Genomic DNA, 281,863 nt, shown 5'->3' on the forward strand with positions numbered 1-281,863 from the left:
TAAAATTGTTTCCATTTTAATTTCATCAGGTTCCTAACTTCCATAAGTCACTCAATTTCACCCAAAATGTCTTTGACATTTGCTGAAAAGATGGATTGGTTTAGGAAAATGCTTAACATCAGTGAAACTCTCTGGTGAATCTGCTAGGAAGTAAGACCATATGATGATAACCATCATGTCATCTTGGGAGATGCCCTGATGTCCTGTCCTCTCCCATCCTGGGGCCACCCTCAGAGTGCAGCAGTGGAGAATCTGAGCATGGTGACCTTCTCCCTTTCCCAGACCCCCGGATTCTCCCCAGCATGCTCTGGACATTGTGACCACTTAGAGCTGCCCAGAGGAGCCAGGCTGAGACTTCCCTTGATCCTGGGCACATGGCCCAGGATGTGTGAGGACAGGTTCTGACCGTTTTACAGTTGAAGTCCAGCAGGGAAGCCCGGTGTTACCCATATGGTGACAAATAATATTACTCGGTGACTGGTGCAAAAGTAGACGAAGCCAACATGGCAGGAGGGGTTCAAGTCTCTGAGCCTTACCCAGGTGGCTCTTCATTCTGGATGGTGTCTTTACTCACAGTCAGAAAGAAAATGTGGCCTCTCAAATGCAATGACACAAGGTTCAAAGGCAGCAGACTGGCAGATTTAGCCTGGCCACTCACTAAGTCAGGCTAAGAACTGAGTCTCGTTCTGATGTTCACCCCCAGCATCAGCCGCCTTCCTAGTACATGATGGAGGTTCCTGGACTTCTCCTGAAGGAAGTTAAACAGAAAGCAGGTCAGGATGTTCTCAGTAGACCATTCATGATTAGGGGATGCTTAATCTGCAACAGGGCTTCCCAGATGGCACTAGTGGTAAAGAATCTGCTAATGCAGGAGACGAAAGAGATGCTGATTCAATCCCTGGGTCAGGAAGATCCCCTGGAGGAGGGCATGGCAGCCCTCTCCAGTATCCTTGCCTAGAGAATCCCATAGATAGAGGAGCCCGGTGGACTTCTGTGTCTCTTACTCGGCTTTGAGTTTTTGTCTAGTAAGAGACCCATAATTTACCTGTCATAGGCTGATAGGCAGGGGTGCCTTTTAACCCTAAAATGGTGATGGACCCCGGTGAGCACGCCTGGCCCAGGTATGCCTGACATCATCCGGGAGTTGATTTGGGCAGCCAATCTCCCTGCATGCAGTTGAGGCAGGGGAGACCTCAGTTTCTGGCCTGTGGAATCCACCCCATTCCTTGGGTAGCATGGACCTCCTGGGTGTTCCTCTCTCTCTGGTGGCCTGTTTGACCTCCCCTTTCTGTGCTGTGTTGAGTTACCTCCACCCCCTGAGATTCCTCATCTCAAATCCAAATTCTGTTCTCTCATAATTGAAATTCACTTCCCAAATCTGCTCTCCCAGACTGACACTGTGGACAATTTGCTGGGAATCTTTCCAGTCCTGCTTGGGGCATTTATAGGTTTATACAAACACTCTCTTTGTAATCTGTAGATGGTCCTGACTCAGTTTTTACAGCAAACATTGTGTGATAAACTAAACATCTTTCCTCATCAGTAAATGTGACGCTATTGCATCATTCTTTTACAGCTGTTTAATTTCCACAGGACAGATGATTCAAAAATCCTTTCCCCTCTCTGGTTGTTTCTTAGATTTCTCCTATTAGAGATAATATCACAGTCATGTACTTTGTCCCCAGATCATCATACACTAGGAGCTGTAAGGGCAAGGGAGCTAGGCTTCATGGGGGTGGGTCCTGCCTGTCCCTCTTACAGCTGTGTGACTCTGCATCCGTTACTTAAATGTCTGTGCCTCAGTCTTCACATCTGTAAACTGAGCCTGCTGCGGGAATCTTGCAGGTAATACAGTAACATAAAAGGCTTGTTGCTATCTAAGTTGCCTTCTGGTCACAGGAGTGATGAAATTGTGGTAGGGGACTGATCAGAAGTACCATGACATTAACCCATTAAAAGGGTTCTATTTTTAATTTATTTATGGCAAAACAGGGTCAGGTGCTTATTTTTATATTTCCAGTTGATAAATATCACTACATAGGTTTTACAGTTAAAATGTCATTTTAAATAGCTATTTTCTGTTTCTGTAACTTGAGATATTTCTGATAAGATGGAAGAATGGTTATATATGTTTTAACTTATGAAAACCACCTGTATTAACTGTAGGGACTATAGCAACAGTGTGCATGCAGGGTCACAGCTTTCTGTTCTGACAACTCCCATCTTTTTTTCCTCTGAGTGGAAAAATCTCATAGCTTTTTTTTTTTAACTTTGTGCACAGCTATTTGTCATATCAACTTGCTTCTTTAAATAGACTGCTATAAAAGTTGCATCTGAACAAGGCTTTAACTCTTGTTGGAACAGACTGTCACTGGGTAAGCAGTCAGTCTCAGTGGGGTGATGGAGTGCAGGGGTGTCAGAACCCGAGCTGGGTGACAAACTCATTGGTGCATGGAGTGGGCCCATACTGAGGATTCAGAGCCTCTCTAATTTCTGGAGGAGCCCCGTGGAATGGCCAGTGGGTGCAGTGTCAGAGTTCAAGCCAGGTAAGGAGCGTGTCCCTGTGGAAAGAGGCAGCCTGGAGATGGTGTAGGAGTTCCAGCAGGGGGAGGTGGGCATCCAGCAGACCCGTGTGGACCGTCAGTCTCCAAGCTGAGTGAAGGGAGAGTCCATCTGGCAGGGCAACCTGGGCTTCAAGGTGGACCTTAATTGTCCACGAATGATAGCAATACCACCCCCCGGCCAGCGTTTAGGAGGGCATTGTGACACCATTCAGGCCCAGGACATCCACAAGGATGCATTCAGGAAAGGAGAGACTCCTGGAAAGGTTTTCACTCTCAGAAGGTGATGATGAAAAGGAGCCCCTCTTATTCCTTTCAATAGTAGTAATCAAAATGTGAAACCTGGGGCTGCCACTGCTGTCCTGTGACAGAAAGAGGCAACCTGAAAGGAAAGTTGACTTAGAGGAATATAGCATTTAAAACGATCAGAGTTCTGGAGCCCTGGTCCTGACTGTATAGAGCACAGAACTGCTCTTCCTTTGGGCTTCTTGCTATGGAGGCAAGGCATTTCTTAACTGTTTGAACAAGTAGAGCCTAGTGTCCAGGTGCTATAATAAAAGACACCCTACCTGATAACTACGCCTTCCCTCCATAGTTAGCACCTATCACTGCCAACGAGTCTGCTAGTGGCTCTGTGCGTGACAAATCAGAAGGACCAAGACACTGGGTGATTGGAAGCAAAACCCAAGATCATTTATAGATAAACAATATAAGATCCAGGGCTTAGAAACTGTCCTGGGAAAAAGGCACAGCCAGACTTTATGATTTTCCAGTGGGTCGCTCTCATGTGGAGCTCCAGACAACTGCCTCAGGGTCATTCCATCAGTTAAATGAAGCTTCTTAAATGTTCTTCATTAACACAAAGTGTGAGCTTGTTATGTTGCCATGGCTACCTACAGTTTAGGTATGATCCATATCTAAGTAACAACATGAAGTTAAAAAAATAGCTTATTTGATTAATAATTGTATAGGAAAAAAATATGGCAGGAGGGAACAAAATAGCCATAGGGTGAGAAGTTAAGCTGTGGAAGCTATACTTTTTTTAGCAAAGAAACTGTCAAGTTTACCAATCCAATAATATTCTTAGTAAATTTTCCTGTCAAAGGACTTCTGACGGGGAATTCCTGAACTTTTAGAGAAAACAGAACCCCCAAATACCAAGGGATCATGTCAAAGAACAGAATAATTTTGATAGTAGAAGTCATTTTCACCGTGGGCCACACCAAGATAAACAGTTATGGGAGTGCACTTGTAATACTTTGAGTCATTAATTTGTAAACGACAAAGATCGGAAATAAGGGATTTTCTTCACCCCAAAGACATCCTACTTACTAAGGCCATAATACAAAATATAACAAAACTCAACAAAAGGAAATTGAAAAGGAATGTATGTAATCATACCAAAGACAGGATGCATGATATTTCCCACCAACTAACACTACAATAGGTAGCTGAATCAACTAGCTACACAATCTGACTTAGAAAATATAGAAAAGATTATTTAAAATAATGTCCTATAAAGGGCTTAGTTGACTTCCTTTGTCGAATGGTATTCACACTTTAGTGACAGTATTTAAAAAGTTTGTTAGTAAAGGTAGGAATGCAGTAGAATATTTTTAGACCACCTACATTTAGCATACATTAAATTATACAACACATTCCTTTTAGTAAATGCTCCTTTTATAACATTCATTCCTGTTACTAATAGAAACTGCAAACAGGATTATGATATTTAATTAATTCACAAAATGCAGCTGTACTTCAAGCTCTTGGCATCTGTCCAATATTTTTAATGTAAATTTTTATAGAGAGAAAAAAGAGGAATTATTTCAATTTTTTCTTATTAGTTCTTAATTTGGGGGAGGAATGGGGCAAGGGAGATCAATAGAGGAAAACTCTGGGCAAGTGTTGCAGTAAAAATCAGAGTCAGTGTGGGCAGGATGTAGATCCAAGAAACGCCATGTATGTATATGTGAAAACGCCATGGCGTTATAAGATACACCTTCAGGATAATACTACCACATCAACAAACTTGGCCATACTCTTGATTTAAAGTAGAGAAATCTAATGCAAACCAGCTTAAACAGAAAGAAAACTGTATTGACCCACATAACCTAACTGCAATGGAAACAGGCATAAAGCTAGCTAGCTGCCATTAGACATGATCTTCTCTTGCTCTGTATGCTAGTTGTTTTTTTTTTTTAAGAGAATAAAGGCTTTTTATTTAATTATTTTTTGGACATGCTGCATGTGGAGCTTCCCTGAACCCATGCCCCTTGCCCTGGACCACCAGGGAAGTCTCTGTCTGTTAGTTTTATTTTCTTCTACTGTAGATCCACTTTCTATATAGGAAGAAGCATGGCTGATGGTGGTCTCTAGGCTCATACAATAACAGTTTAATGATAGTGAAAAGATCCTAGAGAAGGATTCTGATTGGCCTAACTAGTGTGATGGGTCAATAATTGTGGCTAGAGTTGTGAGGTCTGGATAAGCTTAAATCCCCACCTTTAGACCAAAAACTATAAGCCAGGGAGGTAAGTCAGACAGACCCTATTCTAACTTAGTGGCTTTTAACCAAACCTCTCATTATAAGAGTAGGGTAGAAAAATGAATCGGAGAAGGCAATGGCACCCCACTCCAGTACTCTTGCCTGGAAAATCCCATGGATGGAGGAGCCTGGTAGGCTGCAGTCCATGGGGTCGCTAAGAGTTGGACACGACTGAGCAACTTCACTTTCACTTTTCACTTTCACGCATTGGAGAAGGAAATGGCAACCCACTCCAGTGTTCTTGCCTGGAGAATCCCAGGGACAGGGGAGCCTGGTGGGCTGCCGTCTCTGGGGTCGCACAGAGTTGGCCACGACTGAAGCAACTTAGCAGCAGCAGAAAAATGAATACTGAAAAACAATACATGTAGGATGAATTCTAATTAGCATCAATTAGAGGAGTAGACATAGTCAGTAGGAAAAAATCATCAGATTATAATGACAACCTATAGAGTGGAAGAATCTACTGCAAGCCACATGTCTGACAAGGGTATAGTATTCAGAATATGCAAGAAACACAACAGCTGAGAAACAAACCAATCAAGAAGTGGGCAAAAGTCTTGAATACACATTTTTCCAAAGGAGATATACAAATGGCCAACAGGCACGTGAAAATGATGCTCAGCGTCATTAGTCATTGCTGTGCTGTGCTGCGCTCACTCACTCAGTCGTGTCTGACACATTGTGACCCCGTGGACTGTAGCCCACCAGGCTCCTCTGTCCATGGGATATCCCAGGCAAGCGTGCTGGAGTGGAACGCCATTTCCTACTCCAGGAGATCTTCCTGACCTTGAACCTGTGTCTCTTAGGTCTCTTGCAGTGGCAGTCAGATTCTTTACCACTATGCCACCTGGGAATCCATTAGTCACTAGAGAAAGGCAAATTAAAATCATAATGAGTGTTGGTGAGTAGAAAATTCAAACCCATATGTTGCTGATAGTAGTGAGGTGGTGCAGCCACTGTAGAAACAGTTTGATGGCTCCTCACAAGTTAGTTTGGACCATGGGAGGGAACAACCAGAGGCTGTGGGAGGCAGGCTTCGTAGGAATAAGAGGGTGGGGTGCCTTGGTTCCCACACAAGGATGTGATTAGATTGACTAAATCTGCGGGCTGGCAAGGAACTGAAATCTGCTGCTTGGGAGTAAGTAGCAATTGTACCTGGTCTGCTTGGTAAGGAGGACTGCTTGACCAGCAGACCTTTTCTGTGAGTGCAGAGCAGAGAGGAGAATGTGCACTTAGGTCATTTGAGGGCTTCCTAGTTTCAGGTATTGAGGCAGCAAGTGATATTAATTCCAGGTCTTATACTGCATAGATTTACCACAAGAAAAGAAATCCTCCTTTCCGCCTTAGTTACAATTATTCTGCTTAGCCTGTCTCAGATCATGTACCTACCCTTAATGCTGGGAGTTTAAAGATTATAATTATCAGCCTCACTGGGCCACAGGACTGGGAATGAAGCTGTGCTCCCAATGAAGAACATCTCTTTTCAAAGATAGTGATCAAATGACAACGTAATTCCTAATCACTGTGTGTCCTTCTCTCTGCTCCCCACTTCCTTTCTCTCTCACTTTTTTCTGTTTCTTTTCCCTTTTTTCTTCTCTTTATCTCCTGCTCCTCACCTCCTCTCTGCACCTTCCCTTCCATTCTCTTTATCTCCCCCATTTTTTTTTTACTTCTTTGTTCTGTTCTCTCTCATTTGTTTCTCCTTATCCCCTCATCTGTTTTTAAGTGTCCATGCCTGCAACAGCCCCCAACATCTATCACCTATACAGTGCCCCAGTGGTTCAGTGGTAAAGAATCTGCCTGCAATGCAGGAGACAGAGGTTCGACCCCAGGTCAGCAAGATCCCCTGGAGGAGGTCATGGCAACCCACTCCAGTATTCTTGTCTGGAGAATTCTCATGGACAAGGAGCCTGGTGGGCTAAAATCCATAGGATCGCGAAAAATCAGACACTACTGAAGCAACTTAGCACACAGGAATCTAGTGGCCTTCAGCTGGACTCCTGCTTCTTACTGCTTTAGTCAGATCTCTAAGTAAATGAAGAAGAATTGGGCAAAGCCAAAATTAACTGTTAGTCCACTTTTCCTATCCAAATTTGCAAAAACTGGCCAAACTTCATGGAAAGTGTACCCTAGTTGGGAAAACCAATTTTTCCTTTGTTATAATCTAAACTGAACTCATGAAGCAAAGGTCAGTTTCTGAAACTAGATGTACTTTCAATGCAAAAATCTCTCAATGCCTTTGTACTTTTTATGAAAAAGGTTTTTCTGAACTACTTTCCAATACATAGTATCTCTAATTAAAATAATTATTGATCTTTTGTCTTTGTTTTGTGGGAAAAGGTGGTAATGAAAGCATTGCTAGTAAAATACCTAGCAGCTGAATAAAGGCTACAAAGAGTACACAATCAATATGGTCAATAACACAGTTTGGAATTATTTACAAAGGCAATTGAAACACTTCACTTTCTAAGCAAATAATAGTAGTGGTTTTAATGATCTACTTGAATGCCAGGTAATATCAAAGTAGAACCAACTACAATTAATGTGTTTAAAGCTGTAGATACCCATGAGATTGCTTCCTAACAACCATTTCTTGGAGTGAATCTCATTCACATCCTCTCGTCTCTGGCATAGCGTGCAATTTATGGTAGGGACTCTGTCAGTTTCAGTGCCTGACTGGCTGAAGCAATGAATATATTGATAAAGGACATCAGATCATCTGATGTAGCTACCTCATGCAGTGAAAATGCACTTTCAATGGCTTGATTGCCCAGGTGTAGCCTGTGGTAACTCAGGCTTCTTGGAGCTAGTTTGGGAGTCCGTCTGCCACTTTGTAGACAAGAGCAACAAAGAAACTGTCTCCAAGAATCCCAGATGCCACTGCTAACAGTGATCTTCTGCAGAAATAATCCAGGTCAAAAAGGGAAATGACTTTGAAGCTGAGTCCGTATTCTGAAATATTCAAATTATGGGGGTGTGAAGAAGAAAATTCCACCAGGTTCAGATGCTTGAGTAAGAAAGAGTCACAAAGAAGCCTGTATGTTAACAGAGGTGAAACCCAGCTCCAACATAACACCTCAAACTTGAGAAAATAATAGTGCTTTCATTGTCCCACTACATTTTTTTAATATACAGCACATTTGAAAAAGTTCTCATGTAAGAAGATGAGAAAATATTTATTGACTTGGTAATAGTATTTATTCTGGCAGATGGTATTTTTTATATCAATACTCAATTTAGATTAAGTTGTAGTTTAATAACAACCCTTCAACTAAATCATTGTCTATTATGATAAAATTTAATGATTAAATTTATTTTTACATTTAAAAATGTAGTTCCATGCAGATAACATTCCAAGAATATATCTGTCTTTCCAGACTTAATATTAATTTGAAATTGTCAGGATGGAAATTTTGTCAAGTGTTTACAACATAAGGTGACAGGAGCAAGAATTCTTTTGAAAAAGACTGAATTTGATCATTGAAATGTACCTTTCTGGTCTTCTGAGATTTTAAATTGATATGATATTGGTTTATTTCTTTTGATGTCTTTTGTCATTTAAAAAAAGTTTATGTATATATTTTTAATTGGCATATAATTGCTTTACAGTGTTATATTAGTTTCTGCTGTACAACTATATTGATATTTATATATAATGTGCATGTTATATATAATACATAATAATATACATGTGTGTGTGCATGCTAGGTCACTTCAGTCATGTCCAACTCTTTGCGACCCTTTGGACTGTAGCCCACGAGGTTCCTCTGTCCATGGGATTCTCCAGGCAAGAATACTGAAGTGGGTTGCCATGCCCTCCTCCAGGGGATCTTCCTGATCCGAGGACTGAACCTGTGTCTCTTGCATCTCCTGCATTGGCAGGAGGGTTCTTTACCACTAGCACCACCTGGGAAACCCCAGTAATATACATACATGTTTATAATGACCTATTGCTGCATGGCAAATTACCTCAAAACTTTGCAGCTGAAACAGCAAACATTTATTATCTCCATTTCTGAGTGTCTGGAATCTGGGTGTGCCTCCGCTGGGTGACTCTGGCTGAGTTTCTCAGGAGGCTGCCTGACTGTGACCTCAAGGCTCCAGTCTGGGGGATCTACTGCCAAGCTGGCTCATGTGACCATTGCAGGCTTCAGGTCCGCTGTGGCTGTTGCCCAGAGACATCAATACCTTGCTATACGGGCCTCCCTATAGATCAGCTCACAACAGGACGCTGGTTTACCTCAGAGTGGGCCAGAGAAAAAGGGAGAAGGTGCCCCAGACAGAAGTCACAGTCTTTTTGTAACCTGCCCTCAGAAGTGATAGCCTCCCTTCTGCCATATTCTGTTCATTCAGAGTGAGTCCAAAGTCCAGCCTGCACATGAGGGGAGAGGATTAATTACACAAGGATGCGAAAACCAGTAGGATCACTGGGGGCATTGTAGAGTTTGCCTGCTATGTATGTGTGTGTGTTGGGGGGTGCGCACATGGGTGTACATTTGTGTAAATATATACATACATGCATGCACACACATCCATTTACATGTGTATGCATACATATGCTGGGTTTCCCAGGTAGTGTTAGTGGTAGAGAACCTGCCTGCCAATGCAGGAAATGTAAGAGACACAGGTTCAGTCCCTGGCTCTGGATGATCCCCTGGGGGAGGGCACGGCAACCCACTCCAGTATTCTTTCCTAGAGGGTCCGACAGATAGAGGAGCCTGGCAGGCTGCAGTCCACAGGATCACACACAGTTGGACATGACTGAAATGACTTAGCATGCACACACACACACACATAAATATGTACACACACATATATATACATGTATATAGAGCCACACATTTGTATAGAGAGAGACTTTATGCTTGATTGCTACATCATATGTGTGATAAAATGCAACATTCCTTTTTATATTCATCTATTTATTATTAATTGAAAGATAATTGCTTTACAATACTGGGTTTCTGCCATACATCAACATGAATCAGTCAAAAGTATACATATGTCCCTTCCCTCTTGAACCTCCCTCCCACCTTCCACCCCATCCCACCACTATAGGTTGTCACAGAGCCTCAGTTTGAGTTCCCTGAGTCATACAGCAAATTACCACTGGCTATCTATTTAACATATGGTAATGTATATGTTTGCATGCTTCTCTCTCTGTTCATCTCACCATCCCCTTCCCTCCCTGCTGCCTTGTCCCTAAATCTGTTCTCTATGGAAATGCAGCATTCTTAATAGCATTAACAAGACTTCTCTGCCAGCTTAAGATAAACGTCTATCAATAACTCATCAAGTCAAAACTGAGCAAAGCAAGAGAAGGGTTAGTAATTTTGATGACATTACACAGAAAAGTGCTATAATGAAAATTAATATTTGTCAGTTGTGTGAATTCCATCCAATACCACCTCTAATTTCAGGCAAGGGGGCTTCTGCCCGAGGCTCCCTGATTTAGAGGGCGCTGCTCAGATCTTCTACTGGACTCATGCCCCACCACTCTCATGCACTCCACCGAGGGACAAGTGGATGAACCCACCTGGAGTTCTTGCCCCCTCTACGACCTTAATGGACATGTGATGCCCTAGGTGTAAAGGATAGTGAAAAGGTAGCTATAGGAGGGGATGGGCAGAACTTAGATAAGTTCTTGGGAGAAGATGTGAAATCACACTGAAGCAAATTCAGGTTTGGAACTGAAAATTATATCATTTGATTAAGCTGGGATTCAGTCTGGAGGTTTCTAGCTTTTCCAGACAATATAGTATGTTTCCAAACTTGAATCACTTCTTATTCCTATACAGGAAGGAATTTTGAGGGTTGTATATGAATTCTGAGAGAAAACAGGTATGTATAGATGAAGTGGAAATGGCTGGATCACTTAGAGCATCAAGTGATAGCATTCTGGGCATGGACCTTGGATGTCAGTGAAGGGGTGCTTTTGGAGATAGATTCAGAAATGATGTTTATTCAAAGTCTGGAGGCAACAGGCATTAGCCTGGGAGAAGAGAGCAAAGAAGACAGCTTTGACCTTCCCAGGGGGTTCTGTGGTAAAGAATGGCATCATATATCATAAAAAGGTATACATATAAGAATGCAATTTGATAGCAAATGATATATTACTTATTCTATGGTCATTGTATACAGTAAGAATGGGTGGTAATTATTCAAGACAAATTAGGAAGATAATTTTTTTTAATTATGTAGCTTTCATGACGGCCATTACATGCATAATTTTTTTCATACACACTTTTTACTAGCAAATTATTCTTGAAAACCAATTACATGTCAACATCTCAATGAGAACCTTTTATTCTGTGAACAATACATTCTACCTGTCTGGGAGAGTGTAATTAAATAGTGGATTTTTTGAAGTAAGCTTTCAGCTTTGTACTTTTTTTAAAAATTTTACTTATTATTTTACTGTTGAAGAAACTGAGGCTCAGAGCCATTGAGTGACTAGAAGGTGGCCAACAGATAGTTAATTTCAGAACTGAGACTAAACCCCACATGCCCTGACTTGGAACACAAGGCTTTTTTTTCCTATCCAAATCCACATACATGATATGATAGAGCTTTCAAACTGGGATATGCATAGCCCTGCAGGCAATGGCAGCATGCCAGGGAGGCACAGCCACAGGATAAACACAGGGTGTCTTGCTTCAGTGTAAACATTACTCAAAGATTTGAGGGGGGTTAGGGGGAACCACTTCATTTTTATATTAAAACAAAATTGATTATAAAGGAGAATGTACATTTTACATGAATTTTTAAAATTTCAGGCTGGATTCCTCAGGCTATAATCCCATCAAATGGAAGTAAAAGTTCTCTCTGTTCACTTGGCTAGGGGTACCTCTTCTGTAGACCACCAGTGTGTGAAGACATCTAGGAAGAACCTTTTATCCAAGAAGTGCCTTCACTAATCCCCATCTTTCACATTTCATTTTAAACTTGCATTATTTTAGTCCTTGCAATCAGTTAAATGGTAAAATTTTCTTGAAGAGGGAACATATAAAGACCTCTTAATAGATGAGTCTCTGAGTTCCTTTCCTAAGAACAGAGCTGTCTGTTTAAAATTTATTTCCTTCTCTGAATCAGTGTAAAGTGAAGAGATTTCAGAATAAAATATTTAAATGTGATTTTAGTAGAAATTAACTGGTTAGTAGTTTACTTCTATAAGATGCTCTCTAAAAGTAAATAGCCTATGGTTGTAAACCTCACATTTGTGTAATGTACAAAACTGACCAAGGAATATGCATTTCCATCTTTCTATGTAGCATATTAATAAATGATATCTGGAAAGTTGTAATACATATTAACAACAAAGATGGGAGACAAGATGCTAGTAAATTATTTTATACCTTTTCTCAGTGGACCATTCCTCTCATCTGATTTTTATTCCTGGGTTAAAAACTATTTAAACAATGGTTCTTAGATGGTTACTTTCCCCATGGTACCTAGAAGAACTTTTATCCACCCACCTCAACAGGCTCAGGTACTTATAAAAAGTATTTATACTCAAATATTTATAAAAAGTTCTAGAAATAATGTGTTTTGACTTCTTCACTGAGATCTTTTTTTTTTTAATGCTCTAGTCCAATACCAACACTTTTTAATGCAAGTAGCTTGATCCATTTCAAAAAATTACATTTAATTCCTAGATTTCAAGTTCAAATTTGGTGCCAAGAAACCAACCTATTCAATTGAATCAATTTTTATTTTTATTAAATGCAATGTGTTAGGTCCTGGTCAGAAAAAACAAACAAACAAACAAACAAACAAACCTCCAGCCTCCAAAGTTTCCCAAGCTAGAGGAGAACCAAATTCATATAAATAAAATCATAAAGTCTTCAAGATTGGATGAGACTGGCCAGATAGTGGCTCAGCTTAACAAAATAAATCCTAATGCAATATTTCTTTTCAGAAAATAAAAATTAATGCAAAATTTACATGATGAACAAAAATGTCAAAATTTAAAATAAAGACAGTCTCGCTAGTATTGATTCCGCCCTCCGCCCCGCCCCCCCGCCCCCGTTTTTTGCGTTAAGCTCGGGGAGGACTCCATCAGGCATCGCTTCACGCCTACCCTCCACGGGGGGCTGGTGGTTTCCACACACATCTACTTTTCAGAAACCTTAATTTTCAGATCTCAGTAGAGTTATTATTGCTGGGTGACTTCAGTGGGGCCCTCTGATACACTCGTGGCCTCTGGTCTCCACCCGATCGCCATCCCTCCTACATCCGCGGTATGCAGCACCCCGCGCAGGAGAAACGCTGGAGACCTGAGGTACGACGAAGTGGCTGTTGCAGGGCCGCAAGCGCAAACGTCACAGAAGTCCGGATTTGGCTTCACATCTTCTCTACTTCGGATTGGCTTTTAGTCCACAGGGTGGTGGTAACTCTTGGTAACCGCCAGAACAGTCAGCCGCAGGCCAGGCTGGGTCGATCACAGGTGCTGCTGAGTGCCCAGGTGGCCTGATGGCCAGGGACCCCAGTCATCTGCCGCGTGCCTGCCGACACCCAGCAATCCCAGTGAGGGCCGCAGAAGCTGCCCTGGAAATCAGCCGTACGGTGAGCATCTCCCTCTCTCCCAGACCATGGAACGTTTAGGGGGATCCTGACAAATGCTCCAGTCCGCTAAAGGCCACCTCGGGGTCCAGGGCGAAGGGATAACGCCATCACAGTCCCCAGCCAAACCTTCCACTGGGGCTAGAAGCCTGCAATCTCCTGACTGGGGTTTGGGGACTGCCCCGATCCACACTAATTTACACTGACCCTTGCCCATTTAATATCTCGTGCATATATAATTATGGCAGTGTATAGAGACAAACAGGACCTCCCAGGTGGCGCTAGTGAGAAAGAACCCTCCTGCCAGTTCAGGAAAGGTGAGAGACACGGTTCGATCCCTGAGTCAGGAAGACCCCCTGGAGAAGGGAATGGCAACCCACTCCAGTATTGTTGCCTAGAGAATCTCATGGACAGAGGAGCCTGGTGGGCTACAGTCTATAGAATGGAGGAAGAGTCAGACACGACTGAAGCACCTGAGCATGCCTGCTGGCACACAGAGATTAATAACACCATAAATTTGAAATCTTGACCTTCCAACATATATATATATATACACACACGTAGAGCCCTGAAATGTTGTTTCCCTAAAGTGCAGATTGACACACTAGGGAGGAAAAGTTCTTCGAGGGAAAATACAAGCAGAGTTGAGGACAGTTTAGATAATGCTAAAAAAATCCTTGAGTGGGAAATGAAAAAAAGCCACAGTTGTTTGGTGCCATCTAGGACCTAACAAGGTGTTCTCGAGTTCTCACACTTGTCTAGAAAGGCTTGGAGCTATGATAATTAATCAAGGCTGAACGTTCTGTAATAAACTGGAAACTTCACACTAAATCCTAACTAACTCGTGGCACATGTGTATTGCATGAAGGTATAGGAATGTATCATTATAGTAGATAAATCATCAAAGTGAGGATATTTTCTTCTATAGATCTTAATAAAGTCTTCATTCTTCTAGGATGTAGTAGTTCCACAATTTTCAAACATTTTATTCTATTTTACCTAGATCCCAAGGTAGCTGCAGTGGAAGTAGCTGTTTTTTTCTTCTCTGTGCTAAAATGATCTACATCTAAGTTTTGTGTTGGGTTGTTTTTATTTTCCTGTTTCATCAGTCAGTTAACTTGAAAGCTAACAATTCCCCCTTATCAGATTCCTGAAATGGCTCTGCAAATTGGATACCTTTTCTGTGTGATATTCTCTACCATGCTACACAATTTTGCAGATTCAAATTCTACCTTCTTGAAACCCGCCCTCCCTGCTCCCATTGTCTCTGCTTCTTTTCATAACTTTATAACAATCCCTCATGTATCTTCTTATGCAGCTTGGCTCTCTCCTCCTCCTTCCAGATGTAGACACTTCAGGATGATCTTCCCTGGGTCCCACTCTCTTCTCTGTGCTGGCTGACGACCAGGCTGCACATACCTATCCTGACGCTATGGCGAGATTCACTCTCCCGCTTGCAACTTTCTGGTGGTCACCTTGACCTCTTCCACCAGTGCTTCAGTTTCACCCTTTCTCAACTGCATGCATCTTCCCTCCCAGTCACCTTTCTCATCATCATGTCATCACATCATTATCGTCACCGGTGGCTTCCCTTGCCCTTATTCTCTGCCTCCAGTTACTTGCCAGTTCTCATCAGTTCTCTCTGTATCTCACATGTCGTACCTATTCATTGCTTATTCCCACTTACTTCTGTCCCTGGGGCAGGCTTATCAGATCTTGACTTGATTTTCCAGCGGCAGCCTTGCCTCCTGTCTGCAGTTCCATCTGCACCCTAGGCCATGAGATATGGTATGCTTTGTCACATCTTTTAACTTCCCAGAGTTGAGTCCATTGATGAATTACCCAGTTGTTATTAAGTCCATGCTTTTACAGCCCAACAAAGCAAGGGAACCAAAAGAGGAGGTAAAATGATTTAAAAATAACTTGATATTGGATATTACTTAAAAGCATTGATATTGTTGTCATGTGAAAAATCAGAACTTTATTGGACTTCCTTATACTGATTTCACCATGCTCTTAGTATATATATTTATTATATATATATTTAATTTATATATATATACAAAATTAAATTTTAGATTACATAAAATACATGATTTTGAGTTCTTGACCCATTAAAGTTTTCTTTGAGCAGTAGATACATACTTCTGAGCCTAGATTTCAAAGTGAGCACAAGTATATGACCCCAATTCACCTTTTAAAATGAATCCCTCACAGTTGCTTGCTGTATTCCTTTTTCCTGCCGCCAAAGACTGTACAGCCCTAATGCCTTGTACATTCTTCCCCTGCTTTTCCTCCTCTATGTTCTTACTTCCCTGTAACTACAACACTCATCCATCAAAATCTTTGTCTAAATTCTCCTCATTGTTCAGACTGAGCCCCGCTGTCAGTCTTGCCCTAAAATCTTCTCAAAGTTCCCAAGGTTGACAGTACTTTCTTATTCCTCTGAATTCACTAGAGTGGTATTTTTCTTTTCCCAAAGTGCTTAACATTTGCAACCTTCTTTTGCAACATTGTGTATCCTTCCTTCTCTTATTCAAAGTTCACTTATAGGGAACAGACATCTTACCTGATTCATTGCTACCTTTACTAGCTAGCCATAGACTAAAATGGTCGGCCTGAACCACAGTAGTTTGTGGTTCAATAAATAGCTGAATGATTTGTTTGGACAAACTTTCGTAGAAATGTTCATGTAAAAGTATGCTGTTGTGTGCAGCTATTGTAAAAAATAGTATGGCAATTCCTCAAAAAATTAAACATACAATTATCATGTTATCCAGCAATTCTACTTCTGAGTATTAATATATACTCAAATGAAGTATAAACAGGGTTTCAGATATTTGTACACCCATATTCATAGCACCATTATTCGCAAAAGCCAAAACGTGGAAGCAACCCAAGTGTCCACTGATAGCTAAATGGAAAAACCAAATGTGGTATACACATACAATGGAATATTATTCAGCCTTAAAAGGAAGGAAATCTTGGCATACACTACAACTAGATGATTCTTGAAGACATTACGCTAAGTAAAATAAGCCAGTCACAAAAAGACAAATGCTGCATGCTTCCATTTATATAAGGTACTTAGAGTCGTCAAATTTATGGAGACTGATAGTAGAAGGGTGAGTGTCAGGAACAGGGGAGAGAGGGAAAGAAATGAAGAGGTAGTGTATAGTGGATACAGAAGTTCATTTGAGATAGATGAAACACTTCTGAAAATGAATGGTAGTGATGGCTGCACAGCAATGTGAACGCACTTAATACCACAAAAATGTACAGTTACAATAGTAAATTCGACATTATGTATATATTACCACAATTTAAAAAAACAGTTCAGGGAAAGAATTCTTGTCTCTCTTTAGATGAAAGGAATATGCTGCTAGTGAAGTTGTTTGCTGATTGAGAACTGGAACTGTTCCACGACAGATTCACTGAAACTTGAAACTTCTTGGTGCATTTTTGAGTTCTTTGGCATTTTGACACTTTCTTGTTACCAGATTCATATGAAAGTTTTGCTTGGAAGGAAGTATGCCATGATAAAGAGCTGTGTAAATGAATAATTACTTAAATCAGTGATTTACATATTGTGAGTTTCAATTTCCCTTTTTCATTTTTTTATTTTCAAAAGTTAAGTCCTGAAATATTCATTCCATCGGTAAAATGTTCAGAATGTATATTAATTTCTGATTACTAAATCAATATCATAAAATATTCAAACATTATTGAAAAATGAATTTCCTAAAAAGTGACAGTCCCTTATAATCTCAAGTAATAGCTTGTTAATGGTTTGGAGTGTGTGCATTTTGTGTGCATATCAATGTCGTTAGTAACAAAAATATTGTTACATATATAAATAGTATACTGCCAATGGCATTTTTACTTAAAAATATATTTTGGATATATTTTTTAGGTCTAGATATCCATCTCTGTTTTTAAGCTGCTGCATATGTCCTACTGTGACGTTACATCTTACTATAACCCCTATTCCGATTAATTGGGCATATTTCACAACTACAGACAATGTATGTATAAGATGAGCAATGATATTCACATTTTGCTTGTGTGTGTATGTACTGATGTATTTCTGAGTGTTAGATGTGAAACTGTGGGATTAAGTTAGAAGCCAGCTTGCAATTTTAATAGGTAGCTGCAAAATTTTAATTATACTTTGACTAAGCCTAAACATTCGAAACACTTTGGCAAAACTGAGATTGACTGTGTATAGTACAAGCTGATGGTTTCGATGTTTAAATTAAAATACCCAGATGTGGATGTCTAATGGGTTTTTCCAAACTCTAAATTCAGCTCATTTATCATGGTCACAAAATACCCTAATGGAAATGCCTACACCTGAACCAATAAATTCTCCAAGCCCCAAGATCCAACTTGTGTAACAGGGTTACAAAGAAAGTTTGGGGTATAAATTAGCAGCTGTTCTCCATCCCTGGGGTATCTATCTTCCTCACTTCTAGATACTTGTTCATCCCATTAAATCTAACTTTTTAATGTCCCCTACTAAGTAACAAAACCAATGTCAAAAATCCATAAATCACTTACTGACATTATAACCTCACCACCCACAACAAATTCAGGTTGAAATTTCTGAAATTTGGTGATTGCTTTGACCCTGATAATTACAGTGTTTGTCAGATTCCAGAAGTGCAATGATTATACTTTCCACTTCTGCTGTGTCTTGTTAGCTTTACTCCTTCATTGACAAATTATAGACAGTCTTTAATTTTTCCATATCATCTTAAGCTATATGGCCTATAAATGTTATTTTGTAATTTAGTAAAGGACCTTAAGAAGAAAAAGCAAAGCAGTTAAATAGCTGTTGTTGGATATGTATTTTCAAACAAAAAACCTATGGGAATAAAAATTGCTTCTTCTCCACCAAAAATTCCCAAGGTCCAAATATATTAGTAACTCTTGAAACATGCATGAAGACACTATTTCTTTGCAGAGGAAAAAAAATAACATTGATACACTCATTCATTCATTTGTCTGAAATTTATTGAGAAGTTATAGGGTACATTATACTCTTCTCCCTCCATCTCCAACCTTGACACTGTCTTCTGTAAAAATGGAAAACCTACCAAATATCAGTCCTTCATGCTTAAAGGAATATTTATAGATATTTAAAGACCAAATTACTCTTCCTCATGGAGAATAAAAGGCTTGTTTTTGGTATATAAGTACACATGAACATTTTTTTTCCTCTTGATTAAAATTTATTTACACATCTGTGCCCAGGATCAAGGATAATGAAATTCAACCACAAAAATGATTAAGTAATGTTGAATTGTAGTGTTGGAATTTATCAGTTTAGAGTAGTTGCCTCCGTATTCACCTTTCTTTTGATCTTTTTGTAGACATTATTGTTATTGACTGCAAATGTCTCAGTATTTTTGCTCAGTGGAATGTGGCTTGACAGATTAATTATATGTTATCAGGCAATTGAAGAGCAGCTAAAGATATGTGGCCACAAGAGGGATGCTGATGTCTTTGAGCTGTTTCTTTCTCAAAAGTAAGTGTACTTTATGTAAGAAAGAGAAGAGCATCACGTTATGTTTCATAGATTCAAATGTTCTCTTCCATTGGTTTCCCCTTGTGTGGACTGGCAAGTAGCCCATGCTTGTTGGCATTCACAGTCTCTATTGGAGAGGCAGGATCCTGAAATGGATAAAAACAAAGATTATGGAGTCAGGCTGAGTTTGAATCCCAGTTCTGTCTCTTCCAACTGGATGGTCCTGGGCATGTCATAAACCTATTAGGGTTGTCAGTTGAGCCAATATAAATATAGAATACCAGTTACATGTGCATTTCAGAGAAACAAATGAGTATAAGTTTTTTAGCATAAATATGTCCCACATCACATTGGGACATTTGTTGTTTCTCTGAAATGCACATGTAACTGTGGATCCTGTATTTTATTTGGCAAACCTATTGCCTACATATAACAGTACCATCTGCTTCACAGGGTCATTGTGAAGATTAAGTGAATTAGTTGAGAGTAGGGAAGGGTCTGGTACACAGTAAACAATCAACATTAGTGCAGTTAATATTACTACTGTGATTAAAAGATATCAACTCATTATACCACTGTACTAAAATAATAGCCCCTATTATACTATAACCACCAGCCAATAACCTTCATACTAACTTTACTGGCAAGTAGAAAAACTTCTGCCTTATGTTACAATTTCCTTTCGTTCCACTCCGACTTCTCAACGTGGCAGGCAGCAAAGTGAGTCCTTCTTCAGAGCAAGTCACAGTGCCTGAGGTAGAGCCCAGGTGGAAGTCAGAGTATGTATTCAATTGGATGCTGACAGCATAGGTTTTACTAGTGCACCAGTGATGCCTATGTAGAAAAGAGGCTTAGCATATTTCTACTTGTACTTAATATTCAGAACTTGGCTACTTTTTAAAGAAAACATCCTACTTTATCAATGAAGTTAATCACTTTTTCTCTGGTGATTTGAGGAAATCCTTTATTAATAAACATATTTATTTTGTTAAATATTAATATGTTTTAGTTCATTAGTGCCATGAATAATAGTTATCTTTGTAATGACCCTGAATCTCTTGGTGGTAAGAGAATAAATAGCTACCAAATTTAAGATTTTTAAAAATAAACTTTTTAGAATGGAGCAAGTATGATAGGCAATTCTGACAAACTTAAGGTCATACTTTGATCTTCTCTATAGACCAGTTTGTTTTACAATAACAATAAATATTTTTTGTCTTCAAAAGATTGTATCTCTAAGCCTTTCATGATTTTAACAACTGTACACTAATGATCATTAGGATAAGTAGATAACGATAAGAAAAGCTTTCAAACACTAGCAAAACGGAAATACTGATTTTCTGACTGGATAATTAGTGGTCTTCTCAATTCAAGGATAATACATTTTGTATCCTAAGAATACAAAATTATCATTTAATACATCTAGCTACAAAAAAATATTTCGCAGTCCAGATGACAATAAACTGGGTAAATTAGGTTATTTGCCCAAGTCTTTGTTGCCCTTGGAAAACAGAAAGGATCATATCAATGTTTCCTTGAGAAATCATGGAGAACATATACTGTAACAACAGAGTTGATGTATCATTGTCAGCATGAGTCATTGTCATCATTAGTAGCAGAGTTTCTTTTTTTTTTTTTTTAACTTTTTTTACTTTAAAATATTGTGTTGGTTTTGCTATACATCAACATGAATCTGCCACGGGTATACATGTGTTCCCCATTCTTGACCCCCCTCCCATCTCCCTCCGCATACTGTCCCTCTGGGTCATCCCAGTGCACCAGCCCCAAGCATCCTGTATCATGCATAGAACCTGGACTGGCGATTAGTTTTACATATGATATTATACATGTTTCAATGTCATTCTCCCAAATCATCCCACCCACGCCCTCTCTCACAGAGTTCAAAAGACTGTTCTACACATCTGTATCTCTTTTGCTGTCTTGCTTATAGGGTTATCGTTACCATCTTTCTAAATTCCATATATATGTGCTAGTATACTGTATTGGTGTTTTTCTTTCTGGTTTACTTCACTCTGTATAATCAGCTCCAGTTTCATCCACCTCATTAGAACTGATTCAAGTATTCTTTTTAATGGCTGAGTAATACTCCATTGTGTATATGCACCACAGCTTTCTTATCCATTTGTCTGCTGATGGACAACTAGGTTGCTTCCATGTCCTGGCTATTATAAACAGTGCTGCGATGAACATTGGGGTACACGTGTCTCTTTCGATTCTGGTTTCCTCGGTGTGTATGCCCAGCAGTGGGATTGCTGGGTCATAAGGCAGTTCTGTTTCCAGTTTTTTAAGGAATCTCCACACTGTTCTCCATAGTGGCTGTACTAGTTTGCATTCCCACCAACAGTGTAAGAGGGTTTCCTTTTCTCCATACCCTCTCCAGCATTTATTGCTTGTAGACTTTTGGATCGCAGCCATTCTGACTGGCATGAAATGGTACCTCATTGTTGTTTTGATTTGCATTTCTCTGATAATGAGTGATGTTGAGCATCTTTTCATATTTTCATTTTTATATGTTTGTTAGCCATCTGTATGTCTTCTTTGGAGAAATGTCTGTTTAGGTCTTTGGCCAATTTTTTGATTGGGTCATTTATTTTTCTGGAATTGAGCTGCAAGATCTGCTTGTATATTTTTGAGATTAGTTGTTTATCAGTTGCTTCATTTGCTATTATTTTCTCCCATTCCAAAGGCTGTCTTTTCACCTTGCTTATAGTTTCCTTTTGTTGTGCAGAAGCTTTTAATTTTAGTTAGGTCCCATTTGTTTATTTTTGCTTTTATTTCCAGTATTCTAGGAGGTGGGTCATAGAGGATCCTGCTGTGATTTATGTCGGAGTGTGTTTTGCCTATGTTCTCCTCTAGGAGTTTTATAGTTTCTGGTCTTATGTTTAGATCTTTAATCCATTTTGAGTTTATTTTTGTGTATGGTGCTACAAAGTGTTCTAGTTTCATTCCTTTACAAGTGGTTGACCAGTTTTCCCAACACCACTTGTTAAAGAGATTGTCTTTTCTCCATTGTATATTCTTGCCTCCTTTGTTTAAGACAAGGTGTCCATAGGTGTGTGGATTTATCTCTGGGCTTTCTATTTTGTTCCATTGATCTATATTTCTGTCTTTGTGCCAGTACCATACTGCCTTGATGACTGTGGCTTTGTAGTAGAGCCTGAAGTCAGGCATATTGATTCCTCCAGTTCCATTCTTCTTTCTCAAGATTTCCTTGGCTATTTGAGGTTTTTTGTATTTCCTTACAAATTGTGAAATTATTTGTTCTAGCTCTGTGAAAAATACCTTTGGTAGCTTGATAGGGATTGCATTGAATCTATAGATTGCTTTGGGTAGTATACTCATTTTCACTATATTGATTCTTCCAATCCATAAACACAGTATATTTCTCCATCTATTAGTGTCCTCTTTGATTTCTTTCACCAGTGTTTTATAGTTTTCTATATATAGGTCTTTTGTTTCTTTAGGTATATATATTCCTAAGTATTTTATTCTTTACGTTGCAATGGTGAATGGAATTTTTCCTTAATTTCTCTTTCTCTTTTCTCATTATTAGTGTATAAGAATGCAAGGGATTTCTGTGTGTTGATTTTATATCCTGAAACTTTACTATATTTATTGACTAGCTCTAGTAATTTTAAGGTGAAGTCTTTAGGGTTTTCTATGTAGAGGTCATGTCATCTGCACACAGTGAGAGTTTTACTTCTTCTTTTCCAATTCGGATTCCTTTTGTTTCTTTTTCTGCTCTGATTGCTGTGGCCAAAACTTCCAAAACTATGTTGAATAGTGTGGTGAGAGTGGGCACCCTTGTCTTGTTCCTGACTTTAGGGGAAATGCTTTCAATTTTTCACTGAGGATGATGTTTGCTGTGGGTTTGTCATATATAGCTTTTATTATGTTGAAGTATGTTCCTTCTGTGCCTGCTTTCTGGAGAGTTTTTATCATAAATGGATGTTGAATTTTGTCAAAGGCTTTCTCTGCATCTATTTAGATAATCATATGGCTTTCATTTTTCAATTTGTTAATATGGTGTATTACATTGATTGATTTGTGGATATTGAAGAATCCTTGCATCCCTGGGATAAAGCCCACTTGGTCATGGTGTATGATCTTTTTAATGTGTTGTTGGATTCTGATTGCTAGAATTTTGTTAAGGATTTTTGCATCTATGTTCATCAGTGATATTGGCCTATAGTTTTCTTTTATTGTGGCATCTTTGTCAGGTTTTGGTATTAGAGTGATGGTGGCCTCATAGAATGAGTTTGGAAGTTTACCTTCCTCTGCAATTTTCTGGAAGAGTCTGAGTAGCATAGGTGTTAGCTGTTCTCTAAATTTTTGGTAGAATTCAGCTGTGAAGCCGTCTAGACGTGGGCTTTTGTTTGCTGGAAGATTTCTGATTACAGTTTCAATTTCTGTGTTTGTGATGGGTCTGTTAAGATTTTCTATTTCTTCCTGGTTCAGTTTTGGAAAGTTATATGCTTCTAAGAATTTGTCCATTTCTTCCAAGTTGTCCATTTTATTGGCATATAATTGCTGATAGTAGTCTCTTATGATCCTTTGTATTTCTGTGTTGTCTGTTGTGATCTCTCCCTTTTCATTTCTAATTTTATTGATTTGATTTTTCTCCCTTTGTTTCTTGATGAGTCTGGCTAATGGTTTGTCAGTTTTATTTATCCTCTCAAACAACCAGCTTTTGGCTTTGTTAATTTTTGCTATGGTCTCTTTTGTTTCTTTTGCATTTATTTCTGCCCTAATCTTTAAGATTTCTTCCCTTCTGCTAACCCTGGGGTTCTCCATTTCTTCCTTTTCTAGTTGCATTAGGTGTAGAGTTAGGTTATTTATTTGACTTTTTTCTTGTTTCTTGTGGTATGCCTGTATTGCTATGAACCTTCCCCTTAGCACTGCTTTTACGGTGTCCCACAGGTTTTGGGTTGTTGTGTTTTCATTTTCATTTGTTTCTATGCATATTTTGATTTCTTTTTTGATTTCTTCTGTGATTTGTTGGTTATTCAGCAGCATGTTGTTTAGCCTCCATATGTTGGAATTTTTAATAGTTTTTCTCCTGTAATTGAGATCTAATCTTACTGCATTGTGGTCAGAAAAGATACTTGGAATGATTTCAATTTTTTTGAATTTACCAAGGCTAGATTTATGGCCCAGGATGTGATCTATCCTGGAGAAGGTTCCATGTGCGTTTGAGAGAAAGGTGAAATTCATTGTTTTGGGGTGAAATGTCCTGTTGATATCAATTAGGTCTAGCTGGTCTATTGTATCATTTAAAGTTTGTGTTTCCTTGTTAATTTTCTGTTTAGTTGATCTATCCATAGGTGTGAGTGGGGTATTAAAGTCTCCCACTATTATTGTGTTATTGTTAATTTCCCCTTTCATACTTGCTAGCATTTGTCTTACATATTGCGGTGCTCCTATGTTGGGTGCATATATATTTATAATTGTTATATCTTCTTCTTGGATTGATCCTTTGATCATTATGCAGTGTCCTTCTTTGTCTCTTTTCACAGCCTTTGTTTTAAAGTCTATTTTATCTGATATGAGTATTGCTACTCCTGCTTTCTTTTGGTCTCTATTTATGTGGAATATCTTTTTCCAGCTCTTCACTTTCAGTCTGTATGTGTCCCTTGTTTAGAGGTGGGTTTCTTATAGATGACATATATAGGGGTCTTATTTTTGTATCCATTCAGCCAGTCTTTTCGTTGGGGCATTCAACCCATTTATGTTTAAGGTAATTATTGATAAGTATGATCCCATTGCCATTTTATTTATTGTTTTGTGTTCGATTTTATACACTCTTTTTGTGTTTCCTGTCTAGAGAAGATCCTTTAGCATTTGTTGGAGAGCTGGTTTGGTGGTGCTGAATTCTCTCAGCTTTTGCTTGTCTGGAAAGCTTTTGATTTCTCCTTCATATTTGAATGAGATCCTTGCTGGGTACAGTAATCTGGGCTGTAGGTTATTTTCTTTCATCACTTTAAGTATGTCCTGCCATTCCCTCCTGGCCTGAAGAGTTTCTATTGAAAGATCAGCTGTTATCCTTAAAGGGAATCCCCTTGTGTGTTATTTGTTGTTTTTCCCTTGCTGCTTTTAATCTTTGTTCTTTGTATTTGATCTTTGTTAATTTGATTAATATGTATCTTGAGGTGTTTCGCCTTGGGTTTATCTTATTTGGGACTCTCTGGGTTTCTTGGACTTGGGTGATTATTTCCTCTCCATTAGAGGAAAGTTTTCAACTATTATCTCCCATTAGAGGGAAGTTTTCAACTATTATCTCCTCAAGTATTTTCTCATGGTCTTTCTTTTTGCCTTCGTCTTCTGGGACTCCTATGCTTCAAATGTTGGGGCATTTAACATTGTCCCAGAGGTCTCTGAGATTGTCCTCATTTCTTTTAATTCGTTTTCCTATTTTCCTCTCTGATTCATTTATTTCTACCATTCTAACCTCTACCTCACCAATCCTATCTTCTACCTCTGTTATTCTACTATTTTTTCCCTCCAGAGTGTTCTTGATCTCATTTATTGCATTATTCGTTATATACTGACTCTTTTTTATTTCTTCTAGGTCCTTGTTAAACCTTTCTTGCATCTTCTCAATCCTTGTCTCCAGGCTATTTATCTGTGATTCCACTTTGATTTCAAGATTTTGGATCATTTTCACTATCATTATTTGGAATTCTTTATCTGGTAGATTCCCTATCTCTTCCTCTTTTGTTTGGTTTGGTGGGCATTTATCCTGTTCCTTATTCCTCTGTCTCTTCATCTTGTTTATATTACTGTGTTTGGGGTGGTCTTTCTGTATTCTGGCAGTTTGTGGAGTTCTCTTTATTGTGGAGGTTCCTCACTGTGGGTAGGGTTATACGGGTGGCTTGTCAAGGTTTCCTGGTTAGGGAAGCTTGTGTCGGTGTTCTGGTGGGTGGAGATGGATTTCTTCTCTCTGGAGTGCAAAGCAGTGTCCAGTAATGAGTTATGAGATATCAATGGGTTTGGAGTGACTTTGGGCAGCCTGTATATTGAAGCTCAGGGCTGTGTTCCTGTGTTGCTGGAGAATATGCATGGTAGGTCTTGCTCTGGAACTTGTTGGCCCTTGGGTGGTGCTTGGTTTCAGATATGGAGGCGTTTGATGAGCTCCTGTCAATTAATGTTCCCTGGAGTCAGGAGTTCTCTGGTGTTCTCAGGATTTGGACTTAAGCCTCCTGCTTCTGGTTTTCAGTCTTATTTTTACAGTACCCTCAAGTCTTCTCCATCTATACAGCACCATTGATAAAACATCTAGCTTAAAGATGAAAAGTTTCTCCACAGTGAGGGACACCCAGAGAGGTTCACAGAGTTACATGGAGAAAAGAAGAGGGAGGGGGGAGTTAGAGGTGACTGGAATGAGATGAGGTGGGATCAGAAGAAGAGAGAGCAGGCTAGCCAGTAATCACTTCCTTATGTGCACTCCACAGTCTGGACCACTCAGAGATGTTCACAGAGTTATACAGAGAAGAGAAGAGGGAGGAAGGAGACAGAGGTGGCCAGGAGGATAAAGGGGGGAATCAAAATGTGCGAGACAGATACAGCCAGTAATCAGTTCCCTAAGTGTTCTCCACAGTCCAGAACACACAAAGAGATTCACAGAGTTGGGTAGAGAAGAGAAGGGGGAGGGAGGAGATAGAGGCGACCTGGTGGGGAAAAAGGAGAGTCCAAAGGGGGAGAGAGCGGTCAAGCCAGTCATTTTGTTCCAAGTAAAAATGGGTACTGAAGATTGGGTTCTTAAAAGTACAAAATTTATAACAAATACCAAAAAGCAAAGATTAAAAGTCTAAAGTAGAAGTTGGATTTTCAAAAATACCATATTAACAAAAAAGAAAAAAAAAGTCACAAAAATCATAAAAAAAAAAATATATGTTTGCTTTAAAAAATAGGGTCTCTTTTTCTGCAAAGTAATAGTAGGTTATAAAAATGAAAATTAAAGGTGTAATAGAGGATGTAGAAATAAAAAATTTTTTTAAATTAAAGAATGATAATAAAAATAGTAAAAATATATTCAGGACTTTCTCTGCTGTTGTTGTGGGCAGTGTGGAGTCAGTTCATTTTCAGATAGTTCCTTGATCCAACTTATATTTCTCAAGATCTATAGGCCCCTTCCTATGTAGTCAGTACTAACTACAGGGTTTTAATCTGTTTCACCTGTCACTTCCAAGGAGGTTCCCTCTGTTTTAGCTTCTGTTTGCTGGTCTCTTCAGTGTCTAATTTCCGCCGTGACACAAGGGGGTGGTGTTGGACACTTTTTTAGGCTCACTTGTTCAGTCGTGCTGTGGGGAGGGAAAGAAAAGAAAAGTGAAAGTGAAGCCGCTCAGTCGTGTCTGACTCTTTGCGACCCCATGGACTGTAGCCTATCAGGCTCCTCCGTCCATGAGATTTCCCAGGCAAGAGTGCTGGAGTGGGTTGCCATTTTCTTCTCCAGAGGATCTTCCTGACCCAGGAATTGAACCTGGGTCTCCCGTGTTGCAGGCAGACACTTTACCATCTGAGCCACCAGGGAAGCCTTGTGGGGAGGGAGGGACGCTGCAAACAAATAACACTGGCATGTGTTTGCAGTGTCTCGGCCACACTGGGTTTTCCCCCTCTCACAGCGTGTATGCTTTCCCTGTCTACACTGCTTAGGCTCTAGGTTGCTCTGCTAGGATCTGTCTGAGGCCGGCCCTGGGTTGTATGCACTTCGCAGGTCTAAGCTGCTCAGGTTCAGGTACTCAGGTAGTCCTCAGAGGCGCAGACTCAGTTGGGCCTGCGTTTCGTTCCCTTCCCAGATCCAAGCAACTCAGGTGACCAGGTGTTTGGCAAGCACGGTCGCTGCAATTTATTGCCTCCCCTGTCCCTGCCAATTGGTTTTCTGGGTGTACAACCAGCACAGCTTCTCAGGCGGATGTTGACCGTCCAGAATCCCAAGAAGTCTTGGTTAGTGACAAAGCCTGCTTACAGTTTGGTAGATCATGCCTCTCTGGGGCCGCAATTGCCGCCTTCTGGCTCTGGCTGCCCTCGTCTGCCTGTCTCCTGCGGGGAATGGGCTGGACCGTAGCTGGCTGGCTCTGCCCAGTCCTTTGTTCTGTGAGCGGGCCTGACGGTGTCTTAGGTTAGGGCTTTTCGCTTGCTATCTCACAGTCTGGTTTGCTAGCCCAAGTTAGTTCCTTCAGATTGCCCTCGGGGCATTCAGGGCCGGTCCTTACTCTAAGCGAAGCAGCCCGCACCTCCCTGCCCAGCCCCTGCTTGCTAGTGGCAGATGCAGGCGTCTGCACTGCTTCTCCACTGGGGGAGTTACCGTTGGGCACATAATCTGTGGGGTTTAATTATGTATTTATTTTTCCTCCCAATTATGTTGCCCTCTGTGGTTCCAAGGCTCACCACAGATTCGGCAGTGAGAGTGCTTCCTGGTGTTTGGAAACTTCTCTTTTTTAAGACTCCCTTCCTAGGATGGAGCTCCATCCCTACCTCTCTTGTCTCTTTTTTTGTCTTTTATACTTTTCCCTACCTCCTTTTGAAGATAATGGGCTGCTTTTCTGGGTGCCTGATGTCCTCTGCCGGCATTCAGAAGTTGTTTTGTAGAATTTACTCAGCTTTCAAATGTTCTTTTGATGAATTTGTGGGGGAGAAAGTGGTCTCCCCATCCTATTCTTCTGCCATCTTAGGACTGCCTCCAGTAGTAGAGTTTCTATCATTGTCTTCCACTAGCCTCACCTTAAAATGTAATAGCCTATTATTAATTTAGGATAAATTTATATGCAAAATAAACCTTTCTGACTTAAATTCTCCTCAAAAGTGAGCCATTTTATTATATTATCTATAGCAGAGTGTCAGTACAACTATTACAAGAAAATTAATTTGACAGTGATGTGACAAAGTTGATATTTTATAGCATTAATATATGAAAATAACTTTTCTGGGAATCCTTGTAGAAACACTCTGAGGCTTGAGTTTCTCTGCTACCATGTAGTGGCTGCTTTATTTTTCACAGGAAAAAAGTAGAGCTGATGTACCACCCTTGTTGTCCAGTGCGATAAGTGTGTCAGTGTCCAAAATTAGCTACACATCTTTAATGAAAGAGGAGACTGCATTATGTATACAACTATATTACTAGTTGCTTTGAAGGAACCCAGAATATTTTGTTGTGTCAGGGAAGTACTTGAAGACTAATGGCACCTGTCAAAAGGACAAGGTGGTCTACTTGAAAAGCCTTCTGTTTGGGATAACCTGAGAATAATTTTTTTTAATTGATAAAAGATTAAGAAAAAAGTCTTCACATCTGAGAAGGATGAAGATGGGAAGGAATGAGAGAAAGAAAGGGGAGAAGCAGATCTTTTTTTACCAAGTACCAACTAAGAAATGTAAAAAGAATGAGAGGATTAGAAAAATTACCATTTCATAATCCCAAACGTACTGATTCAGGTCAATATTATTAATCAAAGCTAAAGCCACTGAATAAATAGTTATTGAGAACCACCAATCTGTTCTCTGCAGGTTGGCAGTTACCAGAGGGGAGAGGGATTTAGGGGTAGGGCATGAAATAGGTGAACATGATCAAGAGGTACAAACTTTCAGTTGTAAAATAAGTAAGTGTTGGGGATGGAATGTATGAGAATACCGTTAATAATATTGTGTTAACTTTGTATGGTTTCAGCAACTGGATTTCATCTGATGATCATTTTGCAGTATGTCCAGTATCAAATCACTCAGAAATTTGCCCCAGATATTGCTTTTCAATGATAAAATTTGTAAATACTTTCACAATGAAGAGAACCGGAAAATATAGCCTTAACCAAATCACTGAACTTAGCTTCACCAACAGGGTGAACAGGTGGCTCAGTGGTAAAGAATCTGCCTGCCAGTGCAGGAGACATAAGAGATCCCTGGGTCAGGAAGATCCCCTGGAGTTGGGCATGGCAGCCCACTCCAGTATTTTTGCCTGGAGACTCCCATGGAGAGAGGAGCCCGTAGGGCTGCAGTCCATGGGGTTGCCAAGTGCTGAACATGACTTAGTGACTGAGCACACACACACAACCTTCACAAAGAGTGCGGCAAAGTGGCATCATTGTGCCTCCTGATGTGGTGTAGTAATTACCCACTGTTGTAATTTTAAAGTGACCGTATTTAAATTTAATCATGAGGTAGCAATCAGACCCCTCAAGAATGTGAGAAATTCTATCAGACAACTGTCCTGGACTCTTCAGAAAGTAAACGTTGAAGGCAATAAAGGAGAGAAGGTGACTATTTTTAATTTAGGAAGACTAATGGATTATACAGAGTATATCATGCAAACTGCTGTGCTGAATGAACCACAGGCTGGAATCAAGGTTGCTGGGAGAAATATCAACAACTTCAGATACGCAGATGATACCACTCTAATGGCAGAAAATGAAGAGAAACTAAAGAGCCTCTTATGAGGGTGAAAGAGGAGAGTGAAATATCTGGCTTAAAACTCAACATTCAAAAAACTAAAATCATGACATCCAGTGCCATCACTTTATGGCAAATAAATGGGGAAAAAGTGGAAAGAGTGACAGATTTTATTTTCTTGGGGTCCAAAATCACGGCAGATGGTGACTGTAGCCATGAAATTAAAAGACGCTTGCTCCATGGAAGAAAAGTTATGACCAAGTTAGATAGCATATTAAAAAGCAAGAGATTGCTTTGCCAAAAACGTCCGTATAGTGAAAGCTACAGTTTTTCTGGTAGTCATGTATGGATGTGAGAGTTGGATGATAAAGAAAGCTGAATGCCAAAGAATTGATGCCTTCATATTGTGAGACTCATGAGAGTCCCTTGGACTGCCCTGAATATTCACTGGAAGGAGATCAAACCAGTCAATCCTAAAGGAAATCAACCCTGAATATTCATTGGAAAGACTGATACTGAAGCTGAAGCTCCAATACTTTGGTCACCTGATAGGGAAAAGCCAACTTGTTGGAAAAGACCCTGATGCTGGGAAAGATTGAGGGCAGGAGGAAAAGGGGGGGGGGGGGGGGTGGCGGGAGGGAAGAGGCAGAAGATGAGATAATTGGATGGCATCACCAACTCAATGGCCGTGAATCTGAGCAAACTCTGGGAGATAGTGAAGGACAGGGAAGCCTGGCATGCTGCAGTCCATGGGATCACAAAGAGTTGGACACAACTTAGCAACTAAAAAACAAGCAATGGGTTATACCAACTGAAAATGGGTTATACCAGTGCATCAATGTTGATGCAATTTTGGGTTTAAACAAGAAAAAATCTGTAAAAAAAAAAAAAAAAACAAGTAGGGACAACAGGAACAATTTGAATATGAATAGCAGTGTATTAGATGATATCGTTTAATTCAATTTTAATTTTCTCAGGTTTGATATTGGTATGGTGGTTAAGCAGGAGAATGTCCTTGTTTGAGGGATGCGTGTGCCTGAAGTATTTATGAATCAAAGCCCTGGAGTCATGTCTGCAACTTATTTTCAAACGATTCACCAAGAAACTTATCAACTAGCAAATAGGTAAATTGTGTATACAGATAAGAGAGTGAACATAAATGTGGCAAAATATTAAAAATTATGGACTTCTCTAGTGACTCACTGGTAAAGAATCCCATGGACAGAGAAGCCTGGTGGGCTACAGTCCATGAGGTCACAAGAGCTGGACATGGCTGAAGTGACTTAGCACACACACATATGATAAACAACAATGGGAGAATAAAACACTTCACTCACTCTGTGCCTCTTCAGGTCCTGCAGTTTCCATGTCTTAAATCCAGTTTGGCCAAGATCTGGACAACCTCAAACTAAAGACTGCGTAGGCAGCCGTGAAGAAGGAGCCGATGCTGTTTCCCACATTGACCTTAAGTCTGGCGTCTTCTGCTCTTACTTTTGTTCCTCTGGCCTCTCCTCAGTGAAGTCTTTTAAAATGAAAGTCCCAATAAATTCAGTTGTAATGAGGTATAAATTCTACTAACGTGATAAATTTCCTCCTTTTAGTATTTGCTTTAACTGGCTGACAAAAATCTTAATCCAAGAATGAAGTTTTAAAGGTGGAATGTAGGAAATTAGCCTGTATAAATGTGCCAATAATTTTGAAAGGACAGAAAGAGGCCTTTTCAATTCTCCCCAAGTCATACTATATAAGCAACTTTAGACATGAATAAATTAATTGTTGCTAATATTCACTTTCTCTTTTCCTTTCCAGGGAGCTGACAGAGGTCATTGATCTTTCTGGGTTTAAAAAATTAAAATACTTATGGCTACATCATAACAAGGTAGTGTGATATTTGATCTTTACATGGCTCTCTGATTAAACTACAATCTTAATTTCATGTTTTTAATAGAACTGGTCATTAAAAGTATTAATATTTTATAATCCTAATTTTAATATAGGTAAGGAACTATATGTATATACAAAGTGGTATAGCACTAGTGGTAGAGAATCTGCCCGCCAACCCTGAAGACTTAAGAAACGTGGGTTTGATCCCAGGGCTGGGAAGATCCCCTGGAGGAGGGCAGTATTCTGGAGAATCCTCATGGGCAGAGGAGCCTGGCGGGCTACAGTCCACAGGGTCGCAAACAGCCAGAAACAATTGAGGCTACTTTGCACACATGCATATTGAATAGGTCAATTGGTGAGATGTTGTCAGATGGGAGCTTTACTTTTTCCTCCCGTGTTCTTTCAAAACTGTTCAATGTAAGCTGCTGCTTCCCAGTTTCCTGAAAGAAAACTTGTGCAGTCTCATGACTTTTTTTCCTCTCTCTCTTTTGTCGTCCAAGAGCTTTCAGTCCGTTTTAAGCCAGTCTTAGGCTCAGTTCAGAAATGAGAATGTGGAGATGAATATGTTATTTCATAAATGAGACATCCCCCATCTCTCCTCTCTTATTCAGCTAGGGCTGACTGCGGATGGCCATCTGCCTTCTTCACTAGCAAGGGGATGTGGCTGGTTGTTTTCTTGCCTCATACCTCTATCCCAGCCTTCGCAAGTTAGTATGGAATGGAGAAGTGTAGAGGCAGTGGAAAGGCCAAGGAAAAGCAAAGTTATTTTTCAGTTTGCACCCACTGATATTAACAATGTTCAGAGTTTATTGTTTTCTCCCATTGGGTTATTCAGAAGTCCCCTCTGCTAGGTTTCTCCAACTCTGATTCCTCTTTGCTGGCCACTCCAGACCTCCCCTAACCTTGCATCCCAGTCGCTCTCACATCTGAGCATCTCTTGCCTTGGATCCTTTGTAAAGTGTCCTAGATCAACATTCCTCCTAAGGTCCTGCGTGCTTTCCCCAGAACTCACACACATTGTCCTGCCATGTGAGGGACTGATTACCTCCCAAGCTGATCTAGCTTCTTCAGGAAGTGCCAGGCACTCAGCCATCATGTCACCAGCTGCCAGGAAGGCTCATCAAGGTCACTGAGTGTGGTCCTTGAGGCTGCTGTTAGAGGCCAGGGTTAGTCGGCAGAGTCTTCCCACCTCCTCCTCCATAGTGGGGCCAAACTGGAGCTCCAAGCTTTCTTCAAGTCAAAGAGCGGGACTGAACTAAAATTCAAGCCAAAACAATAACTATAGTTAGCGAGTCAGTCATTCTCAACTTTTTGAAGTTTGACTTTCCAACAGCTTGTATTTTGTTCATTACAAATTGATGATCCGGTCTTAGCATTCTAAATTTAAACTTTCAAACACCAGCTGATTAAAAAATAACAATTTGAGTTTTTAGTAGTGGTCTGCTTGTCAAGCAATAGTCCACATTCACAGGACTGAATCTTTAAGCAGCCATGTTTATGAACGTATTTCAATATTACATTGCAATTTGTCTGTTTTTTTAACCAGTTAAGTGGAAAATGGAATAAAGTTCTTCTAATATTAGGTGCAAGCATAAGTTGCATAAGCTTGAAATAATTTCTAGGAGAACAAGCACAAATACCTTCAAGGCCCAGGCAGCTAACAACTGAAATGGAAAGTGCACAAACTACTTAAGGGCATACAAGTTCAAAACTCTTAAACACTCTGCCAAAAATTATCCTGGGTCGCAGTGTGTGACCTCCAATTAGAAAAAGATGGAACTCATCAAGCATGGCAAAAGTGACTAATCTTTGTTTTTCATGTGTGTTCCTTGTGGTGTTCAGTGTTCAGCTTTGAAGGAAAGAACGTGTACAAATGTTGGCAGTGTGTCTAAAGGGAGAGATGTGATTAGGGATTTTTAATATTTTTTTGGCTTTCTTGTAGAGGACATCATCCCACCTTCAGGCAGTCACTGAATTTTCATACAGTTGACTTACAGATGCATTATATATATAGGAAAGGATTGCATACACTGTCAATTATTGTACTTTGGTTTTGAAGGGAGATTGGTGGAGAAAGGTGCAAAAAATGGGCTAAATTCTCTTCTACTGTTTGGTTATTTATGTTTAACAAACTATATTCTTTCCCAAATAGCAATCACTTAACTTTGTTCTTTAAAAATAGATTTACTTAGATTGTTAGATGACATCATCACCAAGTCAATGGGCATGAATTTGAGCAAACCTTGGGAGATATTGAAGGACAGGGAAGCCTGGAGTGCTGCAGTCCATGGGGTCACAAAGAGTAAGACATGACTTAGCAACTGAACAACAATTCCATATAATCCTGAAAAGATATCATATTCAAATAAATTTTAAGTGGTCATGAGATAAGTGAATAAGCCAATGTGAATTTTGGGGTTGATCAATAGCTGACTGGTTGCTACATTTTTGGAGTATTCACACTCCATGAAAAATTAAAGTCTTATTGAGCATCTAAAACTCTAATGCGCATATTAACTATGATAGTTGCTGCTGCTGCTGCTGCTGCTGCTGCTGCTGCTACTAAGTTGCTTCAGACGTGTCCGACTCTGTGCGACCCCATAGACGGCAGCCCACCAGGCTCCACCATCCCTGGGATTCTCCAGGCAAGAACACTGGAGTGGGTTGCCATTTCCCTCTCCAATGCATGAAAGTGAAAAGGGAAAGTGAAGTTGCTCAGTCGTGTCTGACTCTGTGCGATCCCGTGGACTGCAGCCTACCAGGCTCCTCCGTCCATGGGATTTTCCAGGCAAGAGTACTGGAGTGGGGTGCCATTGCCTTCACCTAGCTATGACAGTACTTCATCAAAATTCCTATGGAAAAAATGTGATTATTAGTTTTCTCTACAATCTAGATTACACTTGGTGAACTACTATCAGGAAGTTACTATGCCAGTATAGAAATGATATGGAGAATCTTGGTGAGAAACATCAACATTGACAAATGAACATAAATATTTAGATTTGTAATGTTTTGCTAACAGTGGTTTGAATCTGTGACCAGCATTGTTCTTACATTATTGTAGAACATAAATAAATGCCCTTAGATTTATTCCCTACCCTCTGCTTAGGAACAATTAAGGCATAAAATAGTAAAATGAAATGAACACATCTTTTTTGTTTATTCATTTATTCAATCAACAACTTTGTGGAGGCAAATGTACTGATCATTTTATCAGTTGTCTATTCATTATTCATTATCTCCCTTTACCTGGATAGCAGAATCTGAGTTTGTGTTTTAGTACACACTTGTTGTTACTCAGGTAGGTGGTCCCATTCCCACTTCCAAAGGGTGAAGCCTAAACTTTAAACCAGTCAGAATAACCCCATCCTCCTTGTGAGTGGCTAGTCAATGAATGGGCTCATAATCCAATTGTTGCAATAGAGACATTGGAGGTAGCTCCTGGGAGACTTCTGTGAAAGGTTTCCTTATTCCTCAAAGAGCACTGGAAGCGAGGTCCGCTGTTTCCTCTGGACATTTTCTGGCCTGGCTTATAAGCCAAAAACCATTCTTCCAACTTGTGGATGTATCCAACATTTTGAGAAAAGCAGAGTTCAGAGAATCATTGAGATCTGAGGCTCTTACAACCTCTGGATGCCTAGATATGTGAGATAATGAGTATTTTAATTTATGTGCCAGTTTGAGTTGAGCTTAGAGATTACTTATAGTCAAAAGCATCCTATCTAATATGGTTTATTCTGTACTTGCTTTAGGCTACTGATAGACTATAACAATGAATATGATGGTACCGGCCCTAGAGGTAGAATTAGGGAGTGGCTATACTCCTGGTGAGGGCATGGTGGTTGCAGACTCCCTGGAATGGAATGAGAGAAAGCAGTGGTTTCGGGAAACAATGAATGAGTGTGGTTTGGTGTGTTTGGAGCCGAACATGCTCAAAGCATGCACACTTCTCCCCATTTTTATGCAATGGGTGATAAAACTGGGGTTTCTAGTCTGACCCTGAACCAACAAATTAGATAAGTACAAATTGTTTCTAAGGATTTGCAATGCCCCAACTCTCCTAGGTTTGTTCGAGCTATCCTGCTTCCTCCTTCATGATGCTCTCTAGGGCTTGCTTTCTCCTTGTATTGTGTAGATATTCACTAGTTCTGTAGCAACTCTCTTTCTGAGTCATCTTTCTCTCATTTCCACTGATGTAATTAGTGAGAGGCAGCTGCTCTTAGGTGTATATAAACTGAAGCCTTCAAAACACTCTCTCTTGTCTCATCTTCCAGTGAGCCTGACTGAGGGAATTTTAGGTCACAGTTCATCTTTTCTAGCTTTCCTAAGAATCTGGGTCTGCTTGGACGAGTGATCTAAGCGATTTGCATGTTATACTACAGTTTCAAATGGTCTGTATACATTTGATCTATTTGTGTTTTAGCTCATTTCCTCAAAAGTTTTTTTTTTTAAACAGATGTTTAATAATGAGTGTATAATATTGCCACAATGCTAGTGTCTTTCTATTTCTGGAAGATCTAGCAGTACTTGGGTATATTCTATTTATCACAGATTACAGTAAGCATTTGGCGAGACACCTGTATATAATGCCTCACCAAGCAACTATCCAAAATACAATCTGAGTTTCCACCACGTAGCAAAAACTGAATAGTTGACAACTCTTACAAAGTAAATTTAAATAAAAATACATCTTCTGACAAAGTCATGCTTCATCATCTAAAAAGTAATGAAAATATTTATAAGAACATTTTCCACACTAAAATAAGCAAAATCATTTCAAGAAAGAGTGAGCTCATTCTTCTGTGCCATAAAGATACGTTGTTTTTCCCTATCTCCCAGACAGGCAGCACATATTGCAAATTTGGTAAAGGGCACACGTGTGTGTATTTTAGGAAGGCATATTGATGTACAAAACTAGCAAGTCAAAATTTGAAAATTAAAATAATTATTTGTATGTACAGTTTTAAATATTTGTAAAGAACTCTTTGAGCGGCAATACCTTTATTTTCAGGTAGTTTTCACAACATGCTTTGCCTCATGAAAGTTTAGTTGGTTCCTTTAATCAGGTTTAGGTATATATACATTTATTTATTCATTTATACATGCCATACTTTGTTCCAAAAACTGTTTAGAGCACCACAAACCCTGTGGTAGTGCATATGAGAAATTAATGATTAAAATGAACTGGCATACATTCCTTATAATTTGGGCTCGTATGTGTTTCTGTTATCTCAGTGTAATATTAATTATCTCTCTTATGTCAACTTTGTTGAAAGAATTATATTTTACCAAATATTTAAAACCTCAAAAAAGTAACCTAAATAAGATTTCACTGCATGGTTGTGAAATTCATATACACTATATATCTAGTTGCTTCCCAGGTGGCTCAGTGGTAAAGAATCCGTCTGCCAGTGCAGAAGATGGGTTCCATACCTAGGCTGGGAAGATCCTCTGGAGAAGGAAATGGCAGCCCACTCCAGTATCCTTGCCTGAATATTCCCATGGACAGAGGAGCCTGGCAGGCCATAGTCCATGGGATCGCAAAAGAGTCGGACACCACTAGCAACTAAACAGCAACAATATATCTAGTTACGATCCAAAAAATGTAACCTATTTGGGGGGAAAAGTGTATATAAAAATGTCAAGAACATGGGATAAAGAGGGAAAAACATGAGAATGAAGATCTATTTTCATTGTACAAAAACAACTATTTCTCAATATTTTTAAAGTATAGATTTTATTTCTAAGAATTGTATACATTTTAAACTGATCCAAATGAATGTATCATGTTCACTAACAGGAACACCATATATATGAACTTAGAAATCCTAAAAGTATACTGAAATTTTTCTTTTCTTTCATCCTACATAATTCCATGTATATTATTAAAATTGTTCCCAATACTTAAGAATTTCATGTAAATTTAGGGCTATTGTAATTATAATATCAAACATGCAATAATATACTCCTTTAAATAACACATAATTATAGAATTTTTCAGAATTGTATATGTCATTTAATCTCTGGTCTAGGGGTCTTTAAAGCCCCAAGGTTTTTCAACTCTGATACTACCAACCTTCTGAACTGGATCATTCTTGGTTGTGGGGGTGATATTGTGCATTTGGGGATATTTAGCAGCATCCCTGTCCTCTACACACTATATATCAGATTTCTCCCCAGAAGCAACAACTAAAAATATTTCTAGACATTGCCAAATGCTCCCTGGGGTACAAAATTGCTCCTCACTCAGAATCGCTCCAAGACAGTAAACAGAGTGATCTGTGGAAATCTAAGTCAAAACATGTTACTCTTCTACTCAAAATCTCTAATGGTTCCCTATTATTTTCAGCTGAGTTCTTTCAGTAGCCTAAAGGCTCTGGACAAGTAGGCTGCCAGCTTACCTCTCTGACCTCAATACCTCTTCTCTCCCTAACTCACCGACCCAACAGCACCATGCACCCTCTTTTCTCTGGACCTATATACACTGGAGAAGGAAATGGCAACCCACTCCAGTGTTCTTGCCTGGAGAATCCCAGGGACGGGGGAGCCTGGTGGGCTGCCGTCTATGGGGTCGCACAGAGTCGGACACGACTGAAGTGACTTAGCAGCAGCAGCAGCAGTCTTCAAGTGCTCCTGCATAGATATTCTCATGGCTGACTCCCTTTTCCTCATCAAGAATTTGTTCAGCTATTACCTGCTCTGTGAGGTTTTCCTGACCAGCCCATTTGAAATAAAACATTATCTCCCTGTTGGCACCCCCAATCTCCGTGCTTAATTTTTTTCCCATAGCATTTATCAACTGATTCCATAATACACAATTTACTTATTGTAAGTATTATTTGTTTTCTCTTTCCCTGCTAGAAAAAAAGTCAGGGTTTTTTCTGTTTTTTTCATCGCTATACCACTGAATTTAACACAATGCTGGCACATAGTAGCTGCTCCATGAGTATTTGTTGAATGGAAAAATGTGTACATAAACATTCTAAAATTTTCTCATAAATATAATATTTCCATTTTGTCAGTGAATCACAAAAGTCATGTAATGGATCATAAATTATAAGTTTAGGGAGGGTAACTTGACAATATTTTACTTAATACACTTTTTTGTTTCTTCAAAAATAGTTTCCAGGTTTTGTTTTTTCAGTTTCTGTTTTGTTTTGTCTTTTAAGCATCTGCCAAGCTGAACTTTTCTTTGCAAAGGTGCTAGTTAAGGTAAACAGAAGTTCACTTAACAGAAGCATGCTTTAGCTGAGTTAAGCAGGAAAGTAAGATATTGAAATGATACTGGGTGAATATTAGGTAGTTTAGGAATCAAGTGTAGAAAATTCTTAGGATCAAAGAAGCCACGGCCACAGCCATATCACAGAAGTGGCTTCCACACGCACTGTTGACGTGCTGATCAGCAGGAGAAGCCCCACCCGCACTGCTGTTTTCCTGTCCCCATTCCTGCTGCCACGTTTCCACTGCAGTGGGGAATGAACGTTGCTGTCTCCTTCTCTGCCACCACCAGATTTAACACAAAACTGTCGCTACCTCTTTGCATTACTTGTTTCTGATTTTTTTAATTAATTTTTATTGGAGTATAGTTGCTTTACAATGTTGTGTTAGTTTCTACTGTACAGCAAAGTGAATCAGCTATACAGATACATATCTCCCCTCTCTTTTGGGTTTCCTTCCCATTTAGGCCACCACAGAGCACTGAGTAGAGTTCCCTGTGTAAAACACTGGGTTCTCATTAGTTACCTATTTTATACATAGCAGTGTATGTATGACAGTCCCAATCTCCCAATTCATCCCACCCCCTTTTTTCCCCCTCCCCGCTTACTGTCCATACATGTGTCCTCTACATCTGTCTCAATTTCTCTTTGCAAATAAGATCATCTGTACCATTTTTTAAGATTCCACATATATGCATTAATAGGTGAAATTTGTTTTCTTCTTTCTGACTTACTTTACTCTGTCTTTAGATCCATTCACATCTCTACAAATGACCCTGTTTCTTTCTTTTTATGGCTGAGTAATATTCCAAGCCAGGCTTCAGCAATACGTGAACCATGAACTCCCTGATGTTCAAGCTGGTTTTAGAAAAGGCAGAGGAACCAGAGATCAAATTGCCAACATCTGCTGGATCATGGAAAAAGCAATAGAGTTCCAAAAAAACATCTATTTCTGCTTTATTGGCTATGCCAAAACCTTTGACTGTGTGGATCACAATAAACTGTGGAAAATTCTGAAAGATGGGAATACCAGACCACCTGACCTGCCTCTTGAGAAATCTGTATGCAGGTGAGGAAGCAACAGTTAGAACTGGACATGGAACAACAGACTGATTCCAAATAGGAAAAGGAGTACGTCAAGGCTGTATATTGTCACCCTGCTTATTTAACTTCTATGCAGAGTACATCATGAGAAACGCTGGACTGGAAGAAACACAAGCTGGAATCAAGATTGCCAGGAGAAATACCAATAACCTCAGATATGTAGATGACACCACCCTTATGGCAGAAGGTGAAGAGGAACTAAAAAGCCTCTTGATGAAAGTGAAAGAGGAGAGTGAAAAAGTTGGCTTAAAGCTCAACATTCAGAAAACGAAGATCATGGCATCTGGTCCCATCATTCCATGGGAAATAGATGGGGAAACAGTGGAAACAGTGTCAGACTTTATTTTGGGGGGCTCCAAAATCACTGCAGATGGTGACTGCAGCCATGAAATTAAAAGACGCTTACTCCTTGGAAGAAAATTTATGACCAACCTAGATAGCATATTCAAAAGCAGGGACATTACTTTGCCAACAGAGGTCCGTCTAGTCAAGGCTATGGTTTTTCCCGTGGTCATGTATGGATGTGAGAGTTGGACTGTGAAGAAGGCTGAGCACCGAAGAATTGATGTGTTTGAACTGTGGTGTTGGAGAAGACTCCTGAGAGTCCCTTGGACTGCAAGGAGATCCAACCAGTCCATTCTGCAGGAGATCAGCCCTGGGATTTCTTTGGAAGGAATGATGCTAAAGGTGAAACTCCAGTACTTTGGCCACCTCCTGTGAAGAGTTGACTCATTGGAAAAGACTCTGATGCTGGGAAGGATTGGGGGCAGGAGGAGAAGGGGACAACAGAGGATGAGATGGCTAGATGGCATCATGGACTCGATGAACGTGAGTCTGAGTGAACTCCGGGAGTTGGTGATGGACAGGGAGGCCTGGCGTGCCCTGATTCATGGGGTCGCAAAGAGTTGGACACGACTGAGTGACTGAACTGAACTGAATATTCCATTGTATATCTGTACCACATCTTTATCCATTCCTCTGTGGATGAATATTTAGGTTGCTTCCATGTCCTGGCTATTGTGACTAGTGCTGCAGGACACTGGGGTACGGTTGACTTTGGGAATTATGATTTTCTCTGGGTTGCATTACTAGTTCTTGATTTGAAGTTCCGAGTGGTTGTGTCAGATTGCATCCTAGCCTAGTCATGTGTCCACAAATTACCTGCCAGGAAATCTAGAAAAGCAAGTATTTTGCCTAATGAGGAGTAAATCCTAATACCTACCAAGGCTCATTAGATAAAGAATTCCTTGAATTGTGGGGAGGAGGATTCAGTGCTGGGAAGCTAAAAAATAATGACTAGTCTGTCCTATATTTAATAAGATAATGTTTAGAAAGATGAAAATCCAAAGAATAATACCAATAGCTATAGAAATCCTGGCAGACTCTGGAACTCTGGATACTGAACGGGGAGCTCAGGTATAGTTATAATCCTGTCACTAATAAGCTGATAATATTTAACAAATATTTGTCTAGAGCTCTGATTCCTCTTACATAATATGCATGCATGCTAAGTCAGCTCAGTCGTCTCCAACTCTTTGTGACGCTATGGGCTGTAAGCTTACCAGGGTCCTTGGGAATCCCAGGGTCCCAGGCAAGAATACTGGAGTGTGTTGCCATGCCCTCCTCCAGGGGATCTTCCCAACTCAGGGACTGAACCTACATCTCTTACGTCTCCTGAACTGGCAGGTGAGTTCTTTACTACTAGCGCCACCTGGGAAGCCCCCTTGTATAATATATGGGATATTTATTCTTAACTAAGGGGTGTCATGATGAAGAAATTTGATGGCATATGTGAAGTACTGAACAAAGAAGCACATACAGTAAGCACAGAATGTATATTAAGGACCTACTCTTTTTAAAAAAATTGTTTTTAACAGAGCTATATGTATCCCTATTCAGTTCAGTTCAGTTCAGTTCAGTTGCTCAGTCATGTCTGACTCTTTGCAACCCCATGAATCCCAGCACGCCACGCCTCCCTGTCCATCACCAACTCCCGGAGTTCACCCAAACTCATGTGCATCGAGTTGGTGATGCCATCCAGCCATCTCATCCTCTGTCGTCCCCTTTTCCTCCTGCCCCCAATCCTTCCCAGCATCAGAGTCTTTTCCAATGAGTCAACTCTTTGCATGAGGTGGCCAAAGTACTGGAGTTTCAGCCTCAGCATCAGTCCTTCCAATGAACACCCAGGGCTGATCTCCTTCAGAATGGACTGGTTGGATCTCCTTGCAATCCAAGGGACTCTCAAGAGTCTTCTCCAACACCACAGTTCAAAAGCATCAAATCTTCGGCATTCAGCTTTCTTCACAGTCCAACTCTCACATCCATACATGACCACGGGAAAAACCATAGCCTTGACTAGACGGACCTCTGTTGGCAAAGTAATGTCCCTGCTTTTCAATATGCTATCTAGGTTGGTCATAACTTTCCTTCCAAGGAGTAAGCGTCTTTTCATTTCATGGCTGCAGTCACCATCTGCAGTGATTTGGGAGCCCAAAGAAATAAAGTCTGACACTGTTTCCACTGTTTCCCCATCTATTTCCCATGGAATGATGGGACCAGATGCCATGATCTTCGTTTTCTGAATGTTGAGCTTTAAGCCAACTTTTTCACTCTCCTCTTTCACTTTTATCAAGAGGCTTTTTAGTTCCTCTTCACTTTCTGCCAGAAGTGTGGTGTCATCTGCATATCTGAGGTTATTGATTTTTCTCCCAGCAATCTTGATTCCAGCTTGTGTTTCTTCCAGTCCAGCGTTTCTCATGATGTACTCTGCATAGAAGTTAAACAAGCAGGGTGACAAGATACAGCCTTGACGTACTCCTTTTCCTATTTGGAACCACTCTGTTGTTCCATAGAGTCTCACTGTTGTCCAGTTAGAACTGTTAGAAATGTTAGAACTGTTAGAACAGTTAGAACTGTTAGAACTGTTGTCCAGTTCTAACTGTTGCTTCCTGACCTGCATATAGGTTTCTCAAGAGGCAGGTCAGGTGGTCTGTTATTCCCATCTCTCTCAGAATTTTCCACAGTTTGTTGTGATCCACATAGTCAAAGGCTTTGGCATAGTCAATAAAGCAGAAATAGATGTTTTTCTGGAACTCCCTTTCTTTGTTGATGATCCAGTGGATGTTGGCAATTTGATCTCTGGTTCCTCTGCCTTTTCTAAAACCAGCTGGAGTATCCCTATTATAATAGTTTAAAGAATTAGCTAATTCTATACATTAGCAACATTTCTGCACACTCTGCCCTTGTTCGTTAGCCCCCAGATGCAACAACTTTCAGGTTTGTAAGTAATCTTTTATTGTTTAGCTGCGTATCTCAAAGTCACATGCCGGTATTGCTGCCACTTGATTTTTCCCATTTAGACAATAGCTATTGAGTTTTCCACAAAAATGAAGATTTAATGCTTTGTCTTTCCTGCCTCCACTTACATATTTTCCATACACAAGCATACTTTCCATTTCCCATTCCCCTAATGTGGCAGTGTTGTGATTTTGGTTAAATCGATATTCACTGGCTATGTTATTATGACAACCTATGCTCTTCAGAGCTAAGCCATGTGTTAAGCTCTAGCTATTTTCCCTTTATTGTATTTCCTCTACTTCCCAGGATTTTATTTTCCTTTGATTCGTTAAGTAGTTTTTTTGTTCTGGGTTGAATTGTTTCCCTCCCCCAAAATTTATATGTTGAAGTTCTAGACCCCACTGTCTCAGAATGCGACTGTATTTGGATATACGGCCTTTATAAAAGTGAAAGTCACACAGTCATGTCCGATTCTGTGATCCCATGGACTGTAGCCCATCAGGCTCCTCTGTCCATGGAATGGGTTGCTGTTTCTTTCTCCAGGGGATCTTCCTGACCCAGGGATTGAACCCGGGTCTCCTATGTTGTGGCAGATTCTTAACCAATTGAGCTACTAGGGAAGCTACTAGGACCTTTATAGAGGTAATGAAGTTAAGATGGGGACATTAGGGCGGGCCCTAATCCAGTGTGACTGATGTCATCGTAGAAGAGGAGATTAGGATACAGAGGGAGAGAAGAGAGAGAGCAAGAGTGAGAGTGAAAATGGGAGGGAGGAGAGAGAGGGTCAGAGGGGAAGAGATAGGGAGAAAGAGACGAGGAGGAGGAGGAGAGAGAGAAAGAAAGAGAATAGACGTGTGCATACAGATAGAAAGTCATGTGAAGGTATCGGAAGGTGGCCATGTACAAGAAGAGAGGCCTCAAAATGTAACCAGTCTTGCCAGAACCTTGATCTTGGACTTTAGCCTCCAGAGCTATGAGGAAATAAATTTCTGTTGTTTAAGACACCCAGTCTGTGATATTTGTTAGGCAACCCAAATAAATGAATATACTTTTTATTAGTTACTATTACTTATTCAACCCAAACTCTCTCCCAGTTGACCAAATCTATTCAATGAATCATTCAGTAGCTTTTGTTTCTTTAAGAAGTATACCCAGAACCTTCTGACGTGCTCCACTCTGGACTTCCTGCAATGTATCCCTCTGTGCACAATTTTAATTGCCCTTCATAGCCATACCAGGGACTCCCTTTGCCCCCTCTCGTTTCTTGTATTGTGTGTCTTACATTTTTCTGAACTGCATTCTCCAGCGGCTTTGTGAGAAAGTGTTCCATGTGGTAATTTTTTTTTTTATAAGATTGTGTATGCCTGCAATTGTGTATATTCAGTGTTCATATTTGGACAAATATTTTGGCTCATTGGGTTGGTAGAATTCTAAGCTAGAGATAAGGCATCACTCCACTGTTTGGTATTTTTTCAGTGTAACTTTTGAGGGATATGAAGCCATTCTTCGTTCTGATTCCTGATCCTTGAATATGATGTGTGTGTGCACATGTGAGCACATGTGTTCTGTCTGGAGGACAGTGTTCTGACATTTTACTGTGATGTGCTTTGGTGCAGGCATGTTTTCAACCATTGTGGTGAGCTTGGGGAAATCACAGTCAAGATACTTGTATCTTTCCATTTGGGGAATTTTTCTTGGAGTGTACTGTTGATTTCTTTCTCTTTTATAAATGTCTACCATTTTCTTTCTGGAACTCTTACACAAATGTTGAACTACTGAACTGGCTCTCTAATTTTCTTTTATTTTCTCCATTTTCTGTTTTTTTGGTCAGGTTGTTCTACTTTCCGAGAATTTCTTCAACATTCTCTTCCAACTCTTTTATTACATTTTAGACTACATTCATGGTTTTAATTTCCAAGGGCTCTTTTACCCCTCAAAATGTTATTATTATATTATCTTTATATATAACAGGATTAAACTATAAAGACCTGGCTGCCCACATTCTGAGAGCCAAGCTGGGAAAAGAGGGCTGGGAACCCTCAACAGATAGTGTACATACATTCCCTTAATCTTTCAGTTTTCAGTGGGAACCTCTGTCTTTACATCTGTAGCGGCTGCTTGACCAGGAACTCTTGTCTTAAAAGAGTTCCCTTAAAAGAGTCCCTCATTCCATCCAGGGAATGAATCTCTAGTCTTTTGAGGTGGTAGGGGAGAGGTCCAGTTGCCATGTGGTTATACTGGGAACATTATTGAGAAATAGAATTTCTCTGCTCAGTTAATCCTCTCCTCTTTATCCTCACATCCAGTCTTTGAGCCTTTTTAGAATTTTGTGGTATAAATATAAGATTGTTTTCTGGTTTAGAATTTGACTTTCTTGTTTCTATTAATTCTATTACCCCTAGATCATATACTTTCCAAAACCATATTGCTATGGTCTAATTTTCTGTTCTCCCTCTCTTTATGAATATACATCTTTTGAAACAATTATTTTATTGTCATTTTAGATAAATATTTGGCTGGAAAAAATTAAATCGGTGTTTATAATATAAACTTTTAACCAGAAGTCATTTTCCTCACCAGCAATCATGTGCATAATTCTTAAGTTTCCTTCCAAGTCTGTGATCTTGTTTTACAACAATAGACATTTTTTGAAGACACTCTTTATATTGATGGCATTATTCAGATTTAGTGAACATAGTCTCTAAAACTGATTTTACAAGCTGTATCCTAGGGAGCTATTATGGAACATAATTCAAGAGACACTTGGAAATCTTCTCAGAGCACAATACCTATTCAGACTGACCTGAAAGTCAGCAATTAGAGAGTCATCGATCACAATCCTCTAATTGAAAATAAATAGCAGGGCTTCCCTGATGACTTCACAGTAAAGAATCTGCCTGCAATACAGGAAACATGGGTTTGATCCCTGGGTCAGGACGATCCCCTGGAGAAGGAAATGGCAACCCATTCCAGTATTCTTGCCTGGAGAATCCCATGGACAGAGGAGCCTGGCAGGCTACAGTCCATGGTGTTACAAAAGAGTCAGACATGACTTTGTGACTAACAGGAACAGCAGCAACTACTAGCAGACAGTGTTCTAAGAGAAAGGGGTAAAATAGAGAACAAAATAATTTAAAAGAAACACCTTTGGGATGGCTATCTTAAGCCTTATCAACAATATAGCAGTTTACCTCTACCAAATCTGCAGAAATGGGACTCTAGAGCATGTTGAAAGGGCTTGAAGTGGGGCGTTCAGGGGTAAGAAGATGCTGGGTAAAAGGAATGCTGAAAAGCAACGTGGAGGAAACCAAGAGCAAGTGCATTTACTTGCATATTACTTTGCTTCACACCAATGTTGGGAGGTTCTTTTAGTTTGGACTGATTGGCAATCAGATACATCTGTCTAGTTTCTGCTGGAAGGTCATTGATAAAACTGGAGAAAAACTTCCTAAGGGTTGGAGGCATGAGAGGACAGTGCCTGGGACCCAAAGTTAGCCTGAGATAGGGGCAGCCAGAATGTAGCAATTTTTGAGAGAAACACAGATTCTTTGAGAGATTCAAGATTAGATCAGGTGGATGGGGCAAGTCAAGCCAGTGACTCAAGCTGCATCTGGGAATGAGCTTCACAGCTCAGCTTCCTACCCTGGGTGGTAATAAAGTTCAATGGTTCCCAGCAAGGACTCTGGAGTCTGGGCCAGACTTCAGTTCCTCTATATACTAGCTGTGTAGCCCTGTGAACAAGTTACTCAACCTCTCTGTGTCTGTCTTATTGCTTAAATAAGGTAATTTTATTTGTGCATGCATGCTAAATTGCCTCTGTCATGTCTGACTCTTTGCGACCCCATGGACTGTTGCCCGCCAGGCTCCTCTGTTCATGGGGTTCTCCAGGCAAGAATACTGGAGTGGGTTGCCATGCCCTCCTCCAGGGGATCTTCCTTACCCAGGTATCAAACCCACATCTCTTAAGTCTCCTATGTTGGCAGGCAGGTTTTTTTTAACCATTAGGGCCACCTGGGAAGCCCATATATCTATGTAAATATCACATATATATGTATCTTCAGAAGACATTAGTACTTTGCCATATGTGTATATATTTAGAATTATTATAGTTCTCTTCTTTTTTCTTATTTGATGCCAAATATTTTGGGGTACATTTTAAACATGTTTTTTGGTTATTGCTGACATAGTAGAAAAAAATGATTGTGGAATATTTTTTATTACTCCATATTTTCCATTACTCTAATAATATTTCCATTACTTAAAATTATACTCAAGTTAATGTCTTCTGGATGGTTTATATAGAAATTCCCCCAATTTAATGAACCACTTGATGCACTATATGCCAACTTTTGATCTGAGAATCAGACAGTCTTGGATTTGAACCCTTGCTCTGTTATCTTGAGAAAACGTTTAACTTCTCTAAGCCTCCGTTTCCTCCTAGGTAAAAAAATAAAGAAATAAAACAAATACCATGGGCTACTGTAAGAGTCAGATGACACTGGTGAAAACATCTAGCTTAGTTCCTGGGTCATAATAAATGTTTAAAAGATATGACTTTTCCCTTGAGTCTAAATCAGTAGTTCCCAATCAAGAATGACTTTGCAACCCCTCTCCCACATCACACATAGAAGGGGAATATGCGACAATGTTTGGAGACATTTTCTATTTTCACAACTGGGATGTGTATGCTACTGACTTCTAGCAGATAGAAGTTAGGGATGCTGCCAACCGTACTACAATCCACAGAGCAATTCCACCAACCCCAACAAAGATTTATCTGGCCTCAAATGTCGATAGTTGTAAAGGTTACGAAGTCCTGCCCTAAAAGTATGCCTCCTTAACTTTAAAATCATGCTAGCATAAAAATTTCCCCACTAATGCCTCAGTGGTTACCCATAAGAGCTTTATCTTAAACGTAAGTGCTCTCCACTCTGTCAAAAGTAATGGTTAGGGAGTAAATAGTAGCAGCTATTGTTTATTGACCGCTTGCTATGTGCCAAACCCTGAGCCAAGATATGTTGGTCTTGTTTACTCACTAAGTCCCATCTGACTCTTCGCCACTCCGCGGACTGCAGTATGCCTGGCTTCCCTGTCCTTCACTATCTCCTGGAGTTTGCTCAAACTTATGTCCACTTAATCATGATGAGTGATGCCACCCAACCATCTCAGCCTCTGTCTCTCCCTTCTCCTCTTGCCCTTATTTTTTCCCAGAATCAGAGTCTTTTCCAATGAGTCGGCTCTTCACATCAGATGGCCAAAGTATTGGAGCTTCAGCATCGGTCCTACCAATGAATATTCAGGACTGAGTTCCTTTAGGATTGACTGGTTGGGTCTCTGCTGTCCAAGAGACTCTCAAGAGTCTCTTCATGGTCCATCTGTCACATCTGTACATGACTACTGGAAAAACTATGACCATGTGGGCATTTGTCAGCAAAGTGATGTCTCTGCTTTTGAATATGCTGTCTAGGTTTATCATATCTTTTCTTCCAAGGAGCAAACATCTTTTAATTTCATGGCTGCAGTCACTATCCACAGTAATTTTGGAACCCCAAATCTGTCACTGTTTCTACTTTTTCCCCATTTATTTGCCATGATGGGATTGGATCCCATGATCATAGTGCACTCCCCTTTTTCACTCTCATCAAGAGGCTCTTTAGTTCCTCTTTGCTTTCTGCCATTAGAGTGGTATCATCTGCATATCTGAGGTTCTGATATAATTTGTGAAATGTCACATTCTAATATAAATTTTATGGCAATCCTTAAAATTGGTAGTGTAGATTTTTCTAAGCGGAAAATTGTAATAATGTTTTACTTTAACAATGGTTTGAGTGTCAAAATAATCAGCAAGTCTTTCAGCTCCCATTCCTGGATCTTAACTTCAGCAACTTGGTACATTGCAATGTCTATAAGGTCCTATGAATTTTACCTTGGAACTCTCTCTCAATTTCCTCTACTTTGATCTTCTTCCACTGTCATTACTGTACTCTGGGATCCGTATATTCTTTTGAACTCTCTTGCTTTTTGAACTCTTCATTTGTTAATCTCTTGTCATTACTGTCTCTTCTAAACAGTACTCTTTCCTGCCATTTTCTTTCCAAAAAAAACTGGTCAATAACACTTCTCTGTACAAAATCTTTTAATAGTTTCCCAGGTTGTCATGATTTGGCTTTATCTCCTTTCACTCCATTTCCCCCAAATTATTTCATCCCAACAAGTAGTGCAATCTTAAAATCCCAATAATCATGGTTCAATGATGTTAACACTCTTGAGAAAATTATTATTCTATAATCAAGATGAAATCGTTTGAGTTTAATAGTATTCTTGTGTTAATGCATAATGCAAGAGAAATTAAAACCTCAACTAACTAGTACTGTTCTGTCAATGTTGGGCAGGCAACTGGAGGAAAAAAAAGAGAAGAAAAAGTCGTGATTTGCCCTGGTGTTCTCTTTCCATGCTGATGTTAAGTGTGGCTATCATTAGATTAGGGATTGGTGAGGGGAAAGACAAAAAGGTAATGAGTGGCTGTCAGGAGGTTAGCAGGAAGAGTGGAAGGGATAGGAAGCAACTGGGACCCACCCCTCACTGTGTCAATGGTCTCTCCTACTTGGCACAAACTTGGCCCCTCTCAAAAAGCTGAAGTGAAATTACTAGTGTTTCTCCTTCACAAGTGCTGATGTCATTAGGTACAGATCAAGTGGGCCTTAGAAAGCATCACTACGAACAAAGCTAGTGGAGGTGATGGAATTCCAGTAGCGCTATTTCAAATCCTGAAAATGATGCTGTGAAAGTGCTACACTCAATATGCCAGCAAATTTGGAGAACTCAGCAGCGGACACAGGACTGGAAAAGGTCAGTTTTCATTCCAATCCCAAAGAAAGGCAATGCCAAAGAATGCTCAAACTACCGCACAATTGCACTCATCTCACACGCTAGTAAAGTCATGCTCAAAATTCTCCAAGCCAGGCTTCAGCAATACATGAACCGTGAACTTCCTGATGTTCAAACTGGTTTTAGAAAAGGCAGAGGAACCAGAGATCAAATTGCCAACATCTGCTGGATCATGGAAAAAGCAAGAGAGTTCCAGAAAAACATCTCTTTCTGCTTTATTGACTATGCCAAAGCCTTTGACTGTGTGGATCACAATAAACTGTGGAAAATTCTGTAAGAGATGGGAATACCAGACCACCTGACCTGCCTCTTGAGAAATCTGTATGCAGGTCAGGAATCAACAGTTAGAACTGGACATGGAACAACAGACTGGTTCCAAAGAGGAAAAGAAGTACGTCAAAGCTGTATATTGTCACCCTGCTTATTTAACTTCTATGCAGAGTACATCATGAGAAATGCTGGGCTGGAAGAAACACAAGCTGGAATCAAGATTGCCAGGAGAAATATCAATAACCCCAGATATGCAGATGACACCACCCTCATGGCAGAAAGTGAAGAGGAACTAAAAAGCCTCTTGATGAAAGTGAAAGAGGAGAGTGAAAAAGTTCGCTTAAAGCTCAACATTCAGAAAACTAAGATCATGGCATCCGGTCCCATCACTCCATGGGAAATAGATGGGGAAACAGTGGAAACAGTGTCAGACTTTATTTTGGGGGGCTCCAGAATCACTGCAGATGGTGATTGCAGCCATGAAATGAAAAGACCCTTACTCCTTGGAAGAAAAGTTATGACCAACCTAGATAGCATAATCAAAAGCAGAGACATTACTTTGCTGACTAAGGTCCGTCTAGTCAAGGCTATGGTTTTTCCTGTGGTCATGTATGGATGTGAGAGTTGGACTGTGAAGAAAGCTGAGTGCCGAAGAATTGATGCTTTTGAACTGTGGTGTTGGAGAAGACTCTTGAGAGTCCCTTGGACTGCGAGGAGATCCAACTAGTCCATTCTGAAGGAGATCAGCCCTGGGATTTCTTTGGAAGGAATGATGCTAAAGGTGAAACTCCAGTACTTTGGCCACCTAATGCGAAGAGTTGGCTCATTGGAAAAGACTTTGATGCTGGGAGGGATTGGGGGCAGGAGGAGAAGCGGAAGACAGAGGATGAGATGGCTGGATGGCATCACTGACTCTATGGACACGAGTCTGAGTGAACTCCGGGAGGTGGTGATGGATAGGGAGGCCTGGCGTGCTGTGATTCATGGGGTTGCAAAGAGTCGGACACGACTGAGCGACTGAACTGAACTGAACTGAAGACTGAGAGGCAATGAGGTTGAGCAGGACATGTGCATTTTATAGATTCATAATTTAGGACTGCTGCAAATATAAGAAAAAAATTAAATTCGCTAAGGAAACCCATTTTCAAACTTTGAATATAAATCTAAAATAGCTTTCTGAGTTATGAGAGGGCATGAGTAAAATTTCTAATAAATCCTCACTAAGTCAGATAAGTTGGCATCTGTCTACCTGAATCAATCCATCAAAAGTTAAAACATTTTTATTTAACTGATGACAGTATTTCCTGTGATAGATTTTAATAAACATATAAAACTAATTTACAATCATGAGCACTTATTTCTGTATATATAAACCAGTAAGCACTTGGTCAAAACTGTTTCATGAGATTCTTCTCCCTGCTACATCCTGTATTAAGCTGTAAAGTGAGGGTTATTCACATTTAACTTAAGCACTGCTTTTAGAACTTATCTGCCCCACCCTGTGACTCTACCATGTCTCATCCTCATAACTCAAATCTGTCAAATTTTATCAGGGTTATAAAGTCAATATATATATATTTTAAGTAGTAGGATTCTCCTTGCAGGGTAACAAACATTTCTGAATTCAAATCAGAGCTAAAAACTCCTATTATGTACTGTAATGGTTCATTAGAGGAATTATCAAGAGTGCTTTTGACTATTTCCAATTCATATCGCACACCAAATTTCTAATCTCATCTTGAAAGTAAGATCCCACTTCACCATGTAGTTATGAGAATGGAAAGATGGGAAGGATCAGAGACTGAGGAAACATGGTTTCTTTCCTTAAGGAAGACACAAAACCAGTGATCAAGTGATTGTGCAAGTCTAAGAAAGTGTTGGATGTGCTCAAGAAAAGGAAGGTTCATGGGATTCGGAGTTATCAGGAAAGGACTTATTAAAGAAAGATGAGCTGTAAAGTAAGAGGATTGTGCTGTACCTTGTCTGCTCCTTGGAAATGGTGGCCAGTTGAGCTGTTAGCCCTGGGTCTGATCTCCTGAATGTATTCAGATTACAGAGTGCTTGGCTCAACTGAGATCTGTTGACACGAAGGACAGAGAGCCCGAGAAGATGACATGGCTCATAGACTGGGGCATAAAGAAAGAGAATTCAGAATTAGGCCTTCTTGGTGGGGGGGGGGGGGGGGGGTGCGGGGGGACAGTGGTGAGAAGGGGAAGGTATATCTCAGCGGAAGGGCGGGTGGGTGGCATGTAGCGCGTTTAACTGCTGAATTAAACCATCGCTAAGGAAATCTGACTCAAAGTCCTGGAGCAGGTGGAAGTTTAGAGAAACAAAATGTGGGTCAAAATGTGGGAAACAAAATGTAGAGAAACAAAGCAAGAAGACAGCGGTGAGATGCAAAGAGATCAAAGAATGGTCTCAATGAATCTCTGGAGCAGTGGAAACGTGTTGTGGCAGCCTGCTCAGGCATGGTGGGAGAGGCATTGCCAGCCTAGGGAGATCCTTGAGAATAATCAGAAATGTACCAGGAAGAAAAGCCATTCAGGCAAAGAGAAATCATGACTCATACACAGATGCAGAAACAGCTTAGCATTATCTGAGGAGGGAGCCCTTGGCACATAATAGCCACTTAATAATATGTGATGGTGAATCAGTGGATTTATGGAGCAAAATCCAGTGCTATGACATGGAGCAGAACTATAGGAAAGGTTGTCAAAGCAAAGGGCTGCAAAAGATTCCAGAAGCTTTGAAAACCACACAGTTTAGAGATGTGGTAAGAAAAGTTTGTGTTAAGTCAGCTAGACCAGTTCATTCACTCAGTTGTGTCTGACTCTTTGTAGCCCCATGGATTGCAGCATGCTAGACTTCCCTGTCCATCACCACCTTTCAGAGCTTTCTCAAACTCATGTCCATTGTGTCGGTGATGCCATCCAACCATCTCCTCCTCTGTCATCCCCTTCTCCTCCTGCTTTCAATCTTTCCCAGCATCAGGGTCTTTTCCAAGAAGTCAGTTCTTACTACCAGATGGCCAAAGTATTGGAGTTTCAGCTGTAACATCAATCTTTCCAGTGAATATTCAGGACTGATCTCCTTTAGGATGGACTGTTTGGCTCTCCTTGCAGTCCAAGGGGCTCTCAAGAGTGTTCTCCAACACCACAGTTCAAAAGCATCAGCTCTTTGGCACTCAGCTTTCTTTATAGTCCAACTCTCACGACCATATATGACTACTGGACAAACCATAGCTTTGACTAGACAAACCTTTGGTGGCCAAGTAACATCTCTGTTTTTTAATATGCTGTCTAGGTTGGTCATAGCTTTTCTTCCAAGGAACAAGTGTCTTTTAATTTCATGGCTATAGTCACCATTAGTGATTTTGGAGCCAAGAAAATAAAGTCTCTCACTGTTTCCATTGTTTCCCCATCTATTTGCCATGAACTGAGGACCAGATGCCATGATCTTAGTTTACTGAATGTTGAGTTTTAAGCCAACCTTTTCATTCTCCTCTTTCACTTTCATCAAGAGGCTCTTTATTTCTTCTTCGCTTTCTGCCATAAGGGTGGTGTCATCTGCATATCTGAGGTTATTGATATTTTCCCCTGCAATCTTGATTCCAGCTGGTGCTTCATCCAGTCCAGCGTTTCTCATGATGGACTCTGCATATGAGTTAAATAAGCAGGGTGACAGTATACAGCCTTGATGTATTCCTTTCCCGATTTAGAACCAGTCTGTAGTTCCATGTCCAGTTCTAACTGTTGCTTCCTGACCTGCATACAGATTTATCAGGAGGCAGGTCAGGTGGTCTGGTATTCCCATCTCTTTCAGAATTTTCCACAGTTTATTGTGATCCACACAGTCAAAGGGTTTGGTATAGTCAATAAAGCAGAAGTAAATGTTTTTCTGGAACTTTCTTGCTTTTTCGATGATCCAACAGATGTTGGCAGTTTGATCTTTGGTTCCTCTGCCCTTTCTAAATCCAGCTTGACCATCTGGAATTTCACAGTTCACGTACTGTTGAAGCCTGGCTTGGAGAATTTTGAGCATTACTTTACTAGTGTGTGAGATGAGTGCAATTGTGCGGTAGTTTGAGCATTCTTTGGCATTGCCTTTCTTTGGGATTGGAATGAAAACTGACCTTTTCCAATCCTGTGGCCACACACTTTTTAATCACATGTACCTTCAAAGGCAATTCAGTAGCCGAGGCAAGAAGTTGCAGATAATTAATAAAAACAGCAAATGTTGGCTCCTAACTAAATTTATATATGTGATATAATTATGTATAATTTTTGTAGAAAGTATATTGTTCTCTAACTCTCATTTTCAGCTCCATGGAATAACATTTCTAACCAGAAACTATTGTCTGGCAGAGCTATATCTAAACAACAATGCAATATTTGATATAGAAGGTATGTCTTAAATTTTCTCTTTTAATTGAATAGATTTTCAATTAAATAATAACTTTCAACCATGGTATTGCTGAGGAGGACATGGCAACCCACTCCAGTATTGTTGCCTGTAGAATCGCGTGGACAGAGAAGGCTGATGGACTGCAGTCCATAAGAGCTACAGTACAAAGAGTTGGACAGAACTGAAGTGATTTAGCACATACTCATGCATAGTATTGCTAATGGGGTGGAAAAATCTGTTTTAACATTTCCATTGAAAATATATGATAGAAACTGTTAATTTTTAATGTTCTTATGTATATGTCATTTAAGTTGTGCTGTTTGATTATGGTTTTAGCTCAACAGTATCATACGTCTTATCCAAAATGTTAAAGAATCTTTTTTTTAACATAAAAATTTTGCCATTCTACTGCATCATTGGATACAAACTAGATATTGTTGAAGAAAATTTTTTAACAATGTTTGGGAGCATTAATAAAAATAATGACTTCATAAATAATCTTAAATGTGTTTACTGGTTATATTTTTCCCCAGTAAAATCTGTATTTCACTCTGAGTTAATTTTGTATCTGCAACAATCTCTATACTGATAATTACAAGCCAGGTATTACAGTATTTGCTATACTATTATCATGAGATACAAAGAGGTGTAGTACAAAACATTTTTCTTCATTTAAAAAAATGTTTTGAATCTTACACAAATATTTTATTTTTTTCAGGTCTGCACTATTTGCCTTCATTGCATATACTCCTGCTACATCACAATGAGTTAATAAACCTTGACGCAACAGTAAAAGAATTAAAGGGAATGCTAAATCTGAAGACCCTAAGTAATAATCTGCATTTTATATGTCCATAACTTAAAAGTGATAACACACTATTTCATGTTTTTAATTTAAATTAGATCAGTGTTTTTAACAAAACTACTTAGATGTTCCTGAAAACAAGACTAGATCTTAATCTCTTTGAAAATACATTTTCAAAAGAACAATAGGTAGAAAAAACTTTTGTGAAATGATACAGTATGAAAATGACAAAATGACCAAAAAAAAGTGTTACATGTTACATCTGTGTTTTTGGTTTTTACCTCAAAAGGAAGTTTTGGCATTTATTATATGATTCCACTTGTTCATATAAATGTCCAGAATGGGTACATTGATCAAGATAGCAACAGTGAGAGGTAACTGTTTTAAAATAGATTAGTGTTTAACCCAGGGTTGGGGATGAAGGTCTGTGGAGTAATAGCCCGGCATTTCTTTTTGGGGTGATGAAAATGTTCTGAAATTGAAGGTGGTGATGGTTGCACATCATGCAAAATACCAACCTGGAGGAAGCACAAGCTGGAATCAAGATTGCCGGGAGAAATGTCAGTAACCTCAGATATGCAGAGGACACCACCCTTATGGCAGAAGTGAAGAGGAGCTAAAGAGCCTCTTGATGAAAGTAAAAGAGAAGAGTGAAAAAGTTGGCTTAAAACTCAACATTCAAAAAATGAAGATCATGGCATCCAGTCCCATCACTTCACAGAAGATAGATGGGGAAACAATGGAAACAGTGACAGACATGTTCTTGGGCTCCAAAATCCCTGCAGATGGTGACTGCAGCCATGAAATTAAAAGACGCCTACTCCTTGGAAGAAAAGTTATGACCAGCCTAGACAGCATATTAAAAAGCAGAGACATTACTTTACCAACAAAGGTCAATTTAGTCAAAGCTGTGGCTTTTTCAGTAGTCACATATGGATGTGAGAGTAGGACCATAAAGAAAGCTGAGTGCCGAAAAATTAATGCTTTTGAACTGTGGTGTTGGAGAGGACTCTTGACAGTCCCTTGGACTGCAAGGAGATCAAACAAACCAGTCCATCCTAAAGGAAACCAGTCCTGAATATTCATTGGTAGGACTGATGCTGAAGCTGAAGCTCCAATATTTTGGCTACCTAATTTGAAGAACTGACTCATTGGACAAGACCCTGATGCTTGGAAAGATTGAAGGCAGGAGGAGAAGGTGACAACAGAGGATGAGTTAGTTGGATGGCATCATTCACTCAATGGACATGAGTTTGAGCAAACCCTGGGAGATAGTGAAGGGCAGGGAAGCCTAGCGTGCCTGGAAAATTTCATGGACAGAGGAGCCTTGCAGGCTACAGTCCATGGGGTCGCAAAGAGTCGAACACAACTGAGTGACTGAACAACAACAATGATTGCACAATTCTGTGAATATACTAAAAACTATGAATTGTGTATTTAAAATTAGTGAAGCCTGTCATATGGACATTATATTAATAAAGCTGACACCAACCCACCCCCCACAAAACAGCATATTTTAATGGAAGTTTTCCATTGGGTGAACCACAAACTTAATTCATAGATAACCAGGAACTGGCCTCAGTATTTGAAGAAAGTGTGAGATGGGTTGCAAAAATAAATAATACGCAGTTCCTACTCTCAATAAGCTTCTAGTGTTGAACAGTAAATAAACTGGTGAGTGAGTGAGTGAGTGAAGTCGCTCAGTCGTGTCCAACTCTTTGCAACCCCATGGACTGTAGCCTGCAAGGCTCCTCTGTCCATGAAATTTTCCAGGCAAGAGTACTGGAGTGGGTTGCCATAAACTGTTACTTGATGGCAGTTCAGAACAAACATTTCTACGTGGACCAAGGGAAAAGAGTCAGAGCAGTGAATGGGTTTTCAGATTTCAGAGTTTGAAACTTCTTTATACGGTGTCAAAAAATAGATGTTTTCTTTCCCCCTATTTATTTTGTATTATTTTCTCAGAATTGCCTGAGACAGTGCTTTAAATATGTGTAAACTGCTATTGTTGGTGGAGGTCTCGATCAGATCAATACATAGTTATTAAAGTTTTCAAATATTTTCAGTGTTGATTAGTTGTATCTACTGTAAGGAGAAATTATTTAAGTGCTTATAAGTAGGTTCTTTAAATCTAACTATTAAGATTTCCCTAAGTTCATGGGAATTCAGTGCTCATTTTTGAGATGTGATAAGGTCTGTTAAAGACTTATCAGGATTGACGTGCATATTTGTATCTGGCCCTTCTGTGCTGAACAGATGCTTCTGTGATTAAGAGACTGATTATGCAAGATCTACTCTACCTTACCTTCACTTTTCTGTAAAATGGGCTAATAACTACCTCTCAGGATTGCTTCAAATATTAAACTAATTCTGTAAAATATGTGGGTTTTTTTTTCCTTTCTTTTTTCTTTCTTTTGGCTGCTCTATTTGGCTTGTGGGGTCTCACAGTTTCCTGACCAGGGACTGAACCCAGATGTAACAACAAAAATATTATTTTACTATGGATTGTGTAAAGTTAGATAATGAATTAAGATGCACATGGTCTAGAAATTCTGCTTACTGGTAAAGAGTTTTTTTTTTAATTGACATTTTAAATAATAATCATTATAATAACAACATGTTTGGAAAATACTTTCTTATAATATTCTCATTTAAATCTTTATAACAATCCAATGATGTGATTATCATGATGTGATTAGAATTATTCCCTCTATAATGATAGAAATGCAGGGCTCAGAGCGTTAACTGGACTACTAAGGAATGTTAAAACTTAAACTCATACTGTGCTTCTTTTGTTTATCATTCATTCATTCAATAAATATTTGTCATGCATTCACTGAGTGATACTCTTCTAGATGGGGACATAAAGGTAAACAAGACAGACCCCATCTGGATCTGTATGGAGCTTACAGTTTTCTAACAGTCAACCTATGTATTTCCTGGAAACCTGAGGGCCCTGAATGCAAAACTAATCGGATAAGTTGCCAAATATAAGAGCTTAATAATTTAAGCAAATTTATTTTACAAGGCAAGATTTGGAGGTTAGCAATCAAGGTTGCCATCATAGTCAACAAGGTTATGCCCTAAACAGAAGTGCCTGGTGGGGGCAGGGGGCCAGGCTGGGGTATGAATGGAGTCTGAAATTCAATTCAGTGCCTCCCTCCCATACAAAGCCTCTCTGTGGGTACAGAGTAGTGTCATCCCTGAGGTGGGGTGCAGGATTGCCTTTTCCTGCTCTCTGAAAGTCTGTCCGCTCAGCCTGGTAGGGTAAGGTCCATACCATTGTCTGTCACAACGTTTTAAGTGACCTCTACTTAAAATCATAGTGATGTAATTCGTTATATAAATAGTTATAACTGAGACTCTTAGAGGGATTTTTTTTAATAGAGAAAATGCTGTATATAATTGCCCCCCAAAAATATTTTCTGAAAAATTTTAGTACCAAATAAGCAGTTTGAAACCTTACCCCATTTTGGTTAAAGATATTATATATTAAAAAAAAAAGTTGGCATTTACTAGCCGCTAATTATATTTGTGCAGTAATGTCCCCAAATTAAGTTTCTATAAAGTTCATTTGCAATCACAGAATAGACTCAGCTCATTAACTAAAATGAGAAATCCCTGTATTTTCAAGTGTTAAGAATTTTGTCTTTTCAAGTTGTAAAACTGTATAAAATGCTGAAATGTTATTATTCCATTTCAATTACTAGTTCTTTAGAGGGTGAGAAAATAGCCTGGAGGGTAAACCTCTAATCCATTTCAGCACTGCACCCTCCACTGGCGTTTATAAAGAGAACTGCCGAGAGATTGCCCAGGATTGCTCCCATGGCTGGGAGCTTCAGGGAGGCCTAAAACTGCTGCAGAGTGTGAGGTCCTGGAAACTGGAATTCCTGACTTCCAGGCTGAGTCAGGAGGGACACACCTTTTCTCTCCAGGCAGTCTACCTTTCCACACCCTTCTCTCTTGCTCCATTTTCCTCTTCCCTTCTCTCCTCCAAACTCTTTCTAAATCTGTACTGATGTCGAAGACCTGCTTTGTTGCTGCAAACTTTCACTGACCTTCAGCCTCCCTGCCTCTTTGCCTACATGGAAAAAAACATTCCAACAGCAACAAAATGCTGAACCCATTCTGTTTCTAAATCTTTAGTCTCTCCATTTCTAATTATCTCTGTGTTTCATGAAGCTCCACTATTAGAAAGTATATTTGGACTCCCACATTCCAGAATTGTTAAGACTTGCTTTCCTTGCAGTCTTTAAAGATTCACCATTGGAGACAGGAAATGCCCCTTCTCAAAGGTGCGATCTCCAGCTTTTACAGATTCTGCTCTTAAGCATATCCTGTCCTGCCCTTCCCCAGTTGGCTGCAGTCCACTGCTGATGGCAAACAGTCAGGGAGTGAAGAGGGATGCTGAGAGGTCATTGTGGGATCATGGTCTCAATGGTCTCTTTATTTATTTACTTGGCTAAATCAGGTCTTAGTTGTAGCACACAGGGTCTTCATTGTGTCTTGTGGGATCTTTCCTCATGATGCACAGACTCTCTAGTTAGTTGTTCCATGGCTTGTGAGATCTTAGTTCCCTGACTGTCAACTACAAACTGGCGCTTGCCAAGATGGTTGCCGATGACTGAACAACAAGGGCATTGCCATCGCCATCAGAGACTAAACCCCACACTGTTGACCTTCAACACCCCCTGAGAGAGTTCAGGGTGGAGTAAGGCATTCTGTGCTCCAGGCAGTCTTGTGGGACAGGTCTTTAGATAGATGTTTTAGGAACAGATTTTATGATCCCAATCCTTGCATCTCCTCATATCTAGAAAAGCCCTAAATTCCTTCATAGTGACATCAGGTCCTACAACAAACTTTTTGTAAAATGAATGCTTAATGGTATTGAACTCCCGCTTTACCAAAATCCTATATATTGACCTTCCCCTACTACCTCTTTGGAGCAGTCTCTCAGAGTTATCTGAGGTACTGCCTCCTGGGCTGCAGTCCTCATTTTGCCCCAAATAAAACTTAATTTGCAACTCTCAAGTTGTACATCTTTTCAGTCAACATGACCAAGGATTGACCCTATGGCCCCTGCATCGCAAAGCAAATTCTTAACCATTAGACCACCAGGGAAGTCCCTCAATGGTTACTTTACCTGAGACCCTTTACCCTGAAATGCCCCTCAAGGTTAGGACTACTTCTCCCATACAATGCAATAGAGCAGTCCAATCTATTAAAAATCCAGCTGGATCTTTTATTGCTGTTTATCCTGAAAGAGCATCCCCCACTCTCTTAACCCCTGGTTTAGTTCAAGTTTGTCTTTCAAAAATCAGGTATTAATTCCATACTCTGGACAAACTGTGGCCCAGAGACTTTAGTTAAACTGAAATGGTAACAGTGGAGATTCTGATCTTGTAAGAAACCTTGAGCCAGAACCTCTGTCTAATTGTTGATAGCTAAGCTTCAAGTGGGCCTTAGAAAGCATCACTATGAACAAAGTGGAGGTGATGGAATTCCAGTTGAGCTATTTCAAATCCTGAAAGATGATATTGTGAAAGTGCTGCACTCAATATGCCAGCAAATTTGGAAAACTCAGCAGTGGCCACAGGACTGGAAAAGGTCAGTTTTCATTCCAATTCCGAAGAAAGGCAATGCCAAAGAATGCTCAAACTACCGCACAATTGCACTCATCTCACATGCTAGTAAAGTAATGCTCAAAATTCTCCAAGCCAGACTTCAGCAATACATGAACTGTGAACTCCCTGATGTTCAAACTGGTTTTAGAAAAGGCAGAGGAACCAGAGATCAAATTGCCAACATCTGCTGGATCATGGAAAAAGCAAGAGAGTTCCAGAAAAACATCTATTTCTGCTTTATTGGCTATGCCAAAGCCTTTGACTGTGTGGATCACAATAAACTGTGGAAAATTCTTCAAGAGATGGGAATACCAGACACCTGACCTGCCTCTTGAGAAATCTGTATGCAGGTCAGGAAGCAACAGTTAGAACTGGACATGAAACAATAGACTGGTTCCAAAGAGGAAAAGGAGTACGTCAGGCTGTATACTGTCACCTGCTTATTTAACTTATATGCAGAGTACATCATGAGAAACGCTGGACTGGAAGAAACACAAGCTGGAATCAAGATTGCCAGGAGAAACATCAATAACCTCAAATATGCAGATGACATCACCCTTATGGCAGAAAGTGAAGAGGAACTAAAAAGCCTCTTGATGAAAGTAAAAGAGGAGAGTGAAAAAGTTGGCTTAAAGCTCAACATTCAGAAAATGAAGATCATGGCATCTGGTCCCATCACTTCATGGGAAATAGATGGGGAAACAGTGGAAACACTGTCAGACTTTATTTTTGGGGGCTCCCAAATCACTGCAGATGGTGATTGCAGCCATGAAATGAAAAGACGCTTACTCCTTGGAAGAAAAGTTATGACCAACCTAGATAGCATAATCAAAAGCAGAGACATTACTTTGCCGACTAAGGTCCATCTAGTCAAGGCTATGGTTTCTCCAGTGGTCATGTATGGATGTGAAAGTTGGACTATAAAGAAAGCTGAGTGCCGAAGAATTGATGCGTTTGAATTGTGGTGTTGGAGAAGACTCTAGAGAGTCCCTTGGACTGCAAGGAGATCCAACCTGTCCATTCTGCAGGAGATCAAACCTGGGATTTCTTTGGAAGGAATGATGCTAAAGCTGAAACTCCAGTACTTTGGCCACCTCATGTGAAGAGTTGACTCATTGGAAAAGACTCTGATGCTGGGAGGGATTGGGGGCAGGAGGAGAAGGGGACGACCCAGGATGAGATGGCTGGATGGCATCACAGACTCAATGGACGTGAATCTGAGTGAACTCCGGGAGATGGTGATGGACAGGGAGGCCTGGCATGCTGCAATTCATGGGGTCACAAAGAGTCAGACACGACTGAGCAACTGAACTGAACTGAACTGAACTGAAACTTCCTTCCATAGGCTTCTCTGTACAGGCACAGATGGAACTGCTTTCCTCATCTATTAAAATGGACATGCTGATACATTATTAACTACATCAACTTTCTTCAAAGATGGTCTTAAAAATATTCAGGTTCATTTAAATGGGATTTTAAATTTTGCTTTTAAAGTTAATAAAAATTAACTGGTGCTAATTATTTAGATAAATATTTTTTTTCTCTTCTGTTTCCATAAATAGCTTCACACATGTGACTCATGGAGCTCAAGCTTGTGCAGTAAAGTAGTAGAAACATTTTGATATATTATTGGGAGATGTAAATTGCTTAGACTCAGAATCCCAAATTAAGATAAGCAAGACAGTGCTGGCGCCATCAAGGTGTACTCTATAAGTAGCCTAGAGGAAAGGTGGATTAAATACTATTAACCTATTGAAAGTGAAAGTGTAAGCAATTTCACTTCATAGTTCCTGAAAGAATGTACCCATACATCATAGAAGGCTTTCAGAACTTTCAGACACAGGAAACTGATATCATATCTTAGAAACTTTATTTATGGTAATTTTAACAGCATCAGTCCAAAACTCATAAATCCAAAATATTAAATGCTTGATAGTATGGAGGGGAAAAAAAGAATTAAAAATGAGATTGTTTCCTTCTAAAATTTGAGTAAGGAAAAAAGTGAATAATAAAAACAGAATAATTTAAAATTATTTAATTCTATTTTTTAAAGTTAACTTAGAGACTAATAGCCCAGTTTTCTGACTTGCTATCACTTAGATTTTATGATGAGATGAATGTTGAACCACACTAAGCATGAGTTTTTTGGATTATGACACCTTTTTAATAAGTAATAATAGTAAATCCAAATTTGGTGATTTGTTTAGCAAAAGCCAGAAGTATTACAATACATAAAGAAGTTAGTTAACCAAGCACTAGGAAAAAAACCAAGAGAAGGAATTAAATAGTAATGTTCTCAGAGGGAAAACAGACTATGAAGGGTATCCCCAAAGTAAACGTCATTGTAAGATGCTTGTGCATTTTCCACTAACATCACATGCAAAAGCAGACTCTGCTCCTAGCTGCTACAATGTAGGACAGGGTTATGAGGTGTCCGATGTGATTCTCCAAGACAGTAACCACAGAGAAGCCTTATGCACAAAAGTGCATGTGAATTTTTCTTCCTCCTAAACTCTCATTAAAAACAACAGTGCTTTGCCTTTATATTCTTGAAGGTGATCGTTTTTCTTCTTTTTCTGGCTCAAACTACAATGCATGATCGCTGTGGATCTTTTAAAATCTGTCCTTATTACTGGTTTAATATACATCCATTCTATTCCCCATCCTGTAGTTATAATTATTTTGTTACATTAAATTCCTTGTCTTTTAAGATTAAAATTCAAACCAGTTTTGTCACTTAAGAAATCTTGAAAAATACCCATTTTATTTTTCCTCTAGTTTCCCCCAATACATACACATTTCCTTTCTTTTAAATTTTCTTGTTGCCCCTGGCTCTACATTTTGTTTTATGCCTTTCCTCTCATAACTTTTGTTTATTATGCACCAGGTGTCTTCCATTGCCTGCTTTAAGTCCCTCTAAAGCTCATGTTTTCCACAGGGAATAGCTATATATAACGATTTTATTAGCTGGAAAAGTTAGTGTTTATACAACAAGTATCAGAATGTTTTATTTCCTGCAGAAAAAAGCATGCAGATAATTAGCTTCTTCAGTTTTTATCTAAACAGTTTGTTTTTCAAGCATGCCCTCTGCCCCTGTCTTCTTTATGTTGCAAACTCTTCTTTATAAATATTAATCAGTTTTTTCCTGGGTTTCCAGTGCTTAATACTTTCATGCTTTTATCAAACCTAGTATTCTATAAATAGTCAAATGCTACGCTGAATGTCCATTAAATGAGCCTTATTTTGTTGCGTGATAGTTGTACAATAGCTGGAGCTCTTTCTGTTACTGCCATCTAGTGGTTCTCCTCACTAGGTGTATTTTCCAGAAATATTTGCTAGAAATTCCATGTAGGCAGAATCCAATAGCTAAAGATATCCAAGTGAAAATTATAAAAGACTGTATTGAAATGACGCTGCTTAATATTATCTAAAGAAGGAGAGGGAAAAAACTCTACCTTTTCTGTGTAAAATAAAATACAACTTCCAGTTGAAGATTTTTAAAACGTTGATGCATGTTTTAAAAATCTTCTGATGCCTAAGGGATGTCATGAGAGAAATGCCAGGAGTCCTTCTGCATTAGCATGCCTCCCACCTCCAGCAAACTGTAATAGCGAGCATGGCTCTTTAGGTATCCTAGCACCTCCACACAAGGAAATCCGAATCCCCTGTGCCTGGCCAGAGGTACGCGGGGTGCAAAACCAGCATCTGTTCACCTCTGCTCCTGCTAAGACCTGAAGCTGCTACTGGCTTTACATGTTCTGAACTAGGCACAATGGTGGGAAGCCAAGAAAGAAAACTCTATTCAAACGGTGTACCACATCTCAGCTCATCTCCTCACAGACACCAATGTGACCTTTGAGAGGGGAAGAAGAGAACCAAATGAGCAAATCCTTTCATGAAGAGCAGCAGCAGGAACCTTCTTTTGTTGTTGTTCAGTTGCTCAGTCGTGTCCGACTCTGCAACACCATGGACTGCAGCACACCAGGCTTCCCTGTCCATCACCATCTCCCAGAGTTTGCTCAAACTCACGTCCGTTGAGACAATGATGCCATTCAACTGTCTCATCCTCTGTTGTCCCCTTCTCCTCCTGCCTACAATCTTCCCAGAACCCTCTAGAGCTGATATTAAGTTCTTCCTTTACTGATTAATTTATGGACATGTTAAAAAAATTTCCCATTTGTGGCAGATTTGGGTCACAGATACATCCTCAGCACCTAGCACAGTTCCTAAAAGATAGTAAGTATTCCAAAAATATCTGTTGAATGTATGAATTTAACAGATAGAAAAAGTAAGTCCTGCAATGAATAGGTAAGGTTTTGGTGAAACCAAAAGTCTGTGAAGCAGGGCTTCACCTATGTTTTATATTAATCTTGCGATTTTCATATAATGTATTAAATGAAACTGGTTTCAAAATCTGACATCTTAATTTGGCTTCTTTCTTTGCAGCTCTCTACCAAAACCCTTTATGCCAGTATAACCTGTACCGTCTATATATAATCTACCACCTTCCAGGAGTTGAGTTGCTTGACCGAAATCGTAAGAACGTTTCTTCTTGAAGAGAAATATTGGAGAGTCAGTCTTATAACTTAGTGGTTTAAAAGGCTGATATCTTTGATCTTTGAAAATGACTGTCTTTGTAAATGAAAGGTTTTCAATTACTTATTTTTGAAATTTTTGCTATATGAAATTTGCTCTAGTTTAGGAGCTTATCTGTTGACTACTGTATAGGAAAGACCATCTAACAGAGCCTGGAGAAAGGTCTCCTTTTGATTCTAGCTTTGTCAATAATACATGTTTTTCCTTATTCTTTTTTAAATTAAAAAAATTTTTTTTCAGTTATGTATTGAATACTCATTCACTGACCCCCTGGCACTCTTTTTTTAATTTCAAAAGTGAGACAACTGGACTAAATCTCTTAAGGCTTAGCCTATTTAAATTCTAAAAGTCATATTCATATGTGAAACGAATCGCCAGTCCAGGTTCGATGCATGACACAGGATGCTTGGGGTTGGTGGACTGGGATGACCCAGAGGAATGGTATGGGGAGGGAGGTGGGAGGGGGGTTCAGGATGGGGAACACGTGTACACCCATGGCAGATTCCTGTTGATGTGTGGCAAAACCAATACAATATTGTAAAGTAATTAGCCTCCAATTAAATAAATTTATATTAAAAAATAAATAAAAGTCATATTCTTTGAAATTCTGCAAGTATATATGCATCTGTCCACACTAAAACCTGTAATCAATCATAACCTCTTTTTGATATATTTTTAGACATTGCAGACAAACTAGTATGTCTGATTTGTATAAGCCACAAAAAAAAAAATCAACCTCATTGCATTATATTTTATTTTTTGAGGTCTGTGTTACCTATAAGTGCTATTTGCCTACCTACCTACTTACCTTTCCAGAGAAGTGAACATTCTTAATCATTTGTAACTGAGTAACTTCTTAATGAGGATATATTAAAACCTTATGCTTATTCTTCTTTTTCCTCATAACCTTGAGGAAAAGAAGAGATGTAGCACAGCTGTAATTTCGATCATCCATGGTGATGCATTCGAATGTCTGGATGAGATAAGATAGATCTGTGCCTTGTGACATGAGGGACATACATTGAGCTTGTAAGATTAAGGAATTAGCTTGGTAAAGTTTTTACAAATTGATTATGACAGGGTGTTCACATATAACGTAGTTAGGACAAATCCATTTTTGACAGAAATTCTACTTTTTGCCTCACTCTGCATATCTATTTATAATGCTATGCAATAACATGACTTTTTTGCATTTGTCAGAAGTTACAGAAAAGGAAAGGAGGTCAATGATTACGCTTTTTAACCATAAAAAGGCCCATATTGTTCAATCAATAGCATTCAGAGGAAAAGTAGATGCCTCATGGGATCCTCGATCACCATTTAAGCAAAAACCAGCGCAGAGAGTACCTTCAGGTATTTTGAAAAAAGAAAAAAAATGAAATTAAAACTCCACAAGCTTTTGGTTAATTTGATTATAATAACTTCAATTTACAGTAAGCTAAGCACTTACGTACTGAAATATTTTCTAATTTTATTAGCCTAATTAAGTATGCAACCTTCATCATCATTTGTGTATATTAAATAAGATAATGTGATCACAATTAGATAACACATTGAAGTCCATACCCCAATATCTAGCACAGCATAAAGGGCTCAGTGAATAAGCTGCAATTGCTGCTATTATCAATGACTCTGGACGATTTCATGAATTAAGGCTATAAGTTTTTTATAACATAGAAAAATATTAAAAATAAATAAAGATCATTGCAATTACTCCATCCAGAAATAAACATTGTCATTTGGTTGTACTCTCATACACTGTGATCATATGTGATCATATGTAAGTATGTAAGTATAACTTGAATATCTTCAGTAATGTATTCATTAGTTGGAATTTAATTTTCTTGTATGTAACAGAAATCCAACTACAGTGACTTGAGCAAATAGAGCTTTACTTTACTCACACAACAAAGAGTGTCCAAGGTTAGTATAAAGTTAAACGATGTTTTTGGTGTTTGAGAATACATCTATCTTTTGTTCTGTGATCCTTAATGCGCTTCACAGTTGCCAAGTGGTTATTGTACCATCAGGTGTCACATGGGGGGACGAAAAACGGTGCAAAGACAAAAAGCCTTTTCCTCATGACATTTTGCCAATGAGACAACATATATTTGAAAAATAACCAAATAGATTCTCTCTAAACAAAGGGAAAAAAGATTAAATTGGAAAATAGTTTTGAAGAAATTACCCAGAATGCAACATAGAATAAGAAGCAGGTGATAAGGAGACATTTGGAAATAATGTTTACTTCCTATATAAATTCAGTAATAAATGTTGTAATCCCACAGGGAAAAATAGAGAAATTGGGCTGAAGGAAATGTTTGAAATGGTAATGGCTGGCAGTTTTCCAAATTTGTTAAATGTTATAAATCCTTAGATTCACCAGACAAAATTAATTCAAAAACATATAACAGACATACAACAGCAACAAATAACCACGCCAAAGGCAAAATGAGGTTAAAATAGAAAATTGTAGATTACCTACAAAAGAATAATTTATGGATTTACAACACACTCCTCAACTGCAATTATGGAAATCAGAAGACAGTGATCTAATACTTTAAAAATGCTAAGGAAAATAAATAGTCAACCAAGAATTCTGCAGCCAGCTAGATTATTATTCAAGAATGAGCAAGATTTTTAAAAAATGGCAAAATCAAGATGAAAAGTCAACTGTTTATCATGAAGTTTTTGCAACAGAAACAGTAGAAAAAATATTAAACACTTATACATGTCCATGTATATTCAACAATTAATATTCTATCATATTCACCATCATCTACGAGGCTTTACTTCTTATGTAAACTCAAAAATATCAAGTATTGATGAACCATTTAAATGCTTCAGTAGCAGACATAATGAAATTTCCTTCCTAAATAATTTGGCCTGTAAATTTAAAAAACAAGGACATTCTTCTATAAAGCTACAATGCCATAATCACACCTAAGAAAAACAACTTATTTATATTTAATTTTTATATGTTATTTAATATATAATCCATATTCAAATTTCCCACGTGTTCCAAGATGACTTCTACAACTGCTTTTTCAAACCAGAATCCAGTCAGGGTTCAAAATTATGTTTGGTTGTTGTGGTTCTTCATTGTTGTTTAGTCGATAAGTTGTGTCCAACTCTTTGTGACCCCATGGACTGCAGCATGCCATGGTTCCCTGTCCTTCACTTCTTCTGGAGTTTGCTTATTCTCATATCCATTGAGTTGGTGATGCCATCCAACTATCTCAGTCTCTTTTAATTTAAAATAGCCTCCATTTTTTTCCCATGACTTTTTGAAGGGACCAGGCCAGTTACATTATAGAATGCCCTATTTGTATGATTGCTTCCACAGAGTATAATTTGACATATTCCTCAATCCCCTATATATCCCATAGAATAGGAGAAACACCTGGAGGACACGTTCTGGTAGTCCCCCAGATCAGCAGCAGCAGCAGTTAGTAGCTTGCTGCAGACGCACATACCCAGGAAGCTATGTTTTAACAAGCCGTTCAGGTGATTCTGATGCATACTCCCACTAGGAGAACAAGCAGTGTAGAGGCAAGAAACAAGTTTTAGGATCAGATTCTCCTGGATCTAAACACCAGTTCTGCTAGTAATTACACATTTTTGGACATGACTTTGCTTCAGCCTCCTGATTTTTAAAATGGGGGCGATATCTTCTTTCAGCTGTCAGGATGCTTATTATGCAAACCATTGCAACACCTGATCTGACACGAAACAACTGCATGATAAGTGGGACTGTTCTATTGGTTGGTCACTTGGTTTTTCTTTTAGTTCATGTAAAAGCTAATACTCAAACTAAGTGCTACTGGATTAGTGGGGGGCAGGGGGATCAGCCATGCTGTAGTAGAAAAGGAACCTCTGGATAGAAAATCCCCACTCTTAGAAACAACTAATGCACCTATTAACAAGCAATATAAGGCCACCCCCATCTGTTTATCATGCCTAGAGTGTTTTCCAAGTGTGAGGAGGATAGCTGACTACTACCTTTAGAGCTTTACATTTCTTTCATATCAAATCTCCAAAAACAAAATTAGGGAAGAAAGGATAGAGAGAGTATTTCATTGCATTTGAAATCTTTCTTCTTAATCCACATTCTTAATTCATAGATAGGTTGACTATAACCCTCCCCCAAATTGGCAGCATGACCCTAATTAATCTATCAATCTCCAATTCATTTTCCATAAACCAAACATTTATAATGAACTTAGTAGAACTCCCTATGTAAGCTCTTAAAATTGTGCCTTATAGTTTCATAGTTTCTATATTTGTTTGTTCTTACTGTGATGTGCACATTGAGGATGATAAATTCTTTCATTGGAAATAAACTACATTTGAAAATGTTTATAAAGCAGTTGTAACACCACATTTTGATTTTATTACTCTTCACCTTAAATTGAGAAAGAAATCAATTGTATTCCAAATAGCCTGAGAAGCAAGGACAACTTGAAATTTCTTCAAATCCCAGGAATAAAATTAAAAAAAACACAACTGGAAGAAATATTTGCAGTATATACAATAGACAAAAGTTAATGCCCATTATATCAAAGGATCCTATAAATCACTTTGAAAACTAGTGACAAAAGATGTGGAGATTTATAGAAGGAAATAAATGTGATGTCCAACAATCAGCTTCACTAGTGAGCAAGTAAGTGCAAATTAAAACAATGAGATGCCATTTTCATCCTGCAGTTAGGCAAACACTGGAAAGGCTGGTGAAGTGGAGGAGAGACAAAAGCATAACTCATACATAATAAGTGGGAGTGTAAACTAGTTCAATTTTCTTGCAAGGTCATATGGCAATGTGACAGTACCCATGCACATACATACAGAATATGCAACCTAGTCAACACAGCAACTAAATTTGAAATCTCTCTACTACAGAAGTATCTGCACAAACACAAACAGATATATATATAAAGTGCTAATTGAAACATTTTTTTTTGTAATAGAAAAACAGTAGAAGGTCTAAATGGTCACTCATAGAAAGTTAACTTATGGCACATCCTTACAATACAAACTATTGGAATAAAGAATCATTCCATGATAAATCTTGAATACCAAAAACAACAACAACAACAAATAACTGCATTTGGAGGAATATAATGCGTTCCCTTCTCTAGGGGATCTTCCCAACCCAGGGATCAAACCCAGGTCTCCTGCATTGCAGGCAGTTTCTTTATCAACTGAGTCACCAGAGAAGCCCAATATAATGTGGAGTCATGACAAAATGAGAATTGTCAGCAAATAAATCTTTTTGTGTATGTATGTGAGTGGACATGTATACGCACACAGAAGGCTGGAAGCATACATACAAAACACTTACTAGTGATACTACTGATATGAGGAACTGGAAAGATCAAAGGGGAATTTCACTTTTTACTGTTTTCTTGTTTATATTCATCATAAGCAAAATGTGAGCTTTTTGTAATTGAAAATGTAGACAGAGTCTGGGGAGATCAGCAAAGAAATGGAAGACTTGCACCAGCCACTTGTAATGGGAGTGATGCCATGAACCCCTCTCCTAAGGCAGAGTGTCCCTGCTGCCTGTGGGTTGGCAGGAGCTCAGACTGTGGGCTTTGCTGGCCCAACAGGTGTTGGTACATTCCATCACTAGCCTGGCACTGGGCCTCTGGAGAGGAATAAACAAAGCAATGACAGTCTCGAGAAGATACCATAGGAAATCCAAGCTTTGAGGACTAGCCTTTGAGCTCCAAAGCTAGGGAAGATGTAGATTCTTATGAACTAGGATTTGTTTATCCTGTTTCTTTGAAGTTAATGCCAAGAATCCAAGTGGCTTAAACTGCCCTAAATATTTTTTCCACATTTGGTCTATTAGTCCATTTACAGATGCATGTGTCTATCTGAAACAGAAAAAGGCTCTCTTTCTGCACATGAGACTCACTATCTTAATTATAAAAATCCCCACATGGGTTCCAGTGGTAACCAAATTGATAGAGCATTTTGTTCTCAGTTTTGAGGCATGTATTGTAGTAAAGAATTTGCCTCAAGACATTAGACATTAGAAACACCTAAGGTTCTATATCTGAGAGAAAATTTCAGTTTGGGGTTAGGCATCATGGCAATTTTGATGAACTGAACTATTTATCTGAAAGACTGCTCAAAACCCAGAAACATATGCTCTCGACTTTTTCCTTTATAGCATTATTTCATTGTTTTAAAATGCTGAATAAACATTTGAAAAATACTAATTTAGAATTTCTTTTTCAGACTTTGCATTTGCAAATAATGTAGACAAGTAAGTGATTTTTAAACTTTGCTTTTATTATCATGTTATTTCATAATTGTGGTGATTCCCTAAATTATTCCCATTTCCCCAAATGAATTTTAATGAGTTAAAAAATGACTAACTTTTTGATAGGAAAAATCACACTATCTTCCTGTGATGAATGATTTCAAGCTATGTATTTATATTTGATATATTTATAAAGAAAGAAAGTCGCTCAGTCGTGTCCGACTCTGCGACCCCATGGACGCCAGGCTCCTCCGTCCATGGGATTTTCTAGACAAGAGTACTGGAGTGGGTTGCCATTTCCTTCTCCAGGGAACTTCCCGACCCAGGGATCGAACCCAGGTCTCCCACATTGTAGACAGACGCTTTACCGTCTAGGGTTTTTAATATTATTATTAAAACCTAAAATAAATTAAGAGGTAGAGTGAGGTGGAGGGAGAAGTTAGGAAAAAAGTTAAACCCGATATTAAAAATGAAGGTCCTTACTTCCTTTTTACTTTTCCCCCAAGTATGTTCAGTGAGTGCAATTATTAATATTTTATACTCACTGGAATTTATATTTTTAAAATAAATAGTTCATAACTGAAAAATCTCAATTTATGAATATTGATAAATTTTTTAAATCATCCTTTTCATTTTGCACTAAGGAATTTTCTCTTTGGATTCAGTCTTGAAAAATATTATCTCCCAGCACTTTTTATAAAATGTAGCATAATGCAGAGAAATTATAACTTTTCAATAAAATGTATATAAGATACTAATACATATCATAGCTATAAATATTTTAACCATTTCATTTAACCACTGACTAAACGTGAATGCAAGAATAGTCACATTTATACTGACATCTATGATAGCTGATCCCAAATACGTCCATTGTATTTTTAAAATATACAATAAAAACAGTGTTACTTGTCCTGAAAGGCATTTGTCAGTAGGGCTCTAAAGTTATTTGTCAGTGGTACTATACTACAAATAACAGAAAAATATGGCGCTGATGCCTTTAAATTAAATATGTGTTTTGGTCTAATTGATTTTATAATTGCCATTTTTGCAGAACTAGGTTTGACGACCCAGAAGATGCTGTTTTCGTAAGGTCCATGAGGCGATCGGCAATGGCTATCACCTCTCTGAACTGGGACACAGTGCCAACACGAGAGGAAAAATACCTTGAAGAGAAAGACACAGGACCTGCCCAAATGCTTACAATCACACTGAGATAGCCCCTGGGGTTTCTAGAAATCTTAGTAGCTTTCAGTTATATATTAAACTTTTCTGTGATTAGCATATTCTTTATTTACTGTGGTGTTATTTGAAACATTGGGATGTAAACAAACACCAAGGAAAAATAATTCCTACATTTTCTCTTAAGTTTCTTTTGAAGTTAAACATGGATATAGAAATATATGCAAATCATTTTAACAAATTTTCCCAAAAAATGAACACACACATGTAAGGATCATCCTAGATCAAGAAATAGAACATTACCAGTACTCTAGAAACCTCCTCATTCCTGTTACCGGTCCAATGCCCAGTTACTACAACATCCTGATTTCTAAACCATGTATTGTGTTTCTAAGCACATATATTAGATATTAATATACATTAATATGGTTTCTAAACCATATATTTATGTTTTCGAAAGGCATATAAATGGAATCATAGAAGCTGAATTATTTTTTCTGGCTTCTTTTACTCAACATTGTAAAATGGACCCATGTTGTCAGTAGCAATAATTCTGTCGTGCTCATTGATATATATAGTATTCCATTGCATGATGATGACACAAGGTATGACTTTCACTCTCACCTTTGGAGGCATTTATCGGTTCTGGGTGTGAGCTTATGATCTGTGGTTGGCCTATCCAGAAGCACTCTGTAAGAGGGAAGCAGAAACAGAAAACTTTTCAGCAGTTGCCTGGTGCTGCGACACAAAACTGGACATGTAAGGTAACTCAAAATATATTGCTGATCTTCTCCAGCTAAGCTCAAGAGCTAGATAAAAGCTTATAAAAAGCAGAGCAACATGTCCCCTTATCTGATGGTGCCTAGACATTATCACACTGTACCACAGACACACTGTAGAAGTGGGGCTGAAATCAAAAGCAAGAGATGAAAACCCGAGCGGGTGTAGTGAACAGTCGCCAAGAATCTGTGACCTCCTTTTACCTCTGGGCACATAGGATTCTGTGCACAGCTAGAATCTGCAAAGTCTGGTATGGTGGCTGGCAGAAGGTTACAGCTGAGGCAAAGAAAAAGAGAGTTTCATGAATGGCTGATATAAAGGCAAAAATGACGGCATGTAGCTTCCAAGATTACTTCACAGAAATAATCAAAATGTTCTCTTCCTCTCTCCTTCTCACTTAACCCGCAGGAAGCCAGCTGTCATGTCATGACACTTACGCAGTCCTCTGGAGAGATCAATGTGGTGAAGAACTGAGACCTACTTCCAGAAGAAAGTAAGGAACTAAGTCCTCTGCTGACAACTGTGTGAGTTACAATTCTTCCTCCAGACCCAGTTAATCACCTTGCAAGTGGGTCTTCCAGATCCAATTTAAAACCCTCAGAGGACTGCAACTCTGGTTGAAAGCTTCATAACACCCCCCTGAGAAACTCCAAGCCAGAACCACATCATCAAGCTGCTTCTATTTTTGGCCTGCAGGAACTTCATGAGATAATGCTTACTGAAGCTTCAAGCTGATAAATTTTGGGATAATTTGCTATATAGTAATAGATAATTAATACAATGTGTGTGTGTGTGCTCAATCGCTCTAATATCCGACTTTTTCCTTATGGACTGTAGCCTGCCAAGCTCCTCTGTCCAAGATATTTTCCAAGCAAGAATACTGGAGTGAGTTGCCATACCCTCCTCCAGGGGATCTTCCCAACACAGGGACTGAAACTGCATCTCCTGAGTCTCTTGCATTCACAAGGTGGATTCTTTACCACTGAGTCACCTGGGAAGCCCCAGTAACACAATAACCCAGCCTAATCCATAATTTTAGTATTTGTTGTAAGTAACGATATCTTCAGAGAGGCAATGGCACTCAACTGTAGTACTTTCGCCTGAAAAATCCTATGGATGGAGGAGCCTGGTGGGCTGCAGTCCATGGGGTCGCTAAGACTCCGACACGACTGAGCGACTTCACTTTCATCTTTCACTTTCATGCATTGGAGAAGGAAATGGCAACTCTCTCCAGTATTCTTGCCTGGAGAATCCCAGGGACTGGGGAGCCTGGTGGGCTGCTGTATATGGGGTCGCACAGAGTCGGACACGACTGAAGTGACTTAGCAGCAGCAGCAGCAGCAGCAACGATATCTTGTAAAGCCTCTGGCAAGCTGAGAGGGCTTACAGTGCAGTCTTCAAGGATCACAGCATCAGCAGCAGAGAGCTACTCTCTGGTCAGTTCGAGGAATGCTACTGCATTCATTCTAGAACTGGGAGCCTGAGCTGAACTCATCAGGAACAGAATACCATGAGACCCAAAAACCAATTACGTCGGGTGGGCAGAGCAACAGTCTATTTCAGGATGGAAATGGTGTATTTTGGCTCAGATTTAAGATGGCTCATAAACTACACAAGCAGTATTACTTTTTAATTCAGTTGAGTTCAGTTCAGTCACTCAGTCGTGTCCAACTCCTTGCAATCCCATGAATCGCAGCACACCAGGCCTCCCTGTCCATCACCAACTCCCGGAGTTCACTCAGACTCACGTCCTTCGAGTCAGTGATGCCATCCAGCCATCTCATCCTCTGTTGTCCCCTTCTCCTACTGCCCCCAATCCCTCCTAGCATCAGAGTCTTTTCCAGTGAGTCAACTCTTCGCATGAGGTGGCCAAAGTACTGGAGTTTCAGCGTCAGCATTCCCTCCAAAGAAATCCCAGGGCTGATCTCCTTCAGAATGGACTGGTTGGATCTCCTTGCAGTCCAAGGGACTCTCAAGAGTCTTCTCCAACACCACAGTTCAAAAGCGTCAGTTCTTAAAGATGGAGAAACTATACAGTCAACAAAAACAAGACCAGGAGCTGACTGTGGCTCATATCATGGACTTCTTATTGCCAAATTCAGATTTAAATTGAAGAAAGTAGGGAAAACCACTAGACCATTCAGGTATGACCTAAATCAAATCCCTTATGATTATACAGTGGAAGAGAAAAATAGATTTAAGGGACTAGATCTGATAGATAGAGTGCCTGATGAACGATGGATGGAGGTTCGTGACATTGTACAGGAGACAGGGATCAAGACCATCTCCATGGAAAAGAAATGCAAAAAAGCAAAATGGCTGTCTGCGGGGCCATACAAATAGCTGTGAAAAGAAGAGAGGTGAAAAGCAAAGGAGAAAAAGAAAGATACAAGTATCTGAATGCAGAGTTCCAAAGAATAGCAAGAAGAGATAGGAAAGCCTTCCTCAGCGATCAATGCAAAGAAATAGAGGAAAACAATAGAGTGGGAAAGACTGGAGATCTCTTCAAGAAAATTAAGAGATACCAAGGGAACATTTCATGCAAAGATGGGCTCGATAAAGGACAGAAATGGTATGGACCTAACAGAAGTAGAAGATATTGAGAAGAGGTGGCAAGAATACACAGAAGAACTATACAAAAAAGATCTTCACGACCAAGATAATCACGATGGTGTGATCACTCACCTAGAGCCAGACATCCTGGAATGGGAAGTCAAGTGGGCATTCAAAAGCATCACTAGGAAGAAAGCTAGTGGAGCTGATGGAATTCCAGCTGAGCTATTTCAAATCCTGAAAGATGATGCTGTTAAAGTGCTGCACTCATTATGCCAGAAAATTTGGAGAACTCAGCAGTGGACACAGGACTGGAAAATGTCAGTTTTCATTCCAATCCCAAAGAAAGGCAATGCCAAAGAATGTTCAAACTTTGTAATTAGATTTCAGTAAATGGAGGATCAGTTCAGTTCAGTTCAGTTCAGTAGCTCAGTCGTCTCCGACTCCTTGCGACCCCATGAATCGCAGCATGCCAGGCCTCCCTGTCCATCACCGTCTCCCAGAGTCACTCAAACTCACATTCATCAAGTCGGTGATGCCATCCAGCCATCTCATCCTCTGTCGTCACCTTTTCCTCCTGCCCCCAATCCCTCCCAGCATCAGAGTCTTTTCCAATGAGTCAACTCTTCACATGAGGTGGCCAAAGTACTGGAGTTTCAACGTCAGCATCATTCCTTCCAAAGAACACCCAGGACTGATCTCCCTTAGAATGGACTAGTTGGATCTCCTTGCAGTCCAAGGGACTCTCAAGAGTCTTCTCCAACACCACAGTTCAAAAGCATCAATTCTTCGGCGCTCAGCCTTCTTCACAGTCCAACTCTCACATCCATACATGACTACTGGAAAAACCATAGCCTTGACTAGACGGACCTTTGTTGGCAAAGTAATGTCTCTGCTTTTGAATATGCTATCTAGGTTGGTCATAACTTTCCTTCCAAGGAATAAACATCTTTTAATTTCATGGCTGCAATCACCATCTGCAGTGATTCTGGAGCCCCCCAAAATAAAGTCTGACACTGTTTCCACTGTTTCCCCATCTATTTCCCATGGAGTGATGGGACCGGATGCCATGATCTTAGTTTTCTGAATGTTGAGCTTTAAGCCAACTTTTTCACTCTCCTCTTTCACTTTCATCAAGAGGCTTTTTAGTTCCTCTTCACTGTCTGCCATGAGGGTGGTGTCATCTGCATATCTGAGGTTATTGATATTTCTCCCGGCAATCTTGATTCCAGCTTGTGCTTCTTCCAGCCCAATGTTTCTCATAATGGACTCTGCATATAAGTTAAATAAGCAGGGTGACAATATACAGCCTTGATGTACTCCTTTTCCTATTTGGAACCAGTCTGTTGTTCCATGTCCACTTCTAACTGTTGCTTCCTGACCTGCATATAGGTTTCTCAAGAGGCAGGTCAGGTGGTCTGGTATTCCCTTCTCTTTCAGAATTTTCCACAGTTTATTGTGATCCACACAGTCAAAGGCTTTGGCATAGTCAATAAAGCAGAAAGAGATCTTTTTCTGGAACTCTCTTACTTTTTCGATGATCCAGCTGATGTTGGCAATTTGATCTCTGGTTCCTCTGCCTTTTCTAAAACCAGCTTGAACATCTGGAAGTTCACGGTTCACATATTGCTGAAGCCTGGCTTGGAGAATTTTGAGCATGACTTTACTAGCGTGTGAGATGAGTGCAATTGTGCGGTAGTTTGAGCATTCTTTGGCATTGCCTTTCTTTGGGATTGGAATGAAAACTGACCTTTTCCAGTCCTGTGTCCGCTGCTGAGTTCTCCAAATTTGCTGGCATATTGAGTGTAGCACTTTCACAGCATCATCTTTCAGGATTTGAAATAGCTCAGCTGGAATTCCATCAGCTCCACTAGCTTTGTTCGCAGTAATGCTTTCTAAGGCCCACTTGACTTCCCATTCCAGGATGTCTGGCTCTAGGTGAGTGATCACACCATCGTGATTATCTTGGTCGTGAAGATCTTTTTTGTATAGTTGATCTGTGTATTCTTGCCACCTCTTCTCAATATCTTCTGCTTCTGTTAGGTCCATACCATTTCTGTCCTTTATCGAGCCCATCTTTGCATGAAATGTTCCCTTGGTGTCTCTAATTTTCTTGAAGAGATCTCCAGTCTTTCCCACTCTATTGTTTTCCTCTATTTCTTTGCATTGATCGCTGAGGAAGGCTTTCCTATCTCTTCTTGCTATTCTTTGGAACTCTGCATTCAGATGCTTATATCTTTCCTTTTCTCTTTGGTTTTCGCTTCTCTTCTTTTCACAGCTATTTGTAAGGCCCCCCAGACAGCCATTTTGCTTTTTTGCATTTCTTTTCCATGGAGATGGTCTTGATCCCTGTCTCCTGTACAATGTCACGAACCTCATTCCATAGTTCATCAGGCACTCTATCTATCAGATCTAGTCCCTTAAATCTATTTTTCTCTTCCACTGTATAATCATAAGGGATTTGATTTAGGTCATACCTGAATGGTCTAGTGGTTTTCCCTACTTTCTTCAATTTAAATCTGAATTTGGCAATAAGAAGTCCATGATATGAGCCACAGTCAGCTCCTGGTCTTGTTTTTGCTGACTGTATAGAGCTTCTCCATTTTTGGCTGCAAAGAATATAATCAATCTGATTTTGGTGTTGACCATCTGGTGTTGTCCATGTGTAGTCTTCTCTTGTTTTGTTGGAAGAGGGTATTTGCTATGACCAGTGCATTTTCTTGGCAAAACTCTATTAGAGTTGCTTCATTCCGTATTCCAAGGCGAAATTTGCCTGTTACTCCAGGTGTTTCTTGACGTCCTACTTTTGCATTCCAGTCCCCTATAATGAAAAGGACATCTTTTGGGGTGTTAGTTCTAAAAGGTCTTGTAGGTCTTCATAGAACTGTTCAACTTCAGCTTCTTCAGCATTACTGGTTGGGGCATAGACTTGGATTACTGTGATATTGAATGGTTTGCCTTGGAAACGAACAGAGATCATTCCTTTGTTTTTGAGATTGCATCCAAGTACTGCATTTCAGACTCTTTTGTTGACCATGATGGCTACTCCATTTCCTCTGGGGGATTCCTGCCCTCAGTAGTAGATATAATGGCCATCTGAGTTGAATTCACCCGTTCCAGTCCATTTTAGTTTGCTGATTCCTAGAATGTCGACATTCACTCTTGCCATCTCCTGTTTGACCGCTTCCAATTTGCCTTGATTCATGGACCTAACATTCCATGTTCCTATGCAATATTGCTCTTTACAGCATCAGACCTTCCTTCTATCACCAGTCACATCCACAGCTGGGTATTGTTTTTGCTTTGGCTCCATTCCTTCATTCTTTCTGGAGTTATTTCTCCACTGATCTCCAGTAGCATATTGGGCACCTACTGACCTGGGGAGTTCCTCTTTCAGTATCCTATTGTTTTACCTTTTCATACTGTTCATGGGGTTCTCAAGGCAAGAATACTGAAGTGGTTTGCCATTCCCTTCTCCAGTGGACCACATTCTGTCCAATGGAAGATGGGGTATTGCAATACTCAGGTTAACCACTAAAAGAATAGTAAAATAAAAAAGTTATTTTTAATCCCACAATCGCTAAAAAGGAAAAAAATCTATTCCAATTGCAAAAGTATGGCTAACAAATTTTACTTAATCTTTTTAGAGAACTAATGGAAATATATCTCATTTGTATGAAAAAGATTTGTTTCAAAATGCACTCCTCAATACTGGGTACTTCTGGTTCAAGAATGAAGACCTATTATTTCCACGAGAGGAAAATATTACATTAAATACCATTTGGAGAAAAGGACAAAATAAAATACATGATCCTTACCTAAACAATCTAAAACTCTACCAAAACGGAATATACAATTGAGAGAATCTTTAATTATTTGCTTCAAAAAACAAAGACCCATTCAAGTGGGTTCAAGAGGGAGCACATTTATTTCAGGATCCATCACTTGATCTTTTAACTGGGGAAGAGAAAATACTGATGCATAGATTTGTGGAGGGCTGCGGTTATAAGCTAGGCCTCTGGAATTGGACAATCTAGTTTAGCTCTTCCACTTACCGGTTACGTTACTTGGACAAGTTAGTTAATTTCTATAGAGGCTTTAATTTCCTTTTCTTTAAAACAATAAGTTACTTCAGAGAGTTGGAAGGATTATACTAGATCATGTATGTAACGTGTAAAGTAGAGTGGCTTTCTGAAAGTGCTCAATATATGTCATCTATTACAGTTGACCCATGAATAACTTGGGTTTGATCTACATAGATTCACTTATGGGCAGATTTTTTTTCCAATAACTATGTAGCACAGTACTACATGCTCTGTAGTTGGCTGAATTCACAGATGTGAGACTACAATTATGGACGACAGATTGGAAAGTTATACTTGGATTTCTGGAGGGTGGGCATCCCTAACCCCTGTGTTGTTCAAGAGTAGTTGTGCCCCTTAGGAACTATACCTAGCACCAGAGACTGATGTTTGTGTTCATTCAAAATGTACACGTTGAAATCTAATTCCCAGTGTGATGGTACTTGGAGGTAAGGCCTTTGGGAGGCAATCAGGTCATGAGCGTGGAGCCTCATGAATAACAGGATTAGCAAGCTTATAAGAGGCCAGACAGCTAGCATGCCCTTTCTGCTAATGAGGACATAGTACAGTGGCCCTCTGTAAACCAGGAAGAAGACACTCACCAAGAACTTGACCATGCTGGCACCCAGGTCTCGAACTTCTAGCCTCCAGAACTGTGAGAAATAAATGTTTGCTGTTTAAACCACCCTAACCCATGGTAATTTGTTTTAGCAGCTCAAACTAGGACATGCAGTCTATTAGGGTTCTTCAGAGATACAGAATCATTTGGGTACATGCATATTTACAGAGAGCAATTTATTTTAAGGAATTGCGTCATGCCATTGGTGCGGCCAGGGCTGGCAAGTCCAAAATTTGTAGGGTAGGCTGGTACAGACTTGAAATTCAGGTATGATTTGGTGTTTCAGCTGAGTCCAAAATCCACAGAGCAGGCATTTGTTTGCTGGAGCTTATTTTTGCCTCTGATTGTTGTTTCCATGTTACTGGCTTCTGCCTCAAATCTGTGATATATGAGGCAGAAAGGAAACAGACAAAAAACCAAGTATCACTGCCTGGTCCTGAGGGGCCTAGCCAGTCGGCTTCCTCTGTTTGTTTTATATGTAATGTCCAGGGTTTTCAGTCTTACTTAGGAGGAGGAATAAGGAAAAGTATGTATACACTATCTTCCCAGAAGTGTTCAGATTTTTTTTTTTTAATCTAGCTGAACTAATTTCACTTGTGGCTTCTGAGTTTAGTGACATATTTAAGAAGGCCTTCTTCATGCCAAAGTCACTAAGAATTCATTCATGGTTTCTTCTGGAACTGACAATTTTTTTCACATTTAAAATTAGTCATTTGGCATCATCCCTGAGATTAAGTAGTTTTATGCAAGTGTATGAATTTGCTAGCTACACTACCCTGAATTGATCAATTACATAGCTACCTGATTCATCGCAGACAAACTAAGATCACCATTTAAAAAGATGCCTTTATTGATTTATAAAACTAGAATTTTATCTTTAAAGGACATAGAAGCTAGGCTAGAGCCACCTTTTGGCAGGGGCGGAAATCTGTTTATCTGCTAAAGTATTCAATCATTATTAGCAGGAAGAAGAAAGTTGTTTCTACTAAATTAAGATCTTGCTTTTTGTCCATGCAAATGATGCTTTAATATTGTCAGAGCTTACATAAACATTATTAATTTCTATACAATTGCAAACAGATATGCTTTTCCAAAATAAACATTGCTGCTGCTGCTAAGTCGCTTCAGTTGTGTCCGACTCTGTGCGACCCCGTAGACGGCAGCCCACCAGGCTCCCCTGTCCCTGGGATTCTCCAGGCAAGAACACTGGAGTGGGTTGCCATTTCCTTCTCCAGTGCATGAAAGTGAAAAGTGAAAGTGAAGTCACTCAGTCATGTCTGACCCTTTGCAACCCCATGGACTGCAGCCTACCAGGCTCCTCCATCCATGGGATTTTCCAGGCAAGAGTACTGGAGTGGGGTGCCATTGAAGAGATGCAAAAACAACCTGTAGTGGTAGCACTGTAATTCAAAACTTGGCCTGCCTTTGTACTTTTTCTAAGAGTATATAATCTCAAAACTTTTATGTGCCTTCGTTTTCCTTTTAATTATATTTATAGACATTTAACTTTTGAAATTTGATTCCATTAAGTTTTTCAAGGAGGTCTTAATAGTTCTTTGCTTTTGATTTATAGAAAGCCAAATGAGAAATTTGCTCATGTAACCAAACGAAGCAAACCCAGTGTGGACCATGTCAGAGCCCAGTGAATTCGACACCCTTCCCTCCTTGTATCCCTCCCTTATCTGTATCTACTCAGTGGCTGCATTCTCCTAGGTACCTCTACATGTCAGCTTCTGAACTGAATCCCTATAATTTATGATCATCCCAAGGGAGAAACAAACAAAAATCCTCCCTCTTTGGCTTCAGGAAGGTAAAATCTCTGAGAGGTACTCTGATGGGCCTTGTTGTGGCCAAGGAAACAGGTCACTACTGATTGTTATAAAACTGGGAGACTAGGAAGACATTATCTCCCACTCAAGAAGGAAAGTGATTTGTTTCAGAAGCAGGGGAGACGGTCCTGAGAAGATAAAAACACTGCAGAACTACTTCAAGTATTTCTGTTCAGTTTAATATCCAATAATATTAAAACTCAAGTAAACTCACAAACATGACAGATGACTAAAATCAGTCATCTTTTTAAGGGCCGAGGGGTCACCCACCACATCCTATAAAATAATGGCTTGTCTACTGGGCTCTATTATCTCATGTCTGCAGAGAAACTACAGCAATGGTAACATATAAAGAGTATACAATGTTGTAGTCAAACTTGCAGACCTTGCTGAGTTCCAACTCTGTACTTTTGGATGACTGAGTGGGCCTTTTTAGACTTTAACTTCCTTATCTGTACTGTGAGTGGATAAAAATAAAGCCTAATTCATGGGGTTGTTGTGAATATTAAACAAAATAGCTTCAGAGATGCAGTAGCTTTCAGCGTTAGCTATTATTATTACCTAGTTGGTAAAGAATCTGCCTGCAAACCTGGAGACCCGGGTTTGATCCCAGGGTTGGGAAGATTCCCAGGAGAAGGAAATGGCAACTCACTCCAGTATTCTTGCCTGGGAAATCCCAAGGACAGAGAAACCTGGCAGGCTACAGTCCATTGGGTTGCAAGAGTCAGACACGATTTAGCAACTAAGCCACTACTGGGTCAAAAAGCACAATCCAAGTTTTGAATAAACCTATTGGCTAATTTAATATTCTATTATATCAGCTCTGAATATAAGACATTACAATAGTAAGACTATTCTAATCCTTTAGGTCCTGTTTTTGAGAAAAGTTTCTGGATGGCATATTGAAAATAATTCAAGATGGTAAAAAAAAAAGGAGTAGCTGGATGACCACCTGTTTTGATGCTATTATAATAGATAACCATCTATTTTTGGTTATTTATGACAAAGACAGTACCATCAGAACCAACCTCATTTTTCTTAAATTCCATTTTCTAACCAACCCTTCCCTGAAATATATCTACAGAACTTTTGATACTGACATGGCTTACATCTGAAGTCCTCTCTGTCCAACTGGAAAGTTACTATTAATGCCAGCTGTAGCTGTGCTGGAGTTCTGACTCATATTAGCATTCATTTCAATAAAGAGAAAATCACCTCTATGTTGCCACATCTCAATTTTCCTGCTCCCTTCGGCTTTTTCATAACCTTTCCTGCTATCCAAAAACAGGGACCATGATGATACCACATACTCGAAAAATAATTAAAATCAGGGAACTTGGGTTAAAAATTTACTTGTGGAAGAGGAAGGCCTAAGAGGACCATTTTTCTAGTCAAAGATAAACGTTTATCAGTGTGTGCAGATTGAGGGATTTCAATGAGAGAAGGGGGGCTTGTCATGATTCACAAGTGCAGGAAAAATCTGCCTGTTGAATTCCTACCCACTTAACCCTAAACAGTGATTTACTCACAAGAAGTCTTCCTACAGCAGCATAATACAGGGTGTACAGAAGATGTACGTGTTGGGGCTGGGAGAAAAGTAACTGAGCGTAAGGAAGAGAAAAAGCAGCAAGACAGAAGAATCTGATCAGTGAAGTGAAGTGAGAATTCTTGTCATTCTGATTTACAATTGTAAATATTAAAATAATTATTACTGTGTTCTCCAGCATTTGCTGTTTCCTAAAATGTTTTAAGTTCTCTACTATTTCTTTACCATTTGCCACCCCCTAAGTAGCAATAAATATGAAAAAAGATTTAAATTGGCTCTGTTAGTAGGCACAATTTATTTTACAATCAACACACGGGAACTTTGAAACACAGCACTATCTTCAAATCTCACTCTAGGTCGATTTAAATACTCAGACACTAAAAACTGATGCCAGCACAGCCTATAAATGACAGTTAGAAATCAGACAAGTTATATAATCAGACAAATCTTTCATGGACAAGAAGAACCCCGTGGAAAGCTTACAGGAAGGTCACAGCTTTTCAAGTGGAAAACAGCACATGAGTCAGTTTTACAGTAACTGTGGACACAGTATGTTTAGTCTTTGTTTAATCAACAATTTCATCAAACATATTTTTCTAATGCACATGCTGAGATAACTGTGGCTATACCTCCGTTCCTCCTGGGGGATTTGACATTTCTGAAGGTACAAACACTGTAGATAAAATGTCACTGCAAGAACTACATAAAGTTCAGTCTGCTCAGGATAAATTCTATAGAAAACTACAATTAGCTGAACTATGTCAGAGCTCCTTTAAGATGTAGCTTTTCTTCATTTTATTGCATCTTAATAAGTAGCACTTTACCATAAATGCTATTTATATAAAGCATTTTATTTACATATAAGTTATGATTCTAACTACCCATCTCTATGGCTATAAAATTTTTCTTTTCCTGAAAATCTCCTCTCTCCTACAACTGTTCTGCTTGCCTCTTTGTTCCCAAGAACATATATTTCTTTTTTAAAAGGAAATTTATTTTCCTTTGAGAACAACTGCTGGGAAGCCTGCCTCAGAAAGGGAATAAAAATGTTTCTCCTGCATTTTGAAACAACGTCTTTCTCTCCAGGAATATCTGTTCTATTATACAACAGAATCAGTATGAAGTCAGGGCGTGGTGGACAGGGTCTTGCTGGAAAGCACATATTCTGTGAAATGTGGAATCCCGCCACAGTGCCAGGCAGGTGTGGAGCCAAGCAGGATGCAATCGTGTGAGTTCCCAGCTACCTGCCAGGTGGGGACTGTGTGCACTTGCTCAGACACTCCCTGGCCCTCACTCCTCAGACACCTGTGGGCCTACAGCAGCCTCCTGTAAGCCTTCCAGCCCAGCATCACTCTGCAGAGATTCTTTCTCGCCTTCCTCAGAATCCTTAGGATTGTCATTCTCTTGGCAGATTCTCGTTTCAGCCTCCTCCGGCCGCTCTTCACCAACACAATTAGAATTGACGTCAAGTTTGCTATCTGATTAAAAAAAAAGAAGAAAAAAAAGTCATCTGGCTCTTACTATGTGCCAGACACTCTTCTAAGGGCTTCTGTGTATTAACTCATTTAATCCTCATAACAACCACAAGGGGGAGTTTTCTATTAGCATTGTTCTTTTACAAATGGGGAAACAGAGAAGAGAGGGGGTTTGTTAACCTGCTCATCGTGGCACAGCCAGTGAAAATAAGAGAACTGGCATTCGAACTCAGGCCTCGAAATCAGGATTGCAGACAAGCAAAATCCACATTTGAATACGGCTTTGCCATGAGTTAGCTTGACATGCTTGGTTAGGTAAATGCCTATCCAAGGCTGTCTCCTTATAAAGTGGGGGATAATAAAGCCTATTGCACATTTGTGGAGAATAAAGGAGTAGAATCGTGTGTGGGATGGACTGATGTCTACCAACCAGGAGTTCTCATCCACTGACAACCCTCCCATATGGCTTCTTGAGTATGTGACCAGCCGTTATATACCACTTTCAACACTCGGGATATAAAGGTTTGGTCCAGCAAACAGAAGAAAGCAAGACAGCCAGAAAGCCTGACTGTTCTATTAATAATCTATTTATACCAGTTTATTTGGTATGAATGCAGGTTTGTACAAATCATCCATTTCCATTAATAGGTTTCTCCACCAGGTGGCAAAAGGACATGGTCCTTTGAGGAATAGAGATGAGCATGCTTAGTGTCAGAATCACCCAGGTAACCTTTTGGCAACCTATCACTTCCCAGAATGTGTGATACATATCCTATATCCTCTGGGGTGGGACGTAAGAGTGTGGGCGGTTCTCTTCTCCAATATGTGAATCATTGCCGAAGCAACTCACTGTTTCTGATGAAAATGAGTTATACACTTTATGAGGAAAGGAGAGGAAAAATAATATGGAACTCACTGCCCTCACACTTGTGGAAAGTTATGCTGTGCAAGTTAACTTGCAATTTATAAATTTATTCCATAATTTTACCTGCAGTTTCATAATTAAGAAATTTAAAGGTTTCCAATCTTAAAATCTTCAGGCAGCCATTAGGGGAAATTTAATTATTTCCTTATTCAGAGACCTTAAAATCCTTTGTGAGCAAAATATAAGTAAACTATTCATTAAGAGTCAGATGGCTCCAGAGCAGTCTCATGAATCACAAAGTAGAAAGGGGAATAAACACCATTCCTCAGAATTTTATGGTTTTCATTTTCTAGTGCTATCTAGGCTGACTATAGTCTGTACATTATCCCAGAGACTCAAAAGAAGGATATATTTAAGTGTGATCCTGATGTTGGTTAACCCCAGTCTTCCTTGGTTTCCTGAGAAGACGCAGTTCCTGTGTGTCCTGTGTTAATATAATTGATCCGTCCTCTTCCTACTGACAAGTATTATGGTCCCAGTTTTTATACACTTACTGTTCTCTTCACTCTTTGCCTTGGCAGCCTCCAACTGTTGCTTCTCATAAATGTCCTTGAGATTCTTACAGATTTTCTTATGTGCAAACCAGTGTGTTTTCTGGCACGTCTGATCACAATATATTACCTGAAGGCAATTGTAGGTTTATTTTCAAGAGGTGTAGTCACATGATTTTTCAATTACAACATTAAATCAAGTACTGTGCTGTAAAAATATTAACTTTTCTAGGCGTCCCTGGTAGCTCAGATGGTAAAGAATCGCCTGCAATGTAGGAAACCCGGGACTGACACCGGGTTGGGAAGATCCCATGGAGAAGGAAATGGCAACCCACTCCAGTATTCTTGCCTGGAGAATGCCATGGACAGAGGAGCCTGGTGGGATATAGTCCATGGGCTCACAAAGCATCGGGCACGACTAAGTGACTAACTCCCAGTGTGCTTTATTTTAAAACCATGATGTATGAATGTGTATTGTTTATCTTTGCAATTTTTAGCTTACATTTTTTAACAACAATGAATATATAACACATGGTCTACCAAAGACTCTAACATATGATTTATTTAAGAGACTTCTGTGTGCCCGAATTGATATGGTACAAGGACAAAGAAAATACAATTGTTGTCCCAGAGGAAGCTAGAGCAGGATGGGATAGCATAGATGGAGGCTAATAATTAACAACATGATTTATATCCTAGAACAGGATGTAACAGCAATGGGAACACAGAGGAAGCAGTGACTCACTCTAAATACAGGGAGTCAGTAGACAGAGAAACAGGAAAGAAGCACTCCAAGTAGATGGAATATCTTGTACAAAAATGCAGGAATAGGAAAGTGAATGCTGTGTTTAGGACAGCAATACATTTGTGTAAATAGAGCTTAGATTTTTGTAAAATTATATGCCACGCACTGGGCTAGGCTGTTATACATAGAAGGTATTACAGACTATATTACTGGCCCCAATTCTTCATTCTTTCCTGCACCCATACATTTTCCCATGTGACTTCAAAGTTCTTTTCTCTGAAGGGGAGGAGAATTAACTTTAAATATAGCCATGCAACTTGTTTTGGCCAGAGGAATGAGACAGCATGGCAATTTCAAGGCTGGACCTCAAAAGACCTTGTATGTTTCTACTTGCCTACTTACAGCTCTACCATCACCATGAGGACATGTTCACCCTGGCCTGCTGGTCCAAAGAGGATGAGAAATACATGGAACAGATGTGACCCAGCCAACCACAACCATGAGGGAGAAAAAAGACTTGCTTTAAGTAATGAATTTTGGAGTGTTTTAATATGTGGCCATACTTCATCATTGTAGACGGTCTCATTTAGTTCTCACAACTCTAGCCCCATTTCACACATAAGGAAACTGAGGCTCAGAGAAGTAAGTAATTAAAGGTAACGAAACTGGAGAAGAAGTTTCTAGCAGAACATGACGGGTTACAGAAGAATGTGCTAAAGAATTTCAACCTTAAAAACAACAGGAAATTAACATGATCTATAGGGTAAAGTGAATGTCCAGATGCATGCATGTGGGTAGTATCTATATGTGAGAAGAACCCATTCAGATATGCTCTTTATAAAGATAATTCTGGCAGAAGTTGGTAGCAGTACAGAGCTTAAAGACTGGTGACAGTGAGAAGGGAGTGAGAGCTTTACAAGGAAGAGCTGATGAAGAGAGAGTGGTTGAAGCCAACATTGGAAGATTTAAGACTGAATATTTATGAATTGTTGTAGGTTCTCACATATGCCCCAGTCTCAGTCCCCTGTGAATAAGTTTTCTCATAACAATTCATTCATTCATACTCTCTTTTTTGGGTGTGGTCAGCATAGAAGCTGGGCAACATGTGAGCTGGACAGAAGAGGGAATAGAACTACATGTATCCTATAGTTCTTTTTCAAAATTATTTTAAAATATTAGATTCAATACTTCATATCTAATATATTAGAATTTATTAGAAAAAATGCCAACTATTACATTTATAGAATATGAAAACTCAATTACCAACTTCGATGAAATCTAAACCAGATGTCAATGAACTTAACTTCATTCTTACCATTTTGCACACTGAGCATCTTTTACTTGCTCCTTTTTCTCCACAGGTAGTGCAAAATTCAACATCCACAAAACCCACCTGACCAGTGATGGCTTGGGTAAGCACAGAGAATGCAGTGGGATCAGAACCCTAGAGGAAGTAAGAAGAGGAGAAAAAAAAAAACTCTGAAATCACCATGGACAGAGGAGACACTTCCAGAAAAAGAGACAAAATGATTAAGGCGAGAGAGAGCCTGCACAGACTTTAGGACACACACACCTTTCTGAGCACCTTTTTCTGCACCAAGTACATGGCAGGTAAGTCATGGATCCAGATGTTCAGAAAGAAAAAATCTGGCTCTATTCTAGAATAAACGTGTTTTTCAACTGGGATTATTCAGTAAGCATACAAAGATTTCAGATATAGGACAGTGAACTCAGAGTGGAATTTCCTTCTGAGAATTAAGACAATATATAATACATATTCTGAGGGACAATTTATAGGATACATCACAAATGTTTATCATAATTCTTGAAAGTTTAATGCAACTTAAGTGTTTTAAAGAACTTGTCTATTTAAAACTATTTACTTGATGTAGATCCACAATTCTAATAGATAAAAATTATCACCGTTATCACTGAAACGCTCTAAACTCTTAAGATTAAAGAGCTATACGTGTGGTTGCATTAGGTTATTAAGAAAAACCAAAAATAGGAAAATTATACAGTTATTGAAAATCAGAATGGCTTGCTAAAGAGGATTTATGAAATTTCTTAACAGAGGAAATTATAACGGCAAATATTTATCTGCCTGGGGTAATGCTATTAAGACCTATTTAAATATTTATCTGCCTGGGATAATACTATTAAGATCTACTTAGAGCAATTACAGGGTATGGAGCTATCATACCTATTCACAACAGTTCTTATTTCTGAGTTTTTCAAATTTGCTTCTTTATTCTTAACTAAAAATGTGGAAATTTTCATAGTTTACATTTTTATTTGCTTTTCCTTTCCAAGAATATTTACTTTACCAGTTATACATAACAAATAACCACCTTGGAACACTGTTTCACACTGCACTCATTTCAAAACCACTTTACTCCTCCTGAAAACAAATAATTACTAAGTTTCTTTTTAGTTCAAGAGTTAAGAATTCTCTTTTGGAATGAAGATAATATAACAGTGAGAAAAAAGAGCTAAAATAAAACCTCAGATACTAGTTATAAGTTAATAATTTCATCAGGAATGAATGTCTATGGCAGTTGTGCTGAAGAGAGGGTGTGCATCAGAGAGCTTGTTGAAAATTGCCACAACTACACAGATGCCCTTGCAGCAACGAAAACCCAGTGCAGCCAAAAATTAAAAATAAATAAATAAAAATTAAGGGGGAAAAAAAATCATGACTGAGACATGTTCAAAATCTTCCCCAAGATGGGACTTTTGTAGGAGTCACAAAACAATGATATTCTCACAAATATACCAGAAGTAAAACTGAAATATTTTTTGCTAGAAATATGGCTATTAATGTGAACTATTGCCTCAGAAAAAAACTGATGGTACAGCAGAGTAACCATGTGAAATCTTTCTTGTCACAGTTGAGTGATAATAATTCTTTCTTACCATACACAACCTTGTCATCTACTTTGTTAAATATGTATCCTATAAAATCAGAGACCTTAGCTAGCCTTCCACAAGTTAAAATATACACCTTCAAATGATAAAGCAAAATATCTTTAACAGTGTCATGTTACAATTCTTGAGCAGCATCTCTTCAATAGAGCTATGCCTCACACTTCCTGCTGAACTCTGTGACAGGCAGAAGCCAGAGTTCCACGACAGGCAGAGGTTTGGGCTCAGGCACTAACACTGTCAGGAAATACCACAAGTGATCTTCATGGCAGCCGGCCGTGAGAACCACCATGTCATGGGACAAGGTTAATACTGCTTCAGAGGCTTCTGAGCTTGCAGAATACTGGAATCTGTCAGGCAGTCAACAGTGGCTATCTGGGACAACGTACAACCACAAGCACTGCAGATCAAGTCTTCAAGACAGCAGAAGTTTTTAAAGAGAGAAATGTTTCTAAAATGCATTAAATAAATATTATCTTGATTACTGATAACTCAGATCACTAGGATAAACATCAGTCAAACACCATACTAACTACACTGTTCTATGATATAGGGCTAAGATGGATTATTGAGTCCTACACTGACCTGCTTTGACTTTTTAAAAAGTACTCCGAACTGCTATTTTTAGTTTTTCTGTTTTCTCCCTTAAAGGTACAATGTCGGCTACACTTATTAGTGCTGGATATCACTCAGCAGCCACTGTTAATTGCTTCTCTGATAAGCTTATGCTTCCCAGCTCTAGACCAATTTTATTTTCTTGCCTGCCTAGGACAGGAATATGAGTTTGGAGGAAGAGCATTAGATGCCTTGCAACGGTGAGGTTATTAGCATGTGCATGATAATCCATGGCTAAAGAATTCTGGGTGGGAAAATGGGAAAGGATTTGGGTTCCTAGTTCACTGTACCAGACTGGGTCTGCCTACCCCTGGGCACATATTTAATATGTGGATTAAGTAAGCTCTGATCTATTTAATTCATAGTTGGCTGGAGTATGATATGCACAGCCAAAACACATTCATAATTGATAAGCTACCCTCATAATACGCTAACTTAAAACTTCCAAAAACTTAAACACCAAATAGCCAAGCGTATTAAAGAGCAAGCGGAAAGAATCTCTATGTGAAATCATGGCAAACTCTCAGGAATAAATCAATGCATGAACTTCATGAAATCACCTTGTCTTCTTAGGCCTTTCTTCTTTAATGGTTCTGATTGGATGAAACTTTAATATATAAAAGGAGCACCTGGAACTCATTTTTAGTCCTGATTTTTTCAGGCTGAGAATGATACAACAGCCTAGTAAAGGCAGAGAAGAACCGACATTGCCAGAGGGAGGGAGGAAGGCATGGATGGTAACAGTGTCAGGACCAGTTTCTTGCCTAATACACAAAGGCTGATAAGGGATTTCACTGAAATGTGTAAAAGCATAACTGGTATAGATAAGGTGATCTGAAGGCTATCCAAAATAGGGAAGGCAGGGAGTGTCTTTAATACCACTTAAATAAATACATGACGAAAGTTAAGTAAAGAACGGATAATAAAGTTCAAATTTACTTCCCATAACTGTTAAGTATAAATAGACTTTTTTTAATGTGTGGAAAATTTATAAAATCAGAGGCATTAAGGGAGGATCTAAGAAGCGGGACATACTTTAAGACTGTTTAGCAGGATACACAATGCGCTTTCCCATAACTCATCCTCTCACATCCCCCCAACAGGAAACCATCAAAGTAGACATTGAATTCCTACTTCCATCTAGTACGGGATTTTACGCTAGTTTTTCACAAGTTACATATGAAAACAAACATGGGTCTGTATTACGTACTGGATGTGACCCCACCATGAGGTTTCACTGAGTCATTAAAAACGTAAATATCCACTGTAACTATAATATCTATATTCTGATCTAAGGAAATACTGTGCATTAAACCATGAGCTATATAAATGAAAGAAGAGGTCTGACAGGGAAAACGCATAAACAGAAACAATGTTAGCAGGCAAATTTATCTCCATGTTTGTTTCTGAAATTTTCCTTAAGATAATTATGCCTTCATTAGGTAACTAAATAATGCTAAGGAGAACATGCCTCTAATTGTATAAAATATGGTAATTAGGTCTTACTGACGGAGTTAACCTAGTTAGGAAGAGCCTTACGATTTCGACAGGAGCGATGCTTCGCACCAGCTGCTGGAGGAGAGTAGCTTCACAATAAGGAAATTTTCTGATACTTTCTCGAATGATCTTTTCTTGATATACTGGAAAGCCATCAGAAGCTCGGCCTTTTAACAAGCTGAAAGATAGTTTGAAAAGAGTAACTGGAATTGAATTGCCAAGCATTTCCTCCCAGCTGAACACATGAATTTCAGGTAGTTCCTTCCTCGCTCCGTGGGCCTCCCTGGTAGCTCCAAGGGAAACAAATCTGCCCGCAGTACAGGAGACCGGGGTTTGATCCCTGGGTTGGGAAGATGCCCTGGAGGAGGGCAAGGCAGCCTACTCCAGTATTCTTGTCTGCAGAATTCCATGGACAGAGGAGCCTGGCGGGCTACAGCCCATGGGGTTGCAGAGTCAGACATGACTGAGTGATCAACACTTTCACTTTTCTTCGCTGCTTACGATTTTCACTGTGTAATCACCTCATGAGGATTGATTCAATTCAAATTGCTATTCCACCTGCCCATTAGGCCAGGTCTTATCAGGTTTAGGAGCCCAGGGATGTATTTTAAAAGGTGACCCCTGACGTAAAACACACTAGACATTTATCAGATTAGCTAGTTACTTATTACCATGGCAGTTATTTGAACAAAGAATGTAAACTCTGATTAAGTCACACCCTTCCAACTTAGTTCTCTTTTCTTAGTAAAATCATGAGAATCTGACCCCTGGACTTGGGCTACCTTCTAGCAGTATGATTTTACAAATGCTTTTTAACTTCTCCAAACTTCAGATTTCTCACCCATAATTTAGGATGGCAAAAATGCTGTAAATACTACAGAATGGAACAGTCAGTCTAGTTTTAATAGGGCTCCTGGTTTCTGGCAGATTAAATGTGATCTCAACAATAACAGCTGCTGCTAAAATGTTTAATTTTTAAAGCCATAATGAGATTTCATATAATAAAACATTATCCATTTGAGTATATTTTATACATGACATGGTAAAAACTGTACCTTTTGATCAGAGTGTCCAATTTATTCTCTCTGTCTTTTAAGAAGTTAATACATTTCTGAAAGATACAGCTGATGTAATGCATTTTCATAGCCAGTACTTCATTCATGTCTCTTTGCTTCATACATTTCTCACAAATCAAATCCATCACCTTGTAGCATTTATTCAGAGCTGCTTCTTCTGCCAGCAGAGGATTCTCGTTTATAAGCATCACAATCTAGAAGAAACCCCAGTGAGCTTAGAAATTCCGTAAGAGATTTTTCCATGCTCAATTTAGGCAGTCAGTTTTGATTACCAAATGAAGTCTTTCTCATGGTCACATATTTGCTATGTTAATTCAAATAAAAATACAACTTGCCACTGATCAAGTTGTGAAACTAACAACAGAAGGACATCATGAAATCTCATGAACTCTGTATTTCAAAGTTATTGTGTGATTTGCCATCCAGTTAAACTAAGTATTAGTTGGCCACTTGGAATCATGGTTTCTATATCTGTTAAAAGCTCTTTTACTCAAGATAAAAGTGTTAGTCACTCAGTTGTGTCCGACTCTTTGCAACCCCATGAACTGTAGCCCATCAGGCTCCTCTGCCCATGGGATTGTCCAGGCAAGTATTAGGGTGAGTAGCCATTCCCTTCTCCAGGGGATCTTCCTGACCAAGGGATTGAACCTGGATCTCCCATACTGCAGGCAGATTCTTTATCGCCTGAGCTAGGGAAGTTCTCTTACTAAAGATAAGCATGGCATATTTGTACACCCTTTATATACAGAAACGAATCACAGAGCAATCACTACTTTTAGCTAATATTACTGAGCATTAGGATTTCATGGCTAGGAAAACCACAATTCTCATTCATTCTTGTCAATTATAAGGAAATGAGGTTTTTATAGGCAGAAGTCTAAAAATAAAAGGTGTATTGCTTGCTAACTACATTTCTCTGTGGAAATTTTCCTAATATGCTTCTAATCATTAATATGAATAGATGAAAGAGGAAAGCAAAACTAGATTTTTAAAAGGGGGTAAAGGAGAGTTATCCAGTATGATGTATTATGGGTCCTACACTTCCCAAATACACACAGATTAAGCCCAAATTCAGTGTAAGAAGGAGTATTTTCTTCTTTATTGATTGCATAGGACACCTGTACAAATCCGTATAACATAACAGTAATGTAAATATATGGGAAACAGAGGCACAACTGTGTTCTCAGAGCAGAAAGTCATTCAGTATTTGTTAACCTATGTGTCACAGTAAAATACCTATCCCAGGTAACTGAAACGTTAGGAAACAACAGATGATGGATTTCATGAATCAGATCCTTTTCTTTAGACAAGGAGCAAGGTAACTGTTAACTTAAGGAAAACCCATGCCCAAGCCTCCTACGTGAAAATGTAACATAAACTAAATGTTCTTGTTAAATTAAAATAAGACTTTTACTTATTTCTGACCCTACTGATAACACAGCCCAGTCTTTCACTTCAAATATAGCACTCAATAATAAACTAGACTGCATGAAATAAGTATAATCAGAATCCTTATTGATAAATTTGCTGACAACTTCCTCTACCATTATATAATTCAAAAGTTAATTTGTGGCAGAGAAGAAAAGAATCATTAATTATTTATATTTTTCCTATCAACTACCATCACTTGATGCCATTTGCTCAATATTTTGTATACATTATGAATCAAAACATAGGATCTAAACTTGGATGTGAGAATTCCTTAAAAAAAAGCAAACACCCCAAATAGAACCCAGATTAATGATTTTTCTGTTTAAGACTTAGTCTTTATTTACTTCATAATATATGTCAGTAAACCTCATGGACTGTAGCCTGCCAGGCTCCTCTGTCCATGGAATTCTCCAGGCAAAAATACTGCAGTGGGTTGCAATTCCCTTCTCCAGAGGATCTCTTGGACCCAGGGATTGAACCCAGCATATTCTTGACCAGCTGAGCCACCAGGGAAGTCCAAACACAATGAAAAATGATATATATCCACAGCTCAACGATGAGCTCATGGAAGCATTTATCATAGCTGCACACAAAAGAAAGAATACTTGAACTAGTTTCCTTCCTTTAGTCTCTGAAGCATTATAAAAGGATATTTATTATAAATGGAAACATTATTATTAATAATTACTGAGGATGAATAAATAAATTCTGGGCTTAAAAATCATCAAAAAACAGGATCACTTGCACACATCTATCTTCTGATCACTTACAGACCCTGCTAAACTCTATTGTCATTCTTCCTTTCGCCTCTGTTTTTCTCCATTATAAACGTCTATATCTTGGCCATCAGCACAACTCCCTAAGTCCCTGTTGAAAACACACATCCTTATTGCTATAGCAGCCACTTAACCTCCTCACAAATGTATCTGTGTTAGGTACACTGTGGCAAAAGGTGCACTGTTGGATCAAGTGTTGGACTGTGCTTATTTTTAAAGGTCTTTGATTTGGCTGGTGGCTATTAGTTACTTTTTTTTATAATATGCCCTCTGAAGACCCATGTCAGCTTGAAAAGGGGTAAAGCAATGAAAATGGCCCATAACCAAAGCAACTGGGCAGCTTTTAACTAAAGTGTGGACAAAGAAAGGTTTTCAAGCAAATAGACTATATCTACCAAAGGCAAGGTCTGGTCTGAAAGAAGGTACTATAATCATAGTGTAGTCTCTCATAAAACCAAATGCTCTAAAAAATAAAATGTAGGCTATTTTAGTTTACAATTTGTCTGTATAAATATACCCTTAATCTAACTTATGCAAAATATGTGCCTTTAAAGGTAACTGCAGGTACAATAATTCTTGGGATATTTAACCCTGAGAGACTAGGTTCTGTGTAAACAACAGAAATTACTCTACAGACCCAACTGTCACAATAACTGAAATTACTGTAATCTCAAAGGGTGGAAACAGACATAAGACAGAGTGAATCAGAAACATACAGAAAATATCTTTAAATCAATCAAACCCCAAATATCCTGTACTGTGGTGGTCCCCAACCTTTTTTGGCACCAGGACTGGTTTTGTGCAAGACAATTTTTCCATGGAGGAGAAGGGGATTGGGGAGGAGATAGTTTCAGGGTGACTGAAGTGCATTACCTTTATTGTGTACTTTATTTCCATTATTATTACATCAGGTCTACCTCAGATTACCAGGCATTAGATCCCAGATGTTGGGGACCCCTGAGTCATGCTCAGCCTGGAGGGGGAGTGATGAAGGCCTTATAAAACCACACACGTGCTCTGCATTGAGAAATGCTGTATGCCTAGGGAAACTCCTGTTTTCCCACCCCAGCCCGCTCCACTCCTAATAGAAAGAGTACCACAGAGACAATGTCTTCATTTCCAAGAGTTCTGTCTTTCCTGTGTGTGTTGGGAGGGAAAGAAAGACTAAAACAGAAGGGGCCAAGTATTTTTCTAACGGTTAAATTCTAAGTCCTATAAAATTTCCACTAGAAACACACACACCTATTCCGTGGCAGAATTTCTTTTTTGGCCAGCGAGGATCGCAAGTGTTGCATCTAGTGTTTCTTTCAAAATGTCAAGTAAAACATTTGAGTTTTGAAAAATAAAAGCAGAATAGATTGCACTTGTCTGTTGTGTGGGAAAGGATCTGCTACTTTGCCATCTCTCTTGATGGCCCAGAACACTATTAATAACTTGGGGGAAGGGCCACATGAAAGGTATTTTTTTATTTGTGTGTTCCTCAAGCTTCAAAAGACCATATGCCATGGGATGCAGCAATAAAGTAGTAATATTACATATAATTTATAACTTATATCTCTAAGGGTGTGTTAGTCTTCAAAATAGTTACTTCATGAGAGCTGTACACTTACTCCAATGACGATCAGTATATTCCAGATTTTTCTTTTGTAACAGACTAAGGAAACCCATTTCAGTACATTATACTAATACCTTGTACTAAGGGGAAGCTTCAGTTTTTGACCCAACATACATGTTGCTCAACAAAGAGTTCTCAGGACTTCCCTGGTGGTCCAGTGGCTAAGACTGCACTTCCAATGCAGAGGTCTCGGGTTCAATCCCTAATCAGGGAACTAGATCCCACATGCTGCAACTAAGACCCAACACAGTCAAAGAAATACATAAAAATTAAAAAACAAACCAAAGAAACCCCCAAATCGCTCTGAGTTACTATCAGATTTATACATTATGAATGAAGGCATATGGCAGACAATGAGCTCTGAAAAAGGTCAGTGCTGTTTCCTGAGATGACTCATGGAAACAATTATATTCATTTGGATTAATTTTTCAAAACATAATCATTTTATAAGCAAAAAGGTCATAAATAAAGTATGAAGAAAATAGCAGTGGGAATAGTTCAGGATAATCCCTGAAGATTCCCAGGTATGCTATGCGAACTTCCAAGTTGGTTTACAAAGTTTGAAAATCTGTGTGATTTGACTATTTACTGGAAGAACTGTACTACTTAAATGCATCAGATACCTACTTGCATGAAAGAAATGTGTTCATGATTACATTTCCAAACACTGCCTGCAAGGATAATTATTGCACTGGATGCTGTTGCTCCCTCACCCAGATCCTCGTTACCAGGCCCATACACCAGGTTCCTGCGACTGGGACTTTTGGCTGCTGTGGCTCAGAGCTGCCTCCTTCCTCGGGGAACTCCCATCCAGAGAGAGCCACCTCACTTGGCACCATCTGGGCGGCTGTCCTTTCCCCCTGGGGACAGACTTCAACCATGACATACTGATACAGGAAACCCTGATTTCCTTGCCTCTCTGGAGCCACTAATAAACAGAGCTCACTGTGAGACGAAGTGGAAGCTAGGTTTTGGCTGAACCCACCTCTCTGCCTTGCTCTTCCTCTTGCTCTGGTCTGTGTCCCTCACTCTCTTGTAGGTTTCGAACAAGAGCACTACTTCACTGTATCAAGTGAGTGGGAGAGCCTATCCCAAGTTTTACATCAACAAAAAGCAACCCAAGACAATTAGGACCCATATACTAAGAGCAGTTTAAATTCTAAAGCAATATATAAATGGGCTTCCCTAGTGGCTCAGATGGTAAAGAATTTGCCTGTAATGCAGGAGACTGGGGTTCCATCCCTGGTTTGGGAAGATCCCCTGGAGAAGGAAATGGCAACCCACTCCAGTATTCTTGTCTGGAAAGTTCCAATGGACAGAGGAGCCTGGTGGGCTGCAAGTCCATGTGGTCGCAAAGAGTCAGACACAACCAAGCACGCACGCGTGTGTGTACGCGTGCGCACACACACACACACACAATTTAAATAGAAAGCAAATACGATAAACTACAGTACCTTGACAGGATGAAGATTTGTTGTAGTGATAATTTTGTGCAGTGGGCCTGCCAACTTTGGGGGCAGTTTTGGTTCTTTATCCAGTCCCTGGGGCTTAGTGTAATAATCCAGTTTCTCTCGAGGAAAGAAATTGTTGATTATAGTCACACAATCATGTTGACCTTTTAATAGGAAAATGGAAAATGTATTGTTTTATCATGCAAAATTAGACATTTTCCATTTTTTCATTACATTGTTCTGTTTTCTGAAGTAAACATGCGTCAATGTCCTTAACTTTTCAGAGAGTAGAGGAGGAAGGGGAGAGATAAAATATTTTAGGAAACATCTATAAGCATGCTTTTCGAAGTCAAGAAATAATCCCCTTTTAAAGACACAGAATCTACAATACATAAGAAGATTATGCAGATAACAACAACAATAATAAAAAAGCAGTGTTCTACTTAAAATTGGCCCTAAATATTTAATAAAAGTTGCGCATAATTTAAATGTTTCTTCTTCCACCCCTACACAAATGATGTTCGTTCTTCCCTAATCACGTCGGGCTTTCTTCACACAAAATTAAACTTATTCTGTATTAAGTTTCTTATTGTCATTATAATTACTACCCATTTTGTTAAGCTAATCTCTCCTTGCCTAGGATTTGAGAAAAGCTTGGCCTTTTTGTGAAATGAATTAGAGAAAAAGCTTTTGCTTCCATAAGCTTGGAATCCACACGCTTGGAATCCACACTGTAGCTCCTCATAGATCCCTGTGCCACTTTTGGAAGCCAATCCCCAGAGGTAAACACTGTTCTAGGAAAGCAGAACCTTCCCTGGAGAAGCTGGTGGCCTGCTGCTTCCTCCCCGCTGGCTCCCTCTCCACTACTTCTCTGGAGCAAGAAGCGGCCCCTCTGGACAAGCAGGGCACATCTGCAACTGCAGGCTTTTCCAGGAATCTCTGCAAAACAGACTTCTTCCTCCTTTCTGCCTGATGAGAGCTGAAAGAGTCCTGTGGAGCAGACCCAGATGCCAGGGCTCTGGGAGAGGGGTCTGCTCTGGGTGGCCTGTGTGGCCCCTGCCCACTTGTGTATGGTCCAGGGAGCATCTGCTCAATCCTGATGACAGTAGGTGACTTGCAGGGGGACTGCACTGTGGGCCAGGTGGATCTTTGAGGCTGGTCAAGTTCTCAGCTTGCCCAAGAGTTCGAGGATAACCCAAGAGTTGTCTGTCAGCAGAGGCTGAAATATTTCCTGGTTTGTTGACCCTGGGCCCAGAGGTATAGAGAGATGGCACAGCCCTTCACGGCTCCATGACCCTGTCAGCTTTACCTGACTGCCTAGGAGATGCAGACCCGAGTGGATCCAGTCTCGAAAGACTACGCAATGTCTCCAACAGAGGGCCTCTTCCATGGAACCGGTACTATAACATCTTCTACAACCACTCACAACCAAACCATAAGGACAACCACCGAAGAATACGTAGGCAGATCAATTGCTGTATGTAAACAGACTCTCATGGACCACAGAGAGATCCCATTTTTAGAAGTTAATAGACAAACTGAGAAGGGCAATCCTGGTTACAATGGAGAACTAAAATAGTCATGCAGAAGATGAGGTAGATAAAGTATCTCAAAATAGATTAAAAATTAGGATCTAGAAATCTACAGGATTTCTATACTACAGGAAAGATGAGAGAGCTGAAAAAAACAGATCCAGGGGGAAAAAAGGAAAAGAAAAGAAATGGATGGAGAATTAATAATTAAACAAATGATAAAAACAACACAGTCATGATTTGAAAGCAAATTTTAGTAGTGATCACGTATCATTTTTGGTGTTTGATGCTATTTGTAAATACTGAGACATCACTTTCTTTTTCTTTTTCTAAACCAAAATCTCCATTATATATATCTTGAGAAGTCAAACAGTAACAAGAAATACTAAAAATATAAAGTGTTCTGTTTGGAAAGATCATTTCTACCTACATAATTTTCAAGAAGGGAGGAAAATGACAATCAAGCAAATATATTGCAGGCAACATGTAAAGATGACAGGACCAAAACTAACACAGATAACAGTGTGCAGGGATTTACAGCTGCACAGGAAGCGGCTACAGATGAAGACAAACTGCACTGCTGTTTCAAAACACCAGGGAAGCTCTAAAACACATCCAGCTTTAATAAAAAGAAAGATGTTCCTGTTTAAAAAAAAAAAGAAACTTTAAAAAAGCTTCTCAACATATAAAGAGACCTAGGAAAATTTGAAGTTAAAAGAATCAGAGGGAGAAAAACATAGACGTAGCTTGTAACTACATCTTCTCATCAGTCCCCTAATTAGGGTACTCAGAAAAAGCCTTGTTAGCAGTTGGAAATATCTGTGCATAAAAATAATGGCTATATAATAATGACACTATCACAGGACTAAGCGTTTCTTAAAATTACACCTTTATGAGAAGGAAAAAAACGTCATTTTTTTTCAAGATTTATCTTCCTCATTTTAGATATTGCTTAGGTTATTCTGATATTTTAAATAATCCACCAATAATTTCTGTTAGAGTGATATACAGGAGAAGGAAATGGCACCCGACTCTAGTACTCTTGCCTGGAAAATCCCATGGGAGGAGGAGCCTGGTGGGCTGCAGTCCATGGGGTTGCAAAGAGTCAGACACGACTGAGCGACTTCATTTTCACTTTTCACTTTCACGCACTGGAGAAGGAAATAGCAACCCACTCCAGTGTTCTTGCCTGGAGAATCCCAAGGACGGGTGAGCCTGGTGGGCTGCCGTCTATGGGGTCGCACAGAGTCGGACACGACTGAAGCGACTTAGCAACAGCAGCAGCAGAGTGATTTACATATATATTTAAAGTTTTTCTTTATAAGTTCTTAATGCATATTTAATTTTTTATAGCTGAAATTATTAAATATTTAGCTTTATTAGTTTTTAATTTATGAATTGGGAATACATGCAAATAAAACAACTATTTATATAGAAAATAAATGCTAGGAGTGGGAGCTGGGTGGGGACCACTTTGGGTTCCATCATTACTGTCACTGGACTTGAGTCTTCTAGACTAAATGGGCTCACTGAGTCAGTCCTAGGCAGGATTAATGAGAACATAAATACAATCAGACACATCCAATACAATTTTTTACTTTCAAGGATAAACTGAAATTGAAACACACTTCTAGCATAAGAAACGAAAAGCTGACAAAGACAAATCACATTCGCAAAACCAGGATTTAGAAACCTGTGGAGTAATGTCTACATATAAGAGAACAGAGCAGTGATACAAGAATCATGGAACATGCCAAGACACAACTTGCATTTCAGAGAAAAAGATAGCTTTGGTTATGATGTGCTTCAAACCACGTGCAACCTGTGTACCATCTGAGAAGGGCCTATTATGAGAACAATGATCAAGGTGGAGCAAGGAGAAAACAGAGTGCGGAGAAGGAACAACAGCCCTTGGTAGCAGGGACAGTTAATCCCAATGGGCAGAGACAACGTGACAGAGAAATTATACTGTAGATGGTGGGGACCGTGAAAGGAGAAGGAGCACACCGTGGATGACATTCTAATGATATATTGGTACTAAAAATTCTAGACTGTCTCAGCCAAGGCCACAGCTCACGGTAGTGGTAGAGGAGGAAAGGAAAGTCCTGATGCCTGACAAACACAGAGAATGTGGAGAAATAAACTGAGTTTTAATGATTTCATCTTGTTGGGGTTGCTGAGCCAGACATGCTGGAATGTGAAGTCAAGTGGGCCTTAGAAAGCATCACTACGAACAAAGCTAGTGGAGGTGATGGAATTCCAGTAAAGCTGTTTCAAATCCTGAAAGATGATGCTGCGAAAGTGATGCACTCAATATGCCAGCAAATTTGGAACACTCAGCAGTGGCCACAGGACTGGAAAAGGTCAGTTTTCATTCCAATCCCAAAGAAAGGCAATGCCAAAGCACGCTCAAACTACCACACAATTGCACTCATCTCACATGCTAGTAAAGTAATGCTCAAAATTCTCCAAGCCACACTTCAGTAATACGTGAACCTTGAACTTCCTGATGTTGAAGCTGGTTCTAGAAAAGGCAGAGGAACCAGAGATCAAATTGCCAACATCCGCTGGATCATGGAAAAAGCAACAGAGTTCCAGAAAAACATCTATTTCTGCTTTATTGACTATGCCAAAGCCTTTGACTGTGTGGATCACAATAAACTGTGGAAAATTCTGAAAGAGAAGGGAATACCAGACCACCTGACCTGCCTTTTGAGAAATCTGTATGCAGGTCAGGAAGCAACAGTTAGAAGTGGACATGGAACAACAGACTGGTTCCAAATAGGAAAAGGAGTACATCAAGGCTGTATATTGTCACCCTGCTTATTTAACTTATATGCAGAGTACATCATGAGAAACGCTGGACTGGAAGAAACACAAGCTGGAATCAAGATTGCCAGGAGAAATATGAATAACCTCAGATATGCAGATGATACCACCCTTATGGCAGAAAGTGAAGAGGAACTAAAAGGCCTCTTGATGAAACTGAAAGTGGAGAGTGAAAAAGTTGGCTTAAAGCTCAACATTCAGAAAATGAAGATCATGGCATCTGTTCCCATCACTTCATGGGAAATAAGATGGGGAAACAGTAGAGACAGTGTCAGACTTTATTTTTTTGGGCTCCAAAATCACTGCAGATGGTGATTGCAGCCATGAATTTAAAAGACACTTACTCCTTGGAAGAAAAGTTATGACCAACCTAGACAGCATATTCAAAAGCAGAGACATTACTTTGCCGACTAAAGTCCGTCTAGTCAAGGCTATGGTTTCTCCAGTGGTCATGTATGGATGTAAGAGTTGGACTGTGAAGAAGGCTGAGCGCCGAAGAACTGGTGCTTTTGAACTGTGGTGCTGGAGAAGACTCTTGCGAGTCTCTTGGACTGCAAAGAGATCCAACCAGTCCATTCTGAAGCAGATCAGCCCTGGGATTTCTTAGAAGGAATGATGCTAAAGCTGAAACTCCAGTACTTTGGACACCTCATGCGAAGAGTTGACTCATTGGAAAAGACTCTGATGCTGGGAGGGATTGGGGGCAGGAGGGGAAGGGGACGACCGAGGATGAGATGGCTGGATAGCATCACCGACTTGATAGACGTGAATTTGAGTGAACTCCGGGAGTTGGTGATGGACAGGGAGGCCTGGCGTGCTGCGATTCATGGGGTCGCAAAGAGTCGGACACAACTGAGTGACTGAACTGAACTGAACTGAACTGAACCATTAATCCTGAAGATCAGAATCATTAAGTAACTTCCTATTAGGTGGTACAAACAGAATTCAACCCAGATCATTGACTCCACAGTTCTTTTTCTTAAATACTAGGTTTAACTACTTCCTTAGAGGAGTAAACTATTCTCATTCATGCATTCGACTGCAACAGAAAGGCCTCGCCCCACTCTCTATCTCAGAGTGGAAATTTGAAACAGCTTGTTCATGTTCTCCAAAATGTCATTAGGTGTTTCATTAAGTTAGACAAAACTGTAAACGTTTGCTTTTTTTAAAAGGACACATGACAGTATTTACACTCTGAGAAGCAAAGTGGCATTTTTTTCCACGGGGGAAATTTGGGGTATAACCTAATGTAAAACTGTCCTAAAAACTCACCCACAAAGGCTGCCATCTGAGCTGCTGTTCTTCCTACAGAGTTGACAACATCTGTTTCGGCACCAGCTTCTAGCATTACCCACGTGATGTCTTTATTACCTAGAGTTAAAAAGAAACATTTGTTAAAAATAAGGAATGCCCAATTCAAATACTGCCTTTTAAATAATCCATACTCTTTTTTCTCCCAATTAGTTTCAGATTTCTATCTAGTGGATATTTTCATTTTTCCCAAAATATTTATCATAACTACAGTAAAAACTAAAATGCGACAGAACCCACAGAAAAATCAACCTTATTTTCTGGAAAAGAATAAAAAACATTGAAGTAGTACAAAAACGGCACAGACCTGAATATCACTTTTTTTAAAAACAAGACAAAGTATGTTTTTCCTTGCTTAGTATAAAGTCAAAACAAAATAACAACAAAAACAAAGGCAGAAAAAAGAAAATGAATGAAAGCCCTCACTAATGTCTACTAACTGATCCCCTCCCTTACTCCTAGAGGCCCTGAGATAACTGCTGATGGTTGAGGACCTATCTTTCTGCGCTTTGTCCTGTTTAAACATTCACAGTTATTTCATTTGCATTCTTTGACTATAGGAATCATTACAGATCGTTTGCTATTATAAACTATGCTCAGTGAATAGCATTTTCCATTACTTTTTGCAAGGATGAATTATAATTTCCTTAGGAACAGTTCCTGGAAAACATTGTAGGATCAAAGGTTATGTACATTTTAAATGCATTTTACCAGGCAGCCTCCCAGCAAGTTAGGCTCATGTGCACTTCCCAATACAGTGCACAAAAGTTCCCATGCCAATGCTGGGCTTTATCTCTCGTCTTTAACCTCTGCCAATACTGTAAGTGGAAAACTATCATTTGTTGTCCTAATCTGATATTCTCTGATTGTTCGTGAGAGCGGTTTTGAGTTTCTTAGTCAGTTGTATTTCTTTTGTTCCTGTTCAATTTTCTAATTGTCTACTGTCGTATTTGTTGTTTTTCCAATTGATTTATAAGAACCCTACATATATAATGATATCACCCTTTAAGATGTTCAAGCTGGATTTAGAAAAGGCAGAGGAACCAGAGATTAAATTGCCAACATCCGCTGATTCATTGAAAAAGCAAGAGAATACCAGAAAAACGTCTACTTCTGCTTTATTCACTGTGCGAAAGCCTTTGACTGTGTGGATCACAACAAACAGTAGAAAATTCTTAAAGAGATGGAAACACCAGACCACCTGACCTGCCTCCTGAGAAATCCGTATGCAGGTTAAGAGGCAACAGTTAGAACTGGACATGGAACTACAGACGGTTCCTAACTGGGAAAGGAGTACGTCAAGGCTGTATATTGTCACCCTGCTTATTTAACTTATATGCAGAGTACATCATGAGAAGCGCTGGGCTGGAGGAAGCACAAGCTGGAATCAAGATTGCCGGGAGAAATATCAATAACCTCAGATATGCAGATGATACCACCCTTATGGCAGAAAGTGAAGAGGAACTAAAAAGCCTCTTGATGAAAGTGAAAGAGGAGAGTGAAAAAGTTGGCTTAAAGCTCAACATTCGGAAAATTAAGATCATGGCATCTGGTCCTCAGTTCATGGAAAATAGATGGGGAAACAAAATAAACAGTGTCAGACTTTATTTTTTGGGCTCCAAAATCACTGCAGATGGTGATTGAAGCCATGAAATTAAAAGATGCTTGCTCCTTGAAAGAAAAGCTATAACCAACCTAGACAGCATATTAAAAAGCAGAGACATTACTTTGCTAACAAAGGTCAATCTAGTCAAAGCTGTGGGTTTTTCAGTAGTCACGTATGGATGTGAGAGTAGGACCATAAAGAAAGCTGAGTGCCGAATAATTGATGCTTTTGAACTGTGGTGTTGGAGAAGACTCTTGAGAGTCCCTTGGACTGGAAGGAGATCAAACCAGTCCATCCTAAAGGAAATCAGGCCTGAATATTCATTGGAAGGACTGACATTGAAGCTGAAACTCCAATATTTTGGCCACCTGATGCAAAGAACTGACTCACTGGAAAAGACCCTGATGCTAGGAAAGATTGAAGGCAGGAGGAGAAGGGGACGACAGAGGATGAGATGATTGGATGGCATCACCAACTCAATGGACATGAATTTGAGTAAGCTCCAGGAGTTGGTGATGGACAGGGAAGCCTGGCATGCTGCAGTCCATGGGGTCACAAAGAGTTGGACACGACTGAGTGACTGAACTGAACTGAACAGCCTTTAAGACATATAATAACTATTTTCCATATTGTTTAATTTAAATTTTAAATTAAATGTAGGGTATTTTCTACATATGGAAAAATTAAGATTTTATGTAATCAAATTAGGCACTGTTGCCCTTTTGAAGCCTATATTTTATGTTATGCTTAGAAATGCCTTCCAGTTCTAGGATTAAAAAACTACAGATTACTGCTTTCAAAGCATGATAATATTATATTACATATTTTCTTAAAAACTGTAACAAGTGCAGATAATTCTACTTAATTTTAGATACTTCCCAAATTGTCTTCATTTACAAATTATAAGAAACATGAATCAGAGTAAGTTTCTAAACAGATCACCCTATTTCACACAGAAATGTCAGTGAAGCAAATTGCTCTATCATAGCAGCTACTGTGTCAACAGAACAACAGAGAAGCTTCAGTGTTACTTCAAAATATAAAACTATAGAACATCAAAGGAACTAACTTGTAAGAATAACAGATCAAGCTTCATGACTCTAAACAAAGCATACCATCAACAGAATCAGGTGATTTAAATAACTAAAGAAACATCACCAAATTAACTATATAACATATTTCATACATTGTACCTTTTCAAAACCAATTCCCATCACGTCTTTCCGTAAGACATGATCTTAAAATTACTACAACAAAAACACACTTAATGAAAAAATGTACATATACGAAATTTTTCAGGTGACTATTATTAATGTATTACTATAAATGCTAAAACTTCACCAGAAAGTGCAGCAAACATGAGGGCTGTGTATCCATGTTCATGTTGATGACAATTTACATCAGCTCCATGTCGTAAAAGTAATTTGCACATATCAAGTTTTCCTTTATATGCAGCATGCATTAGAGGAGTCATTCCATTCTTTAACAGAAAGGGAAAAAAATATTAATTTTACTTATTTACCTTTCCCCCACCTATGAACAATTTTTGCAATTAAGTTAGAACACAAAATAAAATGAATTAATAAAACCATCTTTATAATCTACATTTTTATACTCACTTCCCACTTTGATCTCCTATAAACTGCTGAGGAAAAAAGATAGTTTCACTGGAGCCTATTATACAGAGTGAAGTAAGCCAGAAAGAAAAACACCAGTACAGTATACTAACGCATATATATGGAATTTAGAAAGATCGTAACGATAACCCTATATGTGAGACAGCAAAAGAGACACATATGTATAGAACAGTCTTTGGGACTCTGTGGGAGAGGGTGAGGGTGGGATGATTTGGGAGAATGGCATTGAAACATGTATATTATCATATGTGAAACCAATCGCCAGTCCAGGTTCGATGCTGGATACAGGATGCTTGGGGCTGGTGCACTGGGATGACCTGGAGGGATGGTATGGGGTGGAGGTGGGAGGGGGGTTCAGGATGGGGAACACGTGTACACCCGTGGTGGATTCATGTCAATGTATGGCAAAACCAATACAATATTGTAAAGTAATTAGCCTCCAATTAAAATAAATAAATTTATATTAAAAAAATTTTTTTAAAGAAAAAAGATAGTTTCATTACCTCAGCTTTTCAACAGATTAGCAAACAGATTCAGAGAAGAATCGCTCAACCTCACTTAACTAATAAAATGGCCAGGGCAAGACTGAAACTAAATTTATCAGAGCTCTCATCTCGCCTACACATAGCTCTTGAAGAAACAAATGGAACAAAGAGATACAAATGGACTACAAAAGAAAGAAAAGTAAGGAAAAACCTTAAAATAAACAGAATACATATCAAGGGGAAAGTTGAATATGGAATATCCATAGCATGGAATATTATTATGTACTGATTGAATTCATCTGTATTTACTGAACTGAAGAAATTTTCATGAATTACTACTGCCAATGAGAACAAGATGCAGGAAATGTATATTAAAGTGCCCTCATTTTTAAAACAATGATCCTCAAAATCACATTTATATTTCAATCAGAAATATGATTTGGTCATATATATGATTATATGAATATGGAGAAATGATCAGTAGTATTTACACTAGGCCACACTGTTTAGTCTCCACATGTTTTGTCCATATCCAATGAACATCCAACCTTATATGTTAAGTATCTAAAACCACTTGGTGGATAAATAAATGAGCTGTTTCCTATAAGTAAATTTTCTCGGAACCCAGGAGAGACTCTCTGAGTGCTGGAATTTCAGTTGTTTTGGGTGAAAACCTCTCTAAAATATATAATCTCATTTTTGGCAAATTTTAGAGTACCAACATAATTTGAATTGTTTTTAATGATTCTAGACTATTCTTATGAACATAGTCCTCAATATTATCAGAGGTTATGTTGACATGAGAATTATTGGGAGGTTGTACAAGAGGCAACTTAGTAGGAGTAGTCAAAGTTTCTTGGCAGTAGTAATGGGAAAATAATAAGGGAGTAGTTTTATACACTTTAGATATGATGACATTAAAAATAATTAAAGTTTCTCTCTCATAACTCTTAAAGAATTCATCAATATTAGTCTGCTAAGTTATAATTCTATTATCATTAAAAAAAGCATTCATTCAGCAAATACTTACCGAGTGCCTAAACTATGTCAGGCAAACCTATGCACTGTGGGTAGCAATGAACAAAGCCCAAGCCCCTGAAGTCTAAGTCCTGGGCACTTAAATTTTAGTAGGGGTGATAAGGCAGATGGTGATAAGAAGCGCTATAGGGAGACAATATTGCATAAGCGGGAGAGGGAATGCCAGAAGGTTAGAGGAGGTTATTATTTTTAAAAGGACAGTCAAAGAATATGCCTCTGACAAGGTGGCATTTTGAATAAAGTCCTGGAGGAAGGATGTCAATATTGAATAACTAGAAGAAGAACGGGCTCCCCGAGTGGTTCAGTGGTAAGGAATCCTCCTGCCAGAGCAGGAGATGCAGGTTTGATTCCTGGGTCAGGAAGACCCCCTGGAGAAGGAAACGGCAACACACTCCAGTATTCTTGCTTGGAAATCCCATGGATAAAGGAGCCTGGTGCACTACAGTCCATGGGGTTGCAAAGAGCTGGACACAGCTCAGCAACTAAACAGACAAGAATGCTTCAGTAAAGAGACAGCAAGAGTAAAACTCTTAGGTGTTCTGTGTTCAAGGAATACCTAGGAGGCCAAATCTGTGTGCAGCTCACTCATAGCATGTCCAGGACCTCTTTGTCTCGATCCTAGTGCTCCTAGTGTGTGTTAGTCACTCAGTCGTGTCCGACTCTTTGTGACCCCCACGGAGGGTAGCCCACCAGGTTCTTCTGTCCTTGGAATTCTCCAGACAAGAATACTGGAGTGGGCTGCCACTTCCTTCTCCAGGTTTAAACATATATAGGATAGTATAGTATAGGAGTGTGTCTAATGTTTTAAACATTAAATAGGATGCCAGTGCTTGTGGAGGGTTTCCAGAAACTTATTCTTTTATTAAGCTACAGAAGAGCCATCCTACCTTAATCTGTTAAAGAGTTTTTACCCTCAGTAGCTAAATTTTATCAAATACATTATAATATCTATTGAGATGATCTACATATTTTTCTTTTACGTTGTAAAATAGTGATTTACATAAGATTTTCTAAACTGAATCATCCTGTCATTCCTGGAGAAACCTTACTTTGTTAAGTCTTATTATTCTTTTGATACACCACTGTATAAAGTTGCTAGTATTTTCCATAGTGTTTCTGAATCCTTATTTACAAAGTGCATTGAGCCCACAGTTTGCTTGGGCTTCTTCCTATTTTGGCATCAGCATTAAGATTATTTTATCAAAATGAGTTGGGCATCTGCCCATATTTTTATGAATTAATGGTACAATCTGTGTAAAATGAGAATTAAATGGTCCTTGAACATTTTGTAAAACTTACTCAGGTCTGTAGCTTTAAAAGGTAGTTGGCAGTTATATACATTTACACAAATCTTTTTATTTTCCATTTTTATACTTCTATATGAGATGAATATGTTCATTTTAATGTTTCTACAAAAATCACTACTTTCATATAGGTTATGACAATTTTTTTTTCTCACCGCAGTTATGCTCTCACTTACTTCCTTGGTGTTTATACATATAATTTTCTTGCTTCTACTTTCCTAATTGTCTGTTTTGGAGGGAGGGGGGCGGGGGATCCTAAATTGATAACTTTGTTTTATCTTTTCTTTGTTAACAGTTTCATTGCCATAAGATTTACCCATTTAATGTTACAGTTAAATAATGTTTAGTATTTTCAGAGTGGTACAACTATCACCACAATCAATTTCAGAACACTTTTGTCATACCTGGAAGAAACACCACGCCCACTGACAGGCGTTCCCATTGGCCCCCACCCAATCCCATCACTCAGCCCCAGTCAACCACAAATCTGCTTTCTGTATCCTGGACTTGCTCATTTCTGAATTCTCCTATAAATGGAACCATATAAGATTCAGTCTTGTTTGATTGGGTTCTTCTACTTGGCAGGATTTTACCTGACATTCACCACGTTGTAGCCTGCACCAGGATGTCTTTCCTTTTTATCTATCCATTGCATAGATATACCATACTGTGTTTATCCACTTATCAGTTGATGGATGCTTTGAACTGTTTCCATCTTTGGCGCTTTGGCTGTTACGAATAATGCTGCTATAAACATTCATGTTCAAAGTTTTTGTATTGCCATATGTTTTATTTTTCTTAGTTAGATACCTAGGATTGCTGTGTCATATAGTAACTCTTATGTTTAACCATTTGAGAAACTGTCAACCCATTTTAAAGAGCAGCTGCACCATTTTACATTCCCACCAGCCAAGCATGAGGGTTCCAGTTTCTCTACATCCTCACCAATACTTGCTATCATCTCTTTTATTTTCACCATCCTAGTGGGTATAAAGTAGCCTCTCACTGCAGTTTTGATTTGCATTCCCCTGGCAGCTAATTTTGAGCCTTTTTTCATGTGCATATTGGCCATTTATATGTTTTCTTTGGAGTAATGTCTATTCAGATCCTTTGCCCATTTTTAAATCGGGTGATTCATAATTTTTATTATTGAGTTGTAGGGGTTCTTAACACATTTCAGTTACAAATCCCTTACCAGATAGGATCTGTAAAACCATTCTGTGGGTTTTCTTTTTACTTTTTTGGATGGTGTGGTTTGAAGTACAAAGGTTTTCATTTTTTTTTTCTTTTGTTGCTTATGTTTAATGACTTTTTAAATTTTTTATTTCTATTTTATTTTTCTTAATTCATTTCCTATATTTTCTGAGTATACTATTTTTCATCTAATTTCATGAGCTGAAAGCTCAGAACACCACAAAGATTTAAAGTACAATAATAAATGCTACAAAGTTTCCTCTGAATATGATTTTGGCCACATGACACCAGTTTTTGATCAACAGTAGCTTTTGATAAATATTGTGCTTTCAGCTGTAAATAGTAGGTAATTTCTACTTCTATTTCTTCCCTTAGCCAAGAATTATTCAGAATTTTAGCAAGCATTCAGGTTATATGTTTTATTATTTGAATCAAATTTTTATTTTCAGTGTTATATTACATTTGATGACCTTGTTCAAAATTAGCTAAAATTTTCCTGTACAAATTAGTATCATTCACGGGCAAATTTTTATCAGTGTTCCATGTAAAATGGAGATGTACTATTTCTGTCTTATACATAGTGCAGAGATTTGCTGCTGCTGCTGCTAAGTGGCTTCAGCTGTGTCCGACTCTGCGGGACCCCATAGACGGCAGCCCACGAGGCTCCGCCGTCCCTGGGATTCTCCAGGCAAGAACACTGGAGTGGGTTGCCATCTCCTTCTCCAATGCGTGAAAGTGAAAAGTGAAAGGGAAGTCACTTAGTCATGTCCGACTCTTAGCGACCCCATGGACTGCAGCCCACCAGGCTCCTTTGTCCACGGGATTTTCCTGGCAAGAGTACTGGAGTGGGGTGCCATTGCCTTCTCCCGTTAGGTTATCCAATTTTCCAACCCTTGAATACTTCTACTTAACCAGAAGATGCTTTTGTGGTCTTACAAATTTCTCCTTTGATTTCCATCTTTTTCATTATGAACCTCAAAGCTTAAAGGCTTATTAGTGAAGGCTTAAGGCTGTCATGTTCTTGGAGGATTCTTAATGATCTATAGCAAAGAGTCTTAATCTTTTTTTTTGTTTGTTGCTTTAGCTTTATTTTCTTTGATATTAATTTTGCTATCCATGTGTGGGTAAAGGGTTAACAAAACACTTCCTTTTCTGCATGAGAAACAGAAATTCAGTTAACTGTCTATAGTACTAGAACTGCCCTGCATAATTGTGTAGCTACTAGCCACACATGGCTAATGGCTGCCGTTATGGACAGCTTGGAAGAGAAATTACCATCATCTCAGAAAGTTATTTTGGATAGCAACTGTTCTATAATGTAGAGTTTAGGTTCAGTTAACCTTCCCTAGAAGGAGACTTGCTGGATCGAAGGTATGCATGTTTAAAAACGAGAAATATTCTAAAAATTTTTTCCAGAATGTGGTGTCAATTTATACCTAATCCATTAGCATATATAAATCCAGTGTTTCCCATACTTCATAAAAAATGATATAGTTTGGTTTAATTGTCACTTATTTGATTACTAGTAAAATTAAACATTAATTACATGCTATTTGTCTTTTGCAACCTGTCTTGCTGATATTTGCTTTAAAGCTTAATATAACTTGAGGACAAATGCTAGAAAACAACTCTTATTGTTAGATTTTATACATTATCTATTCTCATAGGAAGTAAAACATCTTATTAAACATTTAAAATTTTACCTCATCCAAGCAGTTGACACGAACATTCTTGCTGCCTAACAATGTTCCAGCTTCTTGGATAGTACCTTAAAAAAAGAAAGAAAGAAAATGCAAAGTTTATTTATCTTTAGAAAAGAATCTAACACCAAGGAAACAAACTTTAAAGGATTATCTGTGAAACTAAGATGAGTCAGGTTAGGTTGTTAAGAAATAAAACATCGATCGCACAGTATTTCTTCCACAAAGTAATTATTCCCAAGAACAGATTCACAGAGACTAAAATAGTTCCATCTTGCTTTTACTTCCACTGGCCTCAGAGTATATTAAATTGGCCGCATTTTCCTTTTGGCAGTAATACAAAAACCACAAGGCCTAAGACTTTTAATACTGAAACAAATCTTAAAGGGCATCTAATCCAACCCACCATCTAAAGCTTAAACTGCAGTCAATGTAATAACTGGGGTTCAAAATACAGTCAGTATTTATATACCTTGTCACCACTAGGCCCTGTGAATTGATGGCATGCTTGTAATAGAATTCTCGGTTTGGAAATGCTGAGGTAAACGTTATCTTTAAAGCCTGGTACTATATAAAAGTGCCGTTACGGCCAGGATTCTGACTTTCATACTGAAAGTCATCTGATATAAAACTAAAGGTCAGTTTCTGCAAATGTGTAAATAAGCTGTAATTGGGCCACAACTGTCAGGTTTTCCAGCCGTCTATAAGACATACTGACAAAAAAAAAAAAAAAAGACATACTGACAGAAGCAAGCAGTCTCAGGAGAAAATGTTGCTATTACCATCATTAGTAGAAGACAACCACATGCTCTGCCAAAAAATGTCTAGTGTGAAGGGGAACAGGATAATGAAATTGCACGTTCTCAGGGAGAAAGGATGAGCTAAGCCTCTCTTCTGAAAGGACATAGAAGAACTGAAGCGTTCTCAATGAGGAATTATTTCTTCTTTTTAAATTTAGAATTATAGTTCAAGAATATGCTAAACTCTGCACTTCTTCCAGAGTTAAAGCTGGAAAGCAGAATCGAGTTTAGCCTGCTTCTTTCTACCTGATCTGCATCTTAGGCACATAATCTGAGTGCTCCTCACCAACAGAGGGGAGATACAGAAATGTCTCCTAGACTGAGGCTGCAACAGCTCGGCTGGGGAGATGTCCAGTGAGTGATCTGCGAGGCCCTGGACTACGGCAGCTGTTCTGTCAATAGTTCGCTTGTCTGATCCCGCAGTCCATCTGAGGGGCAGTTGGTATCACTGGCTGAATGGCTACAGCTACAGAGAGAGAGGGGAAAGGCTTCAATCATGCAAGCACGTTCTGTACAGAAGCTTATCCGTATCCACGGGTTTTCACCAGAGACTCAAACATCTTTGGAAAGGAATTCAAACAAACTCCAGCATCCCAGTTTCACTTGAAGAAGATGCTCCAGTTTAACCCCATTGTCCACTGAGGAATAACTGAAGTTACTTTTCATCCAACCAAGAGATGCTTATGCAATAAAGGGAGAATACTATAGGGACTGCGATCACGCCAAAGCCTGCTATATGTTGGGGGAAGATGGGAATTACAATCACAAACACTTGGCTCATGTTAGGGAACAGGCCGATAATTCTATAAAAGTTGAGCCCAAGGGCTAACAACACATTTTGAATCTGTCCAGTCACAGGGCAATTAAAAAAAAAAAAAAAAAGATGAGGCATTCACTCACATGCCATGGAATACCAGTCAGTCTTTTGAAATGCAGGGACCATGGTTAGAAAATTTTTCTAAAACAGTTTGGGAATCCAGAGAATGAAAACAGATTTTAGAAAACACATGAGCACAATACCCCTAAGAAGAGAAACTTCCAATGATTTCTAATTTGGTGTTCCTAATTTAATGATATTAGTGGAAAACTGTACAAGTCTACAACAGCATGGAAATGGGAAACGCATGGTTAACACAGAAGGGTTTTTTTTTTTTTTTGGCCATTCCTCACTGTGCATATAGGAGACTCTCAAACAATATTTTGCAATTAAGTTTAAAAGATTAATTGCTTTCCTCGGGAAAGAAATGTGTTAAATCTCAGTTAACAAACTCTTAAGATGAAGAAATGTGGTAGTAAAAGGGGGATAGGAAATGAGACATTTCACTGGAGACAACAATGAACAGACCTATAATGATGAAAATAGTATTTAATGATTTGGTTCCCTTGTTGAGACTTTCTCCAAATTACTCCAAAGAAGAAAACACAACCTAACCTGCTCCATTAGGGTGGGATTGATAACTTACCTGGATGGGCCAGCCTTTTAGCAGAAAAGAGATGATGGTAAGCGTGAGAGTCTCTGTTACTGCACTCTCTTGACACCACACCAGAGACCTTTTAGCATCACTCTAAAAATGAACAAGTCCTATAAAACCCTCAGTGTTCCCATCGGTGAAGCAGAAATAATAACATCCATCCCATACAGCTCTTAGGACTAAGGGCTTGTCTTGGTGTAGGGCAGAGTACAACTTCAGTGCACACTAGATGCTCCTGTTATATGTATTTAGAGCAGCATAATAAAATTTATTGTGACACTCCTAATTTCTAGTTTGGGACTACTGGTCTCACTGAGCACAAGAAGTAACCAAAACAAACAAAAAGGGAGAAACAAACATGACATTTCTGTTCCCAGCAATCCATCAGACACTCACAGGATCTGGGTACGTGTGAGTTTTAGGCTTCCCTGGTGGCTCAGCTGGTAAACAATCCACCTGCAATGTGGGAGACCTGGGTTAGACCCCGGGGTTGGGAAGATCCCCTGGAGAAGGGAAAGGCTACCCACTCCAGTATTCTGGCCTGGAAGAGTCAGACATGACTGAACAACTTTCACTTCACTTCCCAAAAGGAATGTCTTTTTGTGAGGAATCTATACCAAAGTTAAGTATTTAAAAAACCTATTTGGCTTGTTAGCTGCTATAACATTTATGTGTAAGTAAAACCATGTATAAAATAAAGTGTCTGGATTTTAAAATAACTCATGGATACAGATTTAATCATAGATACATAGTTATAAATGTATTTTTAAATAAACTTTTAATTACAATATGCATTTTGAAATACTGACTCTGTTTAAGTTTCTAAATTCTTCTACTCGTATCTATTTTTAGACTTTGTAACCAAATGTCCTTAAGTTAGGATTATGAATCACTGCATAAAAAAAAAAAAAAGAATCTAAAAGAGCTGTTTTGTAAATGAACACAAGGAAGCCCTCAGAGGTTGTAAAACCTGCCCAGTCATATAGTTAACGGTTTCTATGTATTTGAATTTAAATTTGTTTTTGAACTCTATGCTATAATTGATTATTAGGAGACCTGAATCTTTTTCAAATTGCCAACATATGCTGGATCATCAAAGAAGCAAGAGAGTTCCAGAAAAACATCTACTTCTGTGTTATTGATTATGCCAAAGCCTTTGACTGTGTAGATCACAACAAACCATGGAAAATTCTTAAAGAGATGGGAATACCAGACTACCTCACCTGCCTCCCAAGAAATCTGTATACAGGGCAAAAGGCAACACCTAGAACTGGACAAAGAACAGACTGGTTCCAAATAGGGAAAGGAGTACGTCAAGGCTGTTATTGTCACTCTGCTTATTTAACTTATATGCAGAGTACATCATGTGAAATGCTGGGCTGGATGAAGCACAAACTGGAATCAAGATTGCCAGGAGAAATATCAATAACCTCAGGTACACAGATGACATCACCCTTATGGCAGAAAGCAAAGAAGAAATAAAGAGCCTCTTGATGAAATTGAAATAGGAGAGTGAAAAAGTTGACTTAAAACTCAACATTCAGAAAATTAAGATTGTGGCATCTGGTCCCATCACTTCATGGCAAGTAGATGGGGAAACAATGGAAATGATGAAAGACTTTATTTGGGGGGGCTCCAAAATCACTGCAGATGGTAACTGCAGCCATGAAATTAAAAAATGCTTGCTCCTTAAAAGAAAAGCTATGACCAACCTATACAGCATACTAAAAAGCATAGACATTACTTTGTCAACAAAGATCCGTCTAGTCAAAGCTATGGTTTTTCCAGTAGTCATGAATGGATGTAAGAGCTGGAGTATAAAGAAAACTGAGCACTGAAGAATTGCTGCTTCTGAACTGTGGTGTTGAGGAAGACTCTTGAGAGTCCATTGGACTGCAAGGAAATCAAACCAGTCCATACTAAAGGAGATTAGTCCTGGATGTTCACTGGAAGGACTCATGCTGAAGCTGAAACTCCAATACTTTGGCCACCTGATGCAAAGAACAGACTCACTAGAAAGGACCCTGATGCTGGGAAAGATTGAAGGCAGTAGGAGAAGGGGATGACAGAGGATGAGATGGTTGGATGGCATCACCAATGCAATGGACATGAATTTGAGCAAGCTCTGGGAGTAGGTGATAGATAGGGAAGCCTGGCATGCTGCAGTCCACGGGGTCACAAAGGGTCAGACACAACTGATCGACTGAACTGAACTGAATCTTTCTATATACCAGGGGCACTAGAAATAACCGTATTAACTCCACAGGACCTTAGAGCAGGATCTTTTAACAGTCCCAAATTGGAAACAACTGAAATGTCCCTAAGTGTGACCAGATAAGCACATAATGATATATCCATACACGGGGAATAAAAGAAGAATATAAAAAACAAACTGTTGGTACAGTACAGATGAACCTCAAAATCATGATGCTGAGTGAAAAAAGTCATGCAAAAAAAAGGGGGGGGATTATTTACTCTACTTATTTTATAATTCCACTTTTATAAAATTCTAGAATAAATAAATTTAACCAATAGTGACAGAAACCTATCAGTGGTTGCCTAGAGACAGGGTTGGAGGGAGTGGCAGATTACAAAAGGTATGTAGAATCTTTTGGGGTAACGCAACTGGTCATTGTGTGGATTGCAGTGAAGCCTTCGTGGATGTATACTTATGTCAAAACTCTCTTTTAAAAAATGCGCATTTTAAATATGCATCGTTTATCATACTTAAATTATACTCCAGTAAGACCGGTAGAATAAACCTTATTGTTCAAGCCTGTTTCATAGCTCCTTTAACACAAATAATGGAAAAAGAGAAAAAGAAAAGAAAGTACATTACTTTCTTGTGAAATCAGCAACACTGACTCCAGGGATTTCAAGTACTAAACAAGATAAGTAATGAAAGACCTTCTGGTTTATATTCTTAAAGGAGGTTTCATTTATTTTGAAACAGTGCTTCCTTAGTGTTTAGTGAAAAAGATATCAGAACTTGGAAGAATGGCTCAATCTACAAGTAATATAAGCCACTAAACTGTGCTTCAGTGATTTCATTTCTCTTCTGAAATGTTGTGAAATGGACGCTGTCAGTGACTATAATTTAAATGGATATGTGAGAAACAGCTTCTCAGTTTCACCTGGAGCTTCTTCTCGGCATTCCAACAGACAAACAGCCTGTACAGTAGCTAGCATATGAATTCACTCAAAAGGAGAAACTGCTCTTAAAGTGCCCAGTGCCACATGTGGTATTCTCTGGGCTATAAGTCCCCCGTACAATCTGCTTAACTTCTGAAGGGCAGTGATTAGCAGGATGGAGACATTCAAAACTTTGCTGAGCTTACTTGCTGAGCTTATTTCAGACTAGCCAAGGTGACAGGTCACGCTTGGCTAGAAATTTATTGTTAATTTCATAGACTAGTACTGACTAATCCAGTGCTTCTCAAAGTCGAGAAATGTACAAAAAGGGGGAAAATATCAGAACTGTACTCACTTCTTTAAAAAAAAAATGCTTCTTATGATACAAATATAAGCTCTGTTTATGACCTTTGTTCGACGATAAGCCAACAATTATTTTACAAATTGTTGTTGCTAAGTCATGTCCAACTCTTTGGGACCCCATGGACTGTAACCCACCAGGCTCCTCAGTCCATGGGATTTCCCAGGCAAGAATACTGGAGTGGGTTGCTTCTTCCTTCTCCAGGGGATCTTCCCAACCCAGGTATTAAATCCACTGTCTTCTGCTTGGCAGGCAGATTCTTCACCCCTGAGCCACTTGCACACAAAACTACAAAATCACTTACAATTAAAATTAATTTAACTTGACAGATGATAATATTTTAATGCAATTACCTTTCAAAGTGAGTAAGATATGGTATGGACTGCTATGGTGTTGATTTCATTTTTTTCTTTAGTTTGTTTTCGAGTCCAGCATGTTTCTACAACTGTGGGCCAGGTGATCTCTCTGCTCTGCCACTTATTACCTGTGTTACATTGGGCAAGCTATTTAACTTTTCAATTCCTTGGTTTGTTATCTATCAAATAGAGACTGCCACATTTACCATAATCATAGCCAACACAGTATCTTAAATACTTTACATATACTAACTCATTTAAAATGTTGTAAAGTGTTATGTGTGTCTTAGTTGCTCAGTCGTGTCCAGCTCTTTGCGACCCCATGGACTGTAGCCTGAAGGCTTCTCTGTCCATGGAGTTTTCCAGGCAAGAATACTGGGTTAGAGGGCCATCCCCTTCTCCAAAGAAGTTCCCAACCCAGGGATCGAACCCTGGTCTCCTGCATTGCAGGCAGATTCTTTACCTTTTGAGCTACGGAGAAGTCTGTATTCCTACCTTATGAAGATTAAATGCAGGGATACATGTAAAGTGCTAAGAATTATGCCAGACCCATGATAATAGTCAGTAAAGGTTGGCTACAGTTTTCTCATTACTTTTAAGAATACGGTGATGTCCAACTGACCTTCACTTGACAAGAATGTATCACATACTAAGTCCATCTCTCTTCTTTTCTCATCAGCTTGCACCAAATAAATAGCTGAAAGAGGGTCTATGTAATTTGTTGAACAATGTGAGCCCAGTTAAAAAAAAAGTCACAGGGTTAACCAGGCTAAATTCCCATCAATTGTTTCATTTAATCTTTACAAATAAAAACCAGTAGACACCCAATAATTTATCCAAGCTTTCCCCTTCCCTGCCCTCCCTCCAACACACACACACACACACACACACCATCAACGCCTTTCAGAGACCCACTTTACAAAACTGCTCTCTTGTTTACACTTTTGAGAGAAGGTGATAGCCCTGGACTGCTTAAAAACAGCATTTGCATCCCTGGTGGATTGTAAGTTGATCCTTTGTCTCCTTTTTTTGCCCAGCACTGTACCTGGCACAGAGCTGAGACTCACATGGTTGGGGAGCCTAATCCCAGAGTCACCAAAAAGCACGGAGAAATTAACCAGAGATAGGCAGAACAGAAAGACTGCATGCCAAATAGGTCGGCGAGAACCATGCTGAACAAACACACTGCACTAACTCCAAGTCCCACAAATTCTGGGCAAAGAACACTTATCATGACAAACACAGCTGTGACTGACTTAAAATTGTTGAGGTCACATCGGGTGGGCTCAGGTCATCAGCACCTGTTGAGTTCCAATCCGATTTTTCTCTTTTCCGAGCAGACTTTCCTTGTCAGTATAAAGTTTGCCTTCCTCTCTCTATGTAGGTCCAGATTTGAGCCATGTTACTTAGAAACAAAGACAGGAACTTGGGAAGCTTTTTATGTTATTATGACCAGCCTCTCTGCCGATCCCGATCGAGGGCAAGCTCATTTTGAGCTTAAAACAGCCACGTGAACAACGCCCGCAGTTCCCACGCATCCCCATCCCCGCGTGGCGACAGTACAGAAGCAACGTATTCATGCTGTTGGCACCTGCCAGGTAACGGGACTTAGCAGTAAACTCTTCTGGGATATCCGCTGGGGGACTGAGGGGACACATGGCTTCTGGCTCGTCCCCGGGGCCTGCGTCTCCCTCCCTAGTACCAGGAGCGGTGGAAGGGGACTCGCGTAGGGAGAACGGAAGAGAATGCGCGCAGAGCGCGATTCCAGCCCTGCCAAAGAGCGCCAGGCGGTGTGGACGCCTCCTCAACCCCTTCGCGCTTTCGCGCGAGTTTCTGCGGCGGTCGGGGGCTTCTGGAAGGATGCCAGGGAGGCCTTGCAGGCAGAAGCTTCAATGCGGCAAGTCACAGATGTCGTTTTGTGCCCTTATAAAGAACCCTGCTTCTTAGGAGCTCTCTCCACACACACCCCCCGCCCCCACAAAGGGGGCGGAGACAGCCAATGGATCCAGATCATTCGGCCTCCGGAAGTCGAAACGGCGCTGTAGACACCGGTGTAAGAGCCTGAAACTTTCCGGCCACTATCGCCCAGGTGGGCTGTGGTCAATTCACCTGAGGAGTTTTGAAGAATGCACATTCTGAGGCCCCACCCCCGGGTGGTTCTTTATTATCCGATGTGGAGCCCGGAAAGGTGCCACCTTCTAAAAGCTGATTCAGAGGACGAAAGTCTGCAACCTCCGCTCTCGTCCCAGCTGCGCTTCTCCCTCCCCACCTCTCCGCCCCCGCAACTCGTCCCAGACCAAAGGGAGGAGCGCCGCTTCCCGGTGGTAGGGTGTCAACCTCGTAAAACCGCAACCTGGGGTCAGCCGGGCCTGGGGCGCCGCCCGGGCTCCGCCACGCCCCTCCCTCCGCTCCCCAGCCAGGCAGGCAAAGCCCCCGTCGCAGCCCAGCACCCACACCTTTTCCGATGACTTCCAGCAGCTCCTTTTCCTCCTGGGTCAGCTCGCCTTTCTTTAGGTGAACCATTGCTTCCGCCAGCTTGACGGCTATTCTGTGTCTTCGGGAGTACTAAAAAGAAACGACGTTTCTGTATTAGGAAAGCCAGCCGCAACGTTAGGCAACCTGCGACTAGGACACTAAGTAGCCAACCGCGGAAGCATTCGAATTCTCTCCACCTTCCAGGAGCTGGCGAGCAGCGGGCGAGCTCGGGCGAGCCGGGCGGGCGGTCTCCGCAGGCCCAGCGGTAGTCCCCGCCCCCCGCGCCTCGTTGGCCCGGCAGGGAGGAGGAGCTGCAGGAGGCAGCAGCGAGGCTGTCCCATTGGAAGAGCCTGGGGAGGAAAAACCAAATGGAGAAAATCACTGGGGGGTAATTAAATGCTTCTTGCACGTTTCCCCCAAGCCACTCTTTCCGGTTCAGATATTTAAGGACACACAATAATTAAATCCTCTATCTGAAACTTCTGTGTTCAAAAATTTCTTCTTCGGGCATGCATCTCCTTAGTTCTCGCTATACAACCCCCCCCCTTTATTTCCCTGGAAGTGGAGCGGCCCGGGCCGGGGGCGGGCTGGGAGGCGGGGCGGCGTGGGAGGCGGGGCTGCGCCGAGCTCCGTGTGGATGTCAATGTGTCTGTCCTTCACTCCTCCATTGTCTGCCACCACCGCTGCCGCTTCTGCCGCCGCCGCTGCCGGGATCGCCGCAGCCCCCAGCCTCGCGCGTCGCCGCTACCTCCTCGGACAGGTGAGAAGCAAGCCAGGTAGGGCAGGGGAGAGCCGGGAAGCCTTAGACCACCGGAGCCAAAGCCCGACTTGGAGCTTCCCCTCCGGCCGAAGGTGGCCGGGAGGAAGCATGTGCCTGCTCGGGCTGCTTCCTGCCTCTCGGTGGGGAAGCCTCCCCTCCACCCCACTACCATCGCTTATACAGCGTATCGGTGCCCTAGAGTAAAGACCCACCACTCGCCACGTCTGGCCGCCCCGAGAGACCAAGGGCGGGCAGGGGCTGGCCACGCGGTGGGAAGTGGCGGGTGCACAGCGTCTCGTGCGTGGCACCGCCAGATGCAACTCCGGAGGAAGCCAAGGTTGAGGCTCTCAACTACGGGTGGGGAGGAAAGGAGCTCCCCATTACAAGCGAGGTGAAAGCATGTGAGAATAAGTCTCTTCTGGCAACCTACCCCTCGCCCCCACTTGTCATCTCCTCCGGCCTCTGTGGAAGCTGTAGAAGAAAACCGGATCTGATCGCGCTGTGTGCCTGTAAAAGGTGTTTGGAAGCAATTTACACGTGCACTAATACTTGATTTAGGGGAGACAGTCAAGGGGGAGGGGGGGAGGAAGGGCCTCTTCACTCTGCTAGAGTTCCCAGTCTCTTTGTAACTCAGATCTTGAGATTTATGGAAATAGGGAGGGGAGGGGGAAGGGGCGGAGATTAAATTGGTGTTGCTGTCTATATATAGCATTAGATTAGCCTCTTAATCCAACCTTCATTCAACTGTAATATGTAACCTCAAGGTTTCACTATGGGAAGCTAGGGGATAAATACAAGTGTGCACCCTCCTGTGGCTCAGCCACAAGACTTGCTTGCTAATATGAAGTCAGTCATTCCTCCCGGGTGCTTATCCATAACATATTTACAGCATTGGTGAAAGCTGTTTAGAAATTGGTGTTTACGGTTTCTCTACAGTCTAGTATTAGTGTTTCTCCCAAGACCCTTCTGCTTCCAAGAGAATAATTTGAATGATTACGTAGATTATTTTTTTTGTTAAGCATCCCTCCCCACCACTCTTCCTCCCCTCTTGTGCCATATATGAAGTGAAATGTATTTTCCTCTGGCCTTACACCTTCATTTCTTGGAAGCATTCACTAACACTTCTGAAATCCTGGAAGATGTTCACCCTTATTTCCTGTCTTTAAAAAAAAAATTTTTTTTTCCCCTCTGAATCCCAGATGTTTTTTTTCTAAGGCTTCATCTCTGCAGGCTGGGGCAAATCTGAGCCAGAACATCTCACATGAAAATGGTCTGAAATTATTCAACTCAATGTATAACAAAGAAACTTTTGTTTAGGGATGCTTTAATAATGATGTGACTGTTCAAACAAGTAGTAAGGCTTTTGAGTGACCCATCTTTTGTAACACTTAGAATGCTGCTATTGCCACAGTTACAGCTGATTAAAAACACAGTCTCATGAAGGAGCAACCCACAAACCTAAGAAAATGCTTACAGAGTAACCTTTCCTTACCATGTGATTTAACATCCTATAAATCTGAAACTCCAGTACTCTGGCCACCTCATGTGTAGAGTTGACTCATTGGAAAAGACTTTGATGCTGGGAGGGGTTGGGGGCAGGAGGAGAAGGGGACGACAGAGGATGAGATGTCTGGATGGCATCACCGACTCAATGGACATGAGTTTGAGTGAACTCTGGGAATTAGTGATGGACAGGGAGGCCTGGCATGCTGCGATTCATGGGGTCACAAAGAGTCGGACACGACTGAGTGACTGAACTGAACTGAAGGGATGTTACAGAATTGGGTGCTTCATTGCCAGAATTTCCATGTCTTCTGCCAAATTGGGGCCATGGTTACTTGAAGGTCACACCTGTTTGGCTCACTGAGGTTGTCAGTTTCTAAAGGATAGCAACTTATTACCTGTTTTCCTGGTGCCTTGTTGATACTTAGTCCTCTGTGACTACATTCATTCAGTAAATCTAGGCAGCTAGAAATAAAGCAGCTAACATCTGCCTTGAAATGCATGTAAGTAACATGTTAATTTTAAATTTCTAGATAATGTAATGGGTAGTGTTTATCATATGGGTTACATTCATTGTTTTGTACAGTGTTAATATTGAATGTAGGAATTGGATCGGCTAATGAACATAACTTAGACTTGTTCAAGGAACTTTTTTTTGTATGAAGAATGTGTTCACATCAAAGAAGTTTTGTTGGTAATAAAATAGGTACTGCTTACTGGGTACTTAGTCAGCACCAGATAGTCCACCAGAAGCTTTGTATAGGATTAGTTTAATCATTGTTGTAATGACCCCAAAATTAGCCAATATTACCCCTGTTTCTGAAAATAAGAGGACAGAAACAAAAAGAAGTTAATTTGCCCACAGCCCTACAGTTAGGAAGTATCACAGCCCAAACTGGAACCTAGATCTGTCTCCAAAACCTTTCCTCTTTGCGTTTTTCTCTATCTACGTGGCTGGAAGTAAGGGGGAAAGTATATATTCTTTAGCTTATAGGTAACATGTTCATGTGGTTCAGTGAGACAAAGATACAAAAAACTCTCCAGCCTCTTCCCAGTTTTTCTCCATGTCCTACAACCCATAGTGTCTATTTTTCTCATACCTTTACTGAGAAATTGTATGTGTTTATAACTTGCAGGTGTATTTCCACTTTTTTTTAAACAAGTGAAAAGTGTGCTAACACACTATTGCACACTGTGTAATGGAATTTATATAATGCTTTGGTTTCTTTCCTCTTCTGTGAAAAAAAAAAAAAAAATTTCTGAAATGTCTGAAATTCTTATATGTGTCCCTGTCAGCCCTTTGCCTACTCCTAATACCTTGGACCTCTCAGCCGATTGCAATGGATTCCTAAGTAGCTTGCTTCCCATCTGGCTCATTCAAGGCCACCAATAAACAGTCAGCACTCATCCTCTACTGAAGGATGAGACATACTTTGTAAAGACAGAACTGATTCACTTAAAAACCTGTCGGTGGCTCTCCACTGGCCACAGAGTAGAGGCTCTGGTCTGGGCTGGAGAACTACTTCCAGTTCCCCTCCACGAGCCGCAGACAAGTGGTCCACGTCTGGTCTGGGAGGCTCTGACTTCTGGTCCCAGCCAGCATTTCCAGTCAGCCAGCCCTTCCCACATAACTCTGCTCTAAGCTCGCCTCACTGCTGATTCCCTAACATGCCAGTAACTTCTACCCCTTTGTTCCTGCTCTTCTCTCTTCTTGGAATGACCTCCCTTTCCTCTTCACTGAGTGTTTCTCTCCTTCCCAGATCTGATCAGGTGTCAACTTTCAAGAAAATTTCTTCTGCCCTATCCAGGAGGGGAATACAGGCCCTAGTAAACATGTTTATTCCTGTCCATCAGCAAGGGCGATAAGGACAGTCTTTCCTCGTGAGTTGCTGGTACAATTGCTGACATCCTCTGATTTTCTCCTATCTCCTTATTAACCCTGATCCCTCCCCGCACCCCTAAGTTAACATCTTTGCTTCTTCATCGGGAGCTCCATGAAAATAACCTAAAGCCAGCACCTTTTTCGTGACTTTCTAGTTCAGTGTTTGTTAATCTGTTTGATCCGTTCTCCTTCTATACTGTGAATTAACCAGGATTAGTTTACCTTTGCTTCTCAAGATCGTGACCCAGTGTCTTGCACCTAGTGTGTGCTCAGTGCATACTGAGTTGAATTCAGCTTGATCTCTAAGTTATTTTAGGTAGATTTATTTCCCTACTTGACTAATCCTTCCTGGCAATGTGAGGTGATGTGGCACTAAGCACACACAGTCGTAACCAAGCGCAGAAGGTCTTTAAATGTTTTCAGTCTCAAGCTGCTTGACATTCTGATGAATGCTATCAACCAAGAAAAAAAAAATTGTTCATATGTACGTGCTACAAATTTTGCCAACCATGCCTGGATTCTCTTTGAAACCTTTGACTTCCAACTCTGTGCTTTAAGAGAATGCTGTTTGTTTTTTTATTGCAGGGGAATAGCTGATTTTTGAGTGTTGTAACTTTGGTGGGTAATGTTTTCCTTGACATTTGACTCTTGTCTTAGGTACACTTCTTGACTGAGTTGGATATTTGATGATATTAAGGAATTTCATTTTCCTTTAGGTCTGAAACTAATATTATGGTTATATTTTAAAATATCCCTCATCTTTTAGACATGGGTACTGAATTATTTAAGGTGGGAATGGTAAGATATCTAACACTGGCTTTAATCTAATTTCGTGACAGTGATGGGCAGGGACTGAATAAGAATATTAATGAGACAAAACTCACCAATGCTGTTAACAGTTTAAGGTGGGCAGTGAGTACACTGACTTCGTTATTCTCTCTGCTTTTGATATGTTTGAGATTTTTCCGTAATGAAGTTTTAAAAAGGAAGGTTTGGGACTCCCCGGTAGTCCAGTGGTTAAGACTCTGTGCTGCCAATGCAGGGGACCCAGGTTGAATCCCTGGTCAGGGAACTCCAGCCCACATGCCACCATTAAGACATCCTGCGTGTAGCAAGTAAAATCCTGTGCAGCCAAATAAATTTAAAAAAATAAAGAAATAAAAAGGAAGGTTTGGAAGTATTATAGCTTCTTAAGAAATTGTTGTTTCAGTTTTTTTTAAAAAGAAAGCAATATGGATACAAACATTCTTTCTCTGTCCTTGGAGTTTAGCTTATGCAGTTATCCATTTAATGTTAAAACAGTTACACCTAAACGTGCAAAAGGTTGTCTTGTGAACAATGCATTTCCGTAAACTGTTCATGTCACATTTTAACTTCTCCCCCGAATGAAGAAGGGGTAGGTGGCATTCTCAGTGCTGTGTCACAGGCTTATGAATATCCTGCTGTCAGTTAATCTTCATCCTTTTTGAACTCTGACAGAGTAATTTGCAGACAAGTCTGAACAAGGGGTGCAAATATATTTAGTTTAACTGAGAAAATCAAGATATGAATGAAGTAGAGAGACCGATTTCCTTCTCTGTCTCATAAACCACGTCAGAAGACATTTCCAAAGAAGGAGTACTTTGGTAATGTTGTGAGCAGCATCAGTGTAGTTAGAACAAATCTCTCAGTGTAGGAAATGAGGACCGCACTCAGGTGTGCCTGCCATGCCCTTCCTCAGGGTTTGCTTAACTAAAGGCTCATTTTGACACCTGCTTTCTGAATTCTTAAAACTTTATAACTTGTGTGTCCTGGTGTTTACATTTCTCGTATGATGTTGTGGACTTATGAAATGTTAATATTTCCAGAGGCCAATATGAAATATGTTGGTATCATTTATAATCTTACAGATTTCTTTTTTTTTTGGAAGGGTTTTTAAAGCATATTTAATTAAGCTTCAAAGCCAAGCCTTCACAATATCTAAGGCAATGCAGCCAATCCAGTCTCATTGCCAGGTGATGTTGAAGCACACACGCGGGTGCTTCCAGCTTCAACTCATGTGTCTATGTTAGCTAGGCCACTGTGGAATTTAAAACTCTAGGCCGCTGCCTCTTTATCTCTGAGCATAGTAAAGCAATTGCAATAATTAAAAATAGAAAGCTGTTTCTGCATCAGAAGGGAAAGGTAGTATTCGCCTTCCCAATAAATACATTTAAGGTAGAAAATCGGTGTTTTTATGTCTCATAATTTGATTGTCTTTTGCTGGGTTGTTAGAACAACCCAGCAGATGAAGCTGCCCTTAAAACTATATTCATCAGCCTCTGAGTAAAATCTCTTCCTGGTCTGTTGATTGTGGAGTATAGCAGTCCCATTAAGTAGCCTCTTCTGACCTGGTGGGAAATGATTATGGATGAGCCCTGGGAGACAGCCAAGCACAGCCACAGTCCTGAGAATCGGAGTGGCAAAGCCACGGCTCTGTGATGAGGTGGCTTTTCCAAGGCAACCTCTCTTGCTTTCACTTTCTTCATATATAAAACAGGGATGGTAACCAAACTTACATGGTGACTTTGAGGATTCTTGAGGATGCCCTGTGAACTATAAAGTGTTATATAAAAACTAATTGATATTTTTAGGGCCAATTCTCCCTGTTTTTACAGTTGAGAAGTAGATGAATAACATAGTTGTAGGCCTAGGTAAGAAGTCATTTTAAAGTAAAATTGTATAGAAATTAGTATTCATATAAGCCCTTCTTCCTACATTTTGGAAGAGATTTGTTTTTCAAGAGAGACTTTCATAAAAGATGTAATTCTAATAACTCTATGTCAGGATTAACATTATATATATATATAATCCTGAGATAGAGTTATTAGAATTACATCTCTTGGTGTGTATCTGTTGTTTTCAGCAAATCCCAAATGATAGATGTGGTCTTTGTCCTCAAGAGGCTTCCAGTGTCCTCTAGGAGACCTGCCAGTCTCTGAAACAATGACTAGAGTCCGTTGCCTGTTCAAGTGGCTGTCTGGCTCCTTCCAGTCTTTCAACTTTAATTTGAACAATGTGCTTATTCCCCTATCCACCCAGAGGTTTCCTGCTCCCAGAGTGCCCTCCTCCACCCATTTCTGCCTCACATTTTACTCAAAGCCTTCTCAGCTCCTCCTTCAAACAGCCTTCTCCAATGCCTAATCTGAGCAACACAGTCCACATGTGTAGGTTCCAGAATGGGTGGCGCTCAATGGGAGGCTCAGAGAAAATGAGATTGTGAGCAGAGTGTAGAAGGACTGGTGAATTTGGGCAGGTGAGCCAGAAAATGGAAAACATTCCAGGGAGGACAACCCCTAAGACAACAACTCCATAATATACTGTAACATAAATATTTATAAAATAAATATTGCCTGTAATTTTCTGGCTGACCATCTTGGAACTAGAAATTTTTACGTCATAGAAGAGGTAGATTGTATTTTAAAGCACACTAGGCTTGTTCTTGCTCTCAAGTAGTTTATGACATCACATGTTTTCGACTAAACTGAAAATTATAAAGCAGTATCTTTAGAATTGTTGGTAACAGGAAAGTTGAAATGGACATGAAAAGAAGCAATGGAAGAGAAAATCACATACTTATTAGGATATTGTGTCCTTGAATACAAACTGATTCAAAATTATCCAAAATAGCTAAAATATCAATAGCCAAAACAGCTAGACAATCAAATGAGTAGGAAATTGTTTATGAAATTTATTTTACAAATGAAATATAATCCATGGAACCTGTTTTTATCTATACAGTGCCTTTAAAGCATTTTCTTCTGTGATTTTTTTTGCCAATTGGATTGTTCCGATTTTTTTTCTACTTTCATTGACGAATGGAATAATGACTGAAACAGTTAGACCTGAGAGATGCAACTCGGATTTAATAATCAGATTAATGTGAATCACTTTAATGCGGGATTGTGATTGTCATTAGGAGTTTCCACAACATTTTTTCCTTTGTATCTACTGGGGAAAAAAGTTTGTGATAATTTAAAATAATTTCTAAATTTTTTAAAATATGAAATCTACCACTATCGGCAGTGTATACAAGAGTATTTTTCATTCTTGGCTCACTCTGATGTATGTGCTGGGGCCATGGGCCTCTTCAGCTAGTATCTTTTGGGCAGTTAAATGCCAACTAGAATGAACTGACCTGTTCTAAATTTGGCATGTGATGAGTGAAGAGTGCCAAAAAATGTTCTGATAGTCATATTTGTAAACTATTTTGAAAATAAAAGGTTTAGATAACTCACCGAATGACCCATTCTTCTTTGACAAACACCCGAAGAGAGTGCTTTCATTGTTCTTGCCCGATTTTTTAACTGCAGGTGTAGCCTTTGGTATTTTTTGTTTTGTAATTTTATCTTAATTACAGAAATGATATATTAATAGGAAAACAATAATAACAAATTCTTGAGCGATGTAGAATTATGTTTCCTCTTCTCATAATCCAACTTATTTTTATGTTAGATGAGGACTTTCAGAAAATAATTGTTAGATGCACTGTTATTTTGAGGACTTCTAAGTAAATCTGAAGACAACCACTGAGCAGAGAAGGGGAACAGTAATGAATATTAACTCTTAGCACTGTGGAGACTTTATCATAAGCCACTGTGAGGTGTGCAGTTTTATAATATTCTACTGTCGTCCTTTTTCTCATATTCACACCAAAGACTTGAATGGTTTTCAAACCAACGTCTATGGCTTCCTGGATTTGTGACCATTTCTAAGAAAAAAAAGAACAGGACATACGTTCTTCTCAGTATACAAGGTAATAGAAAGGGGTTATTGTAAACAGGAAGGAGAAGCCCGTGTCGCTGGTACAGAGGAACCTGCTGGCTAGAGGAAAGGATGCCACTTCTCGGCGCGTGGAGGAGTGTGAAGATGGTGTTTACATGAGGGTCGAGCCTCTGCAGGAAGCAAGTTGGGCACTGGCTCCCATAGTACCAGAAACCAGGGAGCCATAAATTTCCTACTGTTTACATGTCCATAAGAGTCAGGATTTCTGTTAAATCCTCTTGCTAAAAATGAATGTGTTTTTCCTTACCAGAACTCCACAGAGAACTATTTGGCATTTTGGAGGTAACATATGCTAATTTAGTTTATCCAAGTGCTGAACTAGACATTAAAATTAATATTTATGCTTCACTCTCTCTAACTCTAAACCCATAAAATCCATGAGGCAGATAATGAAAAAGCTGCCGTCAAGAATCATGTAGATTGTTACCCGACAACTTTGGTTGGTTCTTTGGAGGAAGTGCACTGTGAGGAGACAGTTGATGGGTTCTGGCCCTGGCTGTTCTGTGTTTGATTTTTCCTCTTTGATCTCTGCTGTTATCACCAAGGTTAGAATGGAATGCATGGCCTCAGACAAGTGGCATGACATCTCAGAGTCTTATCAGAGTCTATCAGAGTCTTAAGCTTATCAGAGTGGGTCTAGGTTTAGTTCTTCAGGTTTCAAAGTGTTCCAAGCTTCATGGATAGCCATTATAAGTTAAAAAGTAAAAAACAACAACAATAACACACATCGAATTGTTAAAGCATTAATAAACACAATTTGCAACTCAAATTCATCACAATGGACTTTAACATGCTGGAGACCATTCCTTCTTAACTCACACTGCCAGCTAATCTTGTGCAGTGCTTGGCTCAGAACCCCACCTGCTAGAAAGTGAGCACCAGGCATCTCATCTATGCGTCTTGTCTGGTCCCCACTGCATCCCTATTGCCAGTACCAGGTAGGGCTTCCCGGGTGCCGCTAGTGGTTAAGAATCTGTCTGCCAGTGCAGGAGACGTCAGAGACTCGGGTTTGACCCCTGGATCTGGAAGATCCTCTGGAGGAGGGCATGGCAATCCACTCCAGTATTTTTGCCTGGAGAATCCCATGGACAGAGGAGCCTGGCAGGGCCCAGTCTACAGGGTTACCAACAGTCGGACAAGACTGAAGTGACTTAGCACAGCACAGTGTATGTTTAATAAGTGAATGCAAAGGAGTTATTCTCTATATGTTTAGGCTTTTTTAGAAAGTATACATGAGAGTTTGTAATTCTGCTCTGGCCTTCCTTCCCCCTTTTAATTTGAGTTTGTATAATTCACTCCTTTAAAATTGTACCTGGGAATGCAGTCTCATATCAGTGTGCTGTGTCCCATAAGTCCCAGGCTAAGGTTGGATATTTATATCCAGTTTATGCTCTCCTCATTGTGAAATAGGCATGTGTAACTTTTTGTGTGTGTGCAACTCTTCGAGTAAAGCTTCATCTGCTAAACAGGCTTGGGCAGGTTCCCTCCTGGGAGAATGGGGGCAGGAGTGGCCTGGGAGAACTCACAAGTGAGAAGATATTTGGACTTCTGCCCACCACCACGTTTGAACTTCCTGAAGGTCCATTCCCATGTTTTTTAAGCCACTGCTCCAAAGCAACATTCTCCCACTAGTTACCAGTCTAGTATTTTTGTTTTGTTTTTCAGAAAATTCTGTTTTCTTCTGCTCCTTGATTAACACGCTAAGAGAGGAACAGATTTCAATCCCCCTTGCCATGATAACTTACCATCTAATCTTCTGTTTGTGCTGATAGTCATAAGCATTCCCATCACCTTTGTGTTTGATACAAAATTAGCCTAAATCAACTGGTTTGCGCTCTGGTATTTGACACCACTCCCTGCTGATTTTTTAAACTTAATTTTTTTAGGTTCACATCAAAGTTAAGGGTACAGAGATTTCATATATACCCTCTGCCCATATACATAGTCTCCTCATTATCATCACTCCTCACCAGAGCTACTCAGTGATACATTTGTTTTGTCTAAAACTGACATTACTGTGTGGCAAACAAATCACTCAAGGAAATATCTGCCTGATTACTGCTCTGATATGTGCAGACCTGTGTGTACAATGTTCAGTTCTTGAGAGCAAAGCCCATCTTTGGCTTTGCTTGCCGTTTTTCCTCTCTAGTGTGGGGTCTTCCAACCACTGGAAATTTTGGACCAGATAACCTTTTGCTGTAGGGGGCTCTCCTACAACATTATAGATGGTTCAGCAGCAGCCCTGGCCTCAACCTACTAGATTCCAGTAGCACCCCAGTCTTCCCAGCATGACAAATAAAAATGTCTGCAGACACTGCCAAATGTCCCTTGGGTAAGAAAACTAACCCTGGAGTGAAGCCACTGCTCTAGCACAGTGCTTGACACAGAGTAAACGCCCCTCAAATGCTTGATAAATTAATAAACATGTTTAAACCACAGCTAGACATTTAATCATTGGATATTTCTCTGTTTCATGCCACCATTTCCTCTAAATTCTCCGAATTTACAGCTTGAAGTATCCTAGTAGGTATGCAGCTCTTATCACCATCCTCTTGTCTTGTAGATAAAAATTCTAAGGGTCTCATCTAGCACAAGGGTTTTAGGACATTTTGTTATTAAAACACCCTGAGATGTTATGTTTGAGGGATGGCTTTTCTAAAAGCTCAAGTATAGTAGTATTTGTAGTTGAAGGTGTGTTTGTGTTTTTCAGAGTGTTGAGACATAAGAATAACATCAGCAGGATTAGGCCATCTGGGAAGCTGAGAGGGGCTGGTCAGTTGCTGGGGGAAGGGAAGGGCCCAGGAGAGATTGCCTCTGGGGAAAGTGGAAGCTCCCAGAGAAGGAGGTGTGCTTGCCCCAGGGACTTTGTATAGGGTTCATTAAATAGATAGCATGAATGGATAAGCAGAGTGAAACTATTTAGGAGTTATTTATACTTCTTGGGAGTTTTTGAAAATAATTTCATTGAGATGAAATAAGGGACGTTATGTAATCATCTTATTTCAATGAAGAGGTTGTACAGTGATAGTTAAAATGTAATTTCTGAAATATTTTTATTAAAAGGGAAGCAAAAATCCAGTGTTCAAAAACAAGATAAAGTTTAAGACATGAAATAGATTTGGAAATGTTATAATAAAAATTTAATCATGATGCTTTTCTGTCTTCTTAAGGAAGATTTAGATGAACGTAATTAACTCAGTGTTTATTTTTTTCACAGCACAATTCCTTAGGCTTTTGATCCCTCTTTCTTATAAAGTCATTGCTTAGCAGCACAATTTAAGTTCCAATCGTTAGTGTTCCTCACTGGAAACTATTGTTTCAGTTTATTGTTTTGTACTTTTTAAGATAAGTATTTTTGTCCTTTGATATCATTAATTATAAAAGTGAAGTGGATATGAATATAACAATAATATTTATATTAAAGAAATATTTGCCTGTATTTTAAAACATTCTTCTTTTATAGATAGACTACTTATTTTAAATTTTAATGTTATTTCAATTATTATAAATACTGAAACTTATGTAGAGTTAAATTCTTGAAACTTGCTCCTAAACACAGAGTATTTCCCTAGAATATTGCAGTGAAGTGGCTCAGTAATATTTTGAGTTTTGTGTCCTGGTGTTGCTGCATTTGTACAACACACTTTATTCTTTGGGTATAATTTTGTATGGCAACAGTATCATACCCAAAGAATAAAGTGTGCCTGGGAAATCCCATGGACAGACAAGCCTGGTGGGCCACAGCCCATGGAGTCACAAAGAGTCAGACACAACTTAGCAACTAAACAACGGCAAAAATCATTGTTAGTATCAGAATCAATCGGAGGTCTTTTTGTTGCCATTGTCTTAAGTAATATTGATTGTACACAGAGTTTCACTTTGGAGTTTGGTACTTTTTCTTTTCTTTCCTGCTGTAGACACGTAGTTTTGAAATTTGGGCAAAATGCTCTGCAGTTACTTTATTTGAAAAATGCTAAGTAAGAAATTGCTTTTCTTTGAGTATATTTTCATCTTCTTATCAAGTCTTATCAAGTTTGTGTGTTGAGCCATGGGGAATGCTTTGGAACGGGATTGCCCGTCATGATAGCCACTAGGCATGTTGGCTGTTTCAGTTTTCACTAATAACAATTAAATAAAATTAAGCATTTTCTTCCTCATTCACACTAGCCACACTCCAAGGATGCTACAGGTGTCTAGTGGCGACCGTATTAGACAGTGCAGATACAGAACATTCTCACTGTCACAGACAGTAGTGTTAGGCACTGCCTTTCCAGGATGGCTTCCAGGTGGCTCAGGGGTTAAAGCGTCTGCCTGCAATGCGGGAGGCCCAGGTTCAATCCCTGCGTCGGGAAGATCTCCTGGAGAAGGGAAATGGTAACCCACTCCAGTATTGCCTGGAGAATCCCATAGACGAAGGAGCCTGGTAGGCTACAGTCCATGGGGTCACAAAGAGTCAGACAGGACTGAGGGACTTCACTTCACTTTCTAGGATGGGTATTGGCAGACTAAAGTCTGGAGGTCCATTTTGAGCCACTATTTGTTTTGTAAATGAAGTTTTACTGGAATGCAACCAGGACCACCTCTTTGCATTTTGCCTGTGGCTACTTTCAGGCAGGCTGTAACAGCGAACTGTAAGAATAGAGACCTTGTAGCTCGCAGAGCCTAAAATACTTCCTTTCTGTCCCTTTATGGAAAAAGATTGTGACCCCACTTTTGAGTATCCATATTCATAATGTCGAGATTGTTTGAATAGCAGTTATTTTATGTGTAGTATATATTAGCGGTATTAAATGCCTTACATAAAGTAGGTTATCATACTTCAGAGATCAGCCAGACCAGGACAGGCAAGATCTCTTAATTACTAGTTGAGAACAGGCTTCCCCTAGGAGGGACAGCTGGAAGATATGTCTGTCTCTGACTGATCAGACACTTTCCAAAATGGAGAGAATTAAAGAAGAGTATAAGGGAAGGCAACTCACAAGGTGTCAGTCTACTCAAGGTGGGCAGGGCAAGTGGCAGAATTAGCCTACAGCAGCCATGAGGCCCCTCAGTGCTGCTGGCCCTCCGTCACACTGCAGCCCAGAGTCTGGTTGGAAGTGAGAGATGGAATGTGAAAAGGGTGTGAGGTCAGTTAGCCATTTAGGCTCAAATAGAAATTGATTTTAAATTGTTATTTCATTAATAGAGGACCTGGTCTCTAATGTTTGTTGAGTGGATCATTTTAGTATTTTTATGACCTCATCTTCTAACATTTCCAACTTTACATAAAAATTTTTAAAAAATAAGTACTGTTTTAAACCATGGAGCTTTTCCATTTTGGTGGGACATGAGCTTATTTTTCTCTGCGAATGTTTGAGTTACAGTGTTCTGAATGGAAGCCAAATTATCATGCTGTTAGTTAGTGGATATCAAGTTATAAATTGTAATGCAATCTAATAACGTGACCTTTTTTGGTTGGCCTAAGAGAACTGCCGTTGTTGCCCTTCTGCTGTGACTTGCCCAGGTTTAAGCTGGTGCAGTTTCTTAGTCTACGTGCCCTTGCTCTTCTTCGGCCAGGATTCAGTGAATGCCTTATAAAGGCTGACCCTCTCTAGAGCAGATTATAATGTAGCACCAGAGCTAAATTTAGAGAACAGCCAAGCCTCTGCTCCAAATAGTAACAGCTAAGTGATAGAGACTTTTGGTGAACAGAATATCTTCAGTTAGTCATTCAATACCACTAGGTGAATCTCTATTTGTGTGTGTTTGTTTATTTTAATTTTTGATGTTGTATATGTCAAAAATCTTTGCATACTTTTTTTAAAACATTTATGTGTTCTTACCTTATTTTCCACATAGAATATGTTCAGGTTGTACAAAACAAGCCCACATAACTGAACTTTGAAGATACAAACTTTCCTGTTTAAAACTAAAGAAGGGATTATAAATGGAGCTAAAGAATTTTTAAAATACAGTAATTCACTCCTAGGTAGGTTTTGTTTGGTGGTAATTCTCCATTAGCAGGAAAACAAAAATAAGATATTAAGGTAATTAGAGAATTCTTTGTATTTATACTGTAGACTCTAATAGAAGGGGCACACACTTTAAAAATAATTTTAAATTCTGAAATAAAAACATCTTTGGCAAAGGGTAATGCCTTCCATACATGTTCAGCTCCTGGAGAAGTTTCAGGCTCTATTTTTGGTTGTGTATCTCAGTACAAGACCCAAACCCTTTAACAGGTATTTTTTCTTTGCTAACACAAGAAAATATTTTGTATGATATTTGTTGTGTTTGGGGAGGTATGGAAACATTAAGGAAACTACATGCACACTTAGCTATATTCATTACTTTGCCCCAGTGGATCTAGAGTGAATCTGTTGAAAATGCCAACAGGGAAAATCCTGAATGAAAGAACTTTTCTGTAAATATACATAATGCATTAGAAACTCTGTTTCCAGTGCCTCTCAAGTGAAATGAGATTTCACTGATTAAGGTTATTGCATTTGTAACTATTTCATATGCAGCTGCTGCCCCATTCACGGGACATCCCTTCGCCACTCTTGACCTAGGGGAGCCTCGCTGTTGTTTCACCTGCCTCATTGTACTGGAAATGTTTGTGTTTTATCTCCTGCTGGACTCTGTGCTCCTTGAGGGCTTGGAATCTAGCTTAGTCACCTTTATATCTAAAAGCAGTATGTAGTAAGTTCACTTTATAAGACTGATAAAAATTCTCTCTCTTTAACCATGAAAGAAATTACTTTTGGGCTTTGTTACTTTATTTTTAATGAATTTCACTTGTGAAATGGCGATTCAAGTTTTTCCATGATAAATAGATTGCTTTCTATGTGAAAATAGGTGTTTCTCTTCTTTCACTGGATGGGTGGGAAGAAAGTTTTGGTACATAAATTGAATAATTTTTCCACATTCTTGAGAATGTTTGTTAATTACAGTTTTAAAAAACTTTGAAAGAGAAATAATTTGCTTCACATTACCTGGAATTGTTTGGTCTTCATAACTTAGGCAATCTAGATACATTTTCAGATTGTAATATTTATGTCAGCAAGGTTATTCTCAGTTTGTAGAAGCTCTTTTTAGAGCAGGTTTTTCACTTTTTTAAAAGATAATTTATGATATTTTAAATTATTAACTCCAGTAGAAGAATTAAAAAGCCCAAATATGCATCCTCTGAAGTAAACAAACAAATGAAAAACTGTTTCTTGTCTCATTCTTAAATGTTCCTTGTCTAGAAAAGCAAATATTACACGTACCCCCTTTTAACCAAAAAATTATGCTTTGCACTCTTTTATTCAATTTGCTTTTTTCCCTTCGCAATTTACCTTGAACATCTTTCTCAGTATGACAGCTTACTGACAATTATTTATTCAATACTTGATCTCAGTGTTGTTTTAGGTGCTAAAGATACAGTTTTGAGTAAAACTTGTGAAGTCCCTGCCCACAGGGAGGTTACACTGTCATCAGGGCAATAGACCGTGGCAAACAAATCCTAAAGAATGCCAGGGGCTGCTGTAAGCAATGAAGAGAAATAAAGCTAGAGAAAGACACGGAGCCTTGTTAGTCAGGATGGTCTGGGAATTTCTCTGAAAAGGAGGTGTTTGCAGAGAGTAAAGCCACATGAATGCCTTGGGAAGGAGTCTTCCCAGAAGAAAAATGACCTTCCCTGGCCCAGTGGGAAAAGCAGAGGGCTGGGTGACTAGAGGAGTGAGTGATGGGAAAAGATAGGTATAGGAAACGTAATCAGAGAGGCAGCCAGAGCCATATGCAGCACATTTGTATCTAATTTGTTTTGTAATGCTTCATAGTTCCATTCAATGGCTTATTATAACTTATTGAACCAGATACTGGTTTATGGGCATTTGACTTTTTCATTTGCTTATGCATCCAACAATGTTGCAACTAAATCCTTTTAGATACACATGAGTATATTTACATACCATGAGTATATTTACATACTTGGTGGGTATAACTAGAATAAATTCCTTGTAAAGGAATTGCTGGACCATAGGTTTTGTACATGTAAATATTTATATTCACCAAATGCGTTCCAAACGTATTGCATGGACTTTATCCCTTATGCCAAAGTTTATGTCTATGATTATTTTCCTTGTGTCTTTTGTCAACACTAGAGGCAATGGCACCCCACTCCAGTACTCTTGGCTGGAAAATCCCATGGACGGAGGAGCCTAGTGGGCTGCCGTCTATGGGGTCGCACAGAGTCGGACACGACTGAGCGACTTCAGTTTCACTTTTCACTTTCATGCATTGGAGAAGGAAATGGCAACCCACTCCAGTGTTCTTGCCTGGAGAATCCCACGGACGGGGGAGCCTGGTGGGCTGCCGTCTATGGGGTCGCACAGAGTCGGACACGACTGAGCGACTTAGCAGCAGCAGCAGCAGCAGATATTATAAAACTTTAAAAGTTTTGCTAGTTCAGTAGTTACAGTTATCTCATTTTGAAAAGTGTATTTAGAAGAGTAAAGTCAAACATACTTACTGGAAATATATGGACTGTTAATTTGAAGCACATAATCTTTATTTTTTTGTTTTTAGAAATTTTATGAATAAGCATCAGAAGCCAGTGCTAACAGGCCAGCGGTTCAAAACTCGGAAAAGGGGTAAGTTGTGTTGTGTTTGTGTGTGTATGGTGGAGACAAGGAGGGTGGTGGGGGGGAGGGGTTGGGGGGAAATGTTGTTTAAAGTGCTAATCAATATATAAGTTTGGAGAATGTCAAATTTAACAATATAAAACCAGTTATTTGACTAGCAAAAGCCAATTTATTCAAGAATAGTCCAAAGAAATTGCAATTCTGGATATTTGAACTATGGGGCAAATCAGAACAAGGATGAGGAACTTGCTGTTGTAGAGAAAAGAGGGAAGCTGAGAGGGGCTGTAATAACCGAAGAGTCACATTAGGACGCTGGAAGTCCAAAGTACGCAGGCTTCTCATAGGTTGCACTGGTACACTCTCTGATTGGCTGGGCTGTGGTTAGGTGGAGAAAAGTTTTCTTCTTCCTTCTGGATAGTAAAGTAGGCCATAGCTTTCTGCTGGAGACTAGAGGTGAAGGCATTAAGTCTCTTCCTGTTTGGAATAATTGATGGTGCATGAGAGGGTGTAAGAGCTCCCCCTACAGGCATGTCTGGACTCCAGTTGTAGCTGAAGTGAAGGGAAGTGAAAGTCACTCTGTCATGTCTGACTCCTTGCAACCCCATGGACTATACAGTCCATGGAATTCTCTAGGCCAGAATACTGGAGTAGCTAGCCGTTCCCTTCTCCAAGGGGATCTTTACCAGCTGAGCTACCAGTGAAGCCCACTTTTAGGTAAGGTTTCTTAATTCCACAAAGAAAATTAGTATTCTCTTTGTTTCCACCGAACCTCATTAATTCCTGTCTTTTGAGCTCAGACTGTAAAATCTAAAGTTCTGCATTCAAGCTTCAGAACTGCCAGTTATTTAGGTGTTTGATTTTTGAACAAGTCATTTAACTTGTCTGAGCTTTGTGTCTTTAGCTACAAAATGAGGGTAATTATGTCTGTTCAGGTTCCCTTAGTCTCATGTGAGGCTATGAAGGCAATTGATAAATTTTACTATTTTTGACATTTGCACTTGGTTTTTGCTTTCTTTATGTTTTTAAGAAAATGTTCATATGCAAAGATAGTAAAGCTACGAGAAGAGTAAATTAGGAAAAGAGATATAATAGAGCTGTAACCGTTTCAGAATTTTAGAAAGTCGAATGAATTTACCTAAATATCTTTAAAACTTTAAAATTCATGATATTTTCAAGTGTCTTTTATTGTGGGAAAAGTAGTGATAAAGCCAGTTTGATGGTGGCTGTTAAAACATCTGTATGTAAGTGACTCCTTTTGTGTTCATCTTACCATTTCTCTGCATAAAGAATTTTTAAGTATTCTAAATATTTAACCAGTTTTGCATAATTACACAGAAATCCTCTTGGATTTAAGAATAGTTGAGCTAAAACTTGATTGGGAAACTTTTTAAAATATGAAACATGGCATGACTAACACTGAGGAGAGTGACTGAAAAATATTTAAGGAAGTATCATGTGTAAAGATAAAGGATGATTGAATATCTTTGTGAAGGAAGGCCTCATTGCTGATTATGAAACAGAAGCTATGTAATGGTCTTCTAGCACTAAACTGTGGAATTGTTAACCTGTGTCAGAGGCCTTTGGCATTGCCCACAGGGTCTGTAGCTGAGGTTCTCTTGTAGTGGTGTCTGTGTAAGAAGCAGCCCAGTGTGGCCATGTAGAAAGAAAAGATTTCTCAATACAATGGGTCAATTGAATAAGAAGACATTATAAGAATATACACTCAGTAGCAGTAAGTCTAAATTTAACTGTAAATGCTGCCTGCAAAAAAACTTCACATTCTCTCTAAAAAATGAAAAAAAAAAAGTTTTAAAAACCAAAAAAGTAGTTATTTTGTACAGTATTTCTGTCTTATATGCTTTTATTTTTATGTTTTTATTTTTTGCATTCTTGACTCATCCCCATAAATGACGAACAAGTATAGCCTGAACCACCCCCTGTGTTTAGTCCTTTTAGAAACTGTGTCCCCGCTTACACAATGAGGATTGAAGTCTGGAAGCAGATAGCCATGCAAGGTGCCGAAACCAGCATGCATTCTTTGTCTCATTGTGTAAAGCAGTCTTGGGAAAAAAATAAATAAATGACGTCGATGATTTCCAAAGGACTTAATCAGAAATCTAGTCACAGTTCAGGTATTCTTGCTCCTGGTAATGTGATAATATTTAACGTATGCCCCACTGTGAGGTGAAGAAAGGTTTGCCACCACCTGCCCGCTGAGGGAACGTGTTAATCTCAGACCTGGATCTTCAGCTCAGGCAGCTTTCTTAACGTGACGCTGATTCACGGTAGCTGAGCTCCAACGCCAGGAGAGGGCCTTAGGATGGATTGCACAAGAGCAAGCATGAGTCAACGAGTCAACTGGCTCTTACAGTCAGTCAGTTCTGAAACGGAAAGGTTGCCTCTCATACTGAACTGGTTTGCCTCTGATTCATTTGACGGGCAAGATTGTGCCTGCGTCTCATTGCTTCAGGAGTACACACAGAGAGTCACCCAGAAATATGTTATCCATAATTTGCCAGTTGATCTAGATTTATATAACTCAGGTCTGTTGAGGATTTAAAGCTGCATTTGAGCCATTTTGTGCAAACTGCTGACTGGGGGAAAAAATGGATCAGCCTCATTTTCTGCTTTTCATAACAGTAAACTGCCTCCTGACAATTCATCGTGTTTTGGCTTTTCTTTTGCTATTATGATGGGGCTGACTTCAGATAAATGGTTGGCAATTTCATAGAGCTGAGAAAAGAAATCTGCAGAGGATATTTCAAGGTCATTTTAATAGGCTGTCTTCTGAAGCTCTGTCTTCAGTTTGTAACTATTCCCTAGCACAGCTAATGCTCTTCCCTGCCAAGTTAGTCTAAAAATGTTTTGTTCTTTTTTTTTCTTCTTAACATCAAAATGAAATATTATGGTGTGTGCATGCTAAGTTGCTTCAGTCGTGTCTGACTCTTTGTGACCCCATGGGCTGTAGCCCACCAGGCTCCTCTGCCCTTGGGGATTCTCTAGGCAAGAATACTGGAGTGGGTTGCTATTCCCTCCTCCAGGGGATCTTCCCAAACCCAGGATCAAACCCGTGTCTCATGTCTCCTGCATAGGCAAATGGGTTCTGTAACATTAGCACAACCTGGGAAGCCCAAACATTATAGTAGGGCACATCATATAGCACTTATCCTTTATGAAATATGCACATCTTACTTATAATATTTTCTCCAAAGAAATTATGTTTTCTTCTGCGACTTGTGGGAATCTGAGAAGGATGAACACTTCTTGCCTGAGCCATTGTTATGCTTAGAGGAAATGAGCGAGATGAAATGTTTAATAATTCAAGTGGTCCCCCTCTAAATTTTGTAGAAAAATAAAATTAAAATTAGTGAAAATAGGAGTGAGAAAAAATGAACCAAACATCAGGCATCCAGAGTGGCCACATACTCAGGTTTCTCTCTGAAGCTTTAGATCTGAGTTGACAGTTTTAAATAACTTCAGATTTGTAATAAATGGTGTTAGGAACTAATGAAGTAAATCATTTAAGGTAATATATATTGGAAGTCAATCTGTGTGTATGGTTAGAAAATCCATCATATTTACTGTTGGTTGTTTAAGGTGAAAAAGAACCTTTGGGTAAAAGTATTGTCTTGTTTCCCCAAACTTCCATTAACGTTCTTGCCATTTTCCTGTACAGGAATTTTATATTCCTGCAGATGGACACTTAACTTAGCACATGGGAGTTCTGTTCTTCATCCTGCAAGATAATTATTAATCCTCCCAGGCCGTCATGACTTTTTAAGATTCCCAAGCTATACGTGAGCATTTTGACCTACTGCGTTATTACTCACTGTTGAAATAGCTCTGGCTGTAATATCCTGCCTTCCTCTCTGTTAGCAAGTCTTTTGAAAAAGTGTAACTGGAGGGTGAAAGCCTTTTCACAAGCGAAAGTTTTTAAGTTGTCTGTTAGATTCAAAACAAAGCTGTCTGTATTTGTAGCTTGGTCTGGATTGTACTTTATTGACCAACTTATATTACCAATGCTTCAAATTTATAATTTTCAAACCATCAAAGTCTGTTCTGCCGCCTGAATCAACATCCTAGTATGTTGGGGTACCATTATGTGGGTGGCCTCAGTTGATTTTGGGAGCTGGTCACAAGTTTTAATAAGCTTAGTAGTCTTCCCTATTGGCTTAGATGGTGAAGTGTCAGCCTGCAATGCAGGAGACCCAAGAAGGAAATGGCAACCCACTCTAGTATTCTTGCCTGGAGAATTCCATAGACAGAAGAGCCCAGCTGGCTACAGTCCATGCGGTCACAAAGAGTTGGACACAACTGAGTGACTAATACTTAGTGAGCAACCTGTGGTCTTTTTTTTTACTTCTCACGTTTTTTTATTAAGGGAAACAGAACTTTTTCCCAAGGTGGGAGGAGAATTACCCTTTAGCTGGACGCCCAGCAGGGGGATGATGCTTGCCAATGAGTTCGTCTTTCTGGTCTCAGTTGCCTGCTCCTCCCACACCCCATGATCTGTTCTTGTAGGGCGCCCATTCTCTCCCTCCCCCGCTTCACAACAAGACCCTAATTATGTTTTCCCCCACAGTCAACATTTGCATGTTCTTGTCTGCATAATGTTTTGCTTATGGAATCAAAGGGACTTTTATCTCTTGTTCATGACAAATAGTGTTCAAGTTAATTTACATCTGTCTTCGTGGAATCTTACGCTGCGTGACTGTGACTGGTACTGGGAATGCCATTCTTCTCTGCTTCTGAGGTTGTGGTATTAACCTCTTACAACACATCCTTTCTGTTACACCGTAGGTAGGCAGTCTGTAAAAACCAGATAGCTGCTCTCTGGTTTAAAATGTAGTTTTTAATTGTATCTAAGTCATGCACGTACATGGTTTGAAGAGTCCACACATACATGGCTTAAATAGTCAAACCATTCTGCAAAACATGTTGTAACAGCACCAAGTCTGTTTTCCAGCCGTCTTCTTTCTAACCTTTAACTGCTCCTTTTAGCATTTGCATTCCTATGACCACATAACACTTCTACTTGGCTCTTTCTTGATGTTTCTGTTGGAAAGGTATATTATGGATGCACTTCCAGCTGTGGGAGATGAGGATTTGTCTCTTTCACGCCCCCCACCCACCTGCAAAATCCTCTTCTTGGTCTGTGTTCTTTCATTTTATCAGTTTTAGCTAGACTCCTGACTAGGGGTTATATCATTGTGACCTGGTACATGGTCTTCAGAGCTAAACTATTATTTATTTTTCTGAACACCATTTTCACTTTGGACTAAATGAGTTTATAGTAATTGACTTTTTTTTTCTTAGCTTTCTGTACCTTAAAACTAGACAGCACTACACTTTCCTTTGTTATGTAAATCTCTTCATATAAACACTTTTGGAATTCTAACAATGACATTTTATTGAAGGAATTCTAACTATGTATCATTTCATACTGTATGATTGCATTGGAAAACACTCTTCCATTCAGTTTGTTCTTTAGGCCACTTGTCCAGTTGTTAACAGTACAGCTTGAAATGACCCTTTTCCTACTATCCTGAAAAGTACTGTTGTCTGTCTCTTAGATTTTTTTCTCTTTTTCCCGGGATCTCATAAGTTAATAAGATCATGAAATCATGAGTTACTCTTCTGTTTTGGTGGAGTGTCTGTTTCAATTGCTTTTTAAAAAGAGTGAATGAGAAACATAATTTTTGAGGCCTTGAATGTTTTAATATGTGTTTAATCTGCTCTTACGTAGCAATGGGGACAATAAAGGACAGAAATGGTATGGACCTAAAAGAAGCAGCAAATATCAAGAAAAGGTGGCAAGAATACACAGAAGAACTATACAAAAAAGATTTTAATGATCCAGAAAACCACAATGGTGTGATCTCTCACCTAGAGCCAGACATCCTGGAGTGTGAAGTCAAATGGGCCTTAGGAAGCATCACTAGGAACAAAGCTAGTGGAGATGATAGAATTTCAGCTGAGCTATTTCAAATCCTCAAAGATGATGCTGTGAAAGTGCTGCACTCAATATGCCAGCAAATTTGGAAAACTCAGCAGTGGCCACAGGACTGGAAAAGGTCAGTTTTCATTCCAATCCCAAAGAAAGGCAATGACAAAGAATGTTCAAACTACCACACAATTGCACTCATCTCACATGCTAGCAAAGTAATGCTCAAAATTCTCCAAGCGAGCCTTCAACAGTAATTGAACTGAGAACTTCCAGATGTTCAACTGGATTTAGAAAAGGCAGAGGAACCAGAGATCAAATTGCCAGTATCTGCTGGATCATAGAAAAAGCAAGAGAATTCCAGAAAAACATCTACTTTTGCTTTATTGACTATGTCAAAGCCTTTGACTGTGTAGATCACAACAAACTGTGGAATATTCTTCAAGAGATGGGAATATCGGACCACCTGACCTGCCTCCTGAGAAATCTGTATGCAGATCAAGAAGCAACAGTTAGAACCGGACATGGAACAACAGACTGGTTCCAAATTGGGAAAGGAGTACGTCAAGGCTGTATATTGTCATCCTGCTTATTTAACTTATATGCAGAGTACATCATGCAAAATGCCGGCCTGGATGAAGCACAAGCTGGGATCAAGATTGGTGGGAGAATAACCGCAGATATGCAGATGATACCACTCTAATGGCAGAAAGCAAGAGAAGCTAAAAGAGCCTCTTGATGAAAGTGAAAGAAGAAAGTGAAAAATCTGGCTTAAAGTCAATGTTCAAAAAGCGAAGATCATGGCATCTATTCCCATCACTTCATGGCAAATAGATGGGAAAACAATGGAAATTGTGACAGACTTTGTTTTCTTAGGCTCCAAAATCACTGCAGATGGTGACTGCAGCCATGAAATTAAAAGACCCTTGCTTCTTGGAAGAAAAGTTATGAGCAACCTAGACAGCATATTAAAAAGCAGAGACATTACTTTGCCAACAAAGGTCCGTCTAGTCAAAGCTATGGTTTTTTCAATAGTCATGTATGCATGTGAGAGTTGGACTATAAAGAAAGCCGAGTGCTGAAGAATGGATGCTTTTGAACTATGGTGTTGAAGAAGAGTCTTGAACTTCTTGAGTCTTGAACTGCAAGGAGATCAAAGTAGTCAATCCTAAAGGAAATCAGTCCTGAATATTCATTGGAAGGACTGATGCTTGAAGCTGAAGCTCCAGTACTTTGGCCACCTGATGCGAAGAACTGACTCATTGGAAAAGCCCCTGATGCTGGGAAAGACTGAAGGCAGGAAGAGAAGGGGCCGACAGAGGATGAGATAGTTGGATGGCGTCACCAACTCTATGGGCATGAGTTTGAGCAAACTCCAGGAGTTGGTGATGGATAGGGAAGACCGGCATGCTGTGATCCATGGGGTCGCAAAGAGTCAGACTTGCCTAAGCAACTGAACTCCACTTAACTATGTTTAACTAATAGTGTGACCAAACACTGGAATTCTGGGTTGAAAATTGTTTTTCCTTGGAATTTTGAAGGACTGTCTTCTGGCTTCTGGTATTTCTGTTGGGCAGTTGAGGGTTGTTCTGTTTCTTGATACCTTGTATGTGATTTGGTTTTTTGCCCTTGAAACTTCAGAGAGTTGCTTTATTCTGAAGTTTCACAGTAATGAAGGCTCCTTGTGGATCCGCTTTCAGTCCTTGTGCTGTGTCCACGGATAATCTTTCACTGGGAAACTCACGTCTCCTTTAAAACTGAAATTTCTTGAAAGTTTTAAATCCTCCCCTTTTCAAGAAAAGTATCTTTTTATTCACTTGTTTGGACATTTGGCTAGTCTGCTCTTCTTATCTTTATGCTTCTATTATGTACGTCTTTGACTTTCCTGTGAGTTTCTAAGAGATACTCTCAGCTTTCTCTTTTAACTCTTCAATTGAGTTCTTAAGTTTTTCTACCATATTTTTCATTTCCAAGTACTCTTTTTTTATTCATGAAATGTTTCTTTTTTCCATAGCATTCTCTTCTCCTCCTCTTTCTTCCTTTAAAAAAAAAAAAACCAGTTGCAATATCTACTTCTCTAAAGACATTTATGATAGAATATTTTGGGGGAATGTCATCCTTTGCCCCTTTTCCCCATATGCCGACTCAGTCTTTATAAGGGGGAAAAGGTGAAATTCTTTGAACTGAATGTTAGATCCTTTGTCTTATCTAGTCATTTTTTTTAACTCCTCATCTGACATCTAGTTTGTTACCTTCACTTTTTTTCAAGTGATCCTTACTTTGTTCAAGATTTTACTCCAAAGTGACCATCCACAAAGAAGTCTCTCAAGAGTGTGCTGAGGAGAGAAAGTTACATAGTATCTATATCCTTAAATCCTCTGAAATACTTCAGGGCATCTACAAAATTGAAACTGTTTTCGTAATAAAATACCAAGATAATATTTTCCCCTTTAACACATTCTCTCAAGAGTTTAACAGTCGTTTCAGGATGTGTGATATTGCAACAAATTGCACGCAGTACATTGAGAATTTGTCTATCTGCTATTACTCCAGACTTTAAAAGAAATGCAAAAGTGTAAAAACAGTGCCTATCTTCTCACTAATATCTTTCATGTAATAAATAGTTTTAATTTTATTTCAATAAAATAAGTTTCCATGGGTCCATAAACACAAGAGTTCTTTGGAATCTTTAGTATTTTTGAAGGTTGCCAAGGGGTCATGCAACCAGGAAGGCTGACAATGTCTTCTCTGAAGCTGGATTTATAAACATATAGCTCAGATATTTATTAAATATTTAAATATTCTGGAATAACTTATCTTGTTAAAAAATATATATATCCTTCCAGGAAGTAACAGGTGTTGGTGAGGATGTGGTTAAAGGAGAACCTTTGAACACCCTTGGTGGGAGTGTAAATTTGTGCAGCCACTATAAAAAACAGTATGGAAGTTCCTTTAAAAAATTAAAAGTAGAATTACATATGACCCAGCGGCTCCACTTCTGGGTATTTATCTGAAGAAAATGAAAACACTAACTCAAAAAGATACATTCACCCCAGTGTTCACTGAAGCATTATTTATAATAGCTAAGGTATAGCGACAACCTAAGTTTTTATTACTCAGCAGTAAAGAGAAGGAAACCCTGTTGTTTGTGACAACATGGATGGATCTGGAGGGAATTATGTTAAGTGAAATAAGAAATACAAATTCTATATGATCTCTATATGTGAAATCTTAACAATAAAAACAACAAAAAAGCTCATAGATAACAGATTGATGGTTGCAGGAGAGGGTATGAAGAGGTGGGCCAGTGGGTGGAGGTAGTATTCAAAAGGAAGAAACCTCCAACTGTAGAGTAAGCAGTGAGAATGTAATGTACAGCCTGACAACTACAGTTAATAATACTGTATTGCATACTGGAAATAAGATCTTGGAAGTTCTCATTACAAGCCAGAATATATGACTGTATATGGTGATGACTAACTAGACTTAATGGTGATCATTTGGCAATATGTACAGATATCAAATCATTAAACTAATATCACATATCAATTATATCTCAATTAAAAAATTTTTTAAAGTACCACCCCTCTTTATTTCCTCCCTCCCAGTCTTTATTTTGTTTGTTTTTATATTCTCCCTTATTCTTAGGTGAGTCTCCCTGAGTCATTTTCTTTTTCTATCCTGGATAGAAAAAATTGTTTTAAACTTTTGATTGTTATACTTTATTTTTTATTAGAGAGAGTTAATAGTTAGATTGGCCTACTAATAGTTACATTGGCCTACCCTATGAGTGATACAAACGATTGATCATCAACTTTTTAATGTATTAAAGTGTGGCCCCATTTAGTGGAAATCAGTTGCTTAAATGAATATTTAAACAAGGGCTTTAACATGAAAAATTAGTAGACAATCTTAATTGTCTTTCAACTTTTGAATAATCGTGCTATCAAATAAAAACCAGTGAGCAAAGGAAATGTATGGTTGCACTTGGCAATATGATGTATAAGTAAAAGAGCCATTGTATTATCTATTATTTTAGATGAAAAAGAGAAATTCGAACCCACAGTCTTCAGGGATACACTTGTCCAGGGGCTTAATGAAGCTGGTGATGACCTTGAAGCTGTAGCCAAGTTTTTGGACTCCACAGGCTCAAGATTAGATTATCGTCGCTATGCAGACACACTCTTCGATATCCTGGTGGCTGGCAGTATGCTCGGTAAGCCATATACTAGAGCATCTTGTAGTATTACGTACTTTCAATTGTATTGAAATATTTTCTTATGAGACAGAAGCTTTATAAGCTTTACATGCATGATAGTTGATTTTTAAAAAATACAAATGGGAGTCTGTAAAACTTTTACCTAGATTATGATTTGGAATGGTGTTGATGTGGCTGTGGAATGTTTGTGGGTTAAGAGAAGCATAGAACTGAGAACTTTTGTTGACAGACAACACGGTTGGCCACTTGGCTGTAGCTAAAAGCCAATTTTCCTATGTGTCCCTGATCTTTGAATGTTTCTGGAGTGGATTTAGGAGGGGTAATTTCTGCATTATAGTTCAGGAATCATCTAGATCAGTGGTCCTCAACCCCCAGTCCGTGGGAAAGTTGTCTTTCATGAACCCAGTCCCTGGTGCCAGAGAGGCTGGAGACCACTTGTCTAAATCATTCCAGTACATTTAAGGGGCTTACCTAATGGCTCGGACAATAAAGAATCAGCCTGCAAGTTAAATCCCAATTGCCATAGCACCTTTCTTTCTAGTCCCATCCACCCCTTTTTTTGGTACAATGAGCAGTGAGCTTTAACTTTGTCAACAAATTTAAAAAGAAGTCCCAGTGTTTCATTAAATATCATTTCATCAATCAATAATAAAATGGCTAAGAAATATAGTTTATAATTAATTTTTTAAAAAAATCCTCTCAATTGTGAGTGTGTAACTAAAAAAAAGGATTAAAGATAAAAGTTCAGAAATTATTAAAAATAGGTAAAAAGCAAAATAAAAATTGTTATCTTTCAGAGCAGGGGCATCAGAGGAAAAGGTTTCAGAACACTATTTAAGTGTCCTGGTATGTTGATCTAAATGTTTAATAGGTATCACAACCACTCATTTTTCCTCTCTTGTTGTTCTCAGAACTTGGTTTTCATAACTAGTTCCTATGGTAATTGTAAATCACCGGAAGTGGTCAGATCCCCAGGTCAGTGATTTTTCAAATACTTGGAGGACATATGCAAATGTATGCAAGTGTTGTGGTTGTCACAAAGACCTGGGAGTGGAGGCCGGGTATGCCACCTACTCTGCTACGCAAGGAACATTCTGTACAATCAGAAATTGCCCTGCACAGCATGGTGCGAGTGCCTTTCATTGAGAAATGTTGCTTAGGCCAACCTACTTTAAGACAGGGTATATACATACCTAGTCGCTCAGTTGTGTGCGACTCTTAGCGACCCCATGGGCTGTAGCCTGCCAGCCTCCTCTGTCCATGGGGATTCTCCAGGCGAGAATCCTGGAGTGGGTTGCCATGCCCTCCTCCGGGGGATCTTCCCAACCCAGGGACTGAACCCAGGTCTTCTGCCTTGCAGGTGAATTCTTTACCATGTGACCCACCAGGGAAGCCCTTTTTAGGTAGAGCCACCCTTTAATTCTTCACTCTGAGCTCTTATATCTATCTGTGCTGATACATGGCCCCATTCACTTCCAGACTCCCTTTTGATTTGAACTGCTGGCTTTCACTGTGTGCCAGGTTTATTTTTATTGCTACTGTTTATGAAAATCTCATTATCATTATAGGTAATTCAAGTCCACGTATAAAAGCACTTTGTAGTGTGCTCGAATCCCAATACTCAGAAATTGCTGTTGTTGTTTAGTCACTAAGTCATGTCCTACTTTTTGCGACCCTGTGGACTACAGCACACCAGGCTTCCTGTCCTTTATTATCTCCCAGAGTTTGCTCAAACTCATGTGCATTGATTCGGTGATGCCATCCAACCATCTCAACCTCTGTCGTACCCTTCTCCTTCTGCCTTCAGTCTTTGCCAACATCAGGGTCTTTTCAGATGAGTCAGTTCTTCACATCAGGTGTCCAAAGTTTTGAAGCTTCAGCTTCAGAATCAGTCCTTCCAGTGAATATTCAGGATTAATTTCCTTTAGGATTGACTGATTTGATCTCCTTGCAGTCCAAGGGATTCTCAAGAGCCTTCTCTAGCCCCACAGTTCGAAAGCATCAGTTCTTCAGCACTCAGCCTCCTTTGTGTTCCAGTTCTCACATCCATACGTGACTACTGGAAAAACCATGGTTTTGACTAGATGGACCTTTTTTGGCAAAGTGACACCTCTGGTTTTTAATATGCTGTCTAGGTTTGTCATTAAAAAGCAGAGGCATCACTTTGCTGACAAAGGTTTGTCATAGCTTTCCTTCCAAGGAGCAAGTGTCTTTTAATTTCATGGCTACAGTCACCATTAGCAATGATTTTGGAGCCCAAGAAAATAAAATCTGCTAGTTTTTCCCCATCTGCTTACCATGAAATGATGAAGTGATGCCATGATCTTAGTTTTTTGAATGTTGAGTTTCAAGCCAGCTTTTTCACTCTCCTCTTTCACTTTCATCAAGAGACTCTTTAGTTCCTTCACTTTCTGCCATTAGAGTGGTGTCATCTGCGTATCTGAGGTTGTTCATATTTTTCCCATTAATCTAGATTCCAGCTTATGCTTCCTCCAGTCCAGCATTTTGCATGACGTACTCTGCATGTAACTTTAATAAGCAGGGTGACAATGTACAGCCTTGATGTACACCTTTCCCAATTTGGAACCAGTCTGCAGTTCCATGTCCAGTTCTAACTGTTGCTTCTTGGCCTATATACAGGTTTCTCAGGAGACAGGTAAGGTGGTCTGATTTTCCTATCTCTTTCTAAGAATTTTCCACATTTTGTTGTGATCCACATTGTCAAAGGCTTTAGCAGAGTCAATAAAGTGGAAAGTAGATATTTTAAAACAAGTATAATCACTGCAGATGGTGATTGCAGCCATGAAATTAAAAGAGGCTTACTCCTTGGAAAGAAAGTTATGACCAACCTAGATAGCATATTAAAAAGCAGAGACATTACTTTGTCAACAAAGGTCCATCTAGTCAAGGCTATGGTTTTTCCAGTGGTCATGTATGGATATGAGAGTTGGGGACTATAAAGAAGGCTGAGCACTGAAGAATTGATGCTTTTGAACTGTGGTGTTGGAGGAGATTCTTGAGAGTCCCTTGGACTGCAAGGAGATCCAACCAGTCCATTTTAAAGGAGATCAGTCCTGGGTGTTCATTGCAAGGACTGATGTTGAAGCTGAAACTCCAATACTTTGGCCACCTAATGCGAAGATTTGACTCATTTGAAAAGACCCTGATGCTGGGAAAGATTGAGGGCAGGAGGAGAAGGGGATGACAGAGGACGAGATGGTTGGATGGCATCACCAACTCAATGGACATGAGTTTGGGTGGACTTCAGGAGTTGGCAATGAACAGAGAGGCCTGACATGCTGTGGTTCATGGGGTCCTGGAGTCGGACACGACTGAGCAACTGAACTGAACTGAAGTGTGCTCAAATGCCAATACCCAGAGATGACTAATGTTAATATTTGGTTAATTCTTTTCTACAGATTTCTTTACCTAAATGCATAAACTTTTGAGGATGGATGATATTATACAAACACAATAACTCTCTCTGCTGTTTTGTATTTACTTTGCAGTATGTTGTTGTCTTTCTTGCTATAATAAGTGTTACCTCAAACGATTCTGAAAAGAATGAAAACCATAATTAAGAGTGAGATTGAACCTTTCCTGTTGTGATTATTGGCTTTTTCAATTTCCTTAACTATTTTATTGATACACTGGTAAGTCGTATGCAAGGATAATCTTCGGTCAGTTTTGGTTCTTGTCGAAGTCACGAATGACTTCACCCGTCTATCTGGGGCACCCTTTTCACCTCTTAGTACCTTGCTGGCAGCACTGCTGACCCTTTGATCGTCCTTGAAATATTTCCCTTTCTTTCCTTTCGTAGACCAAATTTGGACTCCCTGCTCCTTCTCTTAGTGCCACTTGTCATGTGACTCATAGGTTTCCACATTTGCTGCCTCACATATGGTCAAAGTTATATGCTTTGCGTTGATTGTCTCAGGACTTCATTTACCATCTCCATAATGATGATCAGCAAGTGTATCCCTGCAGCCTGTACCAGGATCACAAGGTCTGCAGCATCTTGCCTTTCTCTTACTCGCAGAACTTAGAGCTCAGGGGAGATTCCTTCACCACCACCTTCCTTTTACAAACACACACATTGAACACTCTTTGTCAGTCTTTCCCCCTTTCCACTGTTAGGCTTTTTTCCTAATAAACCCCATATGTGTGAAAAAAAGAATTCATGTCTTCACGCCACATGCATACATCCAAAAGAGCGTAGGACAAAATGTTTGGTACAGTGTATGAGCACAGTTAGTATATCCCCACATATCTACCGAGGCCAGACCTATGATGTAATGAAAAAAGTTAGCCAGGTGCATTCTTTTTATATAAACATTTTGTTTGCTAATTTAGTATGTAAGAATTTTCTTCACATCCACAAAAGTATTTACCTTCCGCTGCTTTTCTTGGGACAATAGTTATCTTGGCTTTTCAGGTGTATGCTTTGAAGAGTAGATACAAGAAACACTTTACTTTTGTTCTATTTCTACCATGAGAAAAACAGAAAATTTCACAAAATTTTTAGAAATGGCAATTAATATTTGGTCCCACTATCGGGGGGAAAAAAGCGAGGTATAGCAATATTATTAATGTATAACAAATATTTTGTTTTGTAAGAGAATGCAGTTTTTAAATTTTACCTCTTAAAAGACTGTGGTTTCCAAATCAGACTTTTCAGTTATGTAACTTCTATCAGATAGGAATCATTAGTCCAGAGGTTTTAGAAGATTATACTCTTAATAAAATTTTGTTCCCCTCCCCCCAAAACAAATTTGTTCCAGGTGGTTGTATTCATTATAAAGGGCTAATTGAGTTGTGCATAAATTAATTGCATGAGAACAGACTCCTGAAGGAGCTGACATTTCTAAAAACGAATTTACTTACAAAACTGTAAGAAACAGTTGGCTATTTGTAGCTCATATCATCCAAAGGTATGAAATATGACTCAAATCAAAACACTAAAATATGGCCTGTTCAAATACCTGCTCAACAAATATTTGAGTGTATAGTAGTTATTAACCTAATTTTACTTGCTCAAATTTCCACCCTAATTCTGATGAAGTAAAATCAGAAAACAAAACTACCTAGTGTTCTGACTGGCCTTCTAATCAACCAATGTTTGTAATGGCCACCGTTGAAACTTATAGGAGAAGCCTTTGAGCATGTGTGCATGAGTGTCTGACTTTTTGCAGCCCCATGGACTGTAGCTTGCCAGGCTTCTCTGTCCATAGAATTTCCCAAGCAGGAATACTGGAGTGGGTTGCAATTTCCATTTCCAGGGGATCTTCTCAACCCAGGGATTGAACTTTCATCTCCTGCATTGGCAGGTGGGTTCTTTACCTTTGTGCCACCTGGGAAGCCTTTGAATAGGAAAGTTGAGTGGTAGAAAAAAGGCATTCTTTTGTTCTAATCCATTTATTTGTCCATTTCCTCCATGATACTTAGGGCTTCCCTGGTGGCTCAGATGGTAAAGCGTCTGCCTGCAATGCGGGAGACCCGGGTTCGATTCCTGGGTCGGGAAGATCCCCTGGAGAAGGAAATGGCAGTCCACTCCAGCACTCTTGCCTGGAAAATCCCATGGACGGAGGAGCCTGATAGGCTACAGTCCATGGGGTCGCAAAGAGTCGGACACGACTGAGCGACTTCACTTTTCCATGATGCTGTATAGTGTATGGGGGCAAAGATGAACAACAATAAAATACACTCTTTCCTAGCCAGTGGAACTGCTGGGTGATCAAATATAAATGATAAGGGGTCAGAGTGTATACTGATCAACACTGTGTGGATAACTGGGTTAGTGAGGAGGAAACATTCTTGATACCTACTGAAGTGGAAACCATCAAGATCTGCTTTAAAAGCCAGGTCTGGATAGTACTAGTGTTGGTGAACTGGAGCCCAGCAAAATATTAGTAGCAAACCTGAAAAGTGAACCATGTTCTGATGTGGGAAACATCAGGAACTACATTGAGAATAATCAAATTAAATTCACTGAATAAATATTGTTTAGCTATCATAGTTAAGGATACACTTTGGCAAGAACCAGACTTATAGGGTCCAACGAAGTCAAGTATGGATCAACAGTCTCATAGCCTATGTAGTTTTTGGAAAAGTTAACTCCTTCAAGAGTCTATTTTGATGCAATTAATTTATTCATAAGATTTAATTAGCCCTTTGTAATAAACACAACCACTTGAACAAAATTTTATTAAGGTGATAATCTTCTAAAAAACTGTGTATCTACACATGTACATCATTCTATGAAAGTTTATGTGATACCTACTTTTACAGTTTTCCTGGATGTACAAGAATTGATCTCTTGTACACATGCTCATCTGATTTCAGTGCTGTCCTAATGGTTATTAACTATTCTTTTATTAGCCCCTGGAGGAACACGCATAGATGATGGTGATAAGACCAAGATGACCAACCACTGTGTGTTTTCAGCAAATGAAGATCATGAAACCATCCGAAACTATGCTCAGGTAGAGCCTGTCACTGAGAGATTGTTGTGCTGAAAGGGAAACCTTTAAATAAGATTTAAGAAAAGTTAAGATTCAGAAATTCTTCAGGTCACTTTTTTAATAGAAATGTTCAGTAGCTCTTAAACATATGGAGAGATACTTAACTGCACTCATAATAAGACAGTGATCATTAAACTTCAGGAAGATAGAGTGTTTTTACCTTTCCGCCATAAGAGACATGAGAAATCATAATTTCTGTTGGAATATAAGTTGGTTCCAGCTTTAGGGAGAGTAGTTTAGCACTATCCTTCAAAACTAAAACATCAAAGGATGAAAATCCATAGGTCTGAAAATCCATAAGTCGATCCACAGGCTACTAATTAAGTAGAGCTTGGTAATTCATATTAATAAACTATTAGGTAGCTGTTCAGAAGAAAGAAGCAAGGAGATATTTGTAATACATAAAGCCTATAAAGGATTTATGCTGCTGCTGCTGCTAAGCCGTTTCAGTCATGTCCAACTCTGTGCGACCCCATAGACAGAAGCCCACCAGGCTCCCCCGTCCCTGGGATTCTCCAGGCAAGAACACTGGAGTGGGTTGCCATTTCCTTCTCCAATGCATGAGAGCGAAAAGTGAAAGTGAAGTCACTTAGTCGTGTCCGACTTCGTGACCTCATGGACTGCAGCCTACCGGGCTCCTCCATCCATGGGATTTTCCAGGCAAGAGTGCTGGAGTGGGTTGCCATTGCCTTCTCCGATAAAGGATTTATATACAGATTAAATAAAGAACCGTAAGCCAAGAAAAAAAGGACAAGCAGCCTATTAGGAAAAGAATGATTCAAGTGCATCACATTTATTGTGCACTTTATTTCTATTACCGTTACATTAGCTCTACCTCAGATCAGGCATTAGAGCCCAGAGGTTAGAGTTGCTTTAGGGGTAGGGCCTCAATGTATGAATTTAGGAGGAACACAGACGTTCGGTCCATAACAAACATCATTCCTCTTTAAAAAACAGCCCAGGATTCCACTGACACACTTGGAAATCCTGCTTGAGAATTCTAACTGGATTGTGGGGGCCAGTAGTCTTTATTGCTTATCTGCTGAAATCATGTTTGTATTCACCTGGAGTATAATCTCCCCTAAACACTGATCTCCTCCCATCATGTATCTCAGTGATTATATCTGTAATCCCCTTTGTTTCAGTTATTAATATTTTCCATCTCTGTGTCACACAGTTTTAAAATTATATTTATTCATTTTATTTTCATCAAAGTCATTTTTGTTTTCTCACCTATTATATTCTCAAATGGATTTGTTTTTTTTCCTATGTGCATTTTGATCCTGTTTTATCCCCCAGGTCATAATAACTCCTTTGAAATGTTTGTGGTTCTCATATCACAGTAGGAGAATGTTTAACTACATGTGTTTATTAGTGTAGACCTGTGTAGTTGAGGTGAGTTTGTGTTTTAAAATTGTTTACATAATATTGACTGGTTTCTTTTTGTGTAGGTCTTCAACAAACTCATCAGGAGATATAAGTATTTGGAAAAAGCATTTGAGGATGAAATGAAAAAGGTAAGAATTCAGATGTAATATACTCTGTTTGCTAAAATGATGACACGAAGAGGGATGAAAATTTTGCTTTTATAGTGGTAGTCCAGAGAACCACCTCTTTAAGCTTTTAATAAATGCTTGTTGAGTGAAGAAATGAGTATGATAGATCATTAGCTAATAGCTGTAGAAAGAAATACATGATTAGCCTAGAATTTTTCCTTCATGTTTAATGTGAGCCAGCATGCTTTGTTCAAAGGAATATTTTTAAAGAATATATAATTAGTTAAAGCTTACGAAAGAGCATAGCGCAGGAGCTATTAATCACTAAAATTCTTTAATTTTGGAAGATGCCGTTTAGCAAAGGAAATAGAAGCATACCTTGTGAAATAGTATCTGGGTGTAAATCTCATTGGTTTTTCTCATCTATAAAATAGCTGCAATAAAAGTATGGACTTTATGTATGGTTGTTGTAGGGATAATTCTATGAGCTGTAAGGTACTTAGCACAGTAATTGACCTCTAATAAATAGCCAAATAAGCAATAGCACCTTATTAAAGAAGCCCTCCTTTCAGAAATTGCAGTATGTTCCTTTCTGATTTGTAGCTCCCCTTTTATTTATATATGGCAGTTACAGATTTGCATGCTGCTTTGCCATCATTTCTGATTTTAGATATCTGCCCAAATTATAAACCAAGGGAATAAACAGAACATCAACTTTGTTACTTTGCAACGTCTACTTTGCTGCTTACCCACTCTTGCTTCCTTTTGTTCAAAAATGGTTCCATATAAAGCAAACAGTTAAGCAGCAAAATCTTTTTTTTTAATCTATATTCTTCATGGCTCGACTTTCATACAAAAAAAATCCTTCAGCATGAAAACATACAACTATATATGCATACAGATGTTCATCACAGTATTGAGACGTAAGCTAAATTTTCATGGTGGGAGACAGGTTCATTAAATCATGGTCTCTCTCTACAGTGGGATACTATGCAGTCAAAGCATGAGGCATAACCACATGAATTGATGAGAGGAAATGTCTATGATAAATTGTTAAGTAAAAGAACAACCATTTGGCAGAAGTTTAACCTTAGCAAATTACTTAATTTCTTTGTGCCTCAGATTTCTTTGTTGAAAGCGAGGATCAAGACTTTCGTAAATAGTCATATACACATAAACTGTTCAGAAAACTGTTCCACTCAGCAATTTTGAGCTGTTATCAATGTATAGTTCAATAAAAGCATGTGTATACATGTAGTTATTTATAAAATGTAGGCATATAGAAGTACATTTAGGAATCTGAAAGGACACATCTCAAACTGTTAATAATGTTTATTCTAAGGAAATATTATTAAAGAGGAGATTACTCACATTTTTATATTATTCTATGTTAGATTTATTCTATTAGCATGTATTACATTTTTTTTTTTACCATGGAAAAACATTTGAATGGATTAAAGTGGTTCATTATTTGGCTAGATGCTTAGAAAATAAGGAGTGTGTCATTAAAATAGAGGGATGCTGCTGCTGCTAAGTCACATCAGTCATGTTCAACTCTGTGCGACCCCATAGACTTCAGCCTACCAGGCTCCACCGTCCCTGGGATTCTCCAGGCAAGAACACTGGAGTGGGTTGCCATTTCCTTGTCCAATGCATGAAAGTGAAAAGTGAAAGTGAAGTCGCTCAGTCGTGTCCGACTCTTCGAGACCCCATGGACTGTAGCCTACCAGGCCCCTCCAACCATGGGATTTCCCAGGCAAGAGTACTGGAGTGGGTTGCCATTGCCTTCTCCAAAAATAGAGGGATAGATATTACCAAAAAATGATATTAAAGCATTCAAATAAACATCTTTCCTCTTTGCCTAATAATATCCTTCATGTTTTTCTTATCCTAGTTCATTTGAACCTTGAAAACTTTCCACTTGATTCATTTGATGAATATGCTTTCAAGAATTATTTATTTTTCAGAGTATCCATTTTTTAAAGAAAATTCTGCTGCAATACATGTAGCGTCTGATTTTAATACTTATTCGTATAATTGAGCAATATGGATATTAATTCTAAGAAAAGAAAACTTTTGCACCATTTTGCTAAATATAATTGAGTTTTTGGTGAATATGAGTATATTAATGTTCTTAAATAGTGTTAATATTTTTATCTTGGCTCTTTTTCATTATTTACTTGAAACTTTCTTATTTTGACAATGAGAAAAAAGCCAGATTGATATAAAGTATCTAGTTTTGTCAGTTTTTTTCTTACCTCATTCCTGCTGCGCCCTGGAGCTTTAACCATTGATACCAATTTCCTTGACTCCCTCTTTTCTTGTGAGCTTAGAAAGTCTTGTTAAATCACTGAGACTTCAGAAGGCTTAAATGGGGAGTGAAATGGGCTAGTTTGATTCCAGTTCTGCCACTTACTCATCATATAAATATTTGGAGAGTCACATAACCTCTCTGTAATATAATAATTCTATAACTGTTGGGGATGGTACATTAATATAGCCCTATTCACTGCACAGAGCTAACAGAATTTCATTGGCCATAAAGCGCTTAATAAGTCTGTATTTATGCCAGTGATTTTTTTTTTCCCATCGGTGCAGGGTAATGAATAAGTCTGGAGAGCCCCAGTCGTGATTTTCAGCCCTGGGGAATCTCAGTTACATGCCTAAAGTCTGTTGAAACAGAGAAAAGTAGCCATGAAATACAAATATAGTCAAAGCACTAGGTGGAGGAGGGTTAGGAAAAAGGAGGGCATGGATACTCCTGGAACTCACGGTGGCAAGTGGGGTTTAGCCCCTTTGCTTTGGGTTCCCTTCCAGGTTTTCTGGGGCTGCTGCTTTGTCACTTCCTCTACTGCTGGGATATGATGTTGGCAGCCTTGCAGCCCAGAAGGACCCAGACAGCTCTGTCACCCTCTCATTACAGTTGTTCTTTCCAGCCCGCAGCAGTGGCCTTTTCTCCACCCGTAACTTTTCTTTATGTTATACCCTCCATTACCTCGTCACCCACGGTTGGTGGTAAAACTCGATGATCTAGGAAATACCTAGTTTGAATCGCACCATTTTAAAAAGAGGCATCAAGAACCTTGAAAACCCTTTTTCATCCAGTCTTGTTTTTAAAAAGTATGCTGTGGGCTCAAAAAAGTATATGCTGGCTGTCACAGCTTATTGACTTCTGTTTTGTTTTTATTGTTTATTTTTTGTTATAACCCGAAGAAAATGGGTAGGTGTATGATGGGGTGGGGGTGTAGTGAGGGGGCGCAACACTAAGGGAGCATGCAAAGAAATGAAACACACATGAAAGGCAACAGTGCTTTCAGAAGATACTTGGTGATGTTTACCCTTTGTCATATACAGTCAAATTTATTTATGTGACCTGTTCACACTATTCTCCAAATGCCTCTTTTCCTTCCCATGAATGTTCAGTTCAGTTCAGTTCAGTCTCTCAGTCATGTCCGACTCTTTGCGACCCCATGAATCACAGCACACCAGGCCTCCCTGTCCGTCACCAACATTCAGACTCACATTCATTCAGACTCACATTCATCGAGTCGGTGATGCCATCCAGCCATCTCATCCTCTCTCGTCCCCTTCTCCTCCTGCCCCCAATCCCTCCAGCATCAGGGTCTTTTCCAATGAGTCAGCTCTTCTCATGAGGTGGCCAAAGTACTGGAATTTCAGCTTTAGCATCATTCCTTCCAAAGAACACCCAGGACTGATCTCCTTTAGAATGGACTGCTTGGATCTCCTTGCAGTTCAAGGGACTCTCAAGAGTCTTCTCCAACACCACAGTTCGAAAGCATCAATTCTTCGGTGCTCAGCTTTCTTCACAGTCCAAATCTCACATCCATACATGACCACAGGAAAACCATAGCCTTGACTAGACGGACCTTTGTTGGCAAAGTAATGTCTCTGCTTTTCAATATGCTGTCTAGGTTGGTCATAACTTTTCTTCCAAGGAGTAAGCATCTTTTAATTTCATGTTATCTGTAGCTAAATTGTAAGTAAATTTGGGAGAAAGGAACAGGGGCTGATAAAGTCCCTTTCTATAGCACCCAATTTATCATGGAACATAAGTGTGTGTCTCCAGTGAGTAAGTGTGCCACCCGTGACCCATCAGTTGTGAGCCATCTAGCCGTGCATGTGCGTCGTTTATTATTTTCCTACTTTAGTCCTTTGCTTTATAGACATGGTTTCTTTTGTTTGACCCGCAGCTTCTCCTCTTCCTTAAAGCCTTTTCCGAAACAGAGCAGACAAAGTTGGCAATGCTGTCGGGGATCCTGCTGGGCAGCGGCACCCTGCCTGCCACCATCCTCACCAGTCTCTTCACTGACAGCTTAGTCAAAGAAGGTACGTATGTTCATTTCTTACCTGTCAGCTGGGAAAAGAAAGCCAAAGAAAAATACCAGTATCTCTTCTTGGTGTTCTCTGCTGCCCATCCGTGCTCCACGTAAGAGGCTGTGTGTGTGTGTTCAAACAATATAAGGATTGTATGTGTTTCTTGTAGGAATTTAGGAGAAAAATATGCACACCTATAGAAAGACAATTAAAGAATAATAATAAACCAGAATTTTTGGCTTAAGTCTCAGTCAAAGACCCTGAAATTGATCAGTTCTACACTGTTTCTCTCAACATAGATGCTTACTGACATATTTTGCTGGGACAGTGCTTCATTGTGCAGGACTCTTTATGCTTTGTGGGACATTTAGCCTTTTTTGCCCTCAGAAACAGAATGCCAGCCTAAAACACTTGCTTCCATTTAGTAGAACAGCCAAAAATGGGCCTTCACTTTCCTAAATGCCCCCCAAACTATTACTTCACTGGTTTGGGCCATTCTTCTGAACTGTTCCCCCTCAAGATCTTGTGCTCAGATGTTCGTTCTGATCACATTTTTTTAAAGTATTCATTATGTCTGTTTTAGAAGTCCAGACGGCTGCCTAAGAGTTTTGCTTTAATTTTAAGGCATTAAGAGTTTGATGGGCATACATACAATTACTTGGTTATAGAATAATACAGAAGTGGGCTTTTTTTTTCTTGTAGGAGGATAATGATATTCAAGTTTTAAATGCAGTTAAACAAAAGAGTTATTTTTTTTCTTAAAGACAAATTAAAAGAGCTTTTGTGAAAACATCTGTTTCTTCTTAGAATTGGGTTTTACTCCTACAGATGTGAAGTCCCAGCCTCATTCATGCCTGCAGTGAAATGAGTTATAATTTTTTATAACTGAGAAAAGAATAGTAAATCAAGAGTCAAATCACATTATTTAGAGATTCTCTATAGTTTTAGATTCTCTAATTGTTATTAATATATTGTTAAAATATTATAGCACTTTAAAATGTTTTCCTGAAGAGAATTCATGATCCTTCATGTTTTATTTATGGTACTAGCCATTTTATACTAGGAGAAAAAGATAAAATGTAAACAGTAAATGTTAATTACATCAGATTTATCCCTAGCATTTATAACAGAAAATTATTCTTTCTGGTTATATTAAAAACTTAAATGGTGTATGTAATTTCTTTTGAAATGTATTTAAAATTAAATTATTAGAAAGATAAATGGACAAACGTGATAGAGCAAATACAGCAAAATATTAACTGCTGCAGAATCAAGATGGTGAGTACATGAGTATTTACTTTTCAGTTTGTTCAGTTCTTCTGTAAGAAGTTCCTCTTGAAATTTTTTATGGTAAAATGTTAGGAGGGGTAGGAAAGAACACCTTTGCAACAGAAGTGACATAGTGCCCCTGTCACATGGTTCTTCCTTATACTCTACCGTCTTTAGAAACTAAAGTCTTAAACTCTTTCTTCCCAAATAGGAAAGGGTTATGAAATTATACCTGTTCCCCAACTTCCCACCCAACAAATGGCTAAGGGGAATCATCCACTCAGCAGAATCTCAAGTACAAAGTTTCTCCAGTCCTTCCACTAGGGGCCACTTTTAATGCACAGTGATAGGTTTGAGCCTGATTTTTTTTTTTAGACTCCTAGTTTCAGGCATACTTTACTTCTCTTACTTACAATGAGGGTTACAAGATCCTTTTAAAATGTTTTAATTACATAAGTTTATATTAAATTTTATATTGACTATGAAGTAATGATAATATTAAAAATCCAGGTCAACAAGTTGACAACATAAAATTCTCTAGCTCATGTTTATTGTCTTAGTTTGAGGCTGGAGGGGCTTAGTTTCTCTGCTATTCAAAAGAAAAACATTGGGTAAAGCTGGTGTCTGTATTAGTTGAGCTTGTTTACCTGCAAGTAACTGGAAGACAGGACATAAATTTCTGTCAGGGCATTTCTTTTTTTTTTTTTTTTAACATTTTTTTAATTGAAACATTTGATTTACAATGTTGTTAGTTTCAGGTGTATAGCAAAGTGATTCAGATATATATTCTTTTTCAGATGCTTTTCCCTTATAGGTTATTATAAAATATTGAGTATAGTTCCCTGTGCCATACAGTAGGTCCTTGTTGGTTATCTATTTTATATATAGTAGTGTGTATGTGTTAATCCGATAATTCCTAATTTATTCCCTCCCCCATTTAAGGGCATTTATTTCTTATGTAACAATATAAGTAAAAGTCAAACAGACTTCAGAGTGAAAGCAATATCATTCAGGACTCGAATTTTTCCTCCATTATTAATCATTGCAGAAGGAGGGTGGTGCCAGGGCTTAGACTAATTAGAAGTCACCTGGCCTCAGTAAGATGGGAATTCTCTTTGGAAAGGGGACTAGAGACTGTTTAAACCATCACCAATAGTGAAGCCTTCAACTCAGAAAAATCAGTTTAATGTATCAACTACTCCTTAAATTTTCATTAAATAAATGCAACATTAATTTAGACATTTTGGGTTCACAGAAAAGCTGTCTATTAGTTATCTGATTACTTATATTTAGAAATAAATCTTGTTATAAATGAGTATGTAATTGAGTGGATTCCTGATTAACATAGCAATTTTTAAAATCTCTTTAAAAATATCCAGAAAAGATTTCAGCTGAAAACAGAACTGACATTTTTATAGCTTAACTCATGAATATTTTAAAATGCTTTTTACAAGAAGTAAAACTGTAAGGTAAATGATGCATGTTCATCTATAACTTTATTTATTTATACCTGTCACTATTAATGTTCTTTCACTGGCATCATTTTTCAACAGATTAGTTGACATGTTGACATTTCAGTAGTATGGCTCATGATTTATTTGTTGTACCTTAGGATAACTGTTATAAACATGGAATATTGGTGAACCACAGAGTGAAATAGAGGCAAAACACTATAACATCCTTGGCTTTGAATATGGTTTTGACCATAGTAAAAATAAACTTACAGTTAAAACAGGTTGGAATTCGGGAGTCCAAGTTTGAAAAGTACTGTAACTTCTTTTTTTACTTCTCATGAAAATATTCTCTTTTGAGTAATGAATAGCCTAGAGAGCTTTCCATTTATTCTTTGTACCAAATCAAGTCTCTAAGTTATTTAGTCATTTCAGGGCACCTAATGGGGAATGTTGCCTTACGCATTATCACAAGCAGTTTTTCTTATAAAAGGTTTACTCTCTCTCTTTTATTTTTAACAGGCATTGCGGCCTCATTTGCCGTCAAGCTTTTTAAAGCATGGATGGCAGAAAAAGATGCCAACTCTGTTACCTCCTCTTTGAGAAAAGCCAACTTAGATAAAAGGCTGCTTGTAAGTGCTGTTTGGGCAAAGGGTTATATGTTTCATGCATCTGCTGTGGCTCTCTCAGTGTGTGCAATGTAATACGCAAATGCCCGAGTCTGTGTCGAACTGGAACATGGTTCCTTTCATTTCTGTATTATTGTAAGATAGAAACTAATTCCAGTTTAATCTTCGTTGCATAAATAAATGGAATGATAAAATTAAAGAGTCACAAGGAATGTGGAGACTTTCAAATTTGGAAGTTTGTTGACATAGTGAAAAAATTTATCAGAATTACCTCTGATGCAGCTAATAACTGTAGAAATTTAAAGTTTTAATATGAAATTTGAGGTCACATTGATCTCACCTAATTAGACATTTATGGATATCTTGAGTCATAGTTGAATAACACTGATCTCAAATACAGGTTAGTTTGTTAACAAGATAAAAGTTTAAACAAGATTCCTTATTTATACCAAGATTCCTTAGAAATGCTTAGATACCTATGAAAGTGAACAAGTTAATTGTAGTTAATTTGAGACTTCCATCATCATGATTGCTTGATTATATTTTTACATCTATATCTTTGTATTTTTCAAAGAAAATCAAGAAAAATATTTGCTCTCATAATTTCTATCTGCCCCTAAAATTTCTTTGTGCTAGAAGCCACAGCTGTGATAGAGATAGCTCCAAGTGAAACTGCCTTTACAATTTTAGGACAAAGTCTAAAGTTAAAAGACATGCTTGCCATGTTCTCTTTACCTAGTTTCTTATCTGTTTTCTCTTCCAGTGTGTCCTACTGTGCAAGGGTATTGATCCATGGGATAAGTCTAAATCTGGCTCATTGTAAACTCTTGGATTTTCAGTGACTTAAAATCCCTTTATCTTTTGCAATTTACCTTAAAATAGCTCTCTTGGAAGTCTTTAGAATTTGATAAAGAAGAAAAATTTAGCTCTAGATTCTTGTTGATTTTTGCCACTGACAATACTTTTCATTTTAGTGTGTATTTATTAAGTGTCTGCTTTGTGCCAGGCTCCAGCCTAGAAGTTGTAGAGTCAGTAGAGACAGGATAGAAAAGCTTCCTGCCTTTGTGGCGCCTACTCTGTAGCAACATAGGGTGTCTGGAAGTCACTGAAGACAAGTGAATAGACTGGTGATGTCGGTGGAGGTTCATATGAAAGAGTGTATTCTCGTCCCTGAGTCTGCGGAGTAGCTGTATCTTAGCTCAGCAAGGCCCACTGAGATCTACATGCCCTTTCTTTCTGGGACCCATGGTGAAGGAACAGCTCCGACCAGAGCCATTCTGTCCTCATGTCAGAGGACAGGAATATAGGACACTGAAGGGAGCCCTTCTGGTGTTGTAGACGCTCACCTTTTTTGGCCAGAAGTAGTCAGTGAGAAGCCTGCCAGTGGGGTAGGAAGATTTAATCCACTCATGAGCTCCTTCTCCACCTGTGAAGACAGATCAACAAGGAGGAACTTCACTGAACACTTGTTTAAAGGATAGCTGGGTGAATTAGGAAAAAAGATATAGTTGATTACTACTTAACACAGAAGACTCGGTTATTTCTCTTTTTTAAAATTTATTTTGTATTGAGATATAGCTAATTAACACTGTTGTGATAATTTAGGGTGGACAGCAAAAGAGCTAAGCCATACAATACATGTATCCATTCTCTCCCAAACTTCCCTCCCATTCAAGCTGCCACAGAACACTGAGCAGCGTTCCATGTGCAATACAAATAGGTCCTTCTTGGTTATCCATTTTATCTTTTTGAGTAGCAATTTATTTTTTATTCATTCATCCTTACAATTTTATGCTTATTATCAGGTGTTTTACAAGGCACTGTATGTGAGTGTGGGTTGAGGGTAAGAGTGAACCTTTCTTTCCCATATTAAACTTTTGAGAACGCTATATGCTCTTCTAACTTGAAGTATGGTTCCTTAAAGACACCAGTAATCACAGCTTGGTTAACTTGATTAGGTTACTTCATTTAAAAAAGTGTTTAATGTATTTCCTTTTTGAAAAACATATCATTTAAGTGTTTTTACTAGGTTTCTTTGTCTAGTATATTTTGAGCATGAAAAGCTTAGGTAGCAGTTTCTACCAGAAACTCCATGAGGACAGGGTGGCTATGTCTGAGACCATGCCTGCATGCTGTTTGCTGACTTAGAAATAAATGAGGAACTAGAGTCTCAGTTCCACCATCTAGGAGGAAATTTTTGTTTCACTAAGCTGTTTAACAGAATTCCCTCTGGATTAGCACATTTGGGGGAAAAATAGCATATTCTCAAAATTTAGCAATTACCTACTTCTGTAATACAGAAGCAAGAAAAATATATAGCAACTCCTAGAAGAGAGGAGATGGGAGACATCATTCTCCCATCACTGGAAAAGGGAACAGTGATCAAGATATTGAGCTGAAGCTATTGAAGAAAGTCAAACAAGCAACCTTTGTCTTTCTGGGGCTTATAGTTTATTGCAGGGGAACAGGCAATAAACTGAATAATTAATTTGAATGTGTAGTATAATAAAAAGTAAAAAGTGCTCTGAGAGGAAAACCAAGTAGGCAAACGGTGAGGTATCCCTGTGTGGTGTGCCAAGGCCTCTCATAAGGTGACGTGTGTGAGGAAGCTAACTATCTAGATAAATCCAGGAAGAGTATTTCAGGCAAAGCCTTTGAGGCATGGCACGTTGGGAACAGCAAAAGAGAGAATTTAGTAGGAGCAGAAATGTAGAGATCAGCTCTGAATAGTAATTTTTAAGATATTACATGTCATCCATAAGGACTATGGTTATAGTTCATAAAAGTAAATTAAAAAATCACTTTGATGATGTATTACTCTGAACGTAACTTGCAATCAGACTTTGCAGTCACATTCTTCCTAAATTGAATACAGAATGCTGGCACAAATAATTATTGACTTTGGAGTCATGCAGCCATGTCCTTAAATTTCTAGCTGCCTAATTAGTTGTTTAACCTTGTTGAGGTTCAGTTTATTTTTCTGTAAAACTTCTACTGTATACAGTTATTAGCAAAATACTTCATATCTAAATTCGTAGAAGAAACTAAAAATTAAATTAGTTCCTTGCCCCCAACAAATTTAGAAGACCTCTTGACAAATATCAATGACAGAAATTCAGTCAGTTTTGAAATGTTTGTTTAACGTGAACGTATGTTTTAATGCTGCTCCCACCAACTCTGTTCTGATGTTTTGAAACTCATGACTCAACTCAAGGCAGGTTATGAGATGATGGCACACAGAATATTGAAATTTGAATCATGACAGAAGTCATCTGGCTACGTCCCTATCAGTTCAGTTCAATTCATTCGCTCAGTCGTGTCCAACTCTTTTCGACCCCATGAATCACAGCACGCCAGGCCTCCCTGTCCATCACCAACTCCTGGAGTTCACTCAGACTCATGTCCATCGAGTCGGTGTTGCCATCCAGCCATCTCATCCTCTGTCATCTCCTTCTCCTCCTGCCCCAACTCCCTCCTAGCATCAGGGTCTTTTCCAATGAGTCAACTCTTCTCATGAGGTGGCCAAAGTACTGGAGTTTCAGCTTTAGTATCGTTCCTTCCAAAGAACACCCAGGACTGATCTCCTTTAGAATGAACTGGTTGGATCTCTTTGCAGTCCAACGGACTCTCAAGAGTCTTCTCCAACACCACAGTTCAAAAGCATCAATTCTTCAGCATTCAGCTTTCTTCACAGACCAATTCTCACATCCATACATGACTACTGGAAAAACCATAGCCTTGACTAGACAGACCTTAGTCGGCAAAGTAATGTCTCTGCTTTTGATTATGCTATCTAGGTTGGTCATAACTTTCCTTCCAAGGAGCAAGCCTCTTTTAATTTCATGGCTGTAATCACCACCTGCAGTGATTTTAGATCCCCCAAAAATAAAGTCTGACACTATTTCCACTGTTTGCCCATCTATTTCCAATGAAGTGATGGGACCAGATGTCATGATCTTCATTTTCTTAATGTTGAGCTTTAGGCCAACTTTTTCACTCTCCACTTTCACCAGGAGGTGTTTTAGTTCCTCTTCACTTTCTGCCATAAGGGTGGTGTCATCTGCATATCTGAGGTTATTGATATTTCTCTTGGCAATCTTGATTCCAGCTTGTGCTTCTTCCAGCCCAATGTTTCTCATGATGTACTCTGCATATAAGTTAAATAAGCAGGGTGACAATATACAGCCTTGACGTACTCCTTTTCCTATTTGGAACCAGTCTGTTGTTCCGTGTCCACTTCTAACTGTTGCTTCCTGACGTGCATATAGGTTTCTCAAGAGGCAGGTCAGGTGGTCTGGTATTCCCTTCTCTTTCAGAATTTTCCACAGTTTATTGTGATCCACACAGTCAAAGGCTTTGGCATAGTCAATAAAGCAGAAATAGATGTTTTTCTGGAACTCTCTTGCTTTTTTGATGATCCAGCGGATGTTGGCAATTTGATCTCTGGTTCCTCTGCCTTTTCTAAAACCAGCTTGAACATCTGGAATTTCATGGTTCGCATACTACTGAAGCCTGGCTTGGAGAATTTTGAGCATGACTTTACTAGCGTGTGAGATGAGTACAATTGTGTGGTAGTTTGAACATTCTTTGTCATTGCCTTTCTTTGGGATTGGAATGAAAACTGACCTTTTCCAGTCCTGTGGCCACTGCTGAGTTTTCCAAATTTGCTGGCATATTGAGTGCAGCACTTTCACAGCATCATCTTTGAGGATTTGAACTAGCTCAACTGAAATTCCATTACCTCCACTAGCTTTGTTCATAGTGATGCTTTCTAAGGCCCACTTGACTTCACATTCCAGGATGTCTGGTTCTAGGTGAGTGATCATACCATCGTGATTATCTTTTTTGTACATTGTGAAGATCTTTTTTATACAGTTCTTCTGTGTATTCTTGCCACCTCTTCTTAATATCTTCTGCTTCTGTTAGGTCCATACCATTTCTGTCCTTAATCGAGCCCATCTTTGCATGAAATGTTCCCTTGGTATCTCTAATTTTCTTGAAGAAATCTCTAGTCTTTCCCATTCTGTTATTTTCCTCTATTTCTTTGCACTGATCGCTGAGGAAGGCTTTCTTATCTCTTCTTGCTATTCTTTGGAACTCTGCATTCAGATGCTTATATCTTTCCTTTTCTCCTTTGCTTTTCTCTTCTCTTCTTTTCACAGGTATTTGTAAGGCCTCCCCAGACAGTCATTTTGCTTTTTTGCATTTCTTTGGCAAATTCGTTACAGATCTTTCTTCAGAGATTTTTATTGAAGCCCATATAGCCATTGGCCAATATATATATGCAAATCTAGCCATCATGAAAGTTTGGATCTATTTTGTAGACTTTTCAGCAGTCTGAAAAATGTGAGAGCTTTGAAAACTGCCTTGCTTTCTTAGTTGAGTGCTGGGAGTCACACAGGATTAGAACATGACTAAGTGTTCCTAAGCCCCTGCCAAGCTGTATAAGGTGAAATGGAAATGAGGTAAAAATGTAAGAGCAGCCATGGTGTACTGTGCATTTTAAAAATTTCCAAAAGAATTATGTAATGAATTGAAGAGTTGGTAGGACAGGTTTAGATTAGATCTCACCATGAACTTAATTTAGAGCCACCATCATTAAGAGATACAGCAAAAATTCCCTGTAGCTCTGAGCTATTTTAGACTAATAGCAGCATTTTCTCAGAATGTGAATCGAGGTCTATGAGATGATAATAGTCAATATTGTTTTTTTTTAAATAGTATCTCAAATCATTTCAGCATTACTAAAACTGGTTTTTGTCTATTAACTCATAGTTAAGGAAACAGTATGATTGATAATTTCCGTTTTTCTTATCTCTTTAAAATAATCCCAGCCTTACTCATTTATCACCTTATTTATACTTAGTTTAGCAAACCTGGCTCTGTTTTTGCATATGCTATACTTCAATTAAAGTAAAAGAAAAAGTAAATAGTGGTTCCAAATGAGTGAAACTACTTTTTCTATTCTTTGTCAAATTGCCTAATTTTGAAAGGTGTCTTAGCAAGTGCTCAAGAAATATACCTTGAGATGTATTCTTTTCAAAAATCAACCCTTACTCTTTTCTTCGTGAGATAGTCCAAGTGCTACTTTAATATGAAAATGTTCTTTATGCTTGCAGAATGTGAATGGCTTATTGTGTGACAGTCTCTTGTCTTTTCTCTCTCAGGAACTCTTCCCAGTTAACAGACAGAGTGTGGATCATTTCGCTAAATACTTCACGGATGCAGGTCTGAAGGAGCTCTCCGACTTCCTCCGAGTCCAGCAGTCCCTGGGCACCAGGAAGGAGCTGCAGAAGGAACTCCAGGAGCGTCTTTCTCAGGAATGCCCGATCAAGGAGGTGAGGCCCATGGGCTCACTTCACTGCAAAACCACGGGCGAGGGGCGTATCCTAGATTGTGCGGTACAAACTTTACCTCCCTTAAAGGAGACTGCCCTTTGTTCATTGCTATGAACTTGAGGTCCTTTTCATACCATATAGATGAGCTCAATATCAAAAACATCCTCCAGGATATTCCAGAAAATAATGATTATTTCCATACAAATGACTTATTTACCAGGTTGCTATGGTTGTCAAAATATTTCATCTGCCTAATAGATTCACTGTCCGCTGCTATCCACTAGCGTTATACCTCAGTTTAAGGTGATTTTTTCCCATTTTACTGCAAATTATATAATATGGTTAAGTATTAGCTTAATGTATATAGATTTCGATTTTAAGACAGAAAGGGGGTGGTTTTGCATTCACGTCATGGAGAAAGACCACTTGGACCAGTGACTTGCTGGCTTCCACTCACAATAACTGGGTAGCTGCATAATGTAAATGCTGTATTTTTGTATAGCTATAGTTCTTGTGGCTATGACTATATCTTTTTTTTTTTAAGTCATGCCTGAAGAAAACTTTCCATTTGAACTTAAAAAAAACTTTTATGTGATAATTGAAAAGTTGCATTAAAAGTCCTTTCCTTTTGCCACTTAACTCTCAAGTCCCAAATCCTCACCACCCTGCTTGCCTAGAGCCTTGCAAGGTACCATGTATGATTTAAAATTTGAGATTTCAAGATGGATTCTGGCCAGCAGGTGGAGGTGTTGGTCCTAAGTCTCATAGCATTAAGGTCAGCAATATATTCAGTAACCTTTATCCAAGCAAAAATCTTGAACATGATTTTCCATGGTGAAAAAAAGCAAACTATAACGAACACTGTGATACTTCCAGGAAGAGATGTCACATTTCTTTGCAGCTTTTCCCTGTCAGCTGGAGGTCTGGGACTCCTCCATTCCTTCTTTTCTTGAAAGCTGCTTTCCCCACTGCAATCCAGGCTGTCAGGAAAGAAAACAGTATACTTTCATTTTAAAAAGGAAGGGAGAAAAGTAGGTTTACTGCTCACAAAAGTGAAAGTGAAGTCGCTCAGTCGTGTCCGACTCTTTGTGACCCCTTGGACTGTAGCCTATCAGGCTCCGCTGTCCATGGGACTTTCCAGGCAAGAGTGCTGGAATGGATTGCCATTTCCTTCTCCAGGGGACCTTCCGACCCAGGAATCGAACCCAGGTCTCCCGCATTGCAGGCAGACGCTTTACCGTCTGAGCCACCAGGGAAGCTCACAAAGTGGTACATTAAGATGCATTATCGGAGAAGGCAATGGCACCCCACTCCAGTACTCTTGCTTGGAAAATCCCATGGACGGAGAAGCCTGGTAGACTGCAGTCCATGGGGTCGCTAAGAGTCAGACACGACTGAGCAACTTCACTTTCACTTTTCCCTTTCATGCATTGGAGAAGGAAATGGCAACCCACTCCAGTGTTCTTGCCTGGAGAATCCCAGGGTTGGTGAAGCCTGGTGGGCCGCCGTCTATGGGGTTGCACAGAGTCGGACACGACTGAAGCGACTTAGCAGCGGCAGCAGCAAGATGCATTATGGTTTTTAATTACTTTTTAAGCCCTCCAGGTGGCGGTAGTGGTAAAGAATTCATCTGCCAAGGCAGGAGACTTAAGAGATGCAAGTTCAATCCCTGGGTCAGGAAGATCCCATGGAAAAGGAAATGGCAACTCACTGCAGTATTCTTGCCTGTAGAATCCCCATGGGCAGAGAGGCCTGGTGGGCTACAGTCCATGGGTTCACAAAGAGTTGGATAGGACTGAGCGACTTAGCATACATGCGTGTACTGAAGTCCTCAACTCTACTTGGGATTTTATTTCAAAAGGGGAAAGATTTTTGCAAACAAGTTTAATATAAAATACACTGTTAGGCAGAATTTATTCCATATGATCAGGTTTGTAGTATACATTTGCACATTTAAAAGTAATTCTGAAGGGGAAATAGCCTGCTGAGTGTTGCTACATTGATATATACCATCTAAAAGAAGTCTTTGCACTTTACAATTTATTTACATGAGGCATGAGGATATTCACAAGTTATAATTAAAGAATAAGTTGTAGTGAGTGCCTCATACCAACCCAAGACACTTTTCATCAAGAGGTTTTAAGTTGAGGATTGGAAGTAGACATTCACAGCTCTGTTGCTGTCTTCAAACCCCAGAAAGTCAGACTGGCTTAAATAATCCTTGCCCTGCTGAACTCAACAGGGGTCCTGCCTGTAAAAGACTAACTCTGAGAAACCAAGATTCGCTGTTATTTTCTATTACCCAGCAGCTCCTGGCCAGAGCTAAGCGTATTAATTTGGGAACTAAAAATAAATCCGCTCTGAGAACAAATCATTGTGTTCTGCTCTGCCTTGGAACTTGAGAGCATATGCCAGGAAGGGAGGGACTAGCAGCGTGTTTGTCTGCCCCAAACCTTTCACTAAGCACAGAGGGGGGGGGGGGGGGGGTCTCCCCACCTGCCTGTTCTTCTTTTGACTCCTATCTTCGTGAAATGTAGGTGGTTCTCTATGTTAAAGAAGAAATGAAAAGGAATGATCTTCCAGAAACAGCAGTGATTGGACTTCTGTGGACCTGTATAATGAACGCTGTGGAATGGAACAAGAAGGAGGAACTCGTGGCGGAGCAGGCCCTCAAACACCTGAAGGTACAGGGTTCCAGCCAGGCTGTCTTGGCTGCAGGCCAGCTGCAGCTTTAACCGTGTGACAGACGGGTTCTAATCATAGTGTCCCAGGTTCAGTCCAAACATATATTTCCTAATGTTTTTCCTTTCAAATATGCCACCACCTAAAATGTTTGAGATGTAAGAGCTTGTGAAATAACTGAGGGTAAGTTCTTATTAAAAACATCAGAAAATCCACGGAATAGTCATATATTCAGTATTAAAGAGAAATATAGTCTGTTAGTTTTCCTTCTACCTGACAAAAATTCCTAAGGAGTCAGCTACAAGTTGACGTTAGAATTTGAAAAGTGAGTGGTAGAAGAAATCAACTGATTGTATAAATTGTATATTTTTGTAGGGGGATACATATGTGTTTGCTTTCATCATCCTCTCCCTGTAAAACTGTTAAGAAACGTAGACTTAGAACCTGCCTTCAGAGTTTTCAGTTGAATTGGGAAGTGGACACCTACATAGTATAAGCTCGGTAGGATGTAAATCAGATAACTCTTCAATATTTAGGAGAACAGAGCAGTGAGTAGCCGATGCAGGGAAGGATCGAAGGAGGAGTTTGTGTTGAGCTCAGTAACTCTTAGACAAAATAATAGCCAAACAACAACTAGGGGCTTCCCTGATGGCTCAGATGGTAAAGAATCTGCCTGCAGTGTGGGAGACCTGGGTTTGATCCCTGGTTTGGGAATATCCTCTGGAGAAGAGAGTGGCAACCCACTTCAGTATGCTTGCCTGGAGAATTCTATGGACAGAGGAGCCTGGCGGGCTACAATCAGTAGGATCACAAAGAGTCAGACAGGACTGAGAGACACACACACATCAAGAACTAGAAGCCAAGGTCATTTAAGACAGAAGGAGCAATATGAACAAAACCATAAAGATGTTTTGTGAGGGGATCTGGGAAGAGACCTCTGCTCTTACAGCAGCAGAGCCAGGAGTGGAGGAATCACTGCAGGCCTGGGAACCTTCAGAACTTAGGATCTCTGCCTCATTTTCACAATATCCATTAGACAAACACATAGCATAGCAGTTGTCTCTTGACAGAGCCAGGAGTTCCTATTTGGTCTCTCTTAGCAGGTGCAATGAGAGAAATCTGATATGGTGCAGGGGTAGAAAATTCATTTTGGTTGGACACAATATTATAATAAGATAATCCTCAAAGTGGAAGTTTTCTAAGCACATCTCCAGGTGACCGCTGTGCTTCAAGTGGCATCAGCCCTATACCTCCCACAAAAGTGAACGGTCTTCCTCCCCACTCCTCTTCCAGCAATACGCTCCACTCCTGGCTGTGTTCAGCTCCCAAGGCCAGTCGGAGCTGATCCTCCTGCAGAAGGTTCAGGAATACTGCTATGACAACATCCATTTCATGAAAGCCTTTCAGAAGATTGTGGTTCTCTTTTACAAAGGTATGTGTCTGTGTCGTTCTGCCACTATGCTTCCGTGTTTTGTTGAAGCTCTTTTTGGGCCAGAGTAAGAGGTGATGCAGAGGGGGACATGGGTTTCTGCTCATCTCTGAGTTTTAGTGAGGCAGCCATATTATGTAGAGAGAGGGGGTATTCATACAAAACCCATAAATGCCTGTGGCCCCAGGTCCCAGTCTGATTAGGCCCCTGTGCACTTCTCACTGATGGAAATGGCTAGAAGACTGGTGATGAACTTATAATTTCAGAAGATGGGGAGGGAGGATGGTGAAAAAGACTGTAATTACTAAAAAGAAGGTCTGTGTTTGAATTGTAAGGATCACCAGAAGCATGTTCAGGCCTTTCAGATACCATCAAGCTGGCTCTAAATTAGCTTTAAACTTCGTGTTTTAGTTATTTGGCTCACCCAGTCTCCTATTTGCCCAGGAAATGACTATTTTTAGATTTTCACATTTACTGTCTGTTCATTATGTTTATAAGGTTTAGGTTGCCATGACAACTGGTACAGCCAGTTTATTAAAAAATGAATGCTCTAGGGTTTTAACTGATCTCAATCTCTATACCTATAGTATATTTTTAAAAAATGATCCTAGACTATTCTTTGGTCTAGCTTTGTAGTTAGTTTTATGAGGAGAGGGGAAGGAGCATTTAAACAATGATACATTTTGAACATGATGAAATGTTTATTAGAAATTACTGCTATCTTAAATGGCATAACAGAAGAAAACTAAAGTATAAATTAATGGGCTTCCCTGGTGGCTCAGACGGTAAAGAATCCGCCTGCAGTGCAGGAAACCCGGGTTCAATCCCTGGGTCCGGTAGACCCCATGGAGAAGGGAATGGCAACCCACTCCAGTTTTCTTGCCTGGAAAATTCCAGGGATAGAGGAGCCTGGCAGGCTACAGTCCATGGCATCACAAAGAGTCAGACACAACTGAGCGACTAACAGACACGCACACAACAAACACATAAATGAATACCAGTCAAATGTTTCTTTTCTTTTTGATGCGTTCTTAAATTTGTCTATTTTGAATGACAGTTTGGAATGTAAAAATTTTACGTTATCGGTTGCTAGCTATTTGGAAAAAAATGCGTGATAGCATTTCACACAGTTTTAATTGGCTATCCAGATTCTTCAAATGCATTCTTCTTGCCCGTAAGTGGGTGGGTGATATTTTTGCTTTCTCAGCACTAAGGTATTCGGCACAGTTTTTTGTGTCAGTGGGAGACTGTGATGACTGCAGAGTCCCATTTGAAGTTCAATAAAAGGTGTTTTTGGTTTTGGTTTTTGGTTTTTTGGCCAGGTCTGTATTAGACTCACTTGGATATGGTTGAGATAGCAACATCCTAAAACTAGGGCTTACATGATACCCCAGGTCATGAGACAGCAATGTCTTAATGCTAGGTAACCCATCAGAACCAGACCTGCAGGTCCTATGGCAAACATACCTGTGGTACCCAGTGGCCAAGACAAACTACTTTTTAATCAGTAAAGGCATTTAGATGGCATATTAACTATTAACATCCTACTCTTCAGATTTCTCTTTTTAACTATTAATGAATGTCAGCATCCTTCCCCATTTTTATAACAACTACTTTGGTCTAGCTTTGTAGTTTTATAACTTTTTATAACAACTACTAACAGCTAGCAAAACTGGCGGCTTTGAGTTAATTCCTATTCTTCAGCCCCAAATTCTAAGGAACAGTGGCCTGGAATTATATCCAAGAAATGGGCACCAAGAAGTACAAAGAAGAGGCATTAGCTGTTCCTTACACTGTAGGTTAACTAGGTGGTCAGCTTTTAAATAGATTGTTTCAGTTAGTAAAGTCTGTGGTGAGTATGAGCAGGCCCAAGGGAACACAGGAAGATAAGTGTCAGCATCAGTTTTATTCTGGCTTAGCTGTTTTTGGAAATGAAATCAGGAAACTTGCAAATAGAAACCTAAACTATATTTTACTGAGAAGTTAAAACTGAATATCATTTTCTAAGTAACTTTGCAGTTTTCCACAAAATTATATATATAGACTGTTCTTCTGAATAAAATAATTGCATTTTTTTCTCTTGAGAACATGGAATCCCTGAAGAATGTTTGTTCTTTATGACTGTTAAGAGAGTTACTGTGTTTACCTTCATTTTCATAGTAGTTTTTACCTTGGCCTTAATTCATTCAGCAAACACTTGTGCACCAGTAGACATATATTTTGTTTGTCTTCATATGGATTTGGATGTTCTTGTCCTGTATTTCATATGTCTAGGAAGACTTGAGGACTATGTTTGTTAAAGCACTCCTTTTCCAGTGCCTGTGTGTGTGTGAATCACCTGGGGAGCTTGTTAAAACAGATTCCCCAAAGATTCTGATTCAGTGGGTCCAGCCTTAGTGAAGTGAAATCACTCAGTCACGTCCGACTCTTTGCAACCCCGTGGACTGTAGCCCGCCAGGCTTCTCTGTCCATGGGATTCTCCAGGCAAGAATATTGGAGTGGGTTGCCATTTCCTTCTCCAGGGGATCTTCCCAACCCAGGGATCAAACCCGGGTCTCCTGCATTGCAGGCAGACGCTTTATCCTCTGAGCCTTGGGCCCTCAGATTTCCCTTTTAACAAATTTCCAGGTGATGCTGTGACTGTTGGTCTCAGATCACTGATTGACCTAAAGGATATTTATTGAATGCCTAAAGGATATTTACTGATTGACCTAAAGGATATTTATTGATATTTATTTAGTGACAAATCCCATGAACTGTAGTAACATGGTTAAGATTATGCTTAACCATTAATTCCATATACACATACACATTTTACAAATATTAAATAGTATTTTGTCTGCTTCTTTTATCTAGTGATGGGAAGCCCTTTACATTTTGCTTTAAAGCCAGTTTTCAAAAATGTAATGGAAATCATTTCTCCTTTCCCATTTTAGAAGTCGCTCAGTAAGTCTCTGACTCTTCTTGACCCCATGGACTGCAGCCTACCAGGCTCCTCCATCCATGGGATTTTCCAGGCAAGAGTACTGGAGTGGGGTGCCATTGCCTTCTCTTGAGTATCTCTATTACATACACTCATCTTCCTGTATTGCTAAAATTGAGGATAACAGAAACTGTGGGATATGACTCCCCATGTCCCCTCTGAAAACCTAATTGCTTAAAAGAGTACCATTATGAAAATTTTCATTTTTATATATTTTATAGAAAAAAAAATAGAGTGAAAGTGAATAAACTTTGAGTAACGCTTTGCAGCAATGAAAGGAGACAGTGGTGATTGGTCACTTCCTGAAGATTCACATTTTGTACTAGAATCTAGATTTTTATATTTCTAAGGCAGTAAGGAAAATAGTAAGTCCATCACTACTTTTCTAATGTTGCATTATTCACCTTCTAAAATAAATTTCTTTCTTCCTAAAGCTAGGTAGTGTATTCTCAGCATGTAGGTTTGGAAAAATATAAAACTACCTCCTCAAGTACTACTAGTATCTCTATTATGGCTTTTATTGTTTGCAGATATTTCTTAGGTTAAATTCTATTCCTCACACACATTTTTCTAAAAGAAGTTTCTTATTCTAAAAGATGTTTGACCTTGTCACATATAGTCCCAGCTTTCTTAGGGTAAATTATGTTTGACTCATGTCCCTATACGACACTGCTCATAAAAAGTACTGAATTTTATGTTTAAGGTGACATCGTTTTCAACTTAAATATTTAAATAAGTGACATCACCTAACACTTTGCAGTTGTCATAACACTCTTAGGATATTGTCTGTTTGACCCTCATGAAAACCCAAATTTTGAATTAAAATTCTACACATTGAGACATACTTAGTTTTTCTCATCAGGTTATTTATTATACATGTACTGAGTGCAAACTAGCTGCCAAGTCTTATGTTAAATGCTGGAAATGAGATGAACAAAACAGTCCCTGACTGCCTGGATTTCAGAGTATAGAAGAAAATCCAAAATTATAATCACAATGTGTGTGTGTATTCATTCACTCAGTCATGTCTGATTCTTTGCGACGCGATGGACTGTAGCCTGGAAGGCTCCACTGTCTATGGTATTTTCTAGGCAAGAATACTGCAGTGGCTCTCTCCTATAATCACCATATCAGTGGCTAAAATAAGGCTGGTACCAATAAATGATGATGAGAAGTGGAAGGATGACAGCGGAGGGGCCCCTAACTCAGAGCTGGAGCTAACTTGGTGAAGGAAAGAGGAAGGCTCTCAAGGGACCAGAGTATTTTCCCCAGAGGTGATGAAGAAGTTGGCCACATAGAAGGGAGAGAAACGCACTGTAATATGAGAGGCCTTGGTGCAATTGTGGAATGTCTCCTTTCTTATTGTACTTTTACTGATCGTCTGTATTCCTAGTAGGTATTTGGGGGAGATCCCAACACTTTGTCATTTCCATCTCCTGGTTATAATGAACTCTTCTCCCTACTTTTACTTAGTGGAAAACACAAGTTCTCTCTCTCCTACATTTGTCAAGGAGCTCCTTCCATTTGTGATTAGATTTTTTCCTACACAAAAGTTAACTTTCTTTTTGATATTCAGACTTTGCCTCAAAGTTGCCCTGTGTCATTGTTTCTGTCCCTTCTTTATTATTTATTCCCCTAGAGATTTGGTCTTGCAGGAGTTGTTTATTATTAAATTCTTCCACGAGCTCAGCTCTTTACAAAGTTGGTCTGATTTTTCAGTAGACGATCTATCTGGTAAGTTTTCCCAGTCATGTACAGTCCTTTTCACAAGCACAGTCACCAACAAAGATTCTAGTACTTGCATGGTCTCTTTTGGCCTCTGCGGGGCAGTCAAACGCAGGAGTGAGCTCTCAACCTTCATAAGGAAGACACGAGACAGTGTCACTAGGTACACTCTGTCGCCTTTGCAACCTGTAGATTGTATCATAACATGATTCATTATGGGGAGAAGAAAAAATAGAATTTCCCTTTACATGTTTAGTTCTATATTTATTTTATAACATTAACAGTAGTAGTGTTCAGTTCAGTTACTCAGTCGTGTCCGACTCTTTGCAACCCCATGAATCGCAGCACGCCAGGCCTCCTTGTCCATCACCAACTCCCGGAGTTCTCTCAGACCTACGTCCATCGAGTCAGTGATGCCATCCAGCCATCTCATCCTCTGTCGTCCCCTTCTCCTCCTGCCCCCAATATCTCCCAGCATCAGAGTCTTTTCCAGTGAGTTAACTCTTCACATTAGGTGGCCAAAGTATTGGAGTTTCAGCTTTAGCATCATTCCTTCCAATGAACACCCAGGACTGGTCTCCTTTAGAATGGACTGGTTGGATCTCCTTGCAGTCCAAGGGACTCTCAAGAGTCTTCTCCAACACCACAGTTCAAAAGCATCAATTCTTCAGCACTCAGCTTTCTTCATAGTCCAACTCTTACATCCATACATGACCACTGGAAAAACCATAGCCTTGACTAGACGGACCTTTGTTGGCAAAGTAGTATCTCTACTTTTCAATATGCTGTCTAGGCTGGTCATAACTTTTCTTCCAAGGAGTAAGCATCTTTTAATTTTATGGCTGTAATCACCATCTGCAGTGATTTTGGAGCCCCAAAAAATAAAGTCTGACACTGTTTCCACTATTTCCCATGAAGTGATGGGACCAGATGCCATGATCTTCGTTTTCTGACTGTTGAGCTTTAGGCCAACTTTTTCCCTCTCCACTTTCACTTTCATCAAGAGGCTTTTTCGATCCTCTTCACTTTCTGCCATAAGGGTGGTGTCATCTGCATATCTGGGGTTATTGATATTTCTCCTGGCAATCTTATTCCAGCTTGTGCTTCTTCCAGCCCAGCGTTTCTCATGATGTACTCTGCATATAAGTTAAATAAGCAGGGTGACAGTATACAGCCTTGACATACTCCTTTTCCTATTTGGAACCAGTCTGTTGTTCCATGTCCACTTCTAACTGTTGCTTCCTGACCTGCATATAGGTTTCTCAAGAGGCAGGTCAGGTGGTCTGGTATTCCCATCTCATTCAGAATTTTCCACAGTTTGTTGTGATCCACACAGTTATAGGCTTTGGCATAGTCAATAAAGCAGAAAGAGATCTTTTTCTGGAACTCTCTTGCTTTTTCCATGATCCAGCAGATGTTGGCAATTTGATCTCTGGTTCCTCTGCCTTTTCTAAAACCAGCTTGAACATCTGGAAGTTCACGGTTCATGTACTATTGAAGCCTGGCTTGAAGAATTTTGAGCATGACTTTACTAGCGTGTGAGATGAGTGTAATTGTGCGGTAGTTTGAGCATTCTTTGGCATTGCTTTTCTTTGGGATTGAAATGAAAACTGACCTTTTCCAGTCCTGTGGCCACTGCTGAGTTTTCCAAATTTGCTGGCATATTGAGTGCAGCACTTTCACAGCATTATCTTTGAGGATTTGAAATAGCTCAACTGGAATTCTATCACCTCCACTAGCTTTGTTCGTAGTGATGCTTTCTAAGGCCCACTTGACTTCACAACCCAGGATATCTGGCTCTAGGTGAGTGAACACAACATCGTGATTATCTGGGTCATGAAGCTGTTTTCTGTACAGTTCTTCTGTGTATTCTTGCCACTTCTTAATATCTCCTGCTTCTGTTCGGTCTAACTCAATGAAACTAAGCCATGCCGTGTGGGGCCACCCAAGACAGACTGGTCATGGTGGAGAGGTCTGACAGATTGTGGTCCACTGGAGAAGGGAATGGCACACCACTTCAGTATTCTTGCCTTGAGAACCTCATGAAGAGTAGTTGTTAGTACATGCATATAGTTTGTAAACCAAAAAATATACATATGTTGGGAATGTATGTGCTCAAAATTGTCTTACTAATAGGAGAACATGATGAAACAGTTTGGAAGTTACTAGTAGAAATCACAGGCATCTTAAAGATGTCATAAAAACAAATCCTATAAAAGGGACTTTTAAAATTCATGTTTGAGATAATCAGTGTTCCTGGAAATTTTCTGCAAAGTGTTCTTACCCAGTAACAAATCACTTCCTCGAGCTGTAAACCATCTTCTCATGGCTATGAAAACTAGGCTTTGATGGCCAGAGGTAGGAAAGTTCTTTTATCCATGTGAGTGGAGAGTGCAGAGCTGGAAACATGAGAAACTCAAAGACTAGAAGCTGAGAGTAATTACTTAGGACTCCTGATTATAATTTCTAAGTCTATTCCTTAGAAATGAATAAACCCAGATTTCTATCTTCGTTTGCAAAACGTAGTGTATTTAATGATCAAAATAAAAAACAAAACACACTTTTCTATTTTCTAAAACCAATCATGTGCATTTTTAGTCAATTTAATCTCTTCAGTTGAATCTGAGAGCCAGTTATTAATTTTAAAAAACAAGGCTTTTGTTATGAAAAGATCGGTGATATTATGAATAAAAGCAATATCAAAACATTTCTCTTGTTTTTATAAGTTAAAGGTATATTCTAACTACAAAAGCATCATTAGAATGATTCATCAGCATTTGCAGTGGATTGGGCAGGCATTGGCGATAATAATAAATCCTTTTTGTATGGTTTCTATTTCATTTCACACTCCAAAACCCCGAAAGACAACCCAGTAGAACACTGGCAAATTATGTAGGCTATTGTTTCCACATTCCCCTTTCTATTAACATTAACTATTCAAAGTTAATGATAACTTGAGGGTATCAAGGTGTATTTGTGGTATTTAGAGTTTTAGGTAGTAGATAGTTAATAGATAACACTTTTTCTTAAAAACCTGTAGGAAGTCTATCTAACACGTGTTTCTCTCTGAATGGTGTGCAAGGAAACTCATGTGATTTAGATATTGTGGGAAAATAAAGTTAGGACAGCGATAGAGTGATGTAGAACTTTGGATTCTGTGTATATTGGTCCCATGGTATACCCAGGAAGCTCAACTTTATATTTAATCATTAATATTACCATTATTGCATTCTATCTACAATATTTTTTTTTTGTTTGCCCTTTTGTTCTCCTAAAGTAAATCCCCTTAAAAGACCAGTCATTTGAGGTCGCTGCTTAATCAAGATGTGTTTGAAACTGGCAGGACAAAGGGTATTCTGAAATGCTAGAATTGCTGATTCATTGGCAAAATAACCCAGTTTCCTCCCAGCAAATTAACACTGTAAGATTTCCAAGTCCCGGTCCCACCATCATCACTAAAGTACTGACGATCCTATCCACTGCGCTTCCCCAGTGGCTCAGAAGTAAAGATCCCACCTGCCAATGCAGCAGACAAGGGTCCCATCCTTGGGTCAGGAAGGTCCCCTGGAGAAGGGAATGGCAACCCACTACAGAATTCTTGCCTGGGAAATCCCATGAACAGAAAAGCCTACAGTCTGTGGGGTCACAAAGGAGTTCGACACCACTGAACAACTAAACAACATCACTACCCAAACTACTAACGTACACTGGACACGGAGCACTGTGCTGTGTGGAAACAAGCTTGGTTCTTGTCTTCTGATAAGTTTCAATATGAGTTTCTTTCATAACAGAATTTTAATATTTGAAGTGATTGCTTTCTATTAAGCTGTAAGACATGACTTTGCTTTAAAACATGGTATGTATGTAATAACTTTGAAATGTTTGATTTGAAATTGCAGCTGATGTGCTGAGTGAAGAAGCGATATTGAAGTGGTACAAAGAAGCACATGTTGCCAAAGGCAAAAGTGTTTTCCTTGACCAGATGAAGAAATTTGTGGAGTGGTTACAAAACGCAGAAGAAGGTATGATTGTATTTAACAACCTTGGTGGCCATTTAGCAGATCCTTTCTCACTGTAATTCAAAATAGCTCCTCCCTCCACAGATTTTTTTTTTTTTTTTTGGCTTTGTAAAACAAGTTCTAAACCTTCATTTCTGAATCAAGGCAATGAAAATATCTGCATGATAAACAAAACAAAATCTCTTAAATTATCCCTAGTGGAGGACAAAGAGGAAGAAATAATCAGATGTGAAAGGAAAAAAATAATTACATTTATGGGATTATATCAATTTTTTTATAGCACCTTTACTGGTTGACATGCTTAAAGTGGGAATACAAGTTGGAAGAGCAATAATGATGAGACTTAATCCAACTAGGCATGAGAAGTTGATGATCCAGAAACATACAAGTAGTTACAGTCACCAGTAATATTTCTGAGTATGTTGCCTTTTTAGAAAGTCAATTTCATTTAAAAATCGAAAAGTTTGCTTCTGCCCTTTCTGACTCTCTTAGTCAATGGACACCCAGGCAATAATGTGTTTTTTTAGGGGACAGGGAGATGAGAATAGAAACTATTTCCTGACCTCGTTTAACAGTCTCAGAAGAAAACGACCTGACTTGTCTCTCTCTTCTCTCGTAGAGTCTGAATCTGAAGGTGAAGAGAATTAGGTGGCTCAAGAAGCACAATACCTAGGTCACCACACAACACTTTTATTGGGAATGCTGAGCCATTTGAGAAGAGAAACTTGGCTTCCGTTTTCACAAAGGAAAAAAAAAAATAGGATAGACTTCCCTTTTGCCGGGGGGGAAATGGTTTTCTGTTTTGTTTTGTTTTTAAATGGAGCCCTGAGGCATCAGCGATTATACTTGGGACTCTACCTCTCACTCACGATTCGCTAACTTAAAGCCATTCAACAGGGAGTCCAGTAGGTATCTGAGGCGAAATACTCCACAGACTCCTCTTTTTTAAGCTGTATTTTTCAGGTACTGTGTGGTGAACGCCCCACTGGTGTCTATTACAGGGCCACGTTGGTAGTTGTGTATCTGCTCGTGTATGTGATTTGACAAACCAGTTTTTTAAAATAAATGGCTTTTTAAAAATCTGGGCTTATATTTTCAACGCTTTTATTTCTTTACTGTCCTGACTTCTTGTACAGATGACATTTCAGTGTCAGGCTTTCTTTCCCATCCAAAATGCTGAATGGTTCTTGTTGATCAAAGCACTTCTACTCCTTGTATCATTGGCGAATATATTTCACTTACCTTTGTAGTGTCATAGAAATCCAGCCAAAAGTGTAGGCACACTAGCACCAATACCATAAATTGATAATAATAATATCATCTGGAGAGTCTATGGGGTCGCACAGAGTCGGACACAACTGAAGTGACTTAGCAGCAGCAGCACCAATACCATAAATTGATGGTAATAATAATATTATCTGTGTGTGAGGATGTCATTTTCATTATGCAGGAAATAATAAGGACAAGAATGACTGTACTCAAGAATGAGTAGAAGTCATAGGATAAAGAGCTTTACAGCCCCTTAAAGTGACTAGCATACCCCAGGGGGCGCTTATATATTCTTTCCTAAAATTGTTCTCCTGGAAAATGCTCCTCTTTCCTTCTGGTTTTTCCTTTCAATCTGCATCTTATTTCTTCCAGTCCATTAGTTCATGGCAAGCCTCCTGCCCCTCCTTCTGCCTATCTAAAAATAAGAATTATGAAGTTAAATGGTATTCACATCATAGAGTGCATATTCAGTGTATTTATTTGAAATGAAAAAAATGAATAATTTTTATTGAAAGCAAACTTGGCAAACTAATTTGACAAGTACTGACTGCCAGTTAGTATACATGGCAGGCACACTCTGTAAATTAAATCTTCATCTCTGATGTTTTGACAGATATAGTTAAAGATTAAAATATTGAAAATTACATTCAATTTGTAATAACAATTTTATATGTCAACTTTTATGTATTTTAGATTTAAGTTTAAATCAGCATGTTCCCTGTCATTTTGGAGATCGTGAGTAAGAAGTGTGAAGAAGATATTTGACTTTGCCCCACTATTTCCAAAGTATCCACACTCAGACCTACTGTCCTAGGTCTTAGTGACCAAGATGGAACTTAAAGTCCCATTACTGAGTTGCACACTTATGCCCTTTTGCCCCTATTTTCTGCTGTCAAATTATAATGAAATGTATGTTTGTACAGTTCAATCAGAAGGTTGCTCAAGAAGGTTCAGGAGCACTTCTACTGAGCAAACATCTGGGAAGTCAGTTTTCTAACATATAAACTACTTAATGTTTTCTAGCACATAATATTTTTTCCAAACAGAGCTTAAGATAGTGATTTTCAGGTACGTAATCGTGGGTGAGGGCCTCCCCGGGTGGCTCAGCAGTCAAGAAGCTGACTGCAATGCTGGCGACACCAAAGATGGTTCAGTCCCTGGGTCAGGAAGATCCCCTGGAGAAGGAAATGGCAACCCACTCCAATATTCTTGCCTGGAAAATCCCGTGGACAGAGGAACATGATAGGCTATAGTCCATGGGTTCAAAAAGAGTCAGACACGACTGAGGTGACTTAGCAGGCATGTGCAGTCATGGGGGAGAAGAAGGATGCCTATCAGCAAAAACTTAAGGAAACCTCAAACCAAAGCCCCTTCTTTCTCAGAAAGACAAGTATCTCTTTTACTTTTTTTAAATAAAACTTGTCCTAATTATAAAACTAATTGCATTAGTTATCTATTGCTACACAGCAGATTATCCCCACATTTAGCAAGTTTAAACAACAGACATTTATCCTATCAGTTTCTGTGATTTGGATCCATGAGCAGCTCAGCAGGGTGGCCTCCAGCTTGGCCTCTCCTGAGGTTGCAGTCAAGCTGTTGGTGGGGCAAGCTCAGGCCACTCAAGATGGCTGCTCTCTTGCTCTGTCTACATCAGCAGTCCCCAGCCACTTTGAAACCAGAGACCAGTTTCCTGGAAGATAATTTTTCCATGGATGGGGGGCAGGGGCAGGACTTCAGAATGATTCAAGTGTGTTACATTTACTGATCTCACTGAGCAGGAAGCAGAGCTCAGGCAGTAACGTGAGCAATAGCAAATGGCTGTAAAGACGAAGCTTCTGTTGCTTGCTGGCCTCTCACCTCCTACTGTGTGGCCAGGTCCAGGTTCGGGAAAAGAAAAGTGAAGGTGTTAGTGGCTCAGTCGTGTCCCACTCTTGGCAACCCCATGGACTGTAGCCTGCCAGGCTCCTCTGTGCATGGGATTCTCCAGGCAAGAATACTGGAGTGGGTTGCCATGCCCTCCTCCAGGAGATCTTCCCAACTCATGGATCTAAACCTGGGTCCCAGATTCTTTATGTCTGAGCCACCACCAGGGAACCCCTGCTCAATAAGTCTCAGCCTCCCCTACACCCTCATCACATGACAGACCTTCTGTCTTAGTCATAGAGTCTAATCTGGAAATGCCTCCTTGCTCCAGGCCCCAGGTGCTGATTATTCTAATCGTTAGATCAGACCCCTCTACTCAGACAGTTTAAAAGGAGCGGCGTTTCTGCTGGTTCTCCTGGTGACTGAGGTGCACACCTGTTGTCAATTCCCTTGTAACTGGTAACCTCCCTTTGCCCCTGGTACCAAGGACTGCCACGTCTTGCCCTGGTGTCTTTGCTGCTGTCTGCTGACATGGTGGGGGTGTTGCTCCAGGATCCTGCTTCAGACAAATAAGCTCCCCCATCCACTAAAACATTAATGTCCCTATTGCTGCCTTGGAGCTCTTTCTTCAGTCTTGAGTGTGGGGCCTGTGGGTGTGGCCCCAAAGCAAGGATTGGTGGAGGACCTCAGTTCCTCGGTGACGTTTGGCTACAGACTCGTGTCCCTTAGCACAGGCCCTCTACTTAGGCTGCCTGAGAGTCTTCATGGCATAACCCCTGGCTTTCCCCAGAATGAGTGGTGTGAGAAAGGCAGCGCTGGAAGGGCTATCTTTGATAACTAAGTATTTGAAGTGACCTACCGTACTGTCGGGTTCTCCTGGTGGCACAGACCAACTCGGGTACAGTGCGGAAGGGGACCACATGAGGTGTGACTTCCAGACAGTGGGGAAACTCGAGGGCTCTCTTGGAGGCTGGTGACCACAGTAGTATCAATCTCTATTAATTAGTCTATTATTATTAGTCTCTATTAATGCATACTAAAATCATTTCTAGTTAGATGAAAACTGTATGGTATGTTAAACAGAGTTTTTAATCTGAATAGATTAAAAATAATGTTAATGGCAGCGCTAAAAGACAACGTAGGAATATCTTTTTTAAAATATGTTTTCATTTGGCTTCATTGGGGCCTGCAGGATCTTTTCTTGTGGCAAGCAGGTCCCAGAGCACAGGCTCAGTAATTGCAGTGCAGTGAGGGGCAAGTTGCCCCATGGCTTGTTGGGAACTTAGTTTTTATATTTTTTAAATGTTTTTATATTTTTTACAAATATGGCTTTGCTTAATTCTTTAACAAATTAAGTCTATTCTGTACCATTTTTATCCTGCTCTTTATTAAGTAGTGTTTGATACCATTTTGCCACCTCAATAACTATCCTTGAAGTACATGATTTTAAAACATATATAATTATCCTTGGTATGGATGGAGCATAATATAATACTCTTTATGTTCAGTGTAAGTTCAATTACTACTCCTTATGTTCAAAATATCTTTAAATGTTTTTCTTGTAAAAATAACCATTTAAAATATTCTGACATAAGGTTTTGTTCATCTATGGTTATTCAGAAAAAAAATTGAAATGGAATTTGGGTCAAGGGATTTGAATAATTTTAACACAAAGAGTCTTACTTTTGAATTTGTGTTTTTAAAAAATCTTTATTTGGCCGTACCAGGTCTTATTGTAGCACACAGAATCTTTAGCTGCAGCACGTGGGATCTAGTTCTCTCACCAGGGATTGAACCTGGGCCCCCTGCATTGGCAGTACGGAGAATATCTTATTAAGCCAAGAAAAGCAGCTGTCTGGAAATACACCAGGTCCAACATGGCTATAGGCAATTATTTCTTTGCACTAAGTTCTTCTGAAAAATTACTAACTTCAAGGTTCCTCATGATAGATGCCTTGACACCTCCATGGGATTAAAATATTTCTTCCAGGAAAAACAACTTTTTAGAGCTAATCTTTGCATCCTTAAAACACCTTGTTTTATGTGTGTGTTTCAAGTGTGTATTTACCTATAAGAAAGGAAAATGCAGACTGTTGTCTGAATAGAAGCTAAGCACACCTGTGTGAGCAGGGCTCCAGTGAAGACCGTAACTGTGAGCACAGTCCTAGAGGACACGCCCTCCCAGCCTCCACCGCTCCCTCCTCTAGGTAGATCGTCATCCTGAGTTCTGACAGCATAGGTTCATTTCCCCTGTGTTTGAGGTGACCACATATAGGATCAGTTCACTTAGACCTTCTTTTGTTTAACTTTGCCTAGTTTCATTGTCAGTTTCTATGCTGAGTTCTTTTCTGGTATGTGATAAAGTGGACCCTGTCAATCTACAGACAGGAATACCCAGCTCTTTCAGCAAAAACAAACATGAGGACACTTTTTTTACTGAGCAAAATGTTGCCCTATTTTCTTTTAGCACAGAAAAGAATTCCTAGGAGCATTTCCACTCGTCAGAGATAGTTTTGGAAATTGCATGTATTTCCTTGTAGTAGTCATTACCAAAAAAAAAAAAAAAATTATGCCTGCCTTCTCTGAAGGACTAGTTACATTTTATATGGGCAGGATAGATGTTTTAATGACATCATAGATTCCTGTGACCAGGAATTGGGTGTTCTTGCACCCATATTTTGGCTTTTCCTTCCGTGTAAATAGAGGAGTAGAGAAATGAATTTGGAATTGGTTGGTTTGAGCTTGGAGGCACCATTCTTCTGTCATTAATTAGTTGATTAACTTAAATAGTAAGTCACTTGTTCAGTTGCTAAGTCATGTCCAACTGTTTGTGACCCCATGAACTGCGACATGCCAGGCTTCCCTGTCCTTCACTATCTCCCTGAGTTTGCTCAGCTCTTGGTATTTACTTTGCTTAACTGTAAAATAAAGGCTTGTAGGAGATCAGTCCTTAAACTGGGCCCTCACAGTTCACAACATCCAAAGTGAAAAGTAAGACTGTTTTCATCAGATGCTCAGATTCTTAGGTCTGTGACCTGAGAAAGGTAAAATATAATTAGGCTAGATTGTGGGTTCTTAAATCTTAGCATGCATCAGGGGCACCCAAATGACTGAAAATTGATTGCTGATCTCACCTCCCTGCTCCACTGAGTTTCTGACTCAGTAGGTGTGGGCAAGGTCTGAGGACAACTTCTCAGTGATACTTGAGACACCCAACGTCCCCTGGTGTCAGGACCACACTGACAGCCACAGAGCCAGATGCTTTCCAAGGTGCACTCCTGTGCAGCCATCTGAAGTCTGCTAGATCTTCAGTAAAGGAGGTGGGTTGTACTTTGCTCACCTCTGTATTGCCATTTAGCATAGCTTAGCAGGAAGTTGGTGTTTGAAAAATGTTTGAATGAATAAATGTGCATGAAGAATTCCTTTTTAAAGGGTTGATCATAAATTCATCCTAATGTGTTCCTATATCTTTGAAAAGTTCAGCTTTGGGACCATAGTCTGACTGCTACTTAGTAAGAATTTGAATTAATGAGCTAGACAGAAATCCATGACTATTGATTGTGGCATTCTGTTGAAGCAGAGCCAGTAAAACGTGGGGCCTTAATTTACAAAATGATCTGATCCTATCCTTTTTTTTTTTTTCCTAAAAGTAGCAAAAATACTTTCTCATGAGGATTGTCTAACCAGGCTCTATCTGCACCAGTACATTGTGGATATTGACCAACTGTGAACCCCTCAGCCTGCTCTCTCTGACCTAGAACATGTCTAAGAGAGGGAAGCTCTAACTGGACTAGATTACTGGTTTTCAAACTTTATCTGAAAACCATCTGGATCACATGGCAGAGAGAGTGTTAGTCACTCAAAATCTCATGGAAGGCTCGTTAATTATGGGTTGTAAACAGCTCCAGAGTCTCTGACGCAGTACACCTGGGGTAAGACCTGAGGATTTGCATTTTCTGGCAAGTCCCCAGGTCGTGCTGTTCCTGCTGAACCTGTGACCATATGTTGAGAACCACTGGGCTAGCTAATCTGTAAACCCTTAGGAATAGGCATGTTGAAGCAACCCAGCCTCACAGAATAGGACTTTAATTTAGACTAATTCAAAAACTATTGAATTTGTATCATTTCTTCCCTAGCTCTCTCAAGCTCCTATCTTCCCTGAATACTTAAGTATTTTTAAGAAGTATGAGAAAGTTTGAAAAATCTAAATTCAGACAGTCTTGACTTCTTGCAATACAAAAACGCCTTTGAGGAAATCCTGGAACTTTTCTTAGCATTCTCTTTCCTCTTGAACAGGAAAGCCCAGTGGTTTTCTGAGTGTAGACTTCAGACCAGCAGCAGCAGTATCACCTGGGAGGGAGGCAGAAACGGAAAATTTCAGGATCCACTCCAGAAACTCTAGAGGTCAACCCAGCGATCTATTTTAACCAGCCCTTTTGGTGACTCTAACCCACTGTTAGGTTTAAAAAACCACTGGCCTAACTTAAAATCAGGTACCAGATTATCTCAAAACACATCCATTAAAGACATGAAGGTAGGAGGACGGTTAGAATGTCAGGTTTTGGCACAGGTAAGGGGTTAGTGAGACAATGGAGTTCACTATTTTTGAAGGCTGGATCAGAGACTGGAAAATATCTTTGGGGGCAAGATGACCCATTATGCTTCAGATCATTTTGTTTTTTGTTTTTGTTTTTTTCTTCTGTCCTGATTTAAGAAAATAGAGGATGTCAATGCCCTGTAACTACATAACTCAGACCAAGCTATGAAAGTGGCTGCTATCCCGTATGAACTCATTTCCCAGGTGCATGGGAACAAGCACCTTCTGAAAAGTTATAGTTCTTCTAGAAACTAGTTTCCCCTCAATTTCTTATCTTCTTATTAAGCAATGAAATGAAAATATATTTTCAGATTTTTTTTTTCCTCTTCATAGTAGCTTCCCATCAATAAGCATAGAAATAGGTTTAGTAGTAAAGAGCAGCAGCTTTTCTAAATACAATAGAACTGGAAGATGAGTATTCTCAAAATGGTCTTCTGGGCAATAGGAATATAGGGGCAACGGAAGAGGGAAAGATGAATGTTATATGTACATGCATATAGGAGTCTAGATAGGAGGATTATATTTAGGCTAACTGGCTGGTAAACAAAGATTTTAAAATTCTAATGTCGTTAATGCTGAGGATAAAACAGCAAATGAAATATCTGATTATTTATCTTTTTTTCACCAAATTTTAAAGCTTTTCCATGGACTTTAGAAAAGGTGTTTGCTTTGCCCAATACAGGCTCTAGTCTTCTGTTCACATCAAAGCATGTTTCACATCATAGTGATTACTAAATGACTTCTGAAATATTATGAACTGTGACAATGGCCTGTGAACTATTTACAAATGCATTTATTTTCCAGATATTTGGGTTTTCCTAATATGGTTTGCTACTTTCTGGTTTAATTTCACTGTGATCAGAGAACTTGTACACTATGATTTCACAGCTTTAAGTTGATTGAAACTTGTTATACAGTCCAGTGTTTGGTCTGTCTTCATGAAAGTGCCATGTGTTCTTGACAATAGTGTGTGATCTACAGGTCTGATGATGGTGTTCAGAGATTATGTTCTTTAATGATTTCTTTGCCCAGGGGCTGCATCAATTTCTGAGAAATGGGTATTAAGATCAACTCTGGTAATAAACCGTCCCTTTCCCTTTAATGTGACTTACTTTGCTTCATATATCTGGAAGCTCTGTTATCCGTTGTGTGCACATTTATGGTTAATGTGCCTTTCTCATGAAATGGCCGATTTTTCATTATGAAATGTCCCTCTTTACCTCTAGTAATAATCTTTGTCTTGAAATCTGCTTTATCTGATGGTACAGCCACTCCACCCTCTTAAGGCATACCATTAATATTTGTATGGCATATCTTCTTTCATTCATGTCCTCTCAATCTGTACATTTATATTTAAAGTATGACTCTTGTTCACAACATAACTGAGTCTTGCTTTTTGAAAAATCCGTCTCGATAATCTGCCCTTTAAATGGAGTGCTTGGTTCATTGTTAATATAGTTGAATTTAAGTCTATGATTTTAGAATTTATTCCTATTTGTCCCTTCTGTTTTTAGCCCTCTTTCTACATTTTCCTGCCTAGTTTTAGAATTAATTGAATATTTTTTAGAATTCCACTTTATCTATTCCTTTCTAGCTGTACCTTTTTATATTTTAGTGACAGCTCTAGGGACTAAAATGGACAGTCTTAAATTTTCAGTTTACTTAGAGGTAATATTGTTTTATTTTGCATAAAATATAAATACCTCATAACTGTATAGACCTATCTACCCTCCCCTCCATCCTTTGTGTAATTGTTGTCATATATATTCCATCTATATCATTATACCTATCAGTCAGTTCAGTCACTCAGTCGCATCCGACTCTTAGCGAGCCCATGAATCGCAGCACGCCAGGCCTCCCTGTCCATCACCAACTCCCGGAGTTCACTCAGACTCGCGTCCATTGAGTCAGTGATGCCATCCAGCCATCTCATCCTTGGTTGTCCCCTTCTTCTCCTGCCCCCAATCCCTCCCAGCATCACAGTCTTTTCCAATGAGTCAACTCTTCGCATGAGGTGCCCAAAGTACTGGAGTTTCAGCTTTAGCATCATTCCTTCCAAAGAAATCCCAGGGTTGATCTCCTTCAGAATGGACTGGTTTGATCTCCTTGTGGTCCAAGGGACTCTGAAGAGTCTTCTCCAACACCACAGTTCAAACGCATCAGTTCTTCGGCGCTCAGGCTTCTTCACAGTCCAACTCTCACATCCATACATGACCACTGGAAAAACCATAGCCTTGACTAGACGGACCTCTGTTGGCAAAGTAATGTCTCTGCTTTTGAATATGCTATCTAGGTTGGTCATAACTTTTCTTCCAAGGAGTAAGCCTCTTTTAATTTCATGGCTGCAATCACCATCTGCAGTGATTCTGGAACCCAAAAAAATAAAGTCTGACACGGTTTCCACTGTTTCTCCATCTATTTCCCACGAAGTGATGGGACCAGACGCTGTGATCTTCGTTTTCTGAATGTTGAGCTTTAAGCCAACTTTTTCACTCTCCTCTTTTACTTTCATCAAGAAGCTTTTTAGTTCCTCTTCACTTTCTGCCATAAGGGTGGTGTCATCTGCATATCTGAGGTTATTGATATTTCTCCCGGTGATCTTGATTCAGCTTGTGTTTCTTCCAGTCCAGCGTTTCTTATGATGTACTCTGCATAAAAGTTAAATAAGCTGGGTGACAATATACAGCCTTGACGTACTCCTTTTCCTATTTGGAACCAGTCTGTTGTTCCATGTCCACTTCTAACTGTTGCTTCCTGACCTGCATACAGATTTCTCAAGAGGCAGGTCAGGTGGTCTGGTATTCCCTTCTCTTTCAGAATTTTCCACAGTTTATTGTGATCCACACAGTCAAAGGCTTTGGCATAGTCAATAAAGCAGAAATAGATGTTTTTCTGGAACTCTCTTGCTTTTTCTATGATCCAGCAGATGTTGGCAATTTGATCTCTGGTTCCTCTGCCTTTTCTAAAACTAGCTTGAACATCTGGAAGTTCACGGTTCACGTATTGCTTGCTGAAGCCTGGCTTGGAGAATTTTGAGCATGACTTTACTAGCATGTGAGATGAGTGCAATTGTGTGGTAGTTTGAGCATTCTTTGGCATTGCCTTTCTTTGGGATTGGAATGAAAACTGACCTTTTCCAGTCCTGTGGCCACTGCTGAGTTTTCCAAATTTGCTGGCATATTGAGTGCAGCACTTTCACAGCATCATCTTTCAGGATTTGAAATAGCTCTACTGGAATTCCATCACCTCCACTAGCTTTGTTCGTAGTGATGCTTTCTAAGGCCCACTTGACTTCACATTCCAAGATGTCTGGTTCTAGATGAGTGATCACACCATCGTGATTATCCGGGTCGTGAAGATCCTTTTTGTACAGGACACCCTAAAAGAATGATCATTGTAGAAAAATGTAACACTTGTTAAAGCCACAGATCACAATTTTTTACATGCTCAATCAAATTCATAAAGGCCACTGATACCTTCCTCTGCCACCCTGTGGATTAAAATAATCATATAAGTCAAATATTAATTCCTAAAGTCGTTTTAGTTATATGAAATCCAAAGGCTTGTTTTTTCTGCTTGTATATAAAAAAATGTTGTTTTTCATGTACAATGACTAACAAAGTTTCAAGCAAGTAAATAAACTCCCTGGAGGTCCATTTTTGTGTATTATTTTGAATATAGGGAAAATATTCTTGTTGTTTAAAATCATGCTGAAAATAAAGAACGATTCTAATAATGAAAGATTTGCTAGGAACTAAATGAATAAAATAGATACTGCTAAAGATTGAACCGCAAAATATGTTAGAAATGTGTGCATTCAGGGAAATTACATAGAACTCACGAAAGAATGTGCTGCTTCTGGGGGAAAAAATAGCAGGCAGCTGGCAAGAGCTTGCCAAAGAGTGGTATCAAGGTAGCTCAGGCGTGTGATTATAGCCAGACAGCCCATTCTCACGTAGAGTGGATGTGCTGTTGTCAACACCAGAGTCCCCTATTAGCATCTCATTTTCATCCTGGGGGCCCTTCTTCCTTCCTTTGGACATATTTTTGTATTTTCACAATGGAAAAATGAAGAGTAAAGGGAACTCGGGGTATAAAGAGTGGAGGAATTAAAAGGAAGAATTGAGGCTAATTTAACGAAGTGCTTGTTTTGGTGACCCACTTACTATTTGTCCTTCTCTGGTAGGGACTGGCCTTAGAACAGGGTACTGTTTCAGAAAGAGCAATCGACTATTTTCTAAGAAATATGGAGTAGTTTAGATAACTCCCTGTACCTTTCAGCTTTTAGTAACTCAGCTTATAATCTTGATTTGTCCAATGCAATAGCCAACTGAAGGATATGGCCTCTTAGTGTCTGTTTGGGGAGACAGTTACTCTCTCTGCTATCCACAGATGCTGCACATATTAGTGTCTGTTTGGGGTAAATTGGGTTTTCTTTTCTTTACTTTATAAACACTGAAAAAGAACTTATAAAGTAAAACATATAGCACTAAAGATTCAATTTTTGAAACTGGATTGGAATTGTTTGGAAGTGGTGCTGGCGTTCAGAAATGCAGAATTCAGAGTGACCTAAATGTGGCTTCATGCCCGCCTTTTCTAAAAAGTTGATCATCTCTTACAGGCTTTCAGCAGGATTCTAGCAGAAAATGCTAGAAGACATGGATGGACACACACACGTAGAGAGCAGCTCTGAAGTTATTATCTTGGAAGGTAAATGAGGGAGTAGATGAAAAGCAAACACAGAACCCAGGCAGGAGAATGAAAGGAGACAGCGTGATATTCTTAATTCTGCACGGAAGCAAAGCACACCACAGGTAGTCTGGGCTCTGAACCAAACAGGAGAAGTGATAATCAGAGAAAGCCTCACAGATCAATATTTAATTAAAGAGCATAAGGGTCTTGCAGTTAGGAAACATTTTTCATATCAACTTGGTGTGATAGTTCCAGCCTTACCTCAGAACAGAATAGGTTCAAGATGAGTTTATTCTACTCAAATTTATAGAAACTCAAATTGGCTTAAGCCGTGATGAAGGAGAGCGAACACTTACTAATTAGAGTCACTAACTGGGCTTAACTATGGATGTTCCCTTGGATCTTCCTCTAGGTTGTCTATCTTACTTAAAATTGATTTTTTAGTGTTTCTGTTATGGTGAATAGCCTTCTAATCTACATATTAGGTAGCCACACACAAGAGAAACCGAGTTCTTTTTTATAAGGCAGCTAAGGCAACACTACTCACCTAGGGTTTCAATCACCTTTAGGGCAGCAACCAGAGGTATAGGCTTGAGCAGTGCTGGCTTCCAAACCACACCTAAAAGCAACACCAGAGGTAACAGGTGTAGATGCCACAAAAGAGATAAGTGAAAGGTGCTCACAGACCATTGTTGGATTAATTTCCTATTGGCAAACAAATCACCACACATGTACTAGCTTAAAACCACACAAATTTATTTTCTTACTGTCTGGTGGTCAGAAGTCTAGAATGGATCAGCAGAGATGTATTCTTGTGCAGGCTTTAGGGAGGAATCTTTTTTCCAGTTTCTAGACATGCCTGCATACCTTGGCTTGTGGTTCCTTCCTCCACCTTCAAAGGCAGTGGCATATTCTCTGGGCTATGCATGTCTAGTCTCCCTCTTATAGGACTCTTGTGCGGGTGTTACATCCAGATAATCAAGGTTCATCTCTCCATATCAAAAACCTTAATTCAGTTACATCTGCAGAGCTCTTTTGCCATGGAAGTAACTAACATATTCACAAGTTCTGGAGATGAGGCTGTGGATATCTTGCCGGGGTAAGTGTGTGGGATAATCATTCAATCTAAAACAATTGTTAAAATGTCAATCAAAATTTCAGAGCATTTGCTTACAATGCTCATTCACAATGAACTAAGAGAAAAAAATTATTAGCCCTGGATACTTTAATTCAGCCTTGACTAAGTCAAAGGAGAAAGTCCCTATTCAACATGACTGAGCAACTTTTACTTCACTTCACTTCACTTCACTTCAGTGAAACAGATGGAAAAATAGAAAGGTGCTGAAACAACTGATGCATGAATTTACGTCACTAGGTTAGTCATTGTCATATGTTGAGAGAGAAAGAAAGATAGAGGACAATATTTACCCTTTATCAACCATAAAAAGTAAGTTAAATCATGTTGATGTATGGCAAAACCAATCCAATATTGTAAAGTAATTAGCCTCCAATTAAAATAAATAAATTTAAATTTAAAAAAAAAAGTAAGTTAAATCTACATTTAGTCTGCTCCTCATCATCCAAAAGTGAGCATCTTCATCTGTTTACTAAATGGGAAAGAAATTTTCCCCTAGTATTTCGATTTTCTAACTTGTTTTTATATTTATATTTTATTTTTGTTTTATTAGAGATCCCCTAAGCATTGTTGACCTTAGAACTGTTTTGTTTTATGGAAAGCAGTGTTTCTAAAAATATTTGTTTTGGAGAACAGTGTTCACTTAAAGTTTTGGACAGTGTTTGTTTCAGGAGGTTGAATTTATTCACCAGGCTCCTGATAACCAATATGACTTCATTGATCTGTTGGAAGCAACTCAGCCAATTAAAAAATAGAAAAGAAAGAAAGATAAAGAAAAATTTGATCATTTAAATTAAAAGAGTATCTTATGGTCTCATTTGTGAAATTTAATTTTGCAGGTAAATACTTTGATTTTAAAAACAGTTCATTTTCATTTAAAACTATAGGTATTTTTAAATTACAACTTAACATTCTTTATTCCTCATAACATAGTAGTTTTATGAGTCTTCTGATTCTTCTAGTAACTTTCAATAGTGTGTAATTGAATCTTAAACATAGGCCTCCAGTTTTCCCAGCCTCTCTGTTCTTTTTTTAAATACATTTGAAATTTTTCTTAATTAAAAGTAAAACAACCTAAATTGTTCTTGCAACGATTCTAAAATATATATTTGAAATTATATTTTAAGATCTGATGGCACTTCACTTCTTTTATTACTAAAGAAATGTTGGTAATATTGAAAGTTCTCTGGTAATGCAAATGGATTTCGAATCCATACAAACTTGTGAAATATCAAGCTTTTCAAAATAATATTAAAGCTTTTATTTACAACATGTAGTATAGTAGTATCACACTTTAGCTAAATCAAATAGTATGCACTATCAGCCATAAATGGAAGGAAGACCCCAAACCTAGGGTATCTCAAAGGTGTTAGAGGTTCTTAAGTTTTGATAATCTCAGAAGTATAAATGCTTCAAAAGAAAAAAACATTGAAAATGTAAATTATTTGTATTTATCACGTCATACAGTTTTGAGAAACTTTGAATAATAAATTTGTTGCGATAAAAAGCCCATAATATAAATTTACCACTTTCTTCATGTACAGTTAAGTAGTGTTAAGTCTATTCATAGTTGTGCAGCCAGTTGCCCGAACTTTTTCATCTTGGGACACTGAAACTCTATGCCCATTAAACAAGTACCCATTTTCTCTTTCCTACAGCCCCTGGCAACCACCCTCCCATTTTCTATTTTGATGAATTTGACTACTCTAGATAACTCATGTTAATGAAATAATTCAGTATTTGTCTTGCTGTGACTGGTTTATTTTAGTTAGCATAATGTCCTCAAGGTTCATCCATTCTGTAGCATGTGTCAGAATTTCTTTCCTTCTTAAGGCTGAATAATGTTCTATTACATGTCTATACCATGTTTTGTTTACTGGTTCATCCATTGATGGACATTTGAGTTGCTTCCTCCTCTTGGCTTTGTCAATAATGCTATGAACATGAATGTATCAATATCTTTTCAAGACCCTGCTTTTGATTCTTTAGATATATATCCAGAATCGAAATTGCTGGATCATATAGTCATTCTATTTTTAATCTTTTGAGAAACTGCCATACTGTTGTCTATAGTAGCTGTACCATTTTGCATTCCCACCAACAGGGCACAAGGGTTTTAATTTCTCCACATCCTTGCAAACACTTGCTAATTTTTGGTTTACTTATAGTAGCCATCCTAATGTGTATGAGGTGATATAACATTGTGTTTTTGATTTTTCATCTTCCTAATGATTAGTGATGTTGAGCATCCTTTCATATGCTTATTGACCAAAGGATACAGTTTTAATTTAATTTTTTGTTTTAGTGTCTGCCGTCTCCAGATGGACTAAAACAGAGCCAAAAAATTAATGTTTCAAATATTTTAAAACTAAATAAGTACAGACAGTCTTCCAGATCACTCTGATTTTATAAGTTTGTGACATCTAAACTAGTGAAGATATTAAAACTTAAAACTGAACTGAGACTTTTGGGATCCTGCGTATGTAAAAACAGAGAAGGTTTTGCTGTTTAGCTATACCTGGTCAGAGTCTCACTATGCCTCTGGGCATCCCTTGAAATTACTTGACTTGCTTCCATCTGGGATACAACTCTTGCAGTGCCTCCCTGGGCAGCTTGTCCATGCTGGGCACTGTCACCCTTGGTAGCTGTTTACTGCAGTAGATATTGAGGTATCAGAGTGGAGTGTTGAGTACTTACATCACTCGTTATTTGGGGAGCCATGGAGATGCCCTTCAGCTCCTCTTGTTTCAGAAGTGTCTAAGGCAGCTGGTTAGGGCTGGAGGTCCCCAGACTGGGGAGTGTAATGCCCCCAGATCCTGCTTGGTCACCAAGGAGGCACAGGCATACTTTTGTATTAGGTAACCAAGTCTTCTTTCTTTCAGCATGATCATTAGTTAGCTCTTAATGTGATGTCTCAATCTAATTGTCCTCCTGCGAGCTGGTACAACTTTCTGAGCTTCAAATTTCTCTGGACTTTTGAGTATTCAAAATATTTCCAGCATCTTCTTGGCTTTTGATCTCATCAGAGACCGCGTTAGCTGGCAGCTTTCTGTAAAGGCCAACAGATAACAAAGTCAAATAAGGAAGGTCATAATCATATTTTAAATGTTATCATATATATGCTATTTCAAACATATTTTAAATGAGCCCAAATCTATGGAATGTTACTTGTATTCCTTCTAAATCGTTTGATACCCTGAGTGGTACATAAATAATTGAATACTGACTTTTAATTAAGGCTCTAAAGAGAAAGTTGCTTTATGTAAAATTAAATGGTTTTTAATAGCTAATTGAGAAAACACTTTTAAACACTCAAAGTACCATACCAGGAAACTCAGCAAATCGCTAAATTTGATTTGGTAAAGTGTTCTCAGATGAAACATAGGATTCACTTTCCTTCTGTAAACAAATGCTCCTTTTTAATTCACAAAGCTCAGAATTTTATTTCAGTATGGCCAATACGTCAAACATTTACCAGGTAATGTTTTAAATAATATTTTATATTAATGTGAAAAATCAATATATCCTATGTCTACTAAGGAGCTCAGTAATATGCTTCATATCTTTGTGCTTTATAGATAGTAAGGATAACTAAGCATTACATACTGAATCGTGCCCCTGTCCATTCATATGTCGGTGTTCTAACCCCCAGTACCTTAGAATGTGACCTTATCTGAAAATAGGATCATTGCAGATGTAATTAGTTAGGATGAGGTCATTTTGGAGTAGGATGGATTCCTAATCCAATGTGACCAGTGTCCTTATTGGAAGGGCAATATTGCACACAGAGACACACACAGAGAGACGTCAAGGCATGCCAAAGGTTACCAGCAAACCACTAGAGGCTGAGACAGCGGCATGAAACAGATGCCCCTTCATGACTCTCAGCAAAAACCAACTCTATCAACATGTTTGTTTCAGACTTCCAGCCTCCATAACTGTGAGACAATGCATTTCAATTGTTTAAGCAACCCTGCTTGTGGTATCTTGTTATGGCAACCCTAGCCAAATGTTATGGACTGAACTCTCGCATCCCTCAAAATGCATGTGATGAAGTCTTTGGAAGTAGGGCCTTTGGGGGGTTATTAGCTTTACATAAAATCCTGACGATGGGGCCCCAAGATGAAATGATCATCCTTATGAAAGAGGCCTCAGCGAGCTTGTACCCTCTTGTTCTGTTTCTCTGCTCTATGAGGACACAGCAGGAAGGTAGCCATCAGCAAAGTGGGAAGAAATTCCTTTTCCAGAACCTGGGATGCTGGCTCCCTGATCTTGGACTCCCAAGCTCAGGTCTGTGAAGACGTGTCTTACGTTTAAGCCACCCAGTCTATTGCATTGTGTTATAGCAGCCTGAGCTGACCAAGACACCAACTAACATACTGGGTAACCCGCGTGGAACTCCAAGTTGAATGTGAAGTACAGATAGCCCTGCTGAGTGTCTGAAATCAAGGAGACATAAAAATTTCTTCTAAAAGATTGAAGATAATTATAAATGTCAAAGTTTTGAGCATCCTAAAATTGGTCAGATATTAATTTTAGAAATAGATGAATAAAACAAATACATTTAAATAGGAGTGCAAACTGTGTTCTAATGTGCTTCAGTATTAGGAATGTTGCCAGTCAGAGCTAATTCAGATATTTGCCAAATTAAAACAGAATAATCAAATAAGTACATCAGTTCAGTTCAGTCATTCAGTCGTGTCTGACTCTTTGCAACCCTAGGCTTCCCTGTCTATCACCAACTCCTGGAGCTTGCTCAAACTCAGGTCCATCAAGTTGGTGATACCATCCAACCTCTATCATCCCCTTCTCCTACTGCCTTAAATCATTCCCAGCATCAGTGTCTTTTCCAGTGAGTCAGTTCTTTGTATCAGGTGGCCAAAGTATTGGAGCTTCAGCTTTAGCATCAGTCCTTCCAATGAATATTCAGGACTGATTTCCTTTAGGATGGACTGTTGGATCTCCTTGCAGTCCAAGGGACTCTCAAGAGTCTTCTCCAACACCACAGTTCAAAAGCATCAATTCTTCAGTGCTCAGCTTTCTTTATGGTCCAGCTCTCACATCCACACATGACTACTGGAAAGACCATAGCTTTGACTAGACGGACTTGTATCAGCAAAGTAACGTTTCTGCTTTTTAATATGCTGTCTAGGTTGGTCATAGCTTTTCTTCCAGGGAGCAGGCATCTTTTAATTTCATGGCTGCAGTCACCATCTGCAGTGGTTTTGGAGCCCCCCAAAATAAAGTCTGTCACTGTTTCCATTGTTTCCCCATTTATTTGCCATGAAATGATGGGACCAGATGCCATGATCTTAGATTTTTGAATGTTGAGTTTTAAGTCAGCTTTTTCACTCTCCTCTTTCACTTTCATCAAGAGGCTAAGTTCCTCTTCACTTTCTGCCATAAGGGTGCAATCATCTATGTATCTGAGATTGTTGATATTTCTCCCAGAAATCTTGATTCCAGTTTGTGCTTTATCCAGCCTGGAATTTTGCATGATGTACTATGCATATAAGTTAAATAAACAAAGTGACAATATACAGCCTTGATGTACTCCTTTCCCAATTTGGAACCAATCCATTGCTCCATGTCCAGTTCTAACTATTGCTTCTTGACCCGCATACAGATTTCTCAAGAGGTAGGTAAGGTGATCTGGCATTCCCATCTCTTGAAGAATTTTCCACAGTTTGTTGTGATCCACATAGTCAAAGGCTTTGGCATAGTCAATAAAGCAGAAGTAGATGTTTTTCTGGAACTCTCTTGCTTTTTCGATGATCCAGCGGATGTTGGAAATTTGATCTTTGGTTCCTCTGCCTTTTCTAAGTTCAGCTTGAACATCTGGAAGCACTCGGTTCATGTTCTGTTGAAGCCTCACTTGGAGAATTTTGAGCATTACTTTGCTAGCATGTGAGATGAGTGCAATCGTGCAGTAATCTGAACATTCTTTAACATTGCCTTTCTTTGGGATTGGAATGAAAACTGACCTTTTCCAGTCCTGTGTCCACTGCTGAGTTTTCCAAATTTGCTGGTATGTTAAGTGCAGCACTTTCACAGCATCATCTTTTAGGATTTGAAATAGCTCAGCTGGAATTCCATCACCTCCACTAGCTTTGTTTGTAATGATGCTTCCTAAGGCCCACTTGACTTCACATTCCAGGATGTCTGGCTCTAGGTGAGTGATCACACCATTGTGGTTATCTGAGTCATGAAGATCTTTTTTGTATAGTTCTTCTGTGTATTCTTGCCACTTCTTCTAAGTGACTAGGTGAATACAATTGTCATTTCAGTCATTATACTTAATTCCCGAAAGCCAAATAATTAATTTTCTTTTTAGCTTCAAAACAACCCTGTAGGGTAAAGCAATTGTTAATCTGACTAGACAGCTGATGAACCAGATAAGCAAAGCTAAGTTACTCATCCAAATTTTTACAGATAACAAGTCATGTGTGACTTCTGGGTGTGGGTATTTAAATGCTATACCACCCTTAAAGAAAATGCATAAATTTCAAAATACAAATTTTAATAAATTTATTTTACAAGTCTATCATTTTTATAAAAAACTTAAAAATGGAAATTACTCTTAGAATTTCTATATCTGAAAGGCTGGCTCTTTATGTGATTGCATTAAACTGACCCTTGAACAACATGGATTTAAACTGCATTGACCAATTTACACCTTGATTCTTTTCAATAAATACAGTCAGTACTCATGTTTTCATTTTACAGCTGAATGTGGGGAAAAAAACTTGTGTTGGATTAGAGATCACAATCAGTTCAGTTCAGTTCATGTCAGTCACTCAGTCGTGTCCGACTCTTTGCGACCCCATGAATCGCAGCATGCCAGGCCTCCCTGTCCATCACCAACTCCCGGAGTTCACTCAAACTCACATCCATTGAGTCGGTGATGCCACCCAGCCGTCTCATCCTCTGTCTTTCCCTTTTCCTCCTGCCCCCAATCCCTCCCAGCATCAGAGTCTTTTCCAGTGAGTCAACTCTTCGTATGACGTGGCCAAAGTACTGGAGTTTCAGCTTTAGCATCATTCCTTCCAAAGAAATCCCAGGGCTGATCTCCTTTAGAATGGACTGCTTGGATCTCCTTGCAGTTCAAGGGACTCTCAAGAGTCTTCTCCAACACCACAGTTCAAAAGCATCAATTCTTCGGCGCTCAGCTTTCTTCACAGTCCAACTCTCGAATCCATACATGACCACAGGAAAAACCATAGCCTTGACTAGACGGACCTTTGCTGGCAAAGTAATGTCTCTGCTTTTCAACATGCTATCTAGGTTGGTCATAACTTTTCTTCCAAGGAGTAAGCCTCTTTTAATTTCATGGCTGCAGTCACCATCTGCAGTGATTTTGGATCACAATATGTGGGATCAAAAAGACTAGATTTTTATTTCTGATTTTATTCAAACTGTTTTAGCTTCCTGTCCTTGGGTGAATCATTCATCAATTTCTTTGTTTTAAAGGCAAAGATAACACTTGGAGTTTTGACTTCACAGAGGGTTGGCACCTGTAACCCCTGCATTGTTCAAGAATCAAATCTATATTTAAATATATTTTCTCAGTGAGTTTTTTTTAAAGTAGACAACTAAAGAAAAAATTTCTAACTCATTGGTGGGATGCTTATTTCTTTTGGATTCTTAAACAGGCTCCTATTTAGGATCTCATCCTTTTCCATCTCATATTTTGAGAATTATATAGAATGGAATAAAATGTGTTCTGCAAGTTTAAGTTGTTATTTATTATGACTGATACACTAGAATATTTGTGCCATCTTAATATAGAGGTCTCTAATCTTATGTCCTGTTTAAGATCTGTTGTCTTTCCTTACCAAATGCTTTAAAACAAACTTTTCTGTTTCTACTTATCAAAAATTTTGACCATTATTTTTCTACAAATGTTTCCTAACCTCCCTTATTAATATTACTGTCATCCCTAATACAAGAGTTTATTAATATCTCACAAGGTTGCTGGCACAGTTGAATGAGATAAAATTTATTTTGTAATACAGGTCCTCTCATACGCAAATTACCTAGCTTCTCCCAAAATTTTAGTCACAATTAGATGAGATAATCCATAAATAACATGTTTAAACACATTGTCAACACTTAGTGAGCCCTCACTACATATCAATTGTTAATAATAATGTTAACAATGAGATAAGATTCTTTTAATAAAGAATACAGAGATTTATGTTGTAATGAGCTATGATCACGTATATACTGATAGTTCATTAAATGATAAAAGACTGGTAATAAATCTTCTGCTTATGCTCAATGAATTAAAAAACAAAACAATAAATAACTTCTTTTTCTTTATACTTTTACCCATTCATCAGTAGAGACACCCCCAGGAGGTTAAGACAAGAGACCCTGCATGCTACTGGGGACACTGGAGGAACAGTGGTGCCTGCACTGGTGTTATGCAGGCTGCCTATCGGTGTTTTAGGACCTGAGTCCCATTCTCTAGGATCCCCTGGCACCAGAAAAAGGTTTCCAAACTGTGATGACTCTGTTGGTTGACTATCCTAAGATTGCTTCCTGTGCAGTATTTGCTGAGTGGAGGTGCTGAATAACTTGAAAAATGCAGCTCCTCATGCAGTTAAATGAGTTCGTGGTATCAGATGCCTGAAAGGATGAGGGTTATGGGTACCTCTGCTGGGTAATCCCTTTGGAAGTCCCCAGAAATTTCCTTGGTCAGGTCTAGAGCCCTGTTAACTGTATCAGTGCTGAGTAGCTGGAGGAAATTCTGACTGTACTGTCTTCACAGTTCTAGCTACTATGATCTCACTGTATATTTTTTGATTGATTACTATAAAAAAAAAGTAGATTGCTTTTTGACTGGTAATTGGATGATTGGGTAAACTGCCAATCAAAAGTAGATTGTAGATTGAAAGCAGAAGAGAACAACAGAGAATGAGATGGTTGGATGGCATCTCCAATTCAATGGACATGAACCTGGGCAAACTCCAGGAGATGGTGAGGGACAGGGAGGCCTGGTGTGCTGCAGCCCATGGGGTCACAAAGGATCAGACACGAGTTGACAGCTGAACAATGACAACATATATTCTGGGGCCAAAACAAGACTAGCAGAAACATTTTTTATTTCTGTGAGTGGCCTCTGAAACAGAAAAGAGTCAACCATATGAACCAGATAGAAATTTTAAATAGTGTAGTAACTTTAGAAACGTCCATGTGGTAGAAGGTAAAGACAGTTCTGGACTGCAGAGCTCCTCCGGAAGAGAGATTTATTGAAAAGGTTGAACAGTTTCTGGAATCACAGAGGTGTATCAGTGACTGGAAATTTCCAGTTCAGCTGGTGTCAGTGCTGTCATTCTAAGCTGTCGTGTGTCCCTATCTGCTCATGTCCCATGATCTACATCCTATCCTGCATGCCAGATCTCTGCTTTAGAATAGCAGCAGGACAGCAATCCAACAGGACCCGCTGGGCAAGCAAGTGTGTGCTTTTATCAAGGAAGACAATCTATCAAACAGAGACTGAGCAAAAAGGCACAGATTACTAGAAAACTTCAGTGTTAAGCCTGTCCAGCTAAGATTCTATCTATACTTTCTTCTTACCTTGATTTCCTCATCCTCACCTTCTTCCTGTGAGAGCCAAGCTGGGAATCACGGGTGCTCATCAGTCGTCCAGAGTTAAGAGAATCCCATGGATATTGATAACATGGGGAGAGGAAGCCCCTATTTTAACCATGTGTTCAACAAATATTTAGCGTTTGAGATCTATGAGATCTACATTGTGATACATGGTGGGCATTTAACATTAACAAGACAGACCTGATCCATGACTTTGTAAAACTTACATTCACAACTACACAAATATTTACTTGCAGTTATTGGAAATGCTTTGAGGGAACAATATAGGATGTTAGAGCATTTAGGAAAGGAACCTAATTTAGAATGAGATAACGTTTAGCTTGAGAACTAAAAGGTACATAAAATGTAGGCTGAAAATGACATGGAAGTGGTATAAAGATCTGAGGTGGGGAGGGGTGGGGGAGGAAGGATGTGAGAATGGGCAGTTTAGGCAGGATGAACAGTGATCCTGCGTGAAGGCCTTTCAGAAGACCGGAGATTTGATGTGGCCTAAAAATGAAGAAGAAAGATCAGTGAAGACACAGAAGTAGGGTTAGTGGGGGAGGGGAGTGGGAAATGAATTTGTAGAAGTGGTCTGGACCTAGTGGGTCAAATTAAACAAATGGGACTTTATCCTTAGAGCAAAAGAAAGATCCTCCTCCTTCAAGCTGTTTTATTGAGATGTAATTGAGACATAACACTGTAAACTTAAGGTTTACAAAGTCTTAATTTGATACATTTATATTTGGCAAAATGATTACAACTACCTCCTTAGCTAATAACTCCATCCTGTCACATCAGTCAGTTCAGTTCAGTCGCTCAGGCATGTCCTACTCTTTGTGACCCCATGGACTGCAGCACAGCAGGCTTCCCTGTCTATCACCAACTCCCAGAGCTTGCTCAAACTCATGTCCATCGAGTCGATGATGCCATCCAACCATCTCATCCTCTGTCATCCCCTTCTCCTCCTGCCTTCAATCTTTCCCAATATCAGGGTCTTTTCCAGTGAGTCAGTTCTTCACATCAGGTGGCCAAAATATTGGGGTTTCAGCTTCAGCATACGTCCTTCTAATGAATATTCAGGACTGATTTCCTTTAGGATTGACTGGTTTGATCTCTTTGCTGTCCAAGGGACTGTTAAGAGTCTTCTTCAACACCACAGTTCAAAAGAATCAATTCTTCACTGCTCAGCTTTCTTTATAGTCCAACTCTCACATCCATATATGACTATGGAAAAAACCATAGCTTTGACTAGACAGACCTTTGCCAGCAAAGTAATGTCTCTGCTTTTTCATATGCTGTCTAGGTTGGTCATAGCCTTTCTTCCAAAGAGCAAACGTCTTTTAATGTCATGGCTGCAGTCACCATCTGCAGTGATTTTGGAGCCCAAGAAAATAAAGTCTGTCACTTTTCCCCTTGTTTCCCCATCTATTTGCCCTTTTCCTGTTACATGGTTGCCCTTTTTTGGTGGTAACAACATTTAAGATCTACTCTCATAGCAACTTTCATGTATACAATACAGTATTATTAGCTATAATCACCACACTGTATATTGATGCCCAGAACTTGCTAAGCTTAATGACATTTGTGTCCATTAGTTAATATCTCTCCATTTTCCCCACACAGACTCTGGTAACCACCGTTCTAAGATCTTGAAAGCATTCAGCAAGAGTGTATCATAAACAAATTTCTGTGGAGCATGAATTCTATGAGAACAAGAGTGGGAGAGGGAAAGCTGGTTCAGAGACCACCCTAGTAATTCAAGTGCAAAATGAGTGTGAGAGTGTGTGTGTGTGTATTGGTGGAGGGCAGAGATTGGGGCACTGCCTAGTGGAGAGATAGACAAGTGGACAGATTTCCTAAAAGTGAAGTCAGCGGAACTTGATGACTGAATGTGAGAATGGTATGAGGTATCTGAAGGTGTCAAGAAGATTTTCACATGCGTTAGTGGTGATAGAAGGTACGTGGGAGGAGAGGGTGAATATGGAAGAAGAGTGGAGTTGGGTTTGGGAAGATCGATGTAAAAATCAAGAGTTGTTTGAAGTAAAACAACACCTGAAGTGTTTCAAGTGCACAAGTTAGATGAGAACAGTGGTTGTGTGGATATTAATAGTATTCAATACAACAGAAGATTGGCAGGTCCCCTGGTGCAGGGATCCCCAACCTCTGGGATCTCATGCCTGATCATCTGAGGTGGAGCTAATGTAGTAATGCTAGAAATAAAGTGCTCAAAAAATGTTACGTGCCTGAATCATCCTGAAACCATCCCCCCTCTCCAGTCCATGGAAAAATTGTCTTTCATGCAACTGGTCCCTGGTGTCAAAAAGGTTGGGGACTGCTACCCTAGGGCAGAGGTGCTCAACTGTGGATTTTTATTAAAACCACCTGGAAGGGTGTGTGTGTGTGAGGAGTATGTGTGTTTACTATGAGATGTTTAGGACACATTCTGAAGCCATTGCGTCAAACTATGTGAGGTCAAGAAATCCATATTTTTAAAAACTTCTTCAGATGATTTCAAGGAGCAACTAAGACTATGAATTCCTGGCTATGAGGAGGAAACAGCTAAAATTAAATTGTTGCTTTTTGCCCTATGTCCAGATATTTGCTTGTTCTTGTGAATCTTCATGCTGACATTGCTACTGAACCAAACTTGGGTCCACTTGCCCTCTGTGCAGCAAAGCCTGCTTACTGGTGAAGAAAGTTCAGGATTTATCTGTAATGTGCCAAGAAGTATGAGCAGCTCATCTTCCAAAGATCTGAACTTCCTGATGACTTTCAGGGAAGGATTTTATTTTATTTATAAGACTTTCTGATGTGGACTATTTTGGGGGACTTATTGAATTTGTGACAGCGTTGCTTCCATTTTACGTTTCAGTTTTTTGGCTCTGAGGCATGTGGGATCTTAGTTCCCCAACCAGGGATGGAACCTGCATTCCCACATTGGAAAGCGAAGTCATAACCACTGAACCACCCAGGAAGTGGGTGGAAGGATTTTAATGGCAGTGTTTGGAGTGAGGACTATAAGGGTGTGTGACTTTCTTCTGATTGGTTTGGTGGTGGGGTAACAGGGTGATGTTTCAAGAATCTTAAGCAGCCTTCTGGTCCCAACCAGTCTGAGGTCTACAAACTTCTGCTCAACACTTACTCACCATTCTTCACTTGGATTGGGTTGGGGGTAGGGGCATCTTAGTTCTTGCAGAACTCAAGGATGTGTATCAGGTTGTCATGCATGTCCTTTGAGGAGGAACTCAGGATGTCTATAGCTAAATTATTATCATTATTTTTCTTGTTTATCTGCTTTTCCTTTGTTTCTGCATTCCCTCACTTCCCTGATTAGTAACTGCTTGAGTATGCTCTTTGGAACTTAGGGAAGGCCTAGGAAACTAAAGCCTTTTTCTAAAAACAAGAAATGGGGGACATGGAGGGACTTTTTGTACCCACATGGGCCCCTGCTTGGTTTCAACCCCCCTTTTTTTTTCTCCTGGAGAAGGGAAAGGCTACCCACTCCAGTACTCTGGCCTGGAGAATTCCATGGACTGTATAGTCCAAGGGGTCACAAAGAATCGGACACGACTGAGTGACTTTCACTTTCACTTTCTTTGTCACTCCTCAATCCTGAGGGGAACAAGGGCGGGACCAGAAAGGGAATAAAGTTTTAGACAGAGAGGTTCATCATACACCTGGCAGAGGAACTTGATTTCAGGGGACTCGGTTTCAGGGAGAATGCATTCCAGTATCACTTAGCTGATAATGGGCTTGCCTTCCTCACAGACCCTTTTGTCTCTATGGCCCTGTACCCCATCTCACTCTTCCTTACTGCCTAGATGAAATCTCCTGGGTTCCAACAAGAACAATAAAATTTTACAATGGAAAAAAAAATCAAAAAAGGAAGACACCATCAAAAAACAACTTGAAAGATTAGGGATCTTCTGAATAATAGTCAGAGGTTCCTAACCATTACCGAATGAATGACCCTGGATGATATTACCAAACTAAAGAGATCCTATGGCAAAGAAGAATGCTATTGCAATACTGTGTAACATCTCTTTTCAAATGCAAACATATCCGATGCCAGAGTATCTTTCACTCGTTCTAAGGAAAAGATGGATGGCCTCAGACCTTAGCAGCGTTTCCCCTCATCACCCTGGCAATTTAGTCCCTGTCAGGGCAACCAAAAGCATCATTTCCCACCTGGGGAGTTGCTGTGGCCTGGCCATTCAGAGGCTTCCTCTAGAAGTTAGTCTAAATAGCAAGTGCTGGAAAGTCTTTAATCTGTGAGTTAGCATTTCAAAGATCAAAGATAATAGAACTCTGAAGTCTCTGCACCAAAGAGCTGGCTGTCACCAGGCTAAGAGCTCAGAGCTCCTACTCTCTCTTTCCTTCCTGTCTCCCAGTTCTCTCTTTTCTCTCTGTCTGTTGCCCCTCTCTCTCTTTCCTTCCTGTCTCTCTCTCTCTTCTCTCTCTCAGTCCTCTCTTTCTCATCTCTTTCTCTCTGTCCCCCACCCCCGCTTTCTTCCCTAGCCCTTTTTTAGGAGTATGCTGTTTGTTTCCTTTCCTTTGGTGCTTATTATATAATTGTCTGTTTTTCTCTCTTGTCTGTGCTCCTCCAGCTGTCCTTTCTCGTGTACATCTCATAAAGCAAATAATTTTGAGCTTCCACTTTGTATTAGGCTCTGTGCTAAATTCTGGATATTTAACAGAAAAATAAAACAAACATGATCCTTCCCCTCGTATGTATTTATGACACTTGCATTTTCCCTTTCCTTCAGTTTGTCTCTTTTCTCTTTCTACTTCTTTGACCTCTGACCTCCATTAATTTGCTATAATGTAGAATCAAAGAAAAAAAATAATTGCAACTTATATACATGCACACACATATATAGCTAATCTTTCTCTTCCCATTGCCTTACATTTTGATGTTTTTTCCTACTTCAAAAATCAAGGTAAAACAATAACTGAAGCTAATTAAGCAGGGGCTGGAATATTATTGAAACACATTAATAATTCTCAGTAAAATGTATTAAAGTTTATTTACAGCAAGTGGAGTAAATAAAATTTATACAGAGTCTCATGGCATTTTAGCTCAAATTTTGCTACTAAAAGAATCTCAGCCCCAGACTGATTAAAAATAAAAACAACAACAACCAGCTTTATTTTCAGAACTTTTTTAAAAATTAATTTTTATTGGAGTATAGTTGCTTTGCAATATTATATTAGTTTCTTGCTATACAACAAAGTAAAACAATTATACATATACATATATCTGGGGTTTCACCAATGGCTCAGTGGGTTCAGAATCTGCCTCCAATGCAGGAGACACAAGAGACTCAGGATTGATACCTGGGTTGGGGAGATCCCCTACAGAAGGAAATGGCAGTCCCCTACAGTACTTTTGCCTGGGAAATTCCATAGACAAAGGAAGCTGGCAGGCTACAGTCCAATGGGTAGAAAAGAGTTGGACATGACTGAGCACTTGCATGAACAAACAACGCATATATCCACTCTTTTTTTCAGATTTCCTTCCCATTTAGGTCACCACAGAGTGCTGAGTAGAGTTTCCTATGGTATATAGTAGGTCCTCATCAGTTATTTATTTCATGCATAGTCGTGTATGTGTATCAGTCTCAGTTTCCCAATTCATCCCATCTTCTTCTCCCCGACTTGGTAACCATGTTTGTTCTCTATATCTGTGACTCCATTTCTGCTTTGAAAATAAGTTCATCTCTCCCATTTTTCTAGATTCTGTATATAAATGATAGTACACAATATTTGGTTTTCTTTTTCTGACTTCACTCTGACAGACTCTAGGTCCATCCATGTCTCTGCAAATGGCCCTACTTCATTCCTTTTCATGGCTGACTAATAGTCCATCGTGTATATGTACCTCAACTTCTTTATCCATTCCCTTGTCAATGGACATTTAGGTTGCTTCCATGTTCTGGCTAATGTAGATAGTGCTGCAGTGAACACCAGGGTGCGTGCACCCTTTTTTTAAAATTTTTATTTCTGATTGTGTTGGGTCTTCATTGCTGCATGGGCTTTCCTCTAGTTGCAGCATGCAGGTTTGTCACTGAGGAGCACAGGCTCTGGGGTGCTTGGGCTTCAGTAGCTGCAGCAGCCGGGCTCAGAGTTGAGGCTCCCAGGCTCGAGAGCACAGGGTCAATAGCTGTGGCTCTTGGACCTAGTTGCTCTGCGACATGCAGGGTCTTCCCAGATCAGGGATTGAACCTGCGTCTCCCACATTGGCGGGCAGATTCTATATCTCTAAGCCACCAGGGAATCCCTGTGTGCATCCTTTTGAATTATGCTCTTCTCCAGATATTTGAATAGGAGTGGGATTGCTGGGTCATATGATTACTCTATTTTTATTTTTTTAAGGAACATGCATACTAGCCTCCACAGTGGCTGTACCAGTTTACATTCCTTCCAACATTGTTGGAGGGTTCCCTTTTCTCCAGACCTTCTCCACCATTTATTTTGTGTATATTTTTTGATGATGGCCATTCTGACTGGTTTGAGACGATACCTCATTGTAGTTTTCTTTTCCTTTTTTTTAATTTATTTTTTAATTGGAAGATAATTACTTTACAATGTGTTGGTTTCTGCCATACAACAACACAAATCAGTCATAACGATATACATATCCCTTACCTCTTGAACCTCCCCCCAACACCTAACTCTACGTTATTGTAGTTTTGATTTGCATTTCCCTAATAAATAGTGATGTTGAGCACAGAGCTTCTTTATTTTAGAATAAAGTCAAAGGGTTTGGGACCTACCTAGCATGTGCCTGGCACATAGTAGGCACTCTCAGATATATTTGCTGAATGAATTTTCACTTATTTTATTGTCTTTGACACCTAGAATAAAATCAAAACATGTGCATCATGTAAGGACAAGTAAAAATGAGAAATGAGAGGCTTGATTCCCTGTAGAAAATGAGAGATTTTCTTCTCTTTTTTTCCTTTGACATTTACTTTAGAAAAGCTATAATTGGAAGTGCTTTGAATTCTTTTGAGAACTGGATTGGCATTTGGTTAGCTTTGTAACCTGAGAATGTTTCTCTCAATAAACTGGGAGCGGTCTCTTTGAACATGAACATAAAGGAAGAGAGCACCCCTCTCTCCCAGTTTCTGGGGGACAGTGGTAGACTTATTTAGGTGGGTACTTGGTTCTGAGTTGCAAAACTACCTCCTATCATTAAAAAAATAACAATGTAGCTTTTCTTCTTGGTAAAGCCAACAAGCCAATGATAGTGTAGCTGGCCACATAGTTACCAGGTAAAGTTAGAATAAACTACATGTGACAAACCGTGCTGGCAAGTCCTCTTACTTGAGGACTCGTTACTATTTTTTTTGAACATGTAAAGGATGACTTCTATCTGCTAGGCTATGTAAAAAGTTAAGATTCCTCTCTGTTCTTGCAGCCTCTTAGAACGAATTTAATGCTTGTGGAATAATAATAATAAAAAAAGTGTTTCTTTTTCTACTGTCTTTCTGGAGAGATTTTTGGATTGGGAGAAGATTTTATTTTTAATTCTGTTTCCCCAACAATTTGCACCGTGATGTAGTAGCCACATTTTCAAAGATCATGTTCAGCTCATTTCAGCTCCTTCTTCCTGAAATTTTTGTTTGCTAGTGATAAATTTCACTTAATGTTCAATTAACCTTTTGTACCAAACATAGGCAGTTGGTAGGTGTCATTTGTAAAAGTAACACGTGGATTTCTTAAATATTGCTGCAAAAGACAGAGACTGCTGGGGTGGAGATGGGGTGATGATCCTTCAGGAATTTGAAAAAGAAAAGCTAAGAAGGAAATATTCTGAAGGCAGTTGCAAAACCTGAAAAGAGAAAAGGGTGTCTGAGCAGATCAAGTTTGAGGGATTATTCAGTGGCTGTGATGGCTAATTTAATGTGTCAACTTGTCTAGGATAAGGGATGCCCAGAGAGCTGGTAAAACTCCATTTCTTGGCCTGTGAGGATGTAAAGAAGGTCACCCTGACCACTATGGGTGGATGTCATCCAGTCGCTTGAGGGCCTGTGGAAAGCAAAAAGGCAGAGGAAAGTCGAGTTTGCTCGCTCTGCTTAAGCTCGGACATCCTTCTCCTGCCCTTGGACGACAGTGTTCCTGGTTCTCTACCCTTCAGATTCAGACTTGGACTTAACGCCACGGGTCCCCCCTCTGATTTTCGGGCTTTTGGACCCAGACTTGCATCACTGGTTCCCCGGATTCTCAGGCTGTCAGACTTGAATTATTCTCTTGGTTCTCCTGCTTATAAGCAGCAAACTGTGGGACTTCTCACCTCCATGAATGTGTTAAGTCAGTTCCTATAAATAAATTCCCTGTGCGTCTCTCACTCTTTGTCCTACTGGTTCTGTTTCTCTGGAGAGCCCTGACCAACACAACGGGACTAATTTCTGTGTTCCTGCTGAGTTATCAGTTTTAACTCATTTAGGATCACAGACTCGTGTGATCGCATCTAAAGTTGGTTTTATCCAGACTGTTGAATGAAGTTTCATTGGTCACTGCATGGAATATAATTGAAATTATTGTTAACAGTATAGCTGTGCAGAAGTTTTGGGAATTTAGATATTTAATCTGTTAAAATATCTTTGGCTGCACATAAGAAAATATCTGACTCGATGGCCTTATGAAGACACACATTGGCTCCTCTGCAAGTTTAGGGGAAGGATGAGGCTTTGTGATTGGCTAAGCCCAGTCAGTGACTCTTGTTTCATTTCTCTTTTATTCTACTGACTATTCAACACTTCTCTGTGTTGTCATCATTCTCATACTGATTCCCTTATCATGCATGTGCCATGCTTTACAACTCCCTACTCTGAAATGCTACTTTTGTCCCAATATTTCAGGCAAGACTCCTGAGATTCTCGTTAAACCCCTTAGTTCATATGTCTACACCTGAAGCAAAGCCTGTGGTCAAGGAAGGCCAGCAAGCCATCTAAGAACCAGGCTTGCAGACAGAATGAGAATCTGCAATCCGGGAATCTGTTCCTCTGCACTGTATGTTTTTTGGGAAATTGAGTGTATAATTTAAGCAAGGAAGAAGGTAACTGGAGTAAATGGATACTGGCTAGGAATCAACCCACAATGAGTAGAATAGACCAAGTCATGTCTGTTACATAAAATTTTCACTTCAGTTGCTCAGTTGTATGGGACTCTTTGCAACCCCATGGACTGCCAGGCTTCCCTGTCCTTCACCATCTCCCGGAGCTTCCTCAGACTGATGTCCATTGAATGAGGCCACCCAACCATCTCATCTACTGTCATCCCCTTCTCCTCCTGCCTTCAATCTTTTCCAGCATCAGGGTCCTTTCCAATGAATAGGCTCTTTGCATTAGGGGTCAAAGTGTTGGAGCTTCAGTTTCAGCATCAGTCCTTCCAGTGAATATTCTGACTTGATTTCCTTAGCTTCCATCATCCCAAATCCAGTGACAATGCAGAGCAGAAGGCTCTGCCATCTCTGATAAAACAACATAAACAAGGAATAAACTTCAGTTGTGTTCATCCATGAGATTTCAGGGTTAACATGACCACATCATAACCTAGCTTATCCTGACTGAATTATTATGTCACATCATTGGATCATATCTGGTGTTATTTGAGCACTATTAAAGGTGCACCTAGTGAAAGCTCTGGTTTTTCTAGTAATCATGTATGGATATGACAGCTGGACCATAAAGAAAGCTGAATGCCAAAGAATTGATGCTCTTGAGCTGTGGTGTTGGAGAAGACTCTTGAAAGTCCCTTGGACTTTAAGGACATCAAGCCAGTCAATCCTAAAGGAAATCAATCCTGAATATTCATTGGAAGGACTGATGCTGAAACTGAAGTTCCAATACTTTGGCCACCTGATGTGAAGAGTCAACTCACTAGAAAAGACCCTGATGCTGGGAAAGATTGAAGGCAGGAGGAGAAGGGGATGATAGAGGATGAGAGGGTTGGATGGCATCACCGGCTTAATGGACATAAGTTGAGCAAACTCTAGGAAATGGTGAAGGACAGGGAACCCTGGCATACTGCAGTCCATGGGGTTGCAAAGAGTCCAACACAACTGAGCAACTGAACAAAAACAAGTTTAAGTGCTTTTAATTCATATTTATAGGTGAAGGTGGCTCTTTGTGACCCATGGACTATATAGCCCACCAGGATCCTCTGTCCAGGGAATTTTTCAGGCAAGAGTACTGGAGTGGGTTAGTATTTATATTGATGAGGGTTGGCTCCTGGCTTACTGAAACATCTTCTTTTTATGGTCCAATCTTACTCTCTTTTAGAGCTATCAGTTCAGTTCAGTTCAGTCACTCAGTCGTGTCCGACTATTTGCAACCCCATGAATTGCAGCACACTAGGCCTCCCTGTCCATCACCAGCTCCCGGAGTTCACTCAGACTCACGTCCATCGAGTTGGTGATGCCATCCAGCCATCTCATCCTCTGTTGTCCCCTTTCCCTCCTGCCCCCAATCCCTCTCAGCATCAGTCTTTTCCAATGAGTCAACTCTTCACATGAGGTGGCCAAAGTATTGGAGTTTCAGCTTTAACATCATTTTCGAGCTATAAATTAATGTATAAAACATGCCTTTCCTTACCCAACTCTGCCACTTGACCTAGAGGTTAACAATATAACTGCACATTACTTTATGCGTAAAAGTGTTAGGCTTTTAAGTATGAGTCTTATGGTCAAGAATTCAAGTAACTCCTATGAAAGAGTCCTCTTAAAACAGTTTCCTAAGAGAGTACAAACAAATTACATTGAAAACACTTCCTTGTTGCCACTAATTTGAGAACATATAATAATGTTTCGGGCTTCCTTGGTGGCTCAGCGGTAAAGAATACGCCTGCCAATTCAGGAGACATTGGTTTGATCCCTGGCTCAGGAAGATCTCCTGGAAAAAGAAATGGCAACCTACTCCAGTATTCTTGCCTTGAAAATCCCATGGACAGAGGAGCCTGGTGGGCTCCAGTCAATGAGGTCGCGAAAGAGTCAGACAGGACTTAGTGACTGAACAATAACAACAACAATAAGGTTTTACACTCATGTACCGTTTTAATGTTTCCAGATTGTTTTCATGTTTTATCTCTTTTCCTCCTCACTCTGATTAAACGGGGTATTGGAAAAGTTGTATCATCGTGGACTGTAGCCCACCAGGCTCCTCTGTCCATGGGATTCTCCAGGCAAGAATACTGGAGTGGGTGGCTATTGCCTTCTCCAGGGGATCTTCCTGACCCAGGGATCAAACCCAGGTCTCCCGCATTGACCTCTGAGCCACCAGGGAGGCCCTGATGAGTAAATTCTAGGATCAGACTTATGCAAGGCCTAATCCATGGCTAAACAAGATTTATAGACTGCCAAGTAAGTGGTATTTATATCATGCCACGTGTCAAAACCACTTCTCCAAATAAATATAATAGTCATATTTCTTATGATTTTCTAAAATAAATGAGGCAATAATCAGTCTTACTTTTGTAAGACTGTGTGTTTTCACAGCATAAACTAATTTATTGGACATTGCCTCAAGATAATTGGTTAAAACTGGACATTTACTTGATGCTTGCCAAGAAACACAGAAATGATTTAAAACTCTCTTGTGTGCTATTTGCTGAGTTCTTCTAACAAACTTCTAATCTCAAACTATGTATCTCTGGAAAATAGCATCAATCAGTTAGTTCAATCGCTTAGTCATGTCTGACTCTTTGCCACCCCATGGACTGCAGCATGCCAGGCTTCCCTGTCCATCACCAACTCCCGGAGCCTGCTCAAACTCATGTCCATCGAGTCGGTGATGCCATCTAATCATCTGATCCTCTGTCGTCCCCTTCTCCTCTTGCCTTCAATCTTTCCCAGCATCAGGGTCTTTTACAGTGAGTCAGTTCTTCACGTCAGGTGGCCAAAGTATTGGAGTTTCAGAGTTTCAGCTTCAGCATCAGTCCTTCCAATAAATATTCAGGACTGATTTCCTTTCGGATGAACTGGTTGGATCTCCTTGTAGTCCGAGGGACTCTCAAGAGCCATCTCCAGCTAGGAGAAGGAAAACAGCATGCACATATTATAAAATATATCCATTCAAATAAAATATGTCCATTAATAAAATATTTATTAATATGTCCATGCTATTTTCCTTCTCCTATATATTATAAAAAATATTTATTTTCCAACTTAAAATCTAAGTTTACAATGAATATAGGTTAGAATCTGGCAGGGCAGGGAGCATGGTGTGTTAGATATTGTGCCAGGGGTCCCCAAGTCCACCCTGTCTCAAGGGTCACTATCAGTACTATGAAAAGCTGTTAAATGTGTGGTTACAGGTTATTACAGTGAAAGGTCACAGATGAAAATTAGCAAAGGGGAAAAGCTGCATGGGGAGAGGTCCGGGAATAATCAGGCGCAAGCACTGGGCTCCCTCCCAGTGGACAGTCCCCTCCCTGTCCTTCACGCAGGGACACTTTAATTCTCCCAGCAGTGCTATGCGATGACACATGCGAAATGTTTCAGACCACGGAAGCTTACTTTGGTTTTTACTGGGGTGAGTCAGGTAGTGGCCCAATACTTTGGCCACCTGAGGCGAAGAACTGATTCATTTGAAAAGACCCTGCTGCTGGGAAAGATTGAAGGCGGGAGGAGAAGGGGACTACAGAGAGTGAGATCATTAGCTGGCATCACCGACTCGATGGACATAAGTTTGAATGAGCTCCGGGAGTTGGTGATGGACAGGGAGGCCTGGTGTGCTGCAGCGCATGGGGTCGCAAAGAGTGAGACATGACTGGGAGACTGAACTGAACTGAACTGAGTCAGGTAGACACTGGCTTCCCCGGTGGCTCAGCAGTAACGAGTCTGTCTGCTAATGCAGGAGATGCACGAGATGCGGGTTTGATCCCTGGGTCGGGAAGGTCTCCTGGAGGAGGGCATGAACCCACTCCAGGATTCTTGCCTGGGAAATCCCATGGACAGAGGAGCTTGGTGGGCTACAGTCTATGGGGTCGCAAAGAGTCAAACACAATGGCCATGACTGAGCAAGCATGCAGACACACATGCGCGCAGATAGGGCTCTAACCCTGTGTGAGGGACTCCAGTCCGCTCCGCCCCTGCCAGAGCAGAACAGGCATTCACCACAAAGACAGCATGGCCTAAGGCCTCAGGCATGCAAAGCACTTATCAGGTTGAATATTCCATGGCTTAGCTCATCTTCTGGAAACTGGTTAAGGGTAGCCGTGAAGACTGGCTTTTCTTTACAATGTGCAAGGTTTAAGTAACTCAGGACTGCTCTAAAAAGGGAATGCTTTTGACTCCCTTGTGATACCTAAGCCCCAACTCTGTGATCTTTAAAATGGGGTGAATAACATAGGAAACCATAATGATTTAAGTAAAGTATAAAAAAAAAGTGAAGAAGTCTTATAGTTTATAATTTTTTCAGGGGCTCATGGAAAGTCGGGGCTAGGAGTCTTGTAATCAACGTTTGATAGTGTCAGTGTATTTGTTTAGTCGTTCTGAGAACAGTCATTGAATGCCTAGAATTTCCTAGGCGCTAGGAGAGAACAAAATGTTGAACCATACTAACATGCTTCTTGCTCTCACAGAAGTTTTGTATGTATCAGTTGCTCAGTCGTGTCCACCTTTTTGGAACCTCATGAACTGTAGCCCACAAGGCTCCTCTGCTGCTGCTGCTGCTGCTGTCGCTTCAGTCGTGTCCGACTCTGTGCGACCCCATAGACGGCAGCCCACCAGGCTCCCCCGTCCCTGGGATTCTCCAGGCAAGAACACTGGAGTGGGTAGCCATTCCTTTCTCCAGGGTATCTTTCCAACCCAGGGATCAAACCTGGGTCTCCTGCATTGTAGGCAGATTCATTACCACCTGAGCTAGCAGGGGAGTCCTCACGGAAGTTATTAGTGTATTAAGAATGTGTAGAGAGATAAGTAAAAAGACTTGGGCAAAAGGAGTGATAAAAATGATGATGGGAATGGTAAAGAGAAGATGTGATGGGAGTAGCTTATGGGTAATGTTACCTGGTTAGTGGTTCTCAGCAGTTATTCAAGCAGTTTGATTTATTCTGGCCCAGGGATTGTGAGCAGAAGGTGTCTGGACCCCTTATGACTGTTTTAAAAGCAGGTGTTTACCCTGCTTTTAAATAGCACAAATAGCACAAATAGCTGTAAAAAGAAGAGAAACGAAAAGCAAAGGGGAAAAGGAAAGATGTTCTCATCTGAATGCAGAGTTCCAAAGAATAGCAAGGAGAGATAAAAACAGCCTTCCTCAGAGATCAATGCAAAGAAATAGAGGAAAACAACAGAACGGGAAAGACTAGAGATCTCTTCAAGAAAATTAGAGATACCAAGGGACCATTTCATGCAAAGATGGGCTCGATAAAGGACAGAAATGGTATGGACCTAACAGAAGCAGAAGATATTAAGAAGAGGTGGCAAGAATACACGGAAGAACTGTACAAAAAAGATCTGCATGACCCAGATAATCACGATGGTGTGATCACTCATCTAGAGCCAGACATCCTAGAATGTGAAGTCAAGTGGGCCTTAGAAAGCATCACTACGAACAAAGCTAATGGAGGTGATGGAATTCCAATTGAGCTATTTCAAATCCTCAAAGATAATGCTGTGAAAGTGCTGCACTCAATATGCCAGCAAATTTGGAACACTCAGCAGTGGCCACAGGACTGGAAAAGGTCACTTTTCATTCCAATCCCAAAGAAAGGCAATGCCAAAGAATGCTCAAACTACCACACAATTGCACTCATCTCACACGCTAGTTAAGTAATACTCAAAATTCTCCAAGCCAGGCTTCAGCAATACGTGAACCGTGAACTCCCTGATGTTCGAGCTGGTTTTAGAAAAGGCAGAGGAACCAAAGATCAAATTTCCAACATCTGCTGGATCATGGAAAAAGCAAGAGAGTTCCAGAAAAACATCTCTCTCTGATTTATTGACTATGCCAAAGCCTTTGACTGTGTGGATCACAATAACCTGTGGAAAATTCTGAAAGAGATGGGAATACCATACCACCTGACCTGCCTCTTGAGAAATCTGTATGCAGGTCAGGAAGCAACAGTTAGAACTGGACATAGAACAACAGACTGGTTCCAAATAGGAAAAGGAGTATGTCAAGGCTGTATATTGTCACCCTGCTTATTTAACTTCTATGCAGAGTATATCAGGAGAAATGCTGGACTGGAAGAAGCACAAGCTGGAATCAAGGTTGCCGGGAGAAATATCAATAACCTCAGATATGCAGATGACACCACCCTTACGGCAGAAAGTGAAGAGGAATTAAAAAGCCTCTTGATGAAAGTGAAGGAGGAGAATGAAAAAGTTGGCTTAAAGCTCAACATTCAGAAAAGTAAAATCATGCCATCTAGTCCCACCACTTCATGGGAAATAGATGGGGAAACAGTGGAAACAGTGTCAGACTTCATTTTTTTGGGCTCCAAAATCACTGCAGATGGTGATTGCAGCCATGAAATTAAAAGACGCTTACTCCTTTGAAGGAAAGTTATGACCAACCTAGACAGCATATTCAAAAGCAGAGACATTACTTTGCTGACTAAGGTCCGTCTAGTCAAGGCTATGGTTTTTCCAGTAGTCAGGTATGGATGTGAGAGTTGGACTGTGACAAAAGCTGAGCACCGAAGAATTGATGCTGTTGAACTGTGGTGTTGGAGAAGACTCTTGAGAGTCCCTTAGACTGCCATAAGATCCCACCTGTCCATCCTAAGAGACCAGTCCTGGGTGTTCATTGGAAGGACTGATGTTGAAGCTGAAACTCCGATACTTTGGCCACCTCATGTGAAGAGTTGACTCGTTGGAAAAGACCCTAATGCTGGGAAAGACTAGGGGCAGGAGGAGAAGGGGACGACAGAGGATGAGATGGCTGGATAGCATCACCAACTCAATGGACGTGGGTTTGGGTAGACTCCATGAGTTGGTGATGGACAGGGAGGCCTGGCGTGCTGCAATTCATGGGGTCACAAAGAGTCGGACATGCCTGAGCGACTGAACTGAACTAAACTGAACTGTACCCTGCAGGTGGTCACCCTGATGTGATTTGATAGAAGCTGCTTGTGTTACTGGGTTACCGCATGAAAGACAGCTGTTTTGACTTTCAATTTTGCATATACAAGGCATACACTTTTGTTAGAATTATGAAATTTCAGGGTCAAATTTTCACCTACCATATCTCACAGTACCTAACCCTAGGAATTAGGAAGGCCCAGAGTGAAAAGAATACGAGGAAATAAAAATAGTTCGGTGTGATTGGATTAAAGAATCTTGGAAAGGCCAATGAGAGGAATCAGGAAGAAAGGTAGAGGTACAGTCCAGTCTTTGAAAAGCCTTGTAAACCTTATTAAGGAATCTGAAAAATGGTAAAGAGCCAGTGAATCAGGCTTCCCTGGTGGCTCAGTGGTAAAGAATTGGCCTACAATGCAGGAGATAGCAGGTTAGATCCCTGAGTAGGGAAGATCTCCTGGAGAAGGAAATGGCAACCTGGGAAATCCCATGGACAGAGGAGCCTGGTGGGCTACAGTCCAGGGCGTTGCAAATGAATTGGACGTGAATGAGCGACTAAACCACCACCACCAAAGAGCCACTGAGGATGTTAAGCTAGAATTACAAGCAGGTCGAATTTATGTTTCAGAGCGATGACTCTTGTTGCCGCATAGGCCGTAGATTGAAGCAGGCCAAAATCTGAGCAAAGGAGGCATGTGACAGATACTGTAACAGCAGAGGAAAGTGGCCCTCAGGTGATGAGGAGCTGGAGGTAAAGGGCAGGGAGGGCAAAGTAAGGTTATCAGTAAGGTTAAAGCAAGCCTTTCAAAGGCTTTGCGGAGGGGTTCTAGCAATGTACTCAAGTAGTCCAATGTTTCTGTAAAATACATAAATGTTTAACCCTGATCAGCTGACTCTCTCTATTCTAACTTTTCCTCTGTCATATTCTCCCTCATGTCAGGTGGCTTTGTGGAGGCCATTCACATTACTGAATTCAGTTAGGGACATATTTAGTTTGGGGGACATATTTAGTTTGGGTTTAGTGTGATACAGTTATGTACCCTGCAGTCACTTCCCTATATAGCTATTTCATATGTATTGCATATATGGTTTAGCTAGTCATGGGACTAGGAATGACTTCCAGGAAAACTCACTGCCACTGTGCTAATCTGCCATACCAGAAGTGAAAAGGATTATGAATTTATCCTGTGGAACCCCGCGCAAGAGGAATGTTGGGGAGAAATGTTGTGATTTATAGAGACTGAAGGAAATCTGTGAAAAATTCTTTCAAGCATTGGTATGTAAAATTGTAAATGGAAGATTCTGTCTCAACCATATCTCATTAAAATGGAAGTTTTCTCATATCAATAGAATTGCATAAATCTTGTAAAATATTTCACTATATATGGCTATCAATGCAAATTTTTTTGAGTTGTTGATTCAAGAGCATTTAAGGTTATGAAATGCCTTGAAATGAAGAGCATATATATGTAAGAAATTTGTTAGGGAGTGGCTGCTAATGTTAAAGCTACCCTCAATGCCTGCTGATATTCTTGGCCTTTATGGTCTCCTCCCTTAAGTCTGCGTTGGCTGTATTGCTTGGTTTTGCCCAACGTGGTAAAAGTGATGTAGGTGAGTTCTGAGGCTAAGTCCTAAGAAATCTTGCAGCTTCTGCCTGGATCTCTTGAAACGTACTCTAGGAATACAATACATTGCATAAAAAGTCCAATTACCATGAGATTGCCATGCTGTGAGGAAGCTCAAGCTAGTCATGTAAGAGGCCTGCATCCCCCGCATATTTCAGCCATGCCAACTGAGGCCCCAGGCATTTGGTGAGGTGCCATCTTTCATATCCAGTCAATTCGAGCCTCCATCTGCTTGCAACAGAATGTGAAACCTCGAGTGAGAAAGGCCAAACTGAGTTCAGAGAACCTACAGAACCATGAGAGAGAACAATAAGTTACTGTTATAAGTCTCTATTTTGGGGGAGGCAGCTTGTTAGACAGCAAGAGACCACTGAAATAGAACCACTGTGGTATAATAAAGACCACCCCACAAAATCTTTTCTAGACTCATATCAAGAGATTGGGTCTGTTTCCTCTCCCCTTGAATCTGGCCTGGCAAGTTACTGCTCTGCCCAGTGTATAAGAAGTGTTACTGTGCCAGCTCTGAGGCCTGTCTTTAAGAGGATTGTAAGCTTCCACTCCATCTCTTAGAGCACAAAGTCATCATGTAGCAAATGCACACAGAGGCTACGCGAATAGACGGTCCTCTGACTACACGGGGAGAGAGCATCTCACCCGCACGTGAAGAGACTGTCCAGACCAGCCTGCTTGCCCCCTGAATATCACTAAATAATCCTGTGAACATTACGCAGAGCAGGAGAATTAGCCAACCAAGTCCTGCTCAACTTCTTGACCTAGGAAATTATGAGATATACTAAACTGATTATTTTTTAAGCTACTAAATGTAGGGGGTAATGTAATGTGTTGTGCAGAAATAGATAATGAGTATCAGACATTCTTCAAACTTAAATAGTATTATCACTAATGAATTGTGATTATAAGTTGTAGAGTAGAAAAAGTTAATCTAAATTACTGATAATAAAAATTAAAATTTCAGTTAACTGTGTTAGAGAAAGACTGAATAACTTTTCTATTTTCTCTGTGGAATATATTACAAAACATTTACCATTAAAAAAAGAGATCAAAAGTGAGCAGCCAACGGGAGGAGGTTCAAGAAGGAGGGGACATACGTATACCTATGGTTGATTCATGCTTATATATGGCAGAAACCAACACAATATTGTAAAGTAATTATCTACCAATTAAAAATAAAATTTAAAAAATAGCCAAAAAATAGGAAATATATAGTTACATAAGACAGTAGATTAATAAAAGCTATATATATATTTTTTAGGATTTTGTGAGGTTTTAGAACTGATCATTTATTTTTAAAAAATGTATAATTTATTGTGTTTTCTTTATCCATTTTAGACAATTTAATTTTGTACCAAAATTTTTTTTTTTTGTACTTTGATAATCTTTTTCTCAAAGTGTTCCTCCAATTTCAGAACACTGAGGTTAAAGAGAAGATCTACAAACTTTCAAAGAGAGGTACAAAAAAATGCAAAGGGTCATAAATGAAATATCAGGAATCAGAATGGCTTTGGACTTTTTAACAGCACTGCAAGATAAAATTTAATAATAATAATTTAATAAGAAAGAACTTCAAACTTCTAAGAAGAAATAGTATCCAAACTAGAATTCAACACACTGGGCAATTTCAATAAAATGAGAGAGAAGAACAGAAATATTTTCTGAGGAATTCCCTGGCAGTCTAGTGGTTAGGACTCAGAGATTTTAGTGCTGTGGCCCAGGTTCAATCCCTAGTCAAGGAACTAAGATCCCCGCAAGATGTGTGGCCCAAAAAGTAGAAACATTTTTTCTGAATGATGTTTAAAGTCTCAAAAAATTTACCATGTTCCTTTATTTTAGGAAAGTGCTTAACAATGTGTTCCAGTATACTCGAACTTATAAATAGGCTATGACTTAACTGAGACATGCTTTTATTTCTAAAACTTGTCTCTTTGCCCTAAATTGTACCTGGTAGGTTGCCCAAAATATCGTGAAGAAAAAGAATTATTATGAAGACATCATTGGCATTTTATAGCAGAAGGCAATGGCACCCCACTCCAGTACTCTTGCCTGGAAAATCCTATGGATGGAGGAGTCTGGTGCAGTCCATGAGGTCCATGAGGTCGCTAAGTCAGACATGACTGAGCGACTTCGCTTTCACCTTTCACCTTCATGCATTGGAGAAGGAAATGGCAACCCACTCCAGTGTTCTTGCCTGGAGAATCCCAGGGACAGCGGAGCCTGGTGGGCTGCCGTCTACGGGGTTGCACAGAGTTGGACACGACTGAAGTGACTTAGCAATCAGCTAATATACGAAACCCCCTGGGTTCAAATGACAAAAGTCACCTTATGAACTACATGCTCTGATAAACAGTTACTATTTTAAAGAAAAATTTGTGCAAGGAAATAAGTTTGAAAAATACACGGATCAGGTAGTCACGCATTTAGGAGGGTGTGTATTTTTTTTCCAGAATAACATTGTTTACATAATATAAAATATGAGATTACTGCTACTTTAGGTTATTAATATTTCTCTCCGCTCTCATAGTTAAATTACGAAATGATCATTCAGGAACACTGTCAGCATCTCAGGAGTCCCCTGTCAGCTTTCTGCAATTACTATTTCCACACACACCCTCCCAAATGCGTGACTACCTGATCTTCATGGTCATCAATCCCTCAATTTTATTTGTAATTTTTATCAGTCATCTCTAAATGCAATCATCTCTAAATACTGTCATTAAATTTATGTTTTTGGATTTTATATAAATGAAATGATAAAATCTGCCTTCTTGCATTTGGGTTTCTCTTACTTAAGTCCATGTTGGGTAGGACACATCCATGTGGTCAAGGTAGCTGGATATTTTTCATTTCTGGTTTGGGATTGGTTTCCACTAATGGGCACCATGACTTAGTCACCCATTTCTAGTATGGATGGATGCCTGAGTTATTTCCAGCTTGGATGATTTCCAGTGTACCAGAAGCTGCATTAATCTGTATTGATCTCACTTTTAGAGGTCAAAAAGATATATTTTTTTACAAGTCAAAAATAGTTACTCATAAATGCTGGGTTTCCTTCTGTTTTTCTCAAAGACAATGATAGCTTATTTAAATAAGCTATAAAATGGTTGATCACTTTAATTGTACATTTTCCTATTCATTCTGATGTATTTGTACTAATTAAGGCAGTATTATTAGCTTTCAAATGAATAATAATACATTTACTTAAGTAGCCATTGGGCTAAATAAATATTAAGGGAACACATAGTGATCTATACTACTCAAAATGAAACACGTTCAGGCCTCAGAATTGAAATAGGGTAGATTTCCAGAAAGTTTTGTCTTAGATGTGATGGAACATTGTCAATGTCATCAATTCCTTCTAAACTGTTATCTTCCTGGCACATTCTTAGCATAGTGAATAAAGAAAAACTGAAAGGGAGGATGTGGAGACAGAAGAGGCAAAGGTTAAGTAGATTATCCTATCCCTGAAGCCGATTGTCCCGCCTCTTTTAAGTCAGCTGATTTGTCTGACCATTAAGCTGGATTTGCCCATTAATGGCTAAATATGCCACCCAACATCATCCCAGAAATTTAGAATTGAGATTTTGGGGTGCTATATATGACAAGATAATCATATATAGCCATATGTTTTCATCCTCTTGGCATACATGGACAGGAAAATAAAGAAGCAAGTAAAAGCAAGAAAAAAAAACCTTCAAATTTAATTTGTAGTTAGAAGAAAAACATTTTCTGAGAATGAATTATGATTTAAGGTCCTTTAGCATGAATTGTGAAACATTCTGCAAAGCATATTTATTGTAGGCAGAATGAATGTGTTGCATTTAATTGCTAAATTTTGGCAAAACATCAAAAAGGATAATAGAGAAAACAGAGCAAGAGATAGAATTAGAAGGAGACAGGCAGCTATTGATCTGTTCCTTGGCTCTTTCTTGGCCAAGAAACTCCCATCTTGAGCTTCATTCAATCCAAAAAGCTGCAAATCATTCCAGAAGAAAGTATCTACAGTTCTTTCCTTTATTTTCCCTGGAGACACAAGAATATCAAAGAAAGAGTGAACAAAAAATGTTGTAATAAAAAAGCTGTCACCGTAAATAATTTAACTAGATCGATTCTAGTAAAATCACTGATAGATATTTTAAAAACTGGCACTTAATTTATATAATAATATTTTATTGACTAAGGAAAATATCCTGGGGTCGAGATATAGTATAGCAAAGTGTATATAAAATCCACCTGCAATGCAGGAGACCACAGTTGGATTCCTGGCTTGGGAAGATCCCCTGGGGAAGGGATAGGCTACCCACTCCGGTATTCTGGCCTGGAGAATTCCATGGACTGTATAGTCCATGGGGTCACAAAGAGTCAGACACGACTGAGTGATTTTCACTTTCACTGATGTTAAAGCAGTTTAAAATTTGCTGTATTACTGATGTTTTATGTGACTATAAATTGTGCATGAGCAATTTTATGTTCATATTTCTGAGAATTTTAGGAAGAGTTTTGGTAAGATAGTTAAAAATTCTGTGCAACAGCTTATGAATAATTTTGCTTAGGATTTGTTGGACAAAATCAAGTCTTGGTATTGAATTATTAAAAAAAGAAATGTTGACTGAACTGATAGGAAAACAAAAATTGAGAATTTAAAAAATAAAGGTGGTGTCAAGCTAAACCCAAGTCCCAGTGGCTCATCAGAGTAAAGAATCTATCTGCCTGTAATGCAGGAGACACAGGAGACACGAGTTCGATCCCTGGATTGGGAAGATCCACTGGAGGAGGAAATGGCAACTCACTCCAGCATTCTTGCCTCAGAAATCAGGCTACAGTCCATGGGATTGCAAAGAGTCAGACAGGACTTAGCAACCAAACAACAACAACAACAACAACAACAACAAAAACATAAGCCACGAAGAGTTTTAAAATATGAATTGTTAAAACCTAAAAAGGATTACCCAGATGAAGTTAGAGAATTCCTTCATGGTAAAATGATGAAGACTGAAAAATTGCAAGATGTGACCAGAAAAATATTAAGACAGAAGGGGGAAATATAGTCAGAATTATTACAATAAAACACCCTTCCTCTTGTGGGCAGCATAGTTGAGCCAGCCCCCAGGCTATAGTCTGAAATCCATCAGAGCCTTTGTGCTGATGTCTCTAAGCAGTGACTGTGGTAGTACTTAAGGCAGGCTCATTACTGGAGGGTGTGCTGGATGTCTCTGACGTTTGGCTTTGGCTTGAAGACTCCCTGCTGGCCTGGCCAAAGCTTTTAAAAACTGCACTGAAGTCAAAGACCTTCCTTCTTTCCTTTCTTCCTTTCTCCTTCCCTCCTCCTTTCCTTTCATCCATCCTTCCTCCCTCTTCCTTCCTCCCTTTCCTTTATCCTTCCTTCCCTCTCTAGAGGTGAGACTTATATTGCATTCCCTTAGCTATCCTTTGTTGTTGCTCTTCAGCCGCTGAGTCATGTCTGAGTCTTTGCGACCCCATGGACTGCAGCAGGCCAGTCTTCCCTGTCCCTCACTATCTCACCAAGTTTGCTCAAACTCATGGCCATTGAGTCAGTGATGCCATCCAACCATCTTGTCCTCTGTTGCCCACTTCTCCTCTTGCTCTCAATCTTTCCCAGGATCAAAGTCTTTTCCAAAATGTTGCCTCTTTGCATCAGGTGGCCAAAGTATTGGAGCTTCAGCCTTGGCAACAGTCCTTCCAATGAATATTCAGGATTGATTTTCTTTAGGATTGACTGGTTTGATTTCCTTGCTGTCCAAGGGGCTCTCAGGAGTCTTCTCCAGCACCACAGTTCAAAAGCATCAATTCTTTAGCACTCAGCCTTCTTTATGGTCTAACTGTCACATCTGTACATGACTACTGGAAAAACCATAGCCATATTTGACTATATGGTCATCTGTCAGCAAAGTGATGTCTCTTAACTCTCCTAGCCTCCTATAGTTAACGTCCCTATTTACCCTCACAGATGTTTCTCCCAATTAGCCTTTTGCACATCTAACACAGTCCTGGTTGAGTTTTGAAGACCTGTCTGATAACTGTAACATCTGGATCTTCTTTGGTTTTGCTTCCATTTCTTCTTTTGACCATAGCCAATGTTTTTTTTTTTTTTTGATTATCCAATCTTTCATAATTTTGATTTTGTGTCAGGTGGTATATATAAAAGAACACTGAGAGTGAAGCAAGTAATATTTCCCAACAGAAAACAGTACATCCGTTATTTTGCCACGGTACTACTATGGATACCTAAGTAGTACACACTGTCATTGAGCTGGGTCAGGACTTGTTACAGGCTTAGTTGGATTCTTGAGCACTGGCTTCAATTGTTTTTGAGGTTACAATCAAGGTTTTCCTTCTATACGAAGGAGCCCTCATACAGATCTCTTTGTACTTCACAGCCGAGCGACCAGCACTCTGAGCCTCAGGAGACATGCTTACAACCTAGCTGTTACTTTTTTTTTTTCGCTGTGGAGCGTTCTTCATTCGTCAGTCATGTCCTTGGATTTCACTCACGTCCTTGTGAGTTCTTTCCCTTTCCTGCTGTTCTATCCCAGTCGCGGAGGGCTCTTGCAGCCCACGGGAAAGAGATTTTTCTCTTTGGCTAATTCTTTAGCCTTTGGCAGCCACTGCTTTGGATTGGGTAAAGACCCAGATTGCTCTGTCTTTCCTGTCCTTTTCTCAGCTTTTAGCCACTGTCACACTCGAGGACGTTTGTGCATCCTGAGCTATTGTGGAGGGAGCACTTTTATCTGATCACAGGCTACAGAGCTTCCAATCCTTATACTAAGTGAAGACCCATGGGTTAGAGCTGGCAAATACGTGTACACTCACTCTGAGGCCTAGGACCCTAGAAATAAAGACTATAACACTAGCCCACAGGTGCACATTAAAAGATGGTTTAAAATAATCATCTAGTTTCTCTTTATCCCTTCTATGGCACTCTTCTTTCTTTCTTATTAAACATTTTTTAAAACTTATTTTACTTCCCTGATGGCTCAGTGGGTAAAGAATCTGCCTGCGATGCAGGAGACATGGGAGATGCAGGTCTGATCCTTGGTTTGGGAAGATGCCCTGGAGGAGGAAATGGCAACCCATTCCAGTATTCATGCCTGAAAAATCTCATGGATAGAGGAGTCTGGTGGGCTATAGTCCAAAGTGTTGCAAAGAATTGGACATGACTGAACACACACACACCAATAGTTGATTATAAATGTGATAATTTCAGGTGAACAGAGAAGGGACTCAGCCACACATGTACATGTATCCATTCTCCCTCAAACTCTCTTGCCATCCAGGTTGTGTGGCAGTCTTCTTTCCATGGTGGTTTAGTAGCTAAGTTGTGTCCAACTCTTGCAATCCCATGGACTGCAGCCTGCCAGGCTCCTCTGTCCATGGGATTCCCCAGGCAAGAATAGTGGAGTGGGTTGCCACTTCCTTCTCCAGGGGATCTTCCTTATGCCGGGATGGAACCCGTGTTTCCTTCACTGCAGGCAGTCTCCTGATTGCAGGGAGATTCCCCACCAGGGAAGCCCCTAATAGCTAATCCCTAAGAGTGAAAGCTTGGCTTCCCTGGTGGCTCAGATGGTAAAGTGTCTGCCTTCAATGCGGGAGACCCAGGTTTGATCCCTGGGTTGGGAAGGTCCCCTGGAGAAGGAAGTGGCAACCCACTCCAGTACTCTTGCCTGAAAAATTCCATGGACAGAGGAGCCTGATGGGCTATATAGTCCATGGGTCACAAAGAGTCGGACATGACTGAGTGACTTTACACTCAAGAGTGAAAGCACTGTGGGATTTTTCCTTCCTAACAATGTCATTACTTCTTGGGTTTAGTTCCCTTTAGATGTCTTTGTTTCTTCAGTTCTATGAGAATTTTTTTTTTAATCGAGGGAAAATTGGTATATAACATTATGTATGTTTCTGGTGTATAGCATTATAATTCTACAACCATATACACTACAAAGTGATCATCCCTGAAAGTCTAATTACCATCCATCATCATACAGTTAACACTGGTCACCCTCTTTGCCCACATTCCCACTCCGGTCCTCTCTGGCAATCACCAATCTGTCCTCTGTATCTGTGAGTTTTCGTTGTTGTCTATTCATTTGCTTTGTTTCCTGGTAGGTTTTCTTTTTCTTTTTTTAAAAACTATTTTGTAGCTTTTCTAGCTCATTCTTGTTAGGGTGGGATCATCTGAAATTTCTACACCCAAATTCTAAGAAATCCCACTGTGTTCACTTGTTTTCTTTTCCAGTTTGCAGTATTTTCTTTGTTTTCTCTCTTAAAGGCCACAGCTCTAACAGCCCTCCTACGGTTGCAGCTCTTGCCTGTTCTGTAACTGCTCCCTTAGACTGCCCCTCAGACTTAAGGGGAATTGTGACTGCTTGCTCTTTCTAGCTCTGAGCTGTTTTACCATCCTGTTTTGCTACCTTTAACCTTGCCCATATTTTTCAAAACAGTCTCTTTATTAAACTCTTCTCAGTCATTGAAATGAGCCATCTCCTTCCTATTGGACTCCTGATTGAAAAAGGACATTCCTACAAACACACACACACACACACACACACACACACACACACACACACAAACGATGAACCCACAGGGAGACAATAAAGAGTAATATGAAGAAAGCATAGAGTTGTCAAAGTTGGTTGAGTGATGTTCAAGTGGTAGCAATCTTGTCACTAATGAGAAGAGGAAGACTAGATCTCCCCATTAATTCTTTTTCGTAAATGAGCGTCTAAAATGGAAATTTGAGCTACCAAGTTTTACTTGGGTTTGAGGGTCATTTTCCAGATTAAAAATTTTAAAAAGCTGGAACTCTTCTGGGGCAGATACAAAAGGTTAATATGGAATAATACCGGGGCTAAAGAATTAATGTGGCTTTCTTGGTGAAGTGAGGTCTGGGGAGGTTAAGAGAGGTTAGAAGAGGAAGCAGATAATTCCAAGAAGACAAATTAGCTTTTTATCAGCTGCTTTTATTTAATGTAATTTACTCAGCATGAACCCTTAGGTTTAGATATTTTATAAATATCTGATTATTTCTCTGTAAGATCATTTTTTGGTAGAACGCACCATGAAATATGGGCTTCCGTGGTAGCTCAGACGGTAAAGCGGCTGCCTACAACGCGGGAGACCTGGGTTCGATCCCTGGGTCAGGAAGATTCCCTAGAGAAGGAAATGGCAACCCACTCCAGTAATCATGCCTGAAAAACCCCATGGACCAAGGAGCCTGGTGGGCTACAGTCCATGGGGTTGCAAAGAGCCGGACACAACTGACAGACTTCACTTCACCATGAAATAACCAAACCTTTATTTGCTTAGCTTAGGGGCTGAAATGCGGTAGGTATTCAAAAACTGTTAGATATACTAATACTAACTGGCATTTATTGAGTCCTTACTTACAGTGCCAGAAACTGTGCAAAAAGTGTTTGACATACTGTTAATATCCCAATTTACATGCGAGGCATTTGAAGATCTATTATACGTTTCTATAGCAGAGGCTCAAAGTGATAATGAATTGACAGAAGTGGAGACTGTCATTTAAAATTTCTCAGTTATTTGTGGAGGACCACTCCCCCCACCCCGCCACCCCAGCTTATTGAAAGGCAGGATTGGAAGACAAAAAAACAAAAAACAAAAACCCACCTCTTGATTTTCTGTTTTTTATACATGTATTCATAAAGTTCATTAGCATTTTTGCAAATCCCTGTAGGATACATCTAACCTGACAAGAGTCACAATTATGGGTCATATATCTAACCTATTTTCTAAGAAAAGCAGATATTTCATCTTTCCTTTTATTCTTTTATTTCCTTCTTTTCATTTTCCCCACTTCATTTTTCTCGTTTAAGTCGTTCACATTTATTCATTTATTGCTTCATTCCGTCCTTTCTTTCTTCATTCAAACAAGGCCAGGTGCTTAATTTTAAAATCTCATTCAAAATGGTGCCACGTCACCCACTGGGGCCAAGAGCCGGGAGGTGCTGTCATCTTCCTCCCTGCCAGCGTGGATCTCCGCGGAGCCCCGCCCTCTCCTCCTCACCTGCTCCCCAGGAACCGAGGGGAGGTCGCTGTCACACTCTGGCCTCCGGCACCCTCCCCCACGGCCTCCGCCCCTGCCCAACTCTCCCAGGGGCCGCCCCGCCCCTCCCCTCCTGGATCCCAGCTCGCTGAGCGCATTTATTTGCATATTTCTACCTTTGTTCCCCGCCAGCGGCCAATCAGGGCGTAGGGCGAGGCGGTGGAGAGGGGCTGCTGGGCGGGGCTCGGGCTCAGGCTCCCAATGCTGCGGCCGCAGGTTCCAGAGCGGGTTGGAGCAGCCGCGGGCGCGCCGCGCACTGCAGCCCCAGCCCAAGCCTTGGGCTCCACACTCGCAGCCCGGCTGCGGCCTCGCCTTGGCTAGGCCCTGAAGGCAAGGACAAAGAGGCTGTCTGGAGGCTCCGCCGGAGCCAGATTTTACCTGCAGTTGGAAACACAGGCTTCAAGATGGTTTGCGGGGGCTTCGCGTGTTCCAAGAACTGCCTGTGCGCGCTCAACCTACTCTACACAGTGAGTATCCCGAGCCCGTTTCTTTTCGCCTGGGGGCTTTGCACCTGCTCGGGTGCTCCGTGGCCACTTCCTCCGGCCCCCGCTTCCCGTCTTCCCACGCTCTGCGCCCCCGGCCTCGCCATCGGTCTCCGCCGGGGACCAGGAGCCGGCGACTGTCGCAGTCTCTTCCTTTCATTGTGAAGCCGCCGTCTTTCTGGCTCGGTGGCCGCGCGTCCCTGCCCTACTGCTCTACCCCGCCCCCTCATCCACCGCCTTGTTTTTCAGTCATTTGACCAGACATCTCCACTTTGCCATCCCCATTATCCGTTCCGCAACTCGCTCTTGGCTCCCAGCCGCCTCTGGGGCGAATTTGGAGGCGAGAGAGCAGCCTCGGATTTGAAGACAGTTTTGCAAAAATAGGGTGATCAGAAACTGACAAGGCGGCTTATGGATGGTGTACGTCGTGTTCAGCCCTACGTGTGCCTGTGATTTTCATTGAGGCCACCGAGTAGGTTCACAGGATATCCGCAGCTTCCGAAGTTTGTTTCGTGCTTTCTTAAAGGAATGTCTTTGGGGGAGGTGTGTGGGGGGAGGGGGGTAGTTCTGCTTATACCTGATGCTTTTTCCATGTGTCCCCCGTTACCAATATCCTAACTCCATTTTAAGCGAAAGCCTCCGGTAAATAAGCGAGCCTCCACCGAAATTGTTCTTTCCCTGCAAACCAGCTTGGGCTTTTTAGTTTTAACCCTGCCGTCCGTATCTTTGTAATTTTTGAGGGGCAATTCTGGGTGAACAGGAGGATGGGAGAGGAGGTTGCCATTTATCGAGTAACTCCCACGTCCCAGATGTTACATACCCTATTTTGTTCCTTTTTCTGACAATCATCCGAGGCAAGGGGCCTTGTGTAAATTTTATACATAAGGTGATAGACCAGAAAGGGCTTTAATAAGTTTACAGAGTTGGTAGTTGGAGAGTCAGGAGTGGAAACCGGGCTGTGGGATCCAGATATTTCTGCAGGCTTCTTTACTAGGTGAGAGAAACTTCGACTTGTGTCGTCATGCCTCTATCATAGTCTTGCTCCTTTCTATAAATACACCTGGTGTTTTTTGCAGCACCCACCCTGAAAACAAACCCAGCTCGTCTTCATTAGCTGAGAGCTAGGCCATCTGTGTAAGCTTAGGTTACCTCCTCAGAGTGGGGAGACTGCCTTGTGGTCACCAACAGGATAGAGAGCTGGGTCATTTGACTATTACTGTTCCTGTGTATGTGAACGTGATTGCAAAGCTTTGAAAACAAGATATAAAGAAGCATATGTTAAAGAAACACAAATGGTGTAAAGTATGTTTTTCCAGCTAGTTTGTGTGTGCCTTAGTAGGAATTTAATCAACATGTCACTAATGATAAACTTAGGAAAAATTCTGGAACACCTGGTGATTCAGCTCCTTGTAATTGGAGGTCCATGTCAAATTTCAGATCAGAATTCACCTTTGTGTTCCCTGAAGCATGCCTATCACTTTGATTGTTTATTAAGTAAATACATTCTGACCGGTTCTCCAGGTGTTTTCTTTTATTAGCCTGAATGGCCTGCTTAGAACTTCATATTCCCCACTTTATGCTCTGACTTCTGCCCTCTCCCCCTCATGATTTAGTCACCTGTTCACCAGATATTTCACCTTATAGTATCTGCTTACGTACATAGAATATCTATATACTTGATTGAGCGGTCTATGTAGATTAATGTGCCATAGGCAAATTATTATTAAATCTAGTTCTCTTGCTTTCCAGATATGTCATTTCTAGCTGTGTCTACGGTGGTATCAGGAGAGCAAGGAGAAAGGTGATTCTGAAGGAACATGCTAAGACTATTATGTGTACGTGTTCTTAGTTTCTCAGTCATGTCTGACTCTGCGACCCCATGGACCGCAGCCTGCCAGTCTCCATGGGGCCTCTCTAGGCCAGAATACTGCAGTGGGTTGCTGTGCCCTCCTCCAGGGGATCTTCCCAACCCAGGGACCGAACCCAGGTCCCCCACATTGCAGGTGGATTCTTCACCGACTGAGCCACGAGGGAAGCCGTAAGACTTTCGTTATCTGTCCAACCTTCAAAGTGCATTGACCTTCAAAGGGCATTCTATTGTTTTTTAATAGCTATATGGTAAAACGTGATTAATTGGGAATTCACAGGACTGTACAAATGGTTAGCTTTTTAAATCTAAGGCTTTTTAGAGAAAGGATATTTCTTGAATTAATGTCTACTGCTTATAAACTGTGAACAAGTTTAGATGAGTTCGGCAATTTAAATTGGAAACAAATGAAAGGTTAACCTTGAACCAAGTCTTAAATAGATGCTGAAAATGTACCGCTGCTATTATTTAGATTCTGTATCTTTCCTGGTCTCTCCTCATCATTTTAAGATGGGGCATGTGAAGTGGTTGGGTACAGGGTAAAGGCTGAAGACTTGGGAGACGTTTCTTTTTAAGACATAAAGAAGAGGACCCCTTAGAGGTTTCAGTTCCACCTGGATTACTGCTTCTGGAATAAACTCGAAGTTGTGGGATTAGATCTGAGATTATTTCTAAAAGTGTTGTTGAAGCCTACACTGAATGTGGCAGTGGCAAGTGTAAAGGCCGCAGCCTGCTCTGAGAGTCATCACTCTGTTTCTTGAAGTATTTTCTTCAGGAACTTAGGACTCAATCAGCCTATTTACAGAGAAGGCAATGGCGACCCACTCCAGTACTCTTGCCTGGGAAATCCCATGGATGGAGGAACCTGGTAGGCTGCAGTCCATGGGGTTGCTAAGAGTGGGACACGACTGAGCAACTTCCCTTTCACTTTTCACTTTCATGCATTGGAGAAGGAAATGGCAACCCACTCCAGTGTTCTTGCCTGGAGAATCCCAGGGACGGGGGAGCCTGGTGGGCCGCTATCTGTGGGGTCACACAGAGTCAGACATGACTGTAGCGACTTAGCAGCAGCAGCCTGTTTACTTGCCCAGTGCAGTTTACATGTGCAGGTGGCCTGCTAATGGCTTTGAAACTAGAGCAGAACTGGTGATCAGTCTGAAAAGCCTGTCATTAAATTGGTTGGATGGAACATCCTCCTAACTTGTCATGGATTTGTGATCACTAGCCAAAGGTGTGGTTGAGTTTTGTTGTTGTTTATGGTTTGATTGTTTCAATTAATAGAATCCCTTGTACTGCACGTCCCTGGTAGCTCCAATGGTAAAGAACCTGCCTGCCAATGCAGGAGACACAAGAGACACAGGATCGATCCCTGGGTCGGGAAGATAGCCCCTGGAGAAGGGAATGCCAACCCACTTCAGTATTCTTGCCTGGGAAATCCCTTGGACAGAGGAGCCTGGCTGGCTGCAGTCCATGTGGTGGCAAAAGTTACAACTACTACTTATGACTAAGTGCATCTACACATATGCTAGTACTGAACAGTTTTACATTAGTGTAGTGAATACTAATAAAGTGTCAGACTTTATTTTTTGGGCTCCAAAATCACTGCAGATGGTGATTGCAGCCATGAAATTAAAAGATGCTTACTCCTTGGAAGGAAACTTATGACCAACCTAGACAGCATATTCAAAAGCAGAGACATTACTTTGCCAACAAAGGTCCGTCTAGTCAAGGCTGTGGTTTTTCCAGTGGCCATGTATGGATGTGAGAGTTGGACTGTGAAGAAAGCCGAGTGCCGAAGAATTGATGCTTTTGAACTGTGGCATTGGAGAAGACTCTTGAGAGTCCCTTGGACTGCAGGGAGATCCAACCAGTCCATTCTAAAGGAGATCAGTTCTGGGTCCTAGGTGTTCATTGGAAGGACTGATGCTGAAGTTGAAACTCCAATACTTTGGCTACCTGATGTGAAGAGCTGACTCATTTGAAAAGACCCTGATGCTGGGAGGGGTTGGGGGCAGGAGGAGAAGGGGACGACAGAAGATGAGATGGCTGGATGGCATCACTGACTCGATGCACATGGGTTTGGGTGGACTCCGGGAATTGGTGATGGACAGGGAGGCCTGGCGTGCTGCAGTTCATGGGGTCGCAAAGAGTCGGACATGACTGAGGGACTGAACTGAATTGAGTGAGTAGATACAGGAGGAAAGGCAGAAGCAATGGTTTCTTCATGTACCTTCATGATGTCATATGAGTGACTTGCTCTAGAACTTTCTCCATTTGAAGAAGCAATGTTTCTTCATTCATCAGATACTTATTGCGTGTCTACTGTGTGCAGGGCATTGTTCTCAGTTTGGGAGTACAGCAGTGAGCCTAATGGCTTTGAAATAAGCATGCCTTATCAGTCCTCTTTTTCATTCACTATCTTTTCTACATATGATCTCAAGAGTTTTCTTCAGTCAATAAACGTTTCCCCATTGTGTGTATTCTGCTGAGAACTGTAGGAAATAATAAACACACACAAAAGCAAAAACCTCCTCGTGAAGACAAGATCTAGTTAGGATTTATGAGGTGGGAAAATGAATGCTATGTAAAGGAAGGACTGACTTTAGGAGCCATAAAATTTAGGACTAAGGGAGATCCTTGTCGGATAGAGAAAGTATGATTGAATTGGGGAAGTGTGGAGATAGCTCAGGTCTTTTTGATACTGTTCAGAATATAGATAAAATGAAAACTGCTATAGAAAAATGGTCTATTTCATTTTTAATAGTTTATTTTAAAATAATTTTGATTGAAAATATTTTGGTAAAAAAGTGAAAAGCAGCTTTTAAAAATTATTCCTAGTTTTTTGATGGGGAATTTTAGGAAGTATGAGGTAAGTGTTATCTTAAAATATGTAACATTTTGAAGATTTATATCTCCTGCTTCTCAAGCAGAGAAGAAAAAACTTCTAGGAATTGGACTGTTAGTTATAATGTGTGTGTGTGTTTGTGTATGAATAGTTTTAATTAAGAATGTAAGAACAGAAAATAACTTGTGGTCTTTAAATGAGAAGGGTCATTTCAGAAGTTTCAGTTTTGTTTCTTTTTCTAAATTTGTTCTCCTAAAATCTAAGTTTGTTTCTATTGATATATATGTATATATTTTTTCCAATACCTTGGGTTGCTTTGGGGAAAAAAACCTCTGTTTAGTCAAAAAGCATACCTGTTTACATCCATTGTAAAATATATGTTTATTTGCATTTTAAGTGTCTCTGAAATTGAAATTGTCTTAAAATAGATAAAACATAGCAGATAAAATACATATATTTGGACAGTCTATGGAGAGAAGAACTAGATTCAGGAAGAGAACCTAAGTTTGAATTTCAGCTTTACAGCTTGCTTGGAATTTAACTTCAGGCAAATGTCTCCATGAGTTTTTCATTTATCAACTGGTGGATGATATTTTTCATTTTTCCCTAAAGGAGTTAAATTTCAGAATTACAAATCTGTATGTTATAATGAAAAGATTTTCAAGGTTTTGGGGTTTCTAACACTTACAGGCTGATATTAACTCAAGCAGGCCTACAGAGACAAGAGTTCCTACCGTCAAAACAGTAATACTAATCCTTCAGTTGTAAGAAAAAAAATGGCTGAGGTATGGTGAGTATAAAGATGGAATTACTTACCTGTACATTATTTTGAGTCCTATTCTGGTCATTGGAGGGCGGGAAAAGTATAATTTTTTTCAGTCTGTGCTCTGAAATAAATGAAAACACACTAGTACTTCATCCAAAGAAAAAATCTACTCACTGTAATTGCCTTCAAATTACTGTATTTGCTATTTTTCAAAATTCTCATTATTTTTCAAATTATTCTTATTTAATATTTTAACATATAGTTAGATTTATGTTATTTCTCGGCACTTGCTCAAACTACTGAGTGAATTTAAAATATGTAAGTGGTTGCTGAATATTAACTTGGATTTTGAATTTAAAATGATTCACTATTTACAGAACCGAGAATTTTCACATGATGCTGTTGAGCTGGCATTTATAATTGGCCTTTGTGCCAAATATGTCTGTGAAATTTCCCAACTTTTGGTCTTAAAATAGAGTGACCGAAAGGTGCCATGTATGTCCTTTCTCATTTGAAATGAGGTTATTTTCTTTCACCAAGTTTAACAAGGTAATTAAGAGGCTTTTACAAAGAAAGAAAATTTATTTAGGGAATAGTTGTACTTCAGCCTACTTTTGAAAAGTGAGTTTTGAACGTCTCAGTGGTTTAATTTTCATACAGTTTTAGGTAGTTTAAAAGTGGGCCATCATCACCTCAAACATATTTGCATTACTGGTGAAGACAGGCTAGGGTTAGTTCGCCTTCCTCCATATCCTGTTTCATCTGAATTGATCCTCCATATTCTCTTGTCACTGAACCATGATTAAACCAAACCTCCTTGTGATAATGGATGGAAACTCTTAGAGAATAACCCAGATTCCTTAGCATGTTGTTCAGCATCTTTCACCATGTGCGTCTCGTCATGTATTCCGGCCTCAGAGGTTTCCCCAGACCTTTCGTGCTTTGTTGCCTGTCATTGCTGATCCTCTGCTCTTGACCTAGCATACCTTGCTCTGTCTTTGTAAAGTTACCCAAAGCCTCCTGTTTCTTTAGTTTGAGGGAACTGGTTCCTTAAATTTTCACTTGGGAGTTGTAACACTTGAGTGCTACCCCAGACTGATTCAATCAGGATTCAGAGCGAGGGAGGAGGCATGTCATTTTTTTGGTTAGAAAACCCTGTTTTAAAGCTTTCTAGCTAATTGTAAATTACAGTGAGGGCTGAGAGTTAGTGTTGTAAGATTTTATTTCACTTTGTCCTTTCTGTTGAACCACTAATGCTCCATACTGTAGATTTGTGTTTGTTTTTTCCCACCTGTAGTTGGCGGAGATCATACCGTTCTCTGTATTACATCCTGCAGTTCCTGACATTGTTTGCTTTTAACAGAGAGCTTATACTCTAAATAACTTCTTGAATTGAATTTGCAGAACTGGCTGCTCCCTATTCGCCAGAGGTAAAACATACCTAATGAAAACTTGCATAAACATGGCAATTTGATCAAAAGCAAATCTAGAAGACAAGCAAATATTTTAAGACATGAAAGTTAGCATTAAAATATAGTTAAAAATAATAAATATGAATTACTTTTATCAGTCTACTATAGAATCTGTTTCTTGAAATATTATTTTCTTCTTCTTCCATTGTTGGTCAAAATCTATATGTCTGAGGTTTTTCCTGTCATATTTCCCCTGAACAAATCAACTTCCTGTAAAATTATGTTATAGTCATAGTTGTCTAGGGCTCATTATTAGTCTAATACAGTTTATTATTAATCTAGTATAAATATTATTAGATAAACCCAACTAATTTTTCTTTTATTTATTCCAATAATATTAATTGAGCATTGGCAACAGTGAGCAAAACAAACCAAAATGTCCTACCTTCATGGATCTTACATTTGAAGGGGAAGATAGGTGATAAGCAAAGAAGTAAATGTTATACATCATCAAAGTCAAAGTGTTAGTTGCTCAGTCATGTCTGACTCTTTGCAAACCCATGGACTGTAGCTCACTAGGCTCCTCTGTCCATGGGATTCTCCAGTCAAGAATACTGGAGTGGCTTGCTATGCCCTCCTCCAGGGGATCTTCCTGACCCAGGGATCAAACCCTCATCTCTTATGTCTCCTGCATTTAGTGGGTTCTTTACCACTAACGCCACCTGGGAAAAGAAGGTTAAAAAAAAAACAACAACAACAAGTGCTATGGAGAAAAATAGAGTAAGAAGGATGAAGCACGGACTGGGGGGGAGTGTGGTGGGTAGAGGAGGAAGAAGGCATATTTTTATATATGGTGGTCTGAATTTGCCTTCTCTGGAAGACACCCATGGAACAGAAACTTGAAGGAGATGAACAGACACCTGGAAAAAGTTGGTTGAAGGAATGACTTTAAAAAGATCCTGAAGGAATATTTCTCATGTATGCAAGGGACAGAGAAGGGTCTGCTAGGGCTGGGACAGAGCGAGCAAGGGGTAGGTAGAGTGGTTAAAGTTGAGTCAGAGTTTCTGGACCCAGATTGAAGGATTTGAGCTTTTACACCACGGGAAATGGGGAGCCATTGGTGGCTTTGGGCCTGGTTTTCATTTAAAAGTTTGTCTGGCTCCTGAATCGAGAACAGATTATAGATGACAAATGTGGAAGCTGTGAAACCACATGTGAGGCTATTGCAGTAATTTAAGCAAAGATGACGGAGGTTTGGACCAATAAGATAGCAAAGGAAGTAAGAGAGAGAGTCAGATTTTGAAGGTGGTGCCAATATAATTTCCTGATGGATGAGCTTGGGGTGAAAGAGAGGCCAGTCAAGCAACTGGCTGGCTGAATCTGCTATTAACAGGAATGGGTAGACTGTGGTTGGATGGGCTTTGGAAGGCAAGTAAGGGGTTCAGTATTGGATGTGATGCCAATTAGATACCCAGGTGGAGATGTCAGATAGCAGGTAGACTAATAATGATGGAGCTCAGGGGAGAGGAATAGCTGGAGGTTTATACTCAGCAAGTCATAATTGTAGAGAGTAGTATTTAGCATTGCTTCTGGATGAAATCAACCAGTTAGGGAAGAGAGGTAGAGAAGGGTAGTGATCCATGAATTGAACCAAGGACTCTGTTACAGTAACAGTTTTGGGAGATGAGCAGCCAGCAAAGGAGCCTGAGAAGGAATGATTGGTCAAGTAGGAGGAAAACCTGGTTGAGGCAGGTGCACCCTGTTTTAAAGAGGCAGAGTTGAGCATCTGGGTCAGATGCTGCTCAGACATGATTCTTAAGTTGATCAATGAAGAAGCCATTGAAAAAAGCAATTGCCCTTTTATTTTGTCATGTTAGACTGTATGCCCCTCAACAGTAAGGACCATGTCCCAATCACTTCTGCCTTCCTGAATGCTCAGAACCTCCTTAGCATATGGTTGGCATCTAGTATATTGAATGGAGGGGTCAGTGCAGGGCCGTTTTGCCCATAACTCTGCTTCTTGTCTCCCAGAGCCATTCTGAAGCAGGAGGATGTAAGTTGTGGTGGAAACTTTGTGGGTGGCTGTGAGAGCTACTTTAAACTAGTTATCCTCGGAAGATGGCAAGTCAGGATCCCTTACTTTTGAATCTATTTATATAATTTCTCCCCAGCAGATAACATATATGCTATCCATTTTGTGCCCTGTAAGTATAAACCAGTGTGCTTGGCACCAAGGAGAACATAGAGAAGAAAAACGTGACAAAAGACACGTCAGCCTTCGTTGTGTCATTTAAGGAATGAAAATGAAATGAAGAATTGAGGTCTTGGCTTCAGCGCTAAGTGTCTGGATATTGCAAAATACTTAACATTTAGCTAAGCATTTTGCAATATGCAGACTTTTAATAGAATCTTCAAATCTGTGTCCAGATGTTTGGCATCAGAGAAATACATGCTCAGTCATCACAAAATTGTTCTTCAGTTGTCCACATTAGGCAGAAGTTCAGAGGGAGAATTCAGCGTCAAGTGTAATTCCTCATTCTGACTGTTGGAGCATGGAGAGGGAGGGTTCTGGGGCCTTAGTTTCTATGTATCTGTGGATGCCACGTTGCATTTTGGTGGTATAGTCCCTGTAAATCTTATTACCACTTTAAGTTTCTTACCCTCCAATATCATCATGACCTCTCTCTTGCTCTAGTGCTGACAGAACATTTTTGAATAATTTAACTACAGAGTTGCATCCAGTTTTTTCAAAGGTCCTACATTCCTCTTTCATCCTCAGAGCAATTCACTTACCCTGATAGAGTTTGGATGCTCAAAAAAATGTAGGGGGTCTAGAAATGATTCAGGACTCTCTTGTTTCTACAATGTGGTGGATATTTGATGAAAGAATGAAGCTCTTTTATAGATTGTATAGAGATAGAACAATCTAGAAGATCATTAAGCTGGATTTCTTCCTCCCAACTATTGATTAGATTTGGCAGTAAGCATCTCTAATGCATAATAAGCGAGATCATGAGCTCTTTTAGGACAGCAGGATATTTTGAGTACCTCTCCTGTACCAGGCTCTTAGCCAGGTGCTAGGAGTATCAGGGTACCGTGTGCTATGCCTGTATGGCACTCAAAGTGGAGAGCACTCATTAGAAGAATGCAGAGTATGGCTGGACGTGGGGAGAAGTGGCTAATGAATTAGCTCTAGACATCCAGACCCTTCACACCCTGGTATTTGTTAGTCTGGGTGTGTGTGCTTAGTTGCTTCAGCTGTGTCTGACTCTTTGTGACCCCATGGACTGTAGCCCGCCAGACTTCTGTGTCCATGGGATTCTCCAGGCAAGAATACTGGAGTGGGTTGCCATGCCTGACTCCAGGGGATCTTCTCAGCCCAGGAATTGAACCCTTATCTCCTGTGTCTCCTGCATTGCAGGCAGATTCTCTATCTCTGAGCCCCTGAGGAAGCCCCCAGTTAGCCTGGGATTTGGAAACAAAAAATAGTTAGCATGGGCATGACCTGAACTTATTGGCTTTGAAGACCACCATATTAGGGGTAGAGTCCAGAGGCAGCCAACAGAGACCCAGCTGCTCTGCTTCATATAATAATTAAGCTTTATTGTCTTCATGTAGCAAGATGTCTAGAAGGAGGTAGTCTAGAACCAGTGTACATTGTAAGCATGTTATCAACATCCCAGTCTTCCTCTGTCATCCTGCCCTACCATCCTTGGTGTGTGAGTTTCTTCCTTGTCACCCAGTTACATTTGCAACTTTCCGTATAAGGTTTTGTTCCATGCTGGAAAAAGGATGATGCTGTAAAATGCTTTTCCTTATAAAACTGTGTGTGAGTGAGAGAGAACAGTTCTATTGAGGTATTAATGGAATACAATAAGCTGCATGTATTTAAAGTATAAATGAGATAAAGTTGTGACATACGTGACCTGTCAACCCTTCATCATATTCAAAACTTTGCACATAGCCCCCCAGATTTCCTTATCCTTCTTTGTAATCCCTCTTTTCTGTCGCATAACCTTTGGTCCCAATTTACAGGCAACCACTGACCTGCTCAGCAGTAAAGTTGAGGCTGGAGTTCAGGCCTGGGGAGGGTGTGAGCAGGAGATGATGGCCTAGGACATTTCTCTGGCTCATTTCTCTGATTCCCTTTTTGTTTGGTCCCAAAAGGAACCAGTTTCAGAGAGGTCTTTAGGCTTAAAGGGAGTACTCATATTTTTTTTTAAAGCCCATTGACAAAGTGAAGGATTTAGAGTTAGTTTAGGTTGGGAAGGTGGTCACAGTAGGGAAGGTAGACAGTCACTGCAAGTTTGCGAGTATTAAAAAGTTACGATAAACATTTGCAAGATGAAGCTTGTGTTAGGTTGAATTCTCTATAAGTTATAAATGAACTTAATGTGTTTGCAAGATAGCACAAACTCCTAAAAGGATATAATTGGGAGATTCAGCGATTATATCATCAAGTATGGCTGGATCAAGGGGCTCAAAAAAGGTCAGAACTCTTGCTCCTTCCGTCCACTTCTCAGCTCAGCTTGCCTCTGCATAGGTTCTTTTTGAGGCCAGAACTTTCCGTGTATAAGACAAGCCATTGGCAGAATCAATTTTAATTGTCCTTGTTTTGCTCTTTCAATATCCCTGTGTTATCATACGGGACATACTAGTTAACCATGTTGGTTTATGGGCCCAATCCATGGACCAACCATTGTGAGCAGGAGGATGAGTAACCATGACTGCTACTAGCATTGGCTGGAGAGGGCCAGTGAGACGCCAGGATTAAGAGTTTTATAAGAAATATATGTGCTGGTTGTAAAAACCCCATATGTCCCCTACAGAGATCCTTTGTCCTTTGAGCAGGAATTTGCCTGAATCTTCTTAATTCTAGAATGTTCTAGTAACTTCTTCATCATTTGAAAGGCTTACTCTAGAAGGAAATGGCAACCCACTCCAGTGTTCTTGTCTGGAGAATCCCATGGACAGAGGAGCCTAGTGGGCCATGGTCCATGGTATTGTAAGGAGTCGGACGCGGCTGAGCGACCAACAGTTTCAGTTTCAGTGGTTTAATGCCTCAACACCTACTTAAACTAGATTATAAAGAAAATTATGCATGACATTTCTACTGGGGTGGCATTGTATGTTATCAATCCAAAAAAGTGCATAAATGCATGTCTACTAGTTTTAAGCAATTTTATTTGCTAGTATGATCTCGGAGATAAGGACTCTTTATCCTGGGTAGAATTTTTTGCTCCCCTACTCCAGGCAATGAATGCACTGTGAACTTGTATATGAATGTCAGCATATGTGACAAATTCTCCAGGTTGGGTAAAAGAAAAATAAGCACGAAATCAGTAAGCCGGGATTTGGTAGTTGATTAACAGCAAAGCTGTATGAGTGAGGACCTTACTATTGGTTTATAACTGTGCAACAGGTCTGCTAGGGTTAAGGACATGCTAATTAAACCCATATCGATCTGGCTGTGAAGCAAGACCTACAGTTTCTTATGCGTTATAATATTGTCCTTGCCGTTATATCTCAGTGTTAAAAGTGACCTGTGTTGCTGTGATGACCTATGACATAGGCACTGTGTCCGGTAGGCACTATGATACAGTCCTACCGGGATAAAGAAAATGCACCAGACAGGAAGTTTGCCCCAGTTCTGCCTCTGTCACCAAGCCTGTCGTTTTGCTACTTGGATTATTCGCCTGTAAAATGAACAGACTTGGTTAAGGTCACCGGCCAGATGGCTTTGTGCTACTGACACCCTCCTTCATCACAATCTGTCCATGTGTGCACTAGAACTTTTGCCACGACCTCCTTTTTTAAGCATTTGCTTCAGAAAGCAGTGCCAGTTTTAGACACTTTTATAATCTTGCCTTGGTGTGGCCTTTCATTTTAGCTTTTGTACTCTCTTAAAAGCTTTCCTTGTGTATTCACTTTTCTTTGTTTTAAAGAGAAAACAGGAAAGGTTGACGCTTCCTGCTCATAAAAAAACATCACTATCAACAAGTTAACAGATCTGTAATTTGTTTTTATCAGCCTTCTGTCTCCCAAAGGAAGGAAACTATTTGTCATAGGTCTAAATTTACTTTCTATTACAATTGATCTCATAAGGAAACTGTTGTTATTGTTAAACAAAAAATTCTTGCAATTCCTTTGTCTACCAGGTTGTAGTGACAAATAGGCTTTTTAATTATACACTTAGAAGTAGTTTTATGGAATCAATAATTTTTATAGCACTCATTTGGTAGACTTTTACATAATCCCATTCTCTTCAAAATTACAAACCAACCATAACATGCAATTACTACTACTCAGAAATAAATTGCTTCTTTATTATCTTTAAAAGGCTCCTTCTTAGTGAAAGTTAAGAGACACACTGATAATCAAATCTAATTAGAAGCATATCATAACTTTTAGATGTTATTTCTAATCCAAATGGTTAATTATGAGGACTTGAGGGATTTTTGCTATAATGTATTGGAAATTGCAGTCACACACACAAGAAAACATTTATGTTGTTCTCAATTTTTTAATTAAAAAATATTTTGGGGATTTATCAGAAAATTGAGTCACTTAAATAAGTTTATGTTTGGACAGTTTTAACTTTGTAGTAATAAATGTCAGACTTGTTTTAGATTGGATAGTTAAATCTAAGTGCGCTTCCATGTTACAAATGAAAGTGTATATTTGTGTGTGTGTGTGTGTGTGTGTGTGTGTGTGTGTGTGTGTGTGCGCGCGCATGCATGTGCGTTTAGGATATGGATACCTAAGGGAAATGATAGGTGGTATCAGGTTTCACATGTACGTCTACCCAAGTGTGATAGACAAGGAAAGATTCAACAAAGGGCTGCCTGCTGCCTTCACTTCTGTACCACCTTCACTTGCAAGGCTTCCTTTTTCCTAAATGGCAGCACATGGTAGGGGAGGATGTGGGCAGTACCTGGAGATGCACAGATGGGATTTGATGTGAAATATTTGAGACAAATAAGACTATCTTGATATAAGTAGCTGTGTTTGGAGAATAGTGGGAATGAAGGCTGGATGAGGCAAATTGGATCAACTTCACAGAAGAAAGCAAAGCAGAAGAATTTAGTTTTAGTGTTCCAGTAAGAAGGGGCTGTTACATCTTCAAGCAACTTTTAAATAGGAAATGTTTCATATGCACAGAAAATAATATGGTATACTCTCCTGAGCCCAACAGACTGATTTTACAAAGTTAGTATTGTGCTCTCTCTCTCCTTTTTAAAGTCTTCTTTGAATCTGTGACAATATTGCTTTCACTTTATGTTTTGGGTTTTTGGCTATGAGGCCTGTGTGAGCTGAGCTCCCTGACCACCAAGGATCAAACCTGTACTCGCTGCGTTGGAAAATGAAGTCTTAACCAGTGGACCATCAAGGAATTCCCTCTCTCTTTGTAAGAGGCTAAAAGCTATAGTACAGTTCAAGGCCCACTCTCCATTCCCTTCCCCAGCCCTCACTAAAAGTACTTACTACCCTAAAGTCTACATATGTCATTTCTATGCATGTTTATATAACTGTATGACCATTTGATCTGTTAATCAACCACAAAGACTATATAGTGTTGTTTTTGTGTTTGAAAATTTTTGTAAATGGTCTGTTTTATCTATATTTATGCAATTTGTTTCATTTTTATGTTTGGAATTTCTAGATTTACTAGAAATAGATTAACACTTGTATTCTACTGTGTGATCACACCAGAGTTTGTGAATTCCCTAGTTATGGTGTTTGAGGTGGTTTTAATTTTTTTACTATTTCAAACAAGGCTGCAGCAAAATCCTGATACATATATGTCTGGCTGGGGACAGGGGCATTTTTCTTGGATATTAGCCTAAAAGCAGAATTGCTTGTTTAGTAAGAGACACATATGTGTAACCTTTTTAGGTACCACAAAGTTGTTCTGTAAAGTGACTACAATAATTTACACTTCTACTTGAATGTAAGTTCTAGGGTCTCTGCACTGTGGTGTCATCAGGCTTAATTTTTGCCAACCTAGTGACTGTGAGATCTGCTATGAAGTTCACTAGTGAGTACCTCATTGTTCTAATTTTTGTTTTCCTGATATATAATGAGATTTAACATCTTTCATTTGTTGATTGGCCTTCTGGATTCTTCTTCAGTGAACTGCCTCTTATCTTTGACCACTTTTCAATGTACGTGTTGTTTTTTTTAAAATTGATTTGTAGGTGTTCTTTACTATATATATGTGTGTGTGCTGGAAACATCCTCTAGTCCTAGGCATATCCTACATTTGTCTGGTGTCTTTTTATCATATAGAATTTACAATTTTAATGTGATTTCTAGTTTGGTAGGTAAGAACAAGGATTCATATCCCAGTTCTGTGTCTTCCTTGCTGTGTAACCTTGGGCTACTTTCTTAACATCTCCGTGCACAACTTTCCCCATCTGGAAAAGGGAGGCAGTAGTACTACTTACCTCTTAGGGTTGTTGTGAAGATTGTATATGTGTGTGTTAGTCACTCACTCATGTCTGACTCTTGGCAATGCCATGGACTATGGCCCATCAGGCTCCTCTGTCCATGGGATTCTCCAGGCAAGAATACTGGAGTGGGTTGCCATTCCCTTCTCCAGATCTTCCCAACCCAGGGATTGAAATCAGGTCTCCTGCATTCCAGGCAGATTCTTTACCATCTGAGCCACCAGGGAAGCCCATTAGTTAGTAAATGTAAAACATTTTGAATACTTCTTGTATATAGTAAATGCCACATTTGTATTACATGTGCTTTTGGGCAGTCTTGTGTAAGAATTTGTCTTGAACCACAAAGGCAAAACATTATTCTGTACTCTCCCCCACAAAGTTTAAGTTTTGCTTTTTAGATTTAGGCTTTAAAGCTATGGTGTGAGGTAGGGATTCCTACTATTATTTTTCAAAATGGAAAAGTAATTGTGAAAAAGCTGTTAGTTAACGACTACTATTTCCATATTGATTTAGAATTCCATGTCTCTTCAAGTCTGCATTTTTGTTTAGTTACTTGATTTTAATTACCAAACTATTGGATTCTTTTTAACTTCTTTAGTCCTTTTAGTTTTGTTTATATATTTAAATTTACTAATTAAAATAGATCCCAAAACTGTAGAGTCAGGCTCAGGTTTTGCAGAGCATGGTAAAAGCAATAACAAGGGTAAACTTTGGGACAGTTAAATGTAGCCATTGAAAAAGGTTGGTTTGCCACTAGAAGCATTTCTTACGCACTGTGCTAGTGATACTGTAGCTGGGCTGAGAAAAAATGCAGCAGCCACAGGCTTGGTCCTTAATCTTAAAAATGTTCCTAGCTCTTTGATGACATTTATTCGTCCATGTAACTTGACGGATGATGGTATAAATGATCTAAAACCTAGTGAGACTTTGACTAGAAATACATGAAATTTGTAGGCTAAATAGGAGGTGAATTGATGCTTTATTATAATGAGTGTTCCCAACTGTGAACATACGTCTTTTTATTTAATTTAGGTCTTTTTCATGTTCTTCAATTCATTTCACAGTTTTCTCCATGGACATCTTTTAATACTTCTGTTAGATTTGTTTATGTTGTTGTTATTGTTCTTTAGTCACCAAATCATGTCTGACTCTTTGCAACCCCATGAATTGCAACACCCTAGGTTTCCCTGTTTGTATGTACCTTATATTTTGGGAACCTATTAGAAATTGCATTTAAAGAAATACATTAAAAGATTTGGAGGTGCATCAGCACGCTGTTGATTTTTGTGATGGTGATCCTATTTCTAGCAGCTTTTCTGGTTCTCACTAATTTTAATAGCACTTACGGTCTTTCGGATTTCCTGTGTAGATATTCTCATTAATTTGAACAACCATAGCTGTGTTTATCCTCCATCTTTGTGCCATGTTCACTCTTAAACATAGTTATCTAAGACCTCTACCCCAGTGCTCAGTAGAAGTGGCAATGGCTGGCACCCTTGTCTTACTCCTGAATTTTGAAAGAAATGTTTCTGAAGTTTTTCCATTGAGTATGATTTTTACTTTGGTTTTATGATAGCTGTTCTTTTCAGTTAAGGAAATTTGGAGGAACTTACTCTTGTTCTTTTTCTTGAAAAACAATGTGTTGAAGGCATGTCAGTTTTTCTTTTTTAATGAAGCTTTACTTATCCTTCCTATGGTATGTTTCACTTCTTTCTGCTTTCTTTAGATTGCTCTGTCTGGCTCTTTTTTAAGTCTGCATTTTTAAATAGAGCTTTGTTTTTCCCATATTGTTTTTATTCCTTCTTTTATTTATTTAGGTAGTTTAAACGTATGAATTTTAATCTCATTCAGTTGGGCCTATTACCCCAAGTTCTTTGGAGCTCTAATTCTTTGCCTTTTGCTGTGTCTGTTGGATCTCTCGTGATAGAATTTTTTTGCTTACATGTTTTGTGAGTTTTGATTGCCAACAAAGTTTTATTTATGTATTTTTTTGGGGAATGGTGTAAGGGCTGAGATTCAAGTGTCCCTCCTGAGTCATTTTGAATTTGCTTTCTTGACTTTCCTCCTCTAAATGCCGTCACTGCCTGTAATCTGCTTTCCTGTGAATGGCTGGGCTTGAAGATTCCTGCATTCCTGGATGATGTACATTTAGCCTTCAAACGTAGGCATGGTAGGCTTGGAGTTTCTCTTTCTTGCAGATTTTGAAGAGGTTCAAAAAGTTTTACCGTCTCCCTGAGGGTGGTGGTGTAATTTTTCTGTGACCTTTTATGCTGAAAATGTAGCGCTCTGGAGGTCTGGACAAACCTGGGTCTTAGTTCCACTTCTCATGTCTGCCTGGTTTAAAGCCCAAGTCCTTCCCTTTAGTGATGTTCTGATCTGGGCCTTCCTGTCCAGCTTCTCATGGCCCCGTTGCGCCAGTTGTATGCTTGCTATTCTGCTTTTCAGTTCTCCTTTCCTTTCTGGACTGTGGGAATTTCCCATAGTTTCTCAGCAGTCAGCTATATATTTAAATAAAATGTGAAGGCTCTTTTTGATATTTTAAATCATGTGTAGCAGGAAGGATTCAGTTATGTGGGTAACTCGGTTGTCCCTGTTCCCAGAACCCTCTGTGGTAGGCTGATACTCCTCTCCCCTCAAGGTACACATCCTCATCCTTAGAACCTGTGACTATGTGGCCTTATATAACAAAAGAGGCTTTGAAGATGTGGTTAAATTAAGCATATTGAGATGGAGTGATTATTCTAGCTTACCTGGGGGAGCCCTATGTAATCACAAAGGTCTGTACAAGAGGGTTGTAGGTGGCTTATACTCAAAGAATGTGATATACTTAGAGAAGCAAGTTGCAGTCTGAGAAATTTGAAGATACAGCACAGCTGGCTTTGAAGATGGAAGAAGAGAATATACAGGCCAAGAAGTTCAGAATCCCTGTCTGAACTTCTAGAATCCCTAGCTTCTAGAATCCCTTTCTCTTCAGCTTCTATGATGCTTGAACTCTCACCTTTGACCTTGTGTTGACCTTTGATGCTAATGTGTGTTTTTATGTTTTGTTTCTTTCTTTGTTTTTTCTTTTTTCTTTCTTTTTCTTCTTTTGTGCTGCCACATTGGTTTTGCTAGAACGACAGCTGAAGAGGAAATATTTAAACTTGCATTTGAATATAGAATAATCTTTTTTTCTTAGAACTTCGTAAGATAGCTACTTGATGTTGTGATTTCCATTCTTTGTCTTCAGAGCAAACCTACTAGCACATACCGTGTGGTGTTTTTATTTCTTTGAACACACAGCTCGTTCATTTCTAGGCTTTGTTTCTCTGTGTGCTTAGTTTTAAAGACAACTTTGAAGCAAAAGTGAGTTAAAAGTTGTCACTTTAAAAAAAAATCTGAAAAAGGCAAAGAAATGGATTCCTCCCTAGAGATTCCAGAAGGAATGAAGTGTTACTGACACCAGTATTTTAGCTTAGTAAGACCCATGTTGGACTTCTGACCTCTAGAATTATAAGAGTGTGCTTTTGTGGTGTTTTAAGCCACTAAGCTTGTGTTAATTTGTTAAAGCAATGATAGGAAACTGATATACCCTCTCAAAGGTTTTTGAAGGAGAGGTGCCTAGTGTCAGTGATGAAGATAGAGTAAAACTATGTTAGAGATAGAGCAGAGCGAACTTGGTGAGGAATAATCCTGACAGAGAGGTCCACAGAAGGCTGCTGAGGTGGTGCAGTGGTAAAGAATCCACCTGCCAATGCAGGAGACGTAGGAGACACAGGTTCGATCCCTGGGTTGGAAAGATCCCCTGGAGAAGGGAATGGCTACCCACTCCAGTATTCTTGCCTGGAGAATCCCATAGACAGAGGAGCTTGATGGGCTACAGTCCATGCGGTTGCAAAGAGTCAGACATGACTGAGCCCACATCTAGAGGAAAAAAACCAGAGCAGAGACGCTTGTGAGTGTTCTAGATTATATATTCAGTAACCACGTAATGCCTAGTTTGGGAGTTAGAACTTCTTATGGAAGTGATAAAGTGCTCTACCCACCCCACCCCCACCCCCTTTTAGTTGTAGATTTTATTTTTCAAAGGCCAAAAGATTCTCATTGTTAATGAGCTTGTAAGTTGGGTAGCTGAGAGAGCAGAGAACAGTTTTCTCCTATTGCTAAAATGCTGCTGTTTTAAGTCAAGGATTTGGTTTGTTGGGAGGGTCCTGACAGGGATAGCTAAATACTTCACTCCAGCTCTACCGGTGGGGATTATGTTAGTGATAAAATATCAGGCAGATTTCTTCAACAGATGTTCTTGACTTGTTTGTTTCCAAATGTGTGAATTGTTTTGTGTGAGCTGCGTGGCCTGCTGTGACAAATGACGACAAACATGGTGGCTTAAAAACAAAGGATTTATTCTAACAGTTCGAGAGGCCAGATATTTAAAGTCAACAGGATTACACTCCCTCTGAAGCCCCAGGGGAGAATCTGTTACTTGCCTTCTTGCCTCTTCTCTTTTCTGGTGGTGGCCAGCATTCCTTGGCTTGTGGGCTCATTACCCTTTGCCTCTGTCTTTGTATTGCTTTCTCCTTTCTGTGTCTCTCTAATCTCCTCCTGCCACTCTTATTGTTTTTGGGGGGGGTGTTATTTTTTAATAGGAGGAATATTGCTTTGCAGTGCTGGGCTGGTTTCTGCCATACAACAGTGTGAATCAGCCATAATTATACATATATGCCTCTCTCTTACAAAGACGCTTGTTATGACATTTAGATACCACCTGATAATCCAAGATAAGTTTCTCCTTTTTAGACCCTTAACTTAGTGACATCTTTTGCCGTACGATATAACATTCCTCTTTTTGCTTCATATGGTAGTATTCAGTTGGGATCATTTTTTTCGGCCTACTATCTGCTGCCTTACTGTTTCTTTGTAATCTTTGGCTTATTCTATCTATCTGGATTTTTTTGTTGTTTGTTGATTATTCTATATTCTGGCCCACCTTGTAAAATATCTCTGACATAGCAATGGCCTGTACCATTGTGATTTTTTTCCTTCTCTCCTATGTTGAATTCTAGAATGAAAGTCAGCAAGCTGCAGCCCGTGAGTCACATCCATTCCATTGCTTGTTATTGCACAATCTGCCGAAGAAGAATGATTGTATATTGTTATTTTATTAAAAATGTTTTTCTTCTTTCAAAGTTTTTAAATTATTATGAAAGTATGATAACACATTTACAGGAGACTTGGAAAATACAGAACAATGTTACATATAGTTCCATTATGTATTACAGTTTAAGTAGATAAATTAAGATTGTTTTAGTTGGAGTTTCAATATCAAACTCTCAAAAACTAATAGCATGAATAGACAGAAACATAGAAGGATATAGTAGACTTGAAAACCTCTATGACCCAATTCAACAATAGCAGGATATAGATTCTATTTTAAGTTCCCATAGACTGTAAGCCAAGAGACGCTGGAATATATCCAGGGACATAAAACAAGGTGCAAAGACTTCATGGCCTAAAGGTTTTGAACTCATACAGAGTCTATTCTTTTATCGCTGTGTAATTATGTTAGAAATCAATATCAAAAGATGTTTGAAAATAACCCACATATTTTCAAGTGCTATGTGACATTTACCAAGAGAGATCTTTGACTTAGGCCTTGAAAGCCTCAATAAAGTTAAGTTTTTACATTTTTAAATGGTTGGAAAAAATCAAGGGAAGAATATTTTGTTCCACATGAAAATTATATGAATTTAAGTTTCAGTACCTGTAAATGAGGTGTCATTGGAACACAAGCCTGCTCTTTGATTTATGGATTATCAGTTGCTGCTTTTGTGTTTTGATTGAATAATTATGGCAGAGCCCGTGTGTTCCACAAAGCCAGATGGCAAGTCTCTGGCTTCCAGTATATAGTGGGCACCAAGCATTTGTTGATGAATATTTAACTTGTGTCAAGAATTTCATTAATATCATTAAGGATTTGGGATGATTCCCAAAAGGATTCTTCAAAACTATGGATTAGAAGAATTTTATGTATCATATTTTTCATGATTCCGATCTTTTTGGCCCTAAAACTCAAAGAAATACAGAGTAAATGTCCTGCCCCTGAATTTAATTAAATAAACAGGCATCACACCCAGGACTTGAAGCTGGCGAGTGCTGGTTAATTTTACAGAAAACGTGGCTGTGCTGTGATTGCAAGGTGTTTTTTTCAGACGTCCGTCTAGATGTTGCTCTGAAGGTATTTTTTAGAGGTGATTAACATTTACACTCAGTTGACTTTCAGTAATTGTGGGCCTCGTGTACAATCTGAAACATGAAAGCAGCAAGAATAAGAACTGGGTTTCCTAAAGGAGAAGGGATTTTGTCTGAAAATGGCATCATAGAAATCCTTCCAGAATTTCCAGCCTGTCATCCTGCCCTGCACATTGGGGACTTTCTAGCCCCCACAGTTACAGAAGCCCATTCCTTGTAATACATCTCCTCTGTCTCTCTCTCAGTATGTATCTTCTTGGTTCTGTTTCTCTGGAGAACCCCGGCCCACACAGCAGGTCAGCCTGATGTGTTGAGCATGTGGACCATCTTCAGTGTTTCTTCCCACCATGCGGTGAGGATGCTAAGCGTCGCCCTCTCCCCTCACGGAGGCGAGGCCCCTCCAGCAGCATCGCCCTCTCCTTCCTTGACACCTCCTCCAGGCTTCTGCCTTTCACATCTCGTGAAAGGAAATGTGTTATATTTGGATACAACAAAGTCAGAAATAAGCTCACTGGTGATGGGGCTGAGGACTTTTTGTCCATCCAAGAGAGTCTGAAGTTTGAGAAGGCTGCGAATGAGGTGATAAGAGAGTCAGACGCAGACGGATCTGCTGAGAAGCAGCAGTTGAGAAATGAGTGTTTGTGAGAAGTTTCTCCTCTTCGTCTCCCTCTGAAAACAAAAGCTTCCTGTGTGTACGCAGTGGAGACCACCAGGTCCATGTAACTCCGTAACTCGGGCCTGTCGTACTACAGATGGTTGCTTTTGTTCTAAGTTTTACTGCTTTATCATAAGTGGATAAAAGTACAAACAGCTGCTGTTATTTAGCCGTTTTACTCATATGTCTATACATGTTAAGAATTTTTATGTACCAAGACATTTAAAATTTGTGTCTGATAAATAACTACATGTATAAAAAATTATACGTTTCAGTGAAGAATCATTTGAATGAGTATTGACTTATTTTGTATTTCAAGACAAAGTTTATTAGGCCTCAAAGTGGTGCTGCTGCTGCTGCTAAGCCACTTCAGTCGTGTCTGACTCTGTGACCCCATGGACGGCAGCCCACCAGGCTACCCTGTCCCTGGGATTCTCCAGGCAAGAACACTGGAGTGGGTTGCCATTTCCTTCTCCAATGCATCAAAGTGAAAAGTGAAAGTAAAGTCGCTCAGTCATGTCCGACCCTCAGCGACCCCATGGACTACACCCTTGCAGGCTCCTCCGTCCATGGGATTTTCCAGGCAAGAGTACTGGAGTGGGGTGCCATTGCCTTCTCTGCAAAGTGGTGCTAGAAAGTTTATTTTACATACTTCTATTTCTCCCAGCAGGGTATTAAAAACTGTCAAGTTGCTCCAGGAAATGGTTAACACTTGATTGACTTGAAGATCCTGTCTCTTTCCTGTTCCACCCCCATCCCCACCCTTCCCACATACCTACTGAAGCTGTGTCTTCTATCAGTTGATTATAATCTTAATATGACATGCTATTTAAGTGTTATTTTAAAGAAGTAGCTGTAACTTTGAGTGGTAATGACCGATTGAGGCACGTGTTTACCTCTTACACTTGACTTTGTTTTATAATACGAATTAAATGGTTTGGATGTAAAATAATTTCTTCTTACTCAGAATGCCACGTTTAAGTAATGTAGCTAAAATCTCTTAACACTCTTTTCGTTCTAAAAGTTTTAATAGTTTCTCTCTATATTTGAATGCTAATGGAAAAGATAATGATATCTAAAGCAATCCATTTCAGTGACAGTTCTGCAAGATATTTTTGGCTGTTCCAAGGGTCAAGTTCTGTGATAGGTGTGGGCAATACAGAGAGGTGAAAAGATGGGGTCTCTAAGTTGTTCACAGACCCCTATGAGAGATAAGCTTGGAATCAGAGTGTTAATATGATGAAGAGAGTAGAACCACATTTGAAGAACAGAGATTGCTCAAAGAATTGAGAAATGAATTTGGTTTGTTGGGGACTTAGGAAGACACCCCAGAGAAGTTCACTTATTCTGGGCTTTGAAAGACAGATATGTGATTTCCACATGAGGAACCTAGTGTGTTAGACTGAGATATATTGGTGTCTAGCACTTTAAATACACTATTAGTTCAAAAGCTTATGAAGAAATCATTTAGGTTTAGTAAACCAGATGGCCTCTGAGGCCCCGCACTATATAGATGATTGTTTTTTAAAAGCGTGTCTGAGGATTAATACTTGTTAAAACAACACTATGATGAGATCACATGTGTATTCTAGTATGAAGTGTTAGCAATCATTTGTAAGCTACTAAGCAGGTGCTTGAAGGATGTCCTTGATATTAATATATAAGTTGGCACTTTTCCTCTTTCTTTTCCCTGCCCCTTCCCCTCCCGCCTCACTGCCCTTTGTGGTGATTTTTGCAGTTGGTTAGCCTGCTTCTGATTGGAATTGCTGCATGGGGCATCGGCTTCGGGCTGATTTCCAGTCTCCGTGTGGTCGGCGTGGTCATCGCCGTTGGCATCTTCTTGTTCCTGATCGCGTTAGTGGGGCTGATTGGAGCTGTGAAACACCATCAGGTGTTGCTTTTTTTTGTATCCTTTTTTACAACTGGGAGTTTTACCCCCATTGGGTTTGTTTTTACCTTGTTGATTACTCTTTTTATAACTCTAACTTAAAATTACCATCAGGAGATGAATTGTCAGACAGCAGCTCCTGGCAAGCATTATGTGTATTTAATGCTCAACCAATATTAGGAACATTTCTTAGTTAAGTTACTGTATGTTTACATATGCTCTCTTCTTTTCACATCATGAAGAATGTATTCTGCAAGTTCAGTATCGTCCTATGTGTATGTTGCAAATTCAGCATTACATTTAACTGATTCAATGGCCTCTAGGTCCTTTCCAAGTCTTTAATATTAGGTTGAGAATTTCTCAGTGATTTTTTTAACACTCCGTATTCGGAAAGCTTGCATACATTTATCTATACTTACTTCCTGCTTTTTCTATGTAACAATTTTTATTTTAATCTACATGAAATTACAATGGGTCAGCTATTATTTATTTTTAATGTCATTGAAGTATAGTTGATTTAAACGTTGTGTTTAATTTCTGCTGTACAGCAAAGTGACTCAGTTATACACATATCATATGTATTTTTTTCACATTCTTTTCCACTATGGCTTATCACAGGATATCGAATATAACTCCCTGTACTATGCAGTAGGACCTTGTTTATCCATTCTTATATATGTAACAGCTTGCATCTGCTAATCCCAAACTCCAAAGCCATCCCTTTGTACTCCCCTTCCCCTTGGCAGCACAAGTCTGTTCTCTATGACAGAAAGCCTTTAAATAATTGTTGTAGTTAGTATTTTTTTATGTAATTATACCTACAGTGTTTTATCAAAATAAAAATGACATGGATTCTTTTTGAAGTTTCTCTAAGTGCCCTTGTTCTATTTTCTAGGTGGCTTCCTTTTAGTGCATCATGAAGCTGTCAGTACCTCTGTTTTATGTTATTCTAAATATTTCCAGATATATACTTAACTTTGATTCTCAGTACATGATTATTCTCTTGCTTGTATTTATTGTCCAGTTTTCTGTATCGTGTGCTTGTTTAGCCCTGAACCAGGAGCAACAGGTAAGCAAAGGTTTTTTGTTTTTTTTTCTTTCTGCTTTATTGTACCACATAGTATGGGAAAAAGAGGGAGGCGGGAGGTACGATTGGAATATAAAATAATTTCTTCTTGTTCAGAATGCCATTTCCCTCTATATAGTCGAAGTCTTTTGTGCCTGCCTGCTTTCATGGGGCTGATTTGAGCCCTACAACATCAGATGTTGCTATTTTTTGCATCTTTGAAGTAGAATTTTGCCCTCACAGGGTCTAAAAGTGCTCTTGCTAATGGATGTTCACCCAGTCTTTCCCTGCCAGTATGCAATGAAACATGTGCTCCAGAATGTTTGCAGTTTCATTCTGGCAATTATTCTTTTCAAACATTAATTAGTTTGAAGAATATGGGTCTCAGTTTTGGGGCAATGGAAAATTTGTCTTGCTACATTCTGGGAACTAAGCCTTTGAACGAAGTGCTTCTTTGAAACTGCACGTGAACATGAATTTTTATTCTTGAGATAGCAATGGTGCCTTCTTTTTGTTGCAGATTGAGGTATAACCCTTCGAAAAGTTTTGATGGTCTTATAAAGAGTATTTGTTTTAGGTATACACAGTATTAAGAGTTATAGGCCCCAGTTTTATATATTTTATGCAGGGGTAACACATTTTATTTATTTATTGATGGCCACACTGTGTGGCATGTGGGGTCTTCCCCAACCAGGGATTAAACATGTACCCCTTGCAGTGGAAGCACAGATCTTAACCACTGGACCACCAGGGATGTCCCATATTTTAATGTATATGATAAATGCGTTTTTCTAGGCTCAGCTCCTGGAAGTTGGTTGGAACAATACAGCGAGTGCTCGGAATGACATCCAGAGAAATTTAAACTGCTGTGGGTTCCGAAGTTTTAACCCAAATGACACCTGTCTGGCAGTAAGTACAAAGTATAAAACATTTTTGGAGACATATTGCATACAGATGGGCTTCCCTGGTAGCTCACCTGGTAAAGAATCTGTCTGCAATGCAGGAGACCCCAGTTCGATTCCTAGGGCAGGAAGATCCCCTGAAGAATGGACAGACTACCCACTCCAATATTCTTGGGCTTCCCTGATGGCTCAGCTGGTGAAGAATCTGCCTGCAATGTGGGAGACCTGGGTTCAATCCCTGGGTTGGGAGGATCCCCTGGAGAACGGAACTGCTACCCACTCCAGTACTCTCGCCTGGAGAATTCCATAGACTATCCATGGGGTCTCAAAGAGTCGGACATGACTGAGCGACTTTCACACTAGCACATACAGATAAATAATGATTAACATGGAAGACATGGACTTCTGATGCTGAATTGTACTTAAAAAATGTTTTTATATACCAGTGTTCCATTCTATGAACACTATTGTATTGATTGTCTGTTCTCAAGTATCCATTCCTGAGGGTCCTGAATATTCCAGACACCAAAGATGATTTGGGTTCTTTGCCTCTAATTCCTTCCCATTCAGCTCCTCCCAGAACAAGTTGTGAAAGGTTAGCGAGTAAATATCTTAGTTTGGAAGCCTATTGGGGGGGAGGAAGAGAGTGGTCTGTATTAAATTGGGCTTGTCAACCAGCTATACATCCCCAGGGTGGAGAACACATGGAACCATCCTCTTTCCTCTCTCCCCTCCTCCCCATCACAACTTCATGCCCTTTCTGTCTGAAAGCTAAGCTAGCAGTGGACCAATTAGAGCCATTCTGTTGATCATGCCTAACTCCTGACCTTGCAGGTCCAGCCCAGTCCTTTATGGGGATAGACTTGGAGCTTGGCTCTCCTGGTAGTCAGATGTGTTTATGTTTTGGGGAAACTTCTATTACCCCCTTGCTGAGCCCTGAGCTGGATATCCCCTCACTGAGGCCTCCTTTGTGGGATTCATAGTTTTCTATTGCTGTGTATTACGTTATCACAATTTTAGTGGTTAAAACAACATCCATTTATTACCTTAGTTTTCCTAAGTCAGGAGTCTGGGCTTAGCTTGACTGGGTCCTGTGCTCAGGATCTCACCGGAATGAAGTGTCAGCCAGCGCTGCAGTCTCATCTGAGGTTTGGAGTCTCCTACGAAGCTATCGTGGGCCAAATTCAGCTTCTGGTGGTTGTAGGACTGAAGTTCCATTTTCTTGCTGGTGTCTCCTAGCTCCTGGAAGCTGTGGTCAGGTCTTAACTATACAGCCATCTCACAACAGAGCTTCGTTTTATGAAGACAGTGACTTATGTAATGCCACATAAACATGGGAGAGAGGACCCATCATATTCACAAATTCTATCCAGTCTCCAGGGGTGATTATTCAGGGATGGGGATCTTGGGAGCCAGCTTAGGATTTTCAGTTCAGTTCAGTTCAGTCACTCAGTCGTGTCCAACTCTTTGCGACCCCGTGAATCGCAGCATGCCAGGCCTCCCTGTCCATCACTCCCGGAGTTCACTCAAACTCACATCCATCGAGTCGGTGATGCCATCCAGCCATCTCATCCTCTGTCGTCCCCTTTTCCTCCTGCCCCCAATCCCTCCCAGCCTCGGGGTCTTTTCCAATGAGTCAACTCTTCGCATGAGGTGGCCAAAGTATTGGAGTTTCAGTTTTAGCATCATTCCTTCCAAAGAACACCCAGGGTTGATCTCCTTCAGAATGGACTGCTTGGATCTCCTTTCAGTCCAAGGGACTCTTAAGAGTCTTCTCCAACATCACAGTTCAAAAGCATCAATTCTTCGGCGCTCAGCTTTCTTCACAGTCCAACTCTCACATCCATACATGACCACTGGAAAAACCATAACCTTGACTAGACGGACCTTAGTTGGCAAAATAATGTCTCTGCTTTTGAATACACTATCTAGGTTGGTCATAACTTTTCTTCCAAGGAGTAAATGTCTTTTAATTTCATGGCTGCAGTCACCATCTGCAGTGATTTTGGAGCCCCCCCCAAAAATAAAGTCTGCCACTGTTTCCACTGTTTCCCCATCTATTTCCCAGGGAGTGATGGGACCAGATGCCATGATCTTCATTTTCTGAATGTTGAGCTTTAAACCAACTTTTTCCCTCTCCACTTTCACTTTCATCAAGAGGCTTTTTAGTTCTTCTTCACTTTCTGCCATAAGGGTGGTGTCATCTGCATATATGAGGTTATTGATATTTCTCCCAGTGATCTTGATTCCAGCTTGTGCTTCTTCCAGCCCAATGTTTCTCATGATGTACTCTGCATATAAGTTAAATAAGCAGGGTGACAATATACAGCCTTGACGTACTCCTTTTCCTATTTGAAACCAGTCAGTTGTTCCATGTCCAGTTCTAACTGTTGCTTCCTGACGTGCATATAGGTTTCTCAAGAGGCAGGTCAGGTGGTCTGGTATTCCCATCTCTTTCAGAATTTTCCACAGTTTATTGTGATCCACACAGTCAAAGGCTTTGGCATAGTCAATAAAGCAGAAAGAGATGTTTTTCTGGAAGTCTCTTGCTTTTTCCATGATCCAGTGGATGTTGGCCATTTGATCTCTGGTTCCTTTGCCTTTTCTAAAACCATTTTGGACACTGCTAAAGAAGAATGGTCTCCAATTGGATATGATATTCCAGACACTATTTTTTATGTGGGTGGGTTTTTTTTTTAAACTTTCTCATTATAAATGTACTTTTCAATACAAATTCTTTTTTTTTTTAATTGATACAGAGCTGTGTGAAAAGCAGCCACCCCTGCTCACCCTGTGCTCCAATAATAGGAAGGTATGCGGGAGAGGTTTTGAGATTTGTCGGTGGCATTGGCCTCTTCTTCAGTTTTACAGAGGTATGTGCACATAACTCAGTATCTTCACACCTTTGTCACAGGGACAAACAGGGATTTCTGTTTTCTAGGGCATGAGGGCGTGGCATTTTGCCTTAGCATGGCACTGAACTTTTGGAACGTATTGATGGATGTTTTCACTGAGAACTAATATTGCAATAGGAGGACCCCTGGCTTGAAATCAGAAGATAGAGCTTCCTTTTTAAGGAAATGCTTGATCATTAAATTATGTAAAATAAAATAAACAGATGAAGAGACTAGACTGAGTCATCTCTAGGGTCTCTTCTATTTCTAGAGTTGTATGATAAATTATAACTTTAAATATAATTTTGGCATAGGTAGCACCTTCACATTGTTTAATATATCTGTTAATGTGTAGTATACCCACATATGTTTACATAAAGGTTTACTTTGGAAAATTACCTTCCAACTCCATCCCTCACTCCCCTTTGTTCCTAGCCTTCTAAAATCTGTAAGTAACCACAGTTATGAATTTCTTATCTATATAATATTTATATTATATTAGTGTATTATTATATTGACATACATCTAAGCAAAACCACATGCATATTATTTTGGTAATTTTTGAGGAATGCAGAATTCCTCATTATTTTTGTTGAATGGTTGATAACCATGGACATTTTTGATACATCTGAATTGTCACTACATATTAAAATTAAATTTTTTCTTTAATTCATAAATTCTGCCTGCAGTGCTTTATTTCATGGAGATGTTCCTATAACTCTGTAAAATGGATACACAAGAATGTTTATTGTTTGTAACAGTGGACCTTTGGGCCAGCTTGTTTTCCAATAAGGAGCTGGTTAAATTTGAGTTTAGTAGAAAAGAGCCAATAGTTAAACAATGCACTGTGTGGTTAGAAACCTACTTACTCTGCTTACTAGCTAAGCAGGTTAAATAGGTTTGACCTTGGGCAAGTAACTTTCTCTTTCTGTGCTTCTGTTTCTTCATCTTTACAAACAGGCATAATAACGGAAAGCCCTTATTTCATAGAGTTGTTGTGATACTTAAAGGAGCTAGTATATATATTAATAAAGCTTGCAATATTTAGAATAATGCCTGATATATGGCAGGTGCTGTGTGTTTAGCTGCTGGTTTGTAGACATGAGTAAATTGTACATATTATGCCCACTTAAAAAAAGATGCTGGCACCCCTATGATTGTTGTGTTAATTGTTCTTGTTACTCCCCTATTTTAGACATATAATAGAATAGTATGTATAGAGTAATGCTGTTAGGTGAGATTGTGCACATAACTATAGAAATATATGGTAGGCTATTGTAAGAATAAGCATTTATCTTTAAAAAAAAAATCAGAAAAATGTTAAATGTTTTGTATGTTTGAAGTTCACTCTCTCATTTAATTTCTTGGATATTTAATTTCCCCTTCAGTATGTTCCTATAATAAGTAACTCCATAGTTAACTTCCTTGTATGTAATTTTTTATCTGTATTCTCTAGTTTTTTTCTTTGAGTACACCTCCAAAAGTAAACTATGATACATTCAGTATGTGGGCATTTTAAAAGAATTTGATAAATATTGCCAAATGGCCATTTGGGGGAGATTCTACCAACTTTTGATTTAAGTACTAATTCTTGATATTTTTATCTTAAAAGATACTTGCTAGTTTAATAGGTGTAAATAGTATTACAGTTTGCTTGCTCTTTTGGAAATGTGACTAGTGAATCTGAAAATAAATTCATGTGTTTCTGGCCCACTGGCATTTCTTCTATCAGTTGCCTGCCTAAAGTCTGTCTCGGTCAAGGCCCTTTGGATCCCCTGTCACTCAATCTATGCCAAAAAGGGGAAATTTTTTTAAAAGATGAGGAGAGCGGGCCGCAGGGCCCAGAAAGTATCTAGAAAGGAGGGCCCAGGGATGGGGGCTCACCAGCCACACAGAAGGCTGTCTGTTCTGCTTTTCTTTCCTGCCTTCCCTCCCATCCCCTCTTCCTCTTGTCTGTCACTGTGCTTGGCTTGTTGTACTGCTTGCAATTTCTTGGGCATTGACTTCACTTTTTTATGACTTTTAAATAAAATTTATAGATGTTACTTTTACATAGTTAGTTTATTGCTTTTACCTATATGGTTTACCCAGTTGATTTGTATGTTTAGAAAGGCCTCTCTCATTTTGATTATATATGTTAAAAATGGTTAAAGTAGACAGTATAGGTGATACGAACAAACTTTGACACTTTGTGGAAAGTCTTCTTTTGGAGAACTGCAGAATAAGGCAGAAGGCAAGGAGCTTTTATACGATGAAGAATAAGGAAGAGAATAATAGAAAATATCTCGTTAGCTGGGGCCAGAGAGTCAGTCTTGTTTGGGAGGAGAAGGTCTAGAGTTGGCTTGGCCTTTGGGGATTGGCTGGCCGAATATGCTGCACTTCTGGTGAAGCGGAGAGTTTACAGGGACACAGAAGTTACCCAAATATTTTTACTCGCTGATGTGGCACTCTGGATAATAGTATAGCAGCTTCATCTTGGGCCTACAAGTTTATTTCTCTCTGTACAACTAAATATAAAAATACATACATATATCTCAGTTTTATTGAGGTAAATAGACAAAATTGTAAGGTATTTAAAGTGTACATCATGATGATTTGACGGATGTATACATGTGGAAGCTCTTGTTTGTAGCTCAGATGGTAAAAGAATCTGCCTGCAGTGCAGGAGACCTGAGTTTGATCCCTGGGACAGAGGAACCTGGCAGACTACAACCCCTGGAATCACAAAGAGTCGGACACAACTGAGCGACTTAATGCTACTACACTACACTATACATGTGAAAAGATTCTCCCATCAATTTAATTAACATTTACCTATTTTTTCTGGTGAGAACATTTAAATTCTACTCTGTCAGCCAATTTCAATTATACAATATGGTATTATCAACTACAGTCACCATGTTACACATTAGATCTCATTTTAATTGTGTGTGACATGTATTGCATTTATGCATATAATGTATATATACATATGTATAAAATGTATAATTAATATAGATAGCACATTATATACATGTATGTGTGTGTGTGTTTTACATATTTTATTCTAACTCAATTTTTGTTTCCCTTCAAGAATGAAAAGTCCACTCTTAGCTATAATGATCAAAGTGGAGATAAAGACCAAGCTCAGTAGTCACTTTTTTAAGGAAGTTTCCCCTAACATCCCTTTCTAATCTAAGCATTTTCTCATTTTAGTTTTTCTCAGGAAAGAGCCATCTTACTTCTGGGTTGGTCGTGGCATCGATCCAAGAAAATTCATATACCACTTGAAAACAATTCTGTACACATTTCCTATCTTTCCTTTAAAAGAAAACTGGATTTTTGTCATAAAAACTTGAAAATATAGATGGTAAAAATACCAGAATGACCAATCTGAATATGCTTTATTAGCCAGAGTCAGTGGCCACGTGGTTTCTTTTTTATATCTGGGATATATTTTGAGAATTTAATCCTTTTGAGCAGCTCCATTTTCTTCTCATCAGGTCACGCTGCTTCAGCTATGCATATTTTTTTAAAGAGGATTGTATTTTTAGAGCAGTTAAGTTCACAATGATACTGAGAGTACGGAACAAAGATGTCCAGGATCTCCCTCTCCGCTCCCGCCCATGCACAGCCTCCCCCACTATCACGACTACTCACTAGATGCTGCGTTTGTCACGCTTAACCCATACTGGCACATCGTAACCACACCAAGTCCATCACCTCCGTTAGGGTTCACTTTTCGCGTTGTATGATCTATGAGTTCAGACAAATATATCCGTTGCTGTGGTATCATACAGAGTATATTCACTGCCCTAAAGATCCTCTGTGCTCTGTTCATTCCTCCCAGCCCCACTGTTTCTTTAAAATACTAATTATTTAAGAGTATAAACTCTTGGGTCTTAGATTTCGCAAGTGTTCTTTCATGGAATCCTTCTTTATATTTTATACACCAATTCCTTTTGAAGCCTAACTAGAGATTTTAATAACATTCTATCCAATCTGATATTTTTTTGGGTGTATACACTTTCTCTTTTGAAATTTTTATTCAGTATTTCACAGAATCAGCAATTCTCAACTTGAAGGGATGAGTCTAACTAGCTGATGATTTCTTGTCATAGAAGAAATAGAAAGAGTTCGTTTGAACTATTTTGTAACACATGAAAATAAATTTAAACCATCAAAGAAACATTGATTTAAAATTAAAAAAAAAAAGTTTTAAAAGTTAGTGCCTATGCTTTGTAGAAACTTTTGGAAAATACAGAAAATTGTGAAGCTGAAAGACTGGATCTACTACCTGAAGTTACCTACTCAAATCATCAACATTAACAATTTTGTGTATTATGTTACATCTTTCTACATTTAATAAATATAAAAATAAATAGCAAAGGACACACTTGTTGCACACTCTACATAGACATTTTATAAAATTGTACTTTGGTGACATAAAATGTCCTGGGTATAGGTTCTAGAATCAGCAGAGTTCATGATCAGGTCTAGTCAAAGTTACCATTGAAAATCTTTAAATCATGAGCACCTTTGTCATCTAAAAATCCAGTATACAACTTGGATCTTTCTGTACTTTGGGCATGACCTCCCTGTCATGCTCTCCCTGGTTGCAAGGAGATGGTTTGGCAGTGGGACACACAGAAGAGGTGGTCTCCTTTTGTCACAGTTGAATTGGAGGAATTAAACTTTGGTAGAATATGGCTCCAGGTTATGAGTATTTAATTTACTTGATGGCCCTATTTCCCCTAAGGACTGTAACTTGCACTATCAGCTTGTATCCTGGGTTGATAATAAAAGTATTCAACAATCTCAAAACTTATAACCAGAAGTTCCCTGTGTGCCGATGTTTCTGAGACAGGGGCAGGGAAATGATGGTCGGGCAGGTTGAGGGGTGGTGGAGAAGTTACTCAGTGTGAAAGGATTTCAGTCCTGTAATATGAGTGTGGCTGAAATGGCAGATAGAATGTTGTTAGCCTGAGAATGGCCAGTACCACATCAGATTCTTCTCTCAAGCAACAGAATAATTAGCTGCATGGACCCCAGATTTGAATCTGGCTCTAGCACTCATGCCCAGGGTGATTGTCATCCAGTTACTTAACCCTCTCCATGCCTCAGTTCCCTCATTGGTAAAATGAGGACAATGACAATTCCTATCATATAATTTTTGATCAAATGGTATGAATTTGTGAAGTGTGAAGAACAGAGCTAGACACAAAGTACTCTTTGTATGTTTAAGTAAATTCCCCCCATCCCTGCCTCGTCATACAGACTCCAAACCAGACTTTGTACTTCCTTGCTGCTGCTGCTGCTAAGTCGCTTCAGTCGTGTCCGACTCTGTGCGACGCCATAGACGGCAGCCCACCAGGCTCTGCTGTCCCTGGGACTCTCCAGGCAAGAGTACTGGAGTGGGTTGCTATTTCCTAAATTAGACTTATCTTTCTTTGGTTCACCTCACAAACCAGCAGCCCCTACATCCTTAGATGTTGTAACAACTATATAAACATTGCCAGTCATGAATTTCCTTTTTTTTTGTTTTTCTTGGCCATGCCTTACAGCTTGTGGGATCTCAGTTCTCCAACCAAGTATTGAGCCCAGGCTATGACAATGAAAGCCCAGAATCCTAACCACTAGGCCACCAGGGAACTCCTCTGCCAGTCATGAGTTTTACAGTAACTCGGGAATTATTACTGTGGTAAATGGAGAAAATTTTGGATTTACCGCTGTTGTCTAGAGGTAGTTTCAACAGCTGCTGCTGCTGCTGCTAAGTCGCGTCAGTCGTGTCCGACTCTGTGCAACCCCATAGACGACAGCCCACCAGGCTCCCCCGTCCCTGGGGTTCCCCAGGCAAGAACACTGAAGTGGGTTGCCATTTCCTTCTCCAGTGCATGAAAGTGAAAAGTGAAAGGGAAGTCACTCAGTTGCGTCCGGCTCTTTGCAACCCCATGGACTGCAGCCCACGAGGCTCCTCCGTCCATGGGACTTTCCAGCCAAGAGTACTGGAGTGGGTTGCCATTGCCTTCTCTGAGTTTCAATAGCTAATGAGTAGTTATGAAGTTGAACAAACAAAATTTAGGTTAAAAGTTGGCCTAGGTCTGAAATATGGAAATATAATTTGAATTTCATTTTGTTTCATTAAATTTTGTCCAAGAATTTTTGAGTATTTTAAATAAATCAGCTTTGAGGTAGCAGGACCACCAGAATGAACACATTTCTTATTTAAAAAAATGATAGGTTCTATTGGTTATTGCAGTAGTGAACATGGTGAGGGAAATGTGACAATCACTATTTAATTACTTTTCTGAAAGTATACATCTCCCCACCTTTGGAGAGGTAGGAATTACGTTTTTTATGATCTGTGTTGGAAAATGTATTTATTGCAGGGTTTTTGTTATTGCTTAATTTTCACTGAACTTAGTTTGAATTAGCAAAACATATGATATTTTAGCTATTAAGACAAGTTAGTGTTTGTATTTGCTTCCTTTTGCACTCTAATAAGTAATCACACTTGTAAGTAGCTTCAAGCAACACAGATTTACTGTCTTAAACTTCTGGAGGTCAGGAGCTTCAAGTAGAGACTGTTTCTGGAAGCTCTAGGAGAGATGTGTTTCCTTGCCTTTTCTACCTTCTAGAGGCTGCCTGCGCTCCTTGGCTCGATTCCAAATTGACATTTTTCCATCTTCAAAGCTAGCAGCATGGCGCCTTCTGACTCTCCTTGCCAATGCCTCTGTTGTCACATTGCCTTTGAGCTGTACGTCTGGGCTCTATCTCTGGTTTTTGTCCTTCCTGCTTCCCTCTTTCAAGGACCCTTGTGATTACATCACAGAGTTCACTCTCGTGATCTCTTTATCTCATGAGCTTTAACACAGTTATGTCTGCAGTGTCCCTATTATGGTGTAAGATAGCATGCTCACAGGTTCTGAGGATTATGGTGTGGACAAGCTCAGAGCGCCATTAGTTGGCCTAGCCTAATGTTCAGTTTTTCTTAGGGCATCTAATTTGGGTTACTTACTACATTTTAAAAAGAAATCTCTTCCTCCTTGAACAAGCAATACAAAGTGCTTCAGAGAGTTCAGATTATTTTATGGGTCAACTGAGTAAACACGCACAACTGTTACTTTCTTTTTCTTCTTTTCTTGCTTCCCTTCCAGATCCTGGGAGTTTGGCTGACCTACAGATACAGGAACCAGAAAGACCCTCGTGCTAATCCTAGTGCATTCCTTTGATGAGAAAACAAGGAACATCTTTCATATGCTGATCTTGTACACATCTTCTAAATTAAGCTAATTTGCCTGTTTAAGGAAACAGTACCTGAAAAATTACATTATTGACGGTGGAGTTATATATTTTTATGTTTCTCTAAACGTTTTTCTTTTTCCATCGCTGAAACAAATCTGAAACTTGTGGTCTCCTCTGAACCTCAGTGGTAGCTGTAATCTGCTGTTTTTCACAGTGTCTGGCACTGTCTACTGTGGCCTTTCTTAGCATTTTTACCTGCAGAAAAACTTTGTAAGGCACTATTGTGTTGATCATATTGTGACTCTTAATGTACATCTCACTGGAATAATTGTTAAATGGCACTGTGCTGTATAGATAGTTCTCACTGGAAAAAAAGAGTTGAAGTTTATTAAAGCCAGAAAGTATGAGATTATTATAAGTTCAACATGGGAAATCTAAACTCCCCAGTTTTTTGTCCTTTTAGGAAAGAAGTGATGTGGTGAATATTGTTAATATAAAAGTGATAAGTTAGTTCTAGTAGTCTTTCTGATCACACTAATGTAGTCTAGAAATAGTCGTGTCTTTAGGAAAGTATGGTTTAGGTTTTGATTTTTACAGGTAAGTGAAAAGGAGAAATGATTTCCTGAATGTCCTCATGTGTAACGTTTACCTTTGGCCTTCAAAATGAAATGAGTTTGAGAAATTCAGAAAGCATATCTATATATAATCTTGGTATTCTTTTATAATAATTTGAAGTCCAAAAGATTGCCTTTTTAAACAAGTTATTATTAATTCATTGGCTCACATAGTAAAACAATATTTGATTATCTTACAAATTCTAAATACCCTTCTCATGAAATTTCTCAGTATTGTCACAGCAGCTTGTCAAATCCAAGCATATTTGAATGTGATCTCCCATGATTTGAAATTTAGATAGTATTGTGGTTCTGTATATTATGTTAAAAAATTAAAGTATGGAAACCTTTCTTCGTCTTTGGATGTTTGAATTAAAAGAAAGTAATGGAAAGGTTGATAAATGAATTAAGTGAAGTGGAATTCTCTCTTTTGCTTTGGGTTTGTTGAACTGAGTTGCTATTTAAGTCTGTAATCCAACCGTGGAATTAACTTCCCGCACCAGTAAGTCATGCCAGAATCTTTTCTTGAAATGTTTCAGTGTCTATTTTCTCCATGTGAAAATTGTATTTTAAAAGAGAAGTTGCTTATCTCGGTGGGGGGAAATACAGAAGTTCTTTCCTGTCACTACTAATTACCTGTCATATTTTATGTAGTATATGATATTTGATTAGTAATTGTTTTGATGCTTTTAGAGCAAGAAAGAGGAGAAATGGCTGACCTATATATAGAATTTTAAAGCATTTTGTTGGTGGGTACTTACATGCCTCTGACAGACTGGCTCATCTTTTAAGAAAGCTAAATTCTCTTGGTGCAATTCCCACGCTGTTGTAGATGAAGAAGAACCATTTTCCCTCTATTCTCCTGAGTTCTTGACACAGACTCCACTTAATAAATGACAGATAACAAGAGAACCAACAGACGTTTATTAACATGTATACCTCATGTATGTATAGGAAATATCCAGAAAGACAGATTAACTCTTTGAGATGGCTCAAGCCATTGTCTTAATACCATGTTAGCTAAGGGCAAGAGAAAGGTAGGTGTGTGTGTGTGTGTGTGTGTGTGTGTGTGTGTGTGTGTGTGTGTGGTGGTCAGGAAGCCAGTTATGAGAAGTTACCAGGTGGGTGTGTGTGTGTGTGTGTGTGTGTGTGTGTGTGTGTGTGGTGGTCAGGAAGCCAGTTATGAGAAGTTACCAGGTGTGTGTGTGTGTGTGTGTGTGTGTGTGTGTGTGTGGTGGTCAGGAAGCCAGTTATGAGAAGTTACCAGGTGTGTGTGTGTGTGTGTGTGTGTGTGTGTGTGTGTGTGTGTGGTGGTCAGGAAGCCAGTTATGGGGAGTTACCAGGTGTGTGTGTGTGTGTGTGTTTATGTGTGTGTGTATGTGTTGGTCAGGAAGCCAGTTATGGGAAGTTACCAGGTATATGTGTGTGTGTGTGTGGTAGTCAGGAAGCCAGTTATTGGAAGTTACCGGGGGGAGGGGGTGTGTGTGTGTGTGTGGTGGTCAGGAAGCCAGTTATGGGAAGTTACCAGGTATGTGTGTGTGTGTGTTTATGTGTGTGTGTATGTGTTGGTCAGGAAGCCAGTTATGGGAAGTTACCAGGTATGTGTGTGTGTGTGGTGGTCAGGAAGCCAGTTATGGGAAGTTACCAGGGGTGTGGTGTGTGTGTGTGTGTGTGGTGGTTGGGAAGCCAGTTATGGGAAGTTACCAGGAAAGGCGCAGTAAACAAGGATGAGGTTTGTTAGCAGTTTTAAGCCAGCACCATTGATATGAGTTTTTGGTGATTTGGAATCATGCTTCTCTTCCTGGTACAGAGAAGGAGACGTATTTACAAATGGAGATTGAAATGTAAGTTTATCTTACAGAAGAGTAAGTTTCTACTCTTTTTTTCCGAGCTTCTCCTGTCTGTTGTTCCTCCAAAATAATTGTTGCAAGAAAGGGGACCCTTTCCAGGTCCCGAGAGTTGGGCGGTTGTCTAACACTCAGAAGTGAATTGTCCAAAGAGACACACAGGCTGACAAAACAAGAGACTTTGTTGAGAAGGGCCACCTGGGTGGAGAGCAGCAGGGTAAGGGAGCCCCAGAGGACTCTTCTGCCATGTGGCTCGCTGTCTTGGGTTTTGTGGTGATGCGATTAGTTTCCGGGCTGTCTCTGGCCGATCTTTCTGACTCAGGGTCCTTCCCAGTGGCTCACACGTCTCTCAGTCAAGATGGATTCCAGCGAGGAGGATTCTGGGACGACATATGGACTCGCATCTCCTGTCGCCTTCCAACCTTTCGACCTGAATTCTTCTGGTTGGTGGTAACCTGTTAGTTCCATGTTCCTTACCAGGATCTCCTGTTATAAAATAACTCATGCAGATGGTTTCTGTGATTGCCTGAGCAGGGTGGGCGGTTTCAGTCAGTGATTCCCCTCACGTAATCAGCTCACAATGATCTTTATGCCAGAGAGGCTGGGGTGACATGTTCTGTTCTCCCTCAGGGCTCAGGGCAACCCTAAAAATGTTTCCACTTGTACCATGAGATTGTGGCACATGAAGGAAGTGAGATTTCTGGACTCTGTCTTCCTTTAGAGCATTTTGTATTTTCCCCATTTGCTTTGTTGCATTTTGAAGTTTCCATGAGGTTCTGGAATCTCCTAATAGAATACTTTTTCTTGGTACGAATGATTCTATGTGGAAAGGGGCTGTTCCAGAGAAAAGCAACCCATAGCTTTGGTTTGTGCTCTAATTGCAACAGCATTAATTAGGTCAACTCAGTTACAGCCCCGGGATTGAGAAGCATGACTCTTTAGGGCCACTAACCTCTGAGTCCCAGATGGCTGTTGGTGAACCTGCTGAGGTCTGACTGATCCCAGGATGATGGGAGGGCCGCTGTCTGTGTGCACAGAAATTTTGCCACAAAAACATTTTGTGAATTCAGAGGAGGGTGCATGTCAAATCAGGGTCTGTCTTGACCGACAACAGACTGAGGACTAAAGACTCTAGAGCTTCTTCCTTCTAAACCTAGCACTTACTAAAAAAGACAAACTCGGCTTTAAAAAATTCTCATTCTCTGTATATGTATTTCACATAGAGAAATGTTTTAGAAAAACGTAATGCTACTACAAATGGAAAATTTTGAGGCTATACATTCTAGAAATCTCAGCTCATATAGCTTAAATTCCTCTCAGGTCCTGTGTCCGAGCCACCGTAATTTTGCTGTGAAAACCAGTTATACATTTTCAACCTCAGGAATATGTTGCTGCATGGAACCTTTCAGAGGAAAAAGAAACCAGAAGAGTGGCTTTTAGCTCTTCATTTCCTTCAGCCAGAAACAAGCTCACACTGTTTTTCTAAATATTTGTTTAGCCCTGTTTAAGTTTATTTGTTCTTTTGAAAATGCACTGTGTAAATATGTGAAACTGTTTCACCATTTAGCTGGTAGTGAGGAAGTTAGAATCATGTTTCTACGTAGTATTTTCTAGGGGAAAAACACTTTCAGACGTCATGGTTATGCAAATAGGGGCATTCACATGTCAGTGGTTTTATTGGAGATGACAATAAGGTGAAAAACCATTGTCTGGGTGTCTGGATCAGAAAAGGGGTCTGTCTAAAGCTGTTGTGCCCTCGGTATGTTTGAGGCTAGCAGTTGATTTTTACACCAGGCTCTCTGTGCCAGGTGCAATTAATTACAAGGTGGGTTTTCAGAGAATGTTTTCTAGATAATTTTAAAGGGGCGGTGCCCTTCACCCCACACTTCCACCTGACCCCAGAGGGAGAGGGAGAAAGGAAAAAAGAGACCAGACAGAGCTTTTCATGCTGAAATGTTTCTGGAATGTCACTATCACAATTGTAGTCAATGACAGTTGTAGTCCTTGAAATGACTCTTGAGACAGTGGGAAAGGGGAAAAGCAGACCCCCTCTTCCCCCTCCAAGTGCCAGGCTGCTTCTCCCCTGCCTTCCCTTCTCCTCCCCACTCCCCTCTCCTCCCCTCCTCTCTCTTTTCTCTCCCCTCCCTTCAGGAAACTCAGCTTTTGGAGTTCTTTTGCAGAGAAGGGCTTCAGGGAGTTGCCTGTGAGTTAAAATATATCGAAGAATGGACTTTGCCACCACCTGGAGGGTGAAACCACTCTGCTTACTTGGGGGATCTTGCTTTTGACAGGTTGGTGAGGTCACCACTTGACAAGTGGCCTTATAGTAAGTCAGCTAACTTCATCTGGCCTTTGAAGTCTGCTTGTTGGTGGGGCCCTGGAAAGTGCCGTTCTTGCCTTTGAGCTCTCTTTCTTCTCCCTCTCAGCCTCTGTTCTCACCAGGGATTACTAAATATGGGACCTCGGTAGCTACCTAGGATTACTGAAGGCATCAGGCAAGCAGAAAACCAGAGCAGAGTTAGCTGGTCCTTTGAAGGCCACAGTTCTAAAACAGGTGTAGTCAGGTATGTTGATGGTCTACATAAATGACTTTTACAGATGCTTCTTGTTACTAATTTTTTCCCAGAATTTGTCCCTGCCTGCTCCCCTGCATGCTGTGGGGCCTCAGATAAAACTGATTTAAAAAATTGAAGGTGGTAAAATATACATAGCATAACATCTATCATTTTAAGCCTCAAGTATGTAGTTCGGTGTTACTAAGTACATTCACATTGTTGCACAACCATTACCACCACTTATTTCTAGAGTTTTTTTCATCTTCCCAAACTGAAACTCTGTTCAATAATAACCCCTCATCTTTTCCCTGCCTGTAGCAGCTGGCAACCACCATTCTACTTTGACTCTATGGATTTAACTGATACACATGCCTCATATTGAAATGGGGCAGAATTTGTGGCTGGTTTATTTCACTTAGCATAATGTCCTCCATATTCATCTATGTTATAGCCTATGTCAGAATTTCCTTCTTTTAAAGGCTACATAATACTCCATTCTATATGTATATCACACATTTTGTTTACCCGTTTATTCATCGATGGATATTTGGTTTGCTTCCACCTCCAAAGTGTTGTGAACAATGGTGCTATGAATGTGAGTGTATAGATATCTTTGGGGTACCTACTCAGAAGTGGACTTCTCAGATGTATGATAATTCTGTATTTTTTGAGGAACGGTCATATGTTTTTCCATAGTAGCTGCACCATTTTATATCCTGTCTAGGTTACCAACAGTTTTATTCAGCTGTTTGAAATAAGACTCTAGTCTTAAAGCATTCTTCCGTTTCTCTCTCAAGGTATGCTTTCATGTAAGTTTATTTAAACGCAAAGGAAAGATTGTGAGATGGCAGTAAAGGGCTTGGTAGAAAGAGCAGGCACTCTTAACATTTCCATGAGCTAAAACAATGGTTTTTATGTTTGCAACTTCTCTTTCTAACCTGTGTGCAGACACATTTCCTGTACCTGCAGTTATAGCATAGAAACTCCTAAAAACTCTTTTTCACTTGTCTTTGTTGTTTCTCTATATGATGTTTATAACTTATTGATGACAATATAGTGCATTTTCTGTTAGTGAACAAGTAATCATTAGATTTGGAGGTGGTGTTTAAATAATGTTGCCATAGGCATCTTCACAGAACAATTTCTCTTGAATTATTTAATTGGGACAAATTATTGCAAGTAGAGGAAACTGGGTCAAAGTTGATGAGTTTTTTTTAAATGACTGTTGCTCTGCCACTTTCCTGTGGGACCTTAACATTAGGCTTCTTAGAGATGTATTTATATTTTATAAATTTTATGGGTTGCTAAAATAACATTCAATAAATTTTAAAGCCTTAATCATATTTCGTATCAGCCCAACTTAAAAAAAAAAGAAAAGAACAACCACTTTCATTGTACAATAAGGGAAACCTGAATAGCTTAGAAGTTGTTACTCAAAATGTTAGTTTATTCAAGTAGAAATGTCTTTTTTTTCCTCCAGCTAACCTTCAGAGACATTTCTAAATGGAACATTTTACCTTTTTAAGCACAGTAGGTTACCTACTTACAAGAAGGGCACCCAGTCTCTCTGGTGATAGTTTTGTTCAGGATTTAAATCATCAGTATAGGCTTAGAACAGATTAGTGCAGAGCTCTTTGACAGTACTGTGTGAGGGAAAGTATTTTAGAAAGTATTAACTGGGAAAGTTACTAATGCCAAAGGACCTACTCAGAAGGGCTCTATCCAAACAAACAAAAAGTTAATTAAGACAAGCAATAGATAACCAATATACAAAGCATGGCACAGACCACCACAACCATTTGGGGGCTAAGGAAGGCAGTGGAGGTTGGATGATAAAGGAATTTTGTATAATAATGAATGTGAGATTAAATATGTATTGAAGTCATTAGTGGGCTTTGCAGGTGGCTCAGTGGTAAAGAACATGCCTGCCAATGCAGGGCATGCAGGTTCGATCCCTGGGTCAGGAAGATCCCCAGGAGAAGGAAATGGCAACCAACTCCAGTGTTCTTGCCTGGGAATCCCATGGACAGAGGAGCCTGGCAGGCTGCAGTTCATGGGGTCGCAAAGAGTTGGATATAACTGAGCACACATGTACTAAGTACATTAGTGATACTTAGTATTAATTAGTAAGTACATAGGAATACACATTGCTAATTTTTGTCTTTTCATTGTATTCATTGGAAAAGGCCCTAATGGTGGGAAAGACTGAGGGCAAAAGGAGAAGGGGGCGACAGGATGAGATGGTTAGATGGCATCTCTGACTCAATGGACATGAAGTTTGAGCAAACTCTGGGAGACGGTGAAGGACAGGGAAGCCTGGCATGCTGCAGTCCATGGGGTCGCAAAGAGTCGGACACGACCGAGTGACTGGACAACACAGCAGCAGCTTTTGTCAGGCAGAAGACAGAGTTAGAAATAGGTAAAGCTGCTCTCCTATTTCTGATGACACCTTCCCCCTTAACCATCCAAAGAGAGATGGTGACCTCTGACCTTTACCCCTTAGAGGTGATGTCACTGCCCTTTGCTCTTACTGAATTTATTTCAGACCAGCACTCTAAAATCTTAAGAAACCAAATATAGTATGAGACTGAATTCTCAGGATGTGATTGGAGTGTGTTCAAGGATACAGATGTTCTCTGAATGCCCTTTTCACAAAATTGGCCTTCTAAAGGAGAAAGCTACCTGTCAGAGGCTTTCTCTGAGAGCAAAGTCTAAATAAAAATGAATTGCTAAATCCAAGTGTGTCCATAGGAGTTTCTGGCCAGAGTGAGGCAAGGTGGTCTTCAATTAGTGGTAATGCTCAGCTGCTAACTCATGTCCGAGTCTTTACAACCCATTGACGGCAGCCCACGGTGGTCTGTCCC

The 281,863-nt window shown here is 39.6% G+C and overlaps 4 protein-coding genes across 4 annotated transcripts; 3 read left to right on the forward strand and 1 right to left on the reverse strand.

Annotated features, from left to right (window-relative positions):
* Positions 1-13,581: 13,581 nt before the first annotated feature.
* Positions 13,582-74,178, forward strand: LRRC72 (leucine rich repeat containing 72). Its single transcript, XM_052639199.1, has 9 exons — positions 13,582-13,674; positions 19,128-19,201; positions 32,408-32,477; positions 55,580-55,661; positions 56,381-56,491; positions 66,538-66,627; positions 67,888-68,040; positions 72,934-72,961; positions 74,013-74,178. Exons 1-9 carry the CDS (start codon positions 13,582-13,584, stop codon positions 74,176-74,178), a joined length of 867 nt encoding a protein of 288 aa, XP_052495159.1.
* Positions 74,179-85,825: 11,647 nt separating this feature from the next.
* Positions 85,826-124,070, reverse strand: ANKMY2 (ankyrin repeat and MYND domain containing 2). The gene is made up of 11 exons (XM_052638814.1): positions 124,001-124,070; positions 123,785-123,893; positions 115,211-115,275; positions 109,191-109,329; positions 106,205-106,303; positions 100,575-100,735; positions 95,278-95,492; positions 94,265-94,400; positions 90,501-90,629; positions 88,444-88,570; positions 85,826-87,027 (listed from the first exon to the last, which is right to left on the reverse strand). Exons 2-11 carry the CDS (start codon positions 123,849-123,851, stop codon positions 86,840-86,842), a joined length of 1,326 nt encoding a protein of 441 aa, XP_052494774.1. The 5' UTR covers positions 123,852-123,893; positions 124,001-124,070; the 3' UTR covers positions 85,826-86,839.
* A 370-nt stretch (positions 124,071-124,440) lies between these two features.
* BZW2 (basic leucine zipper and W2 domains 2) lies at positions 124,441-187,494 on the forward strand. The gene is made up of 12 exons (XM_052638455.1): positions 124,441-124,563; positions 141,302-141,366; positions 151,341-151,517; positions 157,899-158,002; positions 159,493-159,558; positions 163,749-163,884; positions 167,115-167,224; positions 173,389-173,559; positions 176,097-176,243; positions 177,535-177,673; positions 186,278-186,400; positions 187,017-187,494. The coding sequence occupies exons 2-12, from the start codon at positions 141,309-141,311 to the stop codon at positions 187,043-187,045; spliced, it is 1,260 nt and encodes a 419-aa protein (XP_052494415.1). The 5' UTR covers positions 124,441-124,563; positions 141,302-141,308; the 3' UTR covers positions 187,046-187,494.
* Positions 187,495-237,519: 50,025 nt separating this feature from the next.
* TSPAN13 (tetraspanin 13) lies at positions 237,520-275,048 on the forward strand. The gene is made up of 6 exons (XM_052638806.1): positions 237,520-237,771; positions 261,748-261,915; positions 262,886-262,966; positions 263,759-263,872; positions 266,625-266,738; positions 273,896-275,048. The coding sequence occupies exons 1-6, from the start codon at positions 237,709-237,711 to the stop codon at positions 273,968-273,970; spliced, it is 615 nt and encodes a 204-aa protein (XP_052494766.1). The 5' UTR covers positions 237,520-237,708; the 3' UTR covers positions 273,971-275,048.
* Positions 275,049-281,863: the final 6,815 nt, after the last annotated feature.

This window comes from Budorcas taxicolor, chromosome 4 (genome assembly GCF_023091745.1).
Source record: "Budorcas taxicolor isolate Tak-1 chromosome 4, Takin1.1, whole genome shotgun sequence".
NCBI lineage: Eukaryota > Metazoa > Chordata > Mammalia > Artiodactyla > Bovidae > Budorcas > Budorcas taxicolor.

Coding starts and splice junctions, on each gene's coding strand:
- LRRC72 (XM_052639199.1), top strand. CDS start 13,582: ATGGCCAGGGACCCCAGTCATCTGCCGCGTGCCTGCCGACACCCAGCA. Junction 19,202..32,407: donor GAGCTGTTTCTTTCTCAAAA/GTAAGTGTACTT, acceptor TTTCCTTTCCAG/GGAGCTGACAGAGGTCATTG. Junction 66,628..67,887: donor TGAGTTGCTTGACCGAAATC/GTAAGAACGTTT, acceptor TGCATTTGTCAG/AAGTTACAGAAAAGGAAAGG.
- ANKMY2 (XM_052638814.1), bottom strand. CDS start 123,851: ATGGTTCACCTAAAGAAAGGCGAGCTGACCCAGGAGGAAAAGGAGCTG. Junction 109,330..115,210: donor GTGTCAACTGCTTGGATGAG/GTAAAATTTTAA, acceptor TTTCTGTTAAAG/AATGGAATGACTCCTCTAAT. Junction 88,571..90,500: donor GATGCTCAGTGTGCAAAATG/GTAAGAATGAAG, acceptor AATTGCCTTCAG/GTAATATATTGTGATCAGAC.
- BZW2 (XM_052638455.1), top strand. CDS start 141,309: ATGAATAAGCATCAGAAGCCAGTGCTAACAGGCCAGCGGTTCAAAACT. Junction 173,560..176,096: donor AGGAATGCCCGATCAAGGAG/GTGAGGCCCATG, acceptor CGTGAAATGTAG/GTGGTTCTCTATGTTAAAGA. Junction 177,674..186,277: donor TGTGGTTCTCTTTTACAAAG/GTATGTGTCTGT, acceptor TTGAAATTGCAG/CTGATGTGCTGAGTGAAGAA.
- TSPAN13 (XM_052638806.1), top strand. CDS start 237,709: ATGGTTTGCGGGGGCTTCGCGTGTTCCAAGAACTGCCTGTGCGCGCTC. Junction 261,916..262,885: donor ATCAGGTGTTGCTTTTTTTT/GTATCCTTTTTT, acceptor TTTGATTCTCAG/TACATGATTATTCTCTTGCT. Junction 266,739..273,895: donor TCTTCTTCAGTTTTACAGAG/GTATGTGCACAT, acceptor CTTCCCTTCCAG/ATCCTGGGAGTTTGGCTGAC.